Raw genomic sequence first — 288358 nt, 5'->3', positions numbered from 1 at the left:
GCTAGAATTTTGTGGAGGTTCTAAGTTAGATTTCTTTGTGGCTAACCAACTTGATGAACATGTTTATCAAATGGAAAACCACAAAAAAAGAGTGTTTTTTTTCCAATATATGGAGAGGAAGCCCAAATTTAGTCATTTAGAAAATTTGAAAGGAAAGGAGCTAAAGGATATTTCAAAAAAATAAGTTGATTGTAGAGAGGATGTACAAGTGGAAGTGGCCATTATGCAAGTGGTGAATAATGTGGCAAGTGGCCAGAGTTTAAAACATAGTTGCTTGACATCTTGGGATAATAGATTGACGAAAAGGTGTTTAGGATTGATGGTTCCCCTCATTCATGGGGCTTTAGAGGTTCTTTGTCCATTGACCCTAGGTTTGAAGTAGAATGGACCCCTTTGGAGTAGGAAGAAAGGAATCAAATTTGCAAAAAAATGCTTCCTAACAATATTCTAGTGGGGTAGATAGTGAAAAATTTCTTACAAATCTTAAATTGTTACAGAAGGAGAAACACATACAAAGAGAGATAAACACTATAAAGACAAGATATACATAGGGAAAATCCTTTCAAGAGAAAACCCCACTTTAAAATCATGGTATTTTGTATATTACTTAAAATAGTGAGAATAGTACAACCTAAGTAAAATAGCTTCTTCAACATGAGTATTCACATCAACCCACAACATAGATTGATTTCCTCAACATAACACTTCAGTTGCAGAACAACTCGAAACTACAACTTGAACAATAACAAGGTTTTTATACTTTTACAATGCATAGGAGAAAGAGACCAAACTTGAGGCCTAAGTCCAAGAGGCACTAATTTGACCCTGTAAGAAATACCTAAACATGTACAACACTTGCATGCATACAACATATCCACATGTGAAGCATTGTCATAAACTGTCATAGGAATCTTCCAACTTGGGTGCCTCCCTTACATGTAATCAGATTCCTCATAATGCAAGAAGCCTCACACATGCATCAACCTTGCATGCATGGGCCCCTGCCCCCATGAAGAGATAGTTATCATAAGTTGTCATAAACTATCATAGGTAGGTGTGTCATAGAATCTTGTCATAATTTATCATTAGATGACACTTGTCACCTACCTCAGAAGAATCCAAGATACTCTAAGTGGGATGACTTCTTCCATGTGAGAACAAAATATTCAATTTCACCTTCCCAATAGGATGACAAGTCAACATGCCAACTCCCACTAGATGATGAAATAGCATGTGCAAACAAAATTGTCCAGTATGCTAGTAAAATTAAACCAAATATTAAATAAATAAACTAAGTAGAAATATTAGGACTTGGAAAGGTTGAGATACCTTAATCCCAACATTCTCCCCCTTATCTGAGACCTTTCAAGAACTTATCAATTAACTGCAAGGCACTGAGAGGCCCACAAGACTAGAACACCATCCAAACTTCTTTGTGCTCGCAAGGTTTTGTCAATGGATTTGCAACATTTTCCAAAGTGTCAATCTTCTCCAATTTAATCTTTACATCCTCTATGATATCTCAAACAAAATGAAACTAAACATCAATGTACTTTGTTCAGGCATGGAAAGTCGAATTCTTTGCTAAGAAAATGGCACTCTAATTGTCGCAACAGATAGAAATCAATTCTACATCGAACCCTATATCCAAACACAATCATCTAAACCAAATTGATTCTTTACAAGCATGAGTACTTTCTATATACCTGATTTTGTCATGGAAAAAGTGACAACAACTTTTCATTCATTTGTCCAACTAATAGCACCACTGAACATAGTAAAAACATAACCACTAGTGGATCCTCTACTATCAATATCATTTGCTCAATATTAATCCACATATCCATGGATACTCACCAAATGTTGAGGTCTAGTAGGATAACCATGAAAACTCAAAGAATGCTTAAAGTACCCCTCAAATATTTGAACACTCTCGGTATTGCATCCCAATGCACCCGTTCAAGACTAGTCATATATCGATTCAAGTCTACCACTACTTGGCCAAATCACATCTAGTATAGACCATAACATAAATAAGACTGTAAAAAACACTTGCATATGGTACACTAACCATGTCGTCCACCTAAATAGAAGATTTCAAACAATCCTCAACAAATAACTTCATTCCTATAGCAACAAGAAGCATTGTGGATATACATGTTGTCATGTTGTATCTCTCCAACATTGAATTCACATACTTTGGCTTAATCAAAGATTTCTATTAGCTCTATCTCTTATTATCTCCATAGCTAGAATGTGCCTAGCTACACATAGATCTCATTTCAAATTGTGCTAACAACTAATAATTCAAGTCAAAAATTAAATATCCATTCTTAAATAGTAACATATCATCTATGCATAGTGTGATAATGAGAATGCGACCAATATCAATTTTAGAGTAAACACAATGATCGAATTTAAACCTCTGAAATCACGAACTTGGTACATAGGTATCAAACTTATGGTACCACATTCTTGGAGATTGTTTTAGAGCATACAAAGATTTTTTTGACTTGCAAACCATTTTTTCTAACCTTTCACCATGAAATGCTCTAGTTGTGACATATAAATCTCTTCCTGCAAATCACCATGAAGGAATGTTGTCTTCACATCCATTTGCTTGATTTTGTAGCAAGTGATAACAAGAACCGAATTGATGTTAGCTTTACAATGGGAGAGAAAATCTTGCCACAATCTATTACCTCAACCTATGAATACCCCTTCGTGAACAACCATGCTTTATTTACTTAGCACTACCATCAAGACCATAATTTTTCTTGAACACCCATTTGCATCCCATGTGCTTACATCCTTCAGGAAAAAGTACTTGATCCCATGTATTCTTCTTATTCAAAGATTTCATCTCTTCATCCATGGTTTTCATCCAAAAAATTTTATCATTCTTACCCAAAACCTCTCTAGTAGTCCTAGGTTCATCAATGTTAGCAATCAAAGTGAAAATCCAACTAGAATATAACATTGAATAACCAAACCTATCTGATTATTGTTTGATTCTCATAGACCTCCTTAAAGGTTGAGATTGAGATTCTCATTTTCATATTAAGTTTTAGAATTTCTAGAGCTCTCCACATCATTGGGTTTGCTAGGAGCTCATAGTTATTCTCTCTCAAGGGTAGAAGGAACCTAAACTACCTCCTTGTTTTGTTTCTCCTCTTTCTCTAGATGCAACTCAATAGTGCAAGATTTCATCTATTTGAAAATGACACTTCTATTTTAGAGAACCTTCATTTTCACTAGATCTCAAAGCTTGTACCCTTTAACACTGACATCGTAGAGAATAAAGATGCACTTAATAGCCTTATTTTCTAACTTAGATCTTTTTTCACTCAAAACATGAGCATAAGCTTATAAATTGGATACTTTGAGATTTCTCAATGAAATCTTATTTTTTGACCACACCTCCATAGGTGTCTTATCAACAAGTGTTGATATAGGATATTTGTTTACCAAATAATAAGTAGTGGTTATAGTTTTGGCCCAAAACTCTTTTGAGGGGCGTGTAGATTTGTCTTATGCCTCTCAATCCCATGGCCCTTATAGAACCTGTTGAAATATACCAAACAAAATTCATCATTGTTGTCAATCCTCCAACACTTAATCTCTCTACATGTTTCATTCTCAACAAGAGCCTTAAACTTCTTAAACCGACCAATACTTTAGATTTACTTATGAGAAAATAAACAAATGTCCTTCTACTATAATCACCAATACATGATACAAAATACGTAGATTTTGAAATCGAAGGAACATTAACATGGCCAAAAACATTAGAATATATCAAGTCCAACAACCTAGAAGAGTTGTGAGAACTAGAGTAAAATTAAACATGGGTTGCTTTCCATAAATGCAGTGTTTGCAAAAATTGAACTCAAGATTACAATCATAAATCAAACCCCTCTACAAGGCATTTATTATTCAAGGTTTTGAGACCCTTCTCACCTATGTGACCAAGTCTTTGGTTGCATAACATTGTCCTCTACTGGAAGCTCCAACTGCAAAGCATTGGCACCCTCAGTTACCTAGAAATAATTACCATCAGATGTACAAGCAATGGACCTCTTCACAACTCGATTTAGTAGTAAGGATGAAGAAGCTAGAACCCATTTCTTTTGCTCCACAAAAGTACTATTGTACTGTATCATGCATACACTTATCTTATACAGGGTAGCAAGTACCATATAAACTTTATTCATGTTGCATCCACCATGCAAGAAAATAACCTACACACTCACAACACTAAATTCACTACAAATAGTAGATTTTGTGCCAAATCTAAGATGTGTAGAATATCATCAATCTCCTTCACTCTACCATCACAGAATCTAATCTTGACTCTTCCATGACCATCAATATTCAAATGAGATTAATCACCAAGATACACCTTTCCACCATCATATCCTGCATATTTTGTAAACCAACCTTGATGTGAGGTCATGTGAAAAGATGCAACTTGAATATATCAACCATCATCTGAGAGGATTTTATGAATCTAACTTGAATTTTTTCTTCTTGTTGTTTTTCTCCTCCTTACATCCTTTACAAAGGTAACCTATTTTGCCACAATTCCAACATTTTGCCTTGAACTTTATAGGATACTTACATCTCCCACAGTATTTGGATCTGCCTCTTTCATCTTTCTTGTCCTTCTTGCCTTTCTCTTTCAATTTACCACAAACTACAAGAGCATCCTTAGCTGACTTGGAATTCTCCATGTGCATCTCTTTAGAAAGTAACAATATTACCATCTCATCCATCTTGAGCATGGTGCTTGTACCCCAATAGCCATAACTAGATGGTCCCATGAGTCCAGAAAAGAACACAACAAAATTTTACCTCATCCTCCTTGATCTTATCACCAACAATCACCAATAGAGTAACTATCATATTGAATGTATTGAGGTGTTCTACAATTTATCCCCCTTCTTCAAAGAATACATTTTCTTTCTCATAAAAAAACTTACCACCCGGATTTAGCCTGATTAACATCTTCAAGCTTCTTCCAAAGATCTATCACAACCTTCTCTTTTTGGAAATTCAATAACCTAGATATTAATAAACAAAGCCTTATGAGGCCCTTAGCTTTTCAATCAGTCACATCCCAAACATCTTGAGCCATAGAGACTGGTATTATATCAGATATTGCAACCCATAGATCTCAATCTACAAGCATATCCTCCATTTTCAACATCCATAGTTCAAAGTTTCTTCCATTAAATTTCTCCATCTCAACTTTTATAGATGTTTTGTCATCTTCTTTCTTCAACAAGATTTTAAAAATAATTTGCAAAAGCTCCCACTCAAACTGAGATTAGTATAAAAAATTTGCCACCCAACAATGGAACCAGAAATGGCTAGGCTTTGATACCAATTGAAAGCAGACAAAGGTGCAAAAAATGCTTCCTAACACTAATTTAGTGGAGGAGAGTGTGAAAATTTTCTTACAAATCTTCAATTGTTACAAAAGGAGAAATCCATAATGAGAGAGATAAACACAAGATATACATGGCTAAAAACCTTTTGGGAGAAAAATCCCACACTCCAAAACCACAATACTTTGTATATTATTGAAAAAATTGAGTACAATACAACCCACTACAATAGCTTCTTCAATAGGAGTATTCACGTCAACCCACAACCTAGATTGATTCTAGAAGCATAATACTTCATTTGTAAAACAAATTGAACAATAACAACACTATTATGCTCTTACAATGCATTAGAGAAAGAGCAAAAAATGAAGATGTAAGTCCAAGTGGCACTAATATGAGCCTGTAAGAATTATCTCGACATCCACAACACTTACATGCATATAACCTATCTGCATTAAAAGCACTATCATAAATTGTCATCAGAATCTTCCAACTTGGGTGCATCTCTTACATGAAATTAGATCCCTCAAAATGAAAGAACCCTCACACATGCAAGAACCTTGCATGCATGGGCACCTACCTCCAATAATAACCAGTTGTCATAAGTTGTCAAAGGTTGTCCTAAATTATTATAGGTAGGTGTGTCATAGATTTTTGTCATTGCATGACAATTGTCACTTGCCTAATAAGAATCTAAGATCCTCTAAGTGGGGCACATACTTCCATGTGTGGACAACATATTGCATGTGACCTTCCTAGAAGGATGACAAATCAACTACCAACTCCCACTAGATGACAAAAGAACATGTGCAAACAAAATTATCGAGTATGCTAGTAAAATTAAACCTAGAATATTGTATAAATAGTTTCAAAAGCCAATGTTAGGACTTTCAAAGGTCAAGACACCTTAATCCCAACAAAGGATTTATGAAAATTAACTTTAATAGATCAACATGAGGAAACCACGGTCCTTTAAGAGAAAGTTGTGTTGGATTGGTTGAAGGGACCGGTAAAAAATCTTTGTACCACTATCTACAAACACCTGTAGCAGGTCCAATGAAGGATTACTGCAACACTTATCTACACTCTTACTCTACTCCAACTATTTTGTTGTCTACACCTCGCACTTCACACTACTTCATACCACTCATTCTTTTATCCATACTTTCTATATATACCAGAAATCTTACACACCGGGATAATATGTCGGTCAAGCACAACACATTATCCAATAAAGAATTAATCCAAAAATATGATAACCAATTCAATCTCCACAAGATCTCTATACACTTCCTTTACACAATTCATTCTCTAATGCATATACCTTAATTACCGAAATAGAATAGGGGTCAACCAAACCCATAGATACTAACCCATAAACACAAAATTCCAAGCATAAAAACTCCAAAACACATGAATGCTACGCATCCCACAAATACCGAACCACGAGACATAAAAGATACAACTGGCATAACTGAAATAGTTGATACCAGAACACACAGCTAATACCGAGACTAGTGTAAACATAACTCGAGATTTTGGAGATGAGGATCTTCCAGAAATGACTCTAGTATATCATCTACACCTTACTCCATCATATCCTAGCAATACCAAAATTGCATACATCATTTGCACATACCAACTATGCATACATATATAGCATCTTATCATCCGCATATACCATTTGAACCAAACTGGATAACTAGTTTGACATCAATAAAAACAATGACAATATTCACACAAGTCTAACAAACTGCATGGTTAGAGATCACAAAGGGAAGATATTGGCAATTGAATCTAAAAAAATCATGGATGGAATCAACGAGGAAACGGTTCAAGCGGACTAGATAGTCTCGAGCACGAGAAGATGATTGGGTTGGAAATGCATACATTCAAAAGGACATTTCGGCTAGAGTAGTTTTACAACTAGTTTTTCTTTTTTTGCTTAAGTTCATTTAGTTGTGCTTTTAGTTGCTTTAGTTGTGCATCTAGTTTATCTTTTGTGCATCTATTTTAGCTAGAGTTGAGTTTTTTTAATCTCTTCATGCTTGCACTTTAGTTCTCCTAGATTTTGTTTAAGGCATCCTTGTGCTCTCTATATAAGCACACCATTATGCATTTTAACTTCATCTTGTAATCTTTTCTTTTGAGGAAATGACATATTTGTCTTGCTACTTTTGTTTATGGAAGGTATTATAGTTTGTTGTTTAATCGCATAGTCTTGTGTTGCAAAATTCAACATGGTATTAGAGCACAATCTTTATTTCAACAATTCTTAGATTGTTATAAATGTCATCAAACATAGATGAACACAAAATTGGAAACTAATAAACTTTTATTATCCTTTTTTATGGAGGTTTGTTCACAAATTTGTTTTTACTACCTAATACGAGTACGAGAACCTCTTTTTCTAAGAGCCAAGAACTAAGGGTTATCCATTTTGCCAAATTTATTTGGGGCACAATTCTGACGTCATCTCTTTTTCATGTCACAACCTTACACTTAAAAATACTTAATCCCTAGTGGTCTCATTAAGAACCTTTCAACTTCACCAATAGACCAAAGGCCTATTAAGATAAATTTTTATTTTCAATGTGGTGGATATTGGAGAACGCAAAAAAAATCAAATTTCTCACATCTACCATGAAGGGAATGCACTTGTGGACTATTTGGCTAGGTGGGCATTGGATAGAGAGGAGGTGGGAAACAATCTAGATTTGGAGGATATTTGGAATGGTTTAATAAATATGATTAGAAGGAAAGGACAATTCCAATAATGGACATTAATGGATGTAGAGATGGCAACAACTCACTTAACTGAGATTAATGAATGGTGATGGAGACAATGAAAAACTTGTGTGTAAGTAGCAAGGGAGTTAGTAAATCTCACTAGGAGATTGGAATAAAATAAATATGGAGAAAACTTCTTGATTGCATGTGCATGAGAGACAAAATGTGTTTAGGGGAAAAATCTTTTATGAGAGACTCATAAATGTATTTCACTTACATTCCCCAATGATGTTGTAGTTAATTAAAATGATACTAGGGAAGGTGTATGTGAACTGAAATTACAAGTATTGCACCAACTCAAACATTGCATATATTTTTATTGATTGGCTCCTGGAGTATGAGGAGAAAGAGGAAGCACAATCAATTATGGAGGGGTGTGTGTGGGAAAAATGGAGACATGGGGATGTTTATCGATGGAGTAGTAATGGAGATAGTTTAAAGCCAAAAGGAAGGTGTTGGCCATGAATATACTATATATTTAATAGCCCTATGCAACCTTTTCTAATCTAGGGCATGACCATGAATGAAGATTATAAGTGAGAGCGGGCTTTAATAGGGTTAGAAATTTTGGAGGGTTTTGTAAGGCTCACATGTTCCATAATAATTTTCTCCATATAATTAATAACACAAAATTTATTATTTTGAAAACTAAATAAAATTTAGGTATAATTAATTGATATCTTATCATTAATCCATGTATTCATACAAATCCAAGTACTAGTACCTTTACATAAGAGAGTACAATGATTCATCTTTCATACATATAATGAAATCAATATTTCCATTTTCAAGTACAAGTATAATAAGTAAATAGTACATGATACATATCAATGATATAAAATGAAGAGCCTTTGATCTCCATTAACCTCATGGCCTTCTGCTAATCGAGCAACAAGAACGTAGTTGAGGCACTTTTATGCCCAACCACGAAGGCTTAGCTTCCCCTAAGTTATTCCTAACACAAAGAACCGTCGACCCTACTCAAAGTGACTAGCAACCTTGAGATAAGTAGTAGGAGGGAACCTTGTTGCAAGCCTAATTTACATGCAACTCCTAACTCGAATGTGCTATGTGAACAATTAGGATGTGGCAGAGGACTTTATTAATTGAGTTTTTCTAAGAAATGTTCATCTATCCCAATGAACCCCTAACTTTGGCCAAAGTAAATTTAATATAAACGTGAACCCAATAAGAGGTTCACATCCTCTGTAAATCCACATTGGACACCCTATCCTAAAAGATAAGCTTTCCTAAACACGCATGCATAGTAAAATGACACATCATACATTTCTATTCTTCATTTTATGTAATAATGTTTCAAATTCATTCATCCTTAACAAGCATCCATGTAATGATTCATGCAAAAGTATATTCCTTTCATGCAACAAAACTATTTATTTCTACTTGCAAATTCTACATAGATGCTTGATTCCTTTCCAAACAATTTTTAGATCTATGCACATCATTACCTTAACATGATTGTTTATGCACTATTCATTTTAGTACTTGTATTTCTTTTAATGTTTTCTAATCGTATCCATACATGCTTTATATATTAGTAAAACCAAGAAATTTTAGACAGATGGAAAAGGGTTACAATCATTTGAACATATACAAGATATTCAATATCAGTTATATGTACACACTCATACACATATAATTAACTATGTATTCTTTCATCGATTAGATATTTAAACTCTGAAAACATGCTTTGAATAAATTTGTTTATCTGATCTTATTTGACTTTATTTCAGTCAATATAATCTGACAATTAACAAATATTTTATTTTATTTTTTTATCAGTGGTCTTCATATGTAAATCATCTACACACAATTATGAATGTATTCTATGTTCACACAATTGAAATTGTAACAAAAGTAATAAAATTTCAGATTTCAACATTTCCGACAATAAAAGTGAAATTCCGTTTCGTAGATGAAATTAAATCATAAAGTACATTATCAATAAAATCTTAAATGATAAAATGAGTCAATCCCTCTATTGTTGACAAGTTGAATTTGTAGAGCGACTCCTTCAAATCATTCCAGAATCTATTTTACATGAAAAATCTGTCCTCCCTTCCTTCATAATCCGTTTCCCCAAATCTATATCTTTCTATAATATTTATCCACTTTAGAGAAGGTTGTTCATATTTTTTTAGTTCTTTTTCCCTCGTTTGTAATCCTTATTTTTATCTTCCTTTCTTACTTTTTAAGTTTCAAGAGATTTTATTTTATTTTATATAATATAATATGATGATTATTTTAGTTTCTCCTTTTCTTAAATAAATGTATTTATAAAATGTTAAAAATAATAAATATTTAATTTATAAATAATAAGTGTATTATTAGAAAACTTCTTAATGAAATATTTTAATTTCATATTAGTACATAAAAATTATATATATATATATATATAAACTATATATTTATCTTATCATTTATAATTAGATAAACAATATGATTTTCAAATAATACAATTATTTATTAACCACCAATATATCAATTAAACATTTAAAATCAAACAATATATTAAACTATCATAACCAATAAGTTTACCAACTTACTTTTCTCTTTTCTGCTACAACATTTTGATCAAATGTGGTGTTTGGTTGCACAACTGATGTCTTTTTATGTTTAGCAACCCTTAACTTGCAGTGTTTAGCTATATGACCATAGTTTTGACAATAACTTAGCACTTTACCCTTATATTAAATGATGAAACATAGGGTTTTCCACTAGACAGGGATGCTTTTCTTCTACAGTCATAGTGTTTATGGCTGGAAATTCATTACAATGATAGCATATAACATTAGCATTCCTTAGAGAAGCAAAAGAATTCTTGTTTTCATAGCTTGGAGGAGGTCTATGCATAAGTCTACAATCTGAAATTTATGTCCATATAAGTTACATTTATAACAATAGCCATGAAATGGAGAAGCATGTCAGTTATTATTGTTGAAATTATTCCTCATTGGCCTCCTTGAAGCAGCATATCTCGGTCCTATAGTCTTCTTTCTCATGTCCTTGACTTTGGTTAAGTCGTCATCTATCTTCGCCTTTCATTTAGGATCAACATGATTATTTCTTATCGCAGCAGCAACCATCTCCTTCTTTGAAGTAGCAACATGTGTCTTCAAACTTTCAGCATTAGTATTTAAATCAACTTTCTTTCTTGGGGCATTACTAACTGTGAAGGTCTTCCCATCACCATTCTCACTTGAAGATACAAAGTGTATGTCCTTTTATTGAATCCATATTGGTAGAATATTGGTCTACCTCATATCCTATGCATGTAGAATCCTTTGAATGCTTTTGCTTATCCAGCATATCATCCAAGGCATTTGTGTTGCTCTCTCATTTTAGCCTCAGCTTGAGATCTTCCTTAGAACTCTCAACCTCTTACCTGAGATTCACAACTTATTCCACTTTTTGACATTCCTTTTCTTTGGCTTCCAAATCTAATTTTATCACTTGACTCATCCTTTTGGCTTCCTCTAGTTGAGTTGTTAAGGTGTTGATATTCATTTTAGACTCTTCAAGTCTCTTGCTCAACTGCATTTTTTCCTCCATGGATGACTTCTTGTATTTGGTGTGCTCTTTCTTTAGTCTCTTAATTTCTTCAAGAGCACATATTAGTTCTCCCTCAAGGTCAACTTCAGCATCAACTTCATCTTCCTCATCACTATCAAGCAGATTTGAGTTTTCAGATTGAACTCCATTTTCATTTAGTAATTCCTCAACCATGAATAGGTTGACTTTATTTCCATTATCATCATCACTTTCAGTTGACTCACTTTCATCATCTGAGACATCACTATCTAAGGTGAAGAGACTTTTCTTCTTTTGGAAATTTCTTCTTCTAGGTTTTAATAACTTTTTGCCTTTACTTTTCATACTATACTCATTATCATCTTCTTTTTCATCATTAGACACTTAGTAGCAAAATATTCTATTTTACCACAGCTGAAAGATTTGAAAGGAAGCTTACCTTTGTATTTGCCTAAACCTTTCTTGAGCTTCCTAACAAAGTTTGTGTTGACCTTTTTGTGTCAATTCTCCTCTGAAGATAACCAATCTGAGAAAATGAAATTTTTGCATAGCCTGTGTGTTATGCACACTTGGTTAACCTTCGTGTTATGTGTACTGTGTTGACGACACACAGAAAAGCCCTTTTTTTGCCTTGACAGATCTTTCCAGGCTCCTAGTTCTATTCCTGTGTTGCCCGGGTCAACTGGTTAAACCACTTAAAGATCACCGACTAGACGGTCTTCAGTCGTTCGCGGGCTAGTCTCCCCCCTCATTTCCTCTTATCGGCCACAAGGTTTTCTTCTAAGGATAAAACCTCCTTACCTCGTAGGGTTTTAAAAACAAGCAAATACTGCTTGCGGGATAGCGAGATAATGGATCCAACTAGAGAGTTATGTTTGCCTCGTATGCAAAAGATAGAGGCAGAGAAGTGTCGTGGGATAAGGAAACAAAGAGGTTTGGTCTCTCCCCGCTACCCCACGAAGGAAAATGACGACAGGCAATTGTGGTGTGGGGTAACAACATATGGTACAGGCAATGTTCCCCGCCACCCCGTGGGGCGAAAAAACTCTAAAGGAGGGTCGTGCGAGATGAACAAAAGGTAAGCAACTATAGTTCCTCGCTATCTCGCGAGCCAAATATGGATTCTGGAAGGACCATGTGGGCTTTAAAAAACACGGCGGTTATAGTTCCCCGCCATACCAAATCGAACAAAAAACATAGCAAGATGACCATGCGGGGTAACAAATGAAAGTAAAGGGCTCTCCCACCATCCCGCATCAATCTTATAGGATCTAGGGGGCCTTGCAGCGTAATGTAAGCTTATAAAGATGATGGCCTTCGGCCATCCTATGCCTAGGATACAGAAGCGATAGATATGGTGGACCCGGCCCACCACATGGCATGTGTGTAGTCATCCGATTTTCATAACAAGCCAGACCAACGATGATGTTCTAATCTCTCATTGGGCCTTATGGTCACTTTCACATAGACAACTTGCATGTCCATCTTTGCACAATTGTCTCAGATCAATAGTGGAATTTCAAACTTATGAGAGTTGTTGACATTTAAACCTTGTGCAAGGTGGTTATCGACTCGATGGTCGAGGTCCTTTTTCTACTCAGTCGGCACTCGGATTTCAACTCGATTTCAATCCAACTACCAAGGATCTCCGCCATTACCCCAGATGGGACCTTGAGGCTAATTTTTTTATGTCATCCATGCTCATTCAATACGGATTGAGGAATTTTGAGCCTGCAGATGCCATCCCCATGCATTCATTTGTAGAGATTTCCTCTTTTCATCAGGGATTTAGTTTTTCCAGAGGTAGAGGACATTCTCAGAGCCTGCTTTACATACGCCATCAAATCAGTTGATCTGATCTTCTTCTCCTCTCTAATATTTTGTAACCTAACCCTACTAGGGTTAGGGTTTCTAGCTTTAGTTCATTTGGAGTTATGCCTTAGCTAAAAAGGCATTTTTTGTATCTTTCAAAAGGATCCTCTTCTTCTTTTCTTATCAACCGAATATTTGTTTTTGTAATTTGTAAAAGTTTCCTTGCCTCTACATGAAAAAAATTTGTTTATCTTGCCTTATTTAGTTTTCACAATTTGTATAATTCTTACCTTCTTGTGTAAATGTGTCCCTTTCTTGGTTGTCTTAGGTTACATGCAATTGTTTTATTCTCCTCTTTGAATGTCATCTGTGAACTAAGTGCAGTTCCTCTTGTTATTCATAAGAATCCTAACCTTCACATTTCCTTAGGTGATAGATTTGGATAGAAATTGTGCATACTCAGGGAAAATCTATTGTTTTTTGTGCAAATATATGCAGGAAGATCAAACTTTCAATTTAGGTGTGAACATATTTCCCTTTCATGCATTCATTCTTCTCCCTTTTCCCTCCTCAAAAATATCATTAGATTTGGTCCTATTGCACTTGAATTGATAAGGAATTCGGCCTTCTTCAGAGACTCAGCCTCACTTCTGCAAGTCCCACACTTGGGAGTCAATTTCAATGTTTCACAAGGTTCATGATCAAGGTTGTTCATCAAGCGGGTAAACTTTTGTGACAACAGTTTTTGGCACACCTAGTGGGACCCATATTTCAACACTTTGTTGAGGATTCGGTGTTGCTCTTAGCAAACCAGCCTTTGGAGGCAATCAATCAAGCACAAGGCGACTCTAAGGAACAGATTCAGATTCTTGGTGATTACCAGTACAACTTTTACGCCAATAAGACAAACCAAGTCATCTTCAAGAGGTAATTTTTAATTCATTCAGCTTCCTTATTCAGGTTATAGGAGAAATAGTGGTAAACATTCTTTATCACCAGTTAGGGGAACTTAAGAAGAAGCATCCACACCCCCATGGTCTCATTCTACCCCTCCTATTATCATACCTACACAGCCTAAGGGCCCTACCATTTATATCAATAGGCTACTATTTTCCATGGCAGTGCCAAGAGCACATACATTTGTCACCTTTAATGGTGCCAAGCCTTTAGTTTTAGCCCAAAAGAATGACATCCTAATTACATCCCTAAAAGCTATACCATTGTTTACGGGGGAAACCTATGTTACTCCTGATGAGTACATCTAAGATGTTGCAAGTACCTGTAGGGTTTTTGATGTCACAGAAAACAACATTGCAGTGAGGCTTATTGCCTCTTAATTCAAGGGAAAATCCCTACAGTGGTACAGGGGTCTACCTTCTAGCTCAATTCACAACTAAGATGAGTTAGGGGAGAGATTGTGCAAACATTTTGAGGGCAAAAGTGACCATCTGTCACCTATGGAGCAGATAACTACAATCAAAAGAGCACCCCATGAATTCATGGGTGATTTTAATTAAAGGTTTCAAAAGACATGGGATAGAATCCCATCATTAGTAAAGCCTTCATCAAATCATGCATTTTTGTATTTTCTTAAGGCTTTAAACAGTGATATTGCTGCTATGATGCAGTCCATGGGAGGAGATAATCTTCCAAGAGCATGTAATACTGCCATAAGGGCAGAAAATTGTCTAATATAGGCAAAAAAATTGTCTCCTAGGCCTCCAATGCCTTTTTTTCAGAGGCTCCTACACAACAACCTACTTTGGCACCAATACCAATGACATCTACAAGTCATTTGCTCACACCTGCACCAATTCTACCATCTTCGGAGATTAAGGACTTGCAAGCCTCTCTTGAGGCCTCAATACAGAGAATGATCAACCCTTTATAACAACAACTGCAAGGGTTTGGAAACGATTTGGTCTCAGTCAAGAGACAGTTACCACAAGCTAATAGGAGCCCCTATCAAGCCCAAATAAAATCTATCAACAACACAGATCCATCTTTCAAGGGCATAATCAATGGAGCAATCCTAAACCCTTAAACAGCTTGAATCCCTCAACTACAAGCACCTCAAAGGCACTAGTACCAACTCAAAATGATCTTGCTCAAGAGCAAGAATGGTGCAATCAATGCAATCAATGTAAGCAGCCACACAATCAAGCCACATGCCAGAATGGTGAGCTCTCTCAGGCCTTGGTAGCACAAAATGAACCAACAACATCAAGGTAGCAACAATTTGGTGACTGTCCAAGTCATCCACAGGGAGATACTACCTTCATGAATTGGTAGGAAGCTGATTTTTGTGAGATAAATCAGACAGGTGGTGACAATGTGGCCAGTAATACAAGATCCAAGAAAATAACCATAGAACCTAGTGTTATTTCTACCACAGCAACTCAAACTCTGCAGGCTGCCATGAAGTCTCCAATGCTAGAGACTCCTGATAGGGTGATGGCTCGGAACAAGGAACAAGACTTGACACAAAGCACCAAGAAAGGAGAACCGCCCAAGGTTCCTAAAATGACAAAGTTGGACCTAGTTGCTACCAAGGTCCTTGCTAAGACTACCATCCCCTTAAATATTGTTGAGCAAATGAAGAGGGTCAGTCTAAATGTTTCTATGTTGGATTCTCTTTCTATCCCATCTCAGAGAGACCTACTTCAAGAGGCCCTAAAGGAGATCAATGTTGCATAGGTTTCAAGTAAAGGTTGCAGCTCATCCACTCCTACAAGCTTAATGTAGCCTTTGGAAGCAGAAAATCAAAAAGCCTCCCCCTTTCTATCTATCTCTAATTATAGGAAATAATATTGTTCACAATTGTATGATACATAGTGGGGCTAGTAGTTCAGTTATACCTAAGGAAGTAGTTGACCACTTAGGTATCAAGTATGAGCCTATAACAAGGGGGGTGGTGCAAATTAATGGCATGTCAGTTCAAACTGTGGGGGTCATTAAGGATTTAAATTTGAATTTGCATGCATGCTTGGGCTGTAGTGTGTTGCAAGACATCTCAATGATTGACCTCCCTGCTTATTTTTCTATTTGTTTATCTAGGGAATTCACTGCTAAGATGGGTGGCTACCTATCTTCTGATTGGTCTCACGTGTTATTTAGGACAAGATATGGCACCAAAGTAACCATTAGGGCTGAGTTTATAGCCAATTATCATATAGAACCCTATACCCCAATTTCTATCAACATGAATTGTACCCTCCATGAGGAGAAAGAGGAAATTTTAGTAAGAGAGCTTGCAACTCAGTTGGAGGATGTCCCTGATTGCCTACTTAATGAATGGGGAAATGCATTTTAGTTTGATCCAATTGATGAGATCAAAGATATAGGCCTTGGTACATATTGCATTCATGAGGAGGATACCCTTATTCCCAATCTTTCAAAGTAAATCAATGATATGCATGGACTATGGGATATGTTCTTTGATGGCTCAAGGAACAAGAATGGTGCAGGGGCTAGTGTACTTCTTATTTCTCCAAGAGGGGAGAAATATTACTTTTCATTCAGACTTCATTTTTGTTGCACTAACAATGTAGCCAAGTATGAAGCTTTAATTTTGGGTCTTCAAATGACACAAAGAAGAGGGATCAAATCCCTAAAGGTGCATTGAGACAGTGAGTTGGTTATAAATCAGGTCAGAGCTTAGAGAACCACAAAGAACAACCTTCTCAAGTCCTACAAGCATAGAGCATGGTATTTAATTAAAGGATTTGAGGCCTTCAATATTTCTAGTTCCTTAGAAATCAGAACAAGCATGTTGATTGATTGGCAGTAGTTGGTGCTCAGCATGACATTCCATCTCATGTTGGAGTAGAGAAAGAGAAATAAGTCAGACTTGTGGTGAGACCATCAATATTGGATAACCAAGTGAATTGGCAGGTCTTTGACTCTAATCAGCAGATTGTGAGCTTTCTACAAGATGAAGCAAAGTTCTCACAGAAAAAGAAAGACGTGTTGCAATACGAGTATGGAGATCAAATTATGCAACTAAGCTCAAACAAGTTACCCAAGGGATTGATCACCCTGGAAGGGATCTTCAACACTGATGATCAAATGAAAGGGAGACTCTAAATCAGTCCCTATATCTAATGGAAGAGCTCTCAACTTGTGAAAGGTATGTTCCCAAAGTGATCAAGGTACTTTTGTTAATCTTTTTCAAGAGTTTAATGATATTTTTTTTTATATATGAGGATCTAAAAGTGTTTGACCCTAGCTTATCTCAGCATACCATAGAATTAGATCCTAATGCAAAGCCATTTAGGCAAAAGAAAAGACATATCAACCCCAGAATTGAGCCTTTGATGAGGAAAGAGCTATCCAAACTCATAGAATATAGTATCATTTTTCCAATAAAGCAATCTTCTTGGGTAGCTAATCTTGTTCCAATCAGGAAGAAGAATGGGGAAATCAGATTGTGTGTAGACTTTAGTGATTTTGACAGAGACTCCCTCAGAGATCACTATCCCCTCCCTTATATGGAACAAATTTTAGCCAAATTTAGTGGCTCGGAAATATTTTCATTCTTGGATGGATACTCAGGGTATAATCAAATCCTAGTACAAGAATCAGACCAATTTAAGACTGCATTTACTACTAAGTGGGGCACTTATGCCTATTGTAAAATGACTTTTGGACTAACAAATGCAAGTTCCAATTTTCAAAGAGCCATGGATATGGCCTTTAAGGGAGTATTATTAAAATTTCTACTTGATGATATTACTGTGTACTCCAAGCATGTAGCAAACCATTTTTCTCACCTTAAGCAGGTATTCAAATGGTGCAGAGAATATGGTGTGTTTTTAAACCCCAACAAGTGTGTATTTGCCACTGATCAGGGAAAACAACTAGGACACATTGTATCCAAAAATAGTCTGACCATAGACCCAAAGAGAGTAGAAGCCATTGTGTCTCTCCCACTTCCACATCACAAGAAAGGACTTGAAATTTTTCTGGGAAGAGTCAACTTTGTTAGAAGGTTTATCCGAAACCTTGCAGCCTTGGTTAAGCCTCTCATAGCCATGGTAAAGAAATTTTTTCCCTTCAAGTGGACCAAGGAAGGGAAGGAGGGATTTTATCAGATCAAGTAGGCTATTTCTCAGGCTCCTACCCTAGTAAATCCAAACTATGAGAAGGATTTCATCCTTTATACATTGGCAGGAGAATCAAATATATCTATTATCCTAGTGCAGTTAAATCGGGATGATTTGGAGCAGCCCATAGCTTTTTTCAGTGAAGGCCTAAAGGACTATGAGCTCAGGAATAGCTATGTAGAAAAGCAAGTCATCATAATTGTGAGAGCACTAAAATTGTTTAGAAACATGCTCTCAAACAATAGGATTCAACTCTTAGTCCCACACGCAAGTGTGAAGGATTTTCTCCTCAGCAAGGACATAGGTGAGAAGAGAGTTGGATGGATCACTAAGGTCATGGAGTATGACCTTGACATGAAGATTATCAGGTTAGTAAGGAGGAGAGGACTTTGTGAGAAGTTCAATTAATCATTTTGAAAGAATTCAAAGGTCTCCATCTTGCTGTAGGAGGAAGAACAAATTGAAACTCAAGAAAATGTGCAAGCTGATTGGTTCCAAAACATGATTGCCTTCCTAAGGGTTGGTAGCTATCCTCCTCACTTTGATAGAACCAAGAGGAGACATCTCAAGTTGCAATCCATCCCCAATGCTTTGGTGGATGGGGTTCTCTTCAAGAGGGACCTAAATGGTGTCCTGCTAAGGTGCATTCAGGGTGATCAGATGCTCAGTTTGCTAGAAGAATTTCACAATGGACCCTCAGGTGGTCACTTCTCAGCAAGGACCACAACCATAAAAATCATTAGAGCAGGATATTATTAGCCTTCTCTATTTGGTGATGCTCATAGGTGGGTCAAGAAGTGCAAGGATTGTGCACTCTTTACGGGCAAACAAAGATTGGCAGCTCTTCCCCTTCATCCCATCTCTACTGATCAACCCTTTGCTTAGTGGGGGCTTTATTTTATTGGCCCTATCAATCCAGTGTCAAGTGTAGGCCACAAGTGGATTTTGGCTGTGGCTGAAAATTTTACAAGGTGGACAAAGGCGGTTGCATTAAAGGATGCAACTAAAAATTCAATGTTTCAATTCCTTGAGGAGATTGCAACTAGATTTGGAGCCCCTTCCATAATTATATCAGACAATGCTAAGGCCTTATTAGGAACTCAGATCATTCTATGGGCAGTCCAACATGGTATGCTTTTTAAAACATCATCAAATTGCTATCCCCATGGAAATGGCTTAGTTGAGTCCTCCAACAAAAATTTCATTAGAATCATCAAGAGGACTCTTGAGGATAATCAAAGATCATGGCACTTAAAGTTTGGAACAGCCCTATGGACTGATGGAATTACTCCCAAAAGAGTTGTGGGCAACTCACCTTTCATGTTGGTATATGGAAGGGAAGCAAGGCTTCCCTTATCCCTGAGTTGCCATCTCTAGACCTAGCACATCAGTTGGAGCTCTTGGAAAATGATACCCTATTAGTATGGTATGTTGTGCTTACAAAGCTTGAAGAGGTTAGAGATAGGGCTATGCAGACCCTAAATTTCCATCAAGGGCGGATTAAAAGGTATTTTGACAAGAAAGCCATTTTGAGGACCTTCCAAGTTGGATATTTTGTCCTAAAATGGGATGTTGACAGAGCAAAAGCGGGGAGACACTCAAAATTTGATGCAATATGGAGTGGTCCCTATGTGATTATAGGCTACAAGGAGGCAATTTCTTTCAATCTAGCTAGGCTAAATAGTGAAGACCTCCCTATTGCAGTCAATGGTATACACCTCAAAGCATGTGCTCAGGGTAACTTTCAGCCATTGTAAATATTGTAAATACCTATAGTTAGTCTTCTAGATTTCCATGAAATGCTTTAGTATAGGTCATTCCTCCATAATGGCGAGTTTTGGTATTTTTTCCAGGTTGCAAAGATGTTTTACCTCTTTGTTTTTATCCTTATTGGCTCTATACCCAATGGATATACACAAGGACATCTAATCTTTCCCTAAGAAAGCTTAGGGGCCCCCTCCAAGTCACCAAAATGTTGACCTTTTTGTGTTAACCCTCCTCTAAAGATAACCGATCTGAGAAAGGTAATTTTTTTCATAGCCTACGTGTTATGCACACCTGTTTAACCTGTGTATTGACGGCATGCAGAAAAGCCCCTTTTTGGCCTTGACATCTTTTCGAGCTCATAGTTTTATTTCTGTGTTGACCGAGTCATCCAGTCAAACCACTTAAAGATCATCGACTAGAGGGTCTTTAGTCGTTCGCAAGCCAATTTCCCCCCTCATTTACCCTTACCAGTTGCAAGGGTTTCTTCTAAAGCTAAAACCACCTTACCTTGTAGGGTTTTAAAAATAAGCAAATACTACCTGCGGGATAGCGGGATAATGGATCCAGCTAGGGAGTTATCTCTGCCCTGCATACAAAAGATAGAGGCAAAGAAGTATCGTGGGATAAGGAAACAAAGAGGTTTGGTCTCTCCCCGCTATCCCACAAAGGAAAAAGATAGCAAGCATTTGTGGTGCGGGGTAACAACATATGCTTTGGGTGATGATCCTCGCCACCCCGTAGGGCGAAAAAACTCCAAATGAGGGTTGTGCAGGATAAACAAAAGGTAAGAGTGGTGCAGGAGCACCCTAGCAAACCTACAAAACCAAGAAGACAATGAAGATACCCAGAAGGTTTTATGAAGCAAATTAAGTTGATTGGAGAGTTTTAGAGCCAATAATGGCTTTTGAAAGCAATAAATCATATGTAATGTGTAAAAGTCCTAAAGGTCCTGATAAAGGCCCTAGGACCAAAATGCTATGTAATTGGGTTAATGGTACCTAGGAGTCTAGATAGGTTGAATAAGGGTCTAATATGCTTTAAATGATCAGATCATGATTAAAACCCATTGACTTGATAGGTTTTAGTTGATTGAAGCATTAGAAATGAAGTTTAAATTTAAAAACTTGATTTCCAACGGTTAGTTCCAGTTTTGGAGGGAAAGTAGATTATGACTTGTTTAAGCACTTTAATCATTCTAATCAATTGGGGATTGGTTGGAGTTGGTTGGGGAAGGTCTTATAAAGTCCTTAAAGTCATTTTTGTGTGGTTGAATGATGCTGGTACGGATTTGTACGGACTGTTTCAGAAAATCAATAAAAAACCTCTTTATTTGTTGTCAAAATCTTGTGTTTTCATGTTTTTCTTACATTGCTAAGTGAAGGGGCTGATATTATTATGTTTTAGGGACTCCATAGACTGTTCTTTACATTACTAACATGTTTTGAAGTTCTGAAAAGATATCATTTTTGTTTTGTTGCTGATTGTCCCAGGAAAACCAATGATTTCTCACTAATTTTTTGAGTTTCCAAGCATGTGTGGATCCATCCTATGAATGTAAATGTCTGATTCTCATAGGGTGGATGCCTAATAACATGTACAATAATTTCCTAACCTTTTATTGATAGGAAGGAGTGAAGAGTGCAGGTGTACACCATGAAAGTTGCATGAAAGTTGAAGAAAAATGACTGAAAATGTGTGAAAATGAAGGCTAGAGTGTAGCACCAGAGAATCTACTTGAACAAGGGGGGTATTTTATGCATTTAAGTGTCTAGAAACACCATATTGAAGGTGTTTGAACTTTGGTTGGGCCTCAGAAGTGACTGGAGGTGGGATTTTGAGAAAGCCCTAGTTGTAAGGTTGATTTAGTGAGGTTTTTGGAGTTTGGGTATCTAGGAGTGCAACCAAGACTTAAAACATGGAAAATCCTTTGGTTTGAGACCATAAAAAGAGACTGTATAGAAGGGTTAAGTCTGGAAGTGAGTTTGGAGGGTACTTCGTTCACAAAAGTGACCTAATTAGCTGTCATGGTGACTAGGGACAACAGTTTTTTGAATGATTTGTTCCAAAACAACCATAGGAAATATTTTGGGTGTTGATAGAGGTTGATATAGGGTATCTAAATAAGTCATAACATTGGTTGGTGTTTTGGGAAATGTGTGTGAAAAGAGCCAAAAACAGTCCAGCAAGCTACTAGGAAACTAGGCCTAGTGAAGGGCTAAAACTGGGTTTTTGTATTAGTTGATGAGTTGAGGGTTTGAAAACCTTAGAGACATGTTATTTGAAGTTATTTGATGTGTGTGGAGGTGGAGGAAACACCTGATTAAGGTGAAAACAAGTTTTGAGCCTATTGAGGCACTTTGAGCATTTGAAACACCATAGGAGTGTTGGGGTTTGGGTCCATATTATACTTTAGTTTGCAAGATTGCAACTAGATCCTCCATCCTCTGCATCAAAGAGAGTATAGTTCCTCACTATCCCATGATCCAAATATGGAGTCTGGATGGACCATGTAGGATAAGAAATAAACAACAGGTATAGTTCCCCGTCATCCTGCATCGAATAAAAAACACAGCAAGATGACCATGAGGATAACAAATGAAAGTAAAGGACTCTCCCGCCATCTCGTATCAGCCTTATAGGATCTAAGGGACCTTGTGGGGTAACATAAGCTTAGAGAGATGATAGCCTCCAGCCATCCCACACCCAAGATACATAAGCGGTAGACATGGTGGACTCGGCCCCCCACATGGCATGCGTGCGGCTGTCAGATTTACATAATGAGCCAAACCAATGGTGATGTTTTAATCTCTCATTGGGCCTTATGGGCACGTTAATGAAGATATCTTGTGCATCCATCTTTGCGTGAATCTCTGAGATCAACGGTGGAATTTCAAACTTGTGAGAGTTGTTCGCATTTAAACCTTGTGCAGGGTGGTTGTCGACTCGATGCTCGAGGTCCTTTAACTACTCAGTCGGCACCCAAATTTCCACTCAATTTCAGTCCAACTACCAAGGATCTCTTCCATTACTCCATATGGGACCTTGAGGCTGATTTTTTTATGCCACTCATGCTTATTCAATACGGATTATAGACTTTTGTGCCTGCAGACACCATCCCCATGCATTCATTTGCAGAGATTTCCTATTTTCTGTAGGCATTTTTCTTTTCTAGAGGTAGAGGAAATTCTCATAGCCTCCTTTCCATATGCCATCAGATTAGACGATCTGATCTTCTTCTCCTCTCTGATATTTTGTAACCTAACCCTAGTAGGGTTAGGGTTTCTAGCTTTAGTTCATTTTGAGTTATGGCTTAACTATAAAGGCAATTTTTTTATCTTTCAAAAGGATCTTCTTCTTCTTTTCTTATCAACTAGATATTTGTTTTCATGATTTGTAAAAGTTGCCTTGCCTCTACATGAATAAAATGTGCTTATCTTGCCTTATTTAGTTTTCATAATTTGTGTAATTCTTACCTTCTTTTGTAAATGCATCCCTTTCTTGGTTGTCTTAGGTTACATGCGACTATGTTATTCTCCTCTTTGAATGTCATCTATGAAATAAGTGTTGTTCCTCTCGTTATTCATAAGAATCATAACCTTCACATTTCCTTAGGTGATAGATTTGGATAGAAATTGTGCATACTCAAGGCAATTATGTTTTTTGTGTAGATATAAGCAGGAAGATCAGACTTTCAATCTAGGTATGAACCTCTTTTCCTTTCATGCATTCATCCTTCTCCCTTTTCCTCCCTCAAAAAAATCATTAGATTAGGTCCTATTGCACTCATACTGATAAGGAAGTCAGCCTTCTCCGAAGACTCAACCTCACTTCTGCAAGTCCCACACTTGGGAGTTTGTTTCAATGTTTCACAAGGTTGATGATAAAGGTTGTTCATCAAGCATGTAAAATTTTGTGACAATGGCTTGCTTCAATAGTATCAGAGTCATTTTCATCAATACTAGTTGCTAATTCTTTTCCTTTCTTGGTTGTGTTGAAGGCAGCTTCTGTTTTAGATGTTTTAGTAGTGATAGTCCTCATTTCATAGGCAGATAGTGAACCAAATAGTTCATCCATAAAAAAAAATTTCAAGTCTTTGGCTTCTTCAATGACAGAGACCTTTGTGTCATACTTTGTTATCAATGATCTCAACACCTTCTTCATAATTACTTTATCTAAAACATCGTCTCCAAGTCCTCTTATAGCATTAACTATTTCATCCACTCTTTGAAGATAATCAACAAACTTCTCTTCTTCCTTCATCTTTAGTCCTTCAAACTAACCTTGAAGGTTTTGCAGTTTAGCCTCCTTTACATTTACATCTCCTTTATAGATTATTTGCCGCTTGTCCCATGACTCTTTTACAGATATGTAGTACATAACTTTCACAAACTCTATATCAGATAAGCCACTTAGGATAGCATTCTTGGATTTAGCATTATGCTCATAATCTCTTTTTTCATCAGGGTCTATAGGAGGAACTTGAGGAATAGTATAGCCATTTTTTACTAACATCCAGACATCAAAGCCTATGGAGGACAAATAGGTTTCCATTCTTCTAATCCAAATGGGATAGTTTGTACCATCAAACATTGGTGCTTTAGTAGAGGAGGATTCATTTCTATCCATTATGTTCACAAACCAGAATCTACACAAGATGGAGAAAGCTTGTCAAACAAGGAACCTAGTGCTCTGATACCAATTGAAGGAACAAAAATGGACCACTGAGAAAGGGGGGTGAATCGGTGGTAAAAAAAAATTCTAAAATAATCTAAACTTTAATAATTGTAAACATAAACTAAGAGCAGATATATATAACACATCCACACACATAAGGAAAACACATTACACAGGATGTACGAGGAAAACCTACAGTGAGAAATGTTGCTAGAGTCTACTACTCTAATCCAGCAACACAATGAAATTTTTTGGATAAAAAAGTTTATGGGCACTAACCCAAAGGAGCACCTATCCCTAATTTAAGCACTCACTCAAATGATTGCTCTAAAGATAAAAGATTACAACTACAAATTAAGTACCTTGTTACAAATGATGTTTTGTAACTCACTATGTATTCAATTCTTGAGCTTGATTTGCCTCTACTTTGCTCACAAGTTTTGTCCTCTGCACTCTGCTATTTGATATTTTACACTCTACTATCTGGTATTCTGCTCTCTGTTATCCAGCTCTGCTCTTTGCCTTCGATTTTTCCTTCTATCTTTGTTCTGCACTTCTCTGCTTCATGCTTTGTATATTCTCCCTTTTTTACACTACTTTGTTTCTATCTCACTCTGTCAATCTTTACATTGTTCTGTCACTCACAATCTTCTCTTTCTTTTTTCTTCTTATCAATATTTCTATCAGGGGCTAAATTGAATGCACATCATGGCATACAAGTTGATTTGATTCTCTATCTATTCCTTGCAAACAGATAGCCACCATCATTAAATGCATCCTCTTAGTAATCTTTTGTGTTCAAATTATTCTTGTGTACCAGTTACTATTCTTAGTAATATTATGTCCGATATCTCATTTATAGATCTTCTCAAGCCTCACAAATGATCTTTGACTTGCTTTGTAGCTACAGGAATTAAATGTATTCACCTTCTCAGCTTCAATCACAATAATCAAATTTTATTGGACTGATAACCACTGTTTTTAGCATATCTACAAGACTCTTCTTTGTTAGCAATTTGGTCTCATTTATCGACAGATGGAATTTTATTCATCCCGTATAGGCCACATCTTTGACTTCTCCTTCTTTATCATTTGGTCATCTTCGATCAATAACTACGTGGACCTCTTTTATGTCAACATCGTCTTTTTCTTCTTCTATCGCTATATCGCAAATGACTTGAGTGTTTATTTATGCATGTTTGAGAAACAACGACAACATTTACCTTTTTCGCCCTATCCCAGGCAACTTGACCTTCTTTGACGGTCAGCCTATGAAAACTCTTATTTTTCTCCCCATGGACTCTTTTATCGCTATATCGCAGACGACTTGGTTAATGGATGAGTTGACTAGTGAAATAGTGAGTCATTTTATCTTCTCACGCGAACCCTCCTTTTGCTATATCATAGAAGGCTTGGCGGTCAAACAATGTTTGACTACGAAACTACGCTTTCATTTATTGCTATGTCACAGATAGTTTGGCCAAAATGGGGTCCACCCTTGCAGGATTGCGATAACATTTTATTCTCATCGCATTACCGTCGAGAACTTAGCAATTATCAACTTTATCGCCATATCGCAAGTAGTCAAGCAGCTCGTTGACTGTTGACTACGAAATGGCGATAACCCTTTCTTTATCACTAAGTCGTGGGCGGCTTAGGCAAGGTGAGGTCCACGGTAGCGAAATAGCGATAACCTTTTTTATCATAGAAACTAATCTCCTTTTTTGCAAAATTGCAGCATCCCTAGTGGCAGTAAATGCTACACCCACAAAACTGTGAAAACCTTAATGGTCTCCTATGTTTCAAGTTGTGGTTTCACAAAAGGCATGATGGAGAAATAGCGATGACAATGAAACAATGAAAAACTTTCCTTCTTCCACAAAGTGATAAAAATTTCCTTCTTGCCTTGATCAAATACGTTAGACTCAATGTGTTGGCTAACTCCATGCTTGTTCAGCCCATTCAATTCTGCATCTGTGTAGACCTACTCAGCTCTGCATTTGTGTATATTGACAAAAATGACAACTTAATGCCAACAGAAATTTATTTTTCCTACAACAAGCTCACTCAACATACTTCTAACCCTCTCTATTAATATCCTATTCATTATTTTTGCAACTCCATTTTTTTGAGTGGTGTACAAATTTGTCTTACATATTTCTATTCTAGTCCGTACACAATCTATCGAAATCTATTGAATAAAACTTTCTACCATTATCAGTCCTCAAAATCTTAACCCAACATACACTAAATGAGAGTTCTTAACCCGATTTACACCATTATTTACACCAAATGAGAGTTCCAAGTGTCAATCGGGTTTATCAACCCAATTTACACCTCTTGATCATCTTTTTTGCCTCAAGATACAAATTCGGTTTGTAAACCCAAAATGCACCCTGACAAGTGCAAATTGGGTTTATAAACCCAATTTGCATGTATTTATGGCACTTAAGATATTAATTGCATACTCTTTTAATTTGAATAGGAAACCTTTTTCTTTGGTTTTATATCCAATTCTCTGCATTTGGATTTCAATTTTTCCTTTTCAAGCTATCCAAGATCATGGGAGGAGAATCTCTAATTCGGATTTCACAAAGGTTTCTCCATCCTTTTTGGGTAAGTTTTCTTTTGATTTATGTTGTAGGGTTCAAAAACCCTTTAACCTTTTTTAATAGAATGATTTGAATGTTCATGTATTTTCTTTTGTTTCCTTTCAATTTGCAGTTTTTCCCCTTTTTGTGGTGTCATTTGGATTCATGGACACTAACAACACCACATTTTTGGTATTGCTCAGGTCTATGGACCCAAGCGGCACCCATCATCATGACCAAACCATTTGTTTTCACAGTGTTTTGAACTACCAAATATTTTGGTGTTTGGGGTCATGAACCCAAACTATACCAAATTGTGGTGGAGTTTGGGTTCACCAACCCGCATTCCACCTCCTCTATCATCTTGTCGTTCCTTGTGTGGATGGTGCATGGTGGGGTCGTAGGCTTTCCATGCACCGAAAACATTACTCGGTGCAAGGAGGGTTTGCAAACCTACCTTGCACCTTACCAACCTTACATGCCATATGTCAAGTGTATGGCAGGTTTGTGAACCCGCCTTACACCATCTTCTATTTCCATAGTGTATTGTAGGTTTACAAACCCACCTTACACCATGTTTTGATTTTTTCCCTATCCAACTGTATGGCGGTTTTATAAACCCGCCTTACACTAGGAACCACTCATTTAGGTGTACAGCGGACTTATAAGCCCAACTTACACCTATTTTTTATTTACACTAAATTGGTGTATTTCAAACCTGTAGGCCCGACTTACACTTGGTTTTGTTTATCTCTAAGGTGCAGTTTGGGCCTATGAACCTGAACTACTCTTGAGAACCACACTTTGTCAAAAGTGTGATTCAAGGCTATTAACCTGAATTACACCAATTGCACACAGGTAAAAAGGGTTCATAGGCTCAATTTACTTTCGAATTACTATGATACAAGGAGGATTTTTTAAATCCTAATGACATCAATTGCATCTCATTCAAGAGTTTGTTCAATTTCAAAATGAACAAAATTGTTGGTTGATTGCACTTCTCCAGTACTAATGGTTTCCCCATGTTTCGGTGTTATTATACAAATGATAGAGGCATCTCCAAGCAAGAAGGCCATGAAGTTTAAGAAGCAAGACCCACATTCGGTCTTCCCGCCTTCATCAATTTCATAAAAAATAGACTAGACAAGGGACATTGAGATAGGTCATGTTGACCTAGCTGAGCTTCTCAAAAGTGTTGAGCAACCTCCTTCATACTACAAAATGAAGTCCATCATCAACAGTGGTATCCATTTAGTTGTGTATTTTCCTATGTCTACTCAAGATCCTGAACTCGTCATAGCAGCTACAAGTCACTTTGATCTTGCTAGCAAAAGTGTAAAGGACATCACTTTTAAAAAATTTTATCAGACTAGATAAGGATTTCTTTGACACTATTTTCAAGTATCATAATATTGAAAAGTACTCATATATTACCATACAATTAGCCCAAGCCTACTATGACAGGAATTCTAAAAAATGTAGGAAGAACATGAATGATAACTAGTTGAAGACCCCAAGGCCTCCAATTGCCAGATGGTTGAAGACTTTTCCTAGAAGTGATCTCATTGAAGAGGTCAATGAATTGGTAACTCTTTTGAGTAGGGTGAAAGGGCTTCCTACATCTAACACCTATTATAAATTGATGTATCAATATATCCATGTCATCAGACAAAACAAGGAAAGGATCTTCTCAGGTAAGCAAATCAGTGATGCCATAAGTGAACAGTTTACCAAAGTGCCAACCACTCTCAAGTTCTACATGACCTCCTAGTTAGTGTACTTTGTAGCTTCAATGAGGCATTTTCTAGGATTTTCTACAACAAGAGACAGAAGGTAAGTTGGTTTACACGAGTACTACTCCCAATTGGTGTTGAAGAACAGTTTCAATCATTTACAAAGAGTGAATGATGCTTTCTTTAGATATCACATGTGCATGTTGAATAAGGATTTGTATGGAAGAAGAGTATCTAATCATGCTTGGAACGTTGTAAATGAATATGGATACATGTTCTTGAAATTCCCCACTTTCATATATCTCAGAGTAGGCTATTTCAATTATGAACACTTTATTCTCCTGAGGTGCCCATCAAATAAAATTGTATTGATGAAATTGGCTCGTCAGATGGTGGTAGTCCATGAGGCCCAATCAGGTTCCCACAAGACAGGTTTGAAGTTTACTTTGACCATTGGTAGGTATTCCATTGCTTCTATCTTCAAATCCAAAGCAACGGAGGAATAAATGAGAAGAGTGACCATGAAATTCTTCAAGGCGCGAAAAGACTTCTACTATAGAGGAATGAGGAATAAGTTGAAAAAGGCTCATGTTCATGTTCATTGTATTGAAGATGTATGGGTTGATTGCGGGACTAAACATGATATCATGAAACTTGATTACTGTCAGTTGACAATGGATCGGATTAGGGATTTTTATCTTGTTGATATCCGAGAGGACCTAGAAGAAGATGGCAATGTCTTAGACCTTGCTTATGTTGAAAATAAAATTTCATCAACTCCCTTGCCCCTCATTCAATGGTCACAGAAGGAGTCAACCTCTATCAAAGATAGATTTCAAATTATTCTAGTGAATACTAATGTATGGCTTTCGAGAAAGGGAATCCCTTTGAAAACCTCCTCCTCTGGCTCTGATGATGATACAACTAGGCATGTTAGAAAGAGATCAAAAATTAGGACAAAGAACAAATAGGACTCCTCTGCTTCTTCAAAGGCTCCCAAATTGAAGTTCACAGTTGGAACCAATAAAGGAAAATCTCAAGGAGAGCCATCAGCCTCTAATGTTCATGAGATACAGGAACCTAAAGTACAAGATGAGCAATAAGAAGGTGAGCATCTTGATACAGAACTTATTGATGTTGATCAACTTGAGGATGGTAAGGAGGGCGATCATGAGTATGATGAATATGATGAGGAAGGACTACCACAAGTAGATAAGTCTCATACATATCTACCCTTTGTATCTCTTTCTTCATCCATAATGCAAGCTCCAATTTCCACTTTTAAGTCAGATCCCTATGTTGTCACACGTGTCTCCCCTAGCACGGTTGTTCATGTTTCTTCCACTAGTGCTAGTGAGTTTTCCCTATATACTCCCCATGATAACATCGAGAATGTTTTCTCCACTTTTCCCAATCGGTCAGAAGTTTCTGCTACCATGTGTTAGGCCCAATATGGAAAGCTAATGTACTGAGAGGGGAGGGGTGAATCACTACTTCAAATCCTTTTACCAACAATATATTTATTGTTATGCATAAACCAAAAACTGTTGTAACATAACATAAAGCTAAAACAAATAGATAACAATCATACATGATTCACTCCAAAACAAACATATTTTGGTTATGCAGAAACTCTTGGTTAGAGAGAAAAACTGCGGTGGGGATGGCACCCACAACTTCACTACTGCAATAATAAAGGGTGCTCAGTTAGAGCTACATGTTTAGTTATTTCTGATAGCTTACCCTCTTAGGAGTATCAAGATCGTTAGATCTACCTTGCTAAAGGATTTTACAACACTTATTCTAAAATGTTGCACCTGGTTAAAGACTTTACAATTTATAGACTTTGTCAGAGTCTTTTACCCTGTTAAAGGTTTCTCTTACAACTTCAAAATATTACAATAAAATCTTTACAAATATCTACAACTTTACATCTGAAATGTTATAGCAGATTCTATGAGCTCAAAATGAGATTACCTTGCTTATAGCATACCTCGGTAACCCATAGAGTAACTCGGCAAACCCTTATGTTTACTCTGTTCCTTGACTATTCTCTGAAATCCTTCTTGGTGACCTTTGTGTCTCTGTAACAGTCATAACACTCAGTGCTTTCCCATGATTTTTCTTTTCATATATGTATGTCTTCACACTCATACATACATACCTCTATATCTCTATCTGATCCCAATCCATGATGTATTAATAGATCTCTTATGTCGGTGATCTGGTTCATTGCTTCAATCTTACAAACATGATTTATTGAATGAATAACCATACAAAATATTTCATTGGATAGATGACCTCAAAATCATACACAATCTAGAAGTGCAATTTTCAATGTGATAATGGATCTTTGTTCCTCGATCTTGTAACACGTTTCCACATGTGTGTCTAGGTTCAATGAATCTGGTAACACGTTCCACTCGGTGTATCATTATTGCTGCTCGGTAGACATACAGTGTTACTCGGTAGATAGCTCGATGTATACTAGGCTCTGTGAACACTTTCTTCTATAACCGACTGCTCTGTGTATACCAACTGAATATTTCAGTAGTAGTAACTGACTAGAGTGTATAGAATGACTTTGGATATAAAACTAATGGCAACTTAATAAGTAGTAACAATCTCCCCTTTTGACATTAGTTGAGATGTTTGACAAAACTACTTTCAAAGTCATAACTCAAAAATCTATATACTTACAAACTTTGACTAGACTGATAATATATACATTTGTCAATAAAATAGCATATTCAGATATACTCCCCTTATCAATATACTGTACAAAATTCTGATTTTGCATGCTCGGTGATCAATGTTCTATATTAACTGCTCGGTTGTCACTGCTCTGTACACTGCTCTATTTATTGCTCTTCTTGTCAAAATTAACTGTGCTTATGAATACTCGGTTCTGCTCGGTATACTCCCCCTATATACTTTGATACTATTCTCCCCCTTTTTGACAAACATCAAAACTTAGTTACCATTCGGTGGAGGCAACTGGTCAAAAATGGATTTGTACTTTTTCCTTGCATCAGTAAGAGTGGCAGAGAGGGCATCCTTGACACTGTCCATGAGTGAATTCTAAGTTATAATGTCAGCTAATAGTGAAATTAGCCCATCTAAGGTGCTTCCCTCTTGTTGAATGGATAGGGAGGTAGCCTTGTTGATCTATTCATGGATGGATGAAAGATGAGGAATGAATAATGTCTGAAGAGTCATTATGTCCATCCTTATCTTGTGCTCTTCATTCCTAAGTTCCAATTGTGGAGCCATGAGCTGTTGTAGCTTGGTATAAAAAGTCTAAATAGAGTTTGGCTTAGTGGTCAACTTATTTGAGAGATCGGTGATCTCTTTCTCAATCACTTTTGTTTTATTTTTGATATCCTTAATGAATAAAGAAAATGTACAGAGTTTCTGAAATAAATAAAGAATATGCTTGAGTTGAGGGGACAACTCAGCAATAAATTTGACAAGTTTTATTTTGCCAATAGCAATAGCTTTTTGTACCTCTTCAATCATTTTAGCAGTGAGCTCTTTGTCCTTCAACTTGCTCAAATATTCAGATGCGTCTACTCCAGATGTCTCAATTTTAGTTAGGAGTTCATCCAGTTGAACGTGGATGGTTGCATCTGTTGTCACTGTAGCTTCAGGTAGCATATCTGTTAATAGTGCTTTCACCTTCTGAAGTACTTTGTTTTTCTTTTGAATAGCCATTTGTTTCTCCTGTTCGTCTTTGGCTTTGCATAGTTCACCGAATTCAATGAGTGCTTACCCTTTTAGTTTAGATATGTCTACATTCGGCAACACTATTGGTTTTGATAAATCTAATTTGAAACTATTCTTGTTCATCTTCTTTTCTTTACCTTTCATCAGTTGAACTAACACAATGTCTTGTGAGGCTTTTTGATCCTCAGTAGGTTGCTCGGTAGAGGCAATACTTTTATCAATTTCTTGAACCTCAGATGTAGCCTTTGTTGTGTCTATCGGTGCTTCTGTGCTTGGGGTCTCGGTTGTAACATTTTTAGTGCTAGAAGGAGCTTGAGAGGTCTGTCCTTCGGTGGCCTAAGAAGCAGTTTCTCCTTCTGTAGACTTGTGACCTTCTGTTCCTTGTTCAGTATCCTAAGGGGCCTCGGTTGAAATAGGCTGAGTGACCAGTGGATAGGGATGAACTTGCTCCAAAACTGACTCACTGGATACCAGTTTGGCATATGCATTCCCTTCTATCATTTCCTATTCTGGTGCCTCGGTGTCCGTGATATCCTCATCAATTTGTATAGTGTTAGCAGGGTCTTGCTCGGTGATATCAGGATCTTCCTCGGTAACATCAACTATTTCAACTTCAACTTGCTCACCATCATTCTTGATTCGAAAGATTTCCTACCATTTTTCCTTGGTCTCATTCTCTACATCCAAATAAAAACCATTCATCAATTTCAAGGCTCTTTGCTTGACTAGGAAGTTTGAGTGGTAGTTTGTCAGATGTTCAGTGATCTCATTTACGGACATGCCTGGAAAGAGATGTACCAGACTTCTTTCTCTCATCTTCTTTTCCGAGTCCATGGCATATTTCCACCTGTTATCAATATGCAAATACAATTCTTTTGGAAGAGAGTTAGTTACTTCCAATGGGACCAATCGGAATTTTAGAAGTGTGTAGATTACAGCTTCTTCTATTTGTCTCTTTTCTACTTCAGATCTGGATTCATATTTAACATATCTAAATGATCCAAATCCACCATATTGTTTCAGATTAGCACAAAAGTTATCAACACTATGTACTTCTTCCTTTTTGCTCTTAACAATCTGAAATTTGCTTGCATCTTCAGATTCGGTGTCACTGGACTCTTTAGTCAAAATGAGTCTCTGAGTAGATTTCTTATAAGTTTTTGTTACCTTTGGTGCGGCAACATTCTTTGGTTTCTTACTCGGTGATGTTGCAGATGATCTTGTGTTTGGGCGCTTGACTGAAGGAGTTGGTGATACCTTTGATGTATCTGGTTTCTTCCTTTTCAGAACTTTCCCTTTAGGCAATTCGGTGCTCAATGTAATAGCTGCCTCTTGAGCTTCAGATTCCTCTTCGATGATGACTATAGTGCCCTTGACAGGTGTGGAGGAAGAACCGTCACCAAATTTCTTCGTTAATGCCTTGATCATTTTTGTTGCTTTCCTTGTAGCCTTTGGTACTACAATACTCATCTTAACTTTCTCTTTCACTTCTTCATATGTACCATATCTCAGTTCGGTAGCATGCCTTGGTAGTGTAAGAAAAGCATCTATCTGTTGTTGTGTGATGTCAAAATCAATCTCATAACCCATAGGTGGCAAAGATTGGGTTCTTGGTTCCACAACATTAACATAACAGTAGTCGGTGTCTACATCAAAACATATGTCATCCTTGTATTTCTCTACTAACTGGGGTGGGATCCGGAACCTGTTATGCATCCTTTCTTGAAACTTGCTGAAATAATCATCCATAATATCATTAAAATTATCACCTAGTTGTTTGATGAAGTCATTGATTTGATGGGTGATTGGTCAGTGTAGCTCCCAAACTACATTACTGACTAATGGAAAGAATTTCTCAAAGTAGAAAAACATGCATACTAACAGTGATCCAAACTTCAGTGTGTTTGCCGAGTTGTTCTTCTTCGGCTTCCTTATGGTGTTTAGATTCTCAAACAGGTTTTTCAATAATACTTCACAAAGATCACTTTTCATTCCTTTCTTCACAATTTTATATGCTAAGTCGACTGCTGCACAGGGTACATTGTTTTCCCTTGCCGATTGGAAAAAACAATAACCTATTACTCTAATGGAAAACTTTAGCTCTGCATTTGTCACATTGTTTAGTTTCAATCCTCTGCAATCCGATTCAACTCTGGTTAAAGTGATCAATTCCTTTTGTGATATCATTTTCTGAGCTCGGGCATGATCAAAAATAGGGTAACCGGTGATCAAATGAATGATTTCCTTGGTGATTTTAAATGGTTGCTCTTCTAACCACATGAAATCACCATGAACTCTACTCAGAACAAACTTGACCCACTGGGGTTTGAATACACGGGGATAGGTTAGGGCTTCGGTCAATCCCTTGATTTTGATGTGTTCATGCTTGCTATCCAATTTCCCATCGGTACACAATTCATCATATGTGTCCTTAATTTCAACATGACCCAGTTCCTCAACACGACACTTAGTGAAGAATTTGACATCCTCAACTAGTAAAACCTTATCCGGAATGAGTGAAAATGCAGTTTTATCATCCGGTTCAGATGCTACTTTGGGAGTTAAAGAGTATTTCAGTGAGGGCTTTTCAATGTTCTGAACAACAACGGGCTTCTGGATCTTAGGTGCCATTGCAGATTTCGCATAATCACTTAACAAAAGATCCCTAGGGTTTGAAAACTTTCAAACGACAGACGATTCCCACTTAGCAAATGTAAAACAGACATTCACAACTGATATGATCGGTAAACTAGTTCTTAGAAATGCTTGAGATCGATGTGTAAATACCTTGAAATTCGCTTGGGAGGTGGTTTGATCGCCTTTGAATCGCTTTGCTCTACTTTCTTGAAAACTTGGTAAGTGTGAAATGACCGCATAAAAGCTTTAAGTACACAATATACCTTATCAGGCTTCATGCAGTTAGGTCAAAAGACATTAAATGCACTCGGTACCACTTCCTTTTTATGCTTTTACCAAGTAGCCAATCTTCCTGTATTTACCGACTAGATAGGCTTCCAAAAGACTTGATAAAATTTCAAATTTCCTAATGCATCTTTAGCTATGCAGATTTTGAATTAAGTGTATGATAAAATAGGAACTGTTAAGATTTAACCTTTGAGAGAATGCAGTCCCTTCATACCTTTACCGATTAATTTGGAATAGGTGCACCTAACTCGGTAGGTAAGGTGTTTTCTTTATTTGACACAATTTCCTTCTTTTTCCAAATCATCTGTAATTTGCCTTTTATTTCTTCAATGTCTCCTCTAGGTTGATCTCTGCAATCTCTAGCCAAGTGTCCAACTTTGTGACAATGAAAACATGTCATACCAGGATTTCTCCATGATCTTCGGTTGTTCATTCCAAACCTTATAAAGCAGTTGGCACTTATATGTCCATATCTTCCACAACATTCACACCATATCCTTGTATTGTAATCCCATGGTACTGCAAAATACTATTGGTAAGGATCTGTGTGAGATCAGTAACCTCTAGCATTTGCTCGGTGTGCAGACCACATATAGTTCTTTTGCTTAAACCAACACTTCTCGGTACTATGTCCATATCTATTGTAGTTTTTACAAAACCCTTTGAATTTTGCCTTCTGATAATTTTTAATAGACTTTGTCCTACATTGATTAGATGCCTGACCATATTTATTGCAATTGTAACAATAACCATTAGACCTAATGACATTCGGTTGCTTACCTTTTCTGATTTGGCACAAGTTGGCAGTATGACCTTGATTTCCATAGTAGTTGCAAATAGGCTTCTTCCCTTTGATGTTCTTCTTGTTTCTAGCTTGCTTTGATGATTCTCCTCTCTCGGTAGTGTGGATTCCCTTCTCGGTAGAGTCTTTTCCTTTGTAACCGAGTCCTGCATCTTTGTTGGGTCTTCTTGTATTCAATTGCTCATCCAACATCTTTGATGCTTCATAACTCTTCTTCAGTGTTTCTTTGGATTTCTTCTCTGTTTCAAGTTCATTGGTCAATCTTGATAGTTCAAGTTTCAATGCTGGATTCTCATTATCCTTCATATTTGCTTCATGATGTGCATAACCCAATTGATCTAACAGATTACTTTGTATTCCAGTCAACCTAGTGATTTCATCATTCTTTTCAAATACTAATGCTTCAAGCTGTTGTTTTTCTCTTTCTAGATCTCTTACTTTATCCTCAGTTGTCCTCAATGCATCAAGATTTTTAGTCATCTGTGTACTGAAATGTTCATGTCCTCTTTTCATTGCTTTTAGTTGATCAGTCAGTGCTTTGTTCTTTTCTTTCAATTCTCCAACCATCTCTTCAGTCTCTTCAGATACACTGTTCTCAGATGATGTCTCAATTTGTTCCACTAACTCTTGAGAGTCCTGCAAATCATCAGACAATCTTCTTCTAACTTTCAATGATTTTTACATTTGTCTTTGCATGTCTGCAATCACTTGATTAGCATGATCCAACTCTTCTTACAGATACACAATTCTCTGAGATTGTTTATAGCCTTCCATTGATAAGATCTTTTTCTTTAGGTTGTTAAACCCTTTTCCAAGATTCAAGCTCTAATACCAATTGTTAGGCCCAATATGGAAAGCTAATGTACTGAGAGGGGAGGGGTGAATCAGTACTTCAAATCCTTTTACCAACAATATCTTTATTGTTATGCATAAACCAAAAACTATTGTAACATAACATAAAGCTAAAACAAATAGATAACAACCATACATGATTCACTCCATAACACATATTTTGGTTATGCAGAAACTCTTGGTTAGAGAGAAAAACTGCGGTGGGGATGGCACCCACAACTTCACTACTGCAATAATAAAGGGTGCTCAGTTAGAGCTACAAGTTTAGCTATTTCTGATAGCTTACCCTCTTAGGAGTATCAAGATCGTTAGATCTACCTTGCTAAAGGATTTTACAACACTTATTCTAAAATGTTGCACCTGGTTAAAGACTTTACAATTTATAGACTTTGTTAGAGTCTTTTACCCTGTTAAAGGTTTCTCTTACAACTTCAAAATATTACAATAAAATCTTTACAAATATTTGCAACTTTACATCTGAAATGTTATAGCAGATTCTATGTGCTCAAAATGAGATTACCTTGCTTATAGCATACCTCGATAACCCATAGAGTAACTCGATAAACCCTTCTGTTTACTTTATTCCTTGACTATTCTCTAAAATCCTTCTTGGTGACCTCTGTGTCTCTGTAACAGTCATAACACTTAGTGCTTTCCCATGATTTTGCTTTTCATATATGTCTGTCTTCACACTCATACATACATACCTCTATATCTCTATCTGATCCCAATCCATGCTATATTAATAGATCTCTTATGTCAGTGATCTGGTTCATTGCTTCGATCTTACAAACATGATTTATTGAATGAATAACCATACAAAATATTTCATTGGATAGATGACCTCAAAATCATACACAATCTAGAAGTGCAATTTCCAATGTGATAACGATTCTTTGTTCCTCGATCTTGTAACATGTTTCCACATGTGTGTCTAGGTTCAATGAATCTGGTAACACGTTCCACTTGGTGTATCATTATTGCTGCTCGGTAGACAGCTCGGTTGATACTGGGCTCTGTGAATACTTTCTTCTATAACCGACTGCTCTGTGTATACCGACTGAATATTTCGGTAGTAGTAACCGACTAGAGTGTATAGAATGACTTTGGATATAAAACTAATGGCAACTTAATAAGTAGTAACACCATGTTGGATGATTTTGATGTTTATCACAAAGATGGTTTCTAGACCCAATGAGTCATCTTTTGAAAATCCTATCAATGTTTTTACCATGACATCACCTATTGTGACCACTACTATTCAAGAGTCAATCAATCCCTCTCAAGTTGTGGTGACAGGTGATGATGATGATTCAACTTTACCTCCATGGTTATTCTCTAATGCTTCCAAGAGAAAGAAGCAAGTGATGTCTCCTAATAACTTTGATTTTAGTCACCTTGTCCCCACCAAACCCAAGGTCACCAAGAAAGCCAAAACTTTGTCAAGGGTAAAGGTGGAAAAAGAAAGAAACAAATATACAAAGGTTGTTGTCCCTCCTCCTGATAAAGATATGGATTAAATCCAAGAATGAGATTATGTAATCCATAGCATTGAGTTGGGAAAGCAAACTCATGACTCTGCTGCAACAGATTCTCAATAAGCTTTGGACGCTCTTGTTGCCAAGAATGATGAAGATAAGGTCAAAAAGGATCAACTCAAGGCACGGGTTGATCAACTCACCACTGTGTTACTCAAAGTTACCAAGTCTTCAGAAACCATTGAGTTGGTGACTTCATCACTAGATGAGCAAGTTGTAAAAAGGGTCAAGTAAGCAACATCATGAAGTAGAGAAGTGGAAGAATAGATGGATAGGATGCTAAGTCAAGGCACATGACTGCTAAGCTAAGCCTCCACTATTGTCAGTAACCTTGATGTCATAAAAGTAAAAGTGGACAACACCATAGAAATATTCTCTCAAGAATTGGGAGCACAAGAGAAGAATTTTGAGGCATGGTTGAATCTTGAAGACTTTGATTCCAATGATCTTGTGTGGAATGGTGTTATTTCTTCTTGACATATGTATGTTGAGCAAAGAGAGGCACTAGAGCACCAAGTGAATATCCCGGGGTGCCTTATCAAGGACATGAGGAAAGCTCAAAAAAAATGTGTAGATAAGAAGAAAGAGCTTGTTGATAAAGTCTTTGAGATTCCATTTTCTTTCCTTAATGAAAATCAAAAGGTTCATGATGTGGATGTGGTCATTAAGGAATCTAGCTTATTGGTGACTATTAAAATTAATAAGGAGGACTTCTCTTTGTCATCTATTGATAAATTGGTTGATTTACAATTCATTTTAAATTTTCTCGATTCTCTTCTGAACTAACATATAAAGTGTTGTGTTGATTTAGAAGACTCTATCATGTGGGTCAAGATTATCACCAGCCATACCCAGGGACCCAATGGAACTCAGATGAACAATGTCTTGCGGAAATTTGAAGAATTCCAGAAACATAAGTCAATATGAAGGAAATGACACTTAGTCATTTTTGTGATTTTCTAGTGCTATTTAGTGATATCAATTGACACCTTAAGTGTCATTTTGTATGTGCTTTAGTACACATGTAGAACTGCACGTGTTCTAAGTCAAATAGGTCACAAATCAGTTGCACTTTCCTAGTTTCATGCTACATATCTCCTCTATATATTTGAGGATTTTTATTGTAATAAGGATCTTTTTCCATCATTATTTTATGCAACAAAACTCTGCCAAAGTGAAGAGCAAAGTGAAACTTGGTGTTCATATTGTGAGGTTGCAAACTTAATCAAAGAGAAGACAGGTTTGGCTCTCAATCTTTATGTCGGAATCATTCTTAAGTATGATGTAAATGTTCTTATGTCATTTATATTATATGTTCTTGGAAGATCTAAGTTGTGTATTGTTATTGCTGCAAAATATTGAAGAATAACTTGAGTTTATAAAAGTAGACTTTGTGTTACTTTGAGAATTCAAGAATAGGAAATTGGTATGGGTAATAGTGGAAATTATTTGAGCTTTTTTTATTATCTTTGAAGTTCATATTAAGTAGATAAGAAGGTAAAGTCTTTGTGCTATACTGGGTTATCTTGTTAAAGTAGAAATCTTACAATATATTTGAAAGCCTTTGAGCTAGCAATATATTGGTATTTTGGGTTATAGTGGTTGAGAGGACTCAGTTATTTGAAAGAAACTTTGAGTTCATATACATAAGGCTTGTCCCTAAGTCATTTTTAGAAAAATGAAGTAACAAAAGACTTTGTTCTTTCATTGACACTTTACTTACTAATTAGCATAGTTTTAATATTACTACAAGTTTGAGTTGTTTCAATTGAAAAAAGGAGTATGTTCTAAATAGAGAATTAGATAGAACTTGTTCTAAAAAGAGAAAACGAAATTGTTGTGACATCCTAGATTAGTTTTAAGTTAGCAGGTAGAATATGGAAAATAGAAATTGTAGTAGAAAGGGGGAGTCTTCCCTTATAATTAGGAGAGATTGTACTTTGCCTTCTAAGAAGTATTATCTCATGTACTATCGTGAAACTCAAATTTTGTAACCCTTCACTAGTTTACAAAATTTTCACCCAACAAGCCACATATGCTATCAAGGAATAAAATTACTCTATATGCTCTATCAAGATACATATAATGATAATCAAGGTGACCACCATCTCAAGCAAAAATTCTCTCATCCTTCATCATGACAATGCACAAAGATTAAAACACATCTAAAGATATGTCACACTAACTAGCAAATAGAAGCATAATTCCTACCTCAAACTAATATCTTGACACAAATACTTAATCTAATGGTAATGAATATGCATCAAAAGCTATCAAGAAATAATCACCATAGTTGAAATCGGCAACCATAGTTAGTTTCTAACACATCCAACTATTCATACCTCAAATTTAAGGTATACACCTCATAACAAGTAGACTTCATACCATCAAAATATCACACCTATGAAATTTAATCACAAGCTCCATGTATAAAATCTAGCAATTAAGATCATACACATCCAAGAACTCCCACCACATAGGTGATGTTAAATTTGAAAATTGTTAAGGCATCCAAAGTCCACCAATAGCATCACATAGAGAGTGTAACCAATATAATGTAGTACCAAGGGACATCCACAAAGATATACAAAACTTGAAAAGAAGAATTTTACAATAAACCTCTCACCATTATTCTCCCTAGCTCTCCTAAGTTATTCACACAATATAAAAGAACAAGATCAAGTAACCTCCATGTTGTCACCAAAGAATAATTGACACATTACCACAAACATAGTGATCACCATAACATTGTACAAAGCTTAACTCTAATATCATGTGAATGCAAACATCCAAGAAGAAGAAAACAACCAAAGAGAGAACCTTCAAGTAAAAATATTAGTATTTTCTTCTACATACACATCTAAATGCTCAAATTGTGATAAGTATGATCTCCTTGATTAAACCTCAAAGATAAAAACATCATCTATATCTAGCCATATCCAATAAATATGAATCTCAAACCAAAATAATATCAAACCAAATTCATTCCTAATTCAAAGGAAACAAGCCCAAAACATCTTCTAAACACTCCATCAATGAAAGACATCATAAATAAACTCATGCACACAAGGAGATAAACATGCAAACATTCTTCAAATGAATCCTCTAAAAATAGTCAAATCATAGCTCAATATTTGCAACCGTGTGAAGATAAAGCCTCAAATCATTCATGCCAAATAATCCTCAAATAAGTCCCAAAACCAATCATTGTGGATCAAGACTCAATTCCCATGACAAAATAAAAGCATGAAACAAAATATATTTGAAAGCAAGGTGCACAATATCTTTTAGAATGATTTATTATCAAATAGACCAAGATTGGAGAACGAGAATGCACCTCTAGGGTAACATAGTCATCATGACTCATTCTAAGAATGAATCATTGTATATCCATGTTGAACTCATGTCCAACAAAGTTGTAAACCCCTCGAACTTCCTACTAAATTCGTATCAAAGAGTATCTATCTCAACACATGTCTCTAGTCCCAATATATCTCCTAGCCTCACCCATGTCTCCAATATTTTGTGAACACCTATAATTGATCAATCCATGTCATTCTATAAAATGAAAAATAGCACCATCATGAAGATCCTAAGAAAATGACCAATGCACTTAAAATCAAGTGAACCAACTAGACCACCGTAAAATCTCCAAATGCATATCTTTAGAATTAGGAACACAATAATGACATAATGATCTCACATCTTGTCAAAAGAAGATCATATGATCCAATAAACATATCAAGCTCCTAAGAGAACCTATATCATGCCAACACTCCAACGCACAATCAAGAGTGAACTAAGACACAATACTAACCATCCCATAAGAAAGGATCACTTGTCAACGATCAACAATTCATAAGACATCAACCAAATGCTAAAGAGTCCTCCATGGCTAACCAAGATGTCAACATTTCCAAATCACATGAAGATAATCATCTCCTATCAATGATACCCAAGATATTAATGAACTCCCATTGCATAAGAAACAAGATCCAATAGCTCCTCCATGACACCAACAACCACTACAAAAGACCATTTATCATCAAATGATGAATTCATATCACTGCCACAAGAACCCACTAAATCATAACATAAGCTACATATGGCATCATGATAACCACATTAAAATTGAATATCTTATATGTCCCTAATGCAATCAAGGAACTAAATACAAAGAGCTCTCATAAGGAAGATCACAATCACAATCTCCAAACCAAGAAGATAACACCATTAAACCATCATTATCATAAGTTCCCACTAAAATGTGTAAGAAATTTATCCTTAACATCACAATAATATCCTAACTAAACATAAATCAAAGGCCCTCACTTATTAAAATAAATCAACTATAACACCAAGATATCCCAAAAGGTAAATTAAAATTGTGATCCTTAAATAAGAAGACACACTACCACAAACTATTAGGAATCAATCCAACACCACTAACAATGTGCCTGCACAAACAATCATGTCAAACTGAAATCCTAAAAGCACAAGGAACGTCCATGACACCATCATCACCATCAAATGTACTAACATCAACTCCCACCATATCACACATGTCTACATTGCATAGTCAACAAGCATAGGTCCCACATCATGACTATACTTAGTAACACCATCTCTCCTCCTCGTCATGATAATCAAATCAATGAAGCATGTTACTAAATGAAGTCACAGATTATAATCACAACAACACTAAAATATCTAAGGGTGTAGATAACCCACATCTAAGTCCTATATGTAACTAGTAATTATATGTAACCTACAACATTGTACAACTCCTAAATATAAAAATGCAACATACATTTTTTAATAGTATACTAGTAACCATGTCAATTAAGGATAACCAAATATTTACATGTAAGTAACTAATGATTGAAACACCAAATCACCCTATATTTGGTGTTCATTATGATAGTTTTGTAGGTTAAATTTTATAGATGATCTCCTGAGAATAAAAGAACCTCACCATTGGATACAAGAGGATCAAGAGATGAATATTGACATAATTATTTTCCTATTTTGATTACTTAAAAAAAAAAAGGCAAAAAAATTCTCCTACCTCGTCATATGATAGTACATACTGTAAAGAAAAATAAAATAAAATATTGTTTTTGCATAGTTGATATTTTTACTATATGCAAAATGCATGTATATGTATATGCATATACACATGTACATGCAAATATATATCAATACTAACATGCTACTCATTGCACTTATTAATACTAACATGATAATCATGGCACTTGGAACCTTGCTACTCTCAGGCATTAACATTGAGCACTAGACATATTGATAATCATCACTATCTCAAATGACTACTATAAATAAGAGACGTATTATCATGATGGATTCCATGCAACTAGACATGCATAGGACATCATCTCTCCATTAATAATTTTATACCACTGAAGCATTGCCACCAAGGTTTGAATATTTTCTTCATTTAAACAAACACAAATATGATATAAGCTATTTAAATACAAAATCTTGAGAAACATATAATGTAGGATAACATAAAAAGGAGATAGCTATTACAACATAACACTTTTTCATAGTTATTACTTCATTGTGTAATCATAAACAATCAAATTTAACTGACTAATACACTATTTTTAAAAGAATAATCAAATCAATCTTGTGATAGCAAAAAATTACCTATATGCCCCAATGTTTTTGTCAATCCATGGGCACTATCATGTCCCATTTTCATAATTAATTTATCATAATAATCACGTCTTAACTAGAAAAGGGCTATTAATATGACTACTATAGTCAAAGTATCATTGAAGAAATGGTGTCATTAGAGGAATTTGACAACCAAGGATGGTTGTCCTATATTTAAACCTTTATTACCTACATAAGACGACAATATTCAACATTCAAAGGAACTACAAACACCACATTAGCTTCAAGGTTAATCAGATTTGTAATCAAAATCCTAGCTAAAATATAATGATTATAATATTGTCCAAATATGTCAAATAGAAACAAGGGTCTGCCCTTACGGTACACTAGAGTTATTGTATCAACTTTATTACCTATCAAAGGATAAAGGAAGGGATATTGTTGTCAAATGTTAGAGTTACAACTGCATTGATAGACATGTACGCAAATGTGAAGTATAGACAAATCATGTAAACTAAGCAATTGCCAGGCATAAAGACCTTTTCCATAACCAAGTTGCTAGAATCCTCCTTGCCTGTGGTAAAATTGACACTTTGGGACATGGTGTGGACACCCATCAAAACATAATGAAAGGAAGTTTTCATCAAATACTATAGTTAAAAATCTTCAATTTTATAAAATAAAAGTATAATGAAAGCTTAATTGTACAGATCCTTAATTTTACAAAACATTCTCCTTTAAAAGATTCTGATTGAAGAACCCATATTCTTTATAATATATTGTTACTCTCTATTAATCTTAGGGAAATTCTAACTTTAGCTAATACAAGTTTTTGGTGCAGTGTATGTCTTAAAGCCAATGTTGCAAATTGTTTGTATTATAAATCAAATAGAATAAAGGAAGTAAAAAAAATTCAAGCATTTTCTATGGCTTTATATATCTAAATAATAGAGATAAAAATTTATTGGTTTTACCATCGCTTCAAAAAAGAGTTATGTGAAGGACTCAAACCCACCTAAGCATGTCATTTAGAAAGACCTTTGTTGCTCATTCTCACTCTTGTGTATTATATGACAAAAATATTGAACTTTTGCATCTCATCTTTCACTACTTAAAATGACCATGACTATTCTTAGGTTTGGAGAAGAAAGTTTACCACAAGATTGGAATGTGAAGGGACATTGAAAGAGGAAAATGGATGGGCTACCCGAGATATTGTTCTAATGTTAATGCCCTATATAGTATTCAATGTGTATGCCTATATCACCCAAATTTGTTACATCCACCATTCTGACTATAACAAACATCATAATTTTTTTTTGCATTAAATAGAGTTAAAAGTAGTATTGAACATCGTATTGGATGTATAGTTCATACTTCAACAAATAAAATCAACAATAGTGATTAATTTCTTTCAAAATTATATCTTGATTTAATAATTCTTTTGCACTATCAAAGAAAATAATTAAAAAATTAAAACACAAAGAAAATGTAGAAAGTTTTGTAAATCACGTAAGCATGTAGGAAATGACTAGACACGCCTTTATTACTTCACAACGAACAATAATTGGTGTTCATACAGCTCATTACTATACTGCATTAAACCATTTTCAATGTGCATACTAAGTTAATGTAGATTTTTTATGGGCAAAATAGTACATGGGATTTTGATGTGAGAAATGAGGGCGATCAGAACCTACAAAACTGAATTCTTTCAAAACAATGGAAAGAACAAAGGTGAAAACAAAAACATGGAATGTTGTGAGAATGTGAATGAAAAATGCAACAATTGAAATGTAGAATTCTATTGGAACAAGAAAGGTTTGGGTTAAGAGAGACCCACATGGCCTAACCACCTAAACAACAAACACTTAGAGTATGTCATTTAAGCTTGGTTATGTCAAAACATATTATGGCTAAGGACCACCTCTTCCCTTTGACTTATTGATACTATTAAAAACCTTTGCCATTGTTAATTTTTTGAGCCATCCATTGTTGAACTATATCAGATGTTGAGAGGCAGGGGGGGTCAACATATGCTAAAACTTGATCAAATTAAAGCACTTAAACCATAACAACCATTCATCATATGTGCATTAAAGTAAATAACTGAAACAAGAAATGCATCCACACAAGAACACCAAGATTTTTACGTGGAAAAAAAATTGGGAAAAACCATGGTGAGAATAAAACTTGCAATGTTTATAATAAGTGTTTATAATCATTCAACTTATAATCATTCAACTTCAATCACAAAACTATTTGAAACATATTCGGTGCACACACACGCACTTCCAAACAAATATACTATTCACCAAAGCGGTCACCAAAGATAGTCACATAGTTTTAGGACCAAACAAGAGACATTAATCCTCTAGAAATACATCATATCATCAACATTAGTCATCTAGAAAAATTGTAGATAGTTAGCATAGCATATTCATCTTTCCTAAAAAACATCACATCATTCCACATCTAGCTCTACACCATATTACTAACTAATAAACATCCAGACCAACAATCATAGACAACCAATATCAAAGACTTAAGTAGAGTATTGTCAGACCATATGCATCTACACCACATCACTTCTAAACAAGTAGCACCAACAACCAAACCAAACCATTCATCATATGTGCATTAAAGTAAATAACTGAAACAAGAAATGCATCCACATAAGAACACCAAGATTTTTACGTGGAAAAAAAAACTAGGAAAAACCATGGCGAGAATCAAACTTGCAATGTGTATAATAAGTGTTTATAAAGTTTAGGCCATAGGCCAAGGAGATCATTTCTTTGGACTTGCAAGATAAAGTGCACAACCTTAGTGCAAGTTATAATAGAAATACTTGCACAATTGAAGATCACTTCTTCAGGGCAAGATACAAAACATTTGTCCTAATACAATAAAATAAGAGATTGAGCTACATAAGGGAGTAGCATCTACCAACATGCAAATAACAATTCATAGCTTAATACTCATTTGATTTATCTTTATCACATCAAAATCAAATTTGGGCCTCAAATTTCCATCTACTTCACCATACCATACACTTGCTCTATTTTTTATACACACTTTGTCTATATACAAACATCTCAATTGATCTATCTTTATATATCCACCGGATCATCATTAATCTCAATTAGGCCAGCCAAAAGACGTAGCATGTATATGCACAATCAACCAAAAACATTACATGTGAAAGGAAAAGAAGACGTGTGAAGATTCACATCAACTCAACACACCTCCTAATTATCCTCTTAAAGGTTCTACATACAACAACACATATCCAAACACATAAGCCAGTTCATACCAATTTTCTTTCCCTAAACATTTAATTTAGACCCAAAAATAAGATATGCGGCTCACCACAAAGGAAGCATGACATGCTAGGAATAATATCCAATGATCCACAACAACCTTAAAGCACTAGGAAGATGAGGAATGCATCACGTTCCTCCACAAAATCCTAAAACTGCACAGACATAAATAACGCTCATAGAGAAACATTTGTCCAACTGAGAAACTAAAATATGAAAAGATCAATCTGCCATAATCATTCAACTTCAATCACAAAACTATTTGAAACATATTTGGTGCACACACACACACTTCCAAACAAAGATATTATTCACCAAAGCAATCACCAAAGATAGTCACATAGTTTTAGGACCAAACAAGAGACGTTAATCCTCTAGAAATACATCATATCATCAACATTGGTCATCTAGAAAACTTGTAGATAGTTAGCATAGCATATTCATCTTTCCTAAAAAACATCACATCATTCCACATATAGCTCTACACCATATTACTAACTAATAGACATCCAGACCAACAAGCATATATAGCTAATATCAAAGACTTAAGTAGAGTATTGTTAGACCACATGCATCTACACCACATCACTTCTAAACAAGTAGGACCAACAACCAAACAAAACCAATAAGTCAACTAGACAAACAATAGGTTTGAGATCCCGGACTACGACAATAGATTTGACATCAATGACAACAAAGACTCATATGTGCAACATCCTCTTATCAAACATGTGTGTGTTCTTTGAGCATCCTACTTGAATGTTAATTATTACAATATAATTTTTTTAATTATTAAATTGATCACACTAAAAGTCTCTAATTATTGCCTTAAGATTAATACTAATTAATATAGTGAATAATATTTATTTTGGCTTTTGTTTGATATAAAATCAACATGGTCTTTTTCCCTAGAAAGTCAGTGCTCTACCCTAGCATCATTTTTCAGTTGATTGGGTGTTAAATGTTGGGTTGGGGGTCTTTGAAAATTACAAGGGATGGTTGCATGATGCATGGAAGTGTGTTGGAGGGTGTGTGTGTTCCAAGAGTATTCAATTTGTTCTTTTGCCTATTTTAATTGCATTTTTCTATGTGGGGGCTTGTCTTTGGTGTAGCATGGGTGTGGGGGCTTTGTTTTCCTCTGCTTAGTGGAGATGGCCTCTTTAAGGGGTTTGGATAGCTCTCAAGTTACTTTGTTTAGGGATGTCATTAAGGAAATGAAGTATGTTTTTTCTATGCATGCGGACTTTGGTGATTTTTTGCACTAAGTTGTGCATGGTGGATCTCCCTCTTGATCTAGTGGGCCTCAACTTCAAAAGGTTAATGGTTATTTGGATCATTCTGAAGCTAGAACAATTTTGGTTATTCAACTAGATTCAATTGTGAAATATGCTTCATATTTGACAAATATTTCTCTAAATTATAAATTTATGGGGATTCGGGTCTCTCTCTCAACCTTTGAATCTTGGGTTCAGATGATGTGGAACCAGAGGGGGGCATGGAAGTGTTGTTAGTATCCAATGATTTTTATTAGTGTTATGTTGCATGTTGGATTAATAAAAAGCCTTCCAAGGAGGGTCCTATTTTTATAATTAGGTTAGATTATTCATCAAAATGTGGCATATTAGATTAAATCTTTTAGAAGAACTCCCTTCAAGGCTTCCTATATAGGTCCGATTCTCTTGGATTCCATTGAAACTTTGGAGGAACAATATTCTATATGATAGCCCTTTTGCTCGACAAACTTTTAGGACCGTACCAACAAACAATAGACAAGAAGGCAATTACTTTTTCCCATGTTTGTGTTGAAAAATATTTAAATGATCCTTTTTAAAACTCTATAGAGATTCAGTTGGGCTCTTTCATTTGGATTCAATAGTTGGATTATGAATCTCTTTCATTCAAGTGTCGATTATGTCATGAGTGTGGGCATTTGCATAGGAAATACCCAAAATTTAACTTTGTTGGACCTTTAGCCAATGTGCCCCCTCGTCATTTTTTGAATGATGGTAAAGGGAAAGACCCTTTGATGGAGGGGGTTTTGATAAGGAGGGGTTTGTTTCGGTGAAGCCTCACAACAAGGAATGAGGCTAAAAATATACTTTAGAGTATAAAAAAGATCAGGGCATTTTGAATCATTATTAAGCCTTGGAAGACATGGAGAAAATTAACAGGATGAAATTTCGGATGCATTCCTCTGAAGTACTCTTGGATGAGGTGTTGGAAGTCCCTAGGGCTTCCTCCATCCAAGACAAATCTTAGATTTCTCTACCTATTACTTCGATGAATATTGATTATGTTTAGCAGGCTAGTGACATTCTAGAGACATTAGTAAATACAAAAGTGGGGGAAAAATGTACCTTGGAATGCCTTAATCCTCTAGTGGAGATAGGAGAGCAATATTTTGAAAAAAAAAAAAAGGCTCCTCCTATTTTGGGTCTTCAATAGAAGAATTTCAACAAGAAAGGGCCAAAGAAGGCCCCTAAAGTGGGATACAAGAAAGATAAAGATAAAATATAAGTGATGAGAGAGAATTTGGTGGAGTCAAGATCAATCAAGCTGATTGATTCTCAATTCTCCAATGTTAAAAAAGGATAGTCCTCTCATGTAGTGCAAGGGGGTTGAACAACATCCCTAAACAAAAGGTTGTTCAAGACTTGATAAAATTTCATACTTCAAATATTTTTTTATATAGGAATCTAAGTTGTTAGTAGATAATGCTTTTAGCATTTCTCCCAATGTTTGGTGAAGAGGTTATTTTTAATGCATTCGTGCTCAAGGAAGTGTTGGAGGTTTGGCTTGTTTTTGGAATCCAAGGAAGATTTTTTCCATTGAGTGGATATCTAGCAAATATTCTATGATACGTGTCACTTCTAACTTGGTCTCTAAATAACTGTCTTTTAACTAATATTTATGCTCTATTTGATCCTCTTGGAAAATCCTACATTTGGGTCCATATTCAGTTTGTTCAATCCCAGAATCCCCATTTTTCTTGGATCATGGCTAGAGATTTCAATGCTATTACTAATTTGGAGGAAAAGAAAGGAGGGTTTTGTAAGATTGATCTATCTTCTTAGGCCTTTAAGGATAATATTTTCCTCTTGGACTTGATTAACATTAACCATAGTACATTCGATGTGTATACATGGAGCAATAGGACATGTGGAAGGATTTGATATCTAAGCGACTAGACAGGTTTTTAGTATCTAGCTACTGGATTGGCAACAATTGGAATACCAACTCTTAGCTTCTAGATTAGAGAGGATCTAACTAGTGGCATATCAAATTGTCAATCTTGTTGGTGAGTGATGTTAGATTTTGCGAGAAGTGACAACTGAGCCAGGATCTAATGTCAATCGTAGATCGCATGCAACTCTAAGAAATAGATGATTGAATATCAAAATAGTTGAATGAAGAAATCTGACATGAAATAAAAAAAATAGAGACAAAAGAGAATTTGGAGAAGACTGTCACCAAGCTATCAATGAACTAGTGAAGGTGAGAGTATATTGCTTATTGCATAGAAAAATAATAGCATATACATACAAGGGGTGCATTAACTCTTATTCCCCATAAAATGTGGGAGATTTTACCTTCTTGGTAAATACCAAATCATGTGGCATAACCTCCTTAGATGAAGATAGGAAAGGAGTTGAGAAAGTTGGCACATAAGGCCAAAAGAGGGTGAGAAACCCAACAACCTCATAACCCACTTAGGAAATGACAAAATACTGGTTATGAGAGGTGGCACAACAAGCCAAAACAAGGTATATAACTCAACTACCCATGCGAGGTGAAGAGTTACACATGTACCTGAAGTATTTCGCCATGTATCATCATATTAACCACTTCAAATAACCTAAGAAAGTTTAAATTATATGTGTAGGAAAAATAAATATCCCCTAACATAACAAAAAAAAATCTACACTAACACCCCCCTTAAGTGTAGCTTAGGTGGGTGAAAATATGGGTACCAATAAAGGAGGCCATGTTAGGTACCCATATACATAGATATCCCCCCAAAAGAAGACCCCCCCCCCCACAAATAGAGATAGAAATAATGAAGGATTAAGAAGCCCCCCCTCAAGTAGACACTTGTTGCATCCCAAACAAAGATCACAAATGAAGGAACTTGCTTTCAGTGAAGGTTTTGGTGAAGATGTCCATTGTCTGCTCTGATGTAGAAAAATATTTAAGATCAGTGATGCCTTCTTGAATCATCTCCCTCGTGTAATGCATATGAATCTCAATGTGTTTCATCGTCTTGTGATGAACTGGATTTCTTGAGATCTTTATAGCACTTTGATTATCACAAAAGATGATCGTAGGCTTTTTGATTGGAATACCAAACCCAGTGAGAATATTCTGAAGCTAAATAACCTCATGGTGGCATTTAATTCCCCTTGATACTCAACCTCTATCGATGAAAGAGAAATTGCAGATTGCTTCTTGCTCGACCAATAAACTGGATCGAAACCAAGTGAGAAGCAATACCCTGAAGTAGACTTGCGATCCTGAGAGTCACCTACCCAATCTGAATCTGTATATCCCACCAATTCAATATCCATACCTGTTGTTGTGTAGGGGAAAAAGCGAGACTAGGTTAACATGCCCTAATCCTACCTTTTCACACACATTACAGAATACAAAAGAGCCTAGAGGTATCACACAATTGGCTACTTCTTTTTGTGAAAGAGAGAGCCACAGGCTACCTATTAGGATTTCTATTCCTTTGTTGTAATTGAAAGATAAAATGATGCAAGTTCAAGTCCTAATCCCAAAATGCATGTACAAACGAATAACAAGATTGCAGAATTGAGATTAAACAACGAACAACTGTAAATACAAGGACGAAATAAGAATGCAGATGCGTACCCGGAGTCAAAATCTAGTTGAAAATGTTCGGGACGAGGGCGCGAGCGCCGCTGTCCTGATTCAGTGTCAGAAACTGCTCCTGAAACTGCTGTCTTGCACTCTGGAAACTATCAGAAATGTTGTTTGTCAGGAGGACCAGGGCGCCCAGCACCTCTGTCCCAGGGACCAGGGAGCCCAGCGCCCCTGTCCTGGTAGGACCAGGGTGCCCCACGCCCCTGTCTAGGTCTTTTGCTATGCAATTTGGTGTGAAGTGTTGTCTCGACCTGCTTTTCCCAGATCTGTAACCTGTGGCGTCATCCGAGTCCCGAAACCTGCACTTATATTTGAAAAGGGTATGGGCGGTTATATAGGGTTTTGCCTTAGTCAAACCCCCACTTCGGTGATTTCCACCCAACCCCCAAGGGAGGGGTACAAGCCAATCTTCAGTTGGTAATCTCCTATTGTTCTTCAATGTCTTCCAAGCCCTAAATGGATGAATGAAATTGATAAATGCTTGATAGAGGGATGTTGAATGTTGTTGAAGTCTTCAAAGATCTACTTTTTCGCTGCATATGAGGTTCCTGAAACAAAAATCCGATCCTTTCAAATGAAGAAAGAGAGCTCTTATGTATGAGACCCTAGGTCGTAATTTCGTCTTTTGGCCGACCTAGAGATTGAATCTCCCGCCAATTTCTTTGGGTTAAGCTTTATTTTATGATTGGATTGTGCTCCTAAAATTTCGAGAAAAATGTCCGAGACCATGTGCACTCCGGGCGCCATGGTCCCGACAACTTTTCACCAAATTTTCAGGGCCGTTGGATATGATGATTTTAGAGAGAATCCCGAAGTTACAGGTGATTTCGAGATGTTTTGACTCCTGGAACCAAGCCCCCAAGTTCAAAATAGGACTTAATTAGGGTTTTTGATTGAATGATGTATTGGAGGAATAAAATGAAAAGGGCACACTTTAACGAAAGGGCCCAACTTTATGATGTGGAGGACAATGAAATAGGACCTTAGACCTAATTAATTTGATTAATTAAGTGCTAAAGGAGAAATGCATTGCAAAATGTAAAATGCGCCAAGGTGGGTGCTAAACTAGGTGTGAAATTGTACCACCCTAGCAAGTGCGTACAATTTATGATGCTACATTTAGCCCCCACTTTAGCGGTCATATGAGTACTACGTGCATATGCAAGCTAAAGTACAGAAAAGTAAACATTATTTGAAAAAGGATATATCCATAAGTTGTCGGATGAAGCCCCCAGCGGTATCTGCAGTACACAGTTAGGAACCGCACCCTACAAAACACATGTTAGATCACAAAATCACCTAATACTTACGAAGGAAAGTGACAAAATTTGTGAGTAGCTATATGCCCCCCCTGTTTCGACTTGCTTATTAGGGAGGTGAAACAGGGTAGCATGTTTACTTACGACAAATTGTGTAAGAGAGTATTCATGAGGGATGTTCACTGAATAGGCTTCATCAGAGCACTTTTTGGAACATCCCGAGAGTAGGGGAATGAAAATACAATTCCTACGCAACAAACGGTTCGAAAATCGCATCTCCCAAACTCAAGTTATGATGAAATGAGTGATAGAGGAAAATTAGGGTTTTGAAAGTAAAGGTAAAGGAATGAAAGCATATACCTTGAAAGTGACATTTGCATTTGTCACTTTGTTGATTTCTGAATATTGTTCATTGCAGTGGAGCCCACATAGCCATCATCATGCCTTCACGACGATCGGAGCGTCCCATAAGGATTGAGATCCTGCGGCAGGCCGTGATCGATGACGAGCGACTGGACGAGGTGAGTTGACTGAACGTTGACTTTTGATTTTCTGCATTTGACTTTCTGTGATCGTTTGTGGGCCCTGGCATCTGACCCTGGGTCCCACCCAGGGCACCATGGTCCCTGTGGGGTGCCATGGTCCCTTCAGGGCGCCATGGTCCCTTCAGGGCGCCATGGTCCCCTCAAGGTGCCATGGTCCCTGACAGGGCGCCATGGTCCCAATCAGGACTTGGCGAGGGATGTTAGGGTTAGCATACGATGTTCGACAGTTTGCATAGATGATTTTGATGATTGAGTACTAATTATACTGATGTTTTTATGTTGCAGGGTCTCCCATACATGAGAGAGCATACGGCGGGGCAAATTCTTCATAGTTTGCGAGATCAAATTCCCCGACTGACTCAGGCAGAGAGGGATACATTGTCGATCGTGGGTTTATGGTATGCGATCCTCATGTCGGCCATTCGATTTCATCCTGCGATACTGATGGCACTGATGGAGCAATGGGATCCTGACACATGCACATTCCATCTTCCAGTAGGAGAGATGACGGTTACACTTGAGGATGTGTACCGCATACTTCGTCTTCCTATCAGAGGAGCTACTGTGACATACGCGACCGATCGGTCAACGGAGGACCATCAGAGAGAGTAGGTATACTGCATAGGGAGAGTCATGCCGAGCGAGACAAGAGGTCGCATCATGGTCAGCTAGCTCTTACATCCTACAAGAGAGGTGCCCCTTGTGAGACGTCTTATGATTGCCATCATTGCACTAGCCGTCTGCCCTAATGGGCGAGGTACGCACATGCATGGGGGTCTCACATGGTGCATCAGAGCTACGGAGAGACATAGGAGAGTATATGCTTAGGGTCGGAGTATGCTTGCACATCTCTATCACGACCTTGAGGAGTATGTGTTTGGACAGGGTTGCAGCTTGATGACATGCACACTTCTGCAGGTGTGGATATTTGAGCACTTCACATGCACCAGACCTATCGGCTTTTCGATGAGTACGGCTAGCGAGTGACCTAGGGTGTTTGCTTATCCACTTACCAGCGAGTGGAGATTTGGGGATCTGCTATATTGGAGAGTGATATTTGATAGATTGACAGCCGAGGTGATAGTATGGAGACCATATCTGCGGATGCACAGATGGGATGGGATGGAGAGACAGTTAGCATGCTTACAGAGGAACCGCCTACTATGGGGATGATATTCACATATCATAGTCCCATTCTACTTCAACCGAGTATGGAGGCAGTTTGGGCTAGAGCAGTGTGTTCCAGCCGATGTACCCATCTATACTCGACACTCACGAGTCCTTCCCAGACCTAGAGCAGTAGCGAGACTGACGATAGATGACATCGAGACTACAGATATAGAGGGATCCGATCAAGATGTGGTCACTGATTACTCTGCAGAGCCTGGAGCACAGCGCAGGTATCTCTCATGGTTTATGAGATCATACCCAGGGCCTATCTTTCCACCAGATCACCCGACAGGCCATCCAAGCCCATGGAGACATGGAGACCGAGATGAGGATCAGGGATCCAGGTCGGAGGAGCCAGAGGAGGGAGAGGGTCATGAAGAGGCAGGAGATCCTGATCCACCCACAGGAGATCAGCCTAGTGCCAAGGAGGAGGAGGAGGATGACACAGATAGAGATGAGGAGAGCGAGGATGCAGGTGAGGATGTGGATGAGGATGAGGATGAGGGTGAGGATAGAGATGAGGATGAGGATAGAGATGATGAGGAGGGGTCAGATGCCGCTCCCCACCATTCAGGAGATGATACCATAGCTTTGGATCCTCCTCTTATTCCCCAAAAGGGGGAACACGAGGCGATACGGAGACCTGTTTCTAGTACCATCCAGCCTACACCCATCGTGCATAGATTATTTGAGCGAGGGGAGCCTAGTAGTTCCCAGTCACAGATGCTACCATACCATGATCCCTACTAGCGTGAGGGAGATCCAGGTATAGTAGGTTTATATTGATTGATTAATGTTTTGATGATATAGAATGGTACTAATACAAAAATTTGTTCTACTGCTACAGCTAATGTGCAGGAGTGGCGTTCCCTAATTCAGCAAGCAGTGATAGACATTTCCACGATGGCACAGATCCCTAGTTCCTCACAGATTGCTTATAGGCCTCAGGGGAACGCGGGTCGGCATGAGGACTTGTTTTCCCCATTCCGAGTATAGGTAGACATATGGAGGGAGAGAGAGAGAGTTCTATCGGAGAACCTTCAGCGGGCACAGCGAGATCTAGCAGCAGCTCAGGCCGAGGCTACCTCCTATCATGCGATCCTTATGGATAGGGATCGTAGGAGTTCCTCTCGAAGTCACTCGTGGTCTATATCGCGCTACACACCTATGGGCCCACTTGCACGGCCGGATCAGGAGGGAGCATCCAGTCGTCACTCTCCAGCCACCAGCCCTAGGGATAGGAGATGATTTTATGATGATTTTGGATGTACAGTGACCTATATTTGTATACGATCCACATATATATATATATACATGCTTCTCTTTGTCTCAAATGTGTTATCTTTAATGCTTAAAACAATGTATATTTTGCTTTGATTAAATCTAATACATTTGGTAGATGTACATGTATGTTCATGATTTAATTTCCATGTGATTGATTTCTCAATGCTCCATGATTAAATTGATACATGTGTGACTTAATTAAAATATTTAATCAAGTACTACAATGATGATAGGGAAGAAATATGCATTAAGTCTAAGAATCATATAACCAATGTGATTTAATTTTGAACTTAAACACTACATGATATGATTCTACTTAACGCATAAGACATTGTGTAATATGCTAGCATAATGGAAATGTAAATCTTTTACAATTTACATAAATGAATTCAAGACAAACAATAAAGTAAAGAAACACGCTTGTCAAGAATGAAGCAATATAGATTAAACACCATAACATTAAATTATATTTTGCTCTAATTAAGATAGACTAACATATTACCCAATGTTGAAGAACTGCAAAGAAGATAGATAAGGAATGAAGAATTAAGCATAATATCTACGCAAGTGCATAGCATTGATAGGTTCTTTAAGAGGCGTACCGTCTACATCCGCTATTTTGTAAGCACCTGATCCATAATCTTCAATAACGATATATGGTCCAAGCCAATTAGGACTAAATTTTCCCTTTTCTGCAGGTAAGGCATTCACATTGCGCTGATTCTCATAGAGGACTAAGTCACCTACTGAGAAGGAACGTTGAATAACCTTATCATTATAGCTTCGTTGTAGAGTTTTGTGATACGCTTGAATATGCTCAAGAGCGTTTATACGCTGTTCATCAAGCATCTCAAGCTGTTGAAGTCGTTGTTCTCTATAAGAGTCATCATCTACTATACCTTTGAGAGAAACCCTAAGTGATGGAATCTCTAACTCTACAAGCATAATAGCATCAGCACCATAAACAAGATTATAAGGAGTAGTTCCTATAGCAATTCGTACACTCGTTCGGTAGGCCCAAAGAGCATAGATTAGCTGATTACTCCAATCCTTACCATGCTTATTCACGGTTTTGCGAAGAATTTGTTCAATTATCTTATTGGATGATTCAGCTTGACCATTTGACTGAGGATAGTATGGTGTAGAAAATCGATGTTTGATATGATACTTCTTGAGGAATTTCTTCACGTCCTTGTTCTTAAATGATGTCCCATTATCTGAGATTATAGTGGAAGGTATCCCGAATCGAGAAATGATGTTTTCCAGAAGAAATTGACAAATCACTTCAGCAGTAGTAGAGCGAAGGGGAATAGCTTCTACCCACTTCATAAAGTAATCTGTTGCGGTTATAATGAAGGTGTGTCCTTGAGATGAAGGAGGAGAGATTTTACCAATAAGATCCAAACCCCATGCGGAGAAAGGCCAAGAAGCTACTTGAGAACGAAGTTCTTGGGCAGGAGCATGAATCAGATTATTGTGTTGTTGACATTGATGACATTTCTTAACAAATGAAAAGGAATCCTTCTGCATAGTTTGCCAATAGTATCCCATACGAAGCAATCTTTGAACCAAGGATTTGCCTCTGAAATGCCCCCCACAGGCACCTGAATGTGCCTCTTCAAGAGCAACGGGGATTTTCGATTTGTTAAGACAGCGAAGGAGAAGACCGTCATAACCCCTTCGGTAAAGGACATTAGAAAGAATGATATACCTAGCAGACAGCTTGCGGATTCTAGCCCTAGTGTTCCTATTGGTGGAATCAGGGAAGGTACCATCAGTCAAATATCTTACGATATGCGAGTACCATTCATCTGAGTCTATAAAGTCACAACATGTTACCAAGCTAGAATCGTCTACAATAGCTGGAGACATAAGGTTATGAATAACAAATTTAAGATCAACCACAGGGTCCTCTAAAGATACAAGAGAAGCCACACATGCCATTGCGTCCGCATGTCGATTATCTTTTCGAGGGACAGGTTCCATGGTATAAGAATCGAATTTTTGTAATAAAGAGATAGCAAGATCTTTATATTGTGATAATTTGTCTTGTTTTGCTTGATACAGTCATGTTACTTGTCTTATAATCAATTGAGAATCTCCATAAATATGTATGTGTTTTATATTCAGAGCTAAGGCTGCTTTTATTCCTGCTATAAGAGCCTCATACTCAGCAATGTTATTGGTACACAGGAAATTTAGACGAGAGGATAAAGGAATAGATTTCCTTGTAGGAGAAATTAGAACCACACCTGCCCCCGATCCCGTACGACACTTAGAGCCATCAAAGTATAATTCCCAAGTTTCATCTTTTTCTATAGAAAGAATGAAGTCATCGGGGAAAGACTCAGAATTAGGGAAGGAGAAAGGTGAAGGGGCCTCAACTAAGTGGTCGGTCAATGCTTGCCCTTTAATTGCTCTTTGAGAAACAAATTTAAGGTCAAATTCAGTTAACATCATAACCCACTTAGCTAGGCGTCCTGATAAATCAGTTTTAGAGAAAAGATGCTTCAAAGGATCAAACTTTACCATGACATGGACTTCTAAATTTAAAAGATAATGTCTCAATTTCTGAGTCGCAAACACCAAGGCCAAGCATTGTCTTTCTATCGCAGAATATCGAGTCTCATAATCGAGTAAGGTGTGACTTATGTAATAAACCGGACATTCCTTACCATCTTTATCATGTTGTGCCAACAATGTTGCGAGAGCATGAGAAGAAGCAGCTGTATACAGAAGGAAGGGTTTAGAAGGTTCAGCAGGTTGAAGAATAGGAGGACTAGCCAAATACACTTTTAAATCTTCAAATGCTTGCTGACAATCTTTGTTCCATTGAAAAGTGATATCCTTTTTAAGAAGTTGAGTAAAAGGAAAGGTACGATCCACAAGTTGAGATACGAACCTACGAATAGCTTGAATCTTTCCTTGTAAGCTTTTAAGTTGAGACACATTTCTAGGAGGTGGCATGTTGACAATAGCATCTATTTTCTTAGTGTCCACCTCAATCCCACGATGCAAAACTATGAATCCTAATAGTTTTCCACTATCCACACCAAAAACATATTTTCGGGGATTCAAGCGCATGTGATATTTACGAACTCTTTCAAAGATTTGATGAAGGATTTTAATATGATCTATGCGAAGAATGGATTTGGCTAAAATATCATCAACATAATCTTCTAAAATCTTATGCATATAATCATGAAAGATAAGGGTCATCACTCGTTGATAAGTTGCACCGGCATTTTTAAGTCCAAAAGGCATCATTATCCAACAAAACATACCCCAAGGGGTGGTGAAAGCGGTTTTGAATTGATCTTGAGGGTTAATGAAATTTTGATTGTATCCTAAAAAACCATCCATGAAGGATAACAAGGCATGTCCTACTGTAGAATCAACTATCATGTCAATGTTTGGAAGAGGGAAATCATCTTTTAAAGAAGCCCTATTTAAATCTCAAAAATTGGTACACATTCTTATTTTATTATCTGGTTTAGCCACAGCGACAATATTTGAAATCCATGGGGAATAGTCAATAGGGTGGATAAATCCAGCCTCCAATAATTTTTCAATCTTAGCCTTAACAAGCAGAGCCACCTTAGGATTCATTTTTTGAATCTTTTGTTTCACGGGCTTAGCATCAGGAACTAAGACAATGTTATGAGTAACAATCTTAGGATCTATACCAGGCATGTCAGAGTATGTCCAAGCAATGATCTCGAGGAATTCATGCAATAAATCTTCATATTGTTTTTGTTCCTCTTCATCCAAACATTTTCCAATTTTAATAGCTTTCTCTTTATTGAAAGGATCCATCTTAACATCAGTGGTGTCACTTATGAGAAGATTACTTTGTTGAGGAGTATCCTTTAACTAAGGGAATTCTTTCACAATCTCATCATTATCAATCTCTTTTCCGAAATAGGCTTCAGTGTTCAAACAATAAGGGAGTCCCCTATTGTGATGATAACGAGGAAGAGTATCATAGGCTCCCAAGAACTCAGCTAAAGCATCATCGGTAGGGAAGATATCCAAAGCATAGTCACACAAAGGATCCCCATCAATGTACTCGGGCTGTTGCAGTGATAGAGATGTAGAAATAACATTAACACTAATACATGGTCTTTTATAAGCTTTAGTGCGTTTGCAAGGATTATAGCCAAGTCCAAAGGCATAATTGTGAAAATTAGTCTCTAGAGGAACCTTTATCCCTTGTTCGTGAGTGCCACAACCATTTCCATGATACCCATGCTTAGCAAAAATGAGAAAACCACGACCATAACGATCAGCCATTTCAAAAAGAGAAGGTGGTTTTTCATAAGACAAAGAATCAAACTCTTCAGAATTAGAGGTGTGAGGAGAAGAAGTTTGAGAAGCGGCCACAAAATTGTTGCTCATAGGTTCAGGCAAGGTTGATTGATTTTTAGCTTCTTCCTTCTTTTCAACTTTAAGCTCTCTATAAGGAACCTTATATTCACCTACAAAGGTGGGATTAAAATCAAGAGATCCCCAATCGTCTTCTGCGAGAACCCTCTCAGGATCAAAATCCTTCTTATGTGTAGATTCAAGTCGAGAAGAATCTTCTTCAAGAGCTCCAGACTCATCCAAAGAATTTTCATCATCAGAGAGTGAGGATTCATCGATAGGTATCTTGTTTAAAGAGTCATCACTAGACGAGGACGGCTTAGAAGAACCCCCTTTGGAAGTAGATGTTTGTAGACAAGCTTGGAAATTAGTATCACCTATCAAGGTATATGTCTTATTATTATAAACAAATTTAACTTGTCTATGCAATGTAGAGGGGACAGCTTGCATACTGTGAATCCAAGGTCTTCCTAATAACAAGTTGTATGTTAAATTTCTCGACATAACATGGATAGGAGTAGGCAAAGTAACAGGTCCCACTATGAGAGGTAAGGTGATAATACCTAATGAAGTCTTAGCCACATTGTCAAAGGCTCCAATGGGACGAGAGTCAAGCTCTATGAGAGATGTATCCACATTCAATTTATGCAATAGATTAATGCTACACACATTAAGGCCAGAGCCATTATCTACTAGTGTTCGTCTTATAGCGGTGTCTTTCATGATAACCACAATCATCAAGGGATCATATTGTTGTTGAATTTCACTAGTAGGCAACTCATCTTGGGTAAACACAATTTGAGCCTTAGGATTCATCACAGAGTTAACAAAAGATGCTATATTACTAGATGTATTTGGTGGAGGAACATTCAAATCTTTCAAAAGATGCTATATTACTAGATGTATTTGGTGGAGGAACAAAAGATGCTATATTACTAGATGTATTTGGTGGAGTAACATTCCATGATGAGCGGAAGAAGTTTGAATCAAATCCCAGAGGGATATCTTAGCAAGGGTAGCTTTAAGTTGTTCTATGAGATCATATTCCTTACCCATAACTTGTGAAATACGGGGAGCTTGTGGAAGAATTGGTTGAGGATTAGGAAGAGAAACTGGAATAACAGGAGGAGGATTAGGCTGCCTATTATTTCTGGTGTGATAAGTATGGGCAACCGCATGATAACTCTCTCTAGTTAATTGCTTGGCATAACTATAAGGACTTATAGGTTTTCTTCCTTGCACAGTGATGATTGGTTTATTCGGAGTACGAAAGGAATCATGATCATACCCTCCTTGGACAGTAAGGAGAGGTGATTTAGGAACTTGAAAGGTGGGAGAAGGATAAGCACCTTGGACTTCAAAGAGAGGCTTGTTATGCTCATTCAAGTTTATCATGTTAACCAATTTAGAAGTCTTGTTCTTGTTTAAAGATTTCGATAAAGCCACAAAGTCATCAAGAGCATCATCCAACAAAGCATGATCATATCGATTAAAAGGTTTATCTTTTGATTCAAAAGGAGACATCTCCTCATAGAGGAAATTATTGAAAACAACCATGTTACTAGATTTAGTGGAAGAGTTGATAGGAATGTATCCTTGAGAGGAACCATTCGACTTATCTTTCTCATCACACCTAAATGGCATAGTAACAAGGTTTATGAGTTTCTGGTAAAATGAAGGTTTGGCATCTTTAGGGTTTTAAAACTCATCTAAAGCTTCATCTAATTCATCTTGGCTATACTCATAATAATCATCATAAGCATGAACATTTTGCAAATAAAAATCTGACATTTTGAAATAAAGGTTGCATAAAATTTAAACACACAATGCAAAGAAACACACTCTCTTTTTTTTTTTCTTTTTAATGAAAATGAAATGAAAACACACTAAATCTAGATCTAGATCTAACAAATGCAATGCAAGAGGAAGCAATGATAGATTTCACGTCGGGTTCACCAAAATGTGTAGGGGAAAAAGCGAAACTAGGTTAACATGCCCTAATCCTACCTTTTGACACACATTACGGAATACGAAAGAGCCTAGAGGTATCACACAATTGGCTACTTCTTTTTGTGAAAGAGAGAGCCACGGGCTACCTATTAGGATTTCTATTCCTTTGTTGTAATTGAAAGATAAAATGATGCAAGTTCAAGTCCTAATCCCAAAATGCATGTACAAACGAATAACAAGATTGCAGAATTGAGATTAAACAATGAACAGCTGTAAATACAAGGATGAAATAAGAATGCAGATGCGTACCCGGAGTCAAAATCTAGTTGAAAATGTTCAGGACGGGGGCGCGGGCGCCACTGTCCTGATTCAGTGCCGGAAACTGCTCCTGAAACTGTTATCTTGCACTCTGGAAACTATCGGAAATGTTGTCTGTCAGGAGGACCAGGGCGCCCAGCGCCTCTATCCCAGGGACCAAGGCACCCAGCGCCCCTGTCCTGGCAGGACCAGGGCGCCCCACGCCCCTGTCCAAGTCTTTTGCTCTGCAATTTGGTGTGAAGTGCTGTCTCAACCTGCTTTTCCTAGATCTATAACCTGTGGCGTCGTCCGAGTCCTGAAACCCCCGCTATATAGGGTTTTGCCTTAGTCAAACCCCCGCTTCAGTGATTTCCACCCAACCCCCAAGGGAGGGGTACAAGCCAATCTTCAGTCGGTAATCTCCTATTGTTCTTCAATGTCTTCCAAGCCCTAAATGGATGAATGAAATTGATAAATGCTTGATAGAGGGATGTTGAATGTTGTTGAAGTCTTCAAAGATCTGCTCTTTCGTTGCATATGAGGTTCCTGAAACAAAAATTCGATCCTTTCAAATGAAGAAAGAGAGCTCTTATGTATGAGACCCTAGGTCGTAATTTCATCTTTTGGCCGACCTAGAGATTGAATCTCCCGCCAATTTCTTGGGGTTAAGCTTTATTTTATGATTGGATTGTGCTCCTAAAATTTCGGGAAAAATGTCCGAGACCATGTGCACTCCGGGTGCCATGGTCCCAACAACTTTTCACCAAATTTTCAGGGCCATCGGATATGATGATTTTAGAGAGAATCCCGAAGTTACAAGTAATTTCGAGATGTTTTGACCCCCGAAACCAAGCCCCCAATTTCAAAATAGGACTTAATTAGGGTTTTTGATTGAATGATGTATTGGAGGAATAAAATGAAAAGGGCACACTTTAACGAAAGGGCCCAACTTTATGATGTGGAGGACGATGAAAGAGGACCTTAGACCTAATTAATTTGATTAATTAAGTGCTAAAGGAGAAATGCATTGCAAAATGTAAAATGCGCCAAGGCGGGTGCTAAACTAGGTGTGAAATTGTACCACCCTAGCAAGTGCGTACAATTTACGACGCTATAGTTGCATACTGAATTCCATAATTGTGAGCACCCTAAATGTAGTGGAGGATACTCTTAGCTACTTTCCAATATAGCTCATGTGGCTCTTGCATGAATCTAGAGACCATGCCCACAACATATGAAATGTCGGGTCTTGTATGAGTCAAGTACATGAGGCTTCCAACAAGCTATCAATATAAAGTGTCATCAACCAAGGGTGAAGAGCACTTAGCCTCAAGTTTGACCCCTGACAAAAATAGAGTCGGTGCATCCTTACAGTCAGCCATGTGAAATCTAGAGAGCATATCAAGTGCATACTTGGGTTGTCCAAGGAAGATACCTAAAGATGATTGAGTGATTTCAATCCCCAAAAAGTAATGCAGAAGACCCAAGTCTAACATCATAAATCTTTTATGTAGAACAATTTTTACTGCCTTAATGGTGGATGAGTGACTCTCTATGATCAACAAGTCATCAACATAGAGAACCAGAAATGTGAGAGTATCATCCTTCTGCAGAACGTATACCTTCATATCAAAATGGCATCAAGTGAAACCAATTGTCAGAAGGAATGAGTCCATCTTGGAATACTGAGCTCGAGGAGCCTATTTGAGGCCATAAAGAGACTTTTGAAGTCGACACACAAGTGAAAGATCTTAAACAAGCCCCTGTGGCTGCTCCATGTAGATTTCCTCCTGAAGGTCACCATGAAAAAATGCACTCTTCATATCAATCTAATGAGCTTCCCAATGATGGATTGCGGCTATAGCAAGGACAAGTCAGATGGAATCCATCTTAGCAACTAGAGAATCAAAGTAGTCAATCCCTTGAACTTGGAAAAAATATTTTGATACCAAGCAAACCTTATACTTATGAACTAACCCATCTACTGCAAATTCTATTAGATAGATCCACTTACATTGAACAAGTTTCCTTCCCTTAGGAAGAGGAACTAAATCCCATGTGTGATTCCTTTCCAAGGAATTGAACTCTTTTTTCATTGTAGCATCCCACTCGAGAACACCTGAAGCTTCTCGAAAATACTATGGATTAGAAGTTGAAGCAATGAAGAGATGTAGAGCCTGTTAAAATTGTGACCTTGTTCTTCTATTATCTGATGGATCACCAATCCAATCTCTTGTTGACTCGAATATTTATCGAGCCCAAAGAGGCACTGAGACTAGAGAGTTTGGAGGAGAATCATCAACCTCTGAATGATGACTATGAGAGGAATGTGAATCCTCATCATCACTGTCACCATCTGAAGTGGAGGAAGAAGACTACTCATCAAGATTAGGAGAATCAATATCCTCTAAAGAACTATCATCATGATGCAAAGTCTGCAATGTGATAGTGGATGGAGAAGTAGTATGAGAAGAACTAGAAGAACTATCCTCAAAATGAACACTCCTCTCATTGAACAACTCGTGAGTAGTGGGATGGAGAAGCCTATAGACTTTGAAATCATCTAGATATCCAAAAAATATGCAAGGCTTTCTCTACAGATCCATAGCCTTGCATTTCTCTATTGAAATGTGGGTCTGTGCAAGATAACCAAACATGCTGAAGTGCTTAACTATGGTTTTATGACCAATCCAATCTTGAAAAGGAGTTACCCCCTTCACATCTTTATGAGAAACTCAGTTCTGGATGTAACACGCACAGTTGATGGCCTCTACCCAATGTTGAGGTGCCAAAGCCTTGGAGTGAATCATACAATTGACCATCTTCTTTAAAGACTTGTTCTTGTGTTCTACAACACCATTCCATTAAGGAGTATATGGAACTGTCTACTGCATCTTGATACCTTCTGAAGTACAAAATCATTCAAACTAATTGTTAACATATTCACCCCCATTATCTATACATAGAATCTTGATGAACTTCCCAGATTGTTTCTCTACAAAGGCTTTGAAATCTAGAAAATTCCCAATGCCTTCAAACTTTTCTTTCAGAAAGTAAACCCATGTATATCTAGAAACATCATCAATAAATATCAAGACATATCTAGCCCTATTGAAGGATGGTTGTGCAAATGGTCCTACCAAATCATTGTGTACCAACTCCAATAATTGTGCAGCTCTCTATTATTTTCCTTTATCATACGTCTCCTCGAGATGATTACCAAGAATACATCCCTCGCAAACTCCATCAGAAAATTGAATAGAAGGCAACCCTGAAACCATGTCTTGTTGACTGAGTTGTTGCAAGTAACGATAGTTCAAGTTGCCAAACCATTGATGTCACAAACAACTCACCTCATCTGCATGAGTGAGTAAAACTATCAAAGGAGAGTTAGGAATAAAGTGAGAAAAATGATATAATCTGGAATGATGATCTTCTTTTCCCACAACAACAGTAGACCCATTATGCATTTCACTGATTGCCACTGTATCTGGTGTAAACTCAACTCACTTGCAAGAACCAGTGTGAGTGATTTGACAAACAGATAGGAGATTAGTTGATAAAGATGGAACACAAACTACATCCTCAAATGTTCCTTCACCCACATCAACAGACCCTCTCCCATGCACTTCAACAAGACTGTCATCATCTAGTAGTATGGTAGGCATAGAACATGGCTCTAAAGAGGTGAAAACATCTTTTGAAGAAGATCTGTGGTGCGAAGCACCTGATTCAATTATCCAAGAATTGGGTTGTGAAGAAATAGCAACTAGGGCCTTACCCTTTCCTTCCCCTTACTCTTATATGTGTCCTTAGAAGATCCTTCTAATGAACTTTTTTTGACTGAAGCAAGCACCTTGATATTATTCTTTTCAAGAAGATGAGAAAGGTGATCAATTTGTTTCTTCAAAAAATTATGTTTATCATGACCAGGCCTCTTACGATAAGAACATTTGACCTTCTCCTTCTTAGGTTGTTCACCTTTTGATGAAGAGGTATGATTATCTACTTTTGAAGTAGAAAATTTTTATCTTTCTTCTTCTCTCCTTGGTTCTTGTGTTTCTTATCTTGCTTACTAGACCCTTTCTATTCTTTTGTGTCTTGATTTACAACTAAGGCATATGACTTAGAGGGTTTTATTTTACTAGAACCAATTTTTCCTACTCCCTAGTGAGTTTTGCAGCAAATTCATCTAGAGAAGATATTTTGAATGGGTACCTAGGGCACATTTTGTAGAATAGAATGTAGAAACAAACATTGAATAGTTAGGACCAAGCTTAGAAAGAATACTCAAGATCAATTTCTTATCATCTTTCTTAGTTCCACACTATTCCAAATGCAATCTTACAAACTTAAGTTTTCTGAAGAATTCTTGTATAGTGTCAAAATTGGTACGATTCAACCGTATGAGTTCATTCTCCAAATGATGACCTCTTAGCTCATCCTTCTTACCAAAGAGGTTTTCCAAAGTGGTACACACTCTATTTGGTGAAGTGGTAGATTCGATGTAAAAAAGAAGGTCAGGAAAGACTGACATACACAAAGTACCAAAAGCTTCATCACATTAATTAAACTATATAATATTTTCTACAACATCTTGAGGTTCACTTTCAAATCCCATAATAACACGATGATATCCAGGTCTTTTCAGTTATATTATCATCTTAGATTTCCATTAAAAATAATTATATGGTGTTAAAAGAGGAACTGTAGATGCATTCATGATAGTAGAAAAGAATATTGCAATAAATTAGGAAAATTGCAAGAAAGAAGACACACGAGACACCCCCCCCCTTTCCACTAGTCTCAGAAATCACCCCCCCTCCCCCCCAAAGATTACAAGGTTGGCACTTTATAATTAGTGTGTTTACAAGGCCCTTTATCAGATTACAATGCTTTCAAGGCTCCAATGGTCAAAAAATATAAAGTTTTAATACAAATAAATTTGATACAAGATCTAAAAAAAAAACAGCCTTATAGCCTCTCAATGCTTCTCAATACCTTTCCAACAACTATTCATTTTTAAAAAACAAAGTTGTGAGGTGGAAGGTATGACCTGTGGAAGGAAAAAAATGTAGATGACTCAACCTATAATATCTGATGAAAATAGGTAGAATTTTTCAATGATACCCACATGAATGGAAAGTGCTCATTTCCAACTTTCCATCAAGTACTCATTTGCAAAAAACTAACACCCGAGGCAAAAGTTATACAATTTTTAAGAAGGGTTGTAGAATTTGCCTACTAGAAAAATGGCTCACACGTTGTTAAAACTTGATTTCTACAAAAAGTATTAAATTTCTAGGAACAACACAAAAAACCTAGAAGTTTTTTGATGCTGGGAGGAAAACCTATAAATCTTTTTTTCTAGAAATGAGCAGAAGTTTGAATTCTAAAGCCGAAATGAAAACAACTCTAGTAAAAATATTTCACTCTATTTTATTTTTTAAGTTGTGTACTCCAAACTCTGATTTTGGTGAAATAAAAGTCACTTATGACTTTTTCAATCCTTCTGAACACTCTAGAAATGTTGAATAAGCTTCCAATATTACCAAAAAACTACAATCACCCAAATCTCACAAGAACACATATATATATAACCATATTTAACTAGAAGTTTATTTTCATTTAAATTGTTATAATTTTCTAAGTCACGTGAGAATGCAAGAGAAGAGCGTACTTGGTAACTAAGAAAAATATTAGCTATCTAATAGTCTCAAATTTCTCAAATAAAACAGAAAAATAATGAGTTGTACCAAATAACACAGCTCTAATATCATGTTAGATTTTGTAAGAAGCGAGAACCGAGTCAGGATCTGATGTCAGTCATAGATCACATGCAACTCCAAGCAACAAATGATCATCAAAATATCTAAATGAAGATAAATCTGATATGAGAGAAAAAAAAAATAGAGACAAAAGAGAATTTGGAGAAGACTCTCACCAAGCTATCAGTGAACTAGTGAAGGTGAGAGTATATTATTTATTATATAAAAAATAGCATATACATCCAAGGGGTGCATTAACTACTATTCCCCATAAAAAGTGAGAGGTTTTACCTTCTTGGTAAATGCCAAAACATGTGGCATAACCTCCTTACATAAAGACAAGAAAGGAGTTGAGAAAGTTGACACATAAGGCCAAAAGAGGGTGAGAAACCCAATTACCCCATAACCCACTTAGGAAATGACAAAATAGTGGTTATAAAAGGTGGCACAACAAGCCAAAACAGGGTGTGTAACTTACCTACACATGTGAGGTGGAGAGTTACACATGTAGTTGAAGTATTTTGCCACATGTTCTCAGATTAACCACTCCTAATAACCTAAGCAAGCTTGAATAATATGTGTAGGAAAAATAAATATCCCCTAACGTAAGGAAAAAAAAACTACACTAACAAGTGATTCTAAGAATCCAAGTCTTTCAAGTTTTAGCTTATGTGGTTACAGGACTCTGAGTTGAAGGATCTTACATGGGATTGGTGGAGCAGAGGATTTACTACATATGGCATTGCTGTGTATTTGTTCATCAAGAGACTTCAGCTTGTGAAATTTTAGCTTAAGAAGTGGAATAGGTTGTGTTTTTTTAATATTTATGTTTCTAAGATGACAAACCAAAACTAGATGGATGTTATCTCTAAGAAAAACATGGATTTTGCCCATACAAAAGAGTCTTTTAAAGAGGAAGTTGAAGATTTGAAATATTTTTCTAAATGGGAGCTAAGAAAGGAGATATTTTGGAAATAGAAACCATAGATAGATTAGTTGCAATAGGGGGATAGAAATTTTGCTTTCTCCTACAACTAGTTAAGGCCAAAGGACATGGAAATATGATCTCCACTATTATTTTTTATCGGGGAGCTCACTTATCTTGTCGACAAGATATCTTTAAGGATAATATTAAATATTTTTGTTCCCTATTCATGGAGGATTTGCCTCCTACTGTAGATGAATAAAATCAAATTCTAAATTGCATTCCCCATGTTGTCTCTAATGAAATGAATGAGAGGATTATCAACCCCATATCTCTAGATGAATTGGAAAGGATTGTTTTCCAAATAAAGAAAGGCAAAGCCCCATGCCTAATGGTTTCCTGATAGAATATTTTCAAGAATTTTGAGAGATTATCCAATTAGATTTATTGGAGGTGGTGCAAGAATCTTAGAGGAGCAAGAAAATGATAAGGACTATGAACTCTACCTTTTTTATGCTTACTACAAAAATAGAAGAAGCTAATTATTTGGATATGTTTAGACCGATAACACTTTGCAATGTAGTTTATAAGATCTTATTTGTAATCTTTTTACATAAAGATTGAATCCTTGGCTCAATACTATTATATTTGATGAGAAAGGGGGTATGTGGCTGATAGACAAATTCTGGATGAGGTGACTATTGCTTCTGAAGTCATTCAATTTATGGAGACCTCTAAGGAGAAGGCAATTCTCATAAAATTAGGTATGGCCAAAGTGCATGATAGAGTTAATTGATAATTTCATTACAAGGTTCTCATGACATTTGGCTTTGGCCTAGAATGGATTAAATGGATGATGAGATGTGTCAAGACTAGTTCTAATTAGTTTACTTTTTGCTTCTAGAGGACTTCAATGAGGGGATACCCTATCTCGCTCTTTTTTTATTATAATAGTTGAGGGTCTGAGAAGATTCCTTAAGTCTTGGGTAAGGGAAGGCCTTATCCAAGGTTAAATATGAGATGACATCATACCTTCGCTATCTCACTTGCAGTTTGTAGATGATACTGCTTTGATGGAAATAACAAAAATTATGGAAGCATCTAATTTCATAAGATCTTTGGATATCTACTTTATAGCCTTGGGGTAGAGAATTAATAAAGGAAATTACTTTATCTTGTCCTTCAACACTCCACTCATCCAAGATAGGATTGCTCAAATCCTTCATTTCTAGATTGGTTCTCCCTCATTCACTTATTTGTATATTCCTCTCTCAATGGACCCTTGCCCAGAGAGACATGGTAGAATGTTTTTGATAAATTTCAAGGAAAAATTAGTTGTTAGACCTACAAATGGATCTCTTTTGCTAGCAGAGTGTTGTTGCTAAAGATTGTGGTTCAAGCTTTGCCAATTTACAAGTGTATGGTGTATATTTCACTTTAAGCTTCATTAGGGGTTTGGATACTCTTTCAATGCAATTCATGTGGGTTGGCTCCTTGTAATCGTAGAAGTGGAGCTTGGCTAAGTAGGTGAGTATCTGTAGACTAAAGAAAGAGGTTGGTCTAATTAGGATCAAGCTTAGGCTATGATCATCACAATTAAAACCGTAAAGGAGGAGATGGGAGCAAATATCCCTAGGATTTGACTAGAGGGAAAAGGTTCCTTCATTTAGGACATTCTTAAATGGGTGCCAACTTAATTAAGGTTTATTTTGGATATGCAACAAAGGATTTGGGGCTCAGTTTTGGCATGATTCCTGGGATGGCTTCTCCCTATATGGGACACTTATCCACACTTGTGTGGCCTTTGTTATAGTTTTTTGGAAGCTGGTTAGATAAAATTGGATGATTTTAAATTTTCTTAGAGCATGGGACAGGTTGAGGTGTACAAGTGGAAGTAGTTGTTAGACAAATTTGTCATTTATGTCAAAATGAGATATGCAGTTATCAAACATTTTTTTTGTCAAACGAGATAAACACATTACCAAATGTAGAAGTTATGTAATGTGCACCATGGAGACCACATGTAATCTAGGAAAGTGTATATTTTTTATGATAGAAGATAGAAATATATTTTAAGTTTTGAATTGATCAATCTACAACTTAATTATTTCTAGAAGAATGGATCGATTAGAAGTAGTATATAGATATTGACACATAGTGATTTGCATAGAAGATCATTTATTGCTATCATTCAATGTGACTTGAGTAGAATGTTTCTCATTTCCTTTGATCTTTTCTAATTTGGAGGAATGTTTTCAGAACAAATGCATGGATAAGAGATGCCATGTTAGTATTAACTATTCACAGATCGAACTTTATCAAGATTGCATTGTGTGAACCTTGATTCTAGTTATCGGGTTATGTATTTGGTTATGCAATTATAAATAAGTTATAATTGCAAGGTTTGTTGTAATTAGTTGAAAATGTTTTTGGTTGGTTAGATCTTTCCAACTAATCATTGTTATCTTCAAACTACAAACTATGTTTTTGTTTTGATTGCTACTAAACAAGATTGTCATGTATTCCCTTTCGTTGATATAGGAGACTATTAGTTATTGGTTTGTATGGTTAAGTTAGTTAATAATTGATAAGCACTTGAATAGTTCTTAAAACCATCCTTCAACTACTCAACTGATAGCCATTTCAAGAAGAATAAGGTACCATTATAAATGTGTGTATGTGTATCAATTGGAAAGTTAAGTAGTAGAGACTATTGGTGTAAATTATGTCTCATAATTATACTTTACTTAAGTTGACTTAAGATAATTCATTCATTGTAGTTTGCATATGAGACACTTAGGGAATTGCACATCTAGGGAATATGGTTGTAGGAGAAATTCCACCAAAGGTGGAATTACCTATTGTTTCTCCTACCTACCCTACCTACCCTTATATCTCATTGAGCCACATGTCATTATTGTGTGCTCTCTTTTTTCTATGGCCTTGCCTTTATAAGAAAGCTCATTTACATTGTATGTAATCTAGTTGGTTGATCCAATTATATCAGTTAGGTATTTTGGATCTTGATGAGAATACAAATTGTTCTTGTCTATCTTTGTCTCTCTTGTTATTGTGCTTTCCATTGCCTCTAACTCTTGGCTTGCTATAAGAAAATTATTATAGAGACATCATAGAAAATGTTGAATATGTTAAGAAGTTTTATTATATACTCACTATAGTAAAGTATCTCTACAACTAAGAAGAATATAAACATGTTTATTGTGGCTAGAAAGAAGAGGGCACTCATTATGAGAATGTTGCAAGTGTGTAGATTATAAAGTGTTGTAAGTATGCATTTAACAATGGTAGATTATAGAGTGTTATAAGCATGCATTTAATCAGGAAAAATTACAAAGTGTTGAGCGTATACAATCAACTTGTGATGTGAGATATTGAGATTTAAACAATATCGTGTTTCAAAGTATGAATAAGATGCAGCATGTTGTAATTTGATTGATGAATTTTTTCTAAGTTTGTGAACAAGAATCCTAAAGGTTGTAGATAGTGCATGAATTGTGAAAATTTGGTTACAAATTACTAATATTGTGAATCATAAAACTGACCAAAATATTTGAAGGGTGATGGTATTATAATGGTGTAAAAGTGAAAAGTTTTAGGTTTTAAGTCATTTTTAGATTACTTTATTTGTAACATCCTAATGATATAAAGTGCAATGTTTCAGCTTTGAAATTAGTGATATATTATTTTATTTGTAACATCCTTATGGTTAGTGCCTCAAGGATGTTGAGTTGATGCTCAGATTGAGAAGTTTGTGATTATAAGAGTTGGTGGTCTTAAACAAGGAGTTTGGTGAAGGTTGGTGCCCTTCAATTTTGTGCATGTTATTTCTATGAGGTGGGATTAGGATAGTAGATCCTAGCAACACTTCTTGTTGTGGTTTTTCACCCATTCTGGGTGTTCCACATATTTTATGTGTATTGGCTCTATATGTGGTTGTACGCATTTGAGTTTTAGTTTCTTGTTTTGTTAAAGTTCATCAAAAATAATTTAATTATTTAAGAATATAGAATTCATATCTTATATTGATTCACCACCCCCCCCCCCCCAACAATCCTATCAGTAGAATAATTGTGATCTACAATTGGTATCAAAGCCTTGTGCCTGAAAAGGATTAATCAACTTAAGTAAATTTTGGATAAGAACACATGGCTTGTCAAGAAGGATCCTCCTCAAATAAAGCCCCTTTATTTGATGGTACTAATTATACTTTTTGGAGTATGAGAATGGAGAGTTATTTGTCATATTTGGGATTTGATGTATGAATGTTTGTTGTAAATGGTTATGTACTCCCTACAAATCCTCTAGCCAATCCTACTAAAAAGAGAGAAATTGAAAACAATGAAAAGGCAAAGAATTCAATTCTTTGTGGTTTATCTAATAACAAGTTTGTTAAAGTGATGCATTGTCAAACTACTAAATAAATTTGGGACAAACTGAAGAGCATTTATGAAGATGGTGCAAAAATGAAGGAAGTAAAGTTACAAACATACAAGGCCAAGTTTGAAGGCTTAAAGACGAAAGAGGAAGAGCGAATTGATGACTATATTCTTAGGGTTGATGAGATTGTTAATGTGATTAAAGCTCTTTGAGAAGATATAAAAGATTTCATTGTTGTTCAGAAGGTGTTAAGACCATGGCCTTCAAGATGTGATTCCAATAGCTATTAAATTGAAGAAGCCAAAGATCTTGATAAAATCACTATGTTTGATCTACATGGCATATCCATAGCATACGAGATGAGGATGGTTGGTGAAGATACTTCTAAAAGAGAAGCTACATTTAAAGCAACAAAGAAAACAAAGGAAATAAGTTTTGAGTCAGATTGTGATATTGACTAAGAACTTGCAAATGTTGTTAGAAAACTCAAAAAGGGTTTTGGCAAGTATAAAGGGACGCTACCTTTAAATACTTCAAATGTGGGAAGATTGGGGTCTTTGCTGCTAAGTGTCCTTGTGCAAAAAATGATAAAAATGATGAAGAAGGCTTCAAGAAGAAAAACAAAATTCAATTTCATTACAAACAAATAAATTATTCAAAGAACAAGAAAAGGTTGTATATCAGAAAATAAGACAACACAAATTGAGAAGACAACAATGCATATGAGTCTGATGTTGAAATGTGAGATATTATTCATGGTGGTTGGGTCAATCACTACAGATCAAGGTGATGAAGTTTTGTATGATGTTGAAGGAGGAGAGATAAATCTTGAAGGTGAATTGTTATTTACCTTAGATGAAATTAGAAGATTGAAGAAGGAGAAAAGACTTTTGCATTAAAGGAAAATGAAGCATTTATGAAGGACCTTGAAGAAGGTAATCAAATGATTGTCAATTTGAAATTTGAAATTGAAGTGGGCAAGAGAAGAGAAGAGGTAATCAAATCTGACCTTGTGTTAAAATTTGAAGAATTTTTCGAGTTAAAAAGTAAAGTAGTAGCCTTAAGACTTGAACTTAGACAATTGAAAAGTGTGTCTAACAAAAAAGAAAAAAATTTGAGGAGAGATCTAATATGTTGGATGCATTGTTAGCCAATCAAAGGTTAAACAAAAACAAGTCTGGTTTGGGTTTTAACAAAGGTCAAAGTTCTAGTACAAGTAATTGTTTCAATATGAAGGATAATAATGATGGGTTTGCTAAAGTCCAAATGCATAAAAGGTATCCACAATGACACCCTCCTACAAGATGAGTGGTAATGAATATGTTTTATTCCTATTTTTTGTTGGTATTTTGATGATGATTAGTTGTGATTGTCATTTATGGACACACACTTATTTGATGTATGAGTTATTCTTAACTTGTAGTTATTCCAACCGGTATTGTATGTCATTATATGTATAGTCTTTGTTTGTTGAAGACTATCAGTGTTTTGCAAAAGATGTTTACTGGTCACAGCATGACTGAAGACCCCAAGCGGTATGAAGATCTCAAGCAGAACGAAGACCCTGAGTGGTAGTTAATCTTTTGATCGGAACACTATGTTTCAATTTTCCAATCTTCATTTGTCAACTGGTAATCGGTATATTGTATTAAACCAGTATAATTGTAATGTGTGACAAGTTATCATCCACCGACACTTTGGTAGTGTTTCTATGTCATGTTACCAAATGTGTCTAGATGCACTGTACCTAGGAAATTGTAGTCTAATCTTATTGGACCGATATGAAATCAGGTTCCTATATGAGGACATCATGTCTAGGGTTTTAAAGAAGTTGTTGTGTGCAAACGTTGGAGAAGAAGATTAGGTCTATGTGAGAAAAGGTATCTCACAACAGAGATAGAGAGTGCAAAATATAGAAGACTGAAGTAACGTTGGAATGCATTGACAGGGAGTTGTCAAGGATCTAATCAAGCATTTTGTGCTACTATCTAGATCATTCACTTGTTGATTACTAATATCTTCAACAATTCTAAAACCCTTAAACAGGTAGGCCTGGCCAAGCCTATTGTAAATCCTCTAACAAGGTGGTTCATAGTTGTGGATCTGAAATCCTCTAACAAGGTAGTCTTTAGCAAGACTTATCTCCTAACAGAGATTTGGATTCCTAACAAGATCTATTCTGGTGAAGAATGTTGTAAGGCCTTAACCGGTCTGACCTTAACCGGTCTAGTTACTATTTTGTAGATAGTTGACTTGTGAGTTTTACTCATCGTGGTTTTTTCCCATTTGGGTTTCCTCGTCAAAACATCTTGTGTTATGGTGATTGTGCTTCTATGGGTGAATGCTTTATTTGCTATTTGGCTTGTTTATATTTTAACCAGTTTATTGTTTAATCTGCTACACCAGTCTACAGTTAAACTACTTAAGAGTTTGTTTAAGTTTTTGGGTATACTAATTCACCCCCCCTGTTAGTATTCATCAATTGGTATCAAAGCCTACCTTTCTATAAGTCTAACCTTTTGGAAGGAGATATGGGGGAATACAGCATGAGGGAACTCACTCACCATCTTATTGAGTCTGAGAGAGCCTATGATGAACTCAAAATCAAGTATAAAGCCTCTTTAGCCAAGAGAAGAGAACTTGCTGAGCAATTGATGGAATTTACTAAAAACAGCTCTTCTGATGAAGTAGACATGGAGGCCCTAGTCGAAGAAGTGGAAAAACTAAATGAATCCAAAACTAACCTAAGGAGGGAGTTGGAAGGACTGACTATCAAGATGAGTCAGGAGCTAGAAAACAAAAGAAAAGATGAAGATTTGGTAAAGGACAAGGAGCATGAGATCTCTAAGTTGAAACAAGAAATCGGTACCATTACCACCTATCTACAAGATGGTAAAGAAGAGAAAGAAGAAATACAAGATGAATTGAATGCAGCTATTTCTCAAAATGAAACCTTGATGGAGACCAATGATGCTCTTTCCAAGAAACTTGCTGAGATAAAGGAGATACTTGCTAAATTCAACCGGAGTGTTGCTAAGTTAGAACAAAAACTGGAGTCGATAAAGCCATCAAAGGATACCACTGGACTTGGTTTCTCTGGATATGAGGAAGGTGAGACCTCTGGAACCAAGAGTGATGCACTAAAGAAGCAATCGGCACCTAAGAACAACAACAGGAGTAAAGGTAAGCAAAAGTTTAAACCTATTTGTTTTACCTGTCTTAAAGAAGGACATACTACCAATGTATGTAGGAGCAAGGCTTACAATAACTTTCCTTACTTTCAAAACAATGTGGCTAGATCTGGTAGATTTAATGGTCACTATTATGCATGCAACAAGTTTGGGCATAGATCTTTTGAGTGCAAGTCGGTTATGAACAACTCTGGAATTTATCCACCAAGCTCTAAAGGAGTTGTCTCGAAACTTCCTATGAATCAGAACCCAAACTGGTATGGAACCTATGACCACCGGTCAAATGGTTATGAAGTGGCAAACAGTTGGAGATCAACTTGATTTATCTGTCGTGGTAGTGGTCACACTGCTGCAACATGCAAAAGGAAGAATGGAAATGTGAACACCGAACCATGGAGAACACTTGGAATGGTATGCTATCATTGCAACAAACTGAGACACACTGCCAGAGCATGAAAACTGAGAAAGAATCCATCAGGAGACATACCGATCAACCCAGAAGGGAAGATTGATGTTGAAACCATTCAGGCGGATATGGATAAAACTTGGAAAAAGAAATCTGAAGAGAAGCCACAAGATCTACCAATTTCTGCACCCAATGTGGAAATCCTTGAACCGGCAAACTGAGCTTCGAAAATCTTAGGGGGAACATATCTGTAAAATGTTTCGAACCCCCAGAGTATATCGGTAAAGTACCTTTATCGATATTTGTTACCTGTCAACCGAAGGAAGAAATGAAGCGGTAAAAGTTAAAATTAGTGTTTGAGCTCTAATGGTGATGCATTTATTATGGTAGGTGAGAGCATTTAAAAGTGACTTTTGTCATCATTTTTACTTACCTATTTTCAAAGAAGAATTTTTCTAAGCTTGAGAAACGCAACCAAAGCGATTTATCTTGCATTCAAAACAATTCAGAAAGGAATCTTGCACAAGATCTTGCAGCCACTTCAAGCTATTAGTGTGGAAGTCAAAGTGGTAATCAAGCTTCCGAAGAAGTGTGTTGTGCTCGACATTGGCAAACCCTAGTTCGGAGTGTGAAGGTATTTCTCATTGAAACATTCTTGTCATTTGGAATCTTTTAGATATGGCCTTTGCATCTAAAATACTTTCTAGTTCTACTGAACCTGAGGATGCACCTCAGTTTCTTAAAAAGAAGATGAAATATAATGCCCTATCTCAAATTCCCGCCAAAGTCATTGTCGAAGGCGATGTTTCAGGATATATTGATTGCAAACTAGAAGACCTAGGGTCCCTAGTGATTCACTCCCAGCTGAGTTTATTCTATGGAGACGATAAGAATATTAAACCTGAATACAACATAATAGAGAAGAGGAAATTACACAATGCAGTATACATTCTCAAAGAATTTACAGAAGAACACATCAGGATTATCCTTGGTAGGATTCATGGTGATGAGATGTACCTTGAGCGAACTCATGATATTACATCAGAGGCAATTCATGTCATGACCAGTTTCCTGTAATGTTGGGGAAGTCCCCGTTCTTCGAAAGATCACCAAAACCAAAGTGACAGAGCTCACCGGTTTTGTGAGTGACCAACGGGCAATGTATGTTAACACCATTAAAGATGACTTGGTGAAATATTCATGCATGATAATCGGGTATAGAATATTCTATGCTAGCATAATGAATTATGTTCCTACAGTTGAGGTGCATGTCGCTTATAGGATGATCAAGGAGAATGCAGAATGTGACTTATGTACCTACATGCAAAAACAACTCATAGATAACCTGAAGTCAATCAAATTGGACAAAACCCTGAGGTTTAAGTTTGGTCAACTGCTTGTCGGTTTATTTTTCTATTTTCAAGGATATTTTCCTGGAGTCGGTGATGTTCAATGGTCAACTGACCTACCAGTTTCCAGACAAATAAAGGAGAGTCTGTAAGTAGTAGGAACTACATATCCAGAGACTCTAAACAGGTATTTTGATGAGTTCAGACTAAAGATGAACCAGAGAATGAGAATATCTAGTGATCTAGTTAAGAAATATGAAAATGACATTTGTTTTACAATCAAAACAGATCACTACATAATGGAAGCGGTCGAACCCAGAGAAGATGTAGTTGAGCCTATGGGGTATGAAGTGGTAAATGATATACTGAAAGGGTATGCCTCTACCCTACTTGCTTCACCACTAGATCCCAAGAAGAAGAGGACTAGTACTTACTTAGAGAGGATCAAACCTATTGAGGTACCAAAGCATAAAAAGAATAAAGCAGTACCATTGACATCGACACCGATTACATATGTTGCCAGTCCTAAAGTGACCAAGAGGTCACCAGCTAAAAAGAAACCGGAGGCTATTCCACCTAAGGTATTCGAAAGGAAGAGGAAAACCAAGAATAACTCACTAGATTCAGAAGGCACTAAACTGGAGGTAGAAATAAAAAAGACAAGGCAATCAAGCAAGAAGACGAAGTCAACCAGTAATGTACCAGCAACCTCTGCATCGGTAACTTTAGATATTTCCTCTTACAAACCTATGACACATTTTCAAAGGACCATAAAGAATATTAGAAGAAAAGTTCTTGATGATTTAAAAGAATATTTTGATGATTTCAATGATAGTGAAAAGGAGGATGTTGAACAAGAACTTATTAAATATTTATGTATTAATGATCGGTCACCTTCCGATATTAAGTCAGTTACTTCTAAATCTATGTATGATTCTTTGGACAACAAATGGTGCATTGCCATTGAAAAGGAGCAAGACATCGAGGAGAAAGTTTTTTTTTAGATGCCTCTAATTCTGAATTGTTTGAAATTATTGACAAGTACAAAGGCATTTTCTTCATGCGAAGAAGAAGACTTAATCTACTCAGAGTTAAAACTTCTGAAGTGGAAAAAGACACCCATCTATAGGTTAAGGCAACTGTCAACATTCAAAAAGTCTCTGAAGCTAATCGACTGGCTGAGCAAGAGCCTGACCTATCCATAGCCAATCCAAATGAAGTCTTTGACAGTCTGCGTGAAAGAATAGCATAACAAAATGATCCCATTGATGTTGATGCACTGGATATTGAGGATATCACCCTAGATGTAGAAAAAGCTGAAAAGGAGAGAATGGAGAAAGAAAAGGATGGGAAAGAGGAGAAAGAGAAACAAGAAAAAGAGAAAGCGGAGAAAGAGAAACAAGAAAAAGAGAAAGCGGAGAAAGAAAAACAAGAGAAAGAGCAAGCGGAGAAAGAAAGACAAGAGGAGAAGAGGAAGGAAGAAGAGAAGAATAAGGAAGAAGAGAAGAAGAAGGAAAAAGACAAGAGGAAGGAAGAAGAGAAGAAGAAGGAAGAAGAAAAGAGAAAGAAAGAAGAGGAGAAAGTGAAGGCCGCCAAGGTAGCCCAAGAAAAAGAAGAAGAGGAGGAGAAAAGACAAGCGGAGATCAAGGAAAAGGAAGGAGGATAGACTCCTAAGGCAACCAGAGATCAAGCCAAGAAGGTTGATCCCACCGGTCCCACCTATTTGACTCTTGCCTGTCTAACTCAATCTGTTGATGAGACTGAGCTACTATGGAGCATTCAACTAGCGCAGGAGAGATTGGAAGAACTAAGGAAAAATAAAGAACATGATGTCATTCAGTTTCTTGTTGACACCCTTTCTAATCTAATCCCCGGTACTAACCTCCCCAGTACCAATTCCTTGCTGGCCAAGCTCAAACTTCTTTGCACAGTAGTGGATGATCAGGTACAATGTTTGGAAGATGTTTCCCAGGCCACTGCAAAGAAAAATCATGAAAAGCCACTCAAAGTTGCCTTAGTAAAGCAAATTGATGAAGACAGGGCACAACTACTTAAGCAAAAAGGTGATATAAGTTCAGCTATGGGTGAAGGTAACCTACTCTTGAGTAAAATCTACCAACCTCACCTATTTTGTGAAGATGCTCTGAAACAGAAGACTCAACTCCAATCAAAGTTACAGAAATATATCGGTAACTTCACACTGCCCTGTGATCTAATCACAGTATATGGACTAACTGCTCATACTCACCAACATCAAATTGCAAAGCTTGACTCAGAGATCTGCAATTGGACTTGAGATCTGTAGGAGCTCCAATTGCTCCTGTTGCAAAAATTGCAGGTTCTTCAGAAGTGCTTCCTGAACTTGGAGGCTATTACTGTGACATAGGAGATGAGTACCATCGATGCAATGGAAGAATTATCCTTCCAGATGAAGACCAAGAGTGAAATTGTTGCCTCACTTCTTGAGTCGTGGTCTTCAGACATGAAGAATGTTATGCAAAACTTTAAATCTCTTTTTGAGAAGTTTTACTCTTTATTGTCACATGAACATACAGTATGTTTTTATATTATACAAAAAGGGAATATTTTGCATTACTTTGTCATTGTTGGCAAAGGGGGAGTAGTGTATATTAAAATTTTGGCGAGTATTAAAATTGCATGCACATACTTGTAATTTTTGCAAGGGGAGTACTATATATGCTTAGGGGGAGTAATTTTGATTATGGCATCTTTCTTTTGTCTGGTAAGCACTTAGATGTCAAAATTTTCCTAAGTGTTGCCATCAATGCCAAAGGGGGAGATTGTTGGTATTTTGATGATGATTAGTTGTGACTGTCATTGATGGACACACACTTATTTGATGTATGAGTTATTCTCAACCGATAGTTGTTCCAACCGGTATTGTATGTCATTATATGTATAGTCTTTGTTTGTTGAAGACTATCAGTGTTTTGCAGAAGATGCTTACCAGTCACAGCATGACCGAAGACCCCAAGCGGTATGAAGATCTCAAGTGGAATGAAGACCCCAAGCAGTAGTTAATCTTTTGATCGGAACACTATGTCCCAATTTTCCAGTCTTCATTTGTCAACCGATAATCAGTATATTGTATTCAACTGATATAATTGTAATGTGTGATGAGTTATCATCCACTGACACTTTGGCGGTGTTTCTGTCTCGTGTTACCAAATGTGTCTAGATGCATTGTACCTAGGAAATTTTAGTCTAATCTTATTGGACCGACATGAAGTCAGGTTCCTATATGAGGACATCATGTCTAGGGTTTTAAAGAAGTTTTTGTGTGTGAACGTTGGAGAAGAAGATTAGGTCTATGCGAGAAAAGGTATCTCACAATAGAGATAGAGAGTGCAAAATATAGAAGGCTGAAGTAATAGTGGAATGCATTAACATGGAGCTGTTAAGGATCTAATCAAGCATTTTGTGCTACTGTCTAGATCATTCACTTGTTGACTACTAATATCTTCGACAAGTTTGAAACCCTTAACCAGGTAGTCCCAGCCAAGCCTATTGTAAATCCTCTAACAAGGTGGTTCACAGTTGTGGATTGAAAATCCTCTAACATGGTAGTCTTTAGCAAGACTTATCTCCTAACAGAGATATGGATTCCTAACAGGATTTGTTCTGGTGAAGAACATTGTAAGGCCTTAAAAAATCTAGTTACTATTCTACAGATAGTTGACTTGTGAGTTTTACTCACCATGGTTTTTTCCCATTTGGGTTTCCACGTCAAAACATCTTGTGTTATGGTGATTGTGCTTTTGTGGGTGAATGCTTTATTTGCTATTTGGCTTGTTTATGTTTTAACCAATTTATTGTTTAATCTGTTACACCGGTTTGCAGTTAAACTGCTTAAGAGTTTATTGTTTAAGTTTTTGGGTATACTAATTCACCCCCTCCCCCCCCCCTTAGTATTCATCATTTTTATGGTTATTGTAACTTCTGCAATTATTTTGGTCATAGAGAAATTGATTATAGAGTTATATCAAGAAGGAGAACTAACCTTGTTAGTAGAAATTCTTTTGATTATTTGAAAGATTTCAATATGATATTCTATAAATGTCTAAATATTGGTCACATTGCAACAAAATGTAACATGAGTTTTTCATAATAGAGATAGAATGGGAGCAAGTTCTTGAATGGTCCTTAAAGTTTCAAGAAAGAAGTAGAGAAAATGTGGAAGAAGAAAGAAGGAAAGTCCATGATTGTCTAGATTGCTTTGCATGCTAAAAGACATAATCTTTGGATCATAGACTGTGGTTTCTCAAATCAGATGACTAGTGGTTCCTCACTTTTACCAATTGGAATGGTGGTGCAGTGAAATTTTGTGGCTAATCATTAGTTTAGATTTGTGGTAAAGTTCTTTGAGTACTTTAAAAACACATAATGTTTTGCATGTAGAAGGACTAAAATAAAATTTACTAAATGTTAGTCAAATGTGTGATAATGAATACTTTATAATCTTTAATGCTCAAGGATGTGAAATAAGAAAAGATAAATCGGGGAAGTTAATCATTGAAGGGAAGAGGACAAAAGGTAATGTTTATTTTCTCAAAGAAATAAAAGAAAAAATATATTTTTGGGGGCAAGTTGATGACATTTGGATTTGGTATAGATGTTTAGGATATGTTAATTTTGACAATCTTGTCAAGATTAGTTCTATGAATTTAGCAAGACATATGCCTAAAATTACAAAACCTAAAAACATTATTTGTAAACAATGTCAACAAGGAAAACAAACAAGAATAAGTTTCGAATCAAAAGAATACTCAAGTTCAAAATATTTAGAATTAGGGTTTCAAATGGCTTAGATCAAATAGAGGTGGTGAATTTATATCTAATGAATTTGATGAATATTGTGAAAAGCATGGTATCAAAAGACATTACTCTACAACAAGAACAACACACAAAATGGTGTAGTTGAGAGAAGAAATAACACAATCAAATAAATGGCAAGAGCATAACTTAATGAGGCCAAGATAGTTGATAGGTTCTTGGTTAAAGCAGTTCATACTATAGTATATACTCTTAACAGAGTATAGTTAAGGACAAACACCAAGAAAACTCCCCATGAATTATGACATGGTAGACCTTTTGTCAAATATTTTAGGGTTTTTGGTAGTATATGTTTTATTAAAAAGGATGAAGATGGATTGGTCAGTTTTCATTCCACGTGTGATGATGGTATATATCTTGGATATTCCACTCATAGTAAGGCTTATAAATGTTATAACAATAGATTGAAAAAGGTTCTTGAAAGTATTAATGTAAAGATTGATGAAATTGTGTAAAAAAATGGTATAGAATTACTTGAATTAGAACTTGTTGATAATGAAAAACCTGAAAAATATTGTTGAATAAGAATTTGAAAATGATAATGAAAATATTCGTCAATAGGTTGTTGAAAATGATTCTAAAAATGGTGGTGAAAAGATTATTGAAAAGACTTATTTCAAGTTTGTGAAAAAGAATAATATTAAACAACATATTATAGGACACAAAGATGATGGAGTGAAGAAGAGTTACAAAACCAAGTGATGACAAAGTTCATCTCTCTTTACTTTCTGAAATGGAACCTAAGACATATAATGAAGATACAAATATGAAAGTTGGATCAGGGCAAATGGAAGAGGATTTGAGCCAAATTGAGAAAAATTAAACGTGGGAGTTGGTTGCTAGACCTACCAATAAGAATGTAATTGATACTAAATGGGTGTTTAGTAACAAACTTAACGAGAATGGAAAAATTGTTAGGAATAAGGCAAGGCTTATTTGCAAAGCATGTGCACGAGTTGAGGGAATTGATTTTGAAGAAACATTTGCCCCTGTAGCCCAATTGGAAACCATTTGAGTGTTCTTAGCATTCTCGATTTTCAATAATTTTGAAGTTTGATAAATAGATTGAAATCAACATTTCTAAATTAGAATTTGGAAGAGTAAGTGTATATAGAGAAATCTAAAAGTAAGAAGGCTATCTTTGCATATTGAAGAAAGCCTTATACATATGGTCTAAAGTAGGCACCTAGGGCTTGGTATTCCAGGCTAGATCAGTATCTTCTACAACAAGGGTTCAACAAAGGTAATATAGGTAGCAATTTATATTTCAAATAAACAGATGAGCATGCATTTGTAGTAGTTATTTATGTTGATGATTTTGTCAACACATGCAAATATTTCACTACTAAAATGTAAACAATGTTTGAAATGTCTATGATTGGAGAACTTTTGTTCTTTCTTAGGTTGCAAGTTTCTCAATTAGATATAGGTATATACTTATCTCAAACTAAGTATGACAAATAAATGCTTAAGAAGTTTCAAATGGAGGATTGTAAGCATGTGAGTACACCAATGATAATTGGTTGTAAATTGATTAAGAATGATGAGTCACTTGATACAAATCAAAAAAAGTATAGGTCCATGATAGGAAGTTTATTATAGCTTATTGCATTAAGACCAGATATTATGCAAGCAATCTATATGGTTGCTAGATTTCAATATGCTCATAAATTTTCTCATGTGTAAAGATGTAAATTACTCTATATAACATAATCTACTCTTTATTCATAAATAAACTCATAGATCGATTACGAAGCCTATTTTATACATAATATAAAACAAGTTTAATAAATTGATGAAACAATCATAGATATCAAAGAGTTAAATAAACTTTTCATATACAATGGAAGGTACATATTTCTCATTACATATCATTATACCATACTTTGGCTTTCTAATTGCCTTAAGTATTATACAAACATAAAGAAAGTGAGATACATCCGTCGATCTCCAATATGAGTCGCTTCCTTTCAATCCATCAAATGAAGACGAGAACAAGATTCAGGTGCTTTTTCCACCCAACCTTGAAGCTTATGCTTCCCCAGAATTCTTGGTCAATCAGGAATACCTGACCCTGCACGAATTGTTTTAACCAAAGAATTTGAAAGACAAGAGGGAATCTGGTGCGTGCCTAGATGATACAAGCATTTTCATTTTTTTAATTCTTATAAGAAAAAGGCATTATCATTCAAGGATATGGTAGAGAGCATAAAATAAAGAATTCCATCTATTTCAATGGATAATTCAATTCATTACTCGACCAAGTATAATGCCATGCATAGAAAAAATAAATAGTTTAGAAAAAGCAACTATTATCTCTAAGATTCCATATTCGGCACCCGTCCCGAAAGGTAAGTTTCCATACACAAGCCTTTCTAGCTTGGTTCTCACAAAACAAGAATACATTTCCTTAAAGAATAAAATCTTTTGACTAATAGATCTAACATCTTTCCTATCACTTTCATAAATTAAACACTATTTCATTACCTTCACCTAATTGAAAACAATCTTTCGTAGAATAACAATTTCGCAATTTGATAAGCAAATATATTTTCATCAAAAATAATCAAATAAGTACAAAGTAAGAAGAAGGTGTAACGCAAGTATGATTCTATTCATATAAATGAGTTAAATTTGAGTACACATTCTTTAATTGAAAATCTTTCCTAACCCATTGACATTATTCACCATTCTTAAACAATATAATTGCATTTCTGAACTATTTCAATATATATTCCACCTAATGATTTCCTTCTATGTCTATTCAAGGAATAATAAAACAAATTCAATAAAAACATGGAATATCATAAATGAAATCTTATGCTACAACCATAGCTCTATTTCACTAACATGTCTTAGTGCAAAATAACCAAAATGAAATAAAGATCCTACCTCCTTCCGCTTGAGACTAGCTTGGAATGAACTCTTTCGTGCCTCCTCTAAATCGGCCTACTTCTTCCTTGATGGCTCAAGAGTTCTCTCACAGATCTTCTATTCTCCTTCTATCTCTGCTCTAAAATGCTCTCTCTCTAATCCCTCTTCTAACTTACTATCTTTCTCTCTGCTCCACTTGTTATTTTCTATCTTTTTCCTCCTCTACCTATCGAGCCTATGCCTTTATTTATACTATATTTCCCTATGAAATAAGCTACGTCTAAGGCTCAATTAATGTTATCAATTTATAGTCTTTATTGCATTATCGACAGGTCTAATGCTTTAACTATTCCACGTCTTCATTTTCCCAAAGTGCTACCAGTTTAGCGGTCTCTCTAGTCTACACGTCTTGGAGTGGTGGGAGGCCAAGTAATATCTTCTGTAGTGATCAACCTCGGATCGTGGAGAGATGGTTGGTCTTCTCCACCATCATCATGGAGTCTGCAGTTTTCTAACTTAACTCCATGGATCATGGACAATCTGCAATTACGCATCTCCATGGCACTACGTGCCTATTCACTCCTCCCTCTCGCTCGTTACAATCCATTTAACTAAGGTCAATCTGCAGTTTAGTGGAGTGGTCTTCTGTTACGTGGGGTGTTCTGCAATTACGTGGGGTAATCTGCAGTTACATGGGGTGTATTGGCTTACTTGGTGGGGAGGTTGGCTTTGTCGACTTCCACTAGTCGACTAATACCCACCATCACCACCTTTTGTGGAACAAACATCCGCCACCTTTTTAAATTTAACATTAATATTAACAAAAACATATTAGAATTAAAATTTTGTATTTTAATTCATTAGTAATTAAATTCTAATATGATTTTCTATGATTAATAAATTAATTATATATATATATATATATATATATATATATATATCGATTTCATTAAACTTATTATGAAATTTATACTCACAAACAATTACTTAATCGACGAGACCATAATACTCATTTTCAGATGAACAATAACTTATAAAAACAATAACCAACTTCATACCATTGAAATCATGTCGACATAAAGTTTGCATTCTAAATCAGATTTAATAAAAATGTTAAGTCGCTAATTAATTAACAATAAACAATGATGCATCGACGAAGTCATATTTGTACAAACAAATTTTCTATTGTGGTGTGTGAGATTCCCTCTACCGAAGTCATAAGCTAAAAACAACTCTACCTGAGTCATGTTCTCGCCTTCATCTTCATTCACCTATCCCTATATCACTTGCACTCAATAATTCATCAGCATCGACGATCCCCAATTAAGATAATACTAGATATCTAATTACATATTGCATGAGTAAAAGGCATACATCATTTCCTATTATTTGTATACAACTGCATTATCATAAAAATGAAGGGTCATGTTTGTTTCAATTTCAATTTATAAATAAAAACCTACATTATTTCTCCTAATAACACATTATCGAAAATACAATTTGTAACATCATGTTAATTTTGTAAAAACAATCTTCAGGTATCTAATGTTAAATATTCAAGCAACTAAGAGGGGGATTGAATCAGTTGTCAATTCAAACAATTTCTTCAATTCTCTTACACATCCACAGTAATCAATAAAATTAGAAATAGTAGATATAACATGAAAATATAAACACAGCACAATGAACACCAGATATGATGTGGAAAACCCAAGAAGAGAAAAACCACGAAGAATAGTAGTTCTCAATATAAAACACTGCTTAAGGTGAAACCTGATAAGGTGATTTTACAAACGGTGGCTTACTGCAGGTAGGCTCACTACACTCTAAGACTTTGAGCTTAGATGTAAATCAATTTGCTTTCAATAAAATACAAGTTGTGTTGAGACTTTATGCCAATTCAAGTTGTTATGTGATGACATTTTCTGGAGTTGACTGTGATTTTTGTTCTATTGTTCAAGAGAGATTTAAATTCAATCTTGCAGACTTTGAGCTGCTAATTGTATTTAGAGTTATATGTTTGGCTTATCATATTTGAAGCTAATGTGGAAAGCTCAAGAGGGAAGATAGCTTGTATAATTTTTGTTGCTTCTATTTTTAAAACTTGTGCATGTTAGGTGAAGTGCATCGTGTAGTTCGACTTTGAGCTGCTACATATTGTGCTTGGTTACTAGAAAATCATCTAAAAAGGTTGATAGGAGAATACATGGTTAAATACTTTGAGCTTTCTTTCTATTTTCCCATCCCAGGGAAGTGATAGAGGTCTTTGTGCCTTCATGGAAACTTTGCTTCCCTTTATGTTCCAAAAATCCTACAAAAAAGTCTCATTTTTATATTTGTTGTTATTTATTTCCAATTGCTATTACTTTTATGTGAAGAGAAAAGAGTATAGTTTTTTTTGAAAGAAGAAGAAAGACTGTTGTCCCACCCATATTAGATTATCTTAGTTTGTAGATAGGGAGAGCCTTCCCTAAATTAGGAGAGTATCATACTCATACACTATGGTTGAAAGCACAATTTTCTACATCTCCCTGGTGTACAAAATTTTCAACCAACAATTTTTGGTGACTCTACTGGGGAGAGAGAGATTTGAAATACTTTGTAAATTCTATCTTAAAATCTTTAGTATAAATTTGTTTGGCCCATCCGAGTCACCAACAGTTTTTGGCAACTCTGTTGGGGACAAGAATGCATTCGAAAGCCTCATGCTTTCATTTGAAGTCTAGTGTCTTGTTGTTTTCAGAATATCTTTTCTTGGGTTTCTACTGGAGAGATTTTGAAGTATTTTGTGAATTCTATCTTAGAATATTTGATATAAATTTGTTGAATCATCACATAGAAAATTGACCCATCTGAGTCACCACTGGCGAGTTTGTTGGGATACAATACGCATCCAAAGCCTCACGCTTTTGTTTGAAGTATATCGGTATCCTATTCATTGTAATTTTTGTTCTTGTAATTTCTCAAGATTTCACCAAGGACATGTAAGATAGTTGATCAAGGTCCTTGGGGGAATTCTTTTGGTCCGTTGAATTTGACTCTGGCTTTGCATGCTCTTCTTGATGGTTCGAGGAAGAATTTTCCCAAGTTCTTTGGAGATGGACTACAACACCTTGAGGAACACATTATTGCTTTCTACATTGCATGTGGTGTTCATGGTGTTGAACACGAATATATATCTGTAAGGCTATTTGTGGAGACTCTCCAAGGTATTGCAGCCGATTGGTTTTATAACCTTTATGTCGGTTCAATTATATCTTGGGCCACGCTTAAAGACAAGTTTGAAGAGAGGTTCAAGCCTGTAGAAGATGTGCAAGCATTGATAGCTCAATTAACTCAAATGAAAAAGGAGTCACATGAACCCATGCGAGAGTTTGTGGCTAAATTCAACAAGTTGTCTAATAGAATTTCAAATGTTGCTCAGCCTACCGCTGCAAATTTGAAGTGCTTCTTCATCAATTCTCAAGAGCCTGAGGTGTATTTCTTCTTGAGAAGGGTTATTCCAAGAGACCTTGCAATAGCGCAAACCTTAGCAATTGATATTGAAGATAATCTTATCCTTACTGGTAAGATAAAGATAGAGCCAAATGGGTCTAAAGAAACCTCTTCATTGGGATCATGGGCTACCAAGAGAAAAGATCCCATGGTGCAGAGGTTGTCTAATGAGTTGGTTTCCCTCAAAAGGAAAATAGCTCAATGTGTATTCTCTTCCCCTGAAGAAGACATTCCAAGAAGGTCGTATCCAAATAATGCTCCTAGTTATGTAGTTGAAAATCAAGACAAGCTTCCTTCAACACCAGAAGGGATTTCTCTTGAGGCATCACCAACAAATGTAGTAGTGGAGGATTCTGAATTGGAACAAAGTGATCTTGCTGGTCTCTTCAAAGAAGAGGAGGAAGCCGACATAGTTGGTGACTCTCAAATCTAGTTTATGCAGTTCCAGAAAGCTAATGAACAAAAATAAAAGACCATGTCGGACAGGGATAACTTTAAGAAACCACCCCTGGGGCAACTGTGTAAAATCCTGGCAAATCAAACATTATTTTTGAGGGAAAATTTTCATATGGATGGCGAATTTTTTTTTTCAAAATAGGGCAAAAAATTATTTTGTATTGGCAATTTTTTTCTAGGGTATGAAAATTCCACAAATTTATGGCGAATTATACCTTGTGTGGCGAATTATACCTTGTTCTATGGGGAAAATATATATTGTAGGAGGTGAATAATTTTTGTTAAAAGGAACAAATATATAATTGTATGGGCGAAAATTTTTACTCCGAAGGAAAAATTATTTAAATGTATTGGCAATTTTTATCCACCGCTTGAAAATTATTGAATTTGTTTTGGCGAATATTTTGTTATTTATGGAAAAATATATAATTTATTGGTGGTTTCATGAATTCATTTCCATTAATAGACAAGGCACATCACATCACATCAGTACATCACATGCCTAAAATCCATCAATGATTTTAAACCATTTGATGATCGTAGATCAATGGCTGAAGTTTTATTTCGGCCCAATTTTCTGAAGAGAACATAGCTCACCAAAAAGTGCCCAGAATGGAATTGGATTCAATAGACAAGTATCAAATGTCATGAATCATGATCGATAATTTCAGTCATTAATATATATCTAAATATCTCCCTAAGTCTTAACCTATTGTATTAACGCATGCATCGAGTTGTTAAAAGGTATGCAGATCTTAAAACAATCAATGGTTGTCACTATACCATGAAGCCAAGTTGTGTGACCTTTATTCATTGTGACTCAATGACAAGCCACTAGTGGCGGGGTCGGTCAGACAGTTAGCGATGGCATTTAGTGGTGACGATTGGGTAATGAGGGACCTTAAAGATCGAATAGTTAGCCCATGATCCAACGGTTGTCGCTATACCACGATTGAGAGATGTTTGAATTTTATTCTTCGCGGACTAGCAACTAAATGGTGGGTCCAACTAATGTGGGCAGTTCGGGTGTGTTAACGGGTTGATAAGTCAGAAGGAAATCAACAGTTGTCGCTATACCGCGATTGAAAGTTTCCCGAATTTTATGCTTTGTGAATCAGCGACAAACCGTCAGTAGTCCTGATGGTCAAGTTGTATTTGTCATGTGTTAATGGTTAAGCGGTGATTGTTTAAAGCCTGAGTAACAATGAAACGATCCAACGGTTGTCGCTATACTACGATAGAAAGTTGCATGAACTTTAATCCTTGCGGATCAGCAACCTTTTTCACTTAACCAGGAGGGTCAAAGTGTCGTTAAAGAGGGTCATTTACACCTTAGGTCTAGGCCGGTTCCAAATATCTTAAGTCCAGGTGCTAAATATTTCCCTAAGTCTTAAGCTATTGTATTAGTGCATGCATCGAGTTGTTAAAAGTTATGCAAATCTTAAAACAATCAATGGTTGTCGCTATACTGTGAAGCCAAGTTCTGTGACCTTTATTCATTGCGACTCAACGACAAGCCACTAGCGGCGGGGCCGGTCAGACAGTTAGTGGTGACAATTAGTGGTGACGGCTAGGTAATGAGGGACCTTAAAGATCAAATGGTTAGCTCATGATCTAACAGGCAAAATTTTAAAATGATTGAACAGACAAAAAATAGACTTGAAAAGTGACACGAGTATGGTCATTGGTGACGTGCCCGAAAAATGGCAGAAGTCATGGGACCCACGACATCTAACAATAGGTACCATCATCCGTTGGATGAGAAAAGATCAACGGCTTAGGGTGGATTTCGACCCAAATGCAGGAAGTGAACACATTTGTGAGAAATTCACCCAGAGTTAAACTTTTTAAATTTAATTAAATATAATTGTCTATAAAGTTGTTTTCCAGGTGAAAGTTTAAAATGATTAAACACACTTAAAAAATAGTCTCGAAAAGTGACACTAGATGTCTGAATGTCCCCCCTAAGTCCCCCTTGAGTCCTGATGACTTGGCATTGACGGGTCGCCACTGAATAAAAATGAACTCAACAATGCAAACAAATATAGATAAATTTAGAATAATATTATAACACTTCAAAAATATGATCGCTCACCTTTAGGTCACTAGCAGTTGCCAATGCAATCAACAACAATGATTTTCCTTGGTCTAAAAATTCGCTATTGATCAGAATTCAAAGCCTAGAACCCACCAGATTATGTTGAGATAGATCTAATCTTTGCATGTATTTATACCAATCCTTATATGACGAATTCTGCAGGAATTTTATATGGTATACAAATATTTGGCGAATCCTGTGTAACTATAACACGACATGTAATTTTTGAGGCGATTATAGGTCGTCCAAATACGACTTATGTAATTTTCGAGGCGATTATAGGTCGTCCAAAAAATTGGCAAATACAATATAGTTGGCGAAAGTTGGGGTGAATGGAGACACGCGTCAGCAAAATGTCGGGCGAATTGGGTCCTCCTGGCTAACAAATCTTCACATGCCTATAGGAAAATTATGGTTGTCTATTAAGGCAACCTTGGAGAGTGTAGGCGAAAAAATTAAATTTACCGTGTGTCCACCATATATTGAATTGGCAAAATCATCGCATAGAAACATTTAATTGCATAAAACATATGGTGATCAAGTCGTGACTTTGACAGAAATTGATAATGTTCTAGCGACATGGCCACCACCAGTCGGTACAAAATATTTGCCATTTTCGACATGGCCGACGTGAAAATTTTGCCATTGGCGAATATTCGCCACTAAAGTAATCTCTGATGTCAGATACCATGTACAATACCCAACAAGAGGTTGAAAGCAACTCTTCCAAGATGCTGGTAAAGCAGGACAATCATATCATGAGATGTGAAAAAATGAACATCCATGAAGATCCCACTCAAGTTGAAATGAATGCATTCATGTTCCAAGATCATGAACTTAGACATATCATTCATAACAAATCTACCCCAGAAATTGATGAAGATCATTTCACAACCATAATTGAGGAGTTTTGTTCAATTCTTGATTACAACTCAAAATCTCCCAAATCTGAAGTTTGTGAACAACATGATGAAGCAATTTGTGCAGACATATTTTCATTTGAATCACATGAAGATATTTCCATTTAGCATGAAGTTGTCATGGTTGAAAAACCAGTTATTCAAGTTGCAGCTAATAAGAAGGTTTCAATCTTTGTATGATTAAGAGAATGTCCAATCAAACATCTTGCTTGGTTGGAAGCTAATGGAAAGACAAAGGTTTCACGTTTTCCTGAACTTGATGATACACTTGAGGTAGAAGCCAAACATGCATTTTCAGCTAGAAAGAGTAGTATGAATTAAAAAATCTACTTTGGAGAAGCATTATATATGATTCATTTCAAGAGGAAGGTGACTTTGTTCATCTTTTCCAAGGAGTGTTGCATCAAGTTCTGGTACACTTATTTGTGCTTCTATTGGTTTTGGCTACTTATGATCATGCAAGGTAGTGCAAGCTATTAAAAAGAGGTGGCTACTTTGGTGAACCTGTCAATGGTTTCATTTGAAAGTTTTTCATTTTGGCTAGTTTAGGATAGGAAGGTTTCCATTTTTTATAAGTGCAGTTGCACAATTATGTCACTTGTTTTCAGTTAGTTTATTTGCGTCAGTCATATCATCCTTCTTGTCATCTATGTCTTGTTGCTTGATTCTGTAACCCAATTGATACTATGGCACTTAGAGTTATGGATTCTAATCCCTCCAATCATTCCAACAATCAAAGGAAGTTCCCCGGTTAAAGCCAATTGTTGTCCTCATTTTTGAATTTTCAAAAACGTGACAATCCTTACAAAAAAATTGCTCAAAATGTGTCATTTTTATCTCTAGGACATATTTCATGAGGTGAAAAACTCACATCTGTTAGTGTCAAATCAGTGGGAGGTGTCTTTGCGATCATTGTCCAAATTTTGGTGAGTTTTGGTCTTCTTTTTCCTAGCCTTTTGTGCAATTTTGGGTTTCAAAGCAGTCATTGCGAGTTGAAGATTTTACTCTTAAGGAACACTTCGCGAGGCAAAAAAAATTGCTTCTTGTTGGACTAGGATGATCTTCGGTCCATTCTCGATTCATGTTTCAAATTTCATCGTGTTTCGAGATTGTTTGCTACGTCATTCTTTCAATTTCAAGTTTTTTCTTCCTGACTGCAGGTGGGAAAAATCCTTTGATTGCAAGTTTTATGTTTCTCTTGTTTTAGTGTTGTAGGAAAATTTTAAAACAATTACAAGTGCACTTTATTTAAATCTTGTTACTTGTAACTTACTTTTTATTTCCCCCTTGCTTTTTATGTCTTTTAAGTCATTGTAGAAACTTTTTGGACAAATTACAAGTGAATATAAAATTATAAGTTTAAAAAGAACATGTAATTTCTTATAAAAGTTCCTACTTAAATTATTTTAAGTTGTGGTAGGGATTCTTTTTCTCTATTACAAGTTTTAATGTTCTTTTTACTTGCAATAGGGTTTTTGTTTCCCCATTACATGTTTTATGACTTAAGTCTTTTTGTTTCTTTATGTTTTATTTTTAAAACTTGTAATGGGGATTTTATTTCCCTATTACAAGTTATTTTTCTCTTTATTTTTGTGTTCTTCTTCCTTTAAAATCCAAATTTGCCTTTGAAGTAAAAAATGATGCAATTAAAACTTGTAGAAGGGTTTTTAAAACCCAATTACACATCTTTGCAAAGCATTTAAACTTGTAAACTTTTGCTAAGAACCTGACCTGCACATTTGCTCCATCAAATTCATCCAAGATGCTTGTGAAATCATGGAAAATTAATAAATCTTGTCACATTTTTCTCCAAAATTGGGTAGGATAAACACGTTTTGCATTTTGTAAGGCATTTTTTAAGACATCAAAAGAAGACGTCAATGCTAGTTGTTACCACGTTTTGGGGCATGGAAATCTCTCTCTTGCCATATTTTCAACATGTCCCCTATTGTTAAGTGTTTGAAGTCAAACGTTTTCCTTCCTCCAAGTCATTTTCTGTGGGAGAGTTTGAAGACAAAAATGTTTTGATTTGCTGATTGCAATCATAGCGTGGTGGCTTCCGTATCTATTTATAGAGCATTTCAATTCTTCCCAAACAAGAATTTGAGTTTCTAAGTAATTTTCCCAAATGGATAAGCTCTTTGAATGCAATTTGTAAATGTGAAAGATTTTCCCCTCTTTCATTTTTACCGGTTCATTTGATTTCGGGTTATACAAATCTTATTACAAGTTGAAGTTTTCAAGCTGAAAATATGTCTTCCTTTGTCACATAAATTTTGTCATTACCAGTTGGTACCATTCTTTCCATTTTCCCTTCATGTCAAAACCCGATTGCAATTATGTGTTCACTTGCACTCAGCCTTCCAGAACCCAAAATTGGTCCAATATGCACTCAAAAACACTTGAAATTGAGTCTTAAAGGTCCAATTACAAGTGAAAACTTGTAGTTATCCATTACACATATGAAGTTGAATGTTTGTTCTCCGTAATTGCAAGTTAATGCTCTTATTTTTTCACACATGTAATGTAGCTTCCAAAACCCGAAATTCACTTGTGAGCCCTTTTTTGTATCAATTTATCCCATCCCATGTCAGTCTTGTTTGCATGCATGACCTACCAAATGATTAAATTAAGGCATGGGCCTTATTTTGCAAGCAGATTTCAACATTGGAGGATGATACAAAGAAGAGATACAACAACAATTCATGGATGCAAATTATAGAATGCTTTCAAGATAGAGATAGGCTTCTTACTTCAGCCTTGCAAAAGACTTCCCTCCTGAAAAGCTAGTACTACCCCAAGCAAGAAGATAAGGTTGAAGTTCGTTGGCCAAGGACACAAAGATCATTAATAATGCAAATTCTTGTTTCCGATTAAAGATGTCTTCACCAATCCAGAATACTTCAAGTTATAGCATCTTGAAGTAGCATGAAGATCATCACATACAAAGGATGATGTAGTTAGAGTCGTGTCTTCAGACACATAGAATAATTTCAATTATTCATTTGTAATTTTGTTTTGACAAGTTACATGTAATGTCAAAAATTATAATTGCAAGTGTCACTTTTACTTGCATTTTGTAAAATGTAATTACATGCAAGGCAACTACAAGTTGAATTCAATTAGGACTATAGTTGGAATAATTCATGGTGGTTGAGAGAATTTATAAAGTTAGTTAGGATCCTCCCACCTTTTTCTCAAGGCTCCTCTCCTATAAATACTTGAGGGGATCTATTGTAATTTTTATCTTTTGGCAATGCAACAAAATTCTGCCAGTTTGTATGTGCACTCTAAGACTTTGAGCTTAGATGTAAATCGAATTGCTTTCAATAAAAGAGGCAAGTTGTGTTGAGACTTTGTGCTAATTCAAGTTGTTATGTGATGACATTTTCTGGAGTTTATTGTGATTTTTGTTCTATTGTTCAAGAGAGATTTACATTCAATCTTGCAGACTTTGAGCTACTAATTTTATTTAGAGTTATATGTTTGGTTTTCAGATTTGGTCTTGCAAACTTTGAGTTGCTTATCATATTTGAAGCTAATGTGGAAATCTTGAGAGAGAAGATAGCTTGTAGACTTTGTGCTACTTCTATTTTAAGACTTGTGCATGTAAGGTTAAGTGCATCATGCAGTTAGACTTTGAACTACTATATAATGTGCTTGGTTACTAGAAAATCATCTGAAAAGGTTGATAAGAGAATAGATAGTTGAAGACTTTGAGCTTTCTTTCTGTTTTCCTGTCCTAGGGAAGTGACAAAGGTCTTTGTGCCTTCATGGAAACTTTGCTTCCCTTTATGTTCCAAAAATCCTACAAAAAAGTTTCATTTCTATATTTGTTGTTATTTATTTCCAATTGCTATCACTTTTTTGTGAAGAGAAAAGAGTGTAGATTTTCTTGAAAGAAGAAGAAAGATTGTTGTTCCACCCATATTAGATTAGCTTAGTTTATAAATAGGGGGAGCCTTCCCTAAATTAGGAGAGTATCATACTCACACACTATGGCTGAAACCACAATTTTGCACATCCCCTAGGTGTACAAAATTTTCAACCAACAACAGGTCATACCACAATGCACATCATTGGTCAAATCAATATGTTACATCCATTACAAACTTTGGACCCAAATCATTATACACACACTACACAAATGTCGTTACACATCCTCTTATTCTGGACTTAATCCAAACCCAAATAGCACTACCCATACCAACAAAAAATAATAATGAAACCAAAGATTCATGATTTCAATCGATCAACACCATATCCTAAAAAAATTAATTTGAATCACCATTGACTACCCCAATCCGCACTAAATATCAACTGAAATACATATTGTGGAGCACCAAATATTCGAGGAACTCATCTTCCAGATCACCAACACCAAACCATATGTTGACATCAATAACAACCATTATGTTAACATCAATGACAACCAATCATAATCATCAACATCACATTTGCAACAATCTCCCTCTTTGTCATTGATGGCAACATCCATAAAAAATAGATGCATAGCTCTCTTTGCATCATCAACATCTTTGCACATCTCTGTATCTATCCCCCTTTAACAACAATGGCAAAGGTGAGCATAACTCCCCTTATGAAACTTATTCCAACTCCCCCTAAGAGAAAGCACCCAAGCAGTAGTCTAGATAAGAATATTCAAGTTGTTCACTGAACCAATCCACATCCAAATGTACATCATTTCAAATTGGGATACAGTAATACCCCTAACTTCTACTGGAGATACTCAAAAGTATCTTTACACAATGCCTTCATGAAGATATTTGTAATTTTCTATTTTGTAGGAACATACTCAAGCTTTACTTCATTATCCAACACATTTTCCCTCAACAAGTGGCACCGAATGGATATATGGTTTGTTCTGGAATATTGTGTCAAATTCTTGGAAATATTTTTTGCACTAGTATTGTCACACATAATTGAGATAGGTTCATTGAACATTACATCGATATCCTTTAAAGTATGCTTCATCCACAATATTTGTGTGCAACATTACATCGATATCCTTTAAAGTATGCTTCATCCACAATATTTGTGTGCAACATGAAGATGGTACAATATATTCTACCTCAACTATAGATAAAGACATATAATCTTGCTTCTTACTTGACCAAGCAACTAACTGGGAGCCAAGAAAGAATTCTCCACCACTTGTACTTTTCCTATCATCAACACTTTCGACCCAATCTGCATCAATATAAGATGTCAGAGTGAAATCTAAATGTATTTGATACCATAGGCCAAACTCTTTTGTTCCCTTCAAATATCTGAAAATCCTTTTTATTGCCACAAAATGTGATTCTTTTGGTTCATGTTGAAATCTAGCTCCCAAACAAATTGCATACATGATATTTGATTTGGTAGCAATGAAATATAATAATCCTCCAATCATTGATTTGTACTAAATTACATAATCTTTAGGAGATTCATCCTCTTTAGTCAACTTGCATATGGTGGTCATAGGTGTACACACTGGTTTGGAATCCTCCAACCCAAACTTCTTTAACAATTCCTTAATGTATTTAGACTGAGAAATGAAACTTCCTTTGTCATTTTGATTTAATTGCAAACCAAGAAAAAAATTTAACTCACCAATCATTGACATCTCAAATTCCTTTTGTGTCATATTAACAAACTTTCTCCACATGCCTTCATTTCCTCCAAATATAATGTCATCAACATAAACCACAACAATTAAGGTTTTACCTGAATCAATTTTGAAATATAAATTATTGTCAGCAGATCTCTTCTGAAAACCTTAACCAATCAAATACTTATCTAACCTTCCATAATAAGCTCTAGGAGCTTGTTTCAATCTATACAGAGCCTTCTTCAATCTGCAAACAATGTTCGGATCATCTTTCAACTTGAATCCTTTTATTTATTCAATGTAAACTTCTTTCAACTCTCCATTCAAAAATGTTGATTTCACATCCATCAGATAAACCTTGAAGTCCTTAAAAGCTACAAAAGCCAAAAAAATCCTCATAGCCTCCATCCGAACAACAAGTGCATGTATTTTTTCAAAGTCAATACCTTCAACCTTTGTGTAACCTTTACAAACCAATCTTGCTTTATTTCTCACAACTTTCCCATCTTCATCCAACTTGTTCCGAAATACCCATTTTGTTCCAATTACATTCTTATCTATCAGTCCGTGAACTAGTTCCCATGTTTAATTATTCTCAATCTGATCCAATTATTCTCTCATTTCCTTTATCCAATTCTAATCGTTGCATGCTTCTTCTACTATTTTCGGTTCAATCTCAGATAGTAAACATAACAAAACTTGTTCTTGAGTTGCTTTACTTCTTGTGATAATTCCTCTGTTCTTATCTTCAATAATCTAATCCACTGAATGATTCTTATGAACATGTCTTAGGGTTTTAGATGTAGATACCAGAGCATCCTGAGTTTCTTTTTCTTTCTCTTCTTCTCTGGTTTTCTCCTCCCTTTTTCTGTCAGCCAATTCATCAAATTAATAACCTGCCAATTTATCAGAGTCTTTAGAAATGCCTTCATCAACCTTCACATTTGCACTTTCAACAATCTTGTTAAATCTCTTGTTGTAACACTGGTATGCCTTGATCTTTGTAGAATATCCTAGGAATATGCCTTCATTTGCTATATTGTCAAGTTTTTTAAGATTATTTTCATCTCTCTGGATATAGCACTTGCTTCCAAATACCTTAAAGTATTTTACTATCAGAGTTCTACCATGCCATAGTTCATATGATGTTTTTCCAAGTCTTTTCCAATATAGAATTCTATTGAGGGTGTATACTATTGTGTGAATTACTTCTCTCCAATAGACTTCTGGGAGTTCTACTCCTTTGATCATTATTCTGGCTGTCTCTCATATAGTTTGACTCATCCTCTCCACTACACTATTCTATTGTGGTGTCCTAGGGGCAAAAAATATCCTTCTAATACCATACTTCTCACAAAATTTGTTAAACTCGTCAGAAGTAAACTCTTCTCCTTTATTAGACTTCAAACACTTAATCTTTCTACCAACTTCATTTTCAACTCTAGCCTTGAATAGCTTGAAATTTTCTAATGTGTATGACTTCTCTCTTAAAACTCAAACCCATGACTTTCTAGAATAATTGTCAATCAATAGCATGAAATAATTCTCTCCTTGTATATTCCTTGTTCTTATAGGACCACATGAGTCTATATGCACTAAATCCAACAATCCAGTGGATGACAATTCATTTCCTTTGTATGTTCCTTTTGTTTGCTTTCCAACTTGACATTCTTTGCAAATATTGTTATGCAGTTTGGTCAGCCTCGATAAATCTCTCACTACACTTGATGAACTGATCTTTACCAAATTGTCAAGGTTGATATGACACATCCTCTGATGCCAAAGCCAACTAATATTGATATGAGATAACAAATAGTTTTTTGTATCTCCTTCTAGCAAATACATGTTTCCACCAGTTATTTTCCCTATTGCAATAACAAGTCCAAATCCCTTTCGGATCTCACATCCATCATCCTAAAAAACAACATTGTAACCATATTCACACATTTGCCCAACACTCAAGAGATTATGATGCAAACCCTTCACATAATAAACATTGTCATTATTTATTTTCCATCAAAAGAAATAGAACCAATTCCCACAATTTGTGTTGTCGATCATCTTTGAACCTAACATAACCTCCATCATATTTTTCAAGTTTTACAAACTTATTATCCCTAGTCATATGATTTGAACATCCACTATCAATCAACCATTCATTTCTATCTCTTCTAGCATGTAAAGCAATGGTATCAGTCTTAGGAACATCAATATTAGGTACATCCTTTTCTACCAAAAATAAGCAATCACCATCTTCATAGTCTGATTCATCATCTAAAATACCAGCATCATATTTAACATACTAGGATTTCTTATTAAATTTTCTTTTACCTTCTCTAAACTTTTGTCTTCATCCTTTTTTTGGACATCTAGTAGCTATATGACCAATCTTTCCACATCTAAAGCATTTAAGAGGTAACATACCTTTATAATTGTTGGTTCCTTTCTTCAATTTTCTTACAAATTTTTCTTTCATCTCATATGAACTTTCATCTTTTGGATCTTCCTAAGAGGCTTTAAAAGAAGTCTCGGATTTAGCTTTGTCTTTTCCAAGCTTCCTTTTCTCAAATGTAGACAAAGTACCATATATTTTTTCTCTAATGAACTTCTTCGAATCATAAGTTTCTTCAATAGTAGAGGTCTTATCAACATACCTTTTTGATAGAGACATCAAAATCTTCTCTATTATATATACATCTGTTAAGGTGTTGCCAAGTTCTCTGATTTCATTTACTACACTGTGAACCTTATGAAAATAGCTTATTATATTTTCTCTTTCTTCCATTTTCAAGTTTTTATATCTACACTTAGCTGTTAGCGTCTTTGATAGTTTAACTCTATCATTTCCTTCATAGATATCTCTTAACTTTTCGCCAACCTCATAAGAAGTATTAAATGAAATAACCTTTGTCAATTCAGTCTTAGATAAAGCACTAAAGATAGCATACATTTCCTTTTCATTCTATTCATAAGCTTGAATGTCATCAGGAGTGGTAAGACCTTCTGTTGGTTGTCCATACTTAGTTTCCATAGCTTTCCAACTATTGTATCCCAAGGATATCAGGTAACATCTCATCTTCACTTTCCAAAATCTATAGTTAGATCCTTCAAAGATAGGAATGGCTAATTTATGTGCCATCGGATCAGGATCTACCTTAAGTTGTTAATATCTTTTCCAAGGAACCAATGTAATGCCCCGCCAGGAAACCCCGAAGGGATTAAGCCATAACACATGAATGGAGTGCAAATTTTTTTTTTTTTTTTTTAAAGTTACAACACATAAGATGCAACAAGATATCAAAGATTCAGATTACATAGCGGAAGACATCAACTAACACCTAAAGAGTTTCCCAACGAGATTACTTAAATTTCACAATTCACTTAACTCACACAATTAATTCAAAGCTGAATATCTTAATAACGAGATAATTCATAATCAGGATAATTCCTTTCAAAAGAGGGAAATATAAATCACAAGCGAATATTCATCATTAAGATCCATTCATAATCTTCATTCAAGCTTTTCATTTAAAATTACAAACCATACATCTAACATTCTAATACACTAGGATTTCATCATAACATAAGAGATCTTTCCAAGCATATTTAAATTCCTTAACAACAACTGAGTATAATTCATTACTCTAAGTTACATTCTTTCATATTTCAACTTATTGCATTTCAAAAGACGATTGCATACTAGCATCTACGATAAATCTCATCTAAACCACTTACGCATTCGATCAACATGGCATCCAAGAAAGAACTGATTATAAGCATTTATAGTTAATTCCAATTATCCACTTAACCATTCTAACATAAGTTAATCATACATGATAAAGCTGAATAAAGGAAACATAAGAGAATACATCACATAACACCATAATGATCTCGGAGTTCACCCCTAAAGGGCTACATCTCCGGGTCTGCTCAACTGCAAGACCCCTCTGATAAATAATAAAGTTAAGAATACAAGAGGTTACACTATACAATCCAGCCATCAAGGCGAAATATAAACAATATACAAACGACCGCATCGGTCAATAATACATAAACGATCCCTGAAAAGAACAGGATCCAGCTGAACAAAATCAAGCTAATACAAAGGTCCAGAAGAGCATCCATAAAACTGAGCCATCACCACCCAAGGTCTAACATGAAACCGACACTCACAAGGGCAGAGACAAAAGAACGACCCACAAAGGTACGCCTAACAGGACAAATCAACAACACACTAGCGAACGTAGGGACAAGTGTCATCACACAACCTGGTATGGTTACCATGGCAAGTCTTCATAGGTCCCGGCCCCATACACTGGGTTACCCAGGCAACCTAATCCGAGCTTCCGGCCCATCCAAGCCTCATGTGGACCCACACATCCTCTCGTGAAGACAAGGATGGTGGTTTGCCATTTCAGGCCTTCTCACAGCATGTCGAATCTATGATAGCACTCGTCCCATGTGTGAGGCACATTTATCTTACTTAGAAATTACATTCTAATCTACTTAAAGGTTATCACTTATTAGACTCACTTTCGACGGGTTACCCAGCAGCCACTTTGGGCGCGGCCCCCAATCGAAAGCCACTTTCCCATACGACACTAGACTATACTCAGACGAACTCAAACCAAGGAATACACATGGTCAGACGAACGGAGTTCAAGAAGAGAGAAACAATCATCTGGTCAAACACGACTCAAGGGTAATCACTTACTGACGGTACTCTAACTAGAGACCCGACCAACAACGGTCAACCACAATCATCATTCGACTCACACACAAGGAGGATATGATCAAAACGACACTACCACAATACAACAGTCAACTCGGAATCGAGGACTGAAACAGGTACCCCAAGTCAATCCATACAACAGGGTCCTACTAAACAAAGCAAAACATGCCATTTCATAATCAAAAGCGAATACAGAAATTAAACTCGCATAGGCAATAATCAGAAAAGACAATATTCAACAGATACAATCTTTCCGAACTGATCTAAACATTAAAAGTCGATCAAGTTTTCTACAAGATCTAAATCAGATTATAGTTGTCTACCTCATCTAGGGATAAGTTGTTCTTGGTTTTCTAACTCTCTAAGATTCAAAGCATAAACAGACATATAAAGTCGTAATGAGTTTTTAAACCAAATCATATTAATTAAACTTAGACAACCATTAATCAAATAAATAAGATATTTAATCTCCAACAAGACATCATTAACATACTGGTCTAAAACCGACCTCTACAGTTTCATATTTTCAAGTCTAGATGCATTATACGGATCACGGAAATACAAACGTAGAAAGAGAATCTAAATGGAGATAATCATTTCCAAAGCATATCGTTTAAATTCAAACACCCGACGATAAATATTTCACTTACTTCTCAAATACTCAAATGATATGTTCTAAGATAATATTTAACATCATCAGATAGTAATTACATCGTATTTCAACGATTTTCCAATAACACATTATTCTATATTTTGTTTTTAAACAATACTACCTTAATTTGCCAAATGCTCTAATCAGCTAGAAGGTAAGATCTAGATTTATTAATCCAAGATCAATAAGAATATAAACAACAATATTTAGTTGCGAAGTTAACAGTTTTAGAACTTAATCAGGAAAGGGGCATAAGTCATGAAATGAGATTGAATAATGATTAACTTACAAACTCCATTATAGAATTAATCAATATCAAGTTATCGTTTATCATTCTTATGCTACCTTAATCAAGATTAAGAACTAATTAAACTTAACATTACAAACAACTCTCATTAAAATGATATTAACATCATATGCATTTTTTTTTAATACAAAAAAAAAAAACATAAAAAAAATGATTTTAATAAACTACGTTTAAAACAAAAAACGCATTTAAATTAAGAGGGAGGGCGGCCGTGCCCTAACCCTAGCCTGGGAAATACCCGCGGGCGGCGCTCACGGTGGTGCCTGCAGGTGCCGCGGCGCCCTGCGGCCACCGCCGTGAGTCGCAGGTAGCGCACTGAACGCAGACCACCACCACGGGAACGGGGATGGAGGAGAAGGGGGCGAGCGGGGGAGAGGGGAGGAGGAGCGAGTGGAGCTCCGCTCCCCGCCCTCCAACCCCAACCAAGGGTTTCGATAAAAATAATTTCGCCCAGCTCGGCTCCATAAAAAAATAAACCACGCACAGGCTCGCTAAAAATAATATATTTTCTTTATTTTTTGAAACACAGTCGGATCCATATAAAAAGAACACGCATAGTGATAAAAATATATATAACACAGTTCGAAATCTCTCCTTTTTTTTGAAACAACCACAAAATTTGTTGATGAATTTCGGTTTATAATAAAATCCGTTTTCAATGAAATTTGTTTTGGAATCAAGTTTTTTGTTGATGGTATTCATCCATTCCAAACACAAAAGGGGTTTTCAAACACCCAAACAGCAATGAGGAATAACACACCTCAATTAAAATTTCCAGCCAAACTCAAAATGGACAATCAAATTGTTTTCTCAATAACCAAATCATTTCTTTCAACCAGAACAGCAAATTCTTTTGGCAACAAGATAAGCAATTCAGAATCCTACCTTCATACGCAATCCTGGAATAGCTGAAGGAGAGCCCACCTGTCAGATCCAGCAAAATTCCTTCCCAAAACCCCCAAAATTTCTTCCCAACCAAAAATTCTCCAAAAATGTCCATTCCCAATTTTCCCCAAATTTTGGGTTATATGGAAGAGTTGACCAAAAATTCTATTTTTGGAATTTAAAATTTTTATTTAAAAATAATTCACAAAATTAATCCTTTTCCAACTATCACAACAAATTAACTTGCTTTTCAAAACCAAAATCGATTTCCTCATTTAATTAAATTTAACCTTTCAAATTTCAAAATCCAACAGAATACAATTAAGTCTATTGTGATAAAATATAAAACTTTCTTTTTCAACAGCATATATAAAATGCATTTACTATTCCAAATCAGTCATTTAAATCGAACTTACTCCCAATTTAAAACGAGCATTCCAAAATCAACGAAGATCACATAACGGAATCCTGATAAATCTAGCCCATTAATCTTCAATGCACAAACACATATTTAAACAAGATAATTACTAAGGACTAATTAATCAATTTAACCATGCACACCAAGCACGCAAAACGAGAAGGTCAACCAAACAGACGACTCGCAAACCCAAACAAAAAGGGATTACCGACGACGACTGGCGATGCTCACTAGAGCATGACTAAGGTCAACTAGGGTCTTACGACCACCTAATCCAACTCTAAGGATTAAAAAGGTACACTCAAACCTGCAATTCCAGGTGAAGACGAACCTCGCACTCATGCGGCGTTGTACCTGAAATCTCCTGCAACCAAGAGTCATACATGCATACATATATAAAATTTAATGAAAGCGTTAGCTCAATATTAATACCACGAGATAAGTACACTAACAACTTGCATACAACTAGTGAGAAAACCACATCAATAGCTATGCGTTAAATCAACATCTGACTATAACATTATATTAAGATAAACTAATCAAGATTAAACCAAGGTTAGAAATAGACTAGGGTAGGGGTACTACAACCAAAGCTCTAATACCAATTGTTAAATATCTGTGCAACTAAGACAAGGGATGAATCAGTTGTCAAATCAAACAATTTCTTCAATTCGTTTACACATCTGAAGTAATCAATAGAGTTAGCAATTGTAGATATAACATGAAAACATAAACACAACACAAATCACACAATGAACGCCAGATATGATGTGGAAAATCCAAAAAGGGAAAAACCATGGAGAATGTTAGTTCTCGATATAAACACCAATTAAGGTGATTTTTAAAAAGGGTGGCTCACTGTCAGAATTCTCACTATAGGTGGGCTCACTACCTAAGAAAGAAAAAAGAAAAAAAGAATCAACCACTAATATACACAATCTGCAATACTAGACTGTTTTTGGTGCCTCGATACCAATCTCACACTTCATACATCAACATTAATTAGATTTTTCCTTTTTAGTCTCATATATCTTCCACAAAAGGCCACACACTTGCCACACTAATTCATTTAGATCATCTTCATATATATGTTGTCTCTAGGAAACATAATCATCTAAGTCAGCCAGAATAGAGATTTGAAATAGGTCAACACTAAACATTCTGGTGGTGGGAAGGAATGAGAAGTAGGTCATACCATAACACACATCATCAATTAAATCAACATGTTACATCCATTACAAACTCTAGACCCAAATCATGATACACATGCTACAGAAATGTCATTACACATCCTCTAATTCTAGACTTAATATGAACCCAAAATAGCACTACCCAAAATAAAACAAAATTAAGAATGAAACCAAGATACTCGTGAATTCAATCAATCAATACCATATCCTAAAAAAGAGAAATTCAAATCACCATTAACTCAACCAATTTGTGTTGAATGTCAATTGAAACACATCTTCCAGAGCACCAAAGATTCTGGGAACACATCTTCCAAATCACCAATATCAAAACCATATGTTGACATCAATTATAACCAATCATTATCATCAATATCACATTTGCAACATCTAAAAGGCACTATGAATGGGTTATGGTATCTAAGGACTAATGACTTTATTTCAGCAGCTTATACCGATGCAAATTGGGCAAGATGTATAGATGATAGACGTAGCACTAGTGGTGGGGCATTCTTTCTAGGAGATAATTTGGTTTCTTGGTTAAGAAATAAATAGGAATCTATATCTTTACCACTGGTGAGGTTGAATATGTTGTTGTTTCATGTTGTACATAGAGCTTATCGAATAAACACACACTAGAGGATATTAAGGTGATCTATGATCAACCTATTTCATTTTTTTATGATAATACTAGTGCTATTAATATCTCTACGAATCTAGTTCTTCATTCTTGCACTAAACATATATCTATAAGATATCATTTTTTGAGAAAAAATTGTTGATCATGAAGTGATTTTTGAATATGTTGCCACTAAAGTGTTACTATTTACTAAGTTGTCATTAGTTTTATGTCCAAAGTCATCCTATATACTCTAGTCAGTTAATACTACCGAAATATTCAGTCGGTATGTACTAAGGCTGTCAGTTACAGAAGAAAGGCTAGTCACCGAGATGAGAGATACCGAGCTACCTACCGAGTAAAGTTCCTATGCCTACCGAGCAGCAAAGAAGGTATATCGAGTTAATCTGAACAGTGTGAAAACGTGTTACCAAATTTAATGAACCTGGACACATATGTGGAAACGTGTTACAAGATTCGAGAACAGGGAACCATTATTACATAGGAAATTGCATTCAAAGATTTTGTATGATTTTGAGGAGGTTTATCCAATGAAATAATTTCTATGTTTATTCATTCGATAAAACATGTTTGTATGATCAATGTATGAACAAGATCACCATCTCAGAGATCTATATATACAGAGTAATTTGAGTATCTAAAAGAAGAGGGAAGATTGATGATTTGATGATTTGAAAATGAAAATCATGAGAGAAGATAAGATGTGAAGAGTGACAGAGATATTCAGAGATCACTGAGAAGGTTTTTTAGAAAACAGTTTAAGGGACATAGTATACAGAAGAGGTCACCGAGTTGATTTATCAATTACCGAGGGATGATACGAGCAAGGTAATTTCATATTGAGCACATAGAGTCTGCTATAACATTTCAGATGTAAAGTTCCAGATATTTGTAAAGATTTTTTATTGAATTATTTGAGTTGTAATAAAAACCTTTAACAGGGTAAAAGACTCTAACAAAGTCTATAAATTGTAAAGCCTTTAACCAGGTATAGCATTTTGTAAAAGTGTTTGTAAAATCCTTTAGCAAGGTAGATCTAAAGATCTTGATACTCCTAACAGGGTAAGCTATCATAAATAGCTAAACATGTATCTCTAACCGAGCAACCTTTATTATTGCAGTAGTGAAGTTGTGGGTGCCATCCCCACCACAGTTTTTCTCTCTAACAAAGAATTTCTACTTAACCAAAATATTTGAGTTATGGAGTGAAATGTGTATGAATGTTATTTCTATGATTGTATTTTAGCATTATATATTACGAGATTAGCTATACACAGTTTATGTTTATTAGTAAGATTGTTTTTGAAGAAAAGTTTTGAAGTACTGATTCACCCCTCCCCTCTCAATACATTAGCTTTCCTAGTTGGACTTAACAATTGGTATTAGAACCCTACTCTTGGAAAGGGTTTTACAACCTAAAGAGAAAGATCCTATCAATGGAAGGCTATAAACAATCACGCAGAATTGTGAATCTTCAAGAAGAATTGGATCATGCTAATCAAGTGATTGCAGACATGCAGAGACAAATGCAAAAAATATTGAAAGTCAGAAGAAGATTATCTGATGATTTACAGGACTCACAAGAGTTGGTGGAACAAATTGAGATATCATCTAAGAACAGCATATCAGAAGAGTCTAAAGAAATGATTGTAGAATTGAAAGAAAATAACAAAGCACTAAATGATCAGCTAAAAGCAATAAAAAGGGAACATGAGTATTTTAGCACACAGATGACTGAAAATCTTGATGCATTGAGAACAACTGAAGATAACATAAGAGATATAGAAAGAGAAAAACAATATCTAGAAGCATTGGTGTCTAAAAAGAATGATGAAATCACAAGGATGACTGGAATTCAGCATAATCTGTCTGATCAATTGGGTTATGTACATCATGAAGCAAATATAAAAGAAAATGAGAATCAAGCATTGAAACTTGAATTATCAAGATTGATCAATGAACTTGAAGCAGAAAAGAAGTCAAAAGAAACACTGAAGAAAAGTTATGAAGCATCAAGAATGTTGGATGAGCAACTAAACATAAGATCACCCAACAAATCTGTCGGACTCGGTTACAAAAAGAAACAACTCTACGGACAAAGGAATCAACACTATCGAGAAAGGAGAATCATCAAAGAAGGCTGGAAATAAAGATAAATTGAAAGATAAGAAGCCCATTTGTAATTATTGTGGAAAACAAGGACATACTGCCAACATGTGCCGAATAAGAAAAGGTAAGCAACCGAATGTCACTAGGTTTGATGGTTATTGTTACAATTGCAATAAGTATGGTCACACATATAATCAATGTAGGACAAAGTCTGTTAGCAATTATCAGAAGGCAAAATTCAAGGGGTTTTGGAAAAACTGCAATAGATATGGACACAATACCGAGAAGTGTTGGTTTAAGCAAAAAAACTATATGTGGTCTTCATACCAAGAAAATACTAGAAGCTACCGAACTCCCACATATCTTAACCAACAATATACTACAATACCATGAGATTACAATACAAGGATATGGTGTGAATGTTGTGGAAGATATGGACATATAAGTGCCAACTATATGATAAGGTTTGGAATGAACAACCAGAGATCATGGAGAAATCCTAGAATGGCATGTTTTCATTATCACAAAGTTGGACACTTGGCTAAAGATTGCAGAGATCAACCCAGAGGAGATACTGAAGAGATAAGAATCAAATTACAGAAAATCTAGAAAAAGAAGGAAAATTGGTCAAATAATGAAGAAAGCACCTTACCTACCAAGTTAGGTGCATCTACTTCGAATTAATCATAAAGGTATGAAGGGACTGCGTTTTCTCAAGGTTAGATCTCAACAGTTCCTATTTAATCATGAACAAAATTCCAAAATTTGCATACCTAAGATGCAATAACATTTTTTTAAATACTATCTAGTCTTTTGAAATACCAAAGAAGTCGGTAAATGCAGTAAACCTCTCTAGTCAATAAAAGAATATAAGGAAGATAGTCGGTTTAGTGGAATCGAGTGCATTTAATGCTTATCTTACCTAACTGCATGAAGCCTGATAAGGTAAAGGGTGTATTTAAAGTTCTTTGTGCGGTCATTTTACACTTACCAGTTTTTTTAAAGAGCAGAGTTAAGTGAATCAAAGGCAATCAAACATTTCCAAAGCAAATTTCAAGGTATTTTCACACAATCCTAAGCGCATTTTCAAGCAAGCTAACCGATCAATATCAGTTGTAAATATTTGCATTATATTTACTAAGTCGAAAGCATTTTCTGGTTAGTTGAAACCCTAAGCTATTTCATTAGTAGAAATCCAAGTTTGAAATGGCTCCCAAGATGCAGAAACCTGTTGTAGTTGAGACTATTGAGAAGCCCTCACTAAAGTATTCCTTACCTCCCAAAGTGGCTTCCGAACCCGATGAGAAAACTGCATTCTCTCTTATTCCAGATAGGGTTCCATTGGTTGAAGATGTCAGATTTTATACTAAGTATCGTATTGAAGAGTTAGGTCATACCGAAATTAAGGACATGTATGATGAATTATGCACCAATGGAATCCTAGATAGTAAGTTTGAGCATATCAAAGTTAAGGGATTGACCGAAGCCCTAACCTATCCTTGAGTTTTCAAACCCCAATGGGTCAAATTTGTCTTGAGCAGAGTGCATGATGACTTTATGTGGTTAGAGGATCAACCATTCAAGATCACCAAGGAGATTATTCACTTAATAACTGGATACCCTATATTTGACCATGCCCGAGCATAAAAGATGATTTCAAAGAAGGAATTGATAACTTTAATCAGAGTTGAGTCTGATTGCAGAGGTCTCGAGTTGAATAATGTAACTGATGCAGAACTAAAGTTTGCAATTAGAGTCATTGGTTATTATTTCTTCCAATCGGCAAGAGAAAACAGTGTACCATGTGCAGCTGTAGATTTGGCCTACAAAATTGTGAAAAAGGGTATGAAAGTTGATTTATGTGAAGTATTGCTGAAGAACCTTTTTGAAAATCTCAACACAATAAGGAAACCTAAGAAGAATAACACTGCTAACACACTAAAGTTTGGGTCACTCCTAGTGCGTATGTTCTTCTATTTTCAGAAGTTCTTTCCTTTAGTTGGTAACATTGTTTGGGAATTACACCGACCAATCACCCATCAAATAAATGATTTTATCAATTAGCTAGGTGATAATTTCAATGAGATAATGGATGATTACTTTAACAATTTTTAGGACAAGATGCATAGCAGGTACAGGATCCCACCTCAGCTAGTGGAAAAATATAAGGATACTATATGTTTTGAAGTGGACACCAACTATTGTTATGTCAATGCAGTAAAACCTAGAACTCAATCTTTACCGCCTATGGGTTATGATATTGATTTTGATATTACTCAACAACAGATAGATGCCTTTTTGGCACTTCCAAGGCACTCGATCGAGATCAACTATGGTACCTATGAAGAGGTAAAAGAAAAAGTAAAAATGAGTATTGTGGTACCAAAGGATACCAGGAAAGCCACTAAAATGATCAAAGTTTTAACTGAGAAATTTGGAGAAGGTTCTACCTCCACACCTACTAAGCCAGCAGGTAGGAAAAATGATCAACTTACAATCGAGGAAGAATCTGAAGCTCAAGAAGCCGCAATTACACCAAGCACCGAGTTGCCAAAGGGCAAAATTTTGAAAAGAAAGAAACAAGATACAACTAAGGTATCACCGACTCCACCAGTTAAGCGACCTAACACTAGATCATCTGCTATGTCACCCGGTAAGAGGCAGAAAAATGTTGAATTGCCTAAAGTTACAAAGACTTATAGAAAGTCGAGCAGAAGACTCATTTGAATAAGGAGTCAAGTGACATTGAATCTAAAGATGCAAATAAATTTTAGATTGTTAAAAGCACAAAGGAAGATGTACACAGTGTTGACAATTTTTGTGCAAAATTGAAACAATATGGAGGATTTGGATCATTTAGGTATGTAAAATATCACTCCCGAACAGAAGAAGAAAAGAGACAAATAGAAGAATCAGTAGTTTGTACACTTCTCAAATTTCGAGTAGTTCCATTGGAAGTAACTAATTTTCTTCCAAAATCATTGTACTCTCATATTGACAATAGATGGAAATATGCTATGGACTCGGAGAAATAGATTAGAGAAAGAGTTTTGGTACATCTCTTTCCAGACATGTTGGTAGATGATATAAGAAATCATTTGAAAAACTACCAGACAAATTTTCAAGTAAAGCAAAGGGCCTTGAAAATGATGAATGGTCTTTATCTTGAAGTGGAGAAAGAAACTAAAGAAAAATGGCAAGGCATATTCAGAATTTAGACTGAAGAGCCTCAAGGTGAAGTGGAAATAGTTGACATCACCGAGCAAGATCTTGCTTCAACCATTCAACTAGATGAAGATGTCATGGACACTGAGACACAAGAAGAAGAGATGATAGAAGGAAATGCCTATGCCAAACTGGTATCAAGTGAATTAGTCTTGAAACAAGTTAAGTCATATCCTCCGGTAACTCAACAAGTGTCAACCAAGAAACCTCAGGACACAGAACAAGGTAAATAGGATCAAAAGGCTACACAAGGTGAATCTATCTCTCCGGCCACAGGCGAGCAAACTTCTCGAGCACTTGCAAATACTGAAACTATTGCGACTGAGACCCCAAGCAAGGAAACACCGAAGGTTACATCAGAGGCTATAGAAACTGACAAAAGTGTTGCTTCCACCGAGCAACATACCGAGGAAGAACAAGCCTCTAAAGTTGTTGTACTCATTCAACTAGTGAAGGCATCATCATCCAAATAGAAGAAAGAAAAGAAGCACAATTTTAAGGTAGATCTGTCAAAGCCTATTGTGTTGCCGAATGTTGACATTTCAAAACTAAAAGGGCAAGCACTTATTGAATTCGGAGAGCTTTGTAAAGCCAAAGCAGAACAGGAAAAATAGATAGCTATTCAGAAGAAGAACCGAGTACTACAGAAGGTCAAAGCATTATTGACAGACATGCTACCTGAAGCTACCGAAATAAAGATGTTTCCATCCATATGCAATTGGATTAACTACTCTCTCAATTAGAAGCATCAGGAGTAGACGCATCAGAATACCTTAGCAAATTAAAAGAGAAAGAGCTAACTACCAAGATGATTGAAGAAGTGTAGAAAGCAATTACTATAGGTAAAGTCAAGCTTGTTGGATTCATTTCCGAGTTGTCCCCTCAACTCAAGCACATTATTTATTTATTCCAGAAGTTATGTGCATTTTCATTCTTTATTAAAGATATCAAGCATAAGACCGAAGTCATTGAAAAAGAGATTACTGATCTCTCCAATACACTGACTACCGAGCCCAATTCTATTCAGCTTTTTTATACAAAACTACAAACTGTTATGGCTCAGTAGTTAGAACTTTGGAATGAAGAGCACAAAATAAGGATAGATATCATGACTCTTCAAACATTATTTATTCCCCATTTATCATCCATGCAAGAGCAAATCAACCGAGCTACACAATTATCCCCTCAAACAGAGGGAAGCACTTTAGATGGTTTTATTTCACTGTCAGCTAATATTACAGCTTAGAATTCTTTAATGGAAAGTGTCAAGGATTCCCTTACCAATGCTCTCAAAGATGCTCATACTAAGTATCAATCTATTTTGACCAGTTGCCCCCACCTAATGGTAACTAGTTTTGATGTTTGTCAAAAAGGAGGAGTGTATCGATTATAAAGAGTATCTGAGTGTACAGAGTTTATACTATCTACCGAGTGTACAGGTGACATTGACAGGGGGAGCATGGTACATCAAGAGCATGCAAATCAAGTTATGTACATCATATTGTTAAGGGGAGTATGTACTTGAAGTATGTATTTGAACAAATGTATATACTGTCAATTCAGTCAAAGTTTGTAAGTATATAGATTTTGTGTTATGACTTTGAAAGGAGTTTTGTCAAACATACCAAACTAATGTCAAAAGGGGAGATTGTTACTATTTACTAAGTTGTCATTAGTTTTATGTCCAAAGTCATCCTATATACTCTAGTCAATTAATACTACCGAAATATTTAGTCGGTATGTACTAAGGTTGTCAGTTACAGAAGAAAGGCTAGTCACCGAGATGAGAGATACCGAGCTGCCTACCGTGTAAAGTTCCTATGCCTACCGAGCATCAAAGAAGGTATACCAAGTTAATCTGAACCGAGTGGAAATGTTTTACCAGATTCAATGAACCTGGACACATATGTGGAAACGTGTTACAAGATTCGAGAACAGGGAACCATTATTACATAGGAAATTGCATTCAAAGATTTTGTATGATTTTGAGGAAGTTTATCCAATGAAATAATTTCTATGTTTATTCATTCGATAAAACATGTTTGTATGATCAATGTATGAACAAGATCACCATCTTAGAGATCTATATATACAGAGTAATTTGAGTATCTAAAAGAAGAGGGAAGATTGATGAATTGATGATTTGAAAATGAAAATCATGAGAGAAGATAAGATGTGAAGAGTGACAAAGATATTCAGAGGTCACCGAGAAGATTTTTCAAAAAATAGTTTAAGGGATAGAGTATACAGAAGAGGTTACCGAGTTGATTTATCAATTACCAAGGGATGCTACGAGCAAGGTAATTTCATATTGAGCACATAGAGTCTGCTATAACATTTCAAATGTAAAGTTACAAATATTTGTAAAGATTTTTGATTGAATTATTTGAGTTGTAATAGAAACCTTTAACAGGGTAAAAGACTCTAACAAAGTCTATAAATTGTAAAGCCTTTAACCAGGTACAACATTTTGTAAAAGTGTTTGTAAAATCCTTTAGCAAGGTAGATCTAAAGATCTTGATACTCATAATAGGGTAAGCTATCAGAAATATCTAAACATGTAGCTCTAACCGAGCAACCTTTATTATTGCAGTAGTGAAGTTGTGGGTGCCATCCCCACCGCAGTTTTTCTCTCTAACAAAGAGTTTCTGCGTAACCAAAATATTTGAGTTATGGAGTGAAATGTGTATGAATGTTATTTCTATGATTGTGTTTTAGCATTATATATTATGAGATCAGCTATACACAGTTTATGTTTATTAGTAAGATTGTTTTTGAAGAAAAGTTTTGAAGTACTGATTCACCCCTCCCCTCTCAGTACATTAGCTTTCCTAGTTGGACCTAACATAAAGATTAGTTGGCTAATCTATTTTTACCAAACCCCTTCTTAAGAAGACTTTTGAAACTCGTCACCAAAAACTTGGGGTTGTAGTTTCTCCTCTCTATTTCTATTTTTGAGCAAGCATCTGCTTAGGGGAAGCATTTCGCTCTTATATTTCATGCCCTTGTCCCTTTGTCATTCATGTCAAAGGGGGAGAAATTGGATTGTTGTTGCAGATTTGGTTGTTATTGCAGATTTTTTTGTACTTGGTATAGATTTATTGTAGGTTTATTGCAAATGCTTTAATTATTGTTGAGGGGGGAGGAATTGATGCATATTTGTTAGTTTGCTCTGTTGGCATTATTGTCATTGATTTCAAGGGATGTCAAATGGTTGTAGAATAGAAGGTAGTAGTTGTGATGTCAAGGGGTATCAAGAGGTTGTAGAGAAGCAAATAGAAGTCATGCATAATATGCAAGTTATGTTGTGCAATTATGCATAACACGTCGTGTTATGTTACAGGGGTTTTGACCAGATTCATCGTCTCTATATGTTGGCAACAACGAATGAGTCCTAAGTTGGAGTTGAGAGCCATGATTGTTGTGTGGCAGCAGTTCTTTGGCTCACGTGTATCCATGGGTTTCGTGGTGTGTTCGAATGCAGGGAAGAGACTATGAGGGAAAACACTGAAGAAAAGAAAATGGTGTTCTCCTTACTCCACAACATGTTGGTCGAGTGTTGAATGCCTCATGAGATAACACAAAAGTCGCACTACTCATTGTCTCGCATTGTTGAAAAGGTCATGTGCTAGTCACGCGGGATAACTTAAGTTCCATAAGCAAGGTGGTTCCTCTTATCCCATGATGTCAAAAGTGACCAACAAAAGTCGCGTGGGATAAGAAAATATCACGTGAGGGAAACAAAAGCAAAGGCATCCTGTTATCCTAGGTGACCAAGCAGGGAGGTGAAGAAGCTCGTAGGATAAGAAAAAGTGAAGAGAAAAGGGAAATGTGTCCCCCTCTATCCTGCACCACGCAAGTGTGCACATGGTGTTTGTGTAGGATAACTTCAAGAAAGGCATAGCAACCCCTCCCATTATCCCATGACTTGTTTGTGTTGCGACTAGAGGCCTTTTAGGGTAACGTAAAGAAAAGAAAGAGTTGCTTCCTGATATCCTACATCGCCAAAAGCAAAGAGCGATGGTCGTGCAGGACAAGACAGTGAAGCAAGAGAAGGATCCTACCATCCCCCGCTTGCAAATGGATGTAAAGAGGAACTCATAGGATAAGTTAAGGCAGAAAGACGATGCCTCATTTTATCCCGCATCAAGTATGACCAAAGCAAAAGGGTCATGCGAGGTAAGGAAGACCACTGAGATCTGGAGAGAAGTGACCATGTGGGGCAAGATAAGTTGAGTTGTTACATCATGCAAGATGATCTGGTAGACACTTTGGTAGCCCAATAGATACAGAGGTCCATGTGGCAGGTTGACTACAATTGACCGAAGCTGACAATGTAGTCTAGACGTCCAATGAGAAGAGTTTGACATTTGTGCATGATGATAGGTTTAAGGATTTTACATGGTGGTTGAACGACCTTCACCATATGATTTGAAAGAAGAATATGAAGACATGAGGCTCCCTATTGAACGAAGAATGAATCAGAGACGCAAAATTCGATAACAAAGGATTCTAGTGTGGTAGTTATTGATCTTTTTAGAGTAGGTCGACAGAGGATGGAAAACGCATTAATGGTGACTGAGTTGTAGGCAAGTTGTGTGGCTCGAGGAAGGATTCCAAATCATTTTGGGTAGAGAAAGATTACTAAACTTAGTAATCTAAGTACAAAGAATTATCAAAAGAAAGATTAGATACATTTACTACAGGCGGCAAATATGAGATAAAATTCAGGACAAAGAATAAAATCTCCAGAGGTGCAAATCTCGAAGACAACCGACTTGAATAAAATATTCAAGTTTGCAATAGAAGTAATCTCTGATGTGTACAAAGTCGAAAAGAGAAGCATGAGTGATGAGATTCGACATTGGTTGGTGTGGCTGCCAAGAAAGAGATTGAGGTGGAAAATACATAAATATCAATAGGAAGTTGACTGAATTTGAGGGTTGAGAGAGAGACAGAGTGTGGGTGTGTGTGTTGATGCCAAGAGAAAGTAGAGAAAATTTATAGAAGTAGAAAGTGTCTGCACAAAGTAAGAATAGAGAATTCTGGAGAGTAATGTTGTAGCAGAGAGAAAAAGATAACCAGACAGGGGAAGGAGGAGAAACGGAGGAAAAACTTCAGCAGGCAGAGAAAGACATTCTCAAGATATGAGAAATTTGTAAGTGTTACAAAACTCATTTGTAACAAGGCTTTTTTATTGCATTGTAAACTTGATCAATCACTACAAATCTCTAAGTGGGTGCTCAGAGTAGGGATAGATGCCATTAAATCAGGGGTCAGTGCTCCTTGGGCTGGTGCCCTAAAGTTTCAAGGGTTGATTCTCCTTGGGTTGGTGCCCTAAACTTTTTAAATTGTTATTTACTATGAGGCTGGATTGGAGCAATAGACTCCAGCAACTATTCTCGGCAAGGTTTTTCCCACCTTGACTTTTCCTCCTATATTTTGTGTTGTGGTTTTATTTGTGTGTGTGTGTTCTTAATTAATAGGTAGTTTTTGTACTTACACACATAATTAAAAAAAAATTAAATGCACTAATTCACCCCCCTCTCAGTGTCCATCGGTGTTCTTCAATTGGTATCAAAGCCTTAGGTTCCCTTACTGTAAAGCTTCCTCTAGCTTGGGTAGATCATGTCTTGTGAACACAATGGCTAGAAATGAGTCCTCCTCTAAAGTCCCTATGTTTGATGGCACCAACTTTGCCTTCTAGAGTAGAAGAATGGAGACAAATTTGTCTTCCCTTGGGTTTCATGTCTGGATGTCTGTAAAAAATGGATATACTCTTCCTCAAGTTCCCCCTACTGACCCTAATGCTAAAAGGGAGTATGAAAATAATGCAAGAGCTAAGATCACAATCTTAAGTGGTCTGTTTGATATAGAGTTTGTCAAAGTGATGCACTGCACTTCTGCAAAATCAACATGGGATAAACTACAAAGCATATATGAAGGTGATACTAAAGTGAAAGAATCCAAAACTACAAATTTGAGAGCTCATTTTGAAAACCTAAAAAATGAAGGATGAGGAGAAAATAACTAATTATATGCAACGAGTGGATGAAAATGTGAGTGCTATAAGAGGACTCAGAGAAGAAGTTATAGTCAAAAAGGTACTTAGATCTCTCAATCCAAAGTATGACACCAAAGTCTCGGCCATTGAAAAAGCTAAGGATCTGACCACCTTCTTTATGGATGAATTGTTTGGCTCTTTGTCTGCCTATGAGATGAGAACAATAAGTGTTGAACCTTCAAAGAGAGAAGGTGCCTTTTGTCGTGCCTATGAAGTGTGATACCTGCAGCCGCAACACAAAATACTCAATAGATCATTACAAGCATGGTTAGCAAATAATAAGAAAACAAAGATGAACCATGACAAAGCAACCTATCGCCTCCTAAGAGATGCGAGTATGGATTTGCTCTCAGATCTGGATAAGCAATCCCAGTGACTTGACTACACCTAGACGGAGGATTTAAAATGATAATGATATGCAAAGATGAGATTGATTATGCTAGATTGATCCAAGAGACTAATTAAGATAATGATATGCATGATTAAGCTATGATGATCATGCAATTAAGCTAGAAAAGAGATTGATTAAGCTACATGATTCAACAATTATGCTATAAAATGATCAAATTAAACTAAATCTAAGATGCAATTGCTTAAAACAACAATGCTCAAATGATATGCCTATAGTAACAATGCCTAAGATGAAATGAGATGGGGATCCTTTGTGCTCCATAATGGGGGATATTTAGAGGATTTCCAATGCAAGGGGTGAGGTGGAAGGAATCAACGATCAAGATTGAGTCTGAAGATATCAAGAGTGAAATTGGAGGAGGTTGGAGAAGAGGTTGGAGGAAGAGACACTTGTTATCTCTGTGGTGACAAGTGTCAAGGAGCTTTGCTCATAAAAGGGCAAGTGTCCAAGAGAGGAGACATGTAGCCAAAGTGACATGTGTCTCAAGAAGAAAATATCCACACCATAGGAGGTTAGGATAAGGAGGTTAGAATGTGCAAGATAGGATGGGGTTAGTTAAACCCAAGGTTAGGTGGAATGGGTTAGGTTAGAGGGATGGTTAGGTTAGGTGGTTAGAAGTTAGGAGGCATGTGGGTAATTTGAATTTAAAAATTCAAATAATAGGAAAAGACTAATTAATTCTCAACAACTCATCAATTGATTTGTTTTAATTAATTAGAGGATTAGAAGAATAGATTGAAGTGGGGGGATGATTAATTAATTTGAATTAATTAATCAAAGGGGACCATGGAAATGAACCTATTAAATAAATCCTTATATTTATTAATAAGTAGATGAAAAGGAGAATTTAATCAAATTTCCTAAAAAATTCAATTAAATTAGGAAGGGGGCTTAATTAAATAATTGCTTATTTAATTTATTATCTTTAGACCATTTTTAGGTGTATACACCTTTAATACCTCACAGAAAGGAAAAGAACAAGCTACAATTGAGGATGAAAATGATTCTAATGTTGTTGTAGAAAACTTTGTAAGGAAGCTCAAAATAGGTTCAGGAAAGTACAAAGGTAAGTTGCCTTTCAAATGTTTCAATTGTGGCAAGATTGGACACTTTGCATCTAACTACTCTTATGGAGAGAAGGATGAAGATGAAAAGAAAAACATGAAATCTTTGGCAAGGAAAAGATAAAGAATTCTTATAAGTCGAGGATAAGAAGTTTTAAGAGTAAGAGAAGTCTTTACACATTTGAAGATGATACCTCTGATGAAGAAAGTGTCTCTAAAGATGGTTGTAGTGGAGGTGAAAGAGAAGTCAATCTCTTCATGGTGCAAGGAGAATTGTCTGATGAACATTTTGTTGATGATGAAAAAGAGGAAATTGAAGTTGAAGAAGATCTTGAAGGGGAACTTGTGAGTGCACTAGAAGAACTTAAAAAAGTAAGAAAGGAATATAAAAAGTACAATAATGATGTTGCTAAAGAACATGATCTACTAAACAAATCACTTGAGGAATAAAAGATAATAGTTTCCGCCTTGAAGATCTAGTTGGAAGAATAAAAGAGGATGTATGAAGTAACAAAATCAGATTTAGAAAGAAAGGATAAGGAGTATCAAAAATTAGAAGAATATCTTGTAAATTTAAGAAAGAGACTTGAAAAGTGCAAAGATGAACTCAAGGTGAGAATCAAGTATGAGGGCAACACTGATACTTTAGATAAAATATTGAGCAAACAAAAGCAATTGCAAAGACACAAAGGGTGTTGGCTTTGATGCTGGTCAATGTTCTACAAGTAAGAACTCATTAAATAAAGAAATACAATTTGTTTCTTCAAGTGATAATAGTAAATGACAAACCTTCATTGCCAGCAAGCCTACTGAGAAGAAGACATATGTTGCGGTTACAAGGAACCAATATGTTGATCCTAAAAGAAAAGCCAAGATGGATGATGAAGGCTTCATAAAGGTCAAGGATACAAGAAGGAAGAGTTCAGGGAGACCAATTTATGCTGCTCCAAGGAGACCAATGAGAAACAATTTCAACAATGATTGGTATGTACCTCAATTCCATGGATACTGCTATAAATGTAATACTTATGGTCATAAAATTGTTGGTTGTAAGTTTATGCATATGATAGTTCTGATACTTAATATAAGTACAGATCCAATAGCCAACAAGATGAGAGGCGGGGGGCGGGGGGGGTGGTGAATCATACAAACTTAATCTTCCATAAAAACATCAGATTCAACCTCGGTAACATATATTTCAGTAATATAACCAAAACTGTTAAACATGCAAACTCAAAATCATATGAACATCATAAACCTCATAACACCAGATTTAACATGGAAACCTAAATAGGGAAAAACCACTGTGGGATTTCGGACCCACTAAGAAATATACTCTTCTAGAGTATGCTTGGTTAAAAGAAAATCCTGTTAAAGATTACAAACACATTGCTAGATGTGACCCGGTTAAGGGATTTCCCTCAGATCTGTTAGGATCTTCACCTTGTTAGAAGTGACCTTGTTAAAGGATTTCAAACACTCAATCAAAATGTCACCTTTCTAGAGGGTTTTACAAATAAGATTGTTAAGTCCACTCGGTTAAGAGATTTTTTGTCACTTTCACAAAATACCAGTAATAAAATCTATCTGCAACTTCATATCTAAAATGCTAAAGCAGATTCTTATTTGTTCAATACAATCTAGACATAGAACTAATCTTGTCTATCTGCTGGGCTTCTATACTCTATTATTCAAAACAGGTCTTCAAGCTTCTATGCTCAGTAATCACTATGTAGCATCCTTGTGCATACACTTGCCCACATACATTGTTTATCAACAGTTTCCTATTTATAAACAATTAGGTAACCGCTTAATCTCCTTGATCACATTTCCCATGATCAATCATAGCCATCAGATCTTCAATCTTGTCCAGGTTCAATGCATCTTTCAATTTGAAAATGTTTTACCTCACCTTGGAACTTGTATATTAGTCTTGGAACTTGTGCCAGGGTATTGCGGTTCAATTTGAGTTGTAGATCTTCATGCCGACTTTTCATTGCCTTAGATTCGTTAACAAACTTCATTCACGGCTCACCAATCATTGATCAATTCCAACTCATCGGTTTCCTTCATTAAATAACGCATGTAAACATTTAATGCACTCTATTATAGCTCGGTTACAACTCGGTAACAACTCGGTGAATACTAAACTTCACTTGGTAGACATTCTGCCTTCATTAACCGATAGTGATAACCTTAGGGTTTACCAACTAGGTTCCTTAGGGTTTACTGACTAGGTTCTTTGCTTGATAACATAGTATAGTATTAACCTTTATATTTACAACATATGTGTGATGTTAAAACAATCTAAACATCATGATCTCATCATTGTTTGACTTGATACTAGTTGCCCATTGAATACCTTATTCATCCCCTTATTCATCATATTCTTTCCTGTGTCTTTTACCGATATCTTTATAATCTTCATATCATACTTCTCAAGATATGGCAACATCATACTGAATTAGAAAATCAATTTCTTGACATCAATGACAAAATAATAATATCAAGACAGTAAACATCTTTAATCAGTTATATCCATAATCATCAACAACCTTCTCAATATCCTTATGAAATTGCAACAATCTTTCATTGTCTGTTATAATGCAATATTGCCAACAACATAGACCTCCACCTAGTTTCGAAAATAGAAATCAATTTGTTTCTCTTAGGGATATGAATGTTATTTGTTATCAATGTAAAGGGTATGGTCATATGAGTTATGAATGTAGGAGAAATGTATCGCAATCCTAAAGTAGTTTTTCAAACTCATCATTCAATACAAATGTCAAATGCTATCATTGTCAAAATGTGGTCCCCATTGCAAAATATTGTAAGCTTAGGATAGCTAAGCAAAAGAACACAATGTCAGCATCTGAACCTGATGCAAAATCAATGGGACAACAGAGAAGAAGAAAGAAACCAAACAAGTTTGGGCAAAAAAGGATAAAGATAAGGTTGAGTCAAGTTTGATTGTTCAAACTGACCTACATGTTGAAAGGAAAAACTTGTGGGTAGTTAGCAGTGGTTGTTCCAACCACCTGACTGGTGATAAAAATAAATTAATTAAGCTTGAATATTGGAATGCTGGTTCAGTGAGATTTGGAGACAATTTATCAATCAAAATCAAGGGTAAAGATACACCAAACATTGATGGCAAGCTGAGAGCTCATGATGTTTATTATGTTGGAGGTCTGAAGCACAATCTGATAAGTGTGAGTCAAATGTGTGACAAAGGATATAAGTTTACATTTTATTCCAAGGGTCGTGAAATCAAAAAAGAGAGTAGTGGTCAGCTTGTTGCTGAAGGGAAAAGGACATATGGTAATGTATATAATTTTAAGGAATGTTTTGGGTCTCAATGTATGATGGGACAAGTTGATGAAAGCTAGTTATGGCATAGAAGACTAGGTCACATCAATTTTGATAACCTGGTTAAGGTAAGCAAGAAAGGATATGTAAGGCACATACCATAGATTATCAAACCTGCAAGCACATTTTGTGATGAGTGTCAAAGAGGGAAGAAAACTAAAGTAAGTTTTAAGACCAAAGAATACTCAACTACAAGGCCACTAGAGCTTGTGCATACTGATTTTTGTTGGCCTACAAGGAAAATAGCATTAAATGGAGAAAAATACTTTATGCTGCTTATAAATGACTTTTCAAGAATGACATGGGTCACCTTCTTGCAAGACAAGTCTCAACCATTTGAGAGATTCAAGGTCTTCAAGGTCTTCAAGAAGATGGTAGAAAAGGAAAGTGGCTACAAGCTAAAAAAACTGAGATCAGACCGTGGAGGAGAATTCACATCTAATGAATTTGAAGAATACTGTGAGAGACATGGAATCAGAATACAATATTCAGCCCCGAGGACACCACAACAAATAGGTGTTGTGGAAAGGAAGAATGGGAGAGTCAAGGAAATGGCAAGAACAATGTAAAATGAAACAAATTTGCCTGATGGTTATTGGAAAGAGGCAATTCACACTGTTGTATACACCTTAAACAAAGTACAACTAAGGGTGAACAACAATAGGACACCTTATGAACCATGGTATGATAGGAGATCCTCAGTCAAGTATTTCAAAGTGTTTGGCAGCAAATGCTTCATCAAAAGAGAAAAAGATGGACTAGGAAACTTTGAATCAAGAAGTGATGAAGGTATCTTCTTAGGCTACTCTACTCACAACAAGGCCTACAAGTGTTTCAACAAAAGATTAAAGAAGGTAATTGAGAGTGTACATGTGAATGTAGATGAAGATATACACAAAGGAAGGCAAAACTTAATTACTCAGAATGAAGAACCATATGTTGAAGATGAAGATCAATCTGAGAGTGAACATGAAGAAGAAACACCTAGCAAAGCCCCAAACAGATATGTGCAAAAGAATCACCCTGAGGATCAAATTATTGGAAACAAAAATTATCGTGTGCAAACTAGAAGGAGAGCTAGGAACACTAAGCAAGTAAATTTTTGCCTTATGACTGAGATGAAACACAAAACATATGATGAAACCAACAAGAGTGAGAAGTGGATGAATGCAATGGAAGAAGAGCTATAGCAGATTGAAAAGAATAAAACATGGGAATTGGTTCCTAGACCCATTGACAAGAATGTTATTGGGACTAAATGGGTCTACAAGAACAAGATGAATGAAGAAGGCAAAGTGATAAGGAACAAAGCAAGGCTTGCATGCAAGGGATATGCCCAAGTAGAGGGCATAGATTTGAGGAGACATTTGCACCAGTTGCAAGGCTTGAAGCTATAAGGATGTTCTTGGCATTTGCAACCTATAAAGGATATAAAGTATATCAAATGGATGTCAAATCTTTATTCTTGAATGACAATCTTGAAAAAGAGGTCTACATAGAGAAACCTAAAGGTTTCCAGTTGCATGAAGATAAGAACTTTGTCTGCAGATTGGAGAAAACGTTATATGGTCTAAAGTAGGCACCTAGAGCATGGTATTCTAGGTTGGATAAGTACTTAAATCAACAAGCTTTTAGAAAAGGAAATGTTGACAGTAATTTATATATTAAGGTAGATGGAGACCACATGATCATAGTAGTGGTATATGTAGATGATATCATCTTTGGAGGCAACAAAGATGTTCTATGCAAAGAATTTGTTGATGAGATGCAGACAGAGTTTGAAATGTCCTTGCTTGGAGATTTGTCATATTTTCTTGGTATGCAAATACCACAGCAGAACAAAGGCATATTCATCTCTCAAACCAAGTATGCTAAATACATGTTGAATAAATTTCAAATGGAAGACAACAAACTAGTTAGTACCCCCATGGTAACAGGATGCAAGCTAAGCAAAGATGATGTGTTAGCTAGTGTTGATCAGACCTTGTACAGATCCATGATTGGAAGGCTATTGTATCTTACAAGTTCAAGGCCCGATATAGTTCAAGTTGTATGCATGGTTGCAAGATTTCAAGTAGCTCCTAAGAAATCACATGTCAATGTTGTTGGGAGGATATTCAAGTATCTGTAGGGGACACTTACTTGTGGCTTATGGTATCCAAAGAAATGAGACTTCACACTGCAAGCCTATACTGATGCAGATTGGGAAGGATGTGTATATAACAAGAAGATCACTAGTGGTGGAGCCTTCTTCCTTGGAGATATATTGGTGTAATGGCATAGAAAAAAGAAAGAGTCAATTTCACTCTCAACTGCTGAAGCAGAGTGTATTGCAGCTGCTACATGTTGCTCACAAGTTTTGTGGATGAAGCAAACTCTCAAGGAAATTCAGCTAGAGTTTTTGGATCCTATTCCTATCATGTGTGGCAACTCAAGTGCAATCAATATATCAAAGAACCTTGTCATGTACTCTAGGACAAAGCACATTGCAATCAAATATCATTTTCTCAAGGAAAAGGTTGTAGAGAAAGAAGTAAAAGTTGAATATGTTTGTACTGGTGAGGAAATCACTGACATCTTTACTAAGCCACTGCCCAAGACAGTTTTGAGTACTTGTGATAGAAATTGGGTGTTGTCTCACCCTCCTTCTACACTTAAAGTGTTGTTTTGAGGTCCATGGTTCAGGGGGAGCACATTGTTTCTGCCTTGAACCTCATTTACAATCTCAGGGGGAGTTCTGAATTTTTGTAAGCAGTAGTAGAACTGCTCCTTATATTGTAATAATGGTTCATCTAGCTACAGGAAACAAAGGTCAAGAAATTGTAAAGGGAATTCCTAATGTATTGCAGACGTGTCATGATCAAAATTGGAAGTTTCATTCATCGTTATAGAAAATCAAAGGGGGCTCGTTCATGCACAGTTGACAGTTGGTTGTTTCACCCTTTGCCATTGTTGTCAAAGGGGAAGAAAATAGTTAGAGGGTGGTTTACAAGTGTGTTGACATCAATGCCAAAGGGGAGATTGTTGGCATTATTGTTAGAGATTTCAAGGGACGTCAAATGGTTGCAGAATAATAGGTAGCAACCGTGATGTCAAGGGGTGTCAAGAGGTTGTGGAGAAGCAAATAGCACTCATGCATAACACACAGGTTATGTTGTGCAATTGCGCATAACACGTCATGTTATGTTGCAGGGGTTTCGACCAGATTCATCGTCTCCATATGTTAGTAGCAGTGAACGAGTCCTAAGTTGGGGTTGAGAGTCATGATTTCCATGTGGCAGAAGTTGTTTGGTTGAAGTGTATCCATGGGTTTTGTGGTGTGTTCGAATGCAGGGAAGAGACCATAAAGGATAACACTGAAAAAAGAAAATGGTGTTCTCCTTATCCCACAACATGTTGGTCGAGTGTTGAATGCCTCACGGGATAACACAAAAGTGGCACTACTCGCTATCCCACATTGTTGAAAATGTCATGTGCTAGTCATGCGAGATAAATTAAGTTTGATGAACAAGGCAGTCCCTCTTATCCCACAGTGTCAAAAGTGACCAACAAAAGTCACGCGAGATAAGAAAATATCACGCGGGGGAAACAAAATCAAAGGCATCCAGCTATCCTGCGTGACCAAGTAGGGAGGTGAAGAATCCCACAGGATAAGAAAAAGCAAAGAGAAAAGGGAAATGTGTCCCCCTCTATCCCTCACCACGCAAGTGTGCGCATGGTGTTCATGCGGGATAACTTCAAGCAAGGCATAGTGACCCCTCCTGCTATCCTATGACTTGTTTGTGTTGCGACTAGAGGCCTTGGAGGGTAACACAAGGAAAAGAAAGAGTTGCTTCCCGCTATCCCACGTCATCAAAAGTGAAGAGTGATAGTTGTGTGGGACAAGACAGTGAAGTGAGATAATGATTCCGCTATCCCGCGCTTGCAAATGGATGTAAGAGGAACTTGCAGGATAAGTTAAGGCATAAAGACGATGCCTCCTGCTATCCTACAACAAGTATGACCAAAGCAAAGGGTCACGTGGGGTAAGTAAGACCATGGAGACCTGGAAAGAAGTGACCATGTGGGGAAAGATAAGCTAAGTTGTTAGATCATGCAAGATGATTTGGTAGACACGTTGGCAACTTGATAGACACAGAGGTCCACATGGTAGGTTGACTATAGTTGACCAAAGCTGATAGTGCAGTCTAGACATCCAATGAGGAGTTTGGTGATATCTGTGCACGCCAATAGGCTTAAGGATTTTATGTGGTGGTTGACCGACCTTGACCATATGATTTGGATGAAGAATATGGAGACATGAGGCTCCCTAATGAACAAAGAACGAATCAGATACACAAAAGTTGTTGACAAAGGATTCTAGTGTGGTACTTGTCGATCTTTTCATAGTAGGTCGACAAAGGATGGAAAATGCATTAATGGCAACCGAGTTACGAGCAGGTTGTGTGGCTCGAGGAAGGATTCCAGATCATTTTGGGCAGAGAAAGATTACTAAACTTAGTAATCTAAGTATAGAGAATGATCAAAAGAAAGATTGGATACATTTACTACATGCGACAAATATGAGATAAAATTTAGGACAAAATAAAATATCCAAAGGTGCAGATCTCCAAGACAACTGACTTGAATAAAATATTCAAGTTTGCAATAGAAGTAATCACTGGTGTGTACAAAGTTGAAGAGAGCAGCAGGAGTGATGAGTTTCGACGTTGGTTGGTGTGGTTGTTAAGAAAGAGATTGAGGTGGAAAATGCATAAATCTTAATAGGAAGTTGACTAAATTTGAGGAGAGAGAGAGAGAGAGAGAGAGAGAGAGAGAGAGAGAGAGAGAGAGAGAGAGAGAGAGAGAGAGAGAGAGAGAGAGAGAGAGAGAGAGAGAGAGAGCGTGTTGCTACCAAGAGAAAATAGAGCAAATTTACAGAAGTAGAAAGTGTCTTCACAAAGTAAGAAAAGAGCATTTTGGAGGGTAATGTTGTAGCAGAGAGAAGAAGATAACCAGACAGGGGAAGGAGGAGAAATAGAGGAAAAACTTCAGCAGGCAGAGAAAGACATTCTTAAGATATGAGAAATTTTTAAGTGTTACAAAACTCATTTGTAACAGGGCTTTTTCATTGCATTGTAAACTTGATCAATCACTGTAAATCTCTGAGTGGGTGCTCAAAGAAGGGGTAGATGCTCCTTTGAGTAGGTGCTCATAAAATCAGGGGTTGGTGCTCTAAACTTTGTAAGTTGTTATTTATTAGTGAAGCTGGATTGGAGCAGTAGACTCCATCAACTATTCTCACAGAGGTTTTTCCCACGTTGGGTTTTCCTCATATTATCTATGTTGTGGTTTGATTTGTATGTGTGTATGTTCTTAATTAATCAACAATTTTTGTACTTGCACACATAATTTTAAAAAAAATTAAATACACTGATTTACCCCCCTCTCAGTATCCATTGGTGTTCTTCAGCTCTAGGTCTCTGATTTCAATTGCGATTTGACTGGTGTGTTGATTTAGATTAAATAGATCAAAAAAGTTGTTGGAGTTTTTACATCAATGCTAAAGGGGAATATTGTTGGATAGATTTGGAATTGATGTTAAAATGAGATATGCAATTATCAAATAGATTTTTGTCAAATGAGATAAATTCATTATTGAATGCAGTAGTTATGTGATGTGCACCATGGAGACCACACGTGATCCAGGTAAGTGTTGATTTCTGATGACAAAAGATAGCAGAATATTCATAATTTTGAATTGATCAATCTACAACTTAATTAGTTTTGGAATAATGGATCAATTAGAACCACTGCCTATATATTTACACATAATGATTTGTATACAAGGTTATTTTTTGCTATCAATCAATGTGACTCAAATAGAATTTTAATCATTGTCTTCAATCTTCTCTGAGTTGGTGGAATGCTTTTAGAACAAACACATAGACAAGAGATGTCACATTTCTATTGATTATTCACAAATTGCATTTTATCAAGATTGCCTTGTGTGAACCTTTCTTCTAGCTATTGGGTTATGTATTTGGTTATATGCAATTATGAATAAATTATGACAAAAGGGTTAGTTGTAAGTAGTTGAAACTATTTTTGGTTGGTTAGATATTTCTAATTGATCATTTTTATCTTCAAACTACGAACCATGTTTCTGTTTTGATTGCTACTAGACAAGATTATTTTGTATTCTCTTTCAGCAATATAGGAGAGTGTTAGTTATTGGTTTATATGGTTAAGTTAGTTGATAATTGATAACCAATTGAACAATTCTTAAAACCATCCTTCAACTACTCAACCGATAGCCATTTCAAGAAGAACAAAGGACCATTATAAATGTGTATGTGTATCAATTAGAAAGTTAAGTAGTAGAGACATCATAGCTAGCATTGAACATGTTATAAATATTTATTATGTAATCATTATAGTAAATTATTTCTAAAAGTAAGAAGAATCTGAACGTGTGTATTGTGGCTAGAAAGAATAGAGAACTTATTATGAAAATGTTATGAGTGTGCAAATTACAAAGTGTTGTAAGTGTGCATTTAACAATGGCAGATTACAAAGTGTTGTGAGTATACATTTAATAAAGGGTATATTAGAAAGTGATGAGAGAATACAATCAACTTGTGAAGTGAGATTTTGAGATTTAAACAACATTGTGTTTCGAAGTATGAATAAGATGTAGTATGTTGTAATTTGATTAATGAAAATTTTTTCTGAGTTTGTGAACATGACTCTCGAAGGTTACAAATAGTGCATGGATTATGAAAATTTGGTTACAAATTACTATTACTCTAAATCATAAAATTGACCAAACTATTTGAAGGGTGATGGTATTCTAATGGTGTAAAAGTGCAAAGTTTCAAATTTGAAATCAATGTTGGATTACTTTATTTGTAACATCTTAATGATAGAAAGTGCAATGCTTCAGATTTGAAATTAGTGATAAATTATTTTATTTGTAATATCCTTATGGTTGGTGCATCAAGGATGTTGAGTTGATGTCTGGATTGAGAAGTTTGTGATTATAAGAGTTGGTGCTCTTAAATGAGGATTTTGGTGAGAGTTGGTGCCCTTGAATTTTGTACACATTATTTTTGCAAGGTTGGGTTAGGACAATAGATCCTAGCAGCACTTCTCACCATGGTTTTTTACCCATTTTGGGTTTTCCACGTATTTCATGTGTAATGGATCTATGTGTGGTTGTACTCATTTCACATTCAATTTCTTGTTTTGTTAAAGTTCATCAAAAAAACTTTAATTCGTTAATAATTTGAAATTTATATCTTCTACTGATTCACTCCCCCCTCTTAGTAGAATAATTGTATTCTATACGAGCCCACTAAGTGGCCACGAGGGGGTTCAACTGTAGATTGTGAGGAATTACCCTACATCTTAGCTAGAATAGTTTGTAGCTCTTCGAGGAGCAGCGATAATCTGACTTGGAGTCCTAATCCAAGAGGTGTTTATTTATGCGATTAAGATATCAAGAATTGGATCAATAGAAGTATGAGGGAGTTGAGGTCCCTTGATGGAAGAAAGTGTGGAACTATCTTGCTTGGCCTATTTTTTTTATTTTTTTTGTGGTTATCCACTTGTAATAAATGCCTTACTTGGGACTATCTCCAAAAACATGGTTTTTTGGGGTAGTCAAAATGTTTCCTTTTTGGCAACAACGAGGATGTTCCTCACAAATATTTCTTAAGTGCTTGTAGTCTAGAGTTATTTGGAACTTTTGGTGGGGAGTTTAGAAACAAACTTGTCATCATGATTCTTCTCTTATTGACTTATAGAGCAGTCTGACGCAACCTCTAGATAAAATAGTCTTTTTGTGGGTGGCTTGGGCTATTGGCTCTTCTTGCATCATCTGACAAATTTGGTTGAAGAGAAACTAAAGAATCTTTCAAGGTAGGAGTTTGGGTACTCAATAACTTTGGTTAAAGATCTTAGGTATGATTCAAGAAACTATTCATGCCAGGTGTGAGGTGTTCATTCCCTTAGAGCCTAGAGAAGTTGAGATGATGATGGATATAGGGTTGGGTAAGAAGACTCTTGGATTCCTTCAAGTTAACATAGAAGTTATCTCAATAAGAAAACCCAAAGAGATGGGAAGTGGTCCCTACCTTTGAAGGTATTTTTAAGATTAACTTTGATGGTTCTTCTCGTAGTAATCTTTGCTCATGTTGGAATTGTTGGAGTTTGAAGAGCTAGTGCAAGCACTATGTAGTTTCTCTTCTCCATCTACAAAGGTAAGCATACCCACAATATGATGGATGCTCTTGCTCTCCTTTATGTTGTCAAAAGAGGGTGCTCTTTGGGTTGGAATAAGATTATTTGTGAGTTAGACTCTTAGATTTTGATCAATGTATTGAATAATCAAAATTTTGAAGGTGTTCATTGGTAACTAACTTCAATGGTCTAATAGATTATTAGGTTGGGGAGATCTTTGGATCTTGTTGCTTTTTTCCACAACCTGAGAGAGTGGAATGAGGTTGTGGATTGTTTGCCCAAATGGGCTTCCAATTAGGGCATTGATTGGAATATTGGGGATTGGGAGCACCTTCCTCTAGAGAACTCTCAATGGATATAGAGGTTGGTTGACGAGGATTTACTTGGCTAATGAGCTAGATTTTTCAGAGTTTTGGGATTTCCCTTTCTCTATTTTGGTGATTGTTGTTGGATGGATTTATGGATACCTGTTGAGTCTAGGTGGTACCTCTTTTTTGTGTTGGTTTTCTCTTGGTATGTATAATTTTTTATCTCTTTGATTAAAAAAAGATTAGTACTAATTAGTATAGTCATTTTTTTAGAATAAATACCAATATCAATACATTAATTATGCGAGAGAGTAAATAAGTGACGTCAAAGGTGGAGTCTAATGTCACAAGTGTGTTAATAAAAAATATTATAGTTATTTTATTTTAATTTAAAATTATTTTGTTTTATTTTCATTTCCCTAGTTATCTTTGCAAGTATACTATTGTAATTAGATTTGTTTAACTTGATATTAGCAATTATATCATATCAATTATATCTTAGTCCTTTTTTATGTAAAACAAATATTACAGATATTTTGGCAAAAAAAACACTATAAATAAAGTAATTGATACATGAAACTTTATGTTAATCAATTTAGTTATTGAAGCACCGATTATGATCTGTAATATCATATTATATTTTATAGATATTTGTACAACCTAAACATAGAAAATATGCACAAAAAAATGAGGTTTCTTAGAAATCTATATTTCATATTTATTTAAGAGATAGAGAGAGGGAGGGATAAATAAGAAGATATAATAATGACATGGAGGAGAAAACTTGTGATTTTTAGGGGGAAATAGGAAAACCCCAATAAAATTTTAGATTCGAATCCCTGTGAAATCAAAATGTTTGAAATAGTTAACAAAGACATTGCAACATATGAACAATTGGTTGTTATTGACTGAATTATGGGGAAGAAACTAGGTCAAAAAGAAATCGGACGATGGATTAAGGGAAACTGGGATAAAATAACAGAAATGTATGTTATGGCAAAATAATTTTTCATAGTAGAATTTGAGGAGGAAAACAGAAATGAGATTGTGGAGAATGGACCCTGGTATATGGAGGAGCATTATGTATGTGTACAAAAATGGGTACCTAAATTTGACCCAACAATTACTTGTCTTGGGGAAAAGTTGTAATGGCTTTGATTGTACAACATATTGTTTGAATTTTGAAGTCAAGATTCTATTTGGCAGATTGGTAATGCTCTAGGACAAACTTTGGAGATTGGAATGGGTGATGATGATAATATCATTTATGTCAGAATACAAATTTTGAATATTCAAAAACCCCCTCACTTTATTCAATTATTGACTTTTGCAAGGACATGGGAGCCAAATATAGATATTGAAGAAGAGAAGTTTTTATAGTTGAGATGTAGAAGGAGAAACCATAATGAAGAGACTTGTAAGGTTCCAACAAGGAAAGAATGGCAAAAGAAGCCCAATCAGAATCATGCCTCGACTAGTCAATTGGTGGAGACAAAGCATCGAAAGACAAAGCATCAAAATACAAAGCAACGAAGGAGATAAAGGTCCCTCCTCTAGTTCCCCCTGGTTTAGAAACAGGGGGTCAAGTAGTGTAGACCAGGGAAAGGAGAAATAATTTGATTTTGTTGATTTCCATGGACAGGAGGTGATCTTGGAGTGGAAATATCTAGGGATTGCAGTAGATTTGGGAGAAATTAACAATCAATTCCTAACCCAAGCATAGTCAGAAGATGAATTGGATGTAATAGAAAGTAGAATGATTAGTCAATTAGTGGTTGCATCCCAGAAAACTCTAATTATGAGAGCAAAAACTGGAAGGAAGACAAATAACAAGAAAAGAACAAAAGATGGCATGCTTCCTGATCAAGCCTCTATCAAAACTTATATGACAAGGTCAAAGGGAGGAGGTCCCTCCCTTGGGGGGAAATGAAAGTACTCACTTGGAATGTTAGAGGCATTTGTCCCCCTAATAGAAGGTGCATGATTAAGTGCCAAATTATTAACATGATAATTGACATTATCTTGTTGCAGGAAACCAAAACAAACAAAAATGAGATGGAACCGTTTGTTAAACAATGTGTAGGGTGATTTGGGTTTGCAAATGATGCCAATGGAGAATCAAGTGGTCTTTTTATAATGGGGAAGATGAACAAAGTGTCAATTCAGATTTTAGATCTTAATCAAATTGGATGAAAGTCTTGGTAAAAAGTTATGTCTTGAATTTACAATTTTTTTTGTACAATGTTTATGGTCCAACTAAAATAGGGGAGAAGCTTGAATTATGGCGACGTATCCAAAATCATATGCAAAAACATGATGAAAATTATTTTAGGAGGGAATTTTAATGTGATTTTGGATGTTGATGATAAACAGCCCGAGGTCTTCAAAGAATGGGACAAGTTCAATCTAATTTTGTGAAAATTAATGGACTAGTGAATATTGTCCTTGTGAATGGAAAATTTATGTGGACAAATAGGTAGAAGGGTCATTCTAATATTGCGTAGTGTCTAGATTGGTTTATTTTGTCAGATAATTGGAACAACTTTGATGTTCATACAAGTGCCTTGATTAAACCATGTCCCGTTTCTGATCATTTCTCACTCGAACTAAACTTGATTGAAGATTATCTTCCAATCAAATCATAGTTTAAGTTTGAAAGCATGTGGTTGACATGGCCTGAATTGGTGGAAATTATGGAGTGGTGGACATAAATCAATCAATTCACTTGTACGAAAAATGTTTGTATTTTCATCTAGAGAGTGAAATAAGTCTACTTTTAAGAATATTTTTGAAGAAAAAGTGAGGATTGAAGAAGAGATGGAATCCCTCAATGAACTTGTCATACAAAAAGGGATGTCTGAGACAAAAGTTTTGAAGGAGAAGGAAATTATCAAAGAATATGATCATATCTTGGCCAGAGAAGAATGTTGTTGGTGATTAAAATCCAGGGATGTTTGGCTTAAGGAAGGAGATTGCAATACAAAATTTTTCCATAATTCACAAAAGCTAGGGAGAATTGGAGCAAAATATCCCAAATTCAAAGCATGGACGGATGCATCTTGCTTGAAAATACAACAATTGAAAATGAGGGGATTAAATTTTTCAATGACCTTTTGAGATGTGAAGGTTGTTGTGAGTGAATGACTGTAGTTTCATCAATAAAATTCTACATTTGGTGACAATAATTTTTTAATTGCACCCATCTTCCTTGAGGAGGTGAAAGCAACTACTTTTCAATTGGGACTAGACAAAGCACCAAGACCAAATGGGTTCATGGCCCTAGTATTTCAAAAGTGCTGGGATTTTATGGCTCCAGACATTCTTGGTGTGGTAGAAGAATCTAGGTGTGAGGGAGTTATATTGAAGGAATTGAATAACACAAACATTTATTTGATTTGAAAAAATAGGATATTACTACTTTTGTTGATTTTTGCCCCATATCATTATGTAATACCATATATAAGATTATCTCTAAAGTTATGACAAACAAGTTGAAGATCTTGCTTCCAAAATTGATCTCGGTAGAAAAAAGCGAGTTTGTTCCAAATAGGAACATTGTTGATGAAGTCATTATTGCTCACGAACTGTTGCATTCAATTAGAAAAGATAATCTCAAAGATGTGATTCTAAAACTTGACATTCATAAAGCATATGATCATGTTCAGTGGAGATTTTTTATGTTAATTATGAAAAAGTTTGGTTTTTGTAATAAATAGCTTGATTATATATGGGGGTGTATCTCCACTCTTCGATATTCAATTTTGGTGAATGGAGCGCCATGTGGCTTCTTCCAAGGTGTTAGGGGGCTTAGACAGGGGGATCTTCTATCTCCCTATTTGTTCAATCTTTGGTCGATTCTTTTAGCCGCAAAATCAAAGAAGCAATAAATGAGGGATGACAAGGTATTCAATCTATTCCATCAATGGCTTCCTTCTCCCATTAATTATTTATCGATGACACACTTTTGTATGGACAATCAGCTATCATAAAACCAACCGGAATTAAGAAGATTTTGGAAGAATTTTTTTTATCTCAAGGCAGATTGTGAAAAGGGACAAATCCAATATTTTCTTTTTCAACACTGGGCAATAGGTGCAAAGGAGCATTGGAGTTGGAAAGATCTTGTTTACATATTTGGGGATCCCCTTCTTTAGTGGAGTTGTTAAAAACAAGCTCTGGATGGAAACGATAGAAAAACTAAGAAAATTGAGCTATGGAAGGGGAGATGGTTTACCTTTTCCAAGAAGATCACAATGATCAAGTCCATGCTTGCAGCGGTACCAATCTACTTACTATCGACTTTGGAGTTAAACAAGGGGTCGGTCAAAGAAATGACTAAACTTCAAAAAAAAAAAGAGTTGTGGGATAGAGCAAACAATCAACATCGAATTCCATTAATTGTTTAGGATACTAGAAAAAAAGGATAAGGAAGCGAGAGGCATCACGATAAGAGAGATGATTCTACAAAAAAAGGCTCTAGGGACCAAGCTTCTGTGGAGATTATTTGAAGAACTTATTGATTAGATACATAGTATGGTTTTTGTAGTTTTTTAATAAAAACTTAATAATCGTTTTTGCCCTTTTTAGCCGACATGTATCGAGAGGCTAACAAGGATGTAAACTTCCTCTCAAACTGTGCCATAGAATAGGAGGATCTGGTAATCATTTTGAACATGGTTGCGAGTTGGGAGGGTTTGCCCTCAGTTGTCGTCGAATCAAACTCGTGAGAGATTTTTATCCAACAAGTATGAGTGTATTGGGACAAATGGTAGGTGGAAGATTCATTGTAGATCTATTTCCTACAAAGTAGGATTTGGAGATCTCTAAGATGGGATAACAATCTATGTGGTATGGATTTGATGCCCCTATGTTTATCCATGCTTGTGAATATTTATATAGAACTCAATAAACCGTTTGCAAAGTAGAAGAAAGAAAATGGAGTGGTTTTCGGGCTCAACACAATTCATATCGAACCCCCAATGTGGTTGTGACTGTGATCAAGGCTTTGTAGCAAAGTAGCTTAAGGCAATTTTTGTGCAGGATGACGACGCTGAAGAGGAGGTGATCAAGAAGATTATTGGGGGAAAGTTGTTATCTACGGAACACACACATAATAGAGCTCTTTTGGAGCAATTCGTCTATACCATAGTGCGAACCACTTGGAATTTTGATGCCATTGTGAGAGCAGTAAGGAGAATGGTGGTTCCTAGGCTGCAAGAAGCTACAATAGATTCCTACATCATACTATGGCTTGATTGCAAATGCTTTTCATGTGGAGGAGTTACTCACAACAAGGTTGATACTAATAAAATTCTTAGGGAGGGTATTTACATGCATACATACATACATACACATACATATACATATACATATAGATGTATATACATATATATACACATATACATGTATATACATATATACATATACATGTATATATACATATACGTATACATATATATGTATATACATACATATATATACATATACATATACATGTATACATGTATATATATATGTGCATACATGTATATACACATGTATGTATACATACATGTGTATATACTTGTATATATGTATATGTATGTATGTATGTATACATATGTATATACATGTATATGTGTGTGTGTATGTACATACATACATACATACATACATACATACATATGTATGTATGTATGTATGTATGTATGTATGTATACATACATATGTGCGTATCTATCTATGTATATGTGTATATGTATGTGTATATGTATATGTATATGTATATATATACACACATGTATCTATATATATGTGTATGTATATGTGTGTGTATATATAGATATATAGACATATATAGATAAATGTGTGTGTGTGTGTACATATATATCATTATATATGTATAAGACTCAAAATTATGCAACCACTAACCCTAAAGTTAAAAAACAGCGTATCAGATGAACTTATTACTACTGATTATATAAACTACCTTTAGAAATTTCAAATACCAAAATCCAACAATAAGCAACACTTACTTGGAAAATTAATACACATCCTGCTAACGAAGTGTACTTTCTAAACTTTTACTGCTAAAACCTTAATCCATCTTAAAAGAGGTAAGGAAAACCACTTCGCATCCCACGATCTTCCTTAAAGAAGCAAATATCAGAGAAATCACTAACTTACCATAGCATAATCGTTGTATTATTTTCAACCATAGTAACCTCAATGTATTAATCGTAGGGTAAACAATCCTTTTGGATAGAATGATCTACTTCAAATTGGAAAATTATACCAAAATGAGCCCGAGATCTACCGAACATTTCTCAAACTATTATACCAGCTCAATCTATACTAGCCCCCACCCTTTACTCCTTTGTTTCCATATAAAGCTATATAGGATACCATTTTAAGAAATAAGGAATAAGGAAATCCTAAAGAAAATAATCTTGCTAAGTACAAGGGCCTGCAAAAGTATGAATTCAACCATCCACCTCCTGTATGATCCTAAATCCATCAATATGAGCTAAATACCAAAATAATAAACTTAGAAAACCTAGAAGAGACGTTCCTCAAAAACCATAATTCATTTCCATAAGTACCAAATTGTATTATATCAAAATCTAGGTTCAAATCACTATCCGAAATTAACCATTACTATGTAGTCTTCATAGTCAAGAAAAAAAAGTCGAGAACAATCAGTTATCATCCAAAAGTAAAAGCATATAAAATGATATAGTCTATATTGCTATATAGAGCCTACTAGTCTGCAAGGAACCTCGTCTGAAAGCACCATAGATAGTCTAGAATTATAAAACAAAAAGAAGCATAACCAAAATTGCCCAAGGGGCTTATCTAACCAAGAAGCCTCAATTTCACTGCTTTAGAGCTCCGAGGTCGATGAGATTGCAATCTTTAGGCCCCTGACCTAGGTGCTGAAGGACCTGCTATGGTCTCTGCCATATATGTGTCATCTGACATACCTCCATGAGCCTTCTTTGTTTGTCCCTTACCCTTCGCTGCCCTAATTATCACTGACGACAAAACTTGCACCTTCTCCATTGCCACATTTGAAAAGGATTTTGGAGTTTCAAATCCTTCAATCCTAAGATAATTAACCCACCAATTTCTATTTTCTGGAGCCTTCTTCACATGTAGCCATTTGAGAAGGAAGTTTGCATTCCTTTGAATATTTGCCCTTATTTTTTTGAAGACAACTTTGTCCCTTACTACCAATAGTGGCTACTTTACTATATGAAAATTTATGCTCCCCCCCTGAGCCTGCTTCTACTTCGTAGTCCTCTATAAAGGGAATTCTCATATATTCATCCACACCACCCACAACAAGTTCCAAGTTGCCTAAAAACTCCTCTTTGAAAATGTATTTGCTTAATCGAATTACCTCCTACTTCTTGATGCCAACCATAAGAAAAATTGCCACAAATATGGCCAAAATATCACAATTCACTTTGTAACGGAACTCGTCGTTGATAAATTCATCTCCCAAAATCTTCCTAACTGCTTTGCAGGACAAGTCATCCAACTCAAGTAACACCCTACTCCATCTCTCCATTTTTACCTCACCCCTAAAATCTACGAGTCTAGAGTCTGAGGCAGAAATCAGTCTAAGGTTCAACTCCATATTCACCATGCACCCCTATACAAACCCTCATCGAGCTCTTTTAGAAATAAAAATACATACTATTGTTGAGGTGACTATTAAAACTTGTTGTAGGTGTTAAATCGCGTGACATGGTGCATGTGAAATCCTCAAAATTATGAAGTAATTTCCGAGACTATCCTACACCCGTAGGCTAATTACGTCATATATCCCAAAACTTCCTTAAGCCCACTAATCGTAATCATTGGTATAAGATTAAGCAAAACTTTTAAAACTTCATTGAGTTCCTTCTATAATAAACTCAAGATACTAACTAAGTAAACATCACTAATTAAGTGACCCTTAACATATTTAAGAGGGACCATCAGATTAAAACCTAAGGCTCACAAGAATTTAAGTGATCCCCTCCAAAATTAAGGGCTTTCATTATTTACCTACTAACCACCTATCCTCTCTAGGAAAGATCCATCCACTCCCAAATTCGCCAGCTTGTCAGCCTCAATATTCCCCTCTCTATGTATATGATTTATAGTGATAGCTTCAAAGAAATTAAGAAGTTGAGTAGCTCTAGCTATTCTCGAATTCGACTTCCAATTAGGAGTATTTTTAGTTCTCAAAGCATTTATGATAATTTGAGAATCCCCTTCTATTGCCAGTTTCTTAATATTCAAGTCCATACTAAATAGTAAGCCTTCTATGAGCGCATCCATTTCTGCTATATTGTTAGTAACCTTGCCAATTGGCCTAGCAAGTTTAGCACGTATGGATCCATCCCAATGGTGAATGATGTAACCAATACTGGTTAATCTCAGGTTTCCTCTAGAAGCTCCATTGAAGTTAAGTTTAAACCAACCATAATCTGGTTTTTACTATTTACAAAGTTCTCTCTTTAGTTTACTCTCACTACCCACTTTTCCATACTGTGGAGGTATAATAAGACCAAACCATTCTCTTCTAACAAAGCTATCCCAAGTAGAAAATATAAAATCTTTAAGATTGCCTCTCCTAATTCTATTGCTTGTGGTCTCAACTATTGTTGCTTCTACATTGTTGCACAGGTTGTATGTTTGTATTTTTTTTACCTTGGAAAATCCTTCTATTTCTTTCTTTCCATACTTCCCAAACTAAGATGGAGGGAGCTAATTTCCAAATCACACCATATAAACTATTCTTACATATCACCAACCAACTTTTCATATTACTCATTAATTCATTAGGCAGTGTTGTCTTCTAACCTAACTTTCTACACAGCCAAACCCAACATTCTGATGTGTAAGGACAATTCATTAAAAGATGATCCACTATCTCTTCATTTGCTTCACAAAGAACGCAAATAGAAGGCCCTTCAAAACCAATTTTCCTAAACCATTATGCAGTCAAGATTCTTTTTTGCAATGTAGCCCACATAAACATTCCTACTTTAGGCAAGCAAACTTTATCCCAACATAGTTGGATGGGGATGACTATCTTTTCCCATTGTTGAGATTTAATCTTCTCTAAGTACTCATCTTTAACTTTGTAATCTCCTGAATTGGAGCCTATCCATATTAATTTGTCTTTACACTTCTTAGAAGAAATATGTCTTTCCGCTAATATGCCTATGAATTCCTTCCTATTTACCTCAGTTAAAGGCGTGTGATCCAGGGACTTCCATTTCCACCCTAAGACTAGATCCCCATTAGGAAATTCAATATAATTGTATAGGTAATCCCCCCACAGATTCCTCAAAACTTCCTTGATTATGGGATTCAAAGGAGCATGATCTCATGTTGTGAACCCATTCCAAGCTTCACTCCATAAGAGAACCTTCTTCCCATATGCTATATCCCAAGTTAAATTATCTAAAATCAAAGTCCTATTTTCTAAGATGAAATTCCAAACCCTAGATCCCCTGGGAGGGTTGGGTGTTCTAAAAATATTACTTGGGTCTAACCCAATCAAATATTTCTTGCGCAGAATTTTCACCCACTTTATTTCAGGTTCTTTATAGATTTTTCATATTAATTTGGCTCCTAAAGCTTTATTCTGCCAACTTAGGTTCTTCAACCCAATACCTCCTACTTCCTTAGGCCTTCAAATATTTCCCCATTTAATTATAGGTAATTTCCTATCATCTGATGATCCTTGCTAATAAAACATTATCATTTTTGTATTCATCTTGTCTTTGGCACCCTATGATAAGAGTATGCGTGACATTTGCTACGTGGGGATGACTGGAAGAACCGATTTAAGCATTGTAGCTCTACCTACATTGGATAACCATTTCCCTTTCCAGGAATCCATCTTTTGTTCTAATTTTGGCAAGACCCATAGCTTGCTAGTTCTAATACCTTTGTCTAAGGGTAAACCTAGATACTTGCAAGGGATCTCCCCTTCTTAAAGCCTAGTGTTTAACAGATTGCTATCTCCTCCCTAGCACTAGTGTTCATAAAAGAAATTTCTTAATTACTTGTATTGACTACCTGCCTTGAAGCCTTAGCATATTTATTTAAAATTAACCTGAATGCTTTTGCTTTTGACTTTTGACTAGCTCCAAAGAGCATTGTGTCATCTACAAATTGCTAATGAGTAATGTTTGCAACCCCTTTCGATACTTTAACTCCCTTAATGTTACCTATAGAGTGTGCTTTGCTTACTGCCCTACCAAACGCTTTTGCCATGATGATAAACAGAAAGGGGGACATGGGATCCCCTTGTCTCAAACCCCTTGAAATATCAAAGAACCCCTCTGGGGAACCATTTATTAGTATTGATAAGTTAGGGATATATATGCAATTGAAAATTAGATTAATGAGTTGTTTGGCAAATCCAAAAGCTTTTATACATTTACATAAAAACTGCCAATCCACTTTATCATAAGCTTTCTTAATATCTAATTTAACCAGCACACTAGGCTCTAAATTCTTTTGCACTTAGTAAAAGACTTCTTGTTCTATAATTAATCCACCTAGGATTGATCTTCTTGGCATAAAGCTTGTTTGTTCTTCTAAAATGATAGAGGGTAAAACTCTCTTGACCTTATTTGCTAAAGCTTTGGATAACACCTTGTACAGTGTATTGCAAAGCGAGATTGGTCTAAAATCATCCACCTCCTCTGCTTTATCATTTTTTGGTATTAATGTTATGAAAGCGTTGTTAATTTCCTTTAGGATTCTACCAGAGTTTCTCATGCTTTCTATAGATTCCCACATTTCAACTCCTAAAAAGGGCCAACATACTTGAAAAAAGCTTGCAGGAAAGCCATCAGGCCCTAGTGCCTTCTCAGGGTGAAGTTGTCTTACTGGCAGGTGAATTTCCTTTAAAGAGAATTTACTTGTGAGCATCCTATTTTCTTCCTCAATGATCATCTTGGGCACGTTTGAAAGCAAATATTGTTGCGAATGGAGATTCGTGCTATCCCGATTGTTTAGTATATTCCTAAAGGAAAACACTATTTCCTGACCTATTTTTATAAGATCTTCTAAGAAAACACCCTTAGCATCTTTTATTCGAAGAATTCTATTTATTCTTCTTCTCTGTTTCATACTGTTATGAAAAAATCTAGTGTTATTATCACCTTCACTTAGCCAATTTTCTCTCAACTTCTGTTTCCAAAATATCTCTTCGTTGGACAAAACGTCCTCATACTTATGAAGCAACTCTTTTTCTTTTACAAATTTCTCATAATTCATACCCTCTGTAATAACACTCTCATTCCAACCATCAATCTCTACTTCAATGTGATCCTTCTCTTTGAATATATCTTTGAAATGTTCCTTATTCCACTGCATAATTTTGTGTTTTACATTTTTCAATTTAGTAATAAAACAAAATATTTTGGAGCTATAAACCTAAATCTCCTTGCACCAGGTTTCAACTAGGTTGAGGAAATTTTTGTCTTGGAACCACATCCTTTCAAATTTAAAAGGGCATTTTCTGGGTCTCATGTCCTCGTCTATACTAAGAGCAACTGGAAAATGATCTGAACCAACTGAGGTAAGAATAGAAGAACTCATCGAGTTACTAAATTTAGCTAGATCCCCTTTGAAGAAAAACCTTTCTAACTTCTCTACAATATAATTACCACCTAGCCTCCTATTATTCCAAGTGAACGTGCCATTATCCATTCGAATGTCTAACAAATTATTATTCCTAACCCAACTTTTGAATTCTCTCTGAGTTGTAGATTCTACTTGAATGCCCCCCTCTTTCTCCAACAACTCCAAAATTACATTAAAGTCTCCCCCTAGAATATAAAACTCTTCTACATGTTGATCCATATGGGATTCAATCTCAACCCATACTTCCCTTTTCCCTATAGTGCTAATTAGACCATAAATATTAATGAGGAAAAAGCTTAGAGAGTTGTAGATGTTTCTAACCCTACCACCTTGCCAATGGGGTTTCTTAATTACTTCCTCAAAGCTTACCATTTTAGGGTCTCATAAGATGGCAAGACCTCCTGTAGCTCCATCTATATCTATGAAGACTTCCTTCCAAATACCTAGTATATTACAATACTGGATCCAATCCTTTTCTCTAAGCTTAGTTTCTTGTATCATTACAACCTTCGAGCCAAAAGTTGTTAGGTAGTGCTTAAATAAACGTTGTTTGTTAGGGGCATTCAGGCCCCTAACATTCCATGATGTAACCTTCATTGATCCTTGGGAAGACCTAACATTCCATGATGATGTAATAAGGTTGTGATTTTGGCTTGACCTTCAGCTTCCCTAGCCATATCCCTAAGTTCATTTAGGGATTTTCTACCTCTTCTCCTTGCAGATTTCTCGTAGTCTGGGGTTTCTTTATTGGGGAAATTCAGATCCAAAACTAATTTCATCCCCTTCTCAGAAGTACCTCGGAGCTTGGGGGAATCATCTAGAATCTTTGCCTCCATCTCCTCTCTTTCCCTAACATCTATCTCCGAGATTTCCTTAATCAATCTTTGATTCTCATTAGCAATTTATATGCTATCCTCATCTTTCGATTCTGATTCTGCCTTTGGGGCGTTATTGGTGCCCAACATATTATAAACTATTTCCAATTATGCTGGAATCTATTCTTATTTAGTTTCCTTAATTTATCCTTCCTCTATAATAACTCAAGGCTCATCCTTCTCTTGGATATTCTCTATCTCAACAACCATTCCCCTATCCGACTTGCTCTGATAATTAGAAACTTGAATTTTTTTCGGGCTCTTCTCTAAAGCTCCATCAAACTGATATAATTCTACCTCCTCGACAAAGGTGGTTACCTTTATATTTTATCTGTATCCTTTGGGATTAGATTTTCAATAATAAAACCCCCTTTCTCCTAATTGCGAGTGATGTTGACTCCTTTTATTTGTGGAGTGTTTGTAATGCAGACTTCCATTTTCTAGGCCACTTTGTCTTCTTTAGTGACAATATTACCTGTTATCGGCCCCTCATGGAATTCTGCCCTAAAATAGTAAGTCTGTTGTCCTGTTATGAGTTCCAAAAGCTCTAAAATTTTTGAATATGTACTAATGTTAAGTAAGATTCTAACCTCAATGCAGTTAAAAAAATTCTCCTATACACCAACGAAGGACCCAAGGGTATTCCCTATCTCCACTAGGGTATCAAACTGTATTAGGTCCATGGGGACACACAAAATTCTAATCCATTTAGGGGTGTATTTGATTTCACAATTTATTGGATTAATAAGAAACTATAACCTTCATAGAAAATAGGTTTACCAAAGAGAAATTCTACCTTTAGAGATTCATTTTTGCAAATCATAAATAAAAAGTTATTAGGAAGGATTGAAATACTTACCTAGTTGGGGAATGCCGAATTCCACCGGTTCATGATTTGTGAAGCCGATTTCCTCGAGCTGGTCCATTTTGCAAATAATCCACCTTTGTGTCATTGGTTCCATCTATCTTCTATTATCCTGTTATTTACCACAAACGCCTTGTAGTCACCAATTTTGAGTTTTTCCTTCTTGACCGGTCCGTTCTTAGAACCATTCCTGGTATGATGAACGTTTGAACTCTGACCCCTAAGAATGCCAGATTTTCCTTTACGGTTCGAGCCCGACCAAAAATTGTTAACAACCGAATGATCAAAATTTGGAATTTTCCTCTCGCTATCCTGGTTTTTTCTTGGGACATGAAATCTATTATACTCCCCAACATTTGTTCTATGTTCTACTTGAAATTTAGGGTTAGTAAATGTGCCTGTTCAATTATTAGCCTTGAAATTCTTGCATCTAAAAACCTCATTTGGCCAATTGCAAAATTTCCTTTCTAGTTTCCTTATTCTTTTGGATTTGACCAATTGCCATCTGTTCTTAGTAGTTGTTTGCATTGGTTGGGTGGCCTTTCCTTCCCTTCATGCAGGTATTTTGTCATTGAAATTCCTACTGGACAAATTGGCCGCCGCCCTGTTTCCACATTTATCGACCCATCTCCCATTGAGGGCAATACTCATTGGACTTCGTGCAGTTTGAAGGTCTGTAGGCTTTCCCTGGATTGCCAAATTGGGGTTTTGGATTTCTGCTTGACTTGACAAACCTACCATTCTTTTCAATCGGCCCTATTGAAATCTAGTTGGCTCCTATAGTTATGCAAGGGCGAGTTATAGGCATACAGTTTTCCCTTGGAGCTATCTTTCTTGCATTTGGTTTCCTTTGCAGGAAGCCATTTTTGCCATTGGATCTTTGTGCTAAGTTTACACTAGGAGCATGTTTTTTATTGTGCAAAAGAGCCTTTTGTCGCATTCAAAGCAATTTTTTTTTCATTATTATAATTGGAGTTATTAATTTGTTTCTTATGATAAGGCATAAATGGTTGATGAGATTGAGTAATTGATGTTGCACATAGACAACTTTTATTGTTGAAGTCAAGGTATCGTTTCATTCTAATTCTTCTTTTGATGTATTCAATAGAGTTAAAATTGACCAATTAAACATGTATTATTCTCCTTGTAATTGCAAGGACAAATTGATTGCCAATCATATTTACGATGTCACATATAATTGTTATTATGTAATTATCATTTTGTTTATTTTTCAAAATTAGTTTTGTCAACAAACAATGCATATAATAAGCTAACATAATATTTGTATTATTGCTTGTGATTGTTAATTGTTTCATTACAAAATTTCAATGGTTTCTCACATAATACTAATTTGTTCATATCAAATTCCTTATAATTATATTTGTTATATCTTCCCAATTAAACTTCTTCTAAATGGCCAAATCTTTGCATGATTATATTTTCTTGGTATCCATTTAGATACGTCTTCAATTATGTCAACTCAAAACAACTTGATACTTTTCAATTTCACTTCCATTCAAAATAGTTTTTGTATGTCCTCGTAGGCTCAACACCTACCTTTCAAAACTCACTTTCATACCACATAATATATTATTCAACTAATATTTACAATTACAATTGCTCTAAAAATAATGTCATCAAATAAAATATTACAAATTTAACAATTATTACTAAATATCGCAAAATAAATTATTATGCCAATTAATTATTTAATCAAACAACTAATCAATTAGATAGACACAATATTCAAGAATTCTCAGTTTCACAAAGTCAAATTTTAATGCACATCTACAACTTTTACTGTCATGCCAACTCATCTATCAACTACACCATAAATTCTTTACCTCCCTCTATATCAATAAGAACTACTTTTATTTCGATACTGCAAAGACAAGTACTCGTCGATACGTGACACTTCTTGATTTAGTTAATATTAAGATTAGAACAATAAAACTTGATTAAATTTTTAAAATATTATAAACAAAGCAATTTCTATTACAAACTAAATTTTATTGTTTACTTAAGCACTATTGTTTTTATTTAGCACAAAAATTCTTTGTTTTTATTTTGTAGTAAGTGCAACACTATCTACACTTGTTGGAACTATAGAAGGTATATGTGGAGGAGGGGACCTAGGTTATGACCTATTGTAGAAGGTAGAGATACAATTTGTCTCATATAAACTCATGAGCATAAAGTTGTAAGATTCCTATGTTTGAAGGTTACATGGAGTTAGTAGCTTGGAATAAGGCAAAGAAGAATGGAAAAGGTTGTCATGGTATAATGGTCTTAGTGAAAGAAAAAGACGGATATATCATTCAACTAGAAAGAGAAGACATAGGCAAACAATATATATGGTTTAAAGTTATAAAAAACGAAAATGACATAAGAATTACAATGTTTTATTTTACTCCACAAGTCTCAAAAACTTACAAAACAATGGGCTAGACAACAAAGACCCTTTTGCAACTTTCAAAAAGGACATTGCAATGTACTCTCAACACGAAGAAGTTTTCTTAGGAGGAGATTTTAATGTTAGGATTTCAAATGATCAAGCTAGCATTCTTTGTTGCAAAGAGGATTGTGGCTCCATTTGGCTCACATAAATTCGATAAGATGTTCATGAGACTAAAAAGTTAGTAGCCACTTTGGGGAGGAATTGCTTTCTTTGCGTTGTGCCTTCAACTTAATTATTTGTATAGGCCGAGATGAATGGAAGAAGTCTAGAAATTTTACATGCAATACATACAATAGAGCAAGTGTCATTGATTATGCAATTTGCTTGCAAAGCTTGACTTAAAGGATAAATGATGTTATGATTGGTGAGAATGTTTCAGATTTAAAATCAAATCATAGTCCAATTTACTTAAGGTTATCTTGGCATGAGAGGGGGCAACTTGGTAAGAAAACTCAATATCCTTGACAATCTCTTGCAAAGGATATGATTCTTTGACACAAGAAAAATGTTTGAACTACAAGGCATCCTTAGAGGGGTTAATTAAAAATGAGAAAATTCATCTACAAGGCCTCAACAATTATGAGTTTAAAATACATATAATTCAAGGAGCTCTTGGGAAATACAATAGAGAAAAAAAAAAAACAAAAAAAACAAAAACTAATTGCTTTCTAGTTAATGCTTGTGTTGATGAAGATAGAAAATTGAAAGGAGATGCTTGAAAGATTCAAGTAGAAGATAAATATTAAGTTGTACAAGCATATTTTGAAAAGAAAAAAAGTTGATTTCATGAGCACAAGGTGAAGAAGAGTTAATGTAGACCTTGGAAAGAATAACTCAAAGCTTTTTTGGAAGAAGCTTCAACAAGAAAGAAGCAAATTGAAAATAGAATTTCAGCTAGTCAGTGGTTTGAATATGTAATAAAACTTTATGAGAAGAAATCAAAAGTGGCCCCCATCTCTTGGTAAATACCTCTACACAGATTTTCACCTTACATGAGGTTGAGATTAACATTAAAAATTTGGGGGATGAAAAAGCATAGGACTTAGTTGAGCTTCAAGTGGAGTTTCTAAAACGGGGGATTAGAACTCTCATGTCTCACATTATAAGAATTTTCAATAACATCATTTTGCAAGGGTTCCTAAGAGATTGGATAATTAACCTAACAATACCTCTTTTTAAGAGTCGCAATGTTAACAACCTTTCCAATTATAGGACCATAATGATTAATCCCTTATTTGTGAAACTTTTTGATAGTATGGTTGAAAACAAGCAAAAAGAAAAAAAAAACGAGCAAAAGGTCAAGTATATTTTAGGCTCAAGCACTCTACAATTGATCATTGAATCACTTTGATTCACATCATTGAAAATTTTTGTGCATACTGAGAAGATACTTTTTATTATTTTGTTGACTTCAAAAAGGCTTTTGACACAATCCTTAGGGATAAGCTATGTTGTACAATGGAGGAACTTGGAATTCCTTTGCATTTAAGATTGATTGTTCATATGATTTATGACGAGGTTAAAGTCAAATTTAGAACTTCAAAAAGATTTATAAAGTTTTATGAGTGACATTGAGGTCAAGCAGGGGTGCCTTGTAACTCCTACTCTCTTTGGTTTATATATTGACAAGCTTGAAGAATAGTTAAATTGGCAAGGGGGAGACAATGTCCTTTTGGGAGAGTTTGTGATCAAGCTTTTTTAATATGTGAATGACATTTTTTTAATTGCTAAATCAACTCATAGGTTGCAAGAAAATTTAATGGCGTTGAGCATTTTTGCAAAACAATGGGGATGCAAGTTAATAATGGCTAGACCAAAATCATGATTTTCTCCAATAGTAGAAAACACAACCAACATAGGTTCTACTTCAAAGGCAACACTCTTGAAATAGTAATTGAGTACAAATACCTTGGGATTAACTTCAACAACAAGCTTAGGTGGGAGGGCTATAGAAAAAGAGGAATTTGGGAGGTTGGAAAGCTTTACAAACTCTCCAAAATAGATGCAAGAGGCAGAGTTATGAGATTAGAAAACCATTCAAATTATTTTTGGGATTTCAGTGCTTCTTGTGGTGCTCTAAGGGTGTGAATTGTTGGCTAGTAATACTCCAAACTCTAAGTGGAAACGAATTGAGAGAGTTCAAAAACACAACAAAAGGTTCAATTTCCTATGAGATTATGCTAAGTGAAATAAGACACATGTCTATTAAAGCAATTGCAATGGTGTGTCTCGTAAGTTATTTAAAAAAAATGAACTAATGGAAGCTAGTAAGTGGCCTAACATTGTTTTCAGTGACATCATGAGAAAACACAAAAGTTCATGGATGAAACAAAATAACAAATGGATGAGAAAATGAAATATTTATTTGAATGCCTGTCCTACAAATAACAAAGATATAAAATATTTTGTTTTAGATAAAGTTCCATAGGCATACATAGGGTAAAGTGCCAAAGAGAAAAAATAAGTATTATCTTGAAGCGTTCAATCCTACATGTGACCATCAATAAAAAGCGTACATAACAATTGATATTGTGTGGAGGACCAAGATTCTTATTACTCAATTAATGTCTCGCTCATCAACTTCGATGTGAAATGGGGAGGTGGAAAATACCTAAAGAAGCATAGGAAGAAAGAGACTATACTTTTTGTAATACATGGATAGTATAATATTTTTTATTTTTTTATATTATAGATGTAATACCTTCAAAGACATTGGAGACAAGCATGACAATTTAATGATAATTGTTTTTTGACACAATTTATTCAATAAAAAAGCCATTAATAAGATAGAATGCTTATCTTGAAAAAAAATAACAGCACTGAAATGTAAAAGATCAATACAATATAGTTGAATGTCCCATAGACTATTTATAGCTTCATGCATGTGTTTTCCCTATATAAATATAAATATATTTTTTCTCTATCTATATTTATATATTTCTCCCCGTTGAAGTCTCTAACTCCTTGCTAGCTAGTGAAGTATATTCAATTAAAATGCCTCGCTTTTTGTAAATGTAAGTTTCCAACCTAAAGGCGGGCATCCAAAGATTTGAAGAAGAAATCCAGAGAAACTTAAAATTTGGCGAAAGGTTTGTTTGGACCTTGGAGTGGAGCAAGGGGAGGATGCAATGGCAATGGGAGAATGCCACGGCTGGGGCAATCGCCGGTTTTACTACTGTTGCTGCGCTTCATCCCCTCGATGTTGTTAGAACCAGATTTCAAGGTAAATTTTTTATTCTTTCCTATTCTATACTGATATTCATATTCATTTTAATTTGTTTGTTTGTTCTCTCCATCCAGTAAACGATGGCCGGCTTACTCGATTCCCTTTATATACAAATACAGCCAACGCCCTCTACACAATCGCACGAACAGAGGTGAGATCATTTTCACAAGTTGGATGCTCCATTCATCTTTTTCATTTCGTCAAATGGGTGAATAATTAATGGTGTATGCTTCTGGATTGGGTGAATAATTGTTTTTGCAGACAAGGATTCACGAAGTTAATCTTTTTGGTTTACTCTTTGATTTAGTTGAAAGGGATCAAATTTACGGGTCTAGTGACAGAAATTGCAAAAAACTAGATAATTCCATCTTAGCCAACGAGGAACAGAGGCTTAGTCGATTATTTTCACTTATCCCTCTCGCTCAAACAGTCCTGGGCAAGAAGCTTGAAGAATGCTGTAGATTATCTAACATAGAGTTCTTTCGCATATAAGTTCAAGCAAGTGGAAATAAATCAAGTACATGCTTAAAAACAAACAACCTCTGCATAGTAAATAGACTGGTGACTAAATTTCTCAACTCTTGAATATTTACACAGCCTCATAGTGGACATAACAGACCTGAAGAAGAATAAAAACAATCTTTCTGCATAGTTTGCCGATGCATAAGCTAGTCCTTCGCAAAGAAAGCATCCGACTGAAAGCAACTGATAAAAACCGACTTGACAAAAGTTAAAATAACATAACTCATCTGAGCAGAAAAAAAACCTGCAAAATTCATTACCAACTAGCATCATTGATCATCAAGAAATGCATGTTGGTTGCTGAGGCAGAAGCTTCCCGTACTATGCATCCACAAAAGCAGCAAGTGCAATTGTAGAAAGTATCATTTAATTATACCCAGGCCCTATACAATATGTTATTGATTGTTCTCTAGATAAAAGTTATTTGTGTTGTTTACCCCTTTGTTAAAGATACTGATGGTTAAGGTAACCTAGATTCAGAAAAATTGTCGGCTAGATACCAACTCCCAGTCTATTATTTAAATTTTAACTAAACGGGGAAAAATAAATAGAACACAAATTACTCAAATTTAAGCACCCACTTTTTCAGCAATAGGTCAGTTTCCATTCTTTAGCTTCATGTATATTCTCACTGCTAGAAAGCTAGCAAAAATAAAGCAAGTGGCTTTCATCATTTATACATCACATCTTTCTTGTGTTATCATTCTCCTTTGTTTCATCCAATTATGTTAAAGAGCTATTGAATGCACAACAAAATCAAATTTCTATTCACGGAAACCTCTCTTCTTTCTGATCCTTAGGTTTTTAACTCCTAATGAAAAATAAGCTCTTCTGCTTTGGCACAATCTTCCGTGATTAGATTTATTACCATGGAGGGCAAAAGATGAGTATAGAGTCTAGACCCTCCTACTCAAATTTTCTAGTATCAATTAGCCAATACATTTGCCACTACATCTATTGTCTTGCTGATAAAGTGGTAACATGATCTGTAAAAACTATGATGTAGTGCATACCCTAGTCACTAAAATACCCTGATTTCTTTTAAAAAAAGGTGAATTTTTTAGGGAAAAATTCGGGAACTGCAGTGATTCATGATTAATCTTTATTTTTCCAGACTTCGCTTAAATAATAAACCGTTTTCCAGTCATATATGTGTAGGGCCTGCCCTACATAACACCACATACATTCAAGGGAAATGCATCTGCAACCACTTCATCAACAAACTTAGAGCAAGCTTCATTTTACATGGTCTTCTCACTAGCAAGTTAGCACCTTCTTGATCTAAGCTAAAGCATAAGGCTTGGAATGTTGATAAGTTTCTAGACTTAGTTTTCCTACCAAAATTTGAGATATTATGTTAGCTTGGGAATGAGATTCAAATAGTGCATCAACTTTAACACCCTTATTGATGTTAAACAAATTTGAATGCTCCTTCTTTTCTTGTCTTAAAAAATTCTTCTTCTTTATAGCGCAAGAAGGTTTAGAGTCCATCTCTGAACTACAATCAGTTACCATTGTTTTGTCCTCTTCATGTATGGTAGGCATAGAGTTTCTTTTTTCCCTTTTACCTTTATTATGTGGGCAGTTTTTTCAATTTAGCTCCCAATAGCATGATTGCCTTTATCACAATGGTCACAATTTGTTGCAGATTTATTCTCGGTACTTGTGGAATTTACTTTCCTTGTCTTGGTATCGACTCCATTGATTCTTTGAGAGGATGGGGTAATATATACCTCAAGGTAGTGAGCATGGGCACGCACTTCATCTATGCCCACCTGTTTGGATAGCTATATTGGCCTTCGAAGATGACTGTTAATGTCTCCATCATACTTCGTCAATACCTTCTCATCTTTCACAATTTTCTCCATTTGGACAGCCCTTCTATGAAAATCACTAGTCTACTCTTGCACTCTTTGTCCTTCATTTATTTCAGAAATTATCATTTTATACATTCTTCTTCTCTATGACAAATACGATAAAATCTTTCTTAATCAACCCTCTAAATTGAACCGATGAACTGATTGGAGCTTTTTGGATAAGATATTGAATACAAGAGACTTTCAAACCAAGTTAAAACATGGTTTGCTAAACTCATTCTGGTTACTTGCCCACCACCATGTAAATACAATCCTTACGCTATGCCTTTGGAAGGCCTGTAATAAAGTTTATATATATGCTCTACCACTTCTGTTCAAGAATGGGTAAGAATTTAAGCAAACCGGTTGGAAGTGTCTGCTTTGACTTGTTTTGCTGGCAAGTAGAATATTCACTTACATGCTTTGCACTTCTTCTTTCATGTCATGTCTACTTTGTAATGTCCACTACTAGGAGGCTGCCTATTTCCCAATGAATTAACACACATTACTTTACATTATTATGCTTCAATTCATATTTCTTAATCTATTACACGAATTAGTTTGCATAACACATTCAATATTCGTTATATTAAGTCCTATCTTAGCTTCTTTCCTAATTCTAATGAGGGATGGGGATTTACTGTCATAGGGCGTTGACACCAACTACCAAGAGGCTCCCTCAAGGCCCAGGATTATGTCCCTACCCATCTTGGGCTCACCATTACTTGTGATGGGTTTACTCGCCTTTCCCTACACACACCAACCTAGCCCCTCATAGGACTTAGTAGATGAATCAAGACTAGGCCGATAATATAATAATCTTTCATGTATTATGAATGCATATGAAATTAAGTATGACTGTCATACATATTGCACTCTATATTAACAAGGTTGCATGGGTACGAGGGTACTTGGAGACTAGTGCTGGTACCGGTATGGGTATTTTTTCAAAATAGGAGATGTGGGTACTTGGAGATGCCAATTTCTTTTAAATATAATTTAATAATTTATAGAAATTTTGAAAATATAATGACATTAATATAGTATAATAATTTAGTAATGACTGTTGCAACGTTTTAAGAAATCCTTGTGACCTGCATTTGTTTTGAGTGTTGTTTTTTTTCCATTTGTACTGCATTTTGATTATTTTGTTCCCTTTTTTTTTTTGGTAACATTTTAGGGTTTCCTTTTTTTGTTTGGTTTGGAGATGGGGGATATGTTAGTGAGAAGTCCGCTCTCTATGGAGATGTTTCCAACCAAGTTTCCGGTGTGGGATACGGGTCCGAGTTTGTTTACCCTCTCGGGTGAATAACTTAAAGCACACAGATAAAACACGTAATGCAGAATAATAATGCCATAGATATCAAATGCAATATAAGAGATGTTATTTCATTCCTTGTCGTCGTTGTCCACAAGTTACATTCGGAAGTATATAAAGATGCCGAGGGGGTGCGAGCGCCAACCGTCGCACCGCAACTGCCACCCCTCGGTTGCCAACTAACCAACACAATTACAACTTAATTAACTAGTTTTATTTCCGTGTACAATATTGCCGCCAACATCATCCCCCCCAAAAGAAAAGAAGTCATCTTCGGACGACTTAATACAAAATAGAGATGACATTAAACAAAACTGCTGACGCAGTCGAGCCCAGAACTTATACACTTGTTGCGTCCTCGCTTGAAAAACCAAACTTGTCTGCAAAACACGTTTTTTCAATCTCAGCCTCCACCAACTGCTTCTCAAATGATACTGTCTCCCTAGCCAATTTGTCCTCGATAGCCACCCGTGCTGCTCTCCCGGCATCCAACTCCAAGGTACGCTGAACTAAGTCTCACGCGACTATGACCTCCAACCTGGTGGTCAGCTCCTCTCGAGCCCTCTCTGCATCCACCAAGGCAACCTCATGTCCAGCCAAGACATACTCCAAGTTCCTCAAAGCGTACCTATCCTGCCTGGAGGTGGCCACAACCCGCTGGCACAAAGGCTAGGAGACACCTCAAATCCTCCATCACACTTCCCAAAGGCTAAAAACTGAACTGAATAACTCCCTGGTGTCATACAACTGCGCGGACCTGCAATGCCTTCCCTCAAACTCTGTTTGTTCGCAACCTCCAAATCCGTCTCCCTCTACAGCTTATGGCTTCCCTGCCAATGCTTAGTTGCAGGCTTCTTTCTCACAGTATGGACAACCGCAACACTTCCCGTGGTATTTTGTAGCTCAAAAATAAACTGGGGGTCTGGGGGCAACGCCCCTAGTGGGGTTGAGGGGCAGCGCCCCCGCGGGGTCTGGGGCAGCGCCCCAACGGGGTCGAGGGGCAGCGCCCCTTGCGGGGTCTGGGGCAGCGTCCCAGCGGGGTCGAGGGGCAGCGCCAGTGGCAGGATTAACATGTGGTCAAGAACAATTAGGGCGTGTTCAAAGGGGTGTTCCGGACTAGAGGGTGCTAAACATGGGTTGTCTTGAACTAGTGGGGGCAAAACATGGGTTGTTAAGGATTTTCTAAGTACAAATTTACCCCAAGCATGGATTAGTGTGGGTGCATTCTTGATGTAGTTAAGGACAAATTTAAGTGCTTGTGAGGGTGAGAGAAGGATTACTAGGCTCAAATCCTAGCTGCTAAAGGACTAGTGAACGCTATTGCAAAGTTACCAAGAATTTTCAACAAAATGCCTAAGGAAAATTCGGGCGTGAGTGAGAATCCATGTTCCAACCTTGGATTTCACATTTTAATTTTGGAATTCCACACTTGAATTTAGGATTTTAACCTTTACACTTTGAATTTCCATGCTTCAATCATGGATTTAATCTTTGAATTTTGGAATTCCTTATTCAACCAAGGATTTTTCACAAAATTTTCTATATTTTCCTCTCCTGTCAAGGTTGGGACAAGGAATTTTCCCTATCAAGATATCATATCCTTGGATTTTTCTCTTTGAATCCACAACATTTTCAAAATTTCACTTTTTTTGACGACTTGTCTTTGTTGGTATGAAAATTTTGTACACCTGGGGGATGTACAAAATTGTGGTTTCAGCCACAGTGTGTGAGTATGATACTCTCCTAATTTAGGGAAGGCTCCCCCCTATCTACAAACTAAACTAATCTAATATGGGCAGGACATTAGTCTTTCTTCTTCTTTCAAGGAAAAATTATACTCTTTTCTCTTCATAGTAAAGTAATAGCAATTGGAAATAAATAACAGCAAATACAGAAATGAGACTTTTTTGTAGGATTTTTGGAACATAAAGGGAAGCAAAGTTTCCATGAAGGCACAAAGACCTCCGTCACTTCCCTGGGATGAGAAAACAGAAAGAAAGTTCAAAGTCTTCAACTATCTATTCTCCTATCAACCTTTTCAGATGATTTTCTAGTAACCAAGCACAATATGTAGCAGCTCAAAGTCTAACTACACGATGCACTTCACCTTACATGCACAAGTCTTAAAAATAGAAGCAACACAAAGTCTACAAGCTATTTTCCCTCTTGAGCTTTCCACATTAGCTTCAAATATGATAAGCAGCTCAAAGTCTGCAAGACCAAATCTGAAAACCAAACATATAACTCTAAATACAATTAGCAGCTCAAAGAACTTATCCATTTGGGAAGATCACTTAGTAACCCGAATCCTTGCTTGGTCAAAGGCCCTAGACCAAAACAAATGAGCTTGGGAAGAACTGAAATGCTCTATAAATAGACGAAAGAGCCACCATGTTGATATTCCTTGCAACAAGTAAATCGGTTTTGCATTTAATCTCCTCCTCCATAAATGACATGGAAAGAGAAGTAAATTTGACTTCAAACACTCATCAATGAAGGGAGAATGCAATGTGGCAAGAAGGGCGAATTTCATGCTCCAAGACGTGGCAAGAACTAGCAAAAACAAATTCCAAAAATGTCTCAAAAAACGTCTTTGTAAATGCAAAACGTGTTTCATAAAACCGTTCTTGCTGATAAACATGGCAATAAGCAACGATTCCTAACAAAATAACATGAATGTTGGACGGATTTAGGGGAAGAAAGCCACAAAAATTGGATTCATGGGAAGAAAAGTGCAGGTCGGGTTCTTCATCTCCAACTACAAGCAAAATGTGCCCTCCAAAGATGCAATCGGGTTTTAAAAACCCCTTGACTAGTTTTAAATTGCATTACTTTTCCTTCACTTGAGCAATTTCGGGTTTGTGAGAGGAAAGAACAAAAAGACATGTCAAAATAAATTGTAATAGGGAAATAAAATCCCCTTTACAAGTTTAAAATGACTTTGACAAAAAGACTTGCAATAGGGAAATAAAATCCCTTTTACAAGTTTTAAAATTAAAACAACTTTAAGGACATAAAACATGTAATAGGGAAATAAAATCCCTATTACATCTAAAAATCACTTAAGTAGGAACTTTTAAAAGAAATTACAAGTTCTTTTTAAATTTATCATTTTAAATCCACTTGCAATTTGTCCAAAAAGTTCCTACAGTGACTTAAAAGACATAAAAAGCAAGGGGGAAATAAAAAGTAAGTTACAAGTAACAAGTTTTAAATAAAGTGCACTTATAATTGTTTTAAAATTTCCCTACAACACTAAAACAAGAGAAAAAATAAAACTTGCAATTAAAGGAAAATTTCCCACTTGCACTCAGGAAGAAAAAACCCGAAATTGAAGGAAAGACATAGCAAACAAACTTGAAACGTGATGAAATTTGAAATGTGGATTGAGGATGTAATACAGATGCAAAAGCATATGGATTTCAAAGAATCGATGTTGTTCAATTAATCAAGGAAACAAAGCTCCTTTAAATAGAGTTACAAAGACGATGTTTCTAAAAGAAACAATCGTTAACTACAGGCGAAATTAGAAACAACTTAAATGACCATTAATAACACAAAGAGAAAGATATTATTCTAATACCCTCCCTTAATGGTCATTGTTCTAACTAGCAAGTGAAATAACAGAGAAGGTTGCCCCCTTCTTCTCAGAACATGCTGCAACAGAAGACAAGAGCCTGCCACTGACTCTGCCACTTGAGATGAGTCTGCCACCGACCCTCCCAGAAAAAAGATGCACTCAAAAAAATCTGAGACCAAACCAAAAAAGCTCTCAAAAACCCACCAAGAATCTAAAATCAAAATGTAGATCCGACGACTCAAAAAGATGCACTCAAAAAAATTTGAGACCAAACCAAAAAAGCTCTCGAAAACCCACCAAGAATCTAAAATCAAAATGCAGATCCGACGACTCAAAAATTGAGGCATGGAAAATGATGCACCAAAAAAAATTTGACGACACCCCAATTGAGGTCTCAAAAAACCCACCAAGAATCTACAACCAAAATAAAATTTCGACTTGAATTGAAGGGTCAAAACCCTAGTCGAAAATTGTAGAAACCCTACGCGGCCATGAATGAACCAGATCGGGCAAAAACATGTGGAGAATAGACGCGGATCGAGGGCAAAGACACGCGATGCGATTTGCAGCAAAAAAATCCACTAATTGGAAGCAAACCACTTTTGAAATTTTTTCTAAAACATTCCTTTCGAAAATTTTTAGAATAACAAAGAAATTTCAAAAAAAATTAATTCTCTGCTCTAATACCATAATACAGATACAAAAGCATATGGATTTCAAAGAATTGATGTTGTTCAATTAATCAAGGAGACAAAGCTCCTTTAAATAGAGTTACAAAGACGATGTTTCTAAAAGAAACAATCGTTAACTACAGGCGAAATTAGAAACAACTTAAATGACCATTAATAACACAAAGAGAAAGATATTATTCTAATAGGATGGACTGAAGATTAGTCCAGTCCAGGAAGAAGCAATTTTATTTTGCCTCGGGAAGTGTGCCTTAAGAGTAAAATCTCAACCTGCAGTGACTGCTTTGAAACCCGAATTTGCACAAAAAGCTAGGAAAAAGAAGACCAAAACTCACCAAAATTTGGAAAATTATGGTAAAGACACCCCCCAATGATTTGACTCTAACAAATGTGAGTTTTGCACCTCATAAAACGTGCCTTGGAGACAAAAATGACACGTTTAAAGCAAAAATTTGTAGTGGTTGTCACATTTTTGAATTTTAAACAATGAGGACAACAGTCTTGACAACATATTTGACAACATTTGACAGCCTTGTGAAATCTTGCCCTCAATTTACAATCTTCAAGCTCACTCATTGATCTTGGACTGATGACTTGATCACATCCTCAAGGATAAACCTTGCACTCAAGGATCAAAATTATTGCCAAACACACTAAACCCAAACAAACAACTAAACTACCAAGCAAAAAGAGGGGGTCCCCATTTGCAATGGGGCGATGTGTGGAAAGGTCACACCGGGCAGTATGTTGGCCCAATTTGTCATTGGCTAAGAAATAGCACGAGGAAGGGCATACATAAAACCACTTGGTTTAATAGTTATTCTACCTTGTACTCCTTGCTAGGTAGCCATAAAGGTGACATGAGGCCACACTATAGTTGGGAGAGCATCATTTGGTATTGAGTATGAGTTGTTGATTAAAGACACTTTAGAAGATGATGAGATCACTTGATGATTGCAATGCTAATTGAGAATCTTGTTGGTGCTTGCTAGATGGATACTTATCCAATTGTCTTGATTCAGCCTAAACTAAATGGGATCTTTTTGGTGAGAAATAGGAGTTGGTCTTGTTAAGGATAGAAATATTTGGCTCCCATGATTGATAGGTTCTGTAGTGCTTTAAATGGATGGGTGGTCTTGTGTGTTTGAATTTGAGCTATTGCATGGAATCAGCATTATTATGTAATTTCATGTATGTTTTTTAAGGTTTTTGTATTTCATTCCAACTTGGGGTACAAAGTACATCTGGGATTGTCTTGGCCAAGGCTATTGGCATGTTGAGCAATTACTTTGGAGCATGTTGTATGCATGTTGAGTAAACTCAGGAGCATGCTGTGTTGATGCTTGGGAAGCACATGTATTAGTTTTGAATAAGAACCGGTTTCTCCTAGATGTGCCATAGCTATGAGGGCCAAGACCACTGAAATCTTTTTAGAGCGAGAATGACCATTCCGAGTGCTCAAGGCTCAAATAAGTATTGGAACCTCTTGATGATAAAAGATATTGAACATATTTTATATATGATTTGGTGATAATATGATTGAACTATGTCACTATGTTATTTGGTTTACTAATTTAAATTATATACTTCAGAATGCTTGTCAACTTAATACATTTTAGAGTTTACATTGGCTATTTACATTTATTTCAATAACATTACATTTTAGAAATGATCTCAACTCTAATAATCAATCTATTAAATTTGATGCTAATATTTAATTAACTTTGGGGGAAAAGTGCCTTTACACCATTTGCTCACTGTATGAAACGAAAACCAGGAGGTATGACTCCTATAACGCAAAACAAATTTAAAACAATTTGCATGGAATAAATTTACGTTATAGTTATCATAAATATCTTTTGAAAACCATTTTGTTAGAATTAATGCTACCAAGAGATGGTTATTGACCTCTTTAATCCATCATAGTATTTTGGCCTTATTTTCTCATGCTTTATAAAGCTTCAATGGACAATTTGTGATACCAACGCAACCAAGTAGCTTACATTTTGAGGGAAAGCAGCAAACACTCTCTTTCATGAGAACTCTTCAAGAATTCTGAGCAATCTTCTTCACATTTGCACCCAACACATTGTATTTCCATGGTTTTATGCTTATTAAATTTTCTTCCATGTAGGCTGTTATCCTTTTATTGCGAATGCTTTGGCATAGCTTGCATGAAATATATTTATATAAAGAATAAGCTTACATCTTTCACATCAAATATTATGCTAATCCATTTATCTGTACCATGTAGAGAACCTTATGATTTTGTAAATTTCAAGCCTGAACATTCACCTGGTCAGAGTGTTAATACGAGTTTTCACTACCTGGGTTGACTTGCTTCTTTTATGCAAAATCAAACAAGGCAGTAGAAATTTGGCATTGCACAACTTATTACTAAAGCACATATCCTACTTTACAGGATTTTTTTCTTGTTATTCATAACTTGATTTTTTGATAAATGATCATTCTTTGAAGGGATTTTCTATTTCCCTTTTCACAATTTCTGGTCATCGACTTGATGAAAACACATGTACCTCCTTTCTTTCCCTCTGTTTGTATTTGAATTGCACATGCCACATATACTGCAATCTTTTGTGATATTGTATCTATTTAGTACTTGCCTTTGGGAAACACTAACGTTAGAGATGAGAAATGTTAATTTTCAAGCACCAGGTTAAAGGAGATCAATTATGGAAATTAATGCTTATTTACATTTTAGCATGCTCTTCTATCATTACCATTGATATTTGAATAGGAAATGATGACTTTTTTCCCATACAGCAATGCATTTGATGACTTATTATTTTCTACTATGTTCTCAAGTGTACAGGGGTTGAGGGGACTTTATTCTGGCTTCTTTCCTGCAGTTTTAGGTTCAAGTTTGTCATGGGGCCTGTATTTCTTCTTGTAAGTTGTTTTGGTTATCAAATTACCTTTTATTGTTCTTAAACTACCATTATCATCTCGGAGAAACAAAACGAAATTTAAATCCATGTAGTATTAACTGGCATTTATAATCATCATTCTGTAATATCAGTGGTATTATCTGGCTTTTGTAGCTTACATGTAGCATATTGTTTCTCGTCAAGTTAATTCATTAGTCATTAGAATTTCATTCTACAAAAAATTGCATTTTACTTTAAAGTGCTTTAACTTCTGAGTATTAGCAAACAAAAATTTAGAAGCTTTTTTTTTCGTCTTTCTCTAGTTGTAAGTGTTTCCAGAACTTTCTTGGAAGATTACTCAACTGATTGCAATGCAAAAAAAAGTTAACATTGTTGGCCTCCCAAATTTCAGAATTTTTTTCTTTTCTATGGAAGCTACAATTCAATCTTTGCATACAAGAAAGAGCAATCAAGCAGCACTTGAGCTGCAAAGATAACATTTTAAATGTTGTAACAGTTATCCAAAAATTGAACAGACCATATTGGCTACAAAGAAGGGCTAGCTATTCATTCATATGAGCATATATTTATCTCTACAGAAACAATCAATGGTTTCCAGCAAAAATAACCATGTCAACTGCAGTAGAATTCTTTTGATATAAATCAAATGGCTATTATGTTGTTTTATCAAGATTCAGCTATGTAGTTTTTAAGTTGAACTCATTGACCCAAATGGCTGTTAAATCTTGAAGATTTTGAATCCAACATGACTGTTCCTTAAACCAACCGAAGAGTAATTTAGCAGCCAGCAGTAAAAACTACTTATAGCTTTGATATTCATAAAAATAGCTTACAGTAGACATCAGGAATAATAAATACCGTATAGCAAACCTGTGGTTCGGCACTCAGCAGAAAATAAGGAACACTATGAAATAATTCTGTATTGAATTGTTACAAAACAGCAACAAGGCAATTTTTTACAGAGTTTCGAAAGCTCAAAATAACTAAAATCTGAACTTAACACCTATCATGTGTTTAATATGCAATGCTTACAAACTGGGTGATATATAAGAAACTGGTAGATTGTACACATTCAAATAGCAGTTAAAACTAAAAAGGACTGTTCTTAAAATTAGTGACAGGCTGTCTTCTGCCAAGTTTCTAGGACAGGGATGGCAAGAAATGGGTGGATGTGTTTCTGGGACAGTGGGGGATGGGAGGCCTCTTTTAGGTGACTAATTAAAAAACAGGAAAAAAATAAATATAGAAAATTTCAGTTATTCATATGTAAGGCATTCATGATATACATTATAGAACCATATTATGAAACATTAGAGCTGAATTGAGAATTCAGGAGTCGACATTTGACATATAAATTAAACCTTCAATGACTAATCATGTCAATTTGAGTTTTTCACTTACTAATGTGCATATACAGATAACAACAAAATGAAAAGGCCAAAAGGCTACAAGCAGAAAATGACAAAATGTAGACAATCTAAGATCTATTGCTGCTATTCCTCTGCCTCACCCTCCCCTAAATCAAAATCAGACTTTGAATCTGATTCATTGCCAATACCAGGGGGCTGCCTCATCCAATGGCATGCACACCATTCCCTCCTATGCCTCATCAATTTGTGTGGTGTTTTGGGCATTGACATCTCATTGTGAAGTTGGAGTCTATCGACCTCTTAGTTGGAGTGTTAATAAGCATTGGGGTGGAGAAGAGAGTGCTAAGAAGGGAGAATAGGCTAGGCCACAAGAGAAGACGAAGGAGGTTAAGGAGATTGATTGTTGAAATGATGATAATCAGAGATTTGAGGAGAAGAAAGTGTAAGAGCTTGCTGCATGCAAGGAGAAAGAAGACTGAGTTAAGGATTTGCAAAATAGGATTAATACTCTTGAAAAGGACTATCACTTAATTCACTCCATTACAGCATCCAAAAATGGCATAGTTCCACGGAGTTTCTTGACAGGGGGATGCGGGGATGGGTTTTGGGAATTGATGGACAAAGGGCCTAATGTCATGTCCCCTCTTTAGCTCTGTCTAGCAGAGACATGTGAGTTAGCCTATTATGGAGTCTTGTAGGCTGGCAATGGTGGATAGAGACTCAGTCAAGATATTCAGTGTTTGGATTTGGTGTTTCTGGCAGTAGTAGACTAGTTTGGAGCAGTTCCTTGATTTTAGGAGGCAATTCCTACATTTTAGGAGGCTGTTCCTACTTTTAGGAGGTTATGACAGCATCCAGGGTTGGGGTTCCATGAGACCATTCCTTGGTTTCAGTTTCAGGAGATTTGGGTGTGTTTCCTAGTTTCTAAGAGCATCCCTAGATTTTAGGGATGAGACTGCCAATTGATCCATGATTTCCAACATCAGTCACAGACAGGTGATAGGTTCAGTTTCAGGCTTTTGGTGTGTTTCGAGCTTTCTGTAGCTATTTGGGTTATATTTTTAATATATTTAAATATTTCCTAAGTTAGCGTTTTAATATTTTAAATAAGGCTATGTCTATAGCCATTTCGGAGTAATAAGGGGTTTTTGGCTTCATCTGGATTCGTATGCCCATGTGTTATAGCTCGTTGGAAAGGTCTTGAACTTTTCTAAATGATTTTCACTTGCCAGGGTCCTTTTGGCACTTGGAGTTATTTTATATTGAAAAAGTGGTGTTTTTTCTATACTTGGGTGCCCAATATTGGGAAATATGACTTTATATTAAAGCGCACTTTTCATATATCTTTAGGGTTCAATTTGGAAGGAAAGAGATATAAGGAGAAGGAAACCTAATTTCTCATTATCTTTTACATATTGAAAACTTGTTTGGTGCGATATTGCTCTGGTAGAGCAATTCTTCAATCTGGGACGCAAACCCCATGATTGGTACTGGCTGGGACGTAGCCCTCAGCTATTGATTGGCAGTGGATTCTTTTGGCATTGGCATTATTGGTCAAAGTGTATGCGGTATTCCTTATGGAGATTTAGATTGCTTGGTGAGGGTTTCAGCAGGGTGGTTGAATTTCCCAGCTGGGGCGTGATTGTTTCAGCTTGATGCCACCATTACAACAGGTACACTTTACGCTGGAAGTGGTGAAGACTTTCATTCAGCCATAGCTGGTGTTCTTGGTTTGTGTTTATCATCTACCCTTCAGTTGGCGCCATTATTGGATGTAAGCACATCCCCAGTGCGTAGGGAATAATCTGGATATTATAAATCAGAAATTTGCCTGGTACGATTTGTATCAATTCTGATTTAATTGAATGTTCTTACTTGTTTCAACTTCCTTCCTTATTTGCTGTTCTTTATTCATTACTTGCTTATATATTCAAAAAAATACAAAAAGAAACCAAACATTCTGCAACTTCTCTCTATTCTGTAAGACCATTAGCAAAATCACAGGAAAATATAGTTTATTATTTTAAAAATTTCAGCAGATCAGCAAGGGGATCTATCAGGGATCTTTCACCTAAATTTGGGGACAGTGAGGGGATGGTGGTGGAGCGGTGCTGGGGGGGTTGTGCTATATAAAAACAGAGGTGAATTGAAATCTTCAAGGCAAAATATGTAATATAACATCTTTGTGAGTGCTCCATGAAAGGCTAAAGTTTTCACAAAGTTAAAGTTTGCAATCAGTATGTAATGGCATGTGCCATATAGTAAACAACCAGAGGGGGTCCTCGATAGAGGTGGCGGAAGTGGTGGTGGTGTGGGGGGACGTTTCCCGCAAGTCCTTAAGTCTCGGAAACATCCCTCTATAGGGGACGTAAGTTTTTTGGGAGGGGGCATGTCCCTGTGGAACATTAATTAAAATGGTATATGACAGAGAATGGTGGAATTAAAATGAGAATAGACATGCTGCTCCAGCAAGTCAATGTAGAACAACCACAAGCTCAAGTTAAGTATCTGTTCAACAAGGACCAATGGAACTTTTTAGGCGATGCATGCGAAATCAGAGAGGAATTGAATGATTTGAAAAGAAAAATCCTTTAGAGGGAAAGAAACCAAGAAGCCCTGAACGAGTCTTTCAATAAGGTAAGCTTTCTTAGTAGGGTTAGTATTAAGAACTCTGCTGCAAGCATTACCATGCTCCAGGAAAGCATGCTGAAAAGGAAAGGGAGTTTTCATGAAGCAGGGTCTAGCAAAAGAACTAGAAGCCGAAGGAGGAAGAAAGAAATGTCTTGGCAGACATGGACATGGATATGGTTGATGACCATTCGGAGATCCTTATAGAGGTGTGGGAACTTTCAATGATCTCTTTTAATCTCAGGAATGAGCTTTCCTGTGGTCCACTTACTGTCTTTTTGTTGTTAGTTTAGTGTCTCTTGTTGTTGGTTGACAGCCTTGTTTCAGGCAGGCACTTTTGTGTGTTTCTGGTTTTTATTCTTTGTTGTTCAGTGAGCTTCATTGTTACATATGCTGTCTGAATAAAAATTGCTAAATATAGCTGAAAATTGTTGCTCCAAATTTGAGGATAAACTCTGCTAAAAATAGTTCTTGGACTGCTGGAAAGTGGCGCCCAGGACTGGAACAGAGTCAACTATTTTTAGCTATGATCTAACTGATTATATACTGTATGGTTAGCATCATTTATCAAACAAATCTTAATGGTTTTTTTTTGATAGTTAATTGTGGGTTCTATAGGGTTTCATGCTTGTTTAAGATATAAAGTCATAAAAGGTGAAAATAGTCTGATCAGCATAACTTAATGTTTCTAAAGAAAGACCCAGTTACGTTGGGATAACAAGGACTACATACAAATATGAAGCAATCACCACCACCCTTTAGCAATATGACAGTCCAGGAACAGTTTCACCATCCTACTCTGTCACCTTAACCACAGGCTCCACAAATTCTTGCTGTGAAGCTCTAATTACACCATGTGGAAATAGTGGGGAGAGTAAAAAGGCTCGACATTTCCAGGCGACCATCCCATAGGACTAAATTGAGTTTATGAACGTATGTAGCTAAATTTTTATCTAAATAGAGCCAAGTCGTCATGCCCTTTGGAAAGCAATTGCGCAAAATGCTTAAGGATTTCCAAATCCTTTGACACCAACCCCCTTGTTCTGGCAACAGATCATTAGAGCTTTCTCCTACAAAAAATACATTTTTGAAAGGAATGATACCCTGAAGATTCCATTCCCTTGAAACTGGTTCTGCAATTCAATCACCCAGCTTATGGACAAAGTTGTTTGTGATAGATGCTCTAGTTTGCTACACTCTGGTTTTACAAAGCCCGTCCTTCCCCAATACCGCCTTAATAAATTTTAAAGTATTTAAGTCTGCAACATTGAAAGTTTGTTTGAGACACATGCCTACAATCGCTCCACTGCACGGCAAAATTCTACTTAACGTTGTGAATTCCTACTAGACCCTCACACTTCATTATGCCTTACTATTTCAACCCTCCAAATGCCACCCACACACAAAGGTAAAATCCACTTGCACAGCAGAGCTAAAAGGTAGAGAAAACAAAATAGAAAGTATGGGAACCTACAAGCGGTTAATCTACCTTTCAATCACTTCACATTATATGCCTAATGTGCCAGCATGAATGTTGCATGTGACACAAGTCAATTATTCCAAGTTGTGGTGGTAACAAATAATTTGCTGCTTTTTTTTCGGTGAAAGAGCTTTGACATTATAATAAGGCAAATGGATTTTGGAAGGGGTGAATATTCATAGCAGGAGCCTCCTACAACAATGATTGTAAGAAATGCTTTTACAAATTCTGCAAAGTTCCACTTCCTCCAATATGCTTCTCAGTTTCCAATCCTTAATGTTATTTCAATGTGTGTTACCTAATCTGTGGCTTTTTCGTATACTACAGATGAACAACTTGAAGCCATGTTGAATGTCCATTCTAAGTCTATAATTTTATTAAAAAGAGTGATTATTTATGGTCAGTTTTTTGTCATTGAAAGAAAACATACAACTGTTGAATGACTGAGTACAACTATGGAATAAAATGTAACTGTAATGTCCTCTTTTGGGATATACCTGAAATTTTTCCAAAAATAATAATAACAATATTATAATTTATTCACAAGAGTATTCTTTCATTAAATTACATAATAGTAGTTGAATCTGGGAAAATAATTAATTAACATTAAATCAATGATAATGTAGTTTCCTACTGTATTCATGCACAATATTGCTTCAACCATATTAGAAACACGAGGGGAAAACACCATAGGATGCTGGGAGACTATCCTCCACAATTAAGCCAAGAGCGTCGAACAAGCAACCAACTCAATCCGAACTCTTGGCCCACAAGCAACCAACTCAATGGGAGCCCACAAGTAACCAACTTAATGGGCGTCCACTTAATGGGTAGGATCCGTACTCCTGCATCCCTATTGTGTTTCCTTGCCCGTTTCTGATAAGATTGCTCTATTAAATCTTATGCATGATTATTAGTTCTAACTCCTTGGCGGATTGTCAAGTAAATCAAATAAATAAATCAATGATTCATATAAGAGATTAAATAATAGACTTAATCATATTGCATACCAATTATTCTGCTAAATATAACTAGCTGCTTTATTTCTGAATGCAATTTATATCTATAACTCTGTGATCTGATCAATGCCTTTCTGCAAGTGAAGACCTGCCTTATATATTCCTCAAGGGTAGGCATACAGTCACAACTTTTGCTAAGAATGTCCCACTTCATAGAGAGGCGGCCCTCAATTTAATTGCTGTCTTTTCCTAATTTGTGGCTGCTGGGAAACGATGCTTGTTTTAAGATAACGATCCCTTAACAAATTTTGGATCTCATGCTCTTTTATTTTTTTCTTCTTTTATTATATTTTCCTCTTCCTCTGAGCAGATATCAATGGGTTTTATGGCGGGGTTATGACAGTTACCCCTGTTGAATGGCAACATGCGGTTGGTACCCTTTCCATCAATGGGGGATTCTATAACTGGAAATAGCTGTATAGTGAAATCATTTATATGTTGAATGAGAGCATACAATTGAAACTTGAAAGAAATGCATGCTGTCATTACACTTTCATTTATGATTTTGTAGCCTTTGGGTCATTTGCCATAATCAAAACATAGAAGAATAAAATTAGAAATTTCTATTTTTTTTATTGCTGCTATTCTCAAAGCAATGAACATGTTATATTGAATATTGAATTTCGTATATTATATGGTCTTAACTTGAAATTGTGACGTCATGTATAGCTAACCTTGTAAATAATGCTAACTTGAAATTCTGGTGTCATGTATGGGTAAGCTTGTAAACAACGCACACACATGCACATTCACGCATATGCAAATGCACACATGCCCCACCCCCTCACCCATGCACACTGGTGCATGTACCCACACACACAAGCACACACGGAGAACATTTCGAACAGGGTGATTGATGACCTAATGTTAGATAAAAAAAATTTATAGTCTTAACATTGCAATAATTACACAAAAATTCAAACTTCAAAATTTAGAAGCATGCTTAGATAATTACACCTTATGTCAGTCTTTTATTCGTATGAAAAACTTACAAGGCAACCTCAACAATTGACGCAACTCACAGCTTCATGGAAATTCATTGTACTCAGTATGTTACAACTTACAACCTTTCTATCTTGCTCCTATCTTTATACTAGTTTATATAAAAATCTAATCTATCAAAATTCAGCTCTAGTTACTAAAGTATCCTCATCACTTATAAGGACGAGATAGAAGATAAGTTGACATGTTTATCTACACTTTATTTAGATTTATTCAGCCAAATAAAATACTTCTACTTTAACCACTAAAGTGAAATACAAGATAGACTAATTCGAAACACTTGAACTTTCCAACATGTTCACATTGAACCCGTGGAGTTCCTATTTGAGCTAGAAAGTCAACAACACATGCATGCATAAGCACACACATGCACACACACCGACATACACATACAAATACACAGTAACTCACACATAGACAAAGATACACACACACACGGTCCCCAAAAAGTACTTGCATGTGAAAACATGTACACACGCTTACACACATGCATGCACGTGCCACACACACACATGCAAGCACACCCATCCACACCCATGCAAACACACACAAACACACACATAACGTCCCCAAAAAACACTCATGCACACACACACACCCACACACGTGCACGCACATACAACCACACAATTTTGCACACATGCACACACACAAACACACACTTTGTCCCCAAAAAGTGCCGCCTTGGATTGTTGTTGCTGAAATGTGACTCACATGGACACACACACACTTTCAGACACCCACACACACATTGTCTCAAAAAAGTGTCACTTTTGACTACTGTCCCTTACATTTGTCTTAGCATCCCTATCCCCAAAACACTATGGAACATAGGGAACATAGGAGAGAAGAGAAATGTGGTTATGTTACAGGTGCTAGAACAAATGGAGTAAGGATTATGAGTGTTTGGAAATGAAATTATATGTAATGGAAGATAGACACGGGTGCAAATAAGAACTTGTGTATAAAAATGAAAGCCAAAAAAGACACACGCACACATGTGCCCTGCCATTTCTAAAAAATACTCTTGGGCCACTGTTCCTGATATGTGTCCTACCATTTCTATCTCCAAAAATCTCTGTAAGATAAGATAGAAGAGAAAAATGGTTATGTTATAGTAGCTAGAACAAATGGAGTAAGGATTACAAATGTTTGGAAACACAATTTAATGTAATGGAAGATAGATAAGGGTGCAAAGAAGAACTTGCGTATGGAAATGAAGACTAAAAAGAGATTAATAATCAAATGGAATATGCCAACTTTGAAATACAATGGTAAGAAAAACAACCCTTCAAACGCTAAAAATCAAGGTTGGAATTAAAAGACAAGGTGTTTTCTAATTGAGATTAGGAGCACTCACACATTTGTCAAAAATAATTTTACCAACAAATTTAATTGATTGTTTAACATAGAGAATATTCAAGTAATATTTGTTGGTGGAGGAAGATGTCATAATATCAATCTCAACACAGTGACTTACCATTTACCCTTATCCGTGTATTCCACACTGGTGAGAGTAGATGTGCTCTTAAACACCCAATTTTTAAAACCATTGGTACTTTTTTATTGAAGTTAGAAGATCTCTTTATACAATTCCACTCAAGATGGACGAAATACATTTGAAGAGGATACAAGGCATAGCCTCAATTATACATCACTCAATCATACGAAAAGGATATAAGGCACTAACCTCAATATAGTAAAAGGCCCATAAACACATATGGGCTCAGCAACACATAAAGGCTTCATAAGCAAGGTACATAGAATCCATATACGATATAAATAGTCCGATGGTATACCATAAGTATCAGTCACTCACAGATAATTAACAAGATGAGTTTTACACATTTTAACATGGCTGCCTCAACTTCTTCTCCTCTTTAAAAACAACCAATACATTTAAGTTAGAAGATCTATTTACACAATTCTACTCAGGAAGTAAGGAAGTACACCTCAAAAGGATTAAGGCTTAGCCTCTATTATACGTCACTCAATCATATGACAAGGATAATAGGCAGTAACCTCAATTTAGAAGTAGCCCATAAACGTATGTAAGTTCACCAACACATGAAGGCTCCACAAATAAGGTACATAGGACCCATATAAGATACAAATAACCCAGTGGTAGACAGTAAGCATTGGTAACTCAAAAGGGAATTAGCAAGATGGCCGTGGTTTAGATGTTATAACATGGTTGCCTCAACTTCTTCCACCCTTTGAAAACAACCACTAAACCACTACACTGAATGGTCTGCAATCATTTGTAAACAAATTAGTGAAGTTTTCCCATTGTCATGGTCCATATCCTTCAAGTATTGGAGCACATGTTTTTTAGCAGTCTGTCAGACTTGCTAAAAAACATGTTCATAAACCGACTTAACGTGTTCATTGCAAAACAAATATTGGGTCTATAATTTACCAAGTACATTGGAGAATCTATCAACTCCATATATAAAAATGGATCCACTTAATTTGATTCTAAACTAGTTGTCAACTTCATATTGTCAACTTCTATTGTAGTTTGGCACACTTAATGCATAATGTTAATATTTTTCATGTCAAATTCTAATGGCAACTCCTTGTACATACAATGACCTTTTGACTGCTTCCTATAAGAATAAAATCATTGACATACAAAGCTGAAGCCAGCAAGTTAGATTTATCAAAGAAAGAATAAAGATTAGGATTTGCAGGTTTTGGTGATGCCCAAACTAAAAAGTATACATTAGTTGTTTTTACATGTATTTGATATAAACAGCAACCATGATGAGAAGCAAGAGACATAATTACTCATTCATAAGTATGCCTTGTAATTGGATCAAAAGTTCCATCATAATCAATTCCCTCTTTTTGAGAGAACTCACATGTGACAAATCTGGCATTGCATTTCTCTATGTTTCCATCTTCTGCATGCTTTACTTTGTACATAGAATTAATCATTGACTTCCCATGAGGTCTTGACAAATAGTTGATACAACCACTCCAACATCATTATGAATAATGGAGTTATATTACTCTGCCATGGCATTTCGCCATATTTACTTTGAGATTGCCTCCTCAAAAATGGAAGTCTCTGTAAAGTCCCCTACCAGATTAACATAATTAATCTATTTCAATATACTAAAATTGACTTGAGAGACTAATCATGAAGCCAGTCATTGATATTCTTCAATTTATTAGTTATTAACAAGTGCTTATTTATTTTCCTCATTAGATGATTAATTTCATTATTCATAGTTTTTAATATAGATATCAGACCCTTCTACTACTTCAGTTTTAAGGGAGAAGGGTCTATGTATGTTACCAAAGCTCTTAGAAACCAAATACAATAGGTTCCCTTAAAGTTTACAGATCCAAGCCCTTACCTATCTTGGGCCTATACCCTCAAGGCTTATGGGTGGCTGATCCCCACCCTATCTTGGGACTAACCTATTGCTTGGATTTAGACTGCACCTTTTTGGAACATCTCATTCCCATCTTCTTAAATACTGATCTTCTTAAATACTGATAATAATAACATGATTCAGACTATAAGTATACTAACTTCTCATGTATTATGAATATATATGAAATTACATATGACTGTCATACACATTGCAGTCTATATTAATATTACTACTAAATTCTGCATAAAAACATTGATCAGAGTTCATATATTAAGCATACATATTCAGCACATCCCCATGCATACCATCAAGAACAAAGATGCTACTGCCTGTAACTTAATAACAATTTTGATCTGATCCAATCCATGGTCCTGTTGCTGGATGCTTTGATTCCTTTCCTTTTATATCTCTCAATGTGAGGGAGAGGTCACACCTCTTCATCATGCATGCCCTTTGGCAAGAGACACACCCTTTCACCTTTAACACCTTTTGAAAGAGTTCAACTCTTCATTATTTCTACCCATTTAAAGGGACTTAACCTTTCATAATCAGGTCTGCACTTCTTATTTAAATCAGATGTGCACTTCTCATTTCCAATTATCCCCCTCTCAAATGAGGTTCTCTTCTTTCTTTTATATCTCGTTGTTGAGGGAGTCACAACTTTTCCTTCCATGTCTTTTGACCATTCATTAACTTAATTAAATTTTAGTTAATTATATTTAATTATATTCTTTTATATTTTAATTTAATTTTTAATATTTAAATTTATTTATTATTATTTATTATTAAATTCTATTTCAAAGTGGGGAGATTACAGTCCCTTCCCGAAATTGCTTGTCCTCAAGCAATGATTGTTTGAACTAAATCTTCTCAATGTGTGGATCCTTAACTAACCCTAGCAATGGTGATCGTAAAACAATTTTGATTATTCCTACGGATATCTCTTTGAGACAAGGCAAGGAATGGACTTCTTATATTCATCAAGTTCTTATGCTATCATTGCACGGTTTGAGCAATTTTACTCTCACACATTCTTCCTTCCTACAGGTTTCAACAGCCCCTATGTTGTCCTTCATGTTGGCAGAAGATGGGCTTAGGGTTATTAAAAACATGCACCCCATTTAGAGTATAATTCTTAAACATTTATAAGTACTCATAAGGCATACTAAGCATATTCAAGGAAGGCACACACACACATGAAGTAATCATGCTGAAACATGAAGCATCAAAAAAATAAATTCATACTGAAAATACATGAAGAAATCTCATAAGATACAAGCACATCCATGGATACACATAGAGCATGGTCATAAACACATGGAAAGCATAAAGCTTTTGCATGAATACATGCAAAGCTTGTAGTATACATGCAAGTCTTGAAACATTAACATACGTAATGCATGAAGCAATACCCATAAATACACGTAAGGTATGAAGCGTATATGTTACATAGAGGCGCAAAGCATACATATGAAACACATACGGAGCAAACACTTTATGTATGAATCCAATATATCAGGTATGAAGCATGCACATGAATGCATAAGACGCGAGTCATACACATGAATACACATAAGGTGTAAAGCACTAAACACATAAGGCAATAAGCATCTCTGTAAAACATGAAGTATACACATATGGTATGAATACATATGAAGTGTACACATGAATACGCGTAACGCATTAAGCATGAAGTATACACATGAATTCACTTAGGGCATGCGGTATACATGTAGCATAAAGTATACATGTGAGGCATGAAGTAACACACATAAACATCATAAGACATGAAGTATACACAAGGCATGAAATAATGGACACATGTAGGCAAGAAGCAAAACTATGAGTATGTAAGGCATGAAGTCATGAATACATGTAAGGCATGAATCATGCACATAAGTATACATGAGAAAAACACAAATGTGGAAAACACATTAGGCAGAAAGCCAACATGTCAATTATTAAGCATGGATAAACAAATACACATGAAGTATAGACATGAATATGCATAAGGTATGAGTCATCCACATATCATACATGTAAACAATGAAGTAATACATACACATAAGGTACAAGCATATATGAGAAACACACTTATGGAGTGGATATGCTGAAGACACATCAATCATGAAGCATATATGAGAATATACATAGCACATGAAGTATATACATGAATAAATGTATTGATAGATCTTCCTATTGGCTAGAATGTATTCATTGTTTTAGCCTTACCCTGCAGGATGGCAGGAGCAAGGCTTTGATACCATTTGTAAAGTCCGCTACTAGATTAACATAACTAATCTATTTCAATATACTAAAATTGATTGAGAGACTAATCATGAAGCCAGTCATTGATATTCTTCAATTTTTTAGTTATTAACAAGTGCTTATTTATTTTCCTCACTAGATGATTAATTTCATTATTCATAGTTCTTAATATAGATTTCAGACCCTTCTACTACTAAAGTTTTAAGGGAGAAGGGTTTATGTATGTTACCAAAGCGCTTAGAGACCAAATACAATAGCTTCTCTCAAAGTTTACAGATCCAAGCCCTTACCTATCTCCGGCCTATACCCTCAAGGCTTATGGGTCACTGATCCCCACCCTATCTTAGGACTAACCTATTGCATGGATTTAGACTGCCCCTCTCATTCCCATCTTCTTAAATACTGATAATAATAACATGATTCAGACTATAAGCATACTAACTTCTCATGTATTATGAATATATATGAAATTACGTATGACTGTCATACATATTGCAGTCTATATTAATATTACTACTAAATTCTGCATAAAAACATTATCAGACTTCATATATTAAGCATACATATTCAGCACATCCCCATGCATACCACCAAGAACAAAGATGCTACTGCCTGTAACTTAATAACAGTTCTGATCTGATCCAATCCATAGTCCTATTGCTGAATGCTTTGATTCCTTTCCTTTATATCTCTCAATGTGTGGGAGAGGTCACACCTCTTCATCACGCATGCCCTTTGGCAAGAGACACACCCTTTCACCTTTAGCATCTTTTGAAAGAGTGCAACTCTTCATTATTTCTGGCCTTTGAAAGGGGCATAACCTTTCATAATCAGGTCTGCACTTCTTATTTAAATCGGATGTGCACTTCTCATTTCCAAATTATCCCCCTCTCAAATGAGGTTCTCTTCTCCCATTTATATCTCATTGTTGAGGGAGTCACAACTTTTCCTTCCATGTCTTTTGACCATTCATTAACTTAATTAAATTTTAATTAATTATATTCTTTTATATTTTAATTTAATTTTTAATATTGAAATTTAATTTATTATCCATTATTAAATTCTATTTCAAAGTGGGGACAATACAGTCTAATGATCAATGATGGAAGACGTTAAAGCAACACAACTTGGAAACTTCTTAGGTGGATGACTCAACTTAAAAGAAGTTTTTGGTTGTGCTATCTGCTCTTGTGTCTCCTGCAAAGAATGGATAAGCCTTTTAGGTTTCCTAGCTGTTTTAGATCTCATCGTCAGCCTCACTAGAAAGAACTTGGTTGATCAGCAATAAGGACTGCTTAATTTTGCTGTTCAGAACTTGGAATGGTCGGTTGTTAGTGTTGAGACATGGACCATCTAGGACTCGAACCTAGGACCTTCCATAAGCTGCTGGAGTGCTCTACCACTGAGCTACTGGCCCCTCTTGGACCATTCCATCGTTGGTCCGTGTGTGGCTTATTTCCAACACCAACAACCCCCCCTTCAGCCACACCTCTCGTGTGGTTGGGGCTCCTAGCTTGGACTTGGCTCTGATACCATGTTGAGACATGGACCATCTAGGACTCGAACCTAGGACCTTCCATACGCTGCTGGAGTGCTCTACCACTGAGCTACTGGCCCCTCTTGGATCATTCCATCGTCGGTCCGGGTGTGGCTTATTTCCAACACCAACAGTTAGCTGCTTTCAATCTCTATGGGAGGCTCTCAAGGCTTAGAGGACTAAGCATTGCCATCAAACTTAACATCTTTGCCCATTAGAATCTTTTTTTTTTGATGAAACATAAATCTTGTAGGCCTTGAATGACTCATTGTATCCTATAGGCTGGAGGGTTCAAATTTGGTTGTTTTCTTCTAGGATGTGAATGTAATAGGAGTTCCAAACACCTAAAAGTGAGAAACATCAGGTTTCTCTCTAGTAATGGCTTTTTCTGTAGTATTGTCCTTAAACACTTTGTGAGGACATCAGTTTAAAATGTATACCACACAGTTGCATGCTTCAACTCAAAGAAACATGGGCAGATCCAATTTTTTGAATCATGGACTTAGCAATCTCTATTATTGTAACAACCACCCCTATTTTTTATAATTTTTTTTGCCAAATTAATTTCACAACATGTTTCTGGAAATAAGAAACCTACTGCTGTCATAAGTCTGATGTTATTTTCAATGTGCAAGTCACTGATAGTACAAATTTCTTGATGAATAAACATTCAAATAGGTAATTCAATACATGTGATGGTTAGATTTATGAACATAAACATGAATTACCTTATGATTGATGAAGGGACAAGAACTGTAGGTCTGAAAATGAATATGGAATGCTGCTACAGTCTGGGAAACAGGGATAACAGCTCAGCAGACTTCTTATTACCTCACCGACCTCTTCCAGGGGCCAAAACTGAAGTTGCACCACAAAAAAATCCCCTACAAACACCTTGAGACTGGCTGCAAATAATGAGGACAGGTCTGATAAATCCTTCTGAGCACAGGGCAGATCTGCTGTAGCAGATTGCAGGGAAAGGAAGCTTGACAATATTCAAAAACCATCATTCGACCAACATTAGATGACTTCAAGCTGCAGTTATAAACTCCCTGAGCATTCATCTTCACCCAGCATGGTCAAAAGGACTAAAAGTCAACAGCTTCAGGTCTGCTATAAACTTCAGTCTGTTTCCCAACTCAGTCTTAGTGCTAGTACAAGGCAATCATCTTGAAACAAATGTTAAAGCACCTCTAAACATGCATGCAAACCATTCCCAAACACCCATAATGGATTTACACCAAAGACTTTGACCTAAGCCCCCTTCAAACATCTTCAAATTGACAGCAACGGTACTGCAACGAATTCTCTGACATACCCAGCAATAGTGGAGCACTGGAACAGAGGCGATTCTGCCAGGAAAAATACCAAACTTCGTTGAACTTTGTTTGCACGCTGTCCAAGGTTCTGTAACGAATGGAGATCACTTAGGTGACACTCCTCATAGCCAGTAACCTTCCAAAAACAAGGTGTCTGATGCCTGCCACTGTCACACCTAGCCCAGAAAATCAATGCATATAGTTCAGCCCATTAAGAAAGACATTCTTTTTATGGTTATCCAAACATCTTCTAATGTGATCATCCAGCTAGCTTAAAGCCTACAGACAAGTCCCAATTTATTCCCAGTTCATGCAACATCCATTTCATTCATTTCTTGGGTGGTAAGACCAGGTACAGGAGGGTTGTACTGCCAGATTGGGAACCCATCAAAATCACTGAAATAGCACAGCAAAAATCTCAGCAATGATCACCAAACACAAATGCAAAGCCTGTCATAAAAAAACCTCAAAAATCTTCATCTTTTTCCAAAACCCCTAACTATGAAACTTGTGAAAACAAAGGTGATTCCTATGTGAAATCATACCAACTAGATAGGGACCATCTCTTAGATCCAAAACCAATGTTTTGATGAGGGTTTTCTTCCTTGATCAATCCTTGGAAGAACTCTCCGTTCAACCCGACATCTTGTTATGTGTACTCTTCTGCATAATGCAAATGAGAGCCCAATAATTTCTTTTATAGAGTTGGAGGGGAAAAAGAACAATTTTAAATTCAAAGTAATTCATTTTCTCTCAAATTACCTATTTGACAATTTAAAATTAACTTATGTCCAAGTCTCCCTTCCCTAGGCATCCACTTGAGAGAACATAATGCTACTTTATTGAAATATAACACTAAAGTAAATAATATAACATTAACAATGAACATTAGAACTTAGTGTATATTTTAATATTCTTGACCAAAATATGGAAAGCATCGCTTAGGCATTGGAAACCAAAATTGATCATGCCATAAAGTAACTGAAGCTGAGGGATGATGCCGGGTGCTAAACAGGGACTTACTAAAAATAGGCATGGCCTCCAAGAAGTGTGGAGGATAGCCCAAGAAGCTGAAAACACTTTAGAAAGCATCACTGCTATCCTGGATACGAACCAAGCTCAAAACCACCATCGGTTGCCAATAAAAACTGAAACCGAGCTCCCCAAGATCAAAGGAGTCCCCTAACCAACAGCAAATAGCCTATGGGAAATCAGGAATAGGCTAATGGTCACACTTGCTGACTGGGCCTGAGAAGGGGACATTACAATTAAAAACTTGTTTTTCCTTTCTGCAACCTTTAGCAGAACAATTCCATTCTACTGAATGTTGTAAGTTATTGTCTGTCATGCCCCCACCATGAAACAATCTCACACCCACCCTTAGAAAGAAAATAGAGATAATAAATGAGTTTCGATATACGCCAATGCTCAGAAAATTGTCTTATTTATAAGACTCACGATTTTCTCTAATGTTGAAGTCGACAGTTACACAAAGGACTTAATCATCCCATTCTTTCTCTTCAAACAAAGGACTTCTTTACACAATCGGTGATTTATTAAAGGTGGTAGACTTGGGAAAATCAACGAATGGTTGTCTCAAAAACAAATAATTAACAAGCAGCGATTCCTTAATGAAGAGGCAACAGCCAGGTTTAAGAGATGCCACCTTTGGTAAGGTTGTAATCGTGGAAGGAGACATAACTCTTCATTACCATATGAAGGATATATAAGGCAGATCGGCACTTCAAGGAAGGCATGGAATGAGATCAGATTTCAGACATATACATAAACTGCATTCAGTAAAAGCAGCCTTTTAATTAAGCAAGTATTTGGTATGAAGTATAGTCATATCTATTGTGCATTATATCTCTTAAAGAGCGTTAGATTTATTTATTAATTTTGAATTATTAAAGCCATCTAAATTCTTAGAAATAATAAACTAACCAATGTATCTTCCTACAAGCAATTATACATGAGGTTGGTAAGGAAACATGTAAGGGAGAGGCAGCAGACTGGTTCCCACAATGTAAGGACACCAACCCTTGTTGGATGCTCTGGAGGTCCTGCCACTTGTGGGCCAAGGGGTCGAATTGTCTTGGTTGGATGTTCCGTGCCCTTGGGCTTAGTTGTGGGAAGAGTTTCCAGGCGCCCTATCATGTGTTCCCCTCCAATCCCTAGTATGGTTGATTGTTGGAAGCAAAATATGTAGAATGGATCCAACTAGGTGATGTTGTCTATCATCTCATGGATATTAATTGTTTATTTACTTTTAAAGTGTTCAATAACTATTATATGAATTAATTATAGAATACTATATGTAAGCAAGTTATATTGTTGGAATTGTTACTTTTGGGCATAAATCAAGTACACCCCAATAGGGGACATTGCATTGTCAGCTCTCTCATGATCCATACAAGAAAGGTCAAAGTCTTTGGGGATATATTGGTCTGCATTATTAGATCTCAAAATTTTAGCTTTGGACTTTTGAAATTTTCCAAAGACCTATTCTTTGGTCTTCATGAAATAAATCTAGGTTTTTTTTGAAGAATCGTTAAGAGGAAACATAGTGAATATTTCCAGCCAATGAAGCTGCTGACTTAGGTCTACAAGCATCTGAATGGATCAGTTCTAGATACTCATCCCTTGGTAGATCCAATATGTGGCATATTCAACACTGAAATCATCCCTTAGAAGATTCATTACTATGACAATCTTACTATCTCACAAGAAATTTGATGGTTAATAATTGATACAAGCCTTTAGGGGCTATGCATGTCATTCCACTAAATCTCAACATTGATCTCATAAGGAAATTATACATTTCAGTGCACAAGATGTTGGAAAATGAAAAGGACTGCTATGCCAGTTGTATTATCATCGTTGAGCATAAAACCAAAGTAAAGGATAACAGCTTTTGTTCAGGAAGCATCAAATAATTCAGCCTTAATAGATTCTCAATGTTCTCACCCCATCTGTGAGGTTCTAGTATGCATGTAAAGATGATCTCATCCTACAGTAGGTTCTGGACCTTAAGCATCATCTAATTAATTCCTAGAGGGCTTGGGGCAGGTAATAAAAGTTGCTTTCTTAAGCAAGTAATGAAATCATTTGGATTGATACTGTTTTACTTCAAGAAATCAGAATGAGGAGCGAAGAGCTAATCAGATTGAATATCAGAACATGGAGTACTGAAAATTATGCTGCCTTAAGTCTGTATGACCTAAGGTAAAGACCACTAAATTGATCTCTATATAGGAAAAGGTGTCATTGGGCACTTTTGGCTTATGAGTACTTGCTAGTCAGTCTGCGAGTAATTCAAAAGGTTTTTAACTGTGGTTGAGCTATCAGAATTAAGTACAACAAAACAAGGAAGAACCCTTCTTTGATCAGTTGTAGAGATGAGATGAGATGAGTTAAATTAACCTCCACTCAAAGAGTAGAGTGTAAGTCAATAATGAGAAAAAACGATATTAATAAATAGAAGGTACCACACATCCTTGAAAGCACTCATATCTAACATAAATGCTTTGAATCTCTGCAAAGGTCGTTTTTTTGAACAGGAATTTCTTGCTAAACTTAAGAATACTCTTATATATTTCTCATTCCAACTTATTACCTTCTTGGGTACATCTACCTTTCATGTGTGAGGGGCATGCCACTCTATTTTGTCCTAATTGGGCTCACTTCATAATTTAGTTTATCTTTGTTCAAGTGATCAATGCAGTACCCTTTTTCCTCCCAAAGCAATAAGATCATTTTGTTCCTTTCTCCTCTTGGAAGCTTTGCTGTAGAATTTCAAACAAATTACATATTAAACAATGGTCCATGGAGTTACTAGATAAGTGACCTTTAAGTTGATAATGCTGAAATTTGGTGTAACGACAAATTCATTGATTGTTGCTATGTATGCTGTATGAGGTTATTTCTTTGCTACCATATTTGCAGATTTCTTTGGGTATGGTCACATGTTAACCCATAATAAGGAATATAATATGGTTCTCACTTATGGTAAATATTCCTTTGCAATCTTTGGGATTGTTGAATATTATGGTACATGAAGGATTTGACCATGTTTTGTATATTAGAATTGTTCATATGATGAAAAGTTTCAAATCTCTTGGTACATGTTGGCAAGGTGGTGGTAATTTATTAGCTTGTACTTACCATAGCAGGAAAAATCTTTTAGGGGAAAACCAAAAGTATAAGATTTTTTGAAAAATCAGGTTTTAATAGGGAAGAAATGGGGAAATAATTGGATTTTCAAAAAATGTTGAAAAATACAAATAAGAGAACTTGCTATTTTTAAAATTTAGAGGCATTTTAATAGCACAGAGATATAGAGAACAAATAAAATTGAGAATTTTCTGGAATAAAGATTTTCTCATTTATGTTTATATCTATGATTATATTACAATGGAATTGTGGCAAAGGCAATAAAAATTTCAAGTTAACGATTGGGGATGTTTCTTGGGGTTCTTAACCTTTAGAGCAATATTCTAGCTCGTGAAGTAGCTAGGGGCATAAGAGACCATTTCATTCATCCGTGATAGGAACACAGAACACAGCTTTATCCAATTCATCTGCTGGTTCTGCTGAACCCTGTAATGTAGGTTAAATATGTAAAACACTATATAGTCAAAAAATACTCATTGAAGTCTAAACAAAAAAAATGATAAACAATTGCAATAACATGACAATCTATGTCACAAGTTTTGTGTTCATATTCCTGTTTGGTGAAAAAAAATATGAAACAAATTTGTTGAGTGATAAATTTTGGGAAAAAAAAAACTCATGATTAAGTTCAGATATTAAAAATATATATTTTATTTTTATAATAACTTATGTTAAAATCTGATAAAAACCTGTTACCTAAATGCTAATTAAAATTAAATAATATAATTTTAAATTTTTAATTAATTTTCAAATTTAATAAACATAAAATCTATCTTAATTTTTTGTAATCTTAAAACTCAATAATAAATTATAAACTATTAAAAATGTTAATACTAATTAGAATTTATAAATATTAAATCTTACTTTAGTTTTAAAAATTAAAATCTTAATTAATGCAGAATAATGTTTTTTATATTCATATAGGCTTGACCCCATCAAGAAGATTCTGATTGCATGAATTACATTTCAGCAGCCACAATGGATTATCAACTGCTGGGTAGTCCGATATTGACAACACTTATGGCTTAGATTACCTTGTGGCAAAGTAAATAATTATTCATTGCAGCTTATATATCATTGCAGGTTCTGATCGGTTTCATTGCTACTGAAGCCTGATATAGAAACTGAGAATGCTGAAACCTGCCCTTGCTGTTATGGATTTTTAAGCCAGTGCTGATAAACTTTACCCAATTCACAACATTTTCTTACTGCCCCATGCATAGCGATGAGCACACAACATAACAAATTGGAAGGAGATGGAGTGTGGATGAAATATAAAAACACTTAAATTTGAAAAAAATTGGATGCATTCATACAGTGAATCTGGAGGCGAACTTAAATAATTTTTTGTGTTTGTGTTCATGTTTGCTAGATTTTGAATTTCATGGTGAAAATAGGTGAACCTTGTGACATAGCATGTGACTACATGCAATTTTAACAAACCTCCATGTTTTACAGTAACGTGGGAAAAAACCAGTAAAAGAACATCAGCTGCGATTTATTAAAAAATGCATTTTTTTGGAGAAAAAACATGAGGCTTGGCGATTCATGTTTTCTCTGATTAAGTGCGTTTGTTTCAAAATTTCTTCTACTATGGTACTTACCTTGAGAGTTCATATTGAGCCTTGGAAGACATTCAATCTTATAAATGACTTCTTTCTGTAAAATTTCTCAAGTCATCAAAATTGGTTGAGCCATTATTCACTTCTTCTCTTTCACTTATGTTTTTGGTGATTTTTCGCATTCACAGTTTTCAGAATATTTATAAAATCTTTTGATAATTTATTTAGTTATAAATGATTATTTTAGACAAAATTAAAGTTTCTTTTGTTAGAGGCAGATTTATATTAATTATTACATATTTCATGGGGCATCCTAGTACTCATAATGAGGGATATTTGTTGGAAGTTACTTTTTTGGGGCAAAATTCAGTTTGATGTGTCCTGAGAGGCTAGTATGCTTTTTGCCTGTCCTTTTTTCATTTATTGCTTTAGATAGAATAGCTTTCTGTTGATATTGAAGGTGATAAAAAAGTCTTGCTATTTTGGATTTTCAGCTACAGCAGAGCAAAGCATAGATACCAAAAAGATACTGGGGAGCAGCTGGGACCTGGTCTTCATCTCGCTTCAGCTGCTGAAGCAGGCACACTTGTGAGTCACTTTAGACAGAGAAACATAATAACCTCTGCATAGTTTGTATTGTCATTGGTTTTACTATTGTTTATGCCCTTCTCCATTATCAATTCACAATTGGGAAGAAAAATTGGGACATATATTGGTTCTTGAATATATTCTAATAGTTTTTGATTTGGTTTTTAGTTTTGTTGTATGTCTGATGAATCGAATTTTCATGGGAATACATTTCTTTGTGCACTTTTGGAAACAAATTGACTAGCATAATTGTTTACCATTTTGAAGAAAGTGCAAGACTATTACAAAGCATGACTCTACAGAGAAGCACTCCAGAATGAGAAGCATTCTATAGAGAAAAATCAAGTGAAAAGATTTTCAAATAAGTAGTTGTAGCAGAGACCAGGACTGCATATTGAACATTTTCTTTGTATCCAATCAAAATCAGATCGATATCAGAATACTTGTTGCTTTTAAAAAATGTGCTGATGTTTGTGTCATGTTGAACAATGTTCTCTATACATTCAAGAATGTTTGTTATGTTCTTGACATGAATACAAATCTCCTTTCAATAAGTAAAATAACTAACAATCTTGCTCTTTGTGACAATTTTTCAAAGTGCTAAATGTATGGTCAAAACTTTCCAAAATGAGAGGGTGATCACAATTGATATTTGTGAGAAAGGATTGCACAAACTTGTTTATCCCAAGTGAAGAGAGTCTCATGCATAGGCAACAGTGGAAAATGATTGTAAACTTTGGCACGAAAGACATGGGCATTTTAATTATTGGAATATGGTTAATGAACTTCTTGTTGGTGTGTTTTTTATGCACGCACAACTCAGAATAAAATAACCAGATATATCCTATTCTCTCTTGATCAAAATCTTCTATGTGCTAAACAAATGGACTGTGTGATCACAAAGATGACTCCAAGGTTCCAAATTCATGCGGATAGTCTCAGTTGGTTCGTTGTGATATGCTAGTAATATCAAGGGGGACTTACACAATTGTTCGAGGAGTGAATCAATCAAAGGATTTTGTTGATTGCCGACACTTGTAACTTCCTCTTTTTTTTGAAATAATTTTGCAATAAGTTTTTTTCAATCCTACTTCTACTAAGACTTGGAAAAAAAGGGCAAAAGGGAGGGTTTAGGAAGATAATTCTAACCATAGGCTAATCCTATGAACTTTGGAGACAGTAATTGCGAAAGTGGAATTCAAAACCAACTCTTGTTTCGCCAAATTCAACAACTACACAACAACGGTGCTATCTTCTAAGGAATTCAAAAGATTTTCATATCACTCACATTCACCAACATTTTGAACAATGAATATAGCAATAGAAGTTAAGTTTTCATTTATTGGTTCAGGCTAACCTTGCACAATAATTGAAAATCATCCACTTATCAAAAGTATGAACACATCCATTCAACATTAAGCAATTCTATCAAATCCTCCATTCAATCTATCAACTTGAAAATGAAATCTATTCTATTGAGAGCCAAGAAACCATGCTAACTTGCAAAAGTAGACAAAAATTCACTAACAATTGAACAATGAATTATTTCTTAGCATTTAAGAAGTATCACTACAACAATTTCTTAGAAGTTTCTCCCTTTACAAATGAGAGGAGGAGGGTTTATATAGACACCCCATTACAAAACAACAACCCATATTGATTCAAGATCAATGGCCAAGATTAAAACATTAAAGCCCTAATTAGGGTTTGTTACAGTAGTTATCCAAAGTGGGCCAATGAGAAATAAACAACCACCAAATCCGGCTTTCTTCTAGAAGTGGGCATCCCTTATCCTTTCCTTTGGTAGAAAATTCAATGAACCTGGTCACTATGGGGCCCAACTCTTCCATTAGGACACTTGGCATAATGTTGACCTTGTATTCTATTAGGTTCATCTCATTAGTTTTCGAAAACCATCCTCAATGGACAGAAATGACGATGCCTTTCCAAAATGTTGCTTTTGGATTGGACTTGCAGAAGTGAAGAAGTTGCTTTGAACTTTGGCCTTTAGGTTCTCCACATTCATGGCCTTGTCTCGAACTATTTCCTGCTCAAGCACATCGGAGACTGCGACGAAGACCTTACCTTAGATTGCTTTGATTGTTTTTTATATTTTGGCATCATCAATCTTCATCTTTTCCAAAGAACATTTATGGATTAAGGAATTTTCTTTGCCTTATTCTTTTCTTGAAGTCGTCGAGGTCCACATGGCCAAGGTTGGTATCCCCAACCCTCTTTCATTCCATCATGATCTTGGACTCCAACTTTGGTTCTTTGTTATTGAACTTCATTTGAGTCTTTTTGAAATCCCTCCTTGAGCTGACATCTACCACCTGAAAATCATGAAATTTTTCTAAGTTAAAAACAATAAGGGGGGGGTTTGATGTTCAGTTCCAGTTTGGAATGCGAGGCTTAATTCTGTTTTAACTTGAGAAAATTTAGAAATTGGACTGAAAATCAGCCTCAGTCAAGTCTGGTTATGAAATATTTCCTTAAAAAACAGACCTAATGAAATTCTGTAGATTGTAATCAGACATAGTAAAATTATTGAAATTGTATTTTGAGTCTGATTTTTTTGAAATTTTCTGCTTCCAAAACTATAAAAAGCATAAAAAGCATAAAAAGTAGTATTGATATTAAGTGAAATTCTTGTGCAAGTCTGGAAAATAAGAATTCTAGACTGAAAGAAGGAAATCTTGAAGTGCGAAAGAGATTATAATTCTGAATATCTGCCTTCATTTCCTTCATAAACCTGAAAATTTTAATAAAATTCCTCAAACTGTCTTGAATTCTCCTCAAACTTGTCTTGGACCTGTAATTCACTTTGAAATTTGTCTTAAAGTTTGGAGGAGATTCTCTCTTGAGCTTCAACCTTCAACTTTTGAGAAGCAACTTGTGAGTTGAATGTATGCCAATTCTTATGTTTATAGAGAATTCGACCTTTGTTTTGTTTCACTTTTTCCCTTTTTTTGTTTTTTGTTTTATGTTTTATTTGAAATGAATCTGGTCACGTTTTAAACCCTAAATCAAACCTTCCCTCTTTCTTTCTCTTTGCTTTATATCCTCAACGGCAATCTTTTTGGCTTTCCTCTAGAAGCTTCTTCCTATGGTGAACTTCATCTAGTTTTTCCACATTCCATACTCGCGCAAATTTCTGAATTTTTCTCTTTTCAAAGTATCAACACTTAGCCATAATCTCGAGTTTTTCTTCCCAAGGTACTAACACTAAGCCACTTTTTCTCACCTATCTTTTCCTGGGCAGACTTGGTGTTCAATTGGAAACTTTTCCATCTTGGAGCGGACATGCTAAGGATTTGGAAATTTTCTCTTTACACATACTGAGGCAGACTTGCTAGGAGACAAGAAATCTTATGCTTTGGAGGGCAGACTTCACCTAGGAATAGGAAATTTGTGCTATCCTTGGGCAGACTTCATGATAGAAAGGAAATTTCATGCTTGGAGAAGGGTGGACTTGACCTTGTTTGAGAAATTTCTTCACTTACCTTGGGTGTGAAGAGCACACCGTTATACTAAGAGGGGGCGGTGAATTAGTATAACAACAAATTTTACCAATTTAAACTTTTTCAACTTCAATCACAAGTATAGCTTATCTCATTAACATATTTATTGCATACCAACATTCATATGTGATCTAACTAATATGAACACAAGATATATACGTGGAAACCCTTACGGGAGAAAACCACGACAATTTAATGCTTTTATAAATATCTTCTTTTACAATGTAAGCACCAACCTACTAGAGGCACTGACCCTTAACTTAGTTTGTGAGCACCAACCCACTGGAAGCACCAACTCCCAAATCTGATTTTGTGAGCACCAACCCACTGGAAGCACCAACTCCCAAATCTGATTTTGTGAGCACCAACCCACTGGAAGTACCAACTCCCACTTCTGAATTTGTGCGCGCCAACCCATTGGAAGCACCAACTCCCACTTCAGAATTCGTGAGCACCAACCCACTCCACATAAATCTGATTTTCCACCTTGACAATGTTGCTATAACAACGGATGATGGATTCTATTCTTCTCAAATTTCCTTCTTCACAAATCTGCAAATATTTCATTCATAACTTTATCTATTCTCCTATACAATCTGCACATATCCTTCTTATGCATTACACATACATTTTTTCAGAATAAATCAGAATTACACTTCATGTTTCTCAAAATCTTATTATAACTATTTCCAGCCTTCTATATAGATCTTCAATGTTGTTTCATACACAACACACACACTCTTCTATTCCATATACTCACCCTTTTCTCATAAATAAGTTTTATTTTATACTCAACACACACGCATACTACAGATACAGCACTACTCTCTTTTCAGATTTATATTATCAGCATTATCTTCTTTTTAACATTTCTTACGATCTGAAAAATAAGTTCAGAATTATATTCTTCACACACTACAACTCACTCATATCTATAAAATTGATCTCACACATTTTTATATCTCAAATAATACTTTGAAGTGACATATCTTTTGGAAACAAAAAGACACGTCCCTATTTAGCAAACTGAGATTTCATTAATGAAATCACACCTCTTCATGTTGCTTTTTTTTTGTCAATATTAATCGTTGCCATTTGTTAAAATTAGTTTCTAAATGAATCACTACCTTTGTAATTAACGCTGCTCTATAATTTCTTATGTGATCTCACCATTACAAACTTATCATGTAATTCGCTGCTCAAAGCTTGTCTCTATAATTGACTTTGTTGGTCTGCCATGCTTAGTCCATGACGTCGAAAATATATTCTAGCTTTCCAATATACGAAGTCAGCAATATCTTCAGACTTATAATTGCTGCTTTTAAACTTCTATATCATTGATTCCTTCATTACACAAGGTCGTTGTGGTTCAGGCAAGTATTGGAAGACATAGAGAACAATTTATCCATCGAAACCTTACTCCTTCAATGATTTTCGTCACTATTTGTAATATCTTCACCGCTGGCAGATATCTTTGAAAATGGAGTCAATCATTTGTTTCCAGATTGCTGTCTCTTTAATTTTTCTATCACTGAAATCTTCTTACATCACCGCTGTGGATAAACTGATTATGGTAAATTCTATCTGCTGCTCATAATGAAGGAGTTCATGCAATATCTTAATCTTCTTTACAATCTTTTATCGCTGTCTCTTGTGAATTGGTAATTGATGAGGTTTTCTCACGTAGCAACAGAAATTACGCTCCAGCATACCGCGACTACTCCAAGGTATTATACGTCTGTCCAATCTCATCAATGTATCTGCCTTGCAATAGGAAACCACGATTTCAATAACTGATACATCCGTGAAAATATCCAATATTGTTACTTTGCTGCTGCAGTAATAATATGGCTGATATTAATTTAGTTGGAATCATGTTCTTGACGTTCTGATGTAGTCAGCAAGCAAATATTTTGCTTAGTCGCTGCTCTTAATAAACACATTCGGAACCTTCCACAAATATGCCCTTACTCTAATTGATAAATGATTTCAATTCACTCTGCCATGTATTGTTTGTTCAAGTCTGTTTGATCACTGCTCCATATGGAATTTGGGCCATTAATTTAGTCGCTGAGTTTGAAAATAAGTTGCTACCATCCACAACTTGTTTCACCGATGTATTAGCAGATGTAGTCGCTGTCCTTCATTGATCTCTGCCTTCTTAGTTTTGTTTCACTTTTGTTTTCTACAGAATATCTTTATCACTGTTTATTAGAGGATACAAATACTTTTGTAAGGTTTGAATTGCTATCTTTTTCACCATTGTATACATTGGTCTGCTGTCTGTAATATCGACATCAACCTTTGCCATTAAATCGATGTTCTTCATGCTGTAGTCACCACAGTTATATCATCGTTGCTTAGTGATTCATTGTCTTTGTAAACAAATCGCTGCATGCCTGTGTTTAGCACCATCAATCTCTTTTATTAAGTTGTTGCTTTTTGAGTATAGCTTCCATATCAAGTCAATGCATAAGACACCACGTCATCATTTTGTATGTGTACTGTTCATCCTGAACTTTGGGTTATGTTCTCTAAACTTCTGACCGGAATAGTTTTGCAATCATTCTCGTTGCATATTCTCTTTGCTGTCTCTATAACCTTAGTCTGTCCTTTTGTCACTGTCCTTTTAGAATATATTAGTTGCTGCATATTCATGATGTATCTGTCTGTGACTTGTTAACGATTTAGTGGCCTTTGGCCTTAATCAAGATATACATCATTTTTCTTTGATGTCAATTATGTACTCAACATTAATGACACAAGCAATTTCCTTTGACATCAATGACAATATATCCATCAGGGCGAACTTCACTCCTAGTCAAGGATTTCATCACCATGCCAAAACACTTAACCAAATTTCTGATTTTCTCCCCAAGGTATCAACACTTAGGCGATTTTTCTTGTGCTTTCAACTTTTCACTTTAATTCACCTTATCGTTCAACAATACTTGGGCGAATTTTATCTGTGGTTAGGAATTGATTTGATACATGGCAGGACGGACTTTGCTAGTGATTGAGGAACTTTCATGTGTCTTGGGCGGACTTTGCATGTGCTAAAGGAACTTTTCATGTGTCTTGGGCAGACTTGGTCATTGATCAAGGAATTTCTTCATGGACGAGTGATCTTGATGATTCGAACAATGAAATTTCTTGATCTTGACTCTAGACTTAGCTGTTTTCTTGTGATCTTCAACTAGCCTTTTTGGAAATTATCCTCTAGATTTGAAAGTTTGTTTTGGATCAGTTCTCTTGACTTAACATCTTTCCTGACTCAACAATGACTTGCGTTCTATTTTTAGAAAAAAACAGACCAAAAAGCAGGTTCCTGGATTGACCCCAAAATGCTGAAAACAAAAATTTCTAAATTTAGGAAAAAACAAAAAAGCAAAATTTCCTAAAAATAGGAAGTTGTCTGTATTGACCCCAGGAAATTGCTATTTTACTCTTTCGACCTATCTGAGCACATTTGTAGCATCAAAACACTCTTTCGACCATTCTTTCTCCTCACCGTTTTGATGGCTCCTCCAAATTTTGAAAAACTTGACTCATTTGCAGAGGTGAGAGACTGGAGACAAAACCCTAAGACGCCAAAACATTACCCTAAAAAGCAAAAACAAGGGGGTCCCCATTTGCAAACGTCACAACATTTCCATCCATAGATGAATATTAGGATGTGTATACATGATCCCAAATGGGAAAGCTTAGTCAACAGCCATTTGGTACTAATAAAGCATGGTAGGCCAAAGGAGTTTTGGGCCTGGTTCATGCTAATTTGTGTGGCCCAATGAAACACCCCTTGTGTTTGGAGCCAATAATTTTTTCATCTTCCCTTAGCACTCAAAGCCCTAGTTGAAAAGCAAGTAGGTAGACCTATCAAGTCAGTGAGCTCTGATAATGGAGAGAATTTTGCCTCCAATTAGTTCAAGAAATTCTACAAGGGGAATGGTATACATGGACAACATGCTGTGCACACTTCTCAACAAACTGTAGTTGTGAAACAAAGGAATAGGATATTTATGGAGAGAGTAATGTGTATAATTGACAGTCAAAATGTATCTTATAGGTACTTGGTAGAAGCTGTTAATACCCTTGTTTCCGTTCTTAAGCAGTCATTGTAAGGTGTTGTAGAATTCTCAAGGAAGCATGATCATGAAGGAGATCATTGGCAAGTGTCTTGTGCATTTTCGGTTGTCTTGCTTTTGCATTAATTCCTAAGTGGAATAAGGTTATTTAAATATAGAAAGTAAAAGGTATATGCTTGTTTGCTATAGTGAGTAGTTAAAGCCATACAAATAACATGATGTCTCTATAAATAAGATTGTGATCAACATAGATATGGTTGTAGATGAGATTCTTAGATGGTGGTAAATCTAAAAATAGTCCTGCACAAGAAACTAGTATTGATAGATTTGGTGTGAAAATTGAAAAAGGATTTGGACAAAGCATAACCTTGAGAGCATTAGAAGGATGGAGTTTTGATGATACCATTGAGAAATCAAGTAAAGCCAATGTAGTAGACATAAATGCCATTACAACAGTTGATACGATGTTTGGGAGGATGAAGAACTTTATGATGAACAAGGTGATACACAAATTTCAACAAGCCCAAGAAAATAGGCACCAAAGACCAAACTTGCATTATACCACATTGAATGATGTTTGAGAAGATGAAGTACTAAAATCCATGGTAATTAGATCTACATGATTAGGCAAAAAACTTGTGCAAGGTATTGAGAAGGTAATTTTTTTTCTCATCTGCTATTTGTAGGCATTTGAATCTCGCACGTATGGTGAGGCAAAAGGAAAACCTAGAATATGGGAATGTGGAATTTTCGGCCTTGATACAAAATAAGACTTGGGGGCTGTTGGATTACCTTAAGGAAAGGAGTCTAATGGTTGCGAATGCTATATGAGATCAAATGAAAATCAGATGGTTCTTTGAACAAGTACAAAGCTAGGCTTGTTGGAAAAAGATATGCACAATAGAAGAGGTGAACTATGAGTAAACATTTGCTCCTATTGCCAAGAGGGTAATTGAAGTCCTTGTGTGGACTTAAGTAGGCTCCTAGAGCTAGGTCTATAAAAATGATCAATGCTTTCAAGATTTTAAATTCAGAAGGAGCTATTTTGATCCAACTTTCTATACAAAAATCATTGGTGGTGGCATTATGGTTCTAGTTGTTTATGTTGATGATCTTGGCATTATTGATAGTAGAGCTAAGTTAATTCAAAAGGTGATCTGATATTTGGTCCACTTTCAAATGATTGATCTCAAGCTCTTGCATTTTTTTACGTGTAGAATTTTGGCAATGCAGCACCACCTTTGTTAAGAATGCTTTCTTGAGAGGACCAAGCACCTTGACAACATTGATTACACCACTTCAAGTGTTCGATAACTCACCTACATTATGGCCAACAGAAATACATACACAACATGCTCAACTTGCAAATAAATACTATAAAAATTGTACGTTCATACACTGAATGCAAGGACTATTGTTAACCTTTATTACTAATTCCCAATGCATATAATAGTTACAAAATAACAAAACTAACCTTAACTCACTCAAGTTGGCAATGCTGAAAATGCTTGAGATTATAGAATCCTTACATTGGAAATCTTGAGGGGAAACATAGCTCATTTCAAATCAAGAGTCCACTCCCTAAATCCTCACTTTGAGAAAAACCCCTCTTCAAGCTCCTTGATTACAATGCATGTCTTTATGCTTGTGCTCATGCCTTGCCCACACACAACAATGGTATTGGTACAATGCAATACCAAAACCTACACAATTCTTAGTGCTTGAACAATAAGACACATAAGTGAAACTCAAAACTAGATTGTCTAGTATACTATGTTAGACTTATATATTAAATCCACGAGATCACAACTCTATAAATAAAGTTATGTTGGCTTGGCTTTTGCCTCCAAATCCTTTGTATGAGTGACATGTGTCACTGGATCAACATGTTTATCCAACGGTTGGGGCAAGTTCAAACTGGGAATATTGATTCAAGGAGATCTTCTAGGTTGGCTCTCCAATTCTGCTCTAGTTTGTTCCCATGCATTGTGACATGTTCGCATGATTTGTAAAAGGCTAAAAGCTTATTGGGAAAAATTGAGTTTGAGTATCTAGAATCTTTCTTTGCAAAACAGTCCATGTTCGGATGCATTGAATCACATTGCTATTTCCACCTTCTCACCTTGGGCATTCAAGACTTCGCACGATTATTGAATGGGACTCTCAAACAACTCGGGTCAAGTAAGCAACTTATGCATATCATAGGACTTTGCTTGGGATAAAAATTTTCAGACAACTCAAGTCGAGCTCTTTTGCAATCGGCAAATACCACAACATTCTCCATCAATTGAACTAGGTGATGGCCTTAGTGTTAGCATAGGTCTTCTAGGTTGCATAAGGAGCTAACTTTGAATTGCTCAAACCTGCTTGGTGGAGTCCCATCCTAGGAAGTCCACAACAGAAAAATTTGTTTGGGGAAAAAATTAGCAAACCAAAAGCTCAATTTTTTTTGAAAAATGGAGCAAACATTGGATTTAAAAAAAAGTAAAAAATTGTAGAAAAAGAGACAAAAACTATGTATTTTTTGAAATTTATGGGCATTTCCATAGCATAGAGATATAGAGAGAAAATAAAATAGAGTTTAAACTACGTTGCAGGGTTCGCCCCCCTAGACCCCTGGTATTGGTCCGGTCTGGTCTTGGTTCAGTGTCCTGGTCTAGTCCACCTGTGGTTCGGACAGGGTCCGTGATTCACAGGCCTGGTTCGGACTAGGTCGAACCCAGGAGGACCCAGGTCGAACCCGGGGGTTTGACAGCCCAAAAATGGTGTTTTCTTTTGCAATTTTTTTTTTTGAAATCTACCACATCAAAAATTAAAACATAACTCTAAAAGTGAGTTTTAAAACATTAACTTGGCTCATTTCACACAAGAAACATAACTACAAGCAAGGGGAAATGACGATGTGGGATATAGAGCCAGACCATATTGATTTCGATGTTTTCACTTCTCAACTTGTTGCATTTGATGACTCGGATAGCGAGCAAATTTATAGTGCAAGTGGCATTGGCATTGGTTCATCTAATGTCAATGTCAATGATGAGGAGGATGAGGAGGAGGAGAATGAGGATGATGAATTAGAGAATCCATTTGATGATTATACTTTAAATTGTTGAAAGTTGAAACAATGATACTTGATTGTTTTGTCATTTTGATATTAAACTTGATGTATATGATGATGCTATTATGGTATGATCATGATGCTATGATTACAAGTTTATGTTGGTTTTGTTGTTTATATGATGCTACGTGACATGCTAATCTTAATTCATGCTTGTAGGCTGCACACACACACACATACACGCATACATATAATTTACATGTTTTTGTACTAACGAACCCAAACCCCTTTTCAAAATTTTGCCGTATCGGTGTACCGGTTCTTTGAACCCGAACCGGTGCCCGAACCCGAACCCAAACCCGAACCCGAACCGACAACTTAGAGTTTAAACCATGAATTGTAGAAAAATAGATTTTTGTTTTTTATATTCATATCACTAATTACATTGCATTGCATAAAACATGCTTCATAGTGCATACATAATAACTAGATGGTGATAGTTGACAAAATGTTAGTTACAATATAGTTTGTAATTTTGCACAAAGGCTACCTATAAACTAAATACAAAGTGCCAAAAAAATAAATATAGTCAATGACTTGCTACTACAAATAGAGGTATGTTAGAGGGCAAGAGGTCTTGATGAAGCTCTTGGATAAGAGCCTCTCCTAAGTTTTTCAATATCATGAGGATCCAAGTTAGCCTCTCTTAGGATCTCAAAATCCTGAGGCTCAAGAAATTCATCATCACCAACAACAATCCACCCAAACTTTTGATCAATCTCATCAAGGTCAATTGGCTTGTCATCCTCAATAGTACGTGTTTTTGTCCATGCAAAAATTAGTCTTTACCTTACAAGTGTAAAATGTAATGAATACAATTTCAACTAATAACAAGTATATTAAAAGTCTAACCTTGAGCTTTCTTTAGCTTCAAGTAGAGGTTGTGGTGAACAAAGACCAAGTCATTCATCCGTTGTTTTTGGCGGTTGCATTTGTTGGAATGCATGTGTTCAAAATCACTCCAAGTACACTCATAAGTGGATGAACTTCATGGCTGGCTGAAAATGCATTTTGCCATCCATCTAAGATTTTTTAGTTTTGTGATCAAATATATATTGTAGAGGTTGCGGTGAACAAAGACCAACTCATTCATTTGTTGTTTTAGGCGGTTGCGTTTTTTGGAATGTATGTGTTCAAAATCACTCCAAGTACACTCATAAGCGGATGAACTTCATGGCTGGCTCAAAATGCATTTTGCCATCCATCTAAGATTTTTAGTTTTGTGATAAAAAATTTCCACCATTGCGTTGAAAAAAAGATTAAATGGAGATGATATCATGTAAGAATATCTTAAAATCTTAAAACATCTAATGATCATATCCACAAAATAGAGAGATTGTCAAACATTTATAGAGTCTACCTAGTTGGAAGATCTTCTCGCCTTCCACGTAGCCTTAGATGAGAGACCACTATTGTTCCATGGGGAAGCAACCCCCTCCAAAATCTTGGCATTTCTAGGATGGGGATGTCTCCAAGACATGGGGACGCGAGGGGACGTCCCGCCACCTCTGTTGGGATGCCGATGAGACATTAGGGACTTTGGGGAGTCTCTTGATAGACATGGGGATGCCTAATAGTCTCTTGTGGCCCCTAGTTAGAAACTCCAATTGAAAAAAAGGGTATAAAATTGTGAAAATGACATTCGTAATGAAGGTTTGTGAGCTTTTGGAGGCCTTATTTGTGCTTTCTAGTGGGGGCTCTACTCCTTGATCCCACCTTATATCGCAATAGGGAGTGCGCTAGGGGCGCTTCTCTCGGACCCCACAAGGGACTCCCCCCCTTGAACTCGCTTAGGGGTCTACCCCTAGATTCCTGCAAGGGGCACTTCTCCTTGATTCCTACAAGGAGCATTACCCCTTGACCCCATTAGTGGCTTTACCCTCAGACCTCCGCAAGGGGCGTTGCCCCTTGACCACATTGGGGTTTTGCCCCAAATTCCCACAAGGGGCAATACCCCTCGACCCCGAATCTCCACTCACCATTGTTATTGTTAATGCAATTGTTACCATGTTTTTTTATGTTTATTAGTTTTGTTGTCCTCATTTTTTATTCCAAAAATGAAGGACCATTACATAAAATTTTTGTGAAAAAATAAAAAAATTTGCTCTATGGCATGCTTCCCGAGGCAGAATTTTGACTAATCCTTGGACTGGCTTAATCCTTAGTCCATACTCGAACTACGTTTCGAATTTTGTCAAATTCTGGGTTCGTTTGCTATGTCTTACCTTCAATTTCGGGTTTTAAAACCCCGATTGCAGGTGGAGAATTTTCTTCAAACTGCAAGTTTTAATGATATTCATTGTTTTGGTCTTTATAGGGGAATTTTCAGCTTATTACATGTGCACTTTTATTAAAAAATGTTACTTGTAATTTGTTTTAAATTTCCCTTTTATTTTTTTTATCTTTTTTATTGTTTTTTGGTCTTGTTTAGTTAAAATAGGGATTTTTTGGCTAAATTACAAGTAAACTTGTAGTTCTCTCCAAAAACCCCTACTTTAATGGTTTTTACATGTAATAGGGATTTTAAATCCCCATTACATATGTGCAAACAAGTATAACTTGTTGTAGGGATTTTATTTCCCTTTTACAAGTAACTTGCATTTCTCTCCAAAAAACCCGATTTTACACATAAAGTGCATTTTTGACATTTTTAAACTTGTAGTTTGTTCCAAAAAACCTGAATTTACTTTGTAAGTGAAAAAGTCAAAAATAAAACTTGTAATTGTCTCCCAAAAACCCGATTTTCACATGCAAGTGCAAATTCGAACTTGTTCTTCTCTCCCAAAAACCTGATTTCTAGTTGGAAGCAAAATTGTTGAAGATTTCAATCGATTTTTGGGGAGAGTTTCTAGGAAGGAGAGGCGTTTTGGTTTCTACCCTATTCTTATGCATTTGAAACCACTTGTCACGCCATATGGAGGTTGCATTTACTGGTTTTTTGCTTCAAATCAGCAACCACGTTTTTCCAAAACGCCACATTTTGGGAGACTAAATCTCCACGAAGTTGCTGTCTCCTAGTTCGTTTTTGCCTTATATGCTAAGGCGTTGAGGGTTAAGGAGGTTTCAAGCATTTTCCAAGCCATTCTATTCTCATTTGCTGCCACGTTTTTTCACATAAAACGTTTTTTCCAAAACGTGGCAAGGGTTTGGCATCTCGGTTTGTCTCTATTTATTGGTGTTTCTTCTCCATTCCAAAGTTTGTTGCATTTTTGGAGAAGCATTTTCAGTTTGAAGAAAGGTATGTTCTCTTTCCTTTCTTTCCTTCATTTTATTATTTTCTTGTTTTCTTAATTTTCTTTCTTAGTTGGATTTTTGGAAATATGTTGTTCTTTCCCCAAAAATTGGTTTTTGTGAGAAAGATCTTCCCCTTGGTATGCAATTTTCGAATTGCTTTGTTCTTCCCAAAATTCCCTCTTTACTTGTATTCGGGATTTTTAATCCCGATTACAAGTTCGCTGGAAATTCTTGTTCTTCCCTTACGGTTAAGGAATTTAACCATTTTTGATTAAAATTCCAAGTTGAAAAGTGTGAAATACCCCTCCCTTTCAAATTCGGGTTTTAAAAACCGGATTACATGTTGAAGAGTTCTTCCCATTTTCATGAAAATGACATTCCCGGATTTTCCCATTTCTATCCATTCATTTCTCCCATATCCGTACTTTCCGTTTCCGTCATTTTCCGCAAGTCAAATTCTCATTTTCCATCCATTTCTTCATTTGCAAAATTACAAGTGTACTTGCATTCGGGTTTTAAAACCCCGATTGCATGTATGTTCTTTCCAACTTGTATACTTGCAAAAATTTCCCCAAGATCCGAAATTGGTCAAAGTCGAGATTTACCCATTTTCATATATTTCCCCTCTTCCTCTCACAAAATCGTGAAGTTCAAGAATCGAAGTTTTTCCCATTTGAAGAAGGAAGAATGATATTTGCAGCTGACTATGATGTTGCCTTAACTCTTTTAAGTCTTCATCACAGTATTCCAGGTTCACAATCGATGTCAGATTTGCCGACATCCCCAGCTCCAAAGAAGATGAAATACAAATATGACAAGTATCAGAATGAGGTAGCACCTTCAGGTTTCTTCTCCTTTGGATCACATCAGAGACACGGAAATAGGGCACATTGATATGTCAGAATTCGTCAAGAGGGTAGAAGATCCACATGATAATAACTTGCAGCGACTGTTGGACAGCCATATCCACCATGCATCATCTTTCCCGGTGGCTGCCTTAGAACTTGAATTTGTTCTTGCCTGAGCCCATCATTTTGACAAAGAGTCAAGAGTCATCAAAAATGATGATGGCGAAGCTATAATCCGTCTTGATGCATATACGATCGAGAAGGTCTTCAGAATACCTCCTGCACCTGTTTATATGGAAATCTCCAAAGAAAGTTCAGCGGAGTATTATGTGAAGAGGGAAAAAGATTGCAAGCGACACATTAATAGGTGGATCCAAGAGCCACGAGCCTCCTCAAGGTGGGCAAAGTTGTACCGCTGCTATTTCAAATGGGAGATAGGAGACACCATAACTCTTCTTAGCAGGATGATGGGCCTTGAGCATTCCAATGTCTTTGAGCCATGGATGTACCAGTTCATCATGTTCATAAGGCAGTCTCATCACATTTCGTGGGGAGAAGTCATCAGCGATGCCTTGTGCGAACAACTTGCAGCAGTTCCTACCACCATGACCTTCTTCATGAATTCATATTTGGTATACTTAGTCGCATCACTTAGACACTTTCCAGGTCTTTCTACCAAGGGTGATCGCTCACTTATACCAGTTTGGGAGTATTATGACCAGTTGCCGTTGAGACCCAGCAGACTGCATTTCAGAAGAGTCCAAGATGCATTCTTCGGATATTTAATGTGTCAGTTTGACAGAAATCTTAGGAACAAGAGAGTATCAGATGAGGCATGGGACAAGGTGTGCGAGTATGGATGTTTGTTTCTGCAGTTTCCCACCTTCACCTATATGAGAATTGGATGCTATGGCGGTCAGCCATATATGCTTCCCAGATACCCAACTGATAAGATCATTCTTATGGAGTTGGGAAGACAGATCATGGCTGTCCACACTTTTTAGTCTGCTAGACACAAGGTTGGAATGGGGATCTCTACCACAAACCCATTGAAAATTGACCGGTAGTCCCTTGTCACATCTGTGAAGGCTAAGGCCAAGGAGACTGAATTGCAGGAAATCAAGCTCAAAAGGTTTAAACCTAGAGCTGATTTTGATTATAGGGGTATGAAGGAGAAGATCAAGAAATCTTTTTTGCACGTGCATCGCATTGAAGACATCTGGGTAGATCTCCGCCCAGAAGCCGAAGTTCTGAAGATGGATTACTGCAGGCTCACTATTGAGCAAATTGTTGATTTGAATTTGGTGGATATCCCACAAGGGATGATTGATGATGGGCACATACTTGATCCTGAATACATTTCACGGAGGGTTGAGGAAGCTCCACTTCCTTTGATCCAATGGTCGCACAAAGAGTGCATATCCATTCTTGAGAGATTTCAGCCTATCTTGGCCAACACCAACGCATGGCTGAAAAGTAATGCTGTGAGACTTGTAAAAATCAAGGTTGGAAAAGAAGATGATTCTACGGGGCCTCTTGGACGTAAGTCTGAGATTCAGGTTGACAACAAGGAGGGTGCATCATCTTCGGGCACAAGAATCAAGTTGCGAGTCAGTCGTGCAGTAGTGCTTCCTCCTGAGGAGGCGACAGTTCGTGGGAAGGAAAAATCACGATTTCATGTTCAGGTGATTGATCTGGATAATCTAGAAGAGGGGCAGCAATTTGATGATGCTCCCAAGTCTCCAGTTTCAAACTCGCCTCATGAGATCATTTCTCCAGTTCCCATTGAGACATCGCTTTCTCCTCTTGATTTGCTTGTGGATGAGTCTCCTCAGAATGCTATTCCCATTTCAACATACGAGCCATCTCCTGATCCTCAACAAGAGAGTGTGTTGGAAGTTCCAAAGGATATTACTACTTGTATCCAGTTATCAGAAATTGATACTTCCACTTCTGGTTTTGAAGAATTCATGAGGTAATCTTCATGCTCATTGGTAACTGAGCAAACCGTGGTCGCTGTCCAAATAGATATTCCTCCCAGGATGACCACAGTGATTCAAACAAAAACTACTTCTCCTTTGCCTACGGCTGCTACTAGAGGGGAGTTGATGACTTTGCCTCCATGGCTTAGTTCTTTTACCCTAAAAAGGAAGAAACAAGAAATCTTACCTGATGCCTTTGATTACCAGCAACTAAAACAATCTAGATCCAAAGTTGCTAAGAAGGCCAAGACTATCTCCAGAGTAACTGTTGACATCAACAAGATGAAGGTAGCTGAAATTGTGGAACCTATTGTAGATAAGCCACTTGAAGAAATGTCAGCTGCCGATTATAAGGTTACAAGGATAGAGTTGGGAAAACAGATGCATGAGGTCATTAAACATGATGCTCAGTTTTTTGTTGCTTCGCTGGTGCAAAGGTGTGATGAGCTTCTAGCAAAGAAAGACAAGCTAGAAGATGAAAACCGACAACTTATGGCAGTCGTTCATAAAATCACAAAACCTGCTGCTGAAGGGAGTAACTCCATAGGTTCTTCTGGTTCCCAAGAATCAATTCGTGGAGTGGAAAGGGCTGCTCAAAAGGTACAAGCACTGGATTCTTGGGTTGATCAATTTCATGATCTATGTGCACAGGTAATGAAAGACATTTTTCAGATGATGTCTAAGTTGGAGACTGTTGAGGAGAAACTGGATTAGACTTCTAATACTTTCAAAAAGAATTTGGAAAGTGTTGAAGAAAGTTTGACAATCTGGCATACCATGCCCCAACAACAGCTGAGTGTTTTGCAGGAGCATGCCATCATCTCTTCCAGGATCATGTACTTGGAATTTGAAGAGCTCCTAGAAAACAAGACCCTTGTTCTTAAATCCCTTATTGAGGAGATCGGTGATGCAAAGAGATTCCGGGGTGAAGTTTTCCGAGATATTGTCTCACATTGTGAAAGGGCCTCTTGTAATGTTCCCAAACTATTCAACACGATCCGTACTGTGGTGCATCGGCAAGGCCGCACGAAGTGGAGCGGAGGGGGGTTGTTGTATGGTGGAGAGGCCGTATAGTGGTGTGAGGTTGGATGACCGTACGGTGAAGGGAAGCCGTACGGTGGTGTGAGGTGGAGGGCGTACAGTGGAGAGGAAGGAGTGTACGGTGTGAGTGCTGTACGGGGAAGTGAGGGAGGGGCCATACGGTGTAAGGGTTGTATGGTGATGCCAAACAGACCGTACGGTGGAACACAAGAGGGCTGTACGGTGGTGGGGAAGGTGTGCGGTGTGGCCAAAAGGAGGCTGTACGAAGGTGACAAGAAGGTCTTTCGGTGGTGCAGAGGTACGGTGAGCTTGTGTGGTGACTTCCTGGAGAACCAGATCAACAGAGACGCAGCGGTAGAAGTAAACAATGATAAAATTCTAGATTTGCCAGATCCGGAACGATTACAATGACAAAATAGGGTGAGTGGTGATCCTCACCGAAACTGCAAATACCAAATAGGGAGGATCTTTCACCTCCGAAATGGCGGAAACAAAACTCCAACAGGAATTCGCACAATAGAGAAAAGATACCAAAAATTCACATATCCCCAACAATGACTAACACGGCCAAATATATGGGCTCCGGGAAACTTCCCGAAGGGTTACAAACGGGCCGACATGACCAACCAAAACTTGCCTAATCTAATTAAATAAAAGGGCCCGAAATATTTGTTATTAAATCTGGGCCTTACAACAAAGTAATTAGATTTATTATTTAATTACATCAGGGATATCACAATCCTCCCGGGCCAAAAATTGCTTGCCTTCAAGCAATTGCAGACTTGGATGCTCCAAAATTTGTTCGCCTTCCCAGGTGGCATCCTCAATGGGTAGATTCTTCCAGCGTATAAGGAACTCTTTGATTGTGCGTGTTCTCAACCTCTTTTCTCTAACATCGACGATCTTCGCCGGTTCCAAAATTAGTTTCCCTTCTTCGTCAATGGGTGGTAGATCCCTGGACACTATGACGCGTTGCTCGACGGCTTTCTTCAAACATGACACGTGAAAAACATTGTGAATCCGACTTCCCTCAGGAAGCTCCAATTCGTAGGCAACTTCGCCCACTCTCCGAACCACCCTGTAGGGTCCATAGAAACGCGGCTTTAGCTTCTCTTTACCACTTGTCTTCAAGGAGGATTGTCTGTGCGGTTGAAGTCGGAGGTAAACCAGATCACCAACTTCAAAATTTCGCTCAATCCGGTGTCGGTCAGCATACATCTTTTGTTGGTTCTGTGCCCTCTGCAGGTTTTCTTTGAGAGATCTCAGGATGTCTAAACTCTCCTGAAGCCAATCTTTGGCCATTGGTGCATGACTATCTCCCAATGTCAGGTCAACAAATGAAGAAGGTTCATAACCGTACAGTGCTTTGAAAGGTGGCATGCCTATCGACATGTGATAAGTGGTGTTGTAAGAGTGTTCACCCAAATGTAACTAGCGAACCCAAGCCCTTTGTTGCGTTGAGACGTAGTTCTTGAGATAACCCTCTAGCCATTTGTTCACAATCTCGGTCTGTCCGTCTGTCTGCGGATGGTAGCTCGTGTTGGGCGACAGCTCGGTTCCAGCCAACCGAAATAACTCCATCCAGAAGGTACTCAGGAAACGGCTATCCCTGTCACTGACTATGTTTCGCGGTAAACCATGTAGGCAGAACACCTCACGGAAGAACAACTCGGCTACTTGAACTGCTTGATATCTTGTGGGGATGGCAAAAAAATGTGCATACTTGGTCAATCGGTCAACTATGACAAAAATGCAATCCTTTCCTTGCACTCTGGGGAGTCCCGTAATGAAATCCATCAAGATGCTATCCCATTTCTGGTTAGGAATTGGCAGTGGTTGCAACAGTCCGACCGACAAGTTATGCTCAGATTTGTTCTGTTGACAGGTGGAGCATTCCCGCACATATTGCAGAACGTCGTCCTTAAGCCCCTTCCAGGAAAACCTTTCATGGATCTGTCTGTAGGTTTTCAAGTATCCTGGGTGTCCAAGGGGGAGTCGTGCAATTCCTTCAAAACCTTTTCCTTCATCTTGGATTCGGGTACAAGATAAATTCTGTCCTTGTAATAAATGATGTCGTCAACCACCTTGTATCGGTCATCCTGTACTCGACCATCCATCAGTTCGCAGGCAAAAGTGTTCTTAGTGTATTCAACCAACAGGTATTCCTTCCAGTCCGCCGAAATCTGAGATAAAGAACATATGGTGGGCCTTCTTGACAGGGCATCAACGACCACGTTATTCTTTCCCTTCACATATTCAATGTTGAAATCAAATGCTGGACTTTGCTCACCCATTTTTGTTGTTGTTCATTCAGATCCCTCTGCTCCAAGAAGTATCACAAGTTGTTGTGATTTGTTCGCACAACAAACTTTGCTCCGACGAGGTACTGCCGAAACTTCGTCAGTGCGTGTATGATGGCGAGCATCTCCTTGTCATAGATGGAATATAACCGCTCAACTCCCGAGAGCTTCCGGCTCTCGAACGCAATGGGGTGACGGTCTTGCATCAACACTGCTCCAATGCCTTCACCCGAGGCATCACACTCTAGGATGAAAGGGCGAGTGAAGTCTGGTAGTGCCTGAACCGGACACGTGCTCATCACTTCTTTTAGTTTGTCGAAGGTCTGTTGCGCCTGCGCATTCCAATGGAAGGATCCTTTCTTTGTCAGATCTGTTAGTGGTGCCCCAAGTTGTGAAAATCCTTTTACAAACCTTCTATAATAACTGCACAAACCAAAAAATCCGCGCAACTCCGAGAGAGTCTTTGGTGGAGGCCAATCCAAAATGGCCTGAATCTTTTCTTGGTGAACTTGTACCCCCTGGGCGCTGATGACATGACCCAAGTATAGGACCTCGGTCATTCCAAATTCACATTTGGATCTTTTGGCATACAGTGATTGTGATTCCATAATCCCCAATACTTCATCTAAATGCCCCATATGTTCCTTCCAGGTCTTGCTGTAGATGAGTATGTCATCGAAGAATACCAATAGGAACTTACGCAGTTGCTTGTTGAAGATGTGGTTCATTCAAGACTGAAAAGTGGCCGGAGCATTGGTTAATCCAAACGGCATGACCAAGAACTCATAGTGTCCGTAATGGCAACGAAAGGCCGTCTTTTCCACATCTTTCTCCCTCATACGGATCTGATGGTAGTCGGAACAGAGATCAATCTTGGAGAAATAGATTGCGCCATGTAGTTCGTCCAGTAGCTCATCGATCCTGGGAATGGGGTACCTATTCTTGATAGTCTTCTTGTTTAGTGCACGATAATCGACACACATTCTGAGAGTCCCGTCCTTCTTCTTCACCAATACCACCGAGGACGCAAAGGGGCTAGAACTTGGCTTGATCCATCCCTTATCGAGGAGTTCCTGGATCGTTTTCTCTATCCCATCTTTGAACTTCTTCGGGTGGCGATAGGGTGTGGTGATAACGGGTTTTGCTCCCTCCTCCAACTCGATGGTGTGCTCAAACCCTCTATGTGGGGGTATACCAGGTGGGATATCAGCGAAGACCAATCTATGCCCGTCCAGAACCGACTGAAGTTCCCCATCCTGATAGTGAATCGGTTGCCCTTCACAGATTTTGTTGAGATCAAGCAATGTGTTGCCCAGACTACGTCATCATGTCTGAAGATGGCTTCCATCCTTTTGGCAGAAATCTCCCTTGGGCCGCCATTCGACATTCCCCTGAGAACTACCCTCCTACCATCAACCTCGAATGAGAACTCCATTCGTTTGAAGCTCTATGTGTTTGGTCGAGGGTCTCCATCCATTGAATGCCCAATATGACATCCGTGTCATCCAGATCCACAACAAAGAAATCATCGGTCACTGTGTAATTTCCCATGGTGATACTCAGTTGCGGAACCAGGTGAGTGCATGATAGGAGATTGCCTCCTGCCACCTTGACATCGAACCCTTCATGTTCCTTCGTACACAAGCCCCTACGGTTGACGAGTGACGAGTTTATGAAGTTGAGCAAGGCTCCACTGTCGAGCATAACAAGAACTCGTTGCCCTTGGAGTGTACCACGTACTCTAAGTACACTGCACCTTGGGGTACCCGCCAGTGTGGCGATGACGCCCCCCCTCCGAACCAATGTGGAGATTCTCTCCGCCAGGCTGGTTTCTTTGGCCGATTCTTCCCTTGGAGTTTTGCTTTCTTCCTGCTTCTCTTCTCCATCAGACATTACTTCAATATATTGAATCTTTCCTTTGCCCCAAACATCGGTGGCCTGGTTCCCATGGTTCTTTGCAGGTGAAACACAACTTCTTCCTTCTGAGTTCCTGTCTTGTGGCTTCATTGAGCGATGACCCCTTCGGATAAGGTTTATTATCCTTCTCCTTCGGAACGAAAGGTGGTTTGGTAGGTGCAAAACTTCTGGAAAAAGAGGATGTTGCCATGTTGCGGGCCTTTTTTATTGCTTCTGTGAGCGTGCCGGGGTTGAACCCTTTCACCCAACCTTTCAGTGGTTCTATCAATCCGTCTATGAACAAGACCACCAATCTCCGCTTTGAGATGTCGGTCACCAACACAGATAGTCTCTGGAATTCTGTGATGTAACTGTCCACAGATCCCGACTGCTTTAGTTGCGCCAACTCCTTCAAATTGAGTTCTGGGTCCTTCCCGTCAAATCGATCTATGAGCTTCTCTGTGAATTCAACATAAGAAGTTATCTGGTCATGGCCAAGAGTGACCATTCCATGATGCCACCATTCATGCACGACCCCTTCCAGGTGGAGTGCTGCAAACTTGATAGCTTCATCTTCAGGCATCGGGTTGAGTTGGAAGTAAGTATCTGCCTTATGAACCCAGGCATGTGCGGAGGTCGCTCCGGCCCCATCAAAGGATGACAGGTTGATCTTGCCAACCTTTCGTTTGATGTCATTATTATAGTGTCCATAATGGCCCCGACTTCTGCCGCTCGAGTATTTCATCCGGAGCTCTACATAATCCTTGAAGGATATGTCCCCTTCGAGATTTGCATCCCTCCAATCTTGACTCAACTGTGCTTGCATCTCTTGAAAGGTGGGTTCTGGCTCCCCCCGTGGTGCTTCGGATTTTTGAGGAAAAGTCGGCATCAGCGGCCGTGAATGTGAGCTTTGGATGTTTGACCTTCCCGTGACCGAATCATCACCCTGTCCATTCTGTTCTCCATTCGTTTTTCCCAAGGCCAATTGTTGTAAGGTTTCCTCCATGATTTGTTGTCGTTGCTCTTCTCTGGTTAGGGTGTCGTTGAGTTGAGCTTGGCTTTTGGTTAGCTCCCTTAATAGTGCCATGACTTCTCTTGTAGGGTCCTGTGGTTTGCCCATTCGATCGACTGAAAAGTACCTCCTTCTGGTGTACACTTGCATCCGCTACACGACAGGCTGGCAAGATCACAAGCTCTGATACCACTGTAATGTTCCCAAACTATTCAACATGATCCGTACGGTGGTGCATCAGCAAGGCCGCACGAAGTGGAGTGGAGGGGGGCTGCTGTACAGTGGAGAGGCCATACGGTGGTGTTAGGTTGGATGACCGTATGGTGAAAGGAAGTCGTACGGTGGTGTGGGGTGGAGGGCGTACGGTGGAGAGGAAGGAGTGTACGGTGGTGGGGAAGGTGTGCGGTGTGGCCAAAAGGAGGCTGTACGGAGGTGACAAGAAGGTCTTTCGGTGGTGCAGAGGTACGGTGAGCTTGTGTGGTGACTTCCCGAAGAACCAGATCAACAGAGATGCAGCGGTAGAAGTAAACAATGATAAAATTCTAGATTTGCCAGATCCGGAACGATTACAATGACAGAATAGGGTGAGCGGTGATCCTCACCGAAACTGCAAATACCAAATAGGGAGGATCTTTCACCTCCGAAATGGCGGAAACAAAACTCCAATAGGAATTCGCACAATAGAGAAAAGATACCAAAAATTTGCATATCCCCAACAATGACTAACACGACCAAATATATGGGCTCCGGGAAACTTCCCGAAGGGTTACAAACGGGCCGACATGACCAACCAAAACTTACCTAATCTAATTAAATAAAAGGGCCCGAAATATTTGTTATTAAATTTGGGCCTTACAACAAAGTAATTAAATTTATTATTTAATTACATCAGGGATATCACACCTCTTGTAATATAGTAAGTCATGATGGAGAGCTGATTCTAGAAGAATAAGTTCTTGCTGATTTACAAATGAGGATTCATAATGAATGGAGGAGCGAACAATTCACGGCCGCTTCAATTCAGACATTGATGAAACACCAAGCCTTTCTGCATGAAATCCAGTCTATCCTGGATAAAAACAATTCTGCGCTCCTCCGGTGTCATGACACTATTGTGAAGACCATGGTTGTTGCCAAGAACACCCATGAACCGAATCCCGAGGAACTACAAGTGAGCATCTAGAAATTTCAAGGATTTGTGTCTTCACAAAATGCAACTCAAGTGTTTTTCAACACTTAGTTGTATTTTTCCATTTTTTGTAATCTTTAGTTGTAATTTTGTTTTCACAAGTTACATGTAAAAGTATTTTTTGTAAAAAGCAAGTTACACATTACTTGCGCTTTTGTAATTACATGTAAGACAACTACAAGTTGTGTCCGATTAGGACTGTAGTTGGAATAAGTCTTAGTTAGTTAATGAAGTCTTAGTTAGTTATTGAATAAGTCTTGGTGGTTGAGGGAATCTCTCAAGTTAGTTAGGATCCTCCCACCTTTTTCTCAAGGGTCCTCTTCTATAAATACTTGAGGGGTCTATTGTAATTTTTATCTTTTTGGAAAACAAGCAAAAACTCTGCCAAATTTACAGCAAGAAGTCTTTGAGCTTATGTATGTGAATTGAAAGTTTTTGAAGAATAATAAAGAAGGATTACTCAAGTTTTGAGTCTTTGAGCTACATGTTTGAGTTTGAATCTTTTTATTTCTTCCATGCAAAGTGTTTCTAAAGGAGCTTAGTCTAATCTGATTTGAAGTCTTTGAGCTGCAAGTAGAGAAGATTAATTAAAATAGGAAAATCTCTAGAAGGAGCAGCAAGTCTTTGAGCTTGCGTCTATTCTTGAAGAAAAATTATTGTTTGATAAGAAATAGCAGCAAGTCTTTGAGCTTGCATTAGTTCTTGTCTTTGTGTTGAAAGAATAGATTATTCCAGTCTTTGAGTTGTTGTCTTTTATTCGTTGTAAAATTTAGTATAGCAAAGGGTAGATAGGACTTCACATAATCAAGTCTTTGAGCTTGATATTGCTGTCCCGTCCCGAAGGAAGTGACGGAAGTCTTTGCGTTTTGAGTAAACTTCATTTCCTTTCTCTCATTTCACTTGAAAGTGGTTACTTCTATTCATATTTAATCGCTATCCTTTTCTGTGAAGAGAAAAGGATATTGTCTTTCTTGAAAAAAGAAGAAAGATTGCTGTCCCATCCCATTTTATTTTCAAAGTTGTAGTTAGATAGGGGGAGCCTTCCCTTAATTAGGAGAGGTTTTACTCGTGTGCTGTGGTTGAAACCACAATTTTGTATATTTCCCCAAGTGTACAAAATTTTCAACCAACAAGTTTAAACTTCCCTTAGTATGCTAGAGTTTCATTTGTAATTCTTATACTTATTCATGGTTTGCTCCCAAAGTTTCAAAACTCTACCCACCATTGTTAGTGTTCAAATTTCAAGGCAACCATTTGTCATGTTTTTAATGTTTATTAATTTAAACTTCACATAGTATGCCAAAGTTTCATTTACAATTCTTATACTTATTCCTTACACATCTTTTTATAACTAATTTTTCAAACATTTTTTCCATGCATATGAACAAGCCTTGTGTGATCTTAGTATCATGATGTCTGATTGAAGTTATAAAACAACATTGGATTGAGATAGTATCATGCAACATGGAGAGGAGAGTGCATCTGTTGATCCTCTCTTCTATCAGTTATGTCCCATAATTTTATATACTCGTCCCCATTATTTTCCACTGTACCTCTTATCCCCTTGTTGGTCCTATTCATGCCCTCATACAAATATGCCATGGGGGATTTATCCCCATTCACTAGTCTCAAGACTTTTACACAAGTCTTTGAAAATTCTACAACTTGTTTAGTCGCATCCCAAAAAGTAAAAACTAGTAGAATACATGTACTCTGCCACTCCTATGCCATTTGCTTGATTTGTGAAGCTAGACTTCATCCACTCATTTGAAACAAACATTCATTTTAAATCTTGTCACCCTTGATTGAACTAGCTCCTTGCCCTCTGTGAAAGAGTGCATAATACATAAAACCCTCAGGGGATTGTAGATAAGTTTGGAAACTGTGTGAGCTTTTTGCAATGCCTCATTAACCCATTGAAGTTTTTCAATGTCCTTTTCTGCTAGATCAAGGCAATGTGCTGCACATGGGGTAAAAATCATAGAGGGGTATTTGCTCATCAAGAGTCTCCTATACACAAGCAACAACATTGTTTGTAATAAATTGAACCACATTTTTTGGCGCTACATCTATGACGACTAGGTCAAACACCTTGAACATTGTAGCTGCAAATTTGATTGTATTTGATACATCCATAGATTTAAAAAACATCATGTCAATTTCACAAGATAGAAGGAAGTTAATGAAAGTTCAGTTCATTCTATCTATCCATCCATCTGACATAATGGTACAACCACTATTTGCACACTCTAATTGATGCTCATTAACATCATCGTTAACATCTTGTACTGTATCATTGAGCATACCAACCATCCATGTCTCATAAGATCGGGCTTGAAACCCAAGACTTGCAGTTGCAATAGCATCCACCATATCTTAACATTTGGAGACCTGGCAACATAGAATGGCAAGCTATACCGGTACCAAAAATTTGGAATCACTTTCTTTGCTTGTTGATGGACATTCTTCCTCCATCCTGTACTCTCCAAAGTGGTCTATGATACCAGTGTAGTATGAGGTGTACTCTCATTGTATATTCTAATAACAACCAATCATATTTAATTTGCATCTAATGAAATATCAAGCTTAATGGAAAATTAGTTTCTTCTCTCTTGTATGATAGGCTATTTTGATTGTAGGTGATCCTTGGGAGTTGTGGGGGTTTAATGATCAACTCTTACATTGACTTCATTGTTCTATGATAATCAGGGAGTCCCCAAGATGGTGAAGAATCATGCCACAACCAAACATATCCTAGTTTATTCCCATTCCATCCACTAGATGGAAGATAATGATGGTGTTTGTCTTTATAATTGTTCCACGAGAGTAGATTGTAGACATAATGACTAGACCTTTTAGTAGACACAATCAATTCCAGAAACAACTGATCAATATCTCTTGGATTGTGGAAACTTAATGTCTCTGAGAGATATATTTGTCAAATTTAGAGATAATTTGTACTTTTGCCTAGTTTAGTTATTAAGGGGGAGGGTAGTTTAGGTATATTATAGACATGTAATAATTAGCATTGGTGTCAAATTGGTGGTTCTAATTTAGTTATATTGTTCTTAAAATTTTTTTGAGATTACTTTTTGTTTGCGTTTGTGGTTTGTTTCACAGATAGCTAACTTGGCTTCCTTTTGTAAGCCTATTTAATTGACACAATTACAATGAATGAAAACCACTGTTTTGAAGCTTTGTAATGTGACAACTCTTTCTTCTTTTGCAATGCAGACTATCCCCTTGCCATCCCCCAAGTTTTTGTCTCTCTATCCTCAGCCTATAATACTTGGAGGAATGCTGCTTATAACTAGGGTTTGTAGATTGAATTGACGTCTTACTAGAGATCTGTTTGATTTATCTATCACTCAACAGGAGTAATGTTTTGCAGTAAGGTGCTTTTCTAGATTTATAACCAACTCATAAGAAGAAGATTGAAACTTGCAAAACAAATTCTTTGATATGTCGAAGGAACACTCACCTTTGGCAGTCTCTATCAGCACTTTGAAAAATTCATACTATTTGGATATATTGACTCTGATTGGGCCAAACCAGTTTATACTTGCCAATCTACCACTAGATATATATTTACCAGAGTAGTTGAAAACTCCTATGTCCCGCCTTGGGCACGCGTACCCCCATATCCAAAATGGATACGTATCCGATACAACCCGAATACATGCCGGATATTGTACCCATGCATGCCCCAAAATCCTTGATTTCCAATCATGCCAAATACTATGTGATTTGATTTTTTCAAAATTTGATGTAAACCTTGTTAAATTTAATTTTAAAAAACTTTATTCATGCAATTTAAAAAAAATAAAATTGGTATAAACAAAACCTACACAGTGTTACTCGGATCCGCGTTTACGGCCTAAAGGCACATGTTCTGGAAACAAAAACCGCTTTGAGGACTTGGGGATGGCTGAAAACGTTTCCAAGCCGTCCTTGATCCTCGAAAATTTTCGGAAACCATCCCCGAAACTTGGAAATGGTCAACCTTTTTTTCGAGGACCGTTGACTGACCCCGGGACGGCTGGGGATGCCCAAGCTGTCCCCTGACCGTCCCGGGGACAGATGGTCGTTTTCGTTGGTAGGGACAATTAAAAAACAATTTTGTTTTTATTAAAAATATTTTTCATTTTTCAGATGCTGCCATTAAAAATTATTATTAAAGAAAGCAATTAATTTTTTTTATAGAAAATCCCTGATCATTGATAGAAAGCGAGCAATTTTTTTTTCTATTTTTAATAATTAATAATTATTAACAAATATTAAATAATATAATAATTTACAAACTCAGTAACTGATTAAATTTTTTAATTTTTTTTTACTTTCACAGTTTCTGGTTTCCATTTCACTGTCGATTTCCATATAATATTATATCGATATCATAAGTCATTCCCAAAACAAAAAATAAAAACATTAGCTTGGTGGACGGGAGGAGTTTTCACTGCAGCGCTCAGGGAAGAAAAATACTGGTTAAAGCTGAAAGGGTTTTTTGATTTTGGTTTGAGCAAGGAAAAAAAGATTATGAAGTGCGAACTGTGAATTTTATTGCTCAGACTCAAGACTTCACCTAGGGTTTGAAGAAAAGAAAAGAAATTTAAGAAGCAACAGCAAGACTATTTGGATTTGCCATTTGGAGTGTTTAAATTTCAGATTTGGAGCATTGAAGGTTAAGTCCATTCTTCCATTTTTAAATTTTTAAATTTTTTTCATAGTTTGAAGGAAAAAAGTCTGATTTCATTTTTTTCCCTTATATTTCAGAATTTTGAGCTTGCATTATATAATATATAGTAGACTCACTCATTAAACATGAGTGACAGCAGTAGGAGTGATGAAGAATGTGAAGGGGCAGAAGTTGCAGTTGTGGCTGGTAGTGGAAGTGTTGGGGGTGAATCAACACGAGAACCTAACAAATTTGAAATCCCGTCATCTGTCTTAAAACCATTTGCACAAGGCTCTTTTAACCCTAAAAAACCTCCACTTTGCCTTGTTCATCCCACAGATGCCAAAAACAAATTCGGGTGGAAGTAGGGTGTATAAGTGTCATGTATGCGAAGGTGAAATTAGAGGGAGCTACACAAGAGTGTGGTCTCATTTCTTGGGTGTTACTGGCAAAGGAATTAAATATTGTGAAAATCTAAAGGAGGATGCAAAGTTAGAGTGTTATAGATTACACATGGAGGCTGAACGCAAGTCTAAAGGTCTGCCCTTCGTAATGCCTCAACCCTCACAACCATCTACTCATTCTCAGTGTTCACCCTATGTCATCTAGTGGTAGTGCCATTCATAGTGTGGGAGCCAAAAAAATAAAAAATGAAAAAGGAAAGAGGAAGGCTAGTGATAGTGAGCAGCCAATGTCAGTTACAAAGTTGTTCAATGTGCAAGCACGAGAATTGGCAGAGGGTTCCGTTGCTGATTTCTTTTATGCCCATGCCATCCCATTTCATGTGGCCCATTCTCCTTACTTCAAGAAAATGATGAAAGATGCAAGTAATGTTGATCCCTCTTTTGTACCCCTGAAGATCATAAACTACACACAACAATCCTTGACAAAGCATATTCGAGGGTGAGTTTGGTGATGGAGGATATGTGGCGTACTTGGATGAAGAGTGGTTGTTGCATTGTGATGGATGGGTGGATTGATATTAGTCATCGACCACTCAACAAAATCATGGTCACATGCACAACTGACTCTTATTTTCTTAGAGCCATTGATTTTTTAGGGAAACACAAGGATGCAAAATTTTCACTTCAGCATTCTGAGAGAGGCCATAGAGGAGGTTGGGCTCTCAAATGTTGTTCAGGTGATCTCTGATTCACCACGTGTGCAAATTGGCTGGTTTGATGGTGGAGGGTGCTTACAAGCACATCGTTTGGACTCCATGTTGTGTTTATGCATTGAACAATGCATTGAAGGACATGGGGAAATTGGATTGGGTAAAGGAAGTGGTGACACAAGGTAGAGATGTTCAAATGTTCATTTGCAACCACCACACCTCACTTGCTCTCTTCAGGACATTTTCAAAGAAGGAATTTCTCAAACCTGTAGAGACAAAATATGCCAATTACTACATTTTGTTAGAGAGGATGGTTGAGGTGCATGATGCTCTACAGATGATGGTAGTGAATTCAGAGTGGAATAGATGGCCTATTGCAAACACTCCTGAAGAAAAGCCATAAAATAGTGGATCCTTGATGACAATTGGTGGTCCACTATGAGGTAAGACATGTTGATTGTCATATTTAATTAAAAATAGAATTTTCTTTCAATTTTCAAATTTTCAAATTTCTGATTTTAATTAAAAAATTCTGATTTAGTCATTTAATTAAAAAAATTCTGATTTTACATTAAAAATTCTGATTTTTAACATTTTGTTCTTATTCTTATTGCATATATGTTTGCTCCATTATCTCTCTTGTTGTAGATGTCATTAGATATGCTGATACAGACTCTCCTAGCCTTGGAGAGATATATGAGACTGTTGACAACATGATTCAGAAGATGGAGGAGATAATTTTGGTTCACGATAAGTTGTTGGACTTATATCAGGAGCACATTCACCCAATTTTCATTCGTAGGCACTCCACTTCATATGGCAGCCTTTGAACTAAACCCAAAATGGCATGAGCCTAGGCCTAGAAGGTGCGCTCCTAGTGAGGATGCCGATGTGAGACGTGGGATTATAAAGGCCCTTCAAAAGATTTATTCAGCTGAGGAATCTAGTAGACTTCGCAAACAATAGGTTGCCTTCACAAACCTTGATGGTCCAAACTTTAGCACACTAGAGGCCAAGATGGATAGAGCGATAATGGCACCAAAAAGCCTCGTTGGATGGTGGCAATGGCATGGGCCAGGTGCACCGAAGTTGAGGTCACTTGCCATTTGTCTCCTCTCACAGGTTGCTAGTTCCTCTGTTGCAGAGAGGAATTGGTCTACATATAGCTTTATCCACTCCGTAAAGAGGAATATGCTTACTTCTAAACGGGTGGAGAAGTTAGTGGTTGTGCATAGTGTTCTGCGACTTGCGGATCGTAAGACTCTAGAGTATCGACAGACTCCAGCTTTACGGTGGAAGATGCTACCCAGGTTGATGAGGATGACACATTGCGGGGATTGCTTGGCATTCCGTTGGATGATGCAACCTTTGAGGTTCAGGCTGACAATGACAATGACATTGACTTGGATCAAGATTAGGGGCAGCATCATACTATTTTTGTTTTCATTTTCACTTTGAAGTTTGAGACTTTGAGTCTTCTGACACTATATGATACATTTATTCATTATCTTGATATATGATATGATACTTTAAGTCTTGACTCTTTATCTATTAATTTAACTTTTCATTTTGTTGAAAGTTGAAACTTGCAGCCTTTGCTTATTTAAATATTTTTAAAACAGTGCGAGACACGCAGTGGATTTCAAAGAATTGATTGATTAATCAGAATGAGCAAAACGCTCATAAATAATACAAAGCTATTTACAAGAATAGCAAGTTTCTAATAAGAAACTGCTGAGAAGATCGAAGACGATCTGTCAAAAATATAATATACACTGAATGAGCATTAATACTAAAATTACCATATTTTAATATTCTATTACCCTCCCTTAATGCTCAATCTATTAACTACACCTATAGACCCCCTGAATTTTACAAATTTATCAGGACCAAGGGGCTTGGTGAAGATGTCTGCTGGCTGCTCCGAGGTAGGAACATACAGCAACTGGATGGATCCGTCTTCAACCAGCTGTTGAATATAGTGACAATGCGTTTCCACATGCTTGGTTCTTTCATGGAAGACTGGATTCTTGGCGAGTTTGAGCACTCCCTGATTATCACAGAACAAGGGAGTAGGACCTGCCTGGGAGACATGCATATCCGCAAGCATTCGTCGAAGCCAAACCGCCTCACAAGATGCCTTAACTGCTCCCCGATACTCTGCTTCTATCGAGGAGAGAGCCACTGCCTACTGCTTCTTACTAGTCCATGTGACAGCACCAGATCCCAAACTAAACACATACCCTGCTGTAGACTTACGGTCATCAACCGAACCTGCCCAGTCAGAATCTGTGTAACCACTGAGTATAGGATCAGAACTCCGAGTGTACAGAAGTCCATAATCAGGAGTGCCACTCACATAACGCAGCACACGCTTCGCTGCTAACCAATGATCAGCCTTGGGAGCTGTCATGAAGCGTGAAATGTAGCTCACTGCAAAACTGATGTCAGGTCTAGTGGCAGTAAGATAGATGAGGCTGCCCACTAGTTGCCTGAACAGAGATTCATCCACAACTGGTGAGGATGACTGAGCTGAAAGTTTGAGCCCGGGTTCCATAGGAGTAGAGGCAGGTTTGCAATCCTGCATTCTGAACCTGTCCACAAGACTTCTGGCATACTTGGACTGAGAGAGAAAGATACTGTTCTCAGTCTGCCAGACTTCAACTCCTAAGCAGTAATGTAGAAGTCCCAAATCTGTCATATCAAAGGTGCGGCACAAATCCTGTTTGATCCCAGTGATCAAATGTGCTGAACTGCCAGTAATGATTAAGTCATCCACATAGACAACTACAAACAGAATATCATTACTAGAATGCTTGATATACAAGTTTGCATCAGATGGACTCCGCTGAAAACCATGATCTGTCAGGTACTTATCAATTTTCATGTACCAACCCCGAGGAGCTTGTTTCAGACCATAGAGTGCTTTGACTAATCTACAGACCTTCTGTTCTTGACCAGCAACCTTGAATCCTGGGGGTTACATCATGTAGACTTCTTCCTGTAAGTCACCATTCAAAAAAGCACTCTTGACGTCCATCTAATGGACTTTCCAACTGAACTGGGCTGCCAAGGCAAGAACGAGCCGTATGGTACTCATTTTGGCTATAGGAGCAAAAGTCTCCTCGTAGTCAATGCCTTCTTTCTATGAGAACCCACGAGCAACAAGACGAGCCTTATACTTGTCTAAGGTTCCATCAGCTTTGTATTTTACTTTGTACACCCATTTGCAGCTAATGGGCTTCTTCCCTGAAGGAAGATCAGAAAGGGCCCAAGTGTGATTCTTCTGAAGACTCTGGAACTCAGCTTCCATAGCTTGTTCCCACTCAGGTATACCTTTAGCCTTTGAGTATGTCTGAGGCTCAAAAACACTGTGTATGTTAGCCATGAGAGCAAAGTTGACTGTATGCTGCTGTTTGCTCTTATTACGGGAGGTTCTACCCTCAATGAGCTCAGTATCCCTGAGATCACCAATGGTCTTGGCCCACCATTTAGGCCGGAGAGTAGAAGTGCGAACATCTGGAGGAGCTGGAAGAGGCTCAGGATCAGGAACAGGAGCAACAAGAGGAGGATTATTCTCCGGAGGAAACTCAGGTAGTGCATCATCGAAAATAGATTCTGCATCATCCCTCCCATCAGGTGAACCTAATGGAATAAGAACACTGTGAGGCTGATCCTTAGAACTCTGCTCAGAAGAAGGGGACTGAAAGAATCCTCTGTCTTCGTCAAATACAACATCACGACTGAAGATAAGACGTTCAGTATCTATATCTATCAGTCTGTAGGCCTTATGGTGATCACTGTATCCTGTCATCATGAGTTTCTGACTTTTGGAATCCAACTTGGAGTGCTTAGCATTTGGAATCCAAACATAGGCAACAGAGCCAAAAACCTTCAGGTGGCTGATCTGAGGCTTCCGACCAGACCAAACCTCTTTTGGAGTCTTCCCCTTAACAGCCTGAGTAGGAGAGCGGTTAAGAAGGTAGACAACAGTAAAGACTGCTTCAGCCCAATACTTATTCGGAACACTCCGGTGTTGTAACATAGAGTGAGCCATCTCAACAACCGTACGATTGCGACGCTCGACAACACTGTTTTGCTGAGGAGTGTAGGGTGTAGTCAACTGGCGTTTGATGCCATGGGTATCACAGAAGTTGGAGAATGCAGAAGAACAAAATTCCCCCCCGTTATCTGTCCTAAGAGTAATGATACTATGTCCAGACTCTTTTTCAACAAAGGACTTAAACTTCTGAAAGATACTAAATACATCTGATTTATGTTTAAGAAAGTACACCCACATCTTTCTACTAAAATCATCTACAATAAGCAAAAAATATTTGCAACCAGTAACAGAAGATGTATTCATAGGACCACAAATATTAGCATGAAGTAATTGAAGTACCTTAGATGCGCGCCAAGACTTGCCATGTGGGAATGAAGTCCGATGCTGTTTGCTAGCTTGACAGGCGCCACATACTCCAAGATGCTGAGTCTGAATATCAGGTAACCCTGAAACAAGTCCCTCCCGAGATAGTTGAGAGAGATACTGAATGTTGAGATGCCCATATCTCTGATGCCACAAAGTGCTGAGAGGAGAAACACGAGCTGCCAGAGCCACTTCAGGAGAATCACCAGTGTCAAGAAGCCTATATAGGCCATGATCCTCTAGACCAACAGCAACAGTAAGACGAGTCTCCCGATCAATGATGGAACACTTGTGAGCACTGAACACCACATCTAGCTGAGGAGAATTCCTCATAATCTGACTGATAGAGAGCAGATTAAGTTCGATTCCAGGAACATAGTACACATTCAGAAAAAGGAGAGTCCTGCCACCAGACTGTATCTGAACAGTGCCTCTGCCAACAACTGTATACTCCTCACCTCCGCCAAATACAACGGAATCACTAAAAGGTGAGAAGTCTGTAAACCAGTCACGCCGATGAGAAAAGTGACGTGATGCACCAGAGTCGATGTACCAAGCAGAAGACCTGGCATGATCTGAAGACCTCTTAGCCATAAAGGCATAAAAGGCAGACTCCTTCTGCTCGGAATGTTCAGCAACATGCGCCTTCTGGTGTGACCCTCCCTGCTTCTTTTGTTCAGAAGCGAGCCTCTGACGACAATCTTTCTTCATATGGCCGTACTTGTGACAGTAATTGCATTGCACATTCTTCTTCTTAGCTCCATCCTGTGTCTGAGAAGAGCCTTTCTGCTGAGAAGAGTGAGAGGACTAAAATTTGCCTTTATCCTTCTGAAAGGATTGAGTTGTGAAGGCATTTTCCAAGGAGGCTGATGTAGTACCACTACCAAATTGCTGTTTCCAGCGATCCTGCTGTAGAAGTTTGGTGCACAATTCTGAAAACTTCAGATCAACATTAGTGGAAGTAATATTGAGGGTGTCAATGAAGTGTTCATACGATTTCGGAAGACTTTTTAAAGTGATTACAACCATGTCTTCTTCCTCCATAGTTCGACCAATAGCTTCGAGTTGATCTCGAATGTCCTTAATCCTCGTGAGGTGCTCCTGTAAGGACATATGTTCGTCCATCATAATGGAGAACAACTGATTCTTCAGAAAGAATGCTCGGCTCTTGTTGGATGTCTCATGCAATTCCTTCAGATGCTTCCAGATGTCAGAAGCTGTCTTGCCGGAAGGAATCTGCGGTAACTGATCATCAGTTACTGAGAGTTTGAGAAGCATGACTGCCTCCCGATTGCGTTCATCAAACTTATCTTGATCTGCACTAGGTGTACCAGGACTGAGCTCTTTGCCCAAAACAAGCTGGTCAAGACGCCTATATTCAAAAATGGTCAACATACGCTGTTTCCAGATGTTGTAGTTGTGACCATTAAAGCGTTGATTGCCTTCTAACATCAGATTGGTGAGAGAAGCCATTTGCACGTTTCCCAAGAAAAAATTCCTAGTTGACCCAGAAAAAGCCAAAGACAGCCCAGAAATGCGTGCAAAAAACCCAGAAGGATTCTCCTGTCAGAATCTGGATCCGCGGGCTCGAAAATCGAGGCACGAAAATCGAGGCACCCAGAAAAACGGACGACTACCCAGATTAGGTTTCGAAAAACCCACCAAGAATTTGCAAGAAAAAAATTATTTTCGATAAAAAAAGGAGGTAAACACCTCAATCGAAGATTACAGAGGTCGTGGGCGCCATTGTTTGCACAGAAAATGACATTGGCGTTGCAGAGAATGGCGAGTGACCAGGTTGCAGGTGCCGAGAACCGGTCGCAGGTGCCGAAGCCACGCCAGGAACAGGTCGCGACGCCGGAGGTCGCGAACAGGCGAAGTGGAGGTTGCAAGTGCCGAACAGCGCCGGGAACAAGTCGCAGGTGAACGACGCCGGAAACAGGTCTGTTGTAGGTCACGGGGGCGGTGGAGGCGACGCCGGAGTGAGTCCGCGACGTCGCACACAGGTCGCGACAACGCGACAACCCTTGCAGGTCCAGAACACAGGTCATGGGGTAAAACGCGACGCCGAAAGACGACGACCCTGCGCGAACACAGGTCGCGGTAAAACGCGACAACCCTGCAGACAAAGGTGGCCGAAAAACGACGATCCTGCAGGTCGAAAAAACGACGATTTTACCCCAGAAGCCAAAAAAATCTTTGATAAATTTTTCCAGAAAAATAATTTCGAAAATTTCCACTAATTGGAAATTAGGATTAAAAAATTTCCGAAAAAAATTCCTCCTATGGCTCTGATACCATAAAACAGTGCGAGACACGCAATGGATTTCAAAGAATTGATTGATTAATCAGAATGAGCAAAACGCTCATAAATAATACAAAGCTATTTACAAGAATAGCAAGTTTCTAATAAGAAACTGCTGAGAAGATCGAAGACGATCTATCAAAAATAGAATATACACTGAATGAGCATTAATACTAAAATTACCATATTTTAATATTCTATTAATTTTGATATATGATATGATACTTGATAGTGATACTTCTCATTGTTTCAATGAATTATATCTATGAATGTATGAAATTGAAATTTGAACTCTCATTTGATTCATTTGATCATGATGCTATCCTATGTTCTTAATATTAATCTATGATGATTCGATTTGATTTGATTCGTCTTATGCTATGTTCTTAGTTCTATTATGATTCGTTTGATTTTAGAATTAGAATCAAGATTCTAATTTATAAGTGTTATTATGATGAATGTTTACAGTGTAACAATGTTATATAAATTTCAGATTTCCCTATATATATATATATATAGCCGTCCCCTGTTCTGGGAAAAAAAAGTCTCAGAAATCCGTTTCCCTGTCCTCCTGTCTCGGAAACTCGGGGTAACATAGAACCTACACCAAACGAGAAAGACAAATTAAGTGTTTTTTTATTTCAGCAACCCATTTTTTGGGTTATCTTCCAGTGCAACTCTATTATTTTTGCATATTGTAAATTGTTTAATCAACTTATAATTATCTATGTAGCAATTATGTGTCCATATTGCTTTGGAAGTAATGAAAATCTCCTCTAATAACTTAGAAAATTGTGTTAAATATATGTATATGTGATTTTTTGAATGTCGTATCCAGCTGTATCCGTGCCAGATACCGTATCCGTATCCGTGTCCATGCAACTTGATATTTACCCTTGGATTAGGAGTAATTTCATGGTAAAACAAGTAACAACATATAGTTGCCTTATCTTCCACTAAAGCAGAATATAAGGCAGCTGTCAGTACAAGATGTAAATTTATATATTGGTAACATATTTTGGTTAATCTTCAACTTTGTCCCACTACACCAACTTCAGTCTTCTGTGATAATCAGGGAGTCCCCAAGATGGTGAAGGATTCAGTCAATCACACCACAATCAAATATACTAAAATTCATCAGCATCCCATCTGCTAGCTGGTAGATAACGATGGTGTTTGTCTTTATTATTGCTCTATGAAGGAGCACATTGCAGACACAATGTGTGAACTTTTTAGTAGATATATATTTGCCAAATTTAGGGAAAAGCTTGGATTTAGGGTCATTAAGGTGGGATTTAGATATATAGACATTTATTAGCTAGCTTTAGTTTCACTTTGGTATAGTTTATTTAGGAACATTGCTAAAACTTTGCTGAGATTACTTTTTGTTTGCTTGTGTAGTTTTTTTTAACAGATAGCCAACTTGGCTTCCTTTTGTAAGTCTATTTAACAGGCACAATCACAATGAATTAAAATCAGTGCTTTAAAGCTTTGTAATGCTGCAGCTCTTCCTTTTCCTATAATACTTGCCATCCCCTCGCGATCCCCAAATTCGCTACCCATCTATCCTTTAACTTACAAAACTTGGAAATGTGCTGCTTATAACCAGTGTTTGGAGATCGAATCAACATCTTACTAGTGGGTAGTTTGATCTATCTTCCTACCACTCAGCCAGACTTATGTTTTATAGTAAGTTGCCTTTCCAGATTTATGGCCAAGCTTCAAGAAGAACATTGGCAACCTGCAAGCATGTTTTTTGATACATTGAAGAAACACTCACCTTTGGTATTCTCTATTAATACTCTGCCAAATTCATTCTATAGTTATATGCTGACTTTGATAGAATTGTATTAGTTGATAGTCATTTATCTACCACTAGATTAATCTTTAATCTTGGATCAGGAGTAATTTCCTGGCAAAGAAAATTAGAACATGCAGTTGCCTTGTTTTCCATTGAAGCACAATATAAGGCATTTGCGAATATAGGATGTAAAGCAATGTGGTTGCAATAGATCTTGGTTCATCTTAACTTGGTCCTATTGATGTGTTTTTTAGACACAATCTAACACAATAAAATACCCAAAAGTATCTTATCCTCTCTTGAACAAAGTTACTCAAATGTTGAAGGTTAGCTTAAGGATCACTTGAGACAACTCCAAGGTTCATAAATGTCGGGTCACTACGTGTGTATAAGCTCGTTGGTTTGATGTGATTATGCTGGAATCACAAAGGGATTACGTTGAATTGTTGAATGCTTGAATTGCTGGAACTTGATCATCTGATGTAGCAGTATTGTGATGCCTTTTATCCTAGATCAGCTTGAGTTTGAAAAAGGGGCAAAAGGAAAGGGCTTAGGAATTCTATCCTAAGACTTAGAATGCAAGAAAATAGGTGAATGATTAGATGGAAACCTACTGGGCAAGGTCTCACCATCAAACTAAACAATTTGACACAAGATCAGTGCAATCTTCTAAGGGATAATTCAAAGATATTCAAATCATTACCATCAAGCATTGATTGCCGTTCAATTTAATGCACAAGCAATGGATATATAACAATTTGAAGTTAAGCTCATATCATTCTAGTTGACCATGCAAGGCACACCAGCAATCGGCAAGAGGCTAGTGGTATGGACTAAACGAATTCCACACAAATGCATTCAAGAAATTCCTCCATTCAATCTAATTATTCATCATCTAACATGAAGATCCAACAAGAAACCATGCACTTTGTAAAGAAAGAACACATTCCACCATAACTTCAATGAAAAAGAAGTTTATTTACAACTTTGGCAACAATTTCTGCCTTCTCCTCCTACTCTACTCTAGCTACTATTTGCTATTGAACTATTTGCTCATTACAATGGATGACCTGGATCCAACCCAATCGACGGCCAAAATGTTACAATGAAAACCGTAATTAGAGTTTGTTACAAAAAACTCAATTCTGGCCAATGAAATAATTACAACACTTTGACACATGTCATCTCTGGAATATTTGACCAATAAATAATAGGGGTAGGTGCCTTGAAGTTTGTGCCATCATGGATGAGTCAAGTTCATTGCATCTAGAAGTGTTGAGGTGGAACTCCTTGATTGGTGAGTGGTGATTGGGATGACACCTCAACTTGCTTGTAGGCTTGATTCGTTATCATGAATGAGTATTGAGCAATATCTCTTGATACTCAACATTATCCAGTTTCAGCAGTGATGATGATGATCTTCTACCTTTGATTAACTCTTTTGAAACTATCTTCTTCCTTGATCATGTTTGATATAGACTGTGTGATAACCTTGGTTGATCCTCCGTTGTTCATAATACACTTAACTAAAGGTGCACTTGGTCCGGGTTAATTCCTCTATGTATTGGGTTAATTCCTCTATGTATTGACAAATAAGATGTCTCCTCCATGCCCCAAGGTCTTGACTTCCTCGTGTTGATCTTGGTTGATATGTTTGATGTTGATGTTTTATAGCTTCGGTCGGAGTAGTCTCATAAAATCATATGTATAAGTAATGCTGATTATAGTTGATATGAATATATACATATTAATATATGTAATAATAATAAGTGTTCTTATTATTATATATATATGAATATTTATATATACATAATTTATATTTATCATTGTTTATACAAAATCGAATATGAGCACCATATCTATAAAAGTATCGATTATATTGATCAAATGAAATGATCAATATAAATCGATTCTCCACATTAATAGTTCGATATCAATTTATCGCTGTGTATATCGACAATAGTCGATCTCCCTTCAAAAAAGATTATGAGAATCGTTACTTGCAGTTAACAGTGATAACTAATGATTAGGAGAATCGTTAACTGTTGACAACCGATAACAAACGATTAAGAGGAATCGTTGTCTATTGTCAACCGATAACAAACGATTAAGAGGAATCGTTGTCTATTGTAAACTGATAACAAATGATTAGGAGAATCGTTGTCTTGCAAATCGGATTATGACTTTCGGTATAAGAGACATCTCAATGAAGAGACATGTCTCCATGTACGTAGAGGCATGTCTGTCCATTGACATGCCTATACCGTAAGGTATATATTATGATGGAGTTCGATTTTAATAGGCAAGTACAGTAATCGAAAGTGCAAGCCTTCAGATATCGGTCTCCTCCATTTAGCAGACTCTCAAATATTTTATGCATTAAGTTGTGTTCCCTTCACATAAGCAGCAACCTGCACTCAAGGGTTCATTGTCATATAGTTTAGTGAGAACCAAGTATTAGAAAAAATAAAAACTACTCACATATCTAATTTGATCCAAACTTTAACATGGTATTAGAGCTAGTTTGAAGAAAAGGTCTGATCAGATTTATAAGAGGGAAACAACCAATCTCCATTGAAAGTTCTAGAATTCTATATTCGACAAAATGGTGAATGGAGTTAGACCTGAGGACCGACTTGAAGGAGCTGCAAATTTTGTATCGTGGAAGTTTAGAATGATGCTCACATTAAAGGAACATGAATTAAACACTCTTGTGGAAAAAACGTTACCCATGCCCGATGAAGAAGACGAAAAATGGACAAGAAATAATAATAAAGCTATGAAACTATTGGTGGATGGAGTAAAAGATCATATTGTTCCTATTATCTCAAAATTAGATACTGCTTATCTAATGTTTTCAACACAAGAGAACATGTTTGAGATAAATAACACTAGCAGGGTTCTTGCTCTAAAACAACAACTACACCACATCAAAATGAACCAAAGTGAATCTATCACTTCATACTTCATGATGATAACGGAGCTAAGAAACCAATTATCTACTATTGGTCACACATTCGATAGCAAGGAGTTGACTATGCTGGCACTCAATGGACTTCCTACTTCTTGGGAATCGTTTATTCAAGGAATTAGTGCTCGATCGAAACTCTCCAAATTTGATCGGTTGAAGACTGATTGTATACAAGAAGAATCTAGATTGATCACTAGAGGGATTGGAATTAACTCCCAAAATGAAGAGATGCAAGCCCTAAACTGTCAGTCTCACAAAAGAGGAAAGAGGAATAACTCCAAGAAGAGGAGAGGTAAGGACTCAACTAGGAAGCAATCATTCAAAAGGAAGAGGGGCCTATCTAAAGTACAATGTTTTGGATGTGATAAATATGGTCACATTGCTGTAAAGTGTCCTGACAGACCTAAGCCTCAAGCCTCGATTGCTGAAGTCAGTGAGCCCAACACAGATGTTGGCGGCATTATTGTACACGGGAATAACATTAGTTAATTATGTGTAATTGTTTTGGTTAGTTGGCAACCGAGGGGTGGAAGTTGCGGTGCGACGGTTGGTGCTCGCACCCCCTCGGTACTCTTTTATACTTCGGAATGTAACTTGTAACATACACTGATGATGAATAGAACATCTGATACACTTTGTCTGATATTTACGATATTATTCTGCGTTATGTCCTTTATGTCTTAAGTTATTCTACTCAGCTCTATCCAGTCAAGTATCAACCAGCCTTAACACCTGGGTAATAGACAGTGGGGCATCTCGACATATAACAGGATTCAAAGAGCACTTAGACATTATGATAGAAAAATCTGATGAGGAAGTCACAATTGGGGATGACTCAAACTACCCAGTGAATGGGATTGGAACCTATACCATTCAACTAAAATCAGGCATTGCCCTTCAATTAGCAGGTGTACTATTGTGCCCAGCATCAAACGCAACCTAATTTCCATATCAGCTCTTGAAGACTAAGGATATAGAATCACCGTCATAGATGGAAAAGTCTTAGCCTGGCCTAACTCAAACATCAAGAAGGCACACACCATTGGAGTTCGACATGGGTGCCTATACAAACTTTGCATCTCTCCTTCACAAGAACTTATTCATGAATCTTCTAACAGTTGTGAATTATGGCATCTTCATTTTCGTGCTCTACCCTCTATAGAGAAAATGGTGACATGGATACCTAATCTGATTCAAGAACATGAAGGAATCTGCAAAGGGTGTGCCTTAGAGAAAAATACCAAGGGCACATTTCATAATAGTGAAAGTAAATCCAAAAATGTATTAGAAATTGTTCATTTTGATTTATGTGGACCTATGTCAGTACCCTCGTTAGGAGGATTTTTGTATTATGTTATTTTTGTAGATGATTATTCTAGGAAGACATGGATATATTTTCTAAAGTGTAAAGAGTCTGATGAAGTCCTTAAAAGGTTTAAGGAATTGAAGGCTTTAGTAGAAAATATATCAAGTAAAAGTATAAAGACCCTTAGATCAGATAATGGGGGGAATACATCTCTGAAAATTTGTAAATTTTTTTGTAATAATGTTGGGATTAAGAGGGAGTTCACTGTTCCTTACAACCCTCAACAAAATGGGGTAGCAAAAAGGAAAAACAAAACTATAGTAGAAGCAACCAAAGCCATGATGCATGACCAAAACCTTCATACCTCATTTTGGGCTGAAGCCTCTAATGCTGCTGTGTATATCCAAAACAGATGTTCACATTCCTTTCTTGATAACAAAACTCCTGAAGAAGCATTCACAGGAATCAAACTTGACATAGGTCACTTAAGATTTTTGGTTGTCCTGTTTACATTCACATCCCTAAGGAGAAAAGATCTAAATTAGAACCCTCTGGGAAAAAGGGAATCTTTGTTGGGTATAGTGAAACTTCTAAAGCCTATAGGGTCTATATTCCAGGTCAAAAACAAATTGAACTAAGCAGGGATGTCATATTTGAAGAGGATGTTGCATTCAAAAGATCTAAGGATGTTAATGAAACAGATGATGAATCCCCTCAATACAGTGAAAAGGATCACTCCTCCGAGATTCCGAGTGAGACTAACGAATCAATTGAAGGGAACAATCACATTGAACCTATGGACTATATGGTTGAACCTAGGGACACTAATGTGACTAAGAAAAGATCACTATGGGCCAAGAAGATGATTGAGGAGGCTGAAAATTATGCAGCTCCAAAAGGAACTTTCAGGGAAAGTAAAAGACCTAATAGATTCTCCAGCTATATTGCTCTAATGAGTGAAATCATAAATTCAGAGCCTTCTATTGTTGAGGAAGCCTTCCAACATTAAGCCTGGAAAGAAGCCATGACAGAAGAGTATAAGTCTATTCTCAAGAATGATGTCTGGGACGTTGTGCCTAGGCCTAAGAACCAATCAGTTGTGTCTTCTAAGTGGCTTTTCAAAATCAAACATGCTATAGATGGAAGTATTGAAAAATACAAAGCAAGGTTTGTCACCAAAGGTTTCTCTCAGAAAGAGGGAATTGATTATGAAGAAACATTTGCTCCTGTTGCTCGATACACTTATGTCAGAGTTGTGATTGCTATTGTTGCATCAAAAGGATGGAAAATCCATCAAATGGATGTAAAAACTGCATTTCTAAACGGTGTAATAGAGGAGGAAGTCTATCTGGAACAACCTGAAGGATTTGTAGTGCATGGACAACATTCTCATGTTTGCAAATTGAAGAAAGCCTTATATGGGCTCAAACAGGCTCCTCGGGCTTGGTATGAAAGGATAGATCACTATCTATCAGGACTTGGCTTCTCAAAGAATGATGCAGATCCAAACCTTTACTTCAAGGTAATAAATGGAGATATGCTAATTCTTATCCTTTATGTTGATGACTTGTTAATAACAGGCAAAGAGCATCTCATCATAAAATGTAAACAAGACCTTGCAGCTGAATTTGACATGAAGGACTTAGGGCTTCCACACTATTTTCTCGGTTTAGAAGTATGGCAACAGACTGATGGGATTATTCTAAATCAAGGGAAATACACTATTGACATTCTAAAAAGGTTTGGAATGATGGATTGTAAGTCTATGTCCACTCCCATGGAAACAAACTTACACAAGTGAAGAGAGGCAACTGCAAGTTCTAAATCAATAGATTCCACCCTCTACCGGCAGATGATTGGATCATTTGATATATTTGGTCAATACTAGACCAGATATTTGTTATGCTCTAAATGCACTCAGTTAGTTCATGTGTGAACCGAAGCAATTGCATATAGTTGCAGCAAAACACATCTTGAGATATCTTCGTGGAACAATTGGATATGGCTTTAAGTATAAAGATGTAGATCTAAACTTATACGGATATACAGACTCAGATTGGGCTGGAAGTGTGGTAGATTGTAAAAGCACATCAGGGTGCTGCTTCAGTTTAGGATCAGCTATGATATCTTGGTTTAGCAGAAAGCAATCTTTAGTTTCTCAAAGCTCCACAGAAGCAGAGTACATTGCGGCATCTATGGGAGCACAAGAAGAAGTATGGTTGAGAAAACTCCCTGTAGCATTGTTTGGATAATCCTTAGATCCTACTATCATCCACTGTGATAACCAAAGTTGTATAAAGCTTTCAGTAAACCCAGTATTTCATGACAGATCCAAACATATTGAAATTCCTTATCACTATGTTAGAGACATGGTGGAGAGAAAGGTAATTCAGTTGAGGTATATTAGTACTGAAGATCAAACAACAAACATTCTTACCAAGCCTCTCGCAAAAACAAAGGTAGAACACTTCAAAGGTAAGCTTGGTATGATTGAAATGTAAGTTCTGAGTTTTGAGTCTCAACATTATTATTGTACTAATATATTCTAAAGATGTTTAATATAAACTCTTTTTGTCATTATGGGCACCTGTGTGCATCATTAAGAAGTGATGACTTTTGGATGATAATCACTTGTATTTCTAGTAGTTATTGGAAGGTGACGACTTTACAATAACTCTACAGTCTATCATGATAGATATCATATTTTGATATCTGTGAACATGTCATGATAGTGCATATCTCTTAAAACAATTTCAACTGTATATCATAAGGTTGATATCTTGAATTGTTGAGATATGTCATGGTGGATGCTAAGTGCTTAATATTTGTGAGTATGCCATGATTTTTATACATCCCTATGGTAGGCATCATATGATTGATGCTAGTGCACATACCATATTGGATGTGTTGAGTTCTGGTGAGTATCATAAGTGTTGATACTTGTAGACCATTGCTCCTGATATCATATAATGATATCTACTACACTATGTGTAGCTCTTCTATGAGTACCTTGTAATCCTCCTCCCTAGCTAAGAGGGAGTGTTGATGTTTTATAGCTTCGGTCGAAGTAGTCTCATAAAATCATATGTATAAGTAATGCTGATTATAGTTGATATGAATATATACATATTAATATATGTAATAATAATAAGTGTTCTTATTATTATTATATATGAATATGTATATATACATAATTTATATTTATCATTATTTATACAAAATCGAATATGAGCACCATATCTATAAAAGTATCGATTATATTGATCAAATGAAATGATCAATATAAATCGATTCTCCACATTAATAGTTCGATATCAATTTATCGCTGTGTATATCGACAATAGTCGATCTCCCTTCAAAAACGATTATGAGAATCGTTACTTGTAGATAACAGTGATAACTAATGATTAGGAGAATCGTTAACTACTGACAACCGATAACAAACGATTAAGAGGAATTGTTGTCTATTGTCAACCGATAACAAACGATTAAGAGGAATCGTTCTCTATTGTCAACCGATAATAAATGATTAAGATGAATCGTTGTCTATTGTAAACCGCTAACAAATGATTAGGAGAATCGTTGTCTTGCAAATCGGATTATGACTTTCGTTATAAGAGACATCTCAATGAAGAGACATGTGTCCACGTACGTGAAGGCATGTCTATTCATCAACATGTCTCCACGTACGTAGAGGCATGTCTGTCCATTGACATGCCTATACCATAAGGTATATATTATGATGGAGTTCGATTTTAATAGGCAAGTACAGTAATTGAAAGTGCAAGCCTTCAGATATCGGTCTCCTCCATTTAGCAGACTCTCAAATACGTTATGCATTAAGTTGTGTTCCCTTCACATAAGCAGCAACCTGCACTCAAGGGTTCATTGTCATATAGTTCAGTGAGAACCAAGTATTAGAAAAAATTAAAAACTACTCACATATATAATCTGATCCAAACTTCAAAATTTGAAGTCTTTTCACCTTTGCAGCATCTTGAATCTCCTTCCATGCTTTCGAATTGTTTTTGATGTTGCCACCTGCAAAATAAACAAGGATGGTATTAAGTGTACATGATATAAAAATATACAACTTCTTAATTTGATATAATCTTTGATTCTCTATGTGTTGCAGGTTTGATCAATGCATTTAGAGAGAAGGGCGCTCCTGAGGATAGGCAATGGAAGTTGCAGCAATTTCATCACCTGTTCATTAATTGATCTCTTGTACCTCATTCATTCCTTAAGTTCTTAGTCTCCTTGTGCAAAACCATCAAATTACCCTCAATTAGTACCTTAGAAGTGAATTCGCTCTCATAAAGGAGCAAAGGAACAAGAATTCGCTCCTAACAAGGAGCAATGGAATTTTTTTGGTACTTAGTCAAATTTTGCTCTCCATAAACTTAATTCATCTCTCCAATTTAAGTCTTCACAGGCAATAGTTGTCAAATTCTCTTCACCAAACTTCTTGTAGACAATTTTGCTCCAAGGTAGAGGCAATAGAAGTGAATTTCGCTCCCACTGACGAGCAAAGGAAGTAGATTTTGCTCCAATCAGGGAGCAAAGAAAATAATCTCACACTTGTTCAAATTTTGCTTTTCTTCACTTCAAATGCATCAAATCAACTTAAGGGAAGGCTCTATAGGCAATTTCGCTCCTACTGAGGAGGAAAGGAACACAAATTCGCTCCTAACAAGGAGCAATGGAAGTGAAAATCGCTCCCAAGTAGGAGCAATGGAAGTAACTCCCAAATTGAATTTTTGCTCATCAATTTTCACTCTTAGCAACTTAATGCATTGCATTATACTCATGTAAAGCTCTTGGAAGCACTTTCGCTCTCATTGGAGAGCAAAGGAATCATTTTTCGCTCCTAATGGTGAGCAAAGGAAGTTGTTTTCGCTTTGAACCTAGAGCAAAGGGAAGGATCTCCAAACTTATAGCTTAACTTTCTCTGTAATGTCCCCTACCTGATCTATTTAAATATACTAAAATTGACAGATTTTCTTCAATAAGCTATTAATAAGTGCTTGTCTATTTTCCTCATTAGCTGATTAATTTCATTATTCATAGTTCTTAATATAGATATCAAACCCTGCTACTACTTTAGTTTTAAGGGAGAAGGGTTTACATATGTTACCAAAGCGCTTAGAGACCAACTACAATAGGTTCCCTCAAAGTTTACAGATCCAAGCCCTTACCTATCTTGGGTCTATACCCTCAAGGCTTATGGGTCACTGCTATCTTGGGACTTAACCTATTGCTTGGATTTAGACTGCCCCTCTTTGGAACATCTCAATCCCATCTTCTTAAATACGGAAAGTAATAACATGATTTAGACTATAAGTATATATATTTCTTATGTATTATGAATATATATATGAAATTAAGTATGACTATCATACATATTGCAGTCGATATTAGTATTACTATTAATTGTGCATAAGAACATTATTGGGCTTCATATATTAAGCATACTTATTAAACACATCCCCATGCATACCACCAAGAACAAGGATGTTACTGCCTGTAACTTAATAACAGTTCTGATCTGATCTGATCCATGGTGCTCTTACTAGATGCTTTTGATTCCTTTCCTTTATATCTCTCAATGTGAGGGAGAGGTCACACCTCTTCATCATGTATGCCCTTTGGCAAGAGACACACCCTTTCACCATTCCCTTTGATAGAGTGCAACTCTTCATTATTTCTGCCATTTGAAAGGGACACTTACTCTCATAATCAGATCTGCACTTATTATTTAAATCAGATCTGCACTTCTCATTTCCAAATTATCCCCCCTCTCATATGAGGTTCTCTTCTCCCTTTTATATCTCATTGTTGAGGGAGTCACAACTTTTCCTTTCATGTCTTTTGACTTTTCATTAACTTAATTAATTTTTAATTAATCATATTTAATTATATTTACTTATATTATTTTATATTTTAATTTAATTTTAAATATTTTATTATTAAATTTAATTTCAAAGTGGGGGCATTACATTCTCCCTCACTTGCCTTCACTTCATTGACTCAAACGTTAAGCTCTTCTAGCCACTCATTCATAAAAACATGTCAAATCAACCTCAAGAAAGACTTTAGGATGATTTTCGCTCCTAAACAGGAGCATTGACAGTGAAATTTGCTCCCAACAAGAAGCAAAGGAAGTAAATTTCGCTCCTGTCAGGGAGCAAAGGAAATCCTCTCGTACTTAATCAAATTTTGCCTCTCATTGCTTCAAGTGCATCGAACCAACTTAGAGGAAGGCCCTATAAGCAACTTCGCTCCTGAGAAGGGGCAAAGGAACAAAATTTCGCTCCCAATGAGGAGCAAAGGAAATGATCTTCAAATTCATCCTCTAGCTTAGTCTTATCAACTCACACCTTAGGTTTAGCTTTCATGGATCAAAAGACCTTAATGCTTGCTTTGAATAGGATTTCGCTCTCACCCTAAGGCAATGGAAGGAAAATTCACTCTGAAAAGAGGGCAATGGAAGTAATTTTCGCTCCTACAGAGGAGCAATAGAAGTGCCCCTAATCTACCTTCTTCCCTCTATTACTTAGCCAAATTATTGATGCACTTGATGAATTCGCATGATCAAAGTGATGAGGCACTAGACTAGCTCAACATCCTCAAATATGCTCAAAAAGATCAAGTTGCTCCAATGTGTGAGCAATAGAAGAGGATTTCTCTCTTGAGAAGGAGCAAAGGAGGCCCATTTCGCTCCAACTGGGGAGCAAAGGAAGTGGCTTCCTCAACTATCCCAATTCAAGGTCATTGATTCATAATAGCATTCCTCATCCAAACTAAGACATCTCATGACAATTAGAGGTGGTTTAAGTGACTTGGAGGGCCTGGAGAGGGATTTCGCTCCTAAGATGGAGCAATGGAAGCAAAATTCGCTCCAACTGGGGAGCAATGGAAATTTGGTCATACTTAGTCAAATTTCGCCCCCAGATTCCACCTCTCACTGAAATATATTTGACTCACTTGGATGACGAAGGAGATACTTGAATTGTTGACTAGGCTTGATATAAAGGGCTCCTCCATCCAACTTTCATGCTCAACTTGACCTATCCTAGTCACTCAATTCCATCATAGCCCTGCAAGCAAAAGACAAGTCATCCATTCGCAAAGCCTTGATACTGGCTGTCTTCACTCCAACCTAAGGAGACAAACTTGACTTGATGAACCCTATGGCTACTTAAGAAACCATACCTCTTCAATGCAAAGGTTAATAGCAAAAGACTCGAACACTATCCTAGAAAGCAAAAAAAAGTGGGTGTCCCCATTTGCAATGCGGCGATGTGTGAATACCTCACAACAGGTCCCATTATACAGACTGCACTCTTTTGTGATAATCAGGGAGTCCTTATGATGGCAAAGAATGCAGTCTATTATGCTTGAATCAAACATTTTAAATTTTATCCCTGTTCCATCTGTCAGTAGATAACAAATATGTTTGTCTTTTTTATTGCCCTATGAAGGAACAGATTGCAGACATAATGACTAAATCTCTTAACATAGTTAAATTTGCCAAATTTAGAGATTAGGTTGGACTTGTATCTAGTTTAGTCATTAAGGGGAGTTTAGATATATTATAGACATGTACCAATTGACATTACTTTCATGTTGGTGGTTTTAAATGAGTAACGTTGTTAGAACATTGTTGAGATTACATTTTGTCTGCTTGTGTAGTTTGTTTGACGGATGGCCAACTTGGCTTCCTTCTGTAAACCTATTTAATTGGCAAAATTACGATGAATTAAAATCGCTGCTTTGAAGCTTTGTAATTCCACAGCACTTTATTCTTTTGTCATACTCAACATTCCCCTGCCATCCCCGAAATCCATGTCCCTCTGCCCCACAGTTCCCTAAACTTGGACAAATGCTGCTTATAGCTAGGTTTTGTAGATTGAATTGACATTCTGTACTTAAAGATTCAACTAACGAAATTGACAATTTGGGTGTTTGAGTTTATAGGTTTGTCTATTTACAAATCCAGTGTGGCTAGTCAAAACCAGATTACAACTTCAAGTTCCCGGGAGTGCAGCTCATCAGCCATATTCAGGTTTCTTTGGTATGGATTCATGCTGATACTTTTAGCTATGATCTTCTATTGTTAATATATATGTATTATGTAAATTATTAATCTATGATCATAGTATAGTGAATGCAGGTTAGTTTATATGTATGGATGCTTAGCTGATTAGAGAATTATATGGGTCAATAAAATTTGAAAAAACTGTGAGTAATCATTAAAGCAATTTGTATTGGAAATGGAAGCAATAGTTGACCTTTGTTTTCTTCTGTTATCTTTGTTGGTTGTTTTCTTTTTTTTTTGTGTGTTGAATGTTTAAACCTCATATTTGATGGTTGATTCCATAAGCAGTAGCTCTTTAGGTTGAATTCACTAGCATTACTGACGTGTTATATAATATCCGCACATTCAAATGTTTAGGTTTGTAAGAATTTTCAGTTAGAAGAGGTTGGCATGCCTAAGAATTTTCTTCATGGTGTCTTTCACATGTACTTCCACCTCTACATTTTTTTACTGCGATTTTTTTGGCAATTGACATATATTTATATGTATATTTTAGTTTCCTTTTTTTAAAAAATTTGGACAAATAATAATCAATCCATCTTTGCAAAAGAATTAATAAGTATATATTTGTAACAGCAAAAATATCTCCTTGGACATTTTGAATTCCAAGACTGTTTTCATCCAGAAATCAATTTTCTTTGGAATAACTATGATGGAAATTAGGAACCAATTGGGGTTTGTGAAATGCATGATAATTCTTTTGGTATTTGCAACATGAATGATCATTGTCTTGTCTTTTCACAATTTAAATGGTCATTCTCAATGTTGGCAAACTTTAAACAATTCCAGTAGATGATTTATAATTTAATGCCTTAGAAATTATCAAGGTTTTTTCTGCAAAGTTGTGTTGGTGTTGGAAATAAGCCACACCCGGACCGATGATGGACTGGTCCAAGAGGGGCCAGTAGCTCAGTGGTAGAGCACTCCAGCAGCGTATGGAAGGTCCTAGGTTCGAGTCCTAGCTGGTCCATGTCTCAACATGGTATCAGAGCCAGGTCTAGGCTAGGAGCCCCAAGCACATGAGAGGTGTGGCTTAAGGGGGGGTGTTGGTGTTGGAAATAAGCCACACCTGGACCGACGATGGACTGGTCCAAGAGGGGCCAGTAGCTCAGTGGTAGAGCACCCCAGCAGCGTATGGAAGGTCCTAGGTTCGAGTCCTAGCTGGTCCATGTCTCAACAAGTTGTACCGTATTTTACTTATGGCTTGCTCAAGAAGTACTTGGAACATCATTACTATAAGAGAGTCATGTCCTATACAACAGCTCTTGCTATTCTATCTATGGAATGTGTTTATGACAAACATTTTAAATTGCAATGAGACTATCATAAAAGCAGTTGATAATGAATAAATTATTTTCTTATGTTTTTGTATTTGAAGCACCAAAGCTATGTTAAAGTTCATATAGCCCCTTCCAATAGAAGTCACTTTTTCGAGTGTTATCCTCAGGCTCAAGTGAGTTTTGAGGAAAAGAGATAAAATGAAGTAGACACTTGTCTGCGGGTAAGACTGCTTTCAGTTGAATACTCCTTTCTTCATCTTTTTGTGTTAAAGTGTATTTGGAATATTTAGTTTGATAAGAATGAGAAAATGTTTTCTTCTTTTTTGTTAGTTTCTCACATGTTTCCATTTTCTTGCTGATGTTGCCTGCATCAAGTAACGGAGCTTGAAACTTAACCTGAATTTGGATTTATCTTGGCATTGAGATGTTATTGAATTATATAGAGAGGAGTTTTAATTGCTATAGGATGGGAAATGAAAATTCAGAGGAAGGAAAGTTCTGGATGAAAATATTATACGAGATTTGAGGCATTAGAGCTAATGTTTGTACTTGAGGATAAGATAAAAGGTTCAGAAAACCAAGACTCATCTGAGGAGCATACTGAAACAGCTACAAAATAGGATGCTAGGATGAAGTTTTAATTTGATTGAGTTTTCTAAGGAATTTTAGAACTGAAACATTAATGAACAGTACTCTAGAGTTGGAGTAATCTTTTAAGATGGAAGAGATTTTGACAAGTATTATGCTTCTACACTCCAGAATTGTGAGACATGAAACTTTTGGGTAAAAGGTATGTAAAATGAAGATTCAACATCAAGGCCTCAAACCACCCAAGTTTCCTACCATTATAATGGATTGAACATGAAGATTAACAAATTCGTGATGAATGGAGAAGATTCCAGCTGATTGTTTTGGTAGTGGATGAATTTGTGCTATATAGGACAAAACAATAGAACTGAAGATTCATCCATGATGTTGAATTGGTTCTCCTTCCACTTTTTTGCATGTGATGCGTTGTATTACCTTTCAGTGAACTCATGTATCCATACTTCAGTCTTATTAATACATCCATATTTGTACAAGTTGCTAACAACTAAGATCCCAATGAATGTGAATAATGTGAACGTTCTTTGTCTCATTTGATGGAAGTTTAATGTTTATGAATATGCCATAAAGAACTAGAACTTCATATTTTAGGATTTCCATGTTTCTTAGTTGAAGTATAGAACTTGTGAGCAATAAAGTAGAGAATGTAAGATTCATATTGGTGGATTATGCAATGGAATACCCATGCAGATTATGGATCAGATTGTTATTAAAGCAAGTTTATCTTGTAGTGTGTCGTAAAATTTCAGATTTTTGTTTGTTGTATGCTGTAGGGGAGAGGGATCAATAGATGATAGGGGTACCAATACATGTTATAGTGCATGGACACTTTTAGACCAATAGTGGTACCCAAAAAATGTCATGTCAATGCTTATCCCCAAAAAAGTACCTCTAAAAAAAACAAAAACCAATGATGTAATGCCACATCAGTGCACAAGTAAACATGACTTAGTGCACACCTATGGGTCTTATGACAATTTGGGACCATTTTGGACACCTTCACAAAAATCCATGCTAATGCGGTATCATATTTGACCATGTGGACTTGAAATTTTGTTTTGAAGTAGGGGACTTGACAAGTAAGCTGCTGTGTAAAATTGAGAAAATTTTGAAATGTCCACATGATTTTGAGAAGTGTGAAGTTAGGGTGAGCATGTTGTGGCTCCTCCCCCCTACCATACTACTTGTTTGGCAAGTAAGGTAGAAGAGTAGCACTCATAGGAGTAGAATTAGTGTAGAGAGGTTGCTCAAGAGGGGAGATGCAAGAAGTAACACGCTAGTCACATTTTCAATTTGGGTGCAACCATTGCTGATATCCTCAAACATAATCTTCCTCATTCTGAGCAGGTTGTACCGCCTATGGAAGTCATATGATTGCCGTTCCTTCAACACTCCAACATTCACCAAGGTTTGTTGAGGTATGCTCATCAACACTTGTAGTCCCCGGATGATGAAATCTTTGGTGTAAGTCAAAACATCATAAGCAGCCATGAGGACTTGAGTCCAATCAAGAACACCTGAAACTTTATCAAATATGCTCACTAGCTCTTCCACAAAAGCATTTTCTTTGGTGAAGGACTTATCTATCCAATTTTTCAACACATGAGAGGAAGTCCTCATTCCTTCTAAATTATCAACTGAATCCAATGGAAGCAACAATCAAGGCAAGCTTGAAGGATCAGTTTGCCTTATCGGTTTCCTGAGCTGCTACACATAGTTCTTCAAAGAATTGAATTCCTTTTCCACCTTCTCCTCCAGCACAAGCTTCAATTTGGCCCAAACCATTTTCACTGATTTGCCCAAGTCTTCTATCTCTTGCTCAACAGTGGCAGGACCTAACTCAATTGTTTCCAAGTTGTAATTATCAACCGTGATTTCATTTTTTGGCTTGTCTACTCTTGGGGTGGCTATCTGTATGATCTTGGAGCCTGTATTTTCTCTTGAAATTTTGGAGAGCTTGGTAGCTTTCTTCTTCTCAACTGTCTCTCCAACTCTATTCAAGAAGTCGTCCAAGTTGTCATTTGACTCTTCTTCGATTACTATTACTTCCTTAGCCATTCTCTCCCAAAGCCATGCTGGGATAACAGATCGTTCTTTGTCTACTTGCACCTCCTTGAGTGGTTGATCTACCCAGGGTGGAGAAGTTGTCTCATCATTGTCATTTTCTATATCCACATATTCATCTTTTGCTGCTTTATAACTTGCTTGCCCTTGTATCGCTGGAGTATCCTGTACTTGAAGTTGCTTTCCTTTGTCTATCGTCTCACCTCGATTGTCTTGTATTGTTGATTCCATGGATTCATTCAAACCTCGGTTAATGCTTCCCTACTGTGGTTGACTTTCATTAATGACCACCTGGTTCATTGCAACTTCATGTATGGATGAGGTGCTAGTGGATGGATGGCTTGAACTCAATTTTGTTGAAACATGGACCAGCTAGAACTCGAACCTAGGACCTTCCATACACTGTTGGAGTGCTCTACCACTGAGCTACTGGCCCCTCTTGGACCAGTCCATCGTCGGTCCGGGTGTGGCTTATTTTCAACACCAACACCCTCCCTTAAGCCACACCTCTTGTGTGCTTGGGGCTCCTAGCCTGGACCTGGCTCTGATACCATGTTGAAACATGGACCAGCTAGGACTCGAACCTAGGACCTTCCATACGCTGCTAGAGTGCTCTACCACTGAGCTACTGGCCCCTCTTGGACCAGTCCATCGTCGGTCCGGGTGTGGCTTGTTTTCAACACCAACAAATTTATGTCTTTTGTGTCTTGATCCTTGCTTATGACTTCCTTTCCTCTTGGAACCTTTGGACTGAGTTGACTGAGTGGCACTTTCGCTCATGCTCATACTTTTTGTTTTCTCATTGAATGAGTTTGGATCTCCCATCAAATCAAATGTTAATTGTGCATTTTGGTTCTTCAACTTGTTAGTTTGAATGTGTACCCATCTTCATGTGTAGGCCATGTTAGGCTTCTATAGATCTCCAATTCAGTGATTTCAATGTCAATCAGTTGACTTCTATTTCCTTGTCTCTCTCTTGATTTTAAGTGCGCTGGAGACGCTTTCCATCATCCTGTCCCTGATCAGGAATGGGAAACACTCTACACATCCTGACGATATCAATTGGAAGCCTGGAGAACATCCTCTTTCTAATCTCAAAATCATCCTTGGCAGTCATCCAATAATATTCTATATGTGGCCTGTGCTAGTGCTTGTTGCCATTGATCCTCTTCTTGTTACCATATGGATCAAAGTTGTCTTTGGAAGAATACTCACCAAGGGGATAAAATTTCATCTCCTCCTCTGACTTCTCAGTTGCTTGTAGAGATGGACACAACTCCATTGATTGTCCAAGTGAGATGGGAAAAGAGATCCCTGTCTTATGTCTGTTCTTTTGAATCTTGTCATAGGTGACCAACTGTCTTACTAGTTCGAATAGTATCATCTTGTCCCTAGGGTAACATGGCAACATGTATGGTGGACAAGAACATCCCCGAACACTTATATAGGTGAACTTGGGGTATTGAATGAACCAAGCACCGTACTTCTTTACTAACTCTTTTGCATTCGAGGATAATCTCTGATGGATGCCGCCTTGCAACTTTCTTGATATATGTATGGTGAAAGCATCACTCACCCTCCTAAAGTGTACCTTGCTGTGGAAATGCAGCTGTGTGTAGGATTCACATGCACTCATCTCTCCTTTTTTGTTTCCAACTGGGCCTCTACACATCAATCCCATATACTCGTAAGCTCTTGCTAATGAGTAGATGACATAGGAGCTCATGTAGAATTGTTTAGTATGCTCAAGTCTCTTCAATTGTAGATTGATATTATTGCTTATGATTCTTGCCCAATTGATCTTTTCTCCACCAATTGACACTGCCTCCATGAAGTGGAACATCCAATTCTCAAACTGAGAGGCTTGAGAACATCCCATGATTCGGTTGAGCAAGATGATCAAGTTGCTGAACTCCCCCTTGAAGTCAATTCGGTGAAGCTTGCCAGGTACCTTGGAGATGTTGGGTCTAGATTTCAACATCCAGTGCTCCTTTACTCTTGTATACCATTCTTGTGCTAGCATCACAGTGTTTGGCACACTCAACCATTAGTTTGTTGCATTGGATAGCCGGAGGGAAGCCTGCTGCTTGCACAATTCCGCTCTTGATCATCTTCTTCGATACTCCGGAAGGTTTGCTTTTATAGAGGGGACCTTGAAACTTCCCTATATCGATTCGGCCTAAGTTACTGTCTCCAATATTAGCCCATAATGATGTGATCCTTGACTCAGTTAGCACTCCCTTTGAGTCCTCCTTGATGAGGGTTTGCCTTGGAATTGCTCCTTCTCTTGGGGCTGCCATGCTCTACCTGCAAGAATTAATAAGACAAATGCATATAAGGTTGAAAGTCATCAATTAGAATTAAAATTTCCCTTTAAAGCTGGAAGTTCACCAAAACCTCAACGAATTGCTAAACCCTATGCTATGATTCTAAAACCCTAGCCTTTCAAAATCAGATTATGCTTGAAAATAATCACCAAATTGCAATGAATTTCCCAGAATTAACAAATCAAGGGTTTGAAAATAAGAAGTTGAAAAGATCTTTAAAACATAAAACTCTCCAAAACCCTGATCTATGACTGTACCAGCACAAAATTCAGGTCTGATTCTTATAAAAGTGATAAAAAATAGTCAACTCAGACCTGCTAGTGAATGTTTATAATGCTGAGGTCTGAGATCTGCTAATACAAAAGATGCAATTCACTGATTTTTGCTTGAATTGCAAATCAAAATCACTGTGATCTGAAGGTTATCGCTGCCTAATTGGAGATAAAATTTGCTGTTGAAGACTTGCCTGATTGGATGGGAATCACTTATCTTTGTTGATGGGAAAATCGTTGATCCTTCGTGAAGAGTATCGCTGCTATGTAGACAAAGTTTGCTGTTCTGATAGCTGATTGGCAAATTCGCTGCTCCTGTGACTGATTTGAAGGAGAGGAATCGATTTCTAAGTGATGGCTGATCAAATGCAATGATCAGCCATCCTTTATACTTGTTGTAAGGATGCATCTCTTGGCAAATAAGGCCGACTTGTTTTGTTTTAATTAAATTTGGCAATTTCGATTTACCATGTAAGAAGGCCGACTTGTTTTGCTTTCATTTTTTTGAATTAAAATGTTTGTCAATGTGTGGGTCCCTCTTTATTTTAGCGCTAAGCACATTCTTTTCCCTTCTCATGGATCTTAGGGGTCATTGACAATAGCCTTAGATGGGCGGGCTTTTGACCCCCAATTGGAAATAACAGCAAGAAGGTCATGGTTTTAAGGGGTCATTGGAAGTGACACCTAGTGTGGTCGGGCTTTTTAGCCTTAACTGGAAGTAAAGCATGCTGGGCCGGACTTTTGGGTAGTCACTAGCAATGCCATATGTTCGTGGTTTTTGACCTCAACCGGAAATAACAACTTTCATCCTTAATCATTTGCATCTCTTCATCGTTTCTTGCTTGATCAAACACTGAAATTGTTCTTACCTTAGCAGCGCAATCACCTCTTCATGTCCTTAGGCCAGGTTTTTGGGTGCCAGGTGGAAGTAGCCTAAAGCTGGTCATGGATTTTGCTAGCAACTGGAAATCATCATCAGCTGGTTGGACCTTTGGAGGGTCACTAGATGCGACTCCAAGATATCGGCATAACTTGTTCACTGAATAAATCAAGACATCTCCACTCTTGCTTAGCAGACTTTACTAATCTCAATCCACATAATCCTTCAAAAAAATTAAGAATTCATCTCAACAATCGTTGATCTCATCAAGAAGAAGGACATGCTCATCCTAGCCGGCCTTTTGATAGCCAACTAGAAGTAACTCCAAGGGTGATCAAAATTTTTGGGTGCCACATGAAGTAACTCCAAGAAGCTGGCCAGGGATTTGGGCATCAAGTGGAAGTGAAGGTGAATAAGTTCGTGGATTTGGGGGCTCACTAGAAGTGACTTGACTTGTTCCACTTTCCTGATTGTAACATCCACTTCATCCACTTCAAGAGTTCTCTATTCATCTCATAAAAGTAACCTCATCATCAACAAGTCTTCTTCATTGTTTCTAATACCTTGATTGGCATCCATCAAGCATCTCACTTCCTTTGACTGTTTTCCACACTTAAGCTCAACATTCTTGTCCCTGAACCTAAAAGTCACATGATGATGAACAAATGAAATGATCATCATAAATCGTTCATCACCAAGGCATTGAGAGCTAAACTAACTCAATTCCATTCAACTAAAGGATCGGATTGCTACTAAATTGTCTGAGACCTAGGACTGCTAGCAAAAAGAGGGAGTCCCCATTTGCAATGGGGTGATGTGTGAAAAGGTCACAACATTGACTACCTTTGCTAAAGTTATCCGTGAAACACCACCTAGCTTATATTGTATTTATGTCATTGCCATAATACTAATAATAATGGTTGTGACTATGATGTCATCATGGCTAAAAGTTGAAGTCGAAAAATTCTACAATGGGGTAGAAAAAGGTGCATAAATCCTTGGTTCCATGGAAATGCGCTTGCTTGAAAAAAAATTGTGTTTACAAAATAGGGACATCCTTGAGATGTGGGGATGTTAGGGGAACATCCCTCCGTTGTCCCTCCACCGCCACCATGAACTCTGCCTCGTCTTTGAAACGTTTCCTATGCTAGAGCATATTTTTTGCTTAGGAAATGCCAAAAGGGGATTTTGGGACCTCCTCAAGACGTCCAAACACCCCTTGACACTCCAGGGGAAGTGACCAAGTTTGTCGTAGCGGAAACCAAAAAAGGTGAGTTTTTAAATTTTAAAAGAAAAAAGTCTCTTTAAAGTGACAAACCCTAACCCTAACTCAACCCACTCTCCAAGGCCTCTCAAAAGAGTTAGAAAAGAGACATTTGGTCTCATCTCATACACAAGTTTACACAAAATCAGTGGCTGCAGTTTGAAAGTGAAGAGTGAAGAGGAAGAGTGATTGAGAGATTGAGCTGGAAGGAGACTTAGGAGAGGGAGCAAGCCAAGAGGAGATTCTCTATTCTTGCAAGAGGAAGAGGGTAACAAGATTAATGGTAGGCATTCTGATACAAAACATTTTTTGTTCAAGTTTTATTCACATTGTTCATTGCACAATGCAGCTGTTATGAATCATGATTTTCATTTAAATTTATGAATGATTGAAAATTTGAAAGTGAAACAATGAATAGCAAAATCTTGCTATAATGCACTCAAAATTGTTTTCTTGAATAATGCACTCAAATTTATTGTTGAAAACTTCAATGTTTAAATTTTTTAAACTCATTGCAATGCTTTTAATTTGACAAATTTGAAATTAATAAACTTTGGCAGCAGCATATAGGTTTTTTGAATTTTTTTTTCTCAAAGCACGAGTGAAGATGAGAGTCAAGAGGTTGAAGTAGAAATTCCAAGTGAAAATGAATCATCTGATGATCCTGGCAAAGGAGTGGGGGTTGACTCTAACACTCAAACTGAAATAAGTTCTATTGGAGTCAAAACTATGGCTGCCCTTCTCAAATCTTGCAAAAATGGGCCAAGTGCCCCTTTGATCTGAAGTCACTTTTAAAACAATTTGCATCTAAGGTACTAGAAAAGCTTAGGATAGTTGGGGGCACTAGAAAGTGGAAGTGCCACATGTGTAATGTTGAATGGTTTGGTAGCATTACTAGAACTAATCCTCACTTCCTTCTTGTTCGAGGCAAAGGTGTAGATGTATGTAAAAAGGTGGAAGGGAACCTGAAATATAGGTATGAAATATTAAAAGTAAATACTATAAATACTAGCAGTGTTACCCAAATAGAATATTAAGATAGGTTTTCCTTTAAGGATCCTGCAGTTTCTCTTCGAGTTACATTTTACCTTACTAAATCTGCCACAAGGCATTGATTGAGTTTAGTGTCTGTAATTTATGTCTTAAAAAGAGTTTAGTACCATAACAGATCAAAAACTTAATAAGTTGTTTATTGATAAACTTATTGATTAATATAAAAAATGTAAATATCCAATTATTGTCTTGTTTTCTAACGCCATTTTGTATTATGGGTTTTACAATTAAATTCAAGTTGTGTTTCAATATCACTTTGTCACTGAAAAATCTTGTGAAAATACATTCTGAATGATTCAATGAAAGAGAAACCTTTAAATAATATCACAATGTATTTCAAAATAATCTTGCAGGCTAACTAGAAAACATTATATATTTGTCCTTTATAGGTACTGAAAAAACAGTAGCACATGCATGCTAAATATGAGAAATCATAAGTGTATGCCTCTACAGGTTTTATTTATTTTAACATTTTTCTCGATTCCCCAAGAATTGGCTTTTGGCTTTTTGATTTTATGTTACACCTCCCCTACAACAGTGAAAGGTTTTCACTGTAAATACTTGTTTTTCTTACATGGTAATCTTAGATTGCGTATGTGGTAGACTTGCCCAATCACTTTTACTCAAGCAAATGATTTGCAATAAAATTTATACAGTTTTCAAATCACTTTAAATGCATTGTGAAATAACGCGGTGGTGATTATAAATATCTACTCTTGTTTAGTTTTGGAAATTTTTTTGAATTTGTTTGTGCACAATTAAGAATATATCAGATTATTATGTGTTGCAATTCAGGAGTTACTTGGTTTAAAATATAGTAGAAAGATGGCACAGTGGATATGTGTTTTCACCTAGAATTTGCTATTTTTATAAAAAGAGATGATATTATCGGTAGATTCCCACATTGTTGAAGACAGATGCTTCGAGGACCATTTTTAGAGATGAAGGTTGGCGTGCACTCTATAAAGGCCTTGGACCGGGACTTTTACTTGTAAGTTTTGATATTTCCCATAATCTGGCATTAGTTTGCTGTGTGATTGCGTTAAAATGATGCCTTTGTTGCTTCAGACCTTCTGCAGTGTACTCTTCACTTCTATATGGGATAAACTTTTGAAAATAATGTGTGTATTTCACCTCTTTTCAAAACTACTGGTGTTAGTACATATGACAAATATCAGTACAAACAACTCATGATTATTTATTCTTTTTGCTTCCATCTCAGAATAAATAAAACAAAATCAAATGTAAAATAAAGGATTTTTTGTTCTACTTTCTTCTGTAGAGAACTAATAAGTAGCATGTATTTAAGTGGTAATTCCCATCTTTAATAGAACCCAACTTAAGGAACAAAGGTTTCTTCTTGGGAAATAATTTAGCCATGTCTCTTTCAGATGGAAAATTTATTTCTACATGCAAATAAAAAAGACGATGCTTTATCAAAGCTATGAAGTTGAGTATTTAAAAGAATGATTATTAAGATGAAGGAACCACTTGAAGAAGATTAGGAACAATATTCTTTTTTTTGAATTAAAAGAAATGTTGATTATTATGATGAATAAACCACTTGAAGACTAGGAACAACATTATTTCATTTGAATTGCATAGTTTTAGTCACAATAAGAACCTCAGTTTCAAGTTTCCCCGAATTTAATTGAAGAAGTTAGAAATCCGCCGAATCTTTAAAAGCTCCAAAGAATCGTTAAAAATCACAAATGAAATACTGATGTAGAAAGTTTCAAAGGAAAATTTGTTGAAAAGACAGTTTTAAATTAGGATTTTGCATTTATTTGGCATAAAAATGCCTTAGTCTGTAATGTCCCCTCTCCTCTAGTTGCTACATAGGAGCATGGATTTGTCTTTTAGCCATCTCCGCAGACAAGTTTTGACGTTAGGAGATGATTGGCTAACCAAGAGGATTTATACTTAGTCATTTTCTTGGCCTTGGTGAGCTTATATTATGTCAACTTCCAATATTTCATTATTTAAAACTTCATTACATAAGACAACATGAGACAAACTTCATAACCTATGCAAGTCAATTTCTCATAATCCCCAGATCGCATGGAAGCGCAAGGGTAGAGGATACTTCTGCCATGCTCCTATAAGACTCTTGACACCACACTCTACAAGACTCAATACTTGGACTCCAAGACTCGATGCCCCAAATGAGCTCACAAGGCCTCTATTTATAGTTGTTGGAGGCCAAAGGGTAGGTGGATTTTGACTGGTAGGTGTGAGTGGTAGATGGATTTGATCGATAGATGTAGGTGGTAGATGGTATTGGTAGATAAGAAAAGTGGATGAAAAAGTAGGAGGAACTTTTGGAGGGTAGTGAAAGTGGAGTGGTAGGTGGTGGTACGTACTATGGAATCTTATCATGGTGGAGTACGTACTCTGTTATGTGCAAGCTCATGTAGGACCCTTTACAATTTGTTTAATAATTTTTAAAACTTTCCTAGTGACCTACTATTCACTAATTTATTTACTATCATTTTTTCTATTCCCGAAAAGTGAGAATGGTCCACTTAACACTCGTAAGTGGCTACAGGGATCTTGCTTTTTACACAGGTTTTGCATCCTGTTGTCAGGCTTCACATGGCTGACATCATGGCTTTTTTAAACAGGGTTGCATCCTGTTGTCAGATCTTAATGTGGCTGACCTCATGGCACAGACAAACCTTTGTGCTAGTTGAGATGCGAACCATTACATTCCTAAGCTTATAATATAATTATCTAATTTGCAAGGAGGAATATCACACCATATGGTTGACAGTGTCAGTCCTTGCTTTATTACAAGCCTAATTATATACAAACTAATTATTTACAATACCATGATTTCTCACTAACCATTATCCCAATCTAGAATGCGCCATCTGCCAATATCCGGTATAAGCAAAAGACCACTGATATTATCTGGATTATCAAACTCCATAATATATCTGAAGTGATAATTATGCTTTAATTTCTTGACAGCTGGTTGTTCATCAAGTGAGTACCATTCTCCCATTATTCTGGTATCTGAATGTTCAATATACCATTCTAGTTGACTACCAGTGAAATGCACACATAGAATGAGAATATGCAACAGAGTATTTTTCTCAGTGTCAGCCTTAAAAGGTGTTAGTTGAGATAATAGTATCTTGAAAGGAGGACTGAAAATATTTAAAAGGTTTGGTAGAGTATGGAAACTATATGGAAAATGTCTTGTAATATCTCTACATCGGAGAATGATGTGAGCTTTTTTGTACTGTCTTACCGAATGTTTTAACACAACCAGTTGTCCTTTTGTCAAGAATGGAGATAGAACATGAATCTACCTGCTACCCTGGGACTGTCTGGATATCTCCCCATCCATCATCTTGAAATATGGGAGTAGGATTATGAAAGTAATATTTTTCTAAAATATTTCTCTGGCATTCTTCTGGAAGCTCTTTGATTCTTCGTATGGCTGAAACTTGTGGATCCTCGATCTCTGTATGAACATCTGCATCCAACCTTTCAATCATATGATTAAATTTTATGCTATGAGCAGGATGGATAAATTTAATCTCATTATTGCTCAAGATTACCCCACTGTGAGAAAAAGAAGACTGAAATTGACTCAAAAAGTCCCAACCCAATAGGATATCAGTTTTTATATCATCATTTTTCCAAAATGAGCAAAGACGACTAAGATCCCCTAGGTTTACAAGATGTCACAAGCTTTTTCTTTCACAGTTTCCATGACTCCAAGCCCTTTAATTAAGATGATCTGAGGTTTCCAGTATAAAGAAGGCAGGACATGACTCTTAGCCATGCTAATTTTTGACCCTGTATCTATAAGAGTGGAAATTTTTTGACTCAAGCCTTCTATTTTGACATGAACTATTGGCTTTTTTGGGCTATCATGACACAATGTAGGGTTTGGATTGGTATAGTGTCGATCAAATACTATAGGACCCAGCTTGGACTTATCTTGTGGCATGCCAATTTCATCTTTTTCAATCTTCCCATCCTTTTCTTTTGGTAATATTGTTAATGTTTGTAGCTTCAGTCAAATGATCATTTAGAATACATATAATATATGTTGATTAATAATAATATATTATTATATTATTATTAATCATATAAAATTTAATATTCAATATTAATCTATTATATTATTCTAAATTATTAATAATTGATTGATGAAACATTATAATATTGATTAAATTATTATAATTAAAGGAGAGACATGTCCGTTCAAGGACATGCCTCTCCAAAGGAATATATATAGTATAATGTTATTCAAGTTGAGAACATATAGATTTCCAAATGCAAGTATCAGATTGAATCAGATATAAACATTAAAATACATCCAATAAAACCTAGGAAAATCAACATGGTATCAGAGCTCAGGCCTGTGAAGTTTAATTTGGAGGTTGGAGAGGGTTGGAGAATTCAGTTTTTTCTAGAATTTTCAGTCTGAAATATGCCATTGTACGGCCCTTGGTTGGCCTCAAAATAAGGACTATAATATATGGATGGAAAGATCTGTGTTTCTAGTTTTCAAATATGTTTATCTCATCAAATTTGATTCAGTTTTGTGCAAGATATGACGACTTTGGTGCAGGTCACTTGAAACCCTACCCAGGGTTAGCAGTTTTGGGAAAAATGTCATAACTTTTATTTTAACTGTTGGATCTGGCTATAACTTGGAGGAAATGTTTGCAATTAGATTTTCTAACATCTCACCGGAGAGATTGGATAAATTTGGTAAATTGCAAAAGTTATTAACGACTGTGTGGCAGATCATAATGAAAGTGTTGATCAAAATTATGAAAATGTTCTACATCATTCAAAGGGAATTATGATGAGAGATGATTCATGCATGATATTTCTTATATGGGCTCACCTTATGAAAGGAAATGTTTTAAACTTAAGATAAGTATTCCATGTTTTATTAAGGCACATGAATTATTGAGTTTGTAATTTATGCTATAATATTGGCTAGTAAAATATTGTATGCTTCTATCATTGGTATTTCTGTTCGAGATAATTTATGAGCTATTTGTAATCTCTCTCTGACATACCTTCAGGACGAAAGCACAATAAAATTGAATTAAAGGGAGAAATAAATTGATGCTTATAAATGAATTGATGATTGAGACCACATGCAGAGGGAGTCTGACATTTCAAAAGAGAACAAGAGGTTGATACAAGAACTTGAGCTTCAGAGGGAGCAGATGGTTCAGTCAAATTGTGACAATTTCGATCATAGTGATTGAGAGGGATTTTCACTATGGAAGGTGAAACACTTATGAGGTAAAAATTGATTCAATTTATTATTATACTAATGAAATCATTTAATGCCTTATGGGCCCTATGTAAATCATAAGGAAGTGACGACTTCCAAATGATTTCCACTTCTATTTTTGAGGTTATTGGAAGGTGACGATCTTACAGTATCTTGAGCTTGTGGATAGAATCGCCAACAGAGGCAATCCACATGAGAGCTCGTGGATAGAATCGCCGACTGAGGCAATCCACGTAAGAGCTTGTGGATAGAATCGCCGACTGAGGCAATCCACGTGAGAGCTCATGGATAGAATCGCCGACTGAGGCAATCCACTTAAGAGCTTGTGGATAGAATCGCCGACTGAGGCAATCCACGTGAGAGCTCATGGATAGAATCGCCGATTGAGGCAATCCACGTGAGAGCTCATGGATAGAATCACCGACTGAGGCAATCCACGTGAGAGCTCATGGATAGAATCACCGACTGAGGCAATCCACATGAGAGCTCATGGATAGAATCGCCAACTGAGGCAATCCACACAAGAGCTCATGGATAGAATCGCCGACTGAGGCAATCCACGTGAGAGCTCATGGATAGAATTGCCGACTGAGGCAATCCACACGAGCTCATGGATAGAATCGCCGACTGAGGCAATCCACGTGAGAGCTCATGGATAGAATCGCTGATTGAGGCAATCCACACAAGAGCGTATGGATAGAATCGCCGACTGAGGCAATCCACGTGAGAGCTCATGGATAGAATCGCCGACTGAGGCAATCCACACAAGAGCTTGTGAATAGAATCGCCGACGGAGGCAAATTCACACCTTGAGACTATGGTTCCCTGTGATGAGCATCATATGGTTGATGCAAATACTCCCAATATCATGAGATGATATTTTTGAGTTATGGTGAATATCATGTGCCTTGATATTATTGTTTATACCATACTTCTTGATATCATAGTGAGATAATATTTTCTCTATTCTATAATTAATCTAGACTTAATGCATTTGCATTGATTTTATCTTCCCTAGCCAAGAGGGAGTGTTAATTATGTTTGTAGCTTCAGTCGAATGATCATTTAGAATACATATAATATATGTTGATTAATAATAATATATTATTATATTATTATTAATCATATAAAATTTAATATTCAATATTAATCTATTATATTATTCTAAATTAATAATTGATTGATGAAACATTATAATATTGATTAAATTATTATAATTAAAGGAGAAAGGACATGCCTCTCCAAAGGAATATATATAGTATAATGTTATTCAATTTGAGAACATATAGAATTCCAAATGCAAGTATTAGATTGAATCAGATATATACATTAAAATACATCCAATAAAACTTGGGAAAATCAACAAATATCATAGATGAAAATTTGTTTCTGAATGACTGAGGAAGAGACCTTTTTAGAACAAGATTCAATGAATCTATGCTTGCACAAATATTGATGATTCTATCTATAGCTGAGATCTTGGAATTTATCATAATCTTTTTGTTGTTTTGAGAAGATTTTCTTGTAGAGTCTTTTCTTTCCCTTTTCCTTTTTTATTGAAAATCTATCTTTGTGCCCTATAAATCTTCATCCATTATGATTCTTACAAATTGAAGAATCATATTTACCATGATCAAGACCATTATTTTCTTCATTGTTTCCTTCAAGGAAAATAAATTCTTTACAAAGATTATGGCTTATTTCTGCACTTTGGTGATCTTGTTCTCCTTCCATCATTTCTTCTTTATTTTGCTGAAAAGATGTACATACTTCTGAAGAGATGTTTTTCCTTGCAGGCATCTTCTTTTTGGGAAAGAGTTTTTTTATCATGATCCTCATCTAAAAGCATTTCTTTGTCCAAAATCTCTTCATTTTTAGATTCATTATCAGTTTGTGAAGAACTTGCATCATTATGCTCAAAAGATATACTTTGACTGCAAATAGATGCTAGATCAGAAACTTCTTGCTCAACACAACATTTTTCATCAGTCAAGCTTCTTATTTTCGAAGAATGAACTAGTGTTTTTCTTCCCTTGTCTTCACAACTCTCATGTTGAATTTGAATGGATCTTCTCACCTTATCTAGAATCTTCTTAGAGATTTCATCTTCTTTTTGTAACTTCTTTTGCTGCAAAAGATTTGTTTTCACCTTCCATTTATTTATTTCTTTTTCGAAGTAGACCTTTTCTTTGTTAAGTTCTTCTACCCCCGGCAAATATTTTTCTTTCTTCATTCTTCTAGCTACTAAGTTTTCTTCATATCTATAAGTTTCCCTGTTTATTTCTCTCTCTAATTTGAATACTACATCTTCAAGATTTTCTTTCAGAATCCTTATATGATCTTCTACACATCTGTCATTTTTCTCATCTATTATCTTCCTTTTGTTCTTAGAAAAACTATCTAAGCAATTTTCAGCATCACCCATACAAGACTTGCCTTCCTTCCTATTTACTTGCAAAGTTATCACAATCTGTCTATTATCTTTTTCTGTACAAGCTTTCTTTTCATTCCTTAAATATGATAGCCTATTCTTTGAGATCTTAGAGCATCCATTCTCATCATCAGACAATTCAATATCAACAATGCTATGTCCTGACAAGGATCTTGAACTAGAAGCATTCACACCTCTGTATGTTGTCATTTTGCTGCAAATATTACTGAAAAGAGCTTTAGATCCTACTCGAAATTTCAGTCCTCGTTCACTGCTACAATTTCCCGGCTTACGATTGCCCTTCACAACGCCTCCCTGGCTTATACAACGCGTCTTACTTTTGCGGGGTCCACAACTACTTGCAAGACTTATCCTCAATCTTTCAAACTTTGTACTCTCTCAACAAGATTTGAGCAAAATAATAGACAACACATAACACAAATACTTCTATCCAAGAGTCTCGCAAAGAACATAGCATAATAGACTCAAATTTTCATTTATGAAACTGGATGATTACAATATCTCCATGGCTCTGTGAACAATAACCAAGCTAGTCATTTTCTTGGCCTTGGTGAGCATATATTATGTAAACTTTATAATATTTTATTATAAAGTTACTTTTTCTAAAATTAGACACATTTTATAAAATAACTTTATGAAAGGGGTTAATTAAGTTGTCAATGATAAAATATAATGTTTACCCCTTTAGGCATGCCTATCTAGGCAAAAGACAAATAAACATTAATTAAAAAGTGGCCCCATCAATGATGAATCATAACTCTCAAGCTGGGCACCCAAGTTGAGAGAATATTCTTTTGGAATCTTGGCACATTGGAGCCCTAATTTGGGCATTGGGTTTTGGAGAAGCATAAAGGAATGTGTACAGCTATCATTTTGGCATTCTATTGCTCATTTTTCATCTCTCTTTAGGGAAATTGCAGCTCTGAGATCAGATTAGCAGCATTCAAGTGTTGGAGAACAAAACTCTTCAATTCCAGGCAAGCTTGGACGAAACCCCAAGCCATATTTCAGAGGAATTCACTCAGAACTCCTGTTTGGACTTCAAAATTCAGTCTCTATCAGCATTTACAGACCTGCAACAGAAAGAGGATCAATTATTGGAGGTGATTGAAGGCAACAATTATCATTTCCAATCCCCACGTGGCCCTCCTAGGCTGGCCGTAACACTTCTAGAGCTGTTGGGGTGACAAATAAATAATGCAGCAGTGTTTAGGGTTTGAATAAGTGTGGAAAATCACTGTCAGGCATAGCAATCAGAAAATAAGTGGATTAAATAGATTTCTATAGGCACATGTGGAAGATATCAACAAATCAGTGGGAGAATTAGGCAAAATCCAGAGATCTTGCCTGGCAACTTTTTGGGATTTGTGTTAGATCTTCCTATTTCAACAATAAAAGTTTAATATAATTATAGTTGATAAGAATAAACCACATTGGAGCAGTTGGTACTCTCTAGAAGCTCCTGTATTGCATTATTCATCAATTTTAATCAATAAAAGCACTCTTCCTAGGTTGAAGGAAGTAGTGTACATTATCAATGAGTTTTTCCCACCACTTAGGCCTCTTTGTAGAAACCTCTCCATCCAAATCAAGGCGGCCATCATGACTTGGGCTTGTACATACTATATGATCTAGATGCTGATCCAGGTTCTCTTGAAGAAAATATTTTGGTACTGATATCTACATGCAAGATTCAATTTTAATCAATAAAAGCACTCTTCCAGACCAGCGTTGGACTCCTGGTATGCCCACTTTGGTATTGGATGTTATACATTGTTCATTTCTTGATGTTGGTATTTGCTGCAATAAAAATCGGAATTCTGAAATTTATATTGTTATTTATTCTTTATATTTTGCATTCAATTTTCATTCTGCATTGGTGATCCAAAAGCAAAAACCTCAAAAAACGCATAAGCAACTAAAACTCTCCAAAACCAAACTCTTCATATTCGCTGGTCAAAGATTCCGATTCAAACCTAAACTTCAGCTTGGGCAAGATTCTAGTTCGGCATTTTACTATAAATCCAACAACAAATACAAGGTATTTGCAGAGCTTGCCAAGCAAGGAAGCAACACAAAACTCCTTTTTCAAATGGCAAGGCTTGGAGAGCCTCGAGAGTTCTTCAGTTGATTCATGCAAATGTATGTGGACCAATGAATACAACATCGATTATTGGTGCCAAGTATTTTCTCTTATTTGTAGATGATTTTAATAAGAAAATGTGGATGTTTTTCCTAAAAGCAAATATCAAATGTGTATTTAAGGAATTTCAAAAGTTCAAGTCATTAGTAGAAAAAGGGTTTGGTTGTTCAATAATCACTCTTAGGTTTAATAATGGAGGTGAATTGTGTTCAAATTAATTGTGTTCAAATTAATTCAGTGTATTTAAGGAATTTCAAAAGTTCAAGTCTTTAGTAGAAAAAGGGTTTGGTTGTTCAATAATCACTCTTAGGTTTAATAATGGAGGTGAATTTTGTTCAAATTAATTCACAAACTTTTGTGCTAAACGTGATATCAAATGCTAATTCACAACACCCTATACTCAGCAGAGTGGAGTAGTCAAAGCAAAGGAACCCTACTATCACGAAGATGATCTAGTGTATGTTGGAGAATAAATTGTTCCCAGGAAGTTTTGAGTCGAGGCAGTTTACACTACAATATATCTTCTCAATAGGGTTTCGACACAATTAGTGAAGGAGAAAACCTTAAGGGAAGCTTGGTTTGGGAGGGAACAAAAAGTGAGCCATCTTAAGGTTTTTGAGTCTACTACATATGTTTGGATTATAGATGCAAAGAGAATCAAGTTGTGCTTGAAGAATCACAAGTTAATGCTCATAGGGTACAATAACAATTTTAAAGCCTACAAGCTAATTGATATTGACACTATCCTCTTGATGTTCAATAGGGATGTGGTGATTTGTGAAGAAGTTGGACCTTTTCAGCTCTCTTTTGACATCAAGAGTACTAAAGATTGGCATTTGAAGGCTAAAGATTTAGGTGGCCAACTTCCATTAGCTACGCTTGAAGAAGGGGACTTATGATTCTCAACAAGTGGAATCTTGCATGTAGATATCAATACCAAAATATTTTCTTCAAGAGAACATGGATCAGTATCTAGATCATATAGTAGGTACAAGCCCAAGTCATGATGTTCGCCTTGATTTGGATGGAGAGGTTTCTACAAAGAGGCCTAAGTGGTGGGAAAAACTCGTTGATAATGTTCGAGATAATGAAATGATTGAAGGCAAATCACCTAGAGGCAAGAGCAAGAAAAACACAGTTAACTTCGCTCTTATGACTAACATTCAGGGTGTTTATGAGCCCTAGGATTTTGCAAAGGCGAAAGTTAAACTTGAATGGGAAAAGGCCATGGAAACCAAACATGAAAGTCATATGAAAAATTAGACTTGGGTTCTTTTAGATTTTCCACCAAGGGAGAAACCCATTGGCTGCAAATGGGTGTACAAAGTCAAGTACAAAGCTAGTGGTACACTTGACAAGTACAAAGCACTGTTGGTGGTTGAAGGGTTCTCGCAGAGAGAAGGTAATTACTATGAGGAGACCTTTGCTCCTACTACAAAGATGAGCACCATTTGGTTAGTTTTAACCATGGTAGCATAGTTTGGTTGGAAAGTCCATCAAATGGATGTAAAGATTGCCTTAATGGTGACTTGGAGGAAGTAGCTTGGAGGAAGTAGTGTACAGTGTACACGACTCAACCACAAAGATTTTTAGGTTGAAGGAAAGGAGCATCAAGTATGTAGACCATAGTTTTAGGACTCACTTGGACTAGACAAGTCCTGAGTCGAGTGACCTTGGGCGAGTCCCAAGGGCCCGAACTTGGGCTCGTCTAAGTCCAGAGCAAGACTTGTCGAGACATGGGACTTGCCGACAAGGCTCGGACTTGGTGAGTCTCAATGCTCGGACTAGAATCATAGATTTATTAAAATCTCAAAAAATAACATAAATAGACATTTTTGATGTTTTTAAAAAAAATAAATTGCATCCAAAAACCCTAATATGTCCCTAAAAATATCATTTCACCCAATACAAAGATCATTTTGTTCTCTTCAGTCTCTCTTTTCTCTTTTTCTCTAAAACAATTTTTTTGGGGGGCATAGCCCTCAAACCCCCATTTTCGACCCATCCCCACACACCTTTTATTGTTGGGTTTTACTCACATCTAACACCTTATGCAGCCTATCATTGCTACTCCTCAAACCCATTGGTGTCTCCACTCTCAAACCTCCCACTGGTTAGTCGGACCTAACCTAGATGCCTTTGTAGGAGGGATGCAAGCTCCTTTGAGCCATAGACTTCTAGTTATTGTTTTGATATTTGTTTGGAACATTTGATGTCATGGATTTCATATTCCATGAGTTTTGTATACATTTGACAATATTTAAATATCTAAGTATGCAATTTCCTTCAGCTATAAATTGCGTTTATAATTATGTGATCAATGTATACTTGTGTATATGATCAAATTAGCTTCTACTTGATGATGTTATTGTGTCTTTAAGGTTTATTTAATAAAGGGTGCATGAAACAAGTTTAAAATCCTTAAAAATCTCTAAATTTCTTGGGTTTTTCACTTGCCGAGTCCCAAGTCTTCAGTCGAGTCACCCTTGTCGAGTTTGAGTCTCATTTCTATGATGTAGATTGATAGAATCTCTTTATCATCCTTATAGGTAGTGAGGTGCATTTGATTGAACAAATCAAATGCAATTTGTGTAAAATTTGACATGATAGCCTTAGGCCTCCTACATCATTGCCTAGGTGTAGAGGTTTTGTAGATAGATGGTCATATTTTTATTTCTCATTCTAAACATGTTAGGGGTTTTCTAGACAAGTTCAAAATGATAGATTACAAAGGTGATCAATGAGTCAACATTTAGGCAACTAGTGGGTAACTTTTTCTATCTTATAGCCACTAGATTTGATTTGAGGTATGATGCGAGTTACATTTCTAGATTCATGATAACACCAAAGGTAGAACATTGGATTGCAACGAAGAGGGTGTTGAGATATGTGAAAGGGACACTTTGGCATTTTGTAGAGCAGAAGCAAAGATCCTAGGCTGATTGGGTTCACAAATTCAGATTGGGTAGGTTTCGTCGATGATAGGAAATCCACTTTTGGATATGTTTTTAGTCTTGGTATGGGTGCAGTCACATGGACCAATAAGAAGCACTAGGTAGTAGCTCTTTCTTGAACAAAGGAAGAGTATTGGGGAATAGTCAAAGAAAAATGTGAGGCAATATGGTTTTGAAGGATGCTTTCAGACATGAAAATGTTTCAAGCAAGGCCTTCACCCTTGTTTCATGACAATCAAAGGGTGCTAAACTTTCCAAGATTCCAATCTTCCACGAGTTTACCAAACATTTGGAGCTTAATTGTCATTCCATATAGCAACTAGTTAGTGATGTTGCAGTATTGTTTAATTGAGGACTCGACTACATGCATATTTACCAAGTCCTTGAGTCCTAACAAATTTGTAAAATTTTGTGATAAACTTGGTGTAGTTAACAAATTGACCATTGAGGGAGGCTATTAAAATAATATTGTAACATTTAATTTATAATGGTCAGTTAAGTTGTTAGGATAGACTTTAGGAATATTCTTTATTCTTTTAGTTGTCATTTACTTTCTTAGTTGTCGATCTTATCCTTTATAGATAAATTGTTTGTAATTCTTATTTAAGGAGACTTTCACTATGTTAATATTGAATATCCTGGTAATCATTCTTTGTGTTATTACTTCTGTAATATTATCAAGAGAAAGAAAATTTGAAGAACTACTGATAAGAAAAGAGGAGGTAGTAATGACTTATGTCAAATCATTTTTTTAAATTGAGGTGAGCATTGATCAAGAGGTATGGCCTTAGGGTTTTAAAGAAATAGAAGTCCAGATTAGAATATTGTTCAATATTCGATCATAGTTATAGGACTTGCTTGGACTCACCTAGACTTAATGAGTACCAAGGCAAGAAAGGCCAAACAAGTCTTGGGGACTCAAGACCTGGGTCCCAAGCGAGTCCTTGAGACTCACCAGACCTATTGAGTCTTGCAAGCTAGACTGAGCCAAGATTGGAGAAAAAAGTTAAAAAACAGACAATAAAAAAATGTAAAGCGTTAATTTGACATTTTAGTTACTTTTTAAAAAGACTTAGAACCTTTCAATGTTTGTTTGGTTGATGACATGCCCATCTAGGATTTACAAAAAAATATGAAAATGGTGTGCTCCATAAAGGTCCATGTGGTTTTGAAGGTCTTCATTTGGGTTTGGTGACAGGGTCTTTGCCCTTGGACCTCACCCTATATTGCGACAAGGAATTGGGAGCACTGCCTCTGGATCCCTGCAAGGGAGGAGGACAAAGCACGAGGAGACAGGTATGCATTATGGTGGCAATACCATCCACGACTTATCTTAGAAACTCGTCTAGGACTTGTCCTATTGTTAGACATGGGATGAGTGATGTAAGCTACTCTAAGCCATAGACTTATTTTTTTAGTTTTGATGCCGTGGATTTCATAATCCATGAGATTTGTGTACATTAGCAATATTTATAACTTTATATATCTATTATGTTGGAATAGTTGTCTTTGATGTCAAAGGTAAGATGTCGAAGCACGTTGTTGGAAATGTTGTCATTGATGTTTAAGTGAATGGATGAGATTGTTGTCAAGAAGATATTCATTATCTTTGAATGAATGAGATTGATGGAAATGCCAAAGATCCAAAAGGATTAGAAATGAAGTCAAGTTTATTGTGTGTCATGAAATAACGTAAGATGTAAGCCATTACTTCATTATGTCTGGTCAACTTACTCAGTAAGATACACAGAAATTGCTAGACACAAAGATGCAGCAATATTGGCAGTGAATATGCTGAAAGATTAATAATTAAAGAGTGGCAATCTATTTTGAAGAAAGACAAAGCAGCGATCAGCATTAATATGAGAAGCAGTTCTATCACAAAGCTGACTCAGATGATAGTGAACTGAATGTAGCAAAGACAGATTTACAAGATTTGTGTATACTAAACACACAGCAATACAGTGATCAGTATTGGTTCAATTAGACATTACTAATGATATATATTTGAGGCATATTAAAATACGGTAATGCAACAACTAGAGAGAGTGATCTGTATTGAAATAATTAATATCTATATTCCGCGATCTCCTTGTTATCTTATCAGCATAATACTTCAGCAATTCTATTGGAGATAATGGTAAGTCAGCAATTTGTTTTATTATGGAGGCGAAAAACAATAAAAGGTGGCAATTGGTTAAACACAAAAGACATCAGCCAACATAGACAAGGAAATTAATATGAAGGCACAAATGGTTTGAAGTCATAATGGCCGATTCATCAAGAAACAGAAGTGATTTAATTAATATGTTGAGCAATACAATAGTGGCAATATACTTATCAAAGCAGTGATCTCTCACAAAGACAATGATTCATAGATTGAAAGGAATCAATTTATTTAGACAATTAATGTGCTGATCAATAATTAATATGATTAACAATATCGACTTGTTAACAAGAGTATAGTTTGTTGAGGATATGCTCCTTATTAAGATAGAGGCTGCAATTTGTTAACATTATAGTTTGACGGCTGCAATAGGTTAACAGCAGCGATTATGGTTTGAAAACATTATTTATTCTATGGTAAGTTCGAACTAGGCTCTAAACTCAGCAATTATGAGTTAACGAAAAGGCACAAGTTTAGGAGAAAATGGATGATTATGGAATGGAGTTATATGTTTATGAAAAAGACACAATGAAATAATATTATATGAAGAGGTGTGAGTTAATATTAAAAAACAAATGGTTGGCATTAAAGAGAAGACGCAACCTTTCTATGAAAGGACATATGAAGTATATAAAGAGAAGATATAACTCATTGATCGGTGCGTGAAATGCATGTGAGTGGCTGTGTATATGTTTTCGAAGACAACCATTTTCTATACCAAATTATTGGAAGGCTGTAAATGAAGACATTGTGCCAGATTTAGGAGAAGATATGTGCAAGTGTGTGGCTATATGTATGCTCCTTGAAGACAAACATTTCACATACATGTATCTGATTATAAGATGGCTATGAATGAAGATAATAAATCAGACTTATTGAAGAGAATCTATAACAGGTTTGGGAGAAGTATTCATGCAAATATGGAGAAGGAGTCTGCGGAAATTGAAGAAAAGCTTATTGCAGATCTATAGAGAAGAGGATAAGTAGACTATGAAGAGAAGAACATATATTGCATTACTATAGAGTAGAAATTTGAGGGAAGACATAGCCACATTTGTGATCAGATTTTAAGGGGAGACATTATTATATGTATGATCAGTCTTGTGAATAAATACTGTGCATTCTTGTAATCAGATTTATGGAAGAAGTTCATTGCTTGAGTTGTGATCAGATTTGTGAAGAAAGAATAGTACATAAAGCTTGGATCAGATTTGTAAAGGAAAGATCAGAAGTTGTAATCAAATTTGTGAGGAAGGGAGAACAATATCATCCATTGAAGAATTCATAGGTTGGTGCCTATCAAATAAGAGATTGGTGTCTCTTGCTGAGTTGGTGCTCACAAACAAACTTAGGGGTTGGTGCCTCTAGTAGGTTGGTGCCTACAAACATTGTAAAAGAAAAAGTATATAAAAGCATTGATTTGCCGTGGTTTTCTTCCATTTGGGTTTCTATGTAAAACATTGTGTTATTATGTTCTTATGTTCATGAGTGTTGAAAGCTAATGAATAATGCTATTGTGATTAATAAAGTTAAATTGGTAAAATTTGTTATACTGATTCACCTCCCCCACCTCCCCCCCCCCTCTCTCAGTATAACCATGTGTTATTCATATTAATGTTGCTTTGTTCAACTAAAAATTAAAATTCATTTTTACTTTTAGTTTTTATACTCATATGATCGATGTATACTTGTGTATATGGTTAAAGTAGCATTTATTTGATCAGTTCATTGTGTTTTTAAAGTTTATTTAGTAAAGGGTGCATAAAACAAGTTTTAAAATCCTTAAAAATTTCTATATTTCATGGCTACTTCAATTTGTCGAGTCTTTGCTGAGTCTTTTCCTGTCGAGTTTGAGTCCAAGTCAGGAATCAACTTGCCAAGTTTGAGGTGAGTCCAAGTGTTGTAACATTGTATTCGACATAAGACTTGACTTACATTCTATCTTAGTACAAAAGATTCATTTTGGGACAATTGCGATATATGGAAAAGAGTAAGAGATGATAGCATGCATATAATGTGTATGGAATCTATTGCTGATATTACTAACTTTTCAAACTCACTATTGGATCAGAATATTAAATCAGTGCATTCTATACAGAAAACTAGTGCAATAGAGCATCAAGATATGTATTATATTTATTAATACGATTGAACATTGAAAAGCTCTCTTTTCTTTCCTACTCTTTATATTCCCTGGGTAGTTTAGATGTGATGATATTTGAACTTATATACTACTCACATATAGGACCTGTGATGTGGAAAAAGTTCAATTGCTAATGTATTTTGATTTTGTGCTTAATTCTATCCATGTTCATGGCAAGTTCCATATTCTTGTTTTAGCTCAATGAATTTGTTCTGGAAAACTTAATTTTGATATTGTTCCTGTTTAGGTTTCCCATGGAGCTATCCAATTTACAGCATACGAGGAAGCTCGCAAGTTTGTAATTAAATCGAGAAACAAGCAATGCAATGATGGAAATATTCATGGAGATGAAGTATTGGTAATGTTAACATTAATATACTCTCTTTAGAGTTTTGGTCATATACATATACAAACTTTACAAGGTTATACTTATGATGGAATCCCAATTATGATGTTAATTGTAAATTGTTTAAATAAACTATAGCTATATTCTTAAAGATACCAACAACAATAAAATATATGTGGTGATTGGTATTCAAAGATCATCAATTGTATTTGTGAAGGAAAATTAACTGAGCCTCTGATTGGTATTTCTCTCATGTCCATGTTTTACGCAACCAAAATGTGGTATTCATGTCAATGATTTTACCGTAAGAGAAATGAACATAATTTGTCCAGTATAGCAGAAGTCATATGGAAAACAGAAATAGATTTTTTCCCTTTTTAATATAGTATCCAATCTTTTATTTTTCCAGGATTATTTTTTTTCCCAACTTCTCATTTCCATGTTAACTACTAAAAGATTTAGGGTTTCATAAATAATTCAAATATCCTGTTTTCTCTCTCTGATAAAGATTTTGCACCAGGTATATTTGTCTTTCCGAGTTTAATTTTTTGTTCTGCATTCAGAAATTCAAGTACCCTATTGTCTTTGCAGAGCTCATAGCACATATAGCCACAGGCTACAGGTCACAGACTACATAAAAGGAATCTTTGCCTTTTTCTCATTTTGGGTAAAATATTGGCAAGGAGACAATTTATCTTCCTACGAACCGTTGGAACCAAGAGTCACAATGATGGTACACTGAGAAAGCTAAAATGTGCTAAACTTTTTAGTGGAGATCAACCTTATTTCAAGAGTTTTTAACAATTCTTCACAGCTGCTGTTTCAAGCTGCAAGGTCAAGGATTGGGACATTTTGGAGAGACTGAAATTTGGATAAATGAAAGCCTTTTAGAAACATGTCACAAAGCATTATTTGATCATTCAAGACAGAAACATCTCATGGGATAGGCCTTCTGATTTTTTGTTGATCAGTTGACGTAGTGTCCATGATTTTTGGTTTAGTTGAGATGCATTTCTCTAGGAAATAATAAATGTCCCAAGAGCTCTCAATGGTTTATTATACCAGTAATACCATATGTTAGAATCATAGAACCTATGCAAAAATATTTCATTAACATATCAAACTATCTCCACATTAATACATCTTGAAAACTGGAAATAATAAAAAATTATTACTATATACTTTCATCTTCTATTTCCTAAGTAACTCATCTCCTAACTCATAGTCACGACTTTTTTCACATTTCTTACATACAAATTGTATCTAGTAAATATATTTTATGATGATTCGTTAATGTAAATAGTTGGAAGGTAACTAATTACCTTAAAAAAAAACTAATATTAGAGTGGACAAATTAACACATCTAGTCTATGATCCTTTAACAGTATTTTTGGAGGAAGCTCACTTGTGGGATTTAGTAGAGTCTAACTCAAAATCTTCAAGTGAAAAGGACATCAGTTTTTGTATGTAACTAAAGTGATCTAGCTCCAACAAGAAATCCAGACTGCAAAAAACCCAATGTGTTATAGGTGGAAAACATTTATGTTAATACTTTTGAATAACAATACAAGTATGTTAGTAAAGATAATGAGATTAAGAAATGAATGAGAAAAAAAGACATTCTCCCACATGACATCTTTACACGTTTTGCCAATGTCCAAAAGATTCCAAGAAGTTTTCCAACCATTCTAGGGACTTCTAGGCATTCCCCATGGCACAAAAATAAAAAAAAGTGTATTTTTTAAAAATCAAAAAATGTTTTTGATTTGCGTGCTACAAACCCTTACCCTGATGTTCTATGGTATCCACCCAAATAGGCATCTCAATTCTAAGCTTCATTTCAAATCACTCCTTAGTTTCAAAATTATTAAGGCCTTGGTGTTGCAAAAAATAAGTGAAAAAATTGTGAAAATGACATTCACCATAAAGGTTTGTGTGGTTTTGAAGGCCTTAATTTGTACTTGCTGGGGGCTTCGTCCCTCTACCCCACTTTTTTATTGCTATAGTATAGAGAATGCACCAAGAGTGTTCCCCACATATCTCGTGAGGGGTTCTGCTCCTTGATCCTATTAGGGGCTGTGCCCCCAAACCCCCACAAGGGGCACTACGCCTTGACCCCAATATGGGATTTTCCCCTCGATCTCCATGAGGGGCACTACCCCTTGACCTCAATAGGGGCTTTGCCCCAAAATCCCCACGAGGGGCACCACCCGTTGACCCCAATAGGGGCTTTGCCCCTAGATTCCCACGATGGGCATTGCCCTTTTATCCCTAGTAGGATATTTTCCCCCATACCTTCACACACCATTGTTAATGTTCAGTGCAATCATTTCCATAGTTTAAACTTTACTTAGTATGTCAAAGTTTCATTTGCAACTCTTGTACTCTTATTCCTTACACGTCTTTTTATAACTAATTTTTCAAGTACTATATGTATTTGTGGCATGTGCTACTCCCCAGCTACTACGTTGCTTTTGTGTTGTCCCCAAGCTTAGGCCCTTGGTCCCCTGTCCATGAAATCTATCCACCCACCCCTTGTCATGAAACTTCAAGGAACTATCCTTTCAACCCTTCTTTTCCATGCGTGGAACTTATTCTAGCTCCTCCTCCTACTTCCTCTTTTTCCATCATCCATTTTTAATTTTACACTTTTTTGTCTACCCCATCCTCTTCCTCTTCTTCTACACAATCTGTCACTAGCTGTCCTATTAGGTTGAAACATTCAAAGCTGGAATCCCATAAGAAAACTGATCCAAATTTGCTTTAAGTTCTCCATTAAATCTCCCCATCTATCGTGCACGAAAGTAAATTTCCAAAGAATGACAACACACAATTTGTTCATGGAAACCAATTTGGTATGTGTTCTTCATTTGGTCAGAAAATAATACGAGAGGATTGAATCAATGAACAACTGCATTTATAGGCTTATCATCATCATTGAAAATCATGAGCATACATAGGCTATCAATTGCTTACTCTCTTTGAATTGGGTTGTTGAGATAGTCTAATAGTGTGAAAGTTCAAAGTTGTGTCATAGTTTAGGAAAACGAAGGCATTTCAGCTGGAAGTGTTCTAGGTAGGAACTATTTCTAGCTGAAATACTTCAGGCCAAAACACCTTGTTGCCTACATGGAGGCTGGAGTTTTGGCTGGGACACTTAAAGTTACAGCTATGCATAGGAACTGTTTCAGCCATCGCTACATGTCACCAATTTTCTTATGTTTTTTCAAACATTTTGAATAATCTATCTTTCTGCCACATTTTCTTGCATGACCTTTATTTTCCAAAAAGAAAAATAATTCCTTTGATAGATCCAAGAGCATAGATTTTGAAAAGAAAAAAGATTTCTTATATTTTATTTATTGTTAGTAATCTCTACATTTACCACAAGTAAGTCATTACAGTCAAACATGTGGCTGATTAGAAAATCAAAAAGTATACTAAAATCTATTTTTAAAAAATTTATGTAAAATATGATGCACTAGAGGAGAGAATCTTTGTTAAGATAGTATAATTTTTTTCTCTTTCTGATAAACAATCCAAACACAATGTAGAGGCTCCTTGAAACTCTTGCATTTTATGTACATCTGATTTTAAACATTAATTATAAAAAAAAATCTTCTTTTATTTACTATATGCTCTAATGCTTCAAGTTAACAGAATGGAGAAAAATAAACTAAGGAACAAAAATATAAATACCAAAAAAAAAATGGAGGCCCCTTAACCTCATTTTCTGAACTTTTTTCCAATAATTAAATTATAGGGTTAATTTAAAAAAAAAATCTCCAAATAATTTTTAATGTTAAAAAATACAAACATAAACCTCATTAAAAATTCTATATTTCATTAGTTTACATAAAAACATATTACTTTTAGAAGTTAAAAAGCTGGATTAGTGTTGTCCATTTCCTTTATCAGATTGTGACATTATTGAAATTTCACCTAAAAGCAAGCTGAGCTCTCATCTCACTCAAAGCATCAAGGATTTGGTGGATTTGTATATATATATATATATATATATCTGATGTTAATTAATTCTTATATTTTAGGCCTATGTCATATTCCAATATGCAATTAGGTTTATCTCAGATTCTCAACATCAAATTTGTCATGTATGGCTATTTATTATTATCAGAACTACATATATATTTGTAATCTTAAGTTGAATATCTCACGTGTCTCCTCTTTGAATGAGCAGAGCGAAGTACTCTAAGGGATCTCCAGTTTTTAAATCTTGACTCCTCCATTGTAACTATTTAAATTTTTAATCTATCTATTTGCTTTTTCTGTATCAGAAAAACAGATGGTGTTTATTACATGATTTTTTAATATAATGGCTCTAAAAGAGCATGATTAAATAGAGCTGTCCGTAATCCGCATGATGGTGGTTATTATATAGGACCTTGGTTACTGAGCATGCTTAACCTAAGTGTTCTATGCTAGGAAAGAAAAGCTCGTTTTAGCTTGTTCCACAAAAAAATACCAGATCTAGACATATAGGCAGGATTTAATGTGTAACTTTTATGGCAGGGGTCCTTGTCAAAGTTTTTGAGCCCGTAGTTTTTTATTCAAGAGTTTCTTGTTTTGTTTATGTACTTCTAAGAAAGAATGATTCTTTCACCCATGCATTCAAAGCCAATGTATGGTTTTCTTTTTCTTTACTAAATGGGAAATTTAAATTTTATCATGAAGACTTAAGCAGACTACGTTGCCAGAATGATTCTTTCATACATGCATTCAAAAGCCAATGTAAAGTTTCCTTTAGTAAATTGAAAATTCAAATTTTTTCATGCAGACTTCCGCAGACTATGTTGCCATGGGAGCTTTTTCAAAGATTTTTGCTGCTTTATCAACATATCCATATCAGGTGATCTTGGGGACCTATATTCTATAATTCAACATCCTTTGACAGTTGCTTATTCTTTTGTTTAGATATGGAAGTATTTCTTAAGCTCTTTCGAAAACTATATCAGTCATTTTCTTAGTCTTCTGTGTGAATTTATGCATTTAATGTTGAGACATGGACCAGCTAGGACTGGAACCTAGGACCTTCCATACGCTGCTGGAGTGCTCTACCACTGAGCTACTGGCCCCTCTTGGACCAGTCCATCGTTGGTCCGGGTGTGGCTTATTTCCAACACCAACACCCCCCCTTAAGCCACACCTCTCGTGTGCTTGGGGCTCCTAGCCTGGACCTGGCTCTGATACCATGTTGAGACATGGACCAGCTAGGACTGGAACCTAGGACCTTCCATACGCTGCTGGAGTGCTCTACCACTGAGCTACTGGCCCCTCTTGGACCAGTCCATCGTCGGTCCGGGTGTGGCTTATTTCCAACACCAACATTTAAAGCCATCATATAAATATGTTATCAGCTAGCATAATAGAACTGGTTTCTTAGATTATCATCATAAGGTGAAAAATAGATTGTACTGCCGCTGAAATACAGTAGATCTATTTAAAACCAAAGGTGTTCTCTCGTTCACATTTCATGTTTCTTGGCATTTCTTTAAAATCTAATCATAGAATGGTAGGTAATAAATCACTTGAATTCCATTCTTAACTGGGAATAATTCTTGCCACGTCATTTTTTATGTTTTTTGTTTCAAATTATATCTACTGCATTATGATCAAATAGCTGGAAATTTTAGTATCAGTTGTTTGTATTGGGTTAAATCTTTTTCTTCCAGTGCAACCTTTCAATTAATACCGTCGACACTGCTTTTATTGGATTCAGGTGATTCGAGCTCGTGTACAGGTGTGCCATTATCCTGAATTTATCAGTACTTTCATGATAGTGGGTTGATTTACAAGAGTATATAGAAGGAAACTCTTGATATGCAATTGCCTTTGCTTATCTATGATGCTTTCTACTCTAGTGAATGGTTGAGGAAGGTCTTGTTAATATTTTGAAAGAATTATTTATCTGTGAGGCGCAAGGCAAGCTTGCGTCGGCTCCTTTTAGACTAGGGAGATTGTCTGCAATTTAGTGTTCTTTGATGATGTCTTAATGTTCTCATATAGTGCGGAACATAGATTTGTGGCAGGGCTACTCGATAAATTCCTTTCTTCAGGATTTTATGCATCCACACTTAAATATTTCTTCAGTTGTGTTACGTTTCGGAGTTTCCTCATTTTCAAGGTTTCTTAGGATAATGATTTGTAAGATAAGAGGTAGTGAATTGAGGGACTAACTCGTATCTTAACCATGGATTAATTCAGCAACGACCGAATTCTGAGGGTGTGCCAAAATATAGAGACAGTTATCATGCATTGACGGAAACATTGAGGTGAGTATTTGAACCAGGATAATAGAATCTCTTCATTTTCTGAATGTGGGAATATTATCAGCAGTTTTAGTTTGCAATTTCATGCTAGTTTCTATTAGTTTATGCATCTATATAGGAAAACCAAATTGTGATTGCATTATAACAGGGACAGGGTCCCAGGGACGCTCAGCTTATGTTTCCGTTTTCGTGTTGTAGATTTGAAGGGATACGTGGACTGTACAAAGGCATTGTTCCAAATCTATTGAGGAATGTTCCAGCTTCTTCAATTACTTTTTTAGTTTATGAAAATGTACTCAAGTTCTTCAAGTGATTGGATACACAAGATTTGAAGTTTTAACAATAGGCGATTTTTTTCCCAATAAAAATATTTGTACAGTATATGCATGTATTATACTGTTTTGCCATATGTATTATTTATTGACAAATAACTTTGTAAGAAGCATTATAAGGTAAGTTAAATTTTCCTTTAATGTGACGACTATGTACAATATTACCATATAATTTGAAGGCGAAGGGGAGTTGGGAGAAATAAATTGAGATGAATTTATTCTCTTATGGTGTAGACAAAAATAATTGAGATGAATTTATTCTCTTATGGTTTAGACAGAATTTTTAGTAACAACTGCAACATTTTTATTTTTTTTGATGCAAGTGGAAGTTTGCAAGGTTCTTGGATGACTCTGTTTGAATCTTGACCACTTAAGATTATAAAAAATATGACTGTGTTTGCTGAGCATCCAGGCCTTCATACTCTTATCCTTAAATTTCCTACATCCATATTTGACTTCCATAAAGCTCAGATACGCTGATTTTTTCTTAACGAATCAGCGTGACAACCTCCAAGCATCAATAATCTTTCAAGGATGCCATTGCCTTAGAGCAGGCCAAGTCAAGCAGTGCAAAACTTAGGAATTCCGCAATACCATGCCAAAAGGACCATAAGTTGCTCAAGCTTTTCAGCAAAGGAGAAATCAGCTTTCTCAAATTGAGCACTCCTTGAAAAGTCAGGTTCACAATCAAGGAAATGGAACAATGCCTTTGGATGTTAGAAGTAAGAGCTTTGATCCATTGTCTTATGAGATTGAACTCCCAAAACATGGATCTAGGAAAATGGGAAACCCACGGGGACATTGGAGACATTGATGATACCCCTGGTTTCTCAACAAAATTGACCTTTTCGTGCGACATTAGACCCTGGCCTATCAATGCTACTAAGGATCGCCTAGACATAATACCTATTAGGGTTCAATTACCTCTTTATCCAAGTCAATACTGAAAAGAGCAAGTGTTGCAAAAGATAGGTTTATCCATTGGATAATTCACGACCTCAGATAAATCGCAACCTGGAGTGCTGAAATATGCTTGGATCTGTCAATCTTTACTTGGATAAGCCACTCCCAGATATAATAATCTTGGATCTAGATTGGACAAAATATCCCTTTCCATCGTTGGACCTGTAATGTGCATGGCCATTTATTGAGTGTCTGCCCGCTAGTAATCAGATAGCTCAGCTAGTCAAGAGCCCAAATCCAGCATAGATGAAGGGCAACAATGACACGCCCTCCAAAACAAATATGAAGGTGGGACACTTGTATCCAACACTACGTAAGAAATAAAATCTTTCTCAGAACCGTGACAACAAGAGATGCCCACAACTACTAGTTATAGACAAATGATGCTTATTTGGACTGTAGAAACACCATACGAAGAGGATGATCTAGAAATTACATATCCCAACTTATCATGGTAATGATAACACTATCTTGGAATGTAAGGGCAGAGGTGCTTGTAACAATTAATACTTGTTACAAAGTAAAATTAAAGAGCACACAATTAACTTGCTCTTCTTATAGGAAAAAAATAGGCTAGATGATTTAAAAATGACCAAATTCACCCTTGAGGAAATAAACAATTTCAAAAGATTTACAAGACAACGTAACACAATCAACTTGTTCCTATTATAGGGAAAATCTAGGTCAGATGATCTAAAGAAAGCTTAGCCCAGGGAATAAATAATTGCATCGTTACAAAAGAATCAAATTATTGATTCACATTTCATTATACATAGTATGCTATATAATATAACATCATATCAAGATGAAATAACATACAACTTTTAAATATCACTAATAGATGATTTATGTGAAATATAATTTTTTTTTGAATGAACAAGTCTTTGATATTTTCAATTGCAAGAGGGAGAGCATCATCCAAGTGCTTTTCCAACCACAAACCAATAGTCTTTCACACATCTTGTATTAGAAAGTGATCATACTCTTCACAAGGGTAGTAGATCAAGAAAATCATCAAAAATATCATGCCATTGGAGAATTAGTGATGTGTCTAATTACAAACAATATGTCATACAACTCGAAATTGCTTATAGCTAGGTATGACACAATCTTATTGTTTTGCAAATGAATATACACTATGGATTGACAATACAAATAGTGATTTTGTATTACTTCGACCAAAATTTTAAATTAAAATGAACACATTTCATGATGAAGATGTGTGTTATATGTTCACACACCTATTTCTCAAATTGATAGTAAGAGTTACTATTTAATGTTTAGTACACATGATAATTTAATACATCAAGCATATCCAAATATGCGTTTGAAGTAATCTTCCTTGTGTAGGCTTGGTTAGGTGATTTAAGAGTTTCTACCAACTAAAATCATCTAAACAAGTATGTGATACATACTTAATAATGGTGTCTTAGAGTTCAACTACATATTAACGAAAAATATTATGAAATTTTCTAGTCCCATGGATAAGAAGAAGCTCACATTCCTTTGAACTATCATTTTGCAATAGTTTCTACCTAGACACAAGAAATTATTGAGAATCATTACAACAAATCAAGTGATAAAATGAGGATTTAAGTGAGAATAAAAATACACAACAAAAAACAAAAAAATATTATCAAAGCTAAGTAACCTAGCTATATTACAATTTCTTTCTACTAAAAAATATAATTTGTTTAGTGATGCATCCGGTATTGCTTGGGGAGGAGTTTTATGTTTTGTAGGTGGAAAACAATATGCAAGTGGTGTTTTCTTTGACTTTGTAAACAAATGAATCCTATTTGACAAAGAGATCTATAACGTGAGGAAATTGTAAAGATATTTTCTTTAAAGCTCATTCACTTATCAAGATTCATTATCATAATAGATTGTAGTGAATTCTTGATATTTAGAGAACAAGACCATGGAGAGAAAGATGACAGAGGAAAACATGTTTGTTGGTGAGACTACTTCTCTTGTTTCAACTACAACAACAAACATATCAAAGGACTTGATAATGTTGTTGCGGATTGGCTTAGTCAAGCTTTTCCTCTTACAAACATGTTAAGGATTGATCCTCCTGATTTTAATTATTTCATAATGATTAATGTTAATTCTAATTATGTGTAGAGATTATGATTTTTTTAATCATCTCATTCATGCTTCTTAATTATGGTTTTAATAATTATGGATACACATTGTGTATGAATCCAGGTGTCATGCAATTATGTTAATTTTAATTACAATTTTCATTATGTTATTTCATAATGAGTAATCATTGGTTTATCCCATTCATGCTAGTTATATGGCCTCTATAATCATACATCAAACTCTAAAATTATATGGTGGGGATGCAACAAAAGGAGACTAAGATATTTATAAACAAGATGACATCTATGAACTTGTTATTGAAGAGCTTGACCATGAAGAAGAATAAGATGAAGATAAGATTCCAATCATGGTAGATGAAGTTGATGAACTACATAGTACAATAATGAATAAGCCATGCCAAGACCAAGGAAGAAGAGAAGAGGACATCCTTACACAACAAATGTTTTATTTATTATATCATTAAAACATAATTAAAATTAACATAACGTCTTTATACATAATTAATGTTTATCCCATTCATTGTAGTTGTATGACCTTTAGTAGCATAGAAACAATCTAAAAATATATGGTGGGGATGCAACAAATGGAGACTTAATATGTCTATAAAATATGACATTTATAAACTTGTTATTGAAGAGCTCGATCATGAAAAAAAACAGGATGAAGATAATATTCTAAGCATGGTAGATGAACTTGATGAATTGCATAATGCAATAATGCATAGGCTATGTCAAGATCAAGGAAGAATAGAAACAAGATCTCCTTACACTACAAATATATTTAGAGAAGCATGTAGATCTCCATCTCTTTTCAATTTGTTTACTCCCATAATGACTCAACAAAGCACTAGACCTTCAATAGAAATTGATGAATACTAATAAATAAATAATGAACTAGGAATCCAAAAGATCTTGCATGGAATTCATATTGAAGCCATGTCTATGAATTACCAAAATGGGATATAAAATACTAAGAAGAATAATTTTGGAAGATTTTGAAGAAGGATGTCCTTTTGGCCAACCTACCATTATTCTCAACTTTGAAAAAACTAAAATTAAAGAGACTACCAAAAATTCAAAATTGATTCCATTCAATCAAATGTGAAAAACAATGTGCACACCTTGAACCAAAAATAGTGCAAATTGAAGGAAAGAATGAATTCCCTTTAGTTGAAAATTTATGTGCTCTTGATCCATCAAGTTGCAAACTAGCAATGTCATAATTGTTATTTTTTCTAAGGATCATCTAATTATAAAATTTTATCATCAATGTATATCAATGGTATGTCTAGAGTATTGAGAAGCAAAAATGTTGACCTCTTTTCAAAATCGCCCATCGCCTTTTAAATTTATGAGTTCTAGTAAAACTAACCATGGAGGTTAAGGCTGCAAACATTTTGGATTTTCACCTTAAGACTAATCACTATAGACCACGTGATCCCATTGATAAAGTTAAGAGTTATATGAAAATTGTCTAAGTAAATCAATCTTATATATGTATACATTATGGAAAATAGATTTGTGTACCACAAGAGTTGAAAGAAGGAATAAGAGGAAGTTGAGTTTTTGAGAGAGTATAGTTGAAGAAACCTTTGTTGTCATAGTAGTAGTTACTCCAAAAATTGTATAGGTCAAAAAATAATTTGAAACTTTGGTCAATGTTAATCTAGTGATTTTGGCTCTAAGTGCTCTATTTTCACAGGTTACTCGCTTGATTTTAAAAATATTGATTCCTGAATTAAGTAAACAAAACATGAGAGGTTTTAAGGTATCTAGATCCTTCAAGCTTAATAATCAAGGTGAGTTAATATTTTTGTACCACAAGAAGGTGCCTTGGGATTTGCAATTCTAGATTTTCCTTAAATTCAAACAAGGGGTTGAGATGCATAATAATTTGGGAATTTAGATATAGTTTTAATTAGTAACCCTAAGATAGAAATTAAGTATACTAATAATAAATGGAGAAGGGTCGTCGATTAAAAAAGAGTCGATGTTAACCATTTGATCATTACAATAGTAGTGGAAAATATCTTTGATGAGTTTAAGGGTGGGAATAAATAGAGGATGAAATTTTGGCCAATAATCCAAATTATGAGTAAATTTGCCTACAAACTGCTTATGAACAAGACTCAAGAAATTGCAAAATCAACTCATCAACCTTATATATTATAAACATAGTCAAACAAATATCAAAAGTAGATGGTTAAGGTACATAAATCTATCTTGGATTTAAAGTAATTTCAATTTTTTTTGCCTATAGGGCCACATTATAGAGATCTATTGTATTAGAGGCCAGTTGAACAACAATATTCAAATTTACTAGAACTCTAAAATAAATTTGAAATTGTAGTGAGGTTTAGTACAAGGGTGATTAAGAAAGAAATGTCTAACATTTATAGAACAATTGAGAACGACCCATTATATTGAACAATGACATCTCTAAGGTAAATAATTTTTTTATTGAGGTTAGTTCACAACATTATCAAATTCTTGAGGGAATTTTATTTCTTTGATACGATTCATTAAGCTTTAGTCCTTTTATTTCATTTTGAAAAGAAATGGATGATTCTTAGGGTAAAACTCATAAATTAACATTGAGTCATATTTTTATATAGTTTAGAGGAGAGAGAGGATATAACTGCATGTGGAGCTAGTGAATAAGAAACTTTAAGTAATAAAAAATGATATTGATATTGTAGTAGAAAAAATTATGCAAATAACCACTAACATCTTTAATATTTTTATGTCCTAGATTGACACAAGGATAATTTAAAAAAAAATTAAATATATCTCATAAATCTACCTCAATGTTGGCCTACCAACTTGCAACCTTATTGAAAATGGTGGAAATAAAGGAAAAATACCTCTATACTGGTAGAAGATTTACTCTTTTTGATGGTCCTATGAATTGTCGTAATTATTCTATGTTTTATGACATCTTATCCACATTTATAAATTTAATCCAATACATTTCCAAACATTACCCTAACCATATGAAGCATTAACTATGATAAATGATTATTGATTCACATTTGTATGTCTAGTTAGTTAATGCTAAATAATTGTAATATATTATGATAATGGTATCATTGAATGCAAATTATTGTGGAAGGATTAACATGTTGTTTGTGAGATATTTGAATCATTCATACAACTAGAAAGAAGAAGAAACAAGTTGACAATTGTCACTATGTAGCTATTGATTGAACGTGCATAAATCGTCAAAAACCTAGTCTCATTAAAATGAGCACATCTTCCTTGTTTCTTAAAAAAATTCATATATTCAAAATAATTTGGAAAGATTAAAAGGGAGCACACAAACCGTTTAAACCGTGTGAGATAATTCACTATAGTTAAATAGCAAAATTCACTAGAAGTTGACTAAGACAATTGGCAAAATTCGAGGCAACAGTTAAGAAATGAGTTATAATTCAATTTGGAACTCATCCACCTCTTGATGATCTCGTGGATTTGGATTTATTGAGTTCAAGTCACTTTGGAGAAACTTTTGGAAACAACAACTCATGAATCATTAATTATTATGCCCATGTTTTTACATGTTTTCAGTTGTATCAATTCATGATGTTGTAAGAGTTCAATTGAGATTGTGACACCATCAAATATTGTTAGTTAGGTTTGTATTAATAATTGGCTGAGGAATAAATCATCTCCTCATTGTCATGGGAGAATGGACTCGTATTTTGATTTTCTTAGGTTTGTAATTAATCCAACTCTCTGGCCTCATGTATACATATGAGATCATATTGAGTTGAGAAGGAGGGTATCTAGTAAGTGTTGAGTCTTGTTAGTAGTTTCTTTGTTCAATCAACAAGTCTAATATTAGTCTTATGTAATCTCTTTGGTTTTCAATAAGAAGATGGTTTTGATAATGAAGCTTGTATATTGAAGATGGAATGCTAATAGCTAAGATTGAAGCCACTCAAGCAAGGGCCACCTGAGGAACTATGACTCCCTTGTAGTTTAGATTTGCAGTAGTTTAGATTGTTATTCATTATGCTCTATTGTTGGTAGTGAGTTTCTTAGAATAGATTTTGTTTTAGCATATTCAATTCCATTAGTTTTAGAACATTTAGCTTGCACCCACTACTATCTCAAATAATAAATCAGCCCACAACCACTATTGTGTAGTTAGATTTGTTCCTAGCATTGTCATATTTTCAATTTTGTTTATTGATTTTAGTTAATTTCCTACATGCAACTGATAGAACAATCTAGACGGCTTCCTTACTGCACATATAGTGCCGACGTCATCTAGGAAGACACATCCCTGATTGAAAATTAAATGAGCCTCTACTTAGGAGATTAGGTTACCCTATTGGGCACTCCAACCAGGTTGAGTGCATGACCCACTGTGCCAAGTTTATGTATATAGTGGAGACCAACATGCATGATTTATATTGTTGGATTAGACCATAGGGGGATGATCTTTCTTGTATATCTTCGTACTTACCTCCTACATTCATGAATATGTTTGATTCATTTGACATGTTGTATTCATTTCCTTTGCCATTATTGTCTCAAAGTGACAAAAGAGAAGAGTATCTAGCGGTAGATGTACCAAACTAGAATAACATTGTTAAGACAATGGAAAGGAACATCAAAAGATAGAAGGTAGCCCCTTAATAACATTCATATTGGAGGTGAATACACTAAGAGATTTAGTGGAAAATAAGTAAAAGAAGATAGATGTGATACAAGTGCAAAGAAAAAAATGAGGTGATGAATGTCAAAATCAATAGAGTAAAAGATTGCAACAAGAATTTAGATTATAAAATCTTTGAGGACAACAATCAAGAATGGAAAAGAACAATGAAAATATATTTTTCTATGAAGAGATCACAACAAGAAGAAAGAATGACACTAAGATGGAAAATAATACAATGATAAGCATGATTCCAATTGCAGAATAGTAGTGGTAACAACAAAAGTTTGTACCTTGACTATATACAACAGAAGAGACGATGGACCAAGATCAAGGAATGGTGATAATCAGCAAAGCATGGAAAGAATATTTATAGACCCTTTATAGCAACAAATACATTGAAAAGAAGGTGAGACAAGTCACGGTATTTCAAGTTGATAAAATTCATGCTTAACCAATATCTATCCCTTGCTTGAGGACAAGCAAGATTTCAACTGGGGGAATGATGACCATATAAATTTTCCTATTCATTCCATGTTTTATGATATTTTATCTATGTTTATAATGTTAATCCAATAGATTTCCAAACATTACCCTGATCATATGAAGCATTAACTATGATAAATGATTATTGATTTGCATTTGTATGTCTATTTAATTAATGCTAAATAATGGTAATATGTTATGATTAATGGTTATTATTAAATGTAAAATATTGTGGAAGGATTAACCTGTTTTTTATTTTATATATTTGAGTGTTATATAGTTGGAAAGAAGAAGAAACATGCTGACAGTTGTCACCATATAGTTGTTGACTAGATGTGCATAAATTGTCAAAAACCCAATCTTAGTAAAATAGATATACCTCCCTTGTTTCCTTAATGATATCAAAAAATTTGAAATGATTTGGAAATATTAAAAGGAGGTGCACAAACCCTTTAAACCAATTGAGCTAATTCACAACAGTTAAGTAGCAACATTCACCGAAAGTTGACTGAGACAAAACTAGCAAAAATCGAGGCAATAGTTAAGGAATGAGTTATAATTCAGTTTGGACTCTTCCATGTATCGATGATCTTGTGTATTTGAAGTTATTGAAGTCAAGGAGCATTGAAGAAACTTATGGAAACAACAAATCATGAACCATAAATTATTATGCCATATTTTTACATGTTTTTAGTTGTAACAGTTCATATGATGTTGTAAGAGTTCGATTGGGATTGTCACACCATCAACTTTTGTTAGTTAGGTTTCTATTATTAGTTTGTTGAGGAATAACTCATCTCCTCATTGTCATGGGAGAATGGACATGTGTTATAATTTTTTTTTATCAGTAAATAATCTAGCTCTTAGGCCTCATGTATAAATTTGAGATCTTGTTGAGTTGAGAAGGAGAGTGTCTAGTTAGTGTTGAGTCTTGTTAGTAGTTTCTTTGTTCAATAGAAATTTTTGATATTAGTCTATATAATCTCTTTGATTTTCAATAAGAAGATGATTTTGATAATGAAGATTGTATATTGAAGATGGAATGTTAATAGCTAAGATTGAAGCCACTCAAGCAAGGGCTACCTGAGCAACAATAACTCCATAGTAGTTTAGACTGTTATTCATTGTGATTTATTATTAGTAGTGATCTTCTTAAAATAGATTTTGTTTCAGCATATTTAATTCCATTAGTTTTAGAATAGTCAGCCTATAGCCACTAATGTCTCGAACAACTAGTCACCCGACATCATCTTTGAAGATATATCCTTGGTCAATAATTATATGAGCCTTCACTTAGGACATTAGGTTACCCCGTTGGGAATTCTGACGCGTTGAGTGCATGACATACTATGCCAACTCTATGTATATGGTGGAGACTAATCAACCTCTAAATGAAGGATTTGTATAATTAAAATACTTGGTGATGGATATGTTATGCATAATTGCAATGGTTAAAAATATTATGTTGGCCCCAATGACTTGATATTTTGCCTTTAGTGAATTCAAGTTATTTCCATCATCCAAGGGTCTCAATGACCACTTGATGGGATATATGTTGTTTCTCTATACTTAAAATTGTTAGAGTTGATCATGAACCCCACAGATCCTTGAAATCACCTACAACCAAAATTATATCCCATTTGAAGAGAAAAAGTCATGATTGAGTACTATGAAACCTTAACATAGCATCTAATACTGAGATTAACCTGTATCGAATAGAGTGATTCAAATTAATTAATTACAATGAATGGATGCATTCTTATAAAAGAATAAAGATAAAACCCTAGGTGAGGATTGAGTTAAATCATGACAAGTGTCCTCATCATATGACCTGAGATATCATGACCTATAATTAGCTCAATCTAAATATAAAAAATCACTCCTAAGTTTAGCTTAAGTGTAAAATAAAGTAATAGGGGGTTCCTAAGTTAATTAATGATGAAAATCAATAAGGTGATTACCTAATTACTCCAACACCCCCCTTAATATTAGCTTAGGAAGATGTTAAAAATATAGTGATGAATGGAATGATGGATTCATGGATCCTAGCTACAAGGTCTGATGAGGTAACCACATACGAATAAATGAAATCTCTTATAACAAGAGAAAGGGAGAAAACCACATGGGGAAAAAGTTATTCCACAAAGAGACATAAAGAAATAAATGCATAAGAAAAAAAAGAATAGGAGGAATCAATATGACTCCCACTAATTGTTTATGTCACATAAGTAAAAAAAGATGTCCCCATAGGAGAGAGAAAATGAGGATATATGAATCCCTCCATAAATAAGTATATCCTATGCTAATGATGAATGATTGAAGATAGAACACAATCTACTTTGCACAAGAAATATTTCTCCTTCTATGAATAAATAGGTCCAATGGTGATTGGAGAAGCCATTCCTGTAAACTAGAAGAATTAAGAATCCATTCAAATGATGCATCTCTAAAAATTTCTCAAATCTTTACTTATTAGAATGAGATTATGTCAACCAAATACCTATGAAGACAAATTTAGAATAAAATCCAAAGAATATGAATATGGTAAGACAACAATGATGTGGTTCTCAACAAATTGGATATGAATTTCCTTAAGATAATCCTCAAAATTTACAAACTGAGACTCCACAAAAAAGGATGATACTTCCACAAGATATGGACCTCAAGTAGTTATATCTAGAAGATGATGGATGTCCTATTGCACTAAATCAATAGGGGACAAGGATGTAGTGATGCCAAGATAATCAATAAAATTAAAGGATGAATATTGGGTCTCAATGTGAAAGTAGGAATAAGGAGACAAGACACTAAACCGCTGAAGAATGCAAGACCTATGATGTACTCAAGATTTTTTAAAGTATCATCATCATAAGGTATACAATCTACATCTACAAGGGGAATGAGAAAATCTGTAGTAGAATCCTCTGGGAATGGAGAATAAATGAGGGTCTCCACGGATCTCTCAAAGTCGAGTCCAAAGTGTGTGGGGACAATCAATGTTTGATACAACACACATATTGTGAAGATCACTACTAGAACAAATCACTTACAACATGATCATTCATAATACCAAAGCTGATTTACGCAGTAGTGTGGCTAGTTCAAGTATGAGTCCATTTAGATAAGGAAAAATATCAAGCCACCTAGGATGTGTCAGGATGTCATTTTAGTAAGACTCATAATAATAATTTTCCAAGATGACAACAAAAGAATGAATAGAAAAAACCATGATACCTTTAATAGAAAAAACCATGATACCTCCTCAAATAAAAATATTAGAGACCAATAACCACAATACATATAAATCAAATCATATGAATTCATCTCATGCAAACATATCCTTTATAGGTGCTAAAACATTCAAGTAATTCACCAAAATGTGAAAGCACAAAAAAATGAATATAATGTACTTGGGGTAAATTCTAGAAAAAGTGCATGGATAGAACTAAAGAGATCTTAAATACCTTTCCAATGGATCATAAGATTCATGAAAATTGGAGTTATCAAAAAAAAGGTGTGAGATCGAAATTAGAAAATGAAGAGTTGACTTCAACTAAGAATAACTTGTATCATCAAAAAGATCTAATGTTGAAGCCTATACCACTAAAAAAAGCTCAAAATAAACTTTTAGATGATATCTCATTTTCTTGATTTTGATACTAAATGCCCAAGTTATGGTGGAAAGAAAAAAAAAATCTCCTTTAGGCTGAATGGGGGCTAAGAGGTGGAATGTGGTTGTTCATATGATTAATGTCAACATGATGTCAACAAAATATTTACAAGAAAACAATACAATCACCTGAATGTGCATAATCGTCAAATTATGTAGAATAGTCATAATATGTCTTCTTATGTACATAGAATATTTGTGCAACTATCAAGATGGAATTGCCAAAGAAATTTGTCATTGATGCTAGAATATATGCATAATATTCACTCACCATTGGAAGATTAGCTAATCGATTTTTTTTGGGGTCGCCAATATTGGGGATGACATCGCTACTGACAAAGAGTATAGGTCACTAAGTGGGAACCCTATAGATTATGCTAGTGTAGGGTAGGGTACAATTCATACCATACAAATCTTTTGATTTTTTTAAATATAAAAAAAAATATTAATATATATATTTTGTAACTATTACATGTACCTACACTTGAGAGCTTATGGTTGTAGGGTCATACAATTTGTATGATCATATGAATTTTTGGGGCATGTCTAATCTGGTTCCAAAATGGATGACTAACCTTCGTGTTATACACAACAAAAAATAAAAGATAACTAGTTCTGTCGAGAATGACTGAGATCTGTAATTTTCGAATTACCTTCGTGTTATGTGAAAATCATGGCATTTTTGGAGTCAGGTTAGCTATAGCCAAATTTTTGTGCCTCTGCTACTATTTTTTTTTTCCCAGCTTCTTAGTTTTTGTATTTAGACATGTATTCCTTAGGTTTTTTGCCATTGTAGATCTAATCATGATGCCCATTTTGCTTTAGGATGAGCAAATTTCCCTCTTAAGGTCATATCACCTAGAATTTAGATAGAAAGCTACATATTTGGTGTTCTGATACCATGTTAGAGTTGATAGTGAACACAATAGCTCTCAAAAATCACCTGCAACCAAAATTTCTATCACATCTGAAGAGAAAAAGTCATGAATGAGTGTTATACAATCTTGAGAGAGATATTGATTGATGCAATCATCTAATATTAAGATTAAGTTGTTTTGAATTGATTAATTCAATTGGATTCATTACAATGAACGAATGAATGCCTATAGAAGCATAAAATTAAAACTCTTGATGAGGATTAAGTTATATCATAACAAGTGTCCTTATTTGATGAGTTAAGACACCATGACCTATAATTAGTTCAATCTAAATATAGAAAAGCACTCCTAAGTTTAGCTTAAGTGTAATAAAGTAATAGATAGCCTAATTATGAATAATTAATTATTTTACTATGGTAATTAATTAATGATGATAGTTGTGTTGGTTGCAAGTGATTCTTTGGAACTAGTATTAGTCCCATGATTGTGTTTGCAAGAGCTATATGAATTTCATATTGATTCTTATATGAGTAAAATGTTTGAACAGTTAGAAATATAAATAAATAAATAAAATATTGATAGAAAGCCACTAATCATGTATATCAAGAGGAATAACCCCCTCTCAAGAAACAATTGTTAAATTTTATGAAATTGTTAATGTGTGTTTTTATTTCAAAATAGATAAACCTTTATATTCTATGTCTTAAATCAAATTATGCTATAAATAAGATAATTTGTATTAATTACTTATCTTGTGCGATCCACGTATTATTTACTTAGCTCCCATTGTTAAAGAATTATATATCAAGTTTATAAATATCTATTATTATTATTATTATTATTATTATTATTATTATTATACTTATAGTGTTGATCACAAGTGTGTAGTTTTTGCACCTAATTACAATGTTATGATCCTTATAGCTATAATTATACTTAGTGTCAAAGGACCAAGTTATGACCATTTTAAAAAATTGCCTATTTGGAGCCCAAAAGTGATAAAAAAAGAGCCCACCCTACTTTAGCACTCGAGGGCTAGGGTTTGGTCACTCATTTTATTGACGCTTAGGATTTGAGGAAACAAGAGCCACATGGGTTGGAGGTTATATGCACCAACCCCCATAGGGGAGGGTCAGCTCTGAGAAAACCATGTGGATGGACCACATACCACATACACAATACAACCACAAGCTCACAAATCCCATCATAGAAAACTTGGGCCCACCTCTACAAATTCGTCCACAGGAACAAAAACCATAAAACCCTAAAATTGTTTAAAGTTAGGTTCTATTTACCCAAATGTGGGGCAAACAACCTTGCCACCTTAAAGCTCAAAGTCAATGACCATGTTGAGGCCACAATTCACAACAAAAATATACAGTAAATGGGCTAGGAATCAATTGTTAGTGTAGACACCTAAAATTGTCCTGTCTAATTAAATAAATATTTTTATTTATTTAATTATTTAAGCCTAATTCTTCTATTAATTAAATAAATCTTTATTTATTTAATTAATTCATTTATCCTCTTCTAGCCTTATTCCTCATTTAAATAAATACTTTATTTATTTAAATTATCCTTTTCCTAAATTAAATAAATATCTCATTTATTTAATTGATCCCACTTCTTCTATTAATTAAATAAATCTTTATTTATTTAATTAATTCATTAGCCTTTTCTACCCATGACACATGTCATTCATCTCTTAATTCATACACTACCTACTCTCTCATTGTTTTCTTATTTCTTCTACCTACCCTCTAATCCTAGCGGATCATTTATCTTTTACACCTCTCAATCTTATCCCTCTATTTCTTATAGTGTCTTCTATATAAGGAGATGCTTCCTTCATCATCAACCCTATTTTTCAATCAGCTAATCAATCCTTCAAGCATTCTAGCATTCAAACTTTCATATGCAATCAAACTATCAACCACATTTTTGTTCTTTGTTGAGCTCTTGCGCACACATAAAATCTGAGAGCAAATATATCAAGCAAGATCAATAGAGATAGGAAGAATGGAGATTCAAACCCTATTGGACATGTGATGGTATAATCTTTGTGATTTCATTTGATTTACATTGTCTTAGGTAATCTTCATATGTTATGGTGGATCTTTGTTGTTGTTAGGCTAGAGTTTTGTGGTTGAATCTATTTTAGTCTTTCAATATTGTTGTTTCCATTTTTACCATAAAAATTTTGGCACGCTCGGTGGGACATGGATTTTTGTTAGATCTATGTATTTTTTGCAGGTTTTTCTAACCCTATATTTTTGTTTTGTAAAACAATTTGGAGAATAACCTTGTGCGGCTAGGGTTTTGGACACAAAACTAAGATCTTGGAGAGATCTGATCCGATTTCACAAACGGCTTTGAATTTCTGTATAAAATTTTGCTTGCAGGTTTGGGACAGTATCAAGAGATTGCAATCCAAAATTCAGATGTTTTGGATCATATTTGAATTTTATATGATTTTTTAAGGAATTTTCTTAAAAAATTAATTTTGAGAGCAAATGACTGCAATTTTTGGATTTTCTTACATTTTTAGAAATATCTCTGATTTATAGACATGATCTGTTCTTTTTTATTTTAATTTTGATGCAAAATATTTCCTAAAAAATCAGATCTTTAAAAATTAGGGTTTTTCATTATTTTGATCAGATCTCACAAAAGGCTTTGAATTTTGGTATCAAATTTGTGATTCAGGTCAAGAACATAATCAGAGGTGCTCAGTAAAAAAACCAAATTTGTTGGAGCATATTTGAATTTTCTATGAATTTTTTATGCATTTTCATAAAAAAATAATTTTGAGAGAAAATGAGCGAATTTTTTGGATTTGTTTACATATTTGGAAATTTCTCATAATTATACATAGGATCTCTTCTTTGTGATTTTATTTTTGACACAAAATAATTCCTAAAAAATCAGATCTTTAAAAGTTAGGGTTTTGCATTATTTTGATCATATCTCACAAACTGCTTGGAATTTTTGCAGGATTTTTTATTATGAAGGCGTGGAATGCTATCAGGAGTTTCTAGTAAAAAATTCATATTTTTGGAATCAATTTTGCATTTTCTATGAATTGTTTATGATTTTTCATAAAAAAATAATATTTGGAGCAAATTAGAAACTTTTTTGGATTTTCTTACATTTCTGGAAATGTCTTGAAATTTTACAGGTGGTATGTTTTTTATGATGCAAAATAACTCATGAAAAATTAGATCTTTGAATCTATCAAAAAAATGTCTTGTCGAAGGCCCCTATTTCACAAAGTCTTTTGGATCTGAAATTTACCTAACTTGTGTGCTTGTAGGAGGGGTATTATTGCAAAACTACTAACAAATATTTGTTGCAAAATTATAGCAAGGGTTTTTGATCTTTATTGTGTGCCTTATTTTCATAGATTATCAAACACTCCAATTGGTGCACTAAAATTGAACCAGTGTCTTTTGTGTCTTGAGCAATAAGCTCTTTTTGTTTAATCTCTAGAGGGCCTGTCTCCCCATGTGGTCATTAGGACTAATAGTGAGGAGAGAATGACCCAAGTGGTAGCGAGGAAAACCCACCTCTTCCAAACCACTATAAATAATTTTATCCATGGTGAAAGCCATGGGTAACGTGTGTTGATTAGTTCATGACGACACTATGTCTCCCCATAAACCCATTTGATCAAATTTATTTGATTAGTTGTAGGGCATAATACCTACCGTCTGGGAGCCTTCTGTATTTACAGAGCTGAAAGTGCCACATGTATGGCCACACAAGTGGATGCCCTTACTAGCAGCTTTTTGTTTTAGAAAACCAAAATCCTTCTAATTGTTGGGGCAAGAGGTCGGACCTCTGGAGCGGTCCACACACATACAATTCTTAGTAGAGATACAAATTTTGCCACAAGGAGTTTTTGTGGGGACTGATGCTTGGCTACCCAAGAGAAGTGAGTGTCGAGGGTGGAGCCAGTGGGGTCAAGCATCTAAGTATCCACTTTGAATGGCGTAGCCTTGGGGGAAACCCCATGTGGGATCAACAACTATTGTCTTGGCCAACCATAAGAATTGTGCTTGTCTTCTTTTGAACATTCAAATATTCAAGTTCAAACATCAAAACATTTTATCTTTTGTGTCTTCAAGTGTATGCAAAACATTTTTACATCAAACAACACACTTTCTTTTGAGTCATTTTGAGTCTAAACACTTGCAAACATTGAGTCCTCATCAACATTGTGTCCTCTTGTCATGAAAAACAATCAAAAATTTAGATTTGGTCACAACAAACAACTTTACAAAACTGGAAAAATTGCACTTAGTTTCTAGAAATGAGTCTGTGCAGTGTTAAACAACGTCTGTGTCATTTAGCCGCGTTTGTGAAGGATAGAAACACGTTTGTGTTATTACAAGAAACATTACATTTACAAAATCTCAGAAACACGTCTATGCAGTTTTCAATATTGTTTGTGTCATTTAACCGCGTCTGTGAAGTATACAGGCGCGTCTGTGAAGTATACAGGCACGTCTGTGTTCAGAATTGGAAAAACTTGCAGTCTGGCAAAAACAAGAGCAATCAGTTTCAGACTTATTGAGCTTCCTAGGTTATCTCTTCAGGTTTTCATCTAGAATTCAACCTGTCTTTGGGTCTC

General features: G+C 36.1%; 1 protein-coding gene across 4 annotated transcripts; it reads left to right on the top strand.

Moving 5' to 3' along the window:
- The first annotated feature begins 152709 nt into the window (after nt 1-152709).
- On the top strand, nt 152710-271230 carry LOC131070787 (folate transporter 1, chloroplastic). 4 transcript variants are annotated; one of them, XM_058006450.2, is made up of 11 exons: nt 152710-152978; nt 153056-153132; nt 163780-163856; nt 186094-186187; nt 236992-237088; nt 247776-247849; nt 264240-264350; nt 269134-269205; nt 270076-270096; nt 270561-270628; nt 270774-271230. In XM_058006450.2, exons 1-11 carry the CDS (start codon nt 152879-152881, stop codon nt 270871-270873), a joined length of 891 nt encoding a protein of 296 aa, XP_057862433.2. In that variant the 5' UTR covers nt 152710-152878; the 3' UTR covers nt 270874-271230. The 4 variants fall into 4 exon arrangements, with proteins under 4 accessions (XP_057862433.2, XP_057862437.2, XP_057862425.2 ...); XM_058006442.2 differs by having other exon boundaries at nt 152711-152978; nt 270824-271230; XM_058006462.2 differs by having other exon boundaries at nt 152711-152978; nt 163773-163856; nt 270824-271230.
- Nucleotides 271231-288358: the final 17128 nt, after the last annotated feature.

This window comes from Cryptomeria japonica, chromosome 9 (genome assembly GCF_030272615.1).
Source record: "Cryptomeria japonica chromosome 9, Sugi_1.0, whole genome shotgun sequence".
Taxonomy (NCBI): Eukaryota; Viridiplantae; Streptophyta; class Pinopsida; order Cupressales; family Cupressaceae; genus Cryptomeria; species Cryptomeria japonica.
The sequence above is the reverse complement of the archived record's forward strand: the minus strand, read 5'-3'. Positions and strand labels throughout refer to the sequence as shown.

Bases quoted from the DNA above. Each gene is read 5' to 3' on its own strand.
- LOC131070787 (XM_058006442.2), top strand. From the start codon at position 152,879: ATGCAATGGCAATGGGAGAATGCCACGGCTGGGGCAATCGCCGGTTTT. The intron at 153,133-163,779 runs GTGAGATCATTT...TCAAGTGTACAG, and splicing joins ACACAATCGCACGAACAGAG to GGGTTGAGGGGACTTTATTC. The intron at 270,097-270,560 runs GTGTGCCATTAT...GGATTAATTCAG, and splicing joins TGATTCGAGCTCGTGTACAG to CAACGACCGAATTCTGAGGG.